The sequence below is a fragment of the Manacus candei genome, unplaced genomic scaffold, assembly GCF_025592945.1.
Source record: "Manacus candei isolate 608988 ecotype Guabito, Panama unplaced genomic scaffold, ASM2559294v1 h1tg000079l, whole genome shotgun sequence".
NCBI lineage: Eukaryota > Metazoa > Chordata > Aves > Passeriformes > Pipridae > Manacus > Manacus candei.
The window spans coordinates 175,122-449,076 of NW_026138127.1; the positions used below are offsets into that span (position 1 = coordinate 175,122).

Consider the following 273,955-nt stretch of genomic DNA (forward strand, 5'->3'; position numbering starts at 1 on the left):
CGAATCCTCCCTAATACATTGGGGAAAGAGATGCTGCAAAGCAGTGCCACAGAAAGAGACCTGGGGGTCCTGGTCGATGGCAAGTTGAATATGAGCCAGCAGTGCCCTGGCAGCCAGGAGGGCCAACCATGTCCTGGTGGGGAACAGGTAAAGCATCACCAGCCAGTCGAGGAAGTGGATTGTCCCGCTCTGCTCTGCACTGGTGCAGCCTCACCTTGAATATTGTGTGCAGTTTTGGGCACTGTAATATAAGATATTATCTCTTAGAGAGCATCCAAAGGAGGGCAACAAAGATGGTGAAGGGCCTTGAGGGGAAGCCATATGAGGAGCGGCTGAGGTCACTTGGTGTGCTCAGCCTGGAGAAGAGGAGACTGAGGGGAGACCTCACTGCAGTTACAACTTCCTTGTGAGGGGAAGAGGAGGGACAGGCACTGATCTCTTCTCTGTGGTAACCAGTGACGGGACCCAAGGGAATGGACTGAAGTTGTGCCAGGGGAGGTTTAGGTTAGGTATTAGAAGAATGTTTTTCACCCAGAGGGTGATTGGGCACTGGAACAGGTTCCCCAGGGAAGTGGTCACAGCACCAACCCTGGCAGAGTTCAAGAAGCATTTGGATGACACTCTCAGGCACATGATCTGACTCTTGGAGATGGTTCTGTGCAGTGTTAAGGATTTGATGATCCTTGTGGGTCCATTCCAACTCAGCATACTCTGTGATTCCATGACTTATCTGAGGCTGCAATCCTTTTTGACAGCCTACTAAAGGTTTCCTTGCCTATTTTAATGATGCCAACATTTTCTAATTCCTTAACAGAACTCTTTAAGAAAAGCCCCTTAATATTCAATTTTCTGAAGCACATCTGGTATGATCCTAAAATTGAAATACGCACTTGGTGAACTTAATTGAAAGCATTGTCTTCTCCAGTGACACACACTTTCTGTCTGCAGCAAAAGAAAAGGTGGAAGTCTCTCACAATACAGTATTATTCAGAGACATCCAGATTTGAATTATCCTGTCCTTAGTAATATTAGACACATCAGGACACAGATCAACTATAAAACATTCCTTAGGACAATTGCTGAGACAAGCAGCTGCTTTTCAGATAGAAAATTAAGGTTATTCCAGACTTTCCCTCAGTCATACAGTAACGAGTTGCTTAGCACTGTGTGGCAGGGAGGCACACAGTTATGTGAGATGCCTGGGAGAGCAAGAGAGCATGCTACAATGCCAAGAATTTTAAAAATGCCTCAGAGATAAGGAGTAGGCTGCACATATACAGAAACAAGCAATTGTGAAATAAATGTCACTATTTTTCACCAAGGGCAAAACATTTCTCCTCAGGCTCTGGGGATGGGCTCTGCAGCATACGAATGCTAGGATCTTATGGGGGACAGGGTGGCACAGGGATTGCTGTAAGGCATGGACCCCTATGTCCTTGGGATCATTTGCTCAAGTCCCATTAAGTTGAACATCTGGTGTCTTTTACATTAGTGCCCTAGGTAGGGCCAGGAGAGCATCACCACCTCCCACCCATTAATTCTCCATGGCAAGAGCACTCCTAGAGGGCATCAGCTGGTTTCTTTGGGGGAAAGACCAACAAAGGCATTCCAGGAAGTCAACTTATGCAGTCCAGCTACTCCTCTACACCTTGTCCCAAAGAAAATCCCTCAAGCATATAGTCAGTGGGCCTCTGCACTACCACTTTCACTATGCTGGTCTGCTCTTCCTATGTCGCACTTCTTGCAGCTGATGGAAGCTTGTCACCCTGCAACAGTCCAGGCAGGTAGTATTAATTTACAGAAGACTTGGCTAGTCCTCATTCATCATTATCAGTTCTGATTGCTACATTTTCAGTAGCATCAGCAACCGAGGCACAAAATATATGAGCAATTACTTATTTTTGCTAGTTATGAGTGGTCCATACCTGCCCATTGACTGTCCTCCAAGGAGGGCTTGTGCTGCTCCACAGCCTGCAGTGTCATGCTGTTTAAAACCCAATTTTAGCCACCACCTGAAAATGTACCCTTTAGATCTTACAGATGAATGGTGTGATTGAGCCAAATGAACGTGGTGGAGCCTGCTTAGAGCAGAGGCTGCACTGTGTGATAACCCACAGTCTCCTTACCCTTTCTGCAGGGCAATGCAGAAAGTTTTATTTCTGTTTCTCTCCAACATCACTTCAGTAGGCCTTGTGCAACAGCATGATGTTGTTGCTATAGTTTCCCAAAATTGCAAGGAGATGTTTAAATTTTAAAACAATGTGGTCATTTATGAAAACAAGTGTTCCTTTTATATTTTGCCATAATATTTTTCACATTTTCTTTTCTACACATGTCCCTTCAAAAACAATCAGTACCAAGCATAAATCAGCTGTCAGTATCCATTTAAAGATATTCTACTTGAGAATATCAGGATGTTTATGGTGCAGCATATTTAGACAAAAAACATCTTTATCCTTCACACAATATTAATTTTTTCCCTTCTCTTTTTTTCCCTTTTCCTCTTTCATCACAAAATACAGACCATAAAGTGCATATAGGGCTTCAGTTGAAACCAATTGGGGAAAAGCTGAATAAACCAATTACAGCAGAAAATAATAAAGAGGAAGCCCACGTTAATTGTTAGGGGGTTGCTTTTAGGAGAGGAAACTGATGAGCTGGATGAAGAGCAGCATGGCAGTGCAGGCAGCTGCCAAGGGCCTGGCCAGCAATCAGCAAAGCCCTACAATCGGAAAGTAGAGTATGGGGAAGGACAGCCTCTGACTCCAGGGAAGCACAGTGACTGATGCCGGCACTCCTATTCTTTCCTAACTGTTAATACTGTAGCTCAACACCATCACTATATCCCGATGACTGGCATGTATACCTCCGGCTTTTGTCAGTAAAGTGCCAACACACATCCTCCCTTCCAAGGCCTCCCCACCCAGCAGAAAAAGTGATCAGAAATATCTCTTCCACACTTGGACTGATTTATACCTCTCCTTTTTAAACTTGTAGTAAACCACAGGGATAGAGAGGGCCTTCTGTAATTTTTTACTCTGCATCCTCCAGGAGACAGTGCCACAAGAGCCTGTACCAGTCCCCATCTTGCTGTAAGATGGTCACCCACTCTGTACAGAGCTGGTGCTTGGCGCCAGATGAAGGCACCAGCAGGTGCATGAACACCAAGGAAGTGGGCAGAGAGAAACTAATTCCAATTCCAGCTGACCCACGCCTGGCTGAAAGGAGACAATAACAAAAATGGGGTTGAGACCCAGCCCAAATCACTGTCAGGGAAAAATGCAGTCCAGATGGTGCATCTTTCTGGAACAGGATAAGGATGGTGTGCTCTTTCTTCAATCAGCACTGTGAAACCATTCAACCCAAAATGAGAAGAATCTTTACCCTCCTTTAATAGATCTGTGTTTCCATGGTTGCATCTTTTAAACTATAAACATTTCATGCTTTAAAGATTTAAGGAATGATCGTGTTACGCGGACAGTTTTCTTTTACAGAAACCCCATAAAATACCAACATGTTTAGTTCTGCCTAGCTGTCCTGCTGCTACTTTGAAATAGCCAGTAATCTCCACTAAACAGTCATCTTCTCTCCCACAGGGTCTGACATAAAAATGGGCTCACCAGAAAAATAAATTACAGATTATTTTTGCAGAAAAAATGTTAGTTATGTATCCTTGCAATCAGCTCCATTAGGTTTTCACACTCCCTCTACCCTCTTGCTTTCTCCCTGCCTCCCTCCCTCTTTTCAAGAGCAATTTTTAAAGCAGCAAATGGCAGGATTCCAGGGGTTATGTTACTGCCAAAAATTAATTTAAAAAACAAGAGGGAGGCTGTGAGCTGAAAAAAAAAGGAGTGGGAAATGCATTCTCTCTGCATGTGGGACCTTCGATCTTGGCCACATAACTGGCATTTTACCTTGGAAATGGCTCCCCGTCCTCTGTCTCCCCCCTCCACCAGAGATGGCTGATTGCACTAAGATTCTCCCATTTTCTGCTACAGGGGCATAAAACTTCACTTCTGCAATGCACCTTGCCGGTTTACATGGAGGTGATGAAGTCTAGTGTAAAAGGTGGTTCACAAACTATTCCTAGGTTTTACATGCTATTTGTTTACAGTAGTGAGACTGTGGCTGAGAAGGATATGGAAAACTAGCTTTTAAGAAAAAGATTTTGGAAAAAAAGAAACTGGGTGTGTTTACAAAAGAGTTGATTCTGCCACTACGTAGTGGAGTGGATACTTTCAACAAAATTACTCCTGTTTATTTTTACAGCTCTGTCCTCATGTCCACTAAAAATGAGTGCCTTTCACGGCAGCTCTCTGGAGCAAGTCTGAAACAAATTAGGCAGAAGTTAGTTCCCGTCATAGCCTCAGTAGACCCTGGGAAAGGCCTGGCACACCACTCCACTGACCTTGTAGGGTGTCCCTGACATCATTAGTGACAACTCATTAGGAAGATGCTCTGTACCCTTGCTGACCTTCTCTGGCTCTTTTGCAGTTCTGTTGCACCCTGCATAATATGAAAGAACTAAAACATTGACAGACTTATGGTTGGTTTTTCTCCAGTAATAACTGCCACCATTTTATATGCTTCCTCGACCTGTGTTGAGCTGATATTTTCTTGGATCTGTTGTATCCACAATCTTAATCCTGAGTTGTAATGGTCAGCTCAGAAATTGCTGTTTAACAGATTAATTTAAGACCATTTCCCCCCTATTCATATCACCTTATTTTTATCTACCTTGAATACCATCCTGTAGATCCATCTACAACTCTTCACAGAGGTGCCTCAGCTGGTTTGAGTAATTCTATTTCATGAGCAAATTTTCTTATGTTGCTGCTCACTGAATGTAAAATGTCCCACCACAGAGCACCATTCAATCCACCTGCTGACATAACCGTGCTCCAATAATTGGTGATTTATTCATACATCCCATTTTTTACCCTTTACCAAGTATTTATCCATTCAAGGATCTTCTTTGTCATATTATGTTCCTTACAAGTTTTTGGTGAAAACAGTCTGTCAAAAGTCTTTGGAAAAACTAACATTAGTTGGTCAATGGAATGCCCCTTATCCATGTGCCTCTAAGCCTCTTTTGAGAGTGTTGTCAGGTTTGTGCGGATGAGCTTCCTTTTACAAAGGCAATGTTGAACCTCGCTAGAATGGGCATTATTCAAGCATCCACCAGTTTTATTGAGTGTGCCCCACTTGCAAATCTTTCTATGCTCTTGACAGGCTAAGAAATCAACAGGTCTTTGAACACATTAAAGTTCAGTAAATTAGTCTTCCAAGTACAGAGTTTGGAACAAGGACCAAAGTTGGTATCCTCATGGCAAAGTACTTCTAGTTTAATGTTTTTTGTACTTCCAGATGAGTCTTAAAACCCTTCCTACCTCTGCCATGGCGCTCCAGAACAGAAAGGAGGGATGGCTGGCCAAGAGACAGGTCCCACGCAGTGTAAAGGATAAATTCTACCCAGCAACCTGCAGAATGAACTGCAAGTATTTACATCATGAGCTCCTTGAGAAATGCAGCTTGGAAAAAAAAACCAAAATCAAACTGCCAAATGTGACATTGGTACTTTCCAGATAAGTTTAGAATGTAGCCTCATGTTGCATTATTGAAATAGTATTGCAACAGTCTAATCACCAGTGACACTTGGAAAGGTTGCAGCACAATACACTCATTGTAACTTAGCGATAATTAAATGCAAAACAGGGAACCTGGCTTTCCACTTGAACTTTTTGGAGCACAACCAGATGTCTAGATTGACCACAGATGGCCAGCAAATCTTCTCTGAAGTCAGATTTCTGTGCAAAGTTCTTCACATAGCAACAAGCAAATATTTTTCTGTCAGGAAGAAAGATGGATACAAGATGGATACAAAATGAGTGAAAGCTGAGTCCTGAGTCCACTAGCATGAGGATTTCTTCCCTCAATCTACCTACTAACAAGAAACAACCAGAGTAGTTTGCTGCCTCTGAAGAGACAAATGGCTCCAAACAGCATTTACAAATAGCACTAGCTGAGCTACGGAATTTGAGTAAGATTGAGCTTTTCCAAAGGGTGTGCCTGATGATAAACTTTTAATGTTTGAGGTCATTGTAGCAACTCTAACCTTTCAGCACTTCTGAAAATCAGATGCTTTTCTAGATAACAAAATACAGAGAAGTGGCATAAACTGTAGATACTCATCTTTCATAAACATTTGAATTCTTTCTTTTTTCTTGAATTGTCTATGCCACTTCCTTTCCCCTCTATATCCATCACACCCCTTCCCTTTCCCCTGGTGAGCTGAATCTGTGAGTCAGGAGATCTGTGCTGCAGAGTGCAGGGTCCCATCATTTCCTAACCTTCCCACCTGAGATCCAGGACATCTCAAAAGCCACAAAGGCCCCACTCTCCAAATCACTTTCACCCTCAGCCTCCAAAGTGACATCCTCATGATTTCCGGGATAAGCAGCTCTTCCAGGACATCACTCCCATGAGAGAGGTGCTGCCTCAGCTGACACTGCCAAGTCCTGAGGATCCTGGAGATTACCACTGAGACCTTGAATACAACTTTGTATTTCACGGGGAGCCAATGTAACAAGTAACAAATCACGATGACAGTTACTTGGCAAAAGGGACACTTACTTGGCCCAAATGGAGGGTTGCTCCACACAAAAGCTTCCTCCATGCAGCAATGCTTATTTCTAGGTGTAATTCACACTGCTACCTGGGGGTGCAGACCTGTTGCACAGTACCAACCTCTGGGTAAAAGGAGGCACCAGCAATCACAACTGGAGAAAATATTGGAGAAATTTCCTGCTCTTGCTGTCCTGAGTCCCTTAGGAGGTGGCTGTGTCTCAAAGATAGAAACTGGGGCAAAAAATGTGAATAAGGTCATAGCATCTGGAGTGTCTTCACAGTGTTCTCTTTTTTCCATCTGTGTTACCTTCCTTTCTCCACTGTAACTAACAGCCAGGTGCTAGTTCCAACTGCGTGAGAGGAAACGGTAGGAACTCATGTGTCCTCTATTTTAAGAACACGGTTGGCCAGACATGGTAAAGCATTTTCCTAAATGTAACTGTAATGGAGCACACTGGATTTTAGCTATTCCTCCACTTCCTTTTGAAGAGCATTTGGGCTACAATTTGTGCTCTAACTACTGATTACTGAGTATTTTAAGAGATAGCAATTACATTACACAGCATTTTCTGTATACATGCCCAGGTTTACAGTGAAAGGACCCTTGAAAATTACTTTTCTTACCATCCTCCCTTGAATTTGCAGCATTCTTCTTTAAAACAAGTGACAAACCTATTTATTCATGGTCACACTGATAGAGAGGGGAGGAAAATTAGCCACAGCATAACTGTTTTTCTTTGAAACTTATTTCAGTGGTACTGAAATACCACTGTCCTGGTACATGTACCTGTACCTAAGAACACTATAAAATAGGGGACTCACAGGATTCCTAACAAAAATAAATCAAACCAGAATTGTGGACTTTTACATCATTTTCTTTTAAACAACAAACAAACAAACAAAAAATCACAAAGGCATAAAGGGAAGATGGATAATGAAGTATACAAAAAAGTGAAAAAGAGCGTGTACAAATAGTGATGTCACCCACATCCACGACAAACAAAAATATGTCTGTAACCCTGAAGAACAAATGCCACACACTTTTGTTTTCAGACCTGGCCTGTTCCTGTATAGGAGTGTGCAGAATTCTCAGAAATAAGTAAAAAGATATAAAAATTAACCACAGTAGACATCAGCACCTAGAAAAAAAAGAGAGAGCAGACAGACTGACAGTCTAAAAAGCCACATCAGGACTGGCTCTCTGTCCCGAACACAGTAAGATTGAAAGGGAGAAGTGGTCCTAAAGAGAAGATGACCTGGGATGACTCATATTTCATTTTATATGCCTTATGCCCCAGGCATTTCAAAACAACTCAGACACTGCTAGCAGCATGTCTTTAATCCTGCCAGCAATAGTTTTGCCTGCTTACTATTTGCTTTAATAGAAAATGAAGTATGTTACTAATGCTCCTCTCCATGTTTGCTCCTATGAGTTTTCTTCTAATGCCATAAAAGCCTCCTGCAGGTCTGTAGCACAAAGAGATAGAAGTAGCAAAAAGGTGTGGTGTAACCATCTTCAAAGTACTTTCTTTTTATACAGTTTTTTATTTTCCTGTGATATTGCCAACCAAGCATCAAAGAGCAGAGAGAAATACTTATGCTCCTTGAATTCCCAGCATGTTCCTCCCTGCGTCATTACAGACATTGTTGAAGGACATGATAAAGCTGAGCTGACCTGCTTCAATCTCATCCATCAGCACAGGCACAACTGGAAACAAGCCCTTCTGGAGTAGTCAGCACTTTCATTGACAGCAAATGTAAACTACACAAGGGCAGAAGGCAAAAACACCAGAAAATCCTATTTGGTGTACAAGAAAACCCTATTTGGTACCCAAGAAACCCCTCTGTCTCTCTCTTTCGGCCCCCCTTTACCACATGCGATGTAGTTGTTAGCAGTGCACATCAATGCACACTGAAAACTGGACTTGCCCATACACTCATTACAGCAGGAACGTGTAATTGCAAACAGTGTTTGCAGAAAAGCTATTTTATGCACTGGTGGTGGAAATGTGTGAAAGGTTTGAGAGCTGGGTTGGATTCTTAGCTGGTGTTAGTGTTTGAGGTCAATAGGAAGGCACCACTGAGCATCAGCTGAGTCCAGGATGTAGCAGTACTTCAGATGAGGGATGTCAACAGCAATGCTGTCTTTCCTACACACATGCAAATATACAGAAGCACTCATGCCTTTAATTTTCACCTGTTTAATACTCTTTCTTAAAAGCCATAACATCCATCTTATACAGCCCTTCACAGCAAGCCAAGTCTCAAGAGAAAAGGGTTTTTAGCAGAGGTTTTGACAGCCTGTACAGGCTTTTCTTAGGCACAGGAAACCATGCAGAGACCCAGAAGCTGGGATCCCAAAGGCATTGATCTGCAACCAAGCAGTAAGGATTAAGGCAGGAAGAAAGTAAAACTAAAGGACACATTTGAGGCTTTGGAGGTTCAGGTTTCTCAGGACAGGTTTTGTCCCTGTAACCCATGAACCCTGATGTGGGATCCAACTCATAACATCTCCACTGTCCTTGTCCAGATGAATTTGTGAGGGGGCTAGGTGCGTGAGGGGTAGATATGGTTTTTTCACCACGTTTTTTTCCAGGCTTACTCCCCAGGTTGGCTGGGAAACCCACAGCACCAGATTCAGCCCTGTACCGAGATCTGGAAGAGGACGCCATCACCCCCATTGCATCCTCCTGTGGAATGAGGCAGAAGAAAACTACCCACTGAGAGGCAGATTTCCTTTGGTGTAAAATCTTCATTGTGTTTGTCTTAATGGACACCATTTCATTCCAGATGAAATTTCTTCCTTTATGCTCAATCATGATATGGTGTGATCAATAGAAATTAGCTGCATAGATCTTAAATCTCATCACCAGCATGCATAAAAATCGGTTAGGGCAAAGCTAGGTTGTTTTCACCTGATATGAGCCGATAACTCAGCAAGTTTTCAGTGTCAGCTTTGAGGCCCTGTAGAGGGCCTTGGCCAGATTTCCAAACATTATCATTTGGAAGCACACAGTGCATTTTTCAGCTGGGTGAGGCTGACAGCAAGGCAAATGTCAGCAGAAATTATGAAGATGTCCAGTTGCAACCGTGGCTATGCTGCATAGTATCTATATGTCATAGATAGCAAAATACATATAAAACCAGCATGCAAACACATAGAAAGCATGTGAAAGTGTACACTTCAAAGGCGTATGCTCTGGGTAGGCAACCAGCATAACCAATAACTGACATCTGAATTTGGTAAACAAAATGAAACACAAGTGATAAATGGGGAGAAATCCACAATTCTATTTAATCACACTCAACAGTACTCAGAGTCTGTTACCATGACTCCATCTCTTTTAATTCTGACAGCCATGTTTTATTTATTAAAGGCACTGACTGCAGATTTGAATGGAGGACTATTTCTGACTTTGGGAGATATAATGAGTTGCAACTGTTTCACTAAAATCATAGTCTCTTGCATGGCAATTCTAATTCCAGGGAGAAGGCAGTACTTAAACCAGTGTGTGCATGCTTGTAAACAGCAAATCCAGTGCAAATTACACAGTAAAGTTTGCAGTGGGGCATAATTTGGTTCACAAGTAAATAAACAAACAACATTTAGTTCTCTCTGTGGCTACTAGAGATACTATGAAAGTCCAAAACCAACAGCAATGCTTTTTAGCATAAAATCATAAGGCAAGAAAAAGGATTTAGATAATAGTAAGGGTCTTAATTGTATGTTTGTAAACTTACAGGCAAGCTTTTCTTCATTTACAGCTTTAGTTTAAATACTATAGCTCATATAAAGCCCATATTCTCTTTTCCCTTGTCTCCTTCCATTCCTCTCCCGGTGACATACCATCAGATAATGCTGTGCTTGCCAGAAGGGCTGAAACACATGGCAAAGTTTTACAAAAGCCATCACTCCACACTGAATTTCAACACTTGGGTCATTTACTAGGATGATAATGTGTCAAAGTACCATGGCAGTACTCCAGCACTGTCCTCATACAGTCACAAGACTTCCAATAACAGAATTTCCTCCAACTTCTCCTTTAAGAAGGAACCTTAAAAAAGAGATAACAAAAAAGGTAATTTGGGTGAACAAAATAATGTATTGTAAATTTCATCTCATATACTAAAGTAATTTCTTTCTTTTAAAGATGTTTCTACAACTGTTTACCTATGGGAAACCTAAAAGATCTTCACCTTCTCCAGGCCACTCTATCAGTTCAAAAGAAGACAAAATTTGTCTGGCATAAAAAAAAAAAAAAAAAACATCAAAAATTCCTTCATCTTGGCATTTTGTATAAATATTACCGATCTCTGTCCTCTGTTAACCTGCATTTTAGGTTGAAAAAACCTTCAATTCCTTTGGAAACTTCAGTAGAACCAGAAGTTGACCATCAACTGCTGAGTGCATGTTTGTTTTCCAAGTGTTTGTTGCATAGCATCTGGCTATTGACAATATGTTTCCTCTGTAATACTTTTCAACTACACAGATTTTCATAAATCAAGCACCGAGACATTCAAGAGAGCAGCACAACTTACGATGAAAGAAAGCCTTTCTGAATGTGAGCAGACTATGAAAGGTAGAAAGTTGATGTTAGTTGATGTTAGATCTCAATGTTTAGTTTGATTCAAGCTGTCTTTCACAATTTAGGTGAAAACAGGTAATATTAAAGTGCCTGTGTTGGACACCAGCAGCTTAGCAATGATAAAGAAACATTTCATCTATCTGCATGATAAAAAAAAATGAAGGTGAAAAGATAATTACATGGCGAAAAATAAGAGAGGAAAAGTCAGAAGTGGGAATAGAGGATTCCTCTTCACAGTCAGATTAAATAATATCAGACCATGGTGGGAACTCTTTATCCCATCAGGCATCAAAAGTGTCTTTTTCCATTAAGGTAGTGGATGGTAGATCTTATCAAAGATTTGGAGAGGACACAGGAGTCCCTTATGTTTCTAGAAGGCTCGCATGTGTATTCTCAAATAATATAAGATAGTCTCCAAGATCATCATCGCAAGTCCTATCAAAGAAAATTACTATTCATCACCTTAAGAGCAATGGCTACCCAGGCAAAGGTTGATGGCTGGTATCCAGAATAATATAGTGTTTTGCGTAGCTGCAAAATGCTCTTTCAGATCTTCATCTCCTAGAACGACTGGGAGGTACCTTCATTTTCCTGCAGGTAAATATCTGGAAACATACGGTTGGTGGGCATGAAAGTAAGATTTGGGTGCAAATTTCGTAGTCAAAGGAAAATGGTACTTTGAGTTTGCAACTCAGTAAAGCACTTTGAAATTTTGGGCCATTTGGTAGGAATGCAGCTTGGCCAGCTAGATTCTTTTGTAAGGCTAATTGACTGTTTTTCCATTCAGACTCTATCTTTCTTACAGTGGAAGACAGGGGGAAAAAAATTCTCCTGGATTTCTAACCTATAACAATGGTCTACATCCATGTTTTACTTCTATATCTACAAGGATGACAGCATTTTCTGGGAGTAACTGATAAATAAGACAGCTAAATATGATGTGTACTTGTGGTATTTTATGCTTCCCATGGCTGATGATAACCTGGAAACTGAGAAAGCCAGTCAATCTAGTCAAACAAGCAAAATTTTAGACAAAAGTAATAGAAATACTTTGCTCCACAACACTGAAATGCAAATGTCACAAGTCTGAGTTTTTTCACAGCATCCTAGATATTGCCTACTGCCACTTTTAACTGTGTGTGAAACTCCAAAACAGTCTGAGCCCACATCACTTTATGGTAATACTCAGTCCCATCCATCTCTAACTCTGAAACCTACCAATAGCTCACTGCTGCTCCTGGCTACTTGGTGCAAGGGAAGAACCAACTTCTCTCTGATTACTCCTGGTCTTGGATCTAGGCTCTGAGTGTAGCCTTGGAGGGGCAAATGGGCTGTGAGGGACAGATCTAGATCCAAGTTCTCACCTCATTTTCACAATTTTTTGTAACTACCAACACACACAGAGATACACATACACCCCCAAAAAACCACAAGCATAAATACAGTGGCACAACTGCAAAGAGCATCTCCTAATTATCATCAGTCAGTATGGTAACATGTGCTTTTGTTATTAGTATACTCAAAGCTATGACCTAACCACTGGGAAATTTGGGGTCTCCCTTCCTACAGGAAAGAACACCACTTGAGCCAAGGAGGTCTGAATAGCTAATCTCAGGACAATGCTTTAAGCAAAACAATTCAGTTCTTCAAAATCATGATTTTTTCCCCCACCTCATGGCAACCTCTGACCTCATGTCTGGAGGTGACAGATGAGGTGAGACAGAGCCATGAGAGAAGACCTGAGGATAGTTGCTGTCATGCTACAGCTAGCAGTCATTAACAGGCAAGTTTTACTCACAGGGAAATAAGAATTACTTCAAATCAAGAAAAATAAACACCAGAAGAATCAGTTATGCAGAGTGGCTCACATAAAATATGAATGTGATCAAGGTTTGCAAGTCTGAAGGGAATCCAACCTTGTGAGCTTACTGCAGAAGAATGCAGGCCCCAGCCCCGAGGTCTTATAAAAGCGCTGAAAGGAAAGAGTAAAGTCCTTTCCAAACATAGAGAGAACATTGCATTAAGGATTGCAGCCCACAACTTTTCAGGCAGTCCTCCAGTACCAACATGCTCACTGATTGTTGCTATCTGCAGTGCTCTTTATTTGTCCACTTTGTCCAGAAGACTGGAGAAGTGAAAAGTGTTCCCCGGCAAGTACTAAAGTGAGACTTCAGTACACGGAAAAGAAATCTCTCCTGGTGTTTGTTTTGGCAGGAATAGTTTCAGCAGACACTATTACAGTCCTGCCTGCTTGCAAAGCAAAGCTACAGCTCACATATTATTAAAAACTCCAGGATTGATTGCTTTCCACCCAGCAGTGTTATTGGAGCTAACAGAATGCAAGTAAATCTGTTTGGTCAGCAAAGACTTTTTTCTTTAAAAGATACAATAACATTTTCTTTGAATAGAGCAAGTTGGCTGGCTAAAAGCAAGGGGGAGAACAGGGTCTCTCTAAATGACAGCGCTGGGCATCAAAGTTGAAGCCCCATATCCATCCTTTCCAGCATTGGAATTTCCAGCAGCTGCACTACCTCATTGTCAGACCTTGCACAAGTGAGTAGGGAGCCTGGGAGAAGCAGATGATCCCAGTATACCATGCACTTCATGGTAAGGCTGCTTCAAAATGTTGTTGAACCACGATCAGTTAATTCCCTGCACATCCAGGGGAGCTACAGGGGTTGAGAGTACTTTATACACTCTAACCCAGTTTTGTGCCTATTAGAATGAAGTGGCAACAGAGGCCCATGTTGCTGCAGCTTCCTAGTGGCTGGAATCTCTGGTTATCCATCCTACTTCCAGTCCTAAGTAGCAGGTCGTGCATGCTGATGTAGGCTATCCCAATGCAGACCTGCCTAGTTCTTGGCAAATCTCTCTGGGCTCTCACCCTGGACCTCTAAGCTTCCCCATGCTCTGACGGAGATGAGGCAGAGAAGTTTCTAGGACTGGAGGAAAGTGTCCTTTCAGTTTCGCACAAGCCACCTGCCCCATGACTCCTCTCAGACACAAGTAGCCATCTTAGGAGACAGTTTTCCCTCCAAGTCCTCCAGCATGCAGCGTCCTCTGCTCACAGACTAAGCTGCTGAGTTTAGGATCCAGAAATAGCCATTCCACGTAAAGCATACAGCTCACTTACCAGCTCTTGTATATACGCTGCTACATTGCCTTTATTTCACATGCCTCACTGGCCGATTATCCTGGAGTATCATACAGGGTGTAGCGTTAGTGAAACAGTGACATAAAAGAATAATATTCATCACCTGTGAATGAAAAAATCACAGTCTTTCTTGGTCAAACTTATCACAATGTTTATTTACCAATGTCAAATACTGAAGTGCTGCCTTTCTCCTGAAACATGTTCTTCACTCCGTGGCCTTGAAGCCAGAGCATGTTGTGTTATTTTACTTTTCGATAGTCTGTAGAGCTAAAGTGAGAGTAAATAATTGGTTTCCATTAGTCAGTATATCCTCAGAGAGATCAGTCTTTCTCTTATGAATGCAAAGGTCAAAATCAGAACCAGTGACCCAGAGTTTTTTTACACTTTAGGCCTATAACTGGTAAGAACTCAAAACATCCATCTCTCACTTGTGCAAATAAAAACCACTTCTGGAAAATGTATTTACCCATGTCTGTTCCAAACAGTTTTCTATGAAGGGATCAGATTCAGCAGTTTTTCAGACTGCATTACTGGACCATTACTTGCTTCCGAGATTTCTCCCTTTCTAGTGCACCAATAGCTGCCTCACTTTAGGAAATATTTTGCAGGTGTCACTGAAAGCCAAGATCCTCTTTGCACGGAAAGTCTGGGAGTAGCTGTATAAATCTGATAAAAACATCTCTGCAGCCAGTGTATGCTGTGATTTACTGTCATTTTCTTGCCTATGAGAACTTCAAAAGACAAAGTAAGAAAAGGCTGACTGATATTAATCACTGAACAGAACCAAATCTTTTAAAAATCATACCACTACAAAACCATGAACTTTTTTGGTGAACTAGTGGAAAAGTTGCTGAAGAGTTATTTGCATTGATGGTTTAAACTCAGTACACCTCCCAGTCCTCTATCAATAAAAAAAACAAACCCCCAAGAAAACCAAACAGAACCCAGCAAGTCAATGATCTCGAGTCCCTGAAGTCGAAGAACAGGGATGCAAATACTTTTAGGCATGTTAGAAACAATTATACAAGCACTACTTCAGCCCAGTATTCCTTTTTTTCCAGTACAGTTATAGAGTTTCCAAATGAATACAGCAACAAAAATATTTACATATATTAGGATTCACAGAAGCACAAATTTCCTGTACTACCTACCCACATTAAAAGTAAAACCAGACAATTTCTTTGCAGGTGGCAAATGAACTGGTTTATGCTTGTACAAACCTGCTAAAATACATGTTGTAAATATTTATTTAAAAATATCAATAATTTTTATTTTTCATTGGCCCTTTCTACTCCCATCTGTTTATGCAAAGGCATTCCCTCTAAATTTTTTTCTTTCCCACCAGTGTTCCTCTTGTAATACTTTATAATAAAAGACATGTCACCCATATGACCTCACTTCAAGCTACACAGAAGCATTTGGAAAGCTTTATGTCCTTAACTCTCCTGAGGTGCCTGGTTTGGCAAAGAGGGGCCCACATGAGAAAAAGAATTCTTTTTACAAATCTAAAATTAAAATGGTTTTGTATTTTAGAGAGCTAAAGAAAGCAGAGTTGTTCATTTCCATATTTCTCACTTTAAAAAAAGCCTTAAATGGATCATGTATTTTACAAAGAAGTTGGTCTGATCATAAAGTGGTTGAACCTGTAATAATATTTAATAATACAATTAAAATAGCCAGGTTGGAAGAATATAGAGCTTTCCCTGACTGAAAATTAAACAGGGACACATCCAAGAATTTTTATTTTCCACTTCTGCATATACCAAAACAAATAATGATAGGACACTACTAATCCTTCTTGTTGAGCTGTCCCTGACTCTTGGAAGTGCCCCTATTCCAGTTCTCAACAAAAAAAGACGCAATTAACCTGTGCTTAATAACAACACCTTCCAGTATATGGCTCCCAGGATAGCCTATGCTGTTGTACAGTGGCACAGGGAATTAAACTACCAGAGGCACTTTCTGGGTTAATCACCACACATCCTGACCCCAGCATGGGCTCTCCTTACACAGAGATCCTCCAAGATTAGCACATCAGAAAGATGACCAGGGCTAATCATGTCTACATCTCCTAGAGGGCCTCCTGAGGCTTTGTTTCCTGACAGGGCTTCCCAGTATTTGGATTTCTCCTTGATACTACCTCAGCCCTGCAAAGTGCTACTCATCTACACTGCCTACCTATGTGAAGATCTAAATGAAATCACAATTCACAGGGAGGATGGCCACTGCTGTCACAGTGTAGATTTTTTTGAGCCTTGTGCCATGATGGCACTACATATGCCCCCCATAAGGACAACTTTGAGCAAGTAGAAACCTGTACCAATTACAATAGGACTGAAAATGAAGAAATTAAATGAGAGGAGTTTATTATGGAAAGAAAATGTAGAAATTACAGCTGCAGATACCAACAAAGGAAGTTAGGAGGAGGAAGAAGAACAGAGGTCAAATACCTTCATGTACCAAGCACATTCAAGATAAGGAAGTGAAATAATACCCAAGGCGATAAGAAGAGTATGTAAACATCATAGGAAAATCAAGTCTGCTGACTCTGGACTTCCAGAAAGTATTGGTATAACCTGCAAATGATGTATGAGAGAAGCAACCATCAGGCATGATACTTTAGGAAACAGAGAGAGCTCAGCAAATGGAATATTCCATCTTCTAGGGCAGACCTTCTTGATCTCCCTGCCAACCCAGAAGCTGCTCAGCAAAGCTCCCCTCACAAAGGCTCTCTGGTGGCTTTGCTGGAAAACACAAGGCTGCCGAGCCTCTGCATACATAGGGTTGTCATGTCAGGAGTGGAGTCCCTTGTGGACACCAGCAATAAAGTACTGAGCCTGCAGCAAATTGACTGAATGCTAATCCCCATTCTGGGGCACATTCTCAGTGCTAGATGCTTTTAAGACCTCCAGTTCATTAAGAAGAAGATTTTTTTACTCAACTGGATTCTCCTTGTGCTCCAGAAGGCAGCATTTCATTGTCATGAGGACAGTTTTTGTGGGATGAAGAGAACAGGGAAAAGGTCTAGTGATGTACTGCCTGTATCAGGCAAAAAAGGACAGAGCAGGAGGAAGAACCTTCTCTCTGAAGCCTGAGTAGACACTGACAGTCACAGCACAAAGACAGTCATCTTGGGTGCTGTTGATATTGAGTCCACATTAAGATGCTGCCTTACAGTACAGAAGTTGACACATCTGCATGACCATGGTTTCTCTAAAGTCCTTGGGAGATTTGCTGTGAGGGTCAGGAATGTACTGTGTCATTTCCAAATGCCCAGATTGCCTCTTCACTGCCAGGGAATGATTAATGTAGAATAACCATTACCCTTCCTAGTGTTGTCCGGAGGTTAAAAATGAAGTAAAACACAAGCCAAGCGGAGTCATCAGCCACTGAACAATACAAGAGTTTGCATAAAATTTACTCCTTGGGGCTGTGGTGTCTCAAATAGTTCTGGGTTAAGCCACAGCAAACAGACATCCCTGAATCATCACTTTTCTTAATGGTTTCCCAAGTAGCTTTATTAAACCTCTTCTACAAAATAACATATATTGCACAAGTTTTTCCAAATTTTGATACCCTTATTTCAAAAAACAGAACCTAGCATCTCTGCTGACAGAGCAAATTGAAAGCTGTGAACCTTCCTAAAAAGGAATTTCTGGGCCAATTTCTACTGTCAAAGATTTGTAGTATATTAACCATTGCCCAGCTATGCAAACATTCTCGAAAATAATGTCAAAAGCAAGATGTTCAAAAGTATTTAGTTTTCTCTGAAGTCAATGGCCAATCTTCTAATCCTACAGTTATCATATATTCACTTCCCTATAATTTATCTAATCTTCTCATTTATGGATGAACAGGTTATGTGAAAAGACTCTTCACAAAACACACGGTATGTAATTTTGCAATTAACACCCCTCATCAGTATTAAATGGTCCAAACAGGCCAAATTGGGTCCAAAATCTCTTTCACTAGAAACACAGTACTCCCAAGTCTGCATTTCAAACAGTGGAGCCACTTATACCTTTGCAGAGAAATAACTAAATATTACTCATGATGGATGATCAGTCCAGAAGAAATACAAAAGCAGACTTTTTCCTATGAACCATGTGTCATTTGTCTGTCATTCAGTATACTCCCTACTGTAACACACACAAAAATTAAAAATATTAATTACACATAACTTCTGTGATAAGATATTAAATAATTCTAGCCTGTCTGGCATGATGAATGATTGAACTTCAAACAAAAAAATTGAATTTATCAATGCAATTACATAGTAAACTGAAGAACATAAATAGCCAGTGAAAGTTGTTCCATTTAAAGAGAAATGAGCATGCTTAAAATGGTTGAGTTTGCAGGGTATGTATTACTCCAAAATAACTTTCAGAGTCATTACACACTATCTGCAAAACGGACAAAAGATGGGCAACAGCTTTAACATTTTGCAAAGTTTCACAAGTAAAGTAAACCAACAAAAAATGCAGAGCAGCACACAGAGGGAATGAAGGAGGGAAATATTAAAGCATACCAAATGGAAAGCTGGAATTTGAAGAAAGGCAGAGAAATCCAGAAAGGGAGGAAGAAAAAACAGTTGTCCCAGTGCTATCTGAGCCAAAAAAATCCATAAAGGCAGAAATCAGAATACTGAGCTGGAACGAGCAATTTCAGTAAAGACAAAACATCCAAAGCACTGTATGAAGATATGCCTCAAAAAAAGCACCAGCCCCACTATAAGAAAAAAAAAAAAGTAATGAGCTCAGAATGCTGAACAACCCAAAACCAAGCCATGGGACCAAATGTAATAACAAAATCTTCCCCACTATAGAGAATCTACAACCTATAAAGTGTCTTACACCAAAAAATGCTATAGATTTCATTAAAGAAGGCCTTTCTTCCCTAGGAATAACCAAACATAGGTTAAGTGTCTTGAACTAAAGTAGACGCATCACTCATGCAAGTCAAACAGCTGTTTAACATTGAGTTTTAATAGAAATGAAGGCAGAACAAAGACCAAAGCATAGTAAAATTATTCAATTCACTTGTGTGTATAACTGAAGAATAATTCATACCACAGTTTCCATATCTCTTAGATTATTTGCAAGGGCAGAGGGAGAAAAACAAAATGCCAGCTGAAAAAGTTTATTCACAAAATAACAAAAAAATACCCACATGGACAGCTAAGAGTACATCAGAAGTTTATGGCACCAACATTCCTGCAAAGCAAATTAGACTTTACTAACTTGATTTCTACACACAGAAAACCAAAATTCCTCCAGCTGATTGGCCTTTTCCTCTGGGGAAGAAATTCATTTCAATTAATACCAATTCATCTTAAAGGGTCTCATAGTTTAACTTGTTTTTTGGAATACAGAAGACGTCTCTGTGAAAAAAACTGTTTCTCTTTTATTTGAAATCTCCCCAAATGAAATGGAGATGCAGGCAACATGTAATGCCTGGGAAGATTCCACCAAAAAAGTACAGGAAGAACTTGAAAGTCATCGCTCTCAGTAGCAAGAGGTGAAGCTGAGCAGCCTGAAGACTTGAAGATTTCAGGGAAGGAAAGGATGGATGAAAGAACGCAGCTGTCTCTACCATAAAGACTCTCAGTGTAACATCATGCCTATGAAGATAGTCACCCTACTATGGGGAACAGGTCTTCGTAAGAAACCTCTCAACCTTTTACTTATCAATTCATTGGCATGAGCAGCCTTATTACAGACTTTCTCTAGGCTGCAATACCAGAAAAATTTCTGGGAGAAAGCAGAAAAAGAAGGAGGGTAACCCCAGAGCTCAGGGAAGCAAAGGGTTTTATTTTAAATAAACCACATTTAGTAAAGACAGATTTTCAAAAACAGATGCATAAAGACCATGTCTGAGAACTGAGATGTGTAGCCCAGTTTTTAAAAGAGAGTCCTCTAGTAGGCATTAACACAGAAGCGGATATACTGGGTGTTCAGCCATTCAGAAATTTGATCAATGTTGGATATTCAACTAACCCTACAGGCTGGTAAATAGTTGGTATTCTGTTCAATTATACTGGCTGTCCTTTCTTGGTTTTGTATCACAATGCCAGAATAGCTAGGTTGGGTTAACTACACATGCACAAGTACACTGTGGAGCTTGCACCTGAACATGCAGTTTATGCTTGGAAATACTTTGTGAACAGCCAAGCAATAGGACAATGATGCCAGCTCAGGCAAAAACAACTCGTCTTCCTTCAGAGTATTCTGGTTTGTGCATTTGAACAAGGAAAAAAGGGGTATCGTGGACCTATCACGGCAGATAAACTTATGGTGGTTGCAAATAACAGCAGTGTCAAGGCTGTTATCTCTTCATATATAGGTGGGACAAGAAGCAGAGAAAAGATCCTCCACTTTCAGACACCATGGCCAGATAGTGTATCAGAGCAGTTGATCACACTGAACTTGACTGTGGAATTATCACTTTTGGCTAAATTACACACACTCGGTGGCATCCCTAGGCACAGAATGGGAATGAACAGCCCTCTTCTGCAACAGTCAAGCTCATATGAACAGCCTATTAGAAATGATCCCTGGGCCTTTTGATCTGCCAAGTTTTGTCCAGGAACAGCTTGGCTAGAACCCTAGTTGGAGTGGGTCAAATCCACAGCAAGGAAGGCTCTAAGACTCTCAACACAAGCAATCCCCCTCAGTAGCTGATGCTCCAGCTGAATTTCATAGCTTAGCTATAACTACAGTCATTCTAGGCTGCTCTTTGAGTAGGGCAATTTGGTAAGAGCAGGTATACATGGACACAAAAGCTCACATAGGCTGTAAAGGCAGCTTATGGCTCAGGAACAGTAAGCAAGTTCATTTGGAGTCAGACAGAATGGTAATTCTTGTCCACCTTCATCAGTAATAAGAGAAACCTCCAGACACTTCAGTTGCCTCTCTGTACTCTCTACCTTTTGGCCTTATCCTTAAAAAACCTTCTTAACACTTTTGAGAAAAAAATGTCTAGTGTTATAGGCAAGTCAAAGACTCTCCTGAAGGAAATCTGTCTTGATCATAATCTGTGGCACAAGATCATGCTGAACATATTATTCACATCAATCAAAGACATCATTAAAACTAGAAGTAACAGCATGATCAACAAAGTGTTCTCATTTGCTGCTGATAAAAACTGTGTGTTACATGGTAGCAAAAAGGCAGAGCATAACAGTGATTAAAAATAAAAAGGATTCAAACTTGTGCAAATGGGCTTTGATGACTGGAAAATCCCAGTTTCATACTGAAAAATGCTGCCTGCACTGAGTCCACAACCTAATATCCAGGGCAAATACTGTCTGAAGTATACGATCTTTTAGGATGCTCCATCTGCCCAAGACTACATACAGTGCTCTCAGCTCTCTTCCTAATACTAATGACTGTTATGCAGACTGCCCTGAGCACACACTGGCAATGGCACACCTGAGAAATAGAGGTAGTTCTCCACTAATGACACAAGGATGTCTCATTTTTTATTTGTTAATCAACTTGTAGGGAAAGATTTGGAATCCCACACAGTTTCCACAGCTCTCTATAGATATTCCTCAGGAGAATGAAGAGTAGACATGGTACCATCTTTTCCTTCTCAGGGTCTGTGCCTCTATGATATGTGGTATACTTTTTTCGAAGTCAGGTAAGAGATTTGTTAGAGATAAAGGATAGATGTATCAAGCAGACTTGTAAAGATGATTCATGTAAATGCTTTCAAATGTCAATCCAAGTTGACAAAGAGAGAAATAACTCTCACAAATGCATTTCTTCTGCCTGAACTTTGTAAATAAGATTTTAGCCCTGTTGTTCTGTGAGTACACACAGCACACACAAACATGCTTAATACTGTCACTACAATCACTTCTATTCTATTTCAATATTTATCAGCATTTAAATTGTCATCTAATTCCAAACTACTTTGTTTTTATGGTTGATATTGATAAAACAGGCAGAAAAAATACTACAGGCTCTCCAGCAATCTGCTTGAGTTGGCAGGGCTTCCAGTACAGAAGAAACTCTTCTTGAGTCGTTGAGAAGATCTGTGACCCAGCCATTGCCAGAGATTGCAGTTTTTTAATTCCATGCTAAGGAAGGCTTTCAGACCTTTAAACATATTCTAAGAGTTGTCAAACATTTGTGCTGGAAGACACTTGCTCTGGACTACACGACCTCCTCCAGCAACATTAAAAACCTTAGTTTCCTCACACAGAGCGAGCCACTCTGACCCCTTTCAATCTAAGCCTAGGCCTCACAGCCCACACTTTTGTTCTTTACTGTACAACCAGAAATGCAAACCTCTTCTGATACTGGAAGTTAAACCTCAGTAATCAATATGGAGTTAGAGGGAAGCAGGAGACCACTTCCAAAATAAACCAATCTTTATTGGCTCTTGGATACTAAAAGTCAACTCTGGAGTCAACTACCCGACATTTCCAAAATCTGAAGCATGTCCTAGGTGTCCATTCAGTTGAGCCATGGTATTCACCGGTGATTGAGAAAATCAGAATGCAAAGATTATATGAATTTAGACATAATCTCTTTTATCATACCCACCTCAATGAAGGGTCATCAAATTGCAGGGAACAAAAGAAGCTTCAGATTATAATCATTACCATTGAAGCTAAACACCATGAGTCTAACTGCCTGCCTGAGAGGTCAGTTTGCACATGGCCACTACAGTGTGGCAATGCAGGAGTCTGGCCCTATGTATAACAACAACAGCAGTAAGAACAACAACAGCAGCAGCAACAACAACAAACCACCAAAAAAATGTTTCTTTTCTATCAAACAGATAAATGTTTTGGATACCAAAACTGATAAGACCTACAGAAACATCTTTAACCATAAGTATATTGTTCTATGACATACTGCAGCCATATCCTATATCCACAAAAGCCTAAAGATTGCTTCAAAGAGAAGAGATTCAAAAATGATGAGGTGAACAAAGGTAATGGTTGCTTAGCTGAGTACCCCTTGCCCATAAGCTACCCTCTCCTGCATGTTGGAGATGATGGTGGGGCAGCACTGAAAGCTAAAAAGGACCTACCTCCTATTTGTGACATGTATTCCTTATATTAAAAAATCTTGTCTCCTTTGAAAGCCTGGGGGAAGATGACCTCTCATTGATCCACTCAGTTGCCCACTATTAAGTGGCTTTTCTCCAGCTGCAGCTTTTACCTTGCTCTTTATCTCTTCTCGCAAAGCCTTTATACTTACAAGAACCCAGTCTCCAGGTTTGGTTGGATTATTGACAAATTATCCACTACACTGGGAGGAGTTGATGAATGAATAGGATCATATTCACTCAGATGTATAAGATCCTATGAGTGAAGAAACAGCACTCAAAATCTGTATCTTAAATTGTCTTAGGCTTGCATTCTAAACTGACTTTAGCATTTATACACACACAACAGACAGAATGCACCACGGTAAGGACTTTAGCAGTAAATGACTACATTCATAACTCGATAGGTCTTTGCTCTGCTTGATCTAGTAAAATAATCAGATTTGAATATTTGCCTGTGCAGAATCCAGAGACAAATGCTTTACCGTCATCTCTGTTACCAAGGTACAGCTGTCAGGGATTCAACTTCTAAATAACATCATCTAGAAGAATGAATCTATACGCCCACTGTTGGCATAAGCACCCCATTTAACCTTCCTTGTGCAGAATGTAGCATTTTATATAGCAATGATTTTAGTGAACAACTGGGCTATGGGTTAGCATAGATATGCATTTACTCATCTTTTAGACTTTTCCCCATTGGGCTAGAAAATCACAAATGCCTATGTCATTAATGTTTTTGACTGACAAAGCCAAGATACTATGGCATTTTTCTTATTTCTATCAATTTAAAACATTTCCTTAGAACTGCAAAGGGACATGGTACATTACAGTCCTAGAAAAAAACCTGTTCCCTGCTCTGGGAGAACTAGAAATTGAAGTCATGCACGAAACATTTTGACCAGTATCGGACAACTTCTCAGAGCACTCCAGAAACTCTGTTTATGAGTTCTCTGATTATTTCTTTAAACATCTTCTCAGGCAGCAGCAAGACTTAATTCAAGACTCAGAGACCACGTTCATCTCTACAGCAAAGTCTTCCTATATCTGTGGCTTTCAGTCATCAGAACAAAGTCACACATCCTCTGGTCATGAAATAAAAGTTTCAGGATCATGTGAGTATATGCTATCCAACTACACTGGAGCACCCATCTCAGTTTATGTATTTTAGATTTTAAGATTCTTCTCCTCAGTTCTACCCTTCTGGTACAAGAAGACTAACCTATAAGATGGAAGACAAACAATTGGGCTACTTCTTTCCTATTTATTTTCAGAATCTAAGGTTTTGCTTTTGACTTAGAGGACGGATTCTTCAGACTATGAAATGCCTGCCAAATTTAACATGAATGGCATTTAGCTGGCAAAGAGTGTATTACTGCCGAATGCCTAACACACTGGGCATATTGTATTTATACCATCTGGGAGAGTAAACAGTGACAGGAAATAACCACAAACAGGTGTTAATGTTAGCCCCTTAAGGGTCATTAATGAAGTACAGCAACTGACAGCATTGAAAGAGCCCACACACAAGTCCTGATAACTGGAGAAAGTGGGATTCCAGGGACTGTAAGAGTGTATTAATTTGTCACACATGAAAAATCTGTTCTTGATTGCATCTCCTCTACATGACCTCCTTTATCCTTTTGCCATACCACATCCTTCAGCTGAGCTCCTGTTGAATACTCCTTCCTTTTTCCCTTTTAGACACCAAACTCTATCCTTACCCCAGCCAGCTAAGACAAACACAATCCTGAAACACTGATCTTTCTCAGAAGCCTATCATCCTCTGAAGACAACTGCATGCTTTCATGCATTCTTCAGAAAAGAAATACTGTCTCAATTCCCCTTTAGACATTCTCAGAGACATTTCCACCTTCACTAAAATAAAAGGCCTCTGGCTTCTACAAAGTGTGACCCAAATTGCACATCAGTATTTCCCCAGTGCATCTCCAAGGCTAATTCCCCTGTCCCAGAAGAGACCTGAAAAAGGATGTGTGACAGTGACACCACCTGCCTTTACAACAGTATCACACAAATCCAGAGCAGAGAAGGTCCAGACTACCACAGGGGAATGCAATGGGTACTGTGAGACAGTCTCATAGGTGAATTGAGCCTGATTAACATAACTAGTCAAATTCTTCTGAAAACTTCAAAGCAGAATATATGGAGTATTGTCCTTCATCTTCACAGAAGCTTACTAGATTTCCAAAGCAAATGTTAATACTTAGGCAAAGTCATAAAAAAAAAAAAATTAACATTTTATAATAAACTATAAAGCAAAACAGACTAACCTCCAGCCAGTTCCCTATTCTCTGTCCCATCCTATGCAAAAAGATGAACTTTCTCAAAACGATGCTGTTTTCAGACAAATGTTACCTGGCTAATATGAAGTGTTAATGCTGCCTCAAGGGAACCTGAGAGACAGAAAAGACACACAAGGAAGGAGAGGCAAATGGAGCCTTTCTCTTTAGAAGGTGGACACTAAACCATGAGTTTCACATTGCAAAAATTCAGACTCTCTCTAATTCAGGCCACTAGTGTTACAAAGAATACTGGTGGGCATGTGAATTTAGCCATTCACTAATAACAAAGCCTAACTGCTGAATAGATTAAATGTTTCCAAAGATACTCATTGATTCTGGTTAGCATTTAGGAATGGGAAAGAACAATATTTTAAAGGCCAGAATATAGTTTCCTTTCTTTACATCTTTGTTAAAAGACTACATGAAACACAGTCATAGATACACTTACCAATTCAAGAGGTGACCATAAAATTAAGAAATGTAACAACTGCTAACAGAGAATTACTGTCACTGTTTAACTCTGCACAGCTGTGTACAATACTCCCCACCTGCAATCCTGGGGCTTTCCACCAGTATGTGTCAGAGCCCTGCAGGATCAGAGATGCAGCCATGCCAAATTCCATTTTGAAAGAAAAGAAAGTAAAAACAGCTGGAATGTATTTGGGCTTATTCATGGGAGTCAATGGAGTTGTGTCTGCAAAGACCGTACCCCCAGGAACTGGCCAGTGCCAAATACCTTGTTGTCACTTGAACTGAAACAGATGCACGCTTTTTTGCACCAGTCATTTTCTAAACCTAGGTACTTACAAAAATTAGGTCCTTACCTTTCTGTAAAATTGCAGTTCACCTTTCAGTTCTCCATGAATTATAACCAGAGAGGAAAGGAAACAAAATGGAATTTAAAGGATATTGGATAAACATTTAAAGGGAGAAACCTGCTCAAATTTCACTGTTCCTTTAGTTCTGATACTTCCTTTACTTCCACTTCAAACAGGATGATAATTATATTGTATCACTACTTCGGTTTTCTTCAGTTAATCTTACAACCTCTTCTTTATCTCTCAAGCTACATCAAACTAAGGAAAAACAAATACTCTGCAGTATAAAACTTCAGATAGAAGCTAAGAATACTAAGGTTGTTGAAACTTGGCCCCTTTGTGCATATGCTATTCTGCTGTTTTAAAGTACATGTGTGCATTCTGTTTTTCCAAACAGCCTCTGCAAAATTCTGGGAAGAGGACAGAGAGTTTGGGAATGTAGGAAAGCTATCCAATAAATAAAGCTGCTCTCTTCAGAATCCCTAAATTATCTGTTGTAGAATCTGGAAGATTGATAGAAAATAAGGCAAAAGGAAGAATCACAAATCTGTAGTGCTTAACTTTGGAGTGTTACATTTCTTTTAATGTTATTAACTTCGCTCTTTTGCTGCAAAAATAGAATACCAGACCATATAGACTCTAATTCTGGGCTAAAAGAGCACTTGGTTACGCACATGAACTGTTAACCTTAAACTAGATAAACCAGTGGAAGAAAATACAAAACATATTTTGCCTGTGTATTTCAAGGTTGTTTTCTGGCCATGAAGAAAGGTAGAGATTGGAAATCCCACATTCAGCTCTCAAGTTCTGGCAGAAAGCATTTTATACCCGGGGAAATGGTCCTTCAACAAGCTCTTTATGCTCCTTTGAACAATAGTGGTGAGAGCTTTCCTGCCCCAGTTTAACTACCTGTTCTAGTATCTAATCTGGAAGAGGCCCTCCACATACCCAGTGAGAGCAAGTACTGAACAATGCTCATCTTGGAAGTAAGCACAGTCTGCCATTTTGTGGGCCTGGTACTGGTATACAGGGCAGCTGAAAAGAAGTGACAGAGGATGCAGCACCCTCATTGCAAGTTGAAATCTCTAGGCTAAATTTAGCCCTGGGCTCTGAAAAAGGCTTTATTGAGTAAGTACAAATCAAGGGTTTTTTGAAAGTGCTGATTTATCTAACAAGGTAAAAAGAACTTGATTCTTGTGAACTTGCAGCTGATAAATCAGCAATTCAGGTAAAGGTAGCATAATTCTCCACATTGTGTGCCCTGGCAGCCAGGAGGGCCAACTACATCCGGGGAGGCATCACCAGCCAGTCGAGGGAGGGGATTGTCCCGCTCTGCTTGGCACTGGTGCGGCCTCGCCTTGAATATTGTGTGCAGTTTTGCGCACTGCAATATAGGAAAGATATTAAGCCATTAGAGAGTGTCCAAAGGAGGGCAATGAAGATGAGAAGCAGCTGAGGTCACTTGGTCTGTTCAGCCTGAAGAAGAGGAGACTGCAGGGAGACCTCATTGCAGTCTACAAGTTCCTTGTGAGGGGAAGAGGAGGGGCAGTCACTGATCTCTTCTCTGTGGTGACCAGTGACAGGACCCAAGGGAATGGCTGAAGCTGTGTCAGGGGAGGCTTACATTGGATAGTAGAAAAAGGATCCACACCCAGGGGGTGGTTGGGTACTGGGACAGGCTCCCCAGGGAAGTGGTCACAGCACCAAGTGTGACAGAGTTGAAGATGTGTTTGGATGATACCCTCAGGCACATGGTGTGACTTTTTAGGATGGCCCTGTGCAGGGCTAAGGGTTGGACTTGATGATCCTTATGGGTCCCTTCCAACTCAGCATATTCTGTGACTCTGTGAATAACCAACACAGCAGTAAATTTTAAAGGAGTAAGAGTAATTTTAGTAGGGTGGTGCAGAATGGTATAAACAGAATTCATTGGCAATCACCTCAGAAAAGCCAGGAGTTTAAGGGCATCAGAATCAAAATATTCTCTTATTCTCAGAGAGTTACACTGTCATGGCAGAATTTAGGTAAGAGCATGTGGTGGCATATGTAGAGGAATTTGACCCTCACATTTGACCCACAGTATCAACTGTGTTGTTTCTGCGCAGTCAGGAAGTAGAGAACAGAGAACAGCAATGACTATCACACACAACCTTGGCAAGCAAGAGGTGTTACCCTGGCTTTTGCACTTGGCTTCCCTGCATGCAGAACCTCACACTGGCTTCCCTGCATGCAGAACCTCACACTGAAGGAAGCCTTTCCAGACTGCAGAGTCCCCAGCCGTCCTCTAAAACCCTCAGGTCACGTCATTTCATACACTGAGCGACAAAGACATGACAAGGACAGACAGACCTCTCCAGTCCTGCACTGTGTCAAAGAACACTAACTTCACTTATAAACAACAATAATATGACATAAGCATGGAGGAAAAAAAAACAAAAACTGATCGGGATACATGGAATTGCAATTAGAAAAGAACCCTTATTTTTCAGAGAGACTGAGTGCATGGAGAAGTAAAGTATTTTGTTTAAATTCTGTCCTTAGTTACAATGCCACCTGGACAAAAGTTTAGCTAAATTAAACAGTCTTAAGACATTTCTATATTCTACTGCAGTACATCCAGAATACACCAACAGCACCACTCTGTGGATTAACAGTGAATGTTCTGTAAACTCACAAGTTGGCTTCCCAAGCCTCAGACCAATCACACTAAAGAAAAATACAAATACATTTTTAAATATATTCTTAAATTAGACTAAATTACTGTATCAGTGGTATAAACCTGGCACCACTAGAATTTAATGAACTACCTTACCTTTACAGTAGTATAATTGAGAATATAAATTGGTTTGCTTAGTTCATGTATGTGGCATGCCTTCTAGTCGTTCACATAACAGTATCAGTGAGAGAGGTTGCATGTGCTGAATTCATAACAGATGCTATACACTGCATGAGAACTTGACTCTCTGAATCACATCCTAGATTTACACTTGTAGCTCTCATTAGTGGTAGCTGCAGCACAATCCACAAGATTGTAGATCAAAGTACTATAATTTAAATACTTTAGCTAATCTTCAACTTAATTCCTTGAGTCTGCAAAAATGGCCTAGAAGGAGCTTTGCTTCCTGCTCTGGGAAGAAATCAGGGCTGAGGCTGGGAGAAGAAACTGCAACATGAGCAACTACAAAATTTTCCATGCAGACTGACTGTCCCCCACATTGGACACTTCAGCCTGACAGTCAGCTGTCAACTCAATATTGAGTTGAACTGCAGATATCAGCCAGTAATCCCTGATGGAGCTCAGTGGGATATAAGAAATATTTCCTACTTTGCCATCTCCAGCTACAGCAGCTTCAAGTGGTGAGTCCACACACCAAGTGGTGGTGTGGCAGATCACTGCAGGACTGCATGCTGGCCTTCTGCAGTCCTTGTGAATCCCATGGAGCCTTTCACACATAAAAAAAGGGGGTGGTTACAGGCATTACAAGGCCGTACTTTTGCACATAAATCTTACCACTTGTGCCATGCAAAACTCAAGTTCGTAGCATCATAGAATATCCTGGGTTGGAAGGGACTCACAAGGATCATCGAGTCCAACTCCTGGCCCTACACAGGACAGCCACAAGAGTCACACCATGTGCCCAAAAGCATTGTCCAAATGCTTCTTGTACTCCATCAGGCTTGGTGCTGTGACCACTTCCCTGGGGAGTTACCAGCCATGCTCTGGGTGTAGAACCTTTTTCTACTATCCAGTCTAAATCTCCTCTGACGCAGCTTCATGCTATTCCCTTGGGTCGTGTTGCTGGTCACTGGAGCAGTTCAAGTCCTTTGAGCAACCAGGGCAAAAATAAGGGTTCTTGAGGATCTCAAAATTCCTGTTATCAAGTGCAAGGTATAGTCATATCATTTGAGGAGCAGTGACCTTCTGGGGTCCCAAAATCATAGATAAAAATGACAGGAAGGAAAAGCCGTTGTACCATTAGGTTATATGTGGCATATTAGTTTCTGTCTGTAAATCTGAAGGAAATAAGAAAACAAACAAACAAACAAAACACCCCAAACCATGTTTGAGTCTAGTTTTGGTTTGGATGAGAGTGGCCACCTCTACTTCAGCTTGTCTCTGCTCCTCCAATACAAAAGCATCCAACACATAAGCATCTCTCCTGCTGTTATGTATCTGAAAGCTTGGGCATTATATTAGAGACAATATGCCTTTCTTTGACTGAGTGGACGCACGGAACATGAATAACTCTCATCAAGGTTAGCATTTTTACCAGTCAAGCAGATAATTCTGCTACCTGGTCTGTTTACTATTTTCCAAAGTGTACATACAAGGCTCAACTTACAGGAAAACCTGAAGGCAGCATCTTTTACACTAGAATAGAGAGGACTTCTTTCTGCTCCAAGATGCACTACAGTGCAAAGGCAGTGCACGGCCCCCACCACTGCCAAGGGAGCAGTTTGAGAGGACACGTCTTTTTTAGAGGCCGGGCCAAACTCGGTCACCGATTCTTAGCCGGTACTTTGTTGAAATTGTTAATAACTATTCTCTCGGCTGCGCCTTTCCCCGACACAAACGAGATTCCCCAGCTGGCTCTGCCACCCGCTGCTCCGGCTGGAGAGGGAGGGAAGGCTGCACCGGCCGCATGCCCCTGCTCCCCCCTTCGCGCCCCTCCGCGGGGAGGTGGGTGCTTGGCAGCTACACAGCACGGCCTCAGCTCCCCCCTTCACGTCAACGCAGTCTGCATCCCTGCCGGGAGGGTCCGTGGGCGCCCATGCAAGGACAACTCTCACCCTCCTCGCGGCTCGCCCGTCGCCATTCTAAGGCCCTTGAGGTGCTGAGGAAGCCGCCGCCGCGCCCTCGCCATCACAGGGACAGCGGAAGCGTCACCGGCTGCGATGGCCGGCTTTTTGTTCCCGAGTTGTGTCGTGGTTGTTAAAATTAAATAGTTATTTCTTGTAGTGGAACCTCTCCTGAGTTAGTGGCTGGTCTCAAAGCAGCAGTGAGCTCCTCACGGCAGGTTGCCTGAGGAGGGCAGCACGTCCTTCCCAAGTGCTGCTGTCATTTCTGCCGTTCCCCTCAGGTTTTGCCGTTTCTTAATAAAACAGTCACCAGGGGGAAGAGCACAGGGAAGTAGCAGCTTTCTGAATTTCTCCATGTAAATGACTCTCTAGGTTATTTTCTAGGTCTCCTTTGAACTCCTGGTTCAAGATCAGAACAAGATCAGTACTGTTCAGTTTCAAGAGAGAAAAAAAATGTACAAATGTAGCCGGATGCTATTTACCTTTTTGTCCTTCCATGAAATGGACAACTCAAAACTGAACATATGTTTCTGCACATTTGTTGTAATACAGCAATGTGTACAGTTATGTTTGGAGAGATCTGTGAAGCGCAGTGCGGCAGAGGGCCCCCCCCCCCCCAAGCTCCTGAGGTAAATGGATTTTTTTAATGGGGCTTCCTCATATCGACAAGCAATTTTCATTAACTTGGCCAACTCTAAATGCAGTGGCTAGCTGTTCTTTGGTATCTAAAGAAGGAGGGCTAATAAGTCTATGAAACTCATCTTGTCTAAGATTTTTTTTTCCTGGGGAGTTTTAGACTCTGTACATATATATATATATATGTACGCATATCTGAGTTGCAAACTTAACGAATTATGACTCCTGAACTTAACATTGCTAGTAAAGTTTGGCATCTCTTAGCCATTAACAAAGCACCTCTTGCACTTAACAAATACCTGGAAACACAATTTTCTTTTAACACAGGACTCCCTGACTAGCCTGGGCTAGAAATGTCAAGCAGGCTGTATAAAGATCAGTTTCAGTGAATGGCTCAATCAAGTCATCTTGAAAACTCATCTGTATAATTTCCTACTCATATCCCTCTTCTGTTATCTTGCCTTAGTGTTCAGGTTCCTCCTTTGCCTTCAGTATCATAACCCCAAGTGTATTCTATGCAACTTTCCACACCACCATTTCTTTACAGCTGCTAATTAAAGATCCCTCTGAATAAAGCACTCTGTTTGAACATTTGGAGTGCCCCTCTGAAAGGCCCCTTTTGTGAGAGACCATCTTGTGGATCACAAGGAAGACAAGGCACTTCAGAAAAGAAACTCTTTTACTTTGTAGCCACTTCTCTGTCTCAAATTAATTAGCTCTGCTCTGTTTCCAAGTGTAATAACACTGGAGAGGTGAAAGGAACCTTTCAGGGAGTAAACTACAGCACACCCTCCCACCAGCCTTGAGCAACAAAGCAAACTATAAAGAGTGGTCATAAGAGGTGATAGCTGATTAGGAGTGAGGTGGAACTCAGGTGGCTGGGACTGTAATTCGCACACACCACATACACCCCAACCTCCTAAAGTATTAGCGTTTCTATTACACCCGATTAAAAAAGAGGCCCAGAGTGATCCTCACGTTGGCAATTTGTAAATAAAATACAATTAAAGTTATTTTGCTTGAAAAAATCCCACATTCTAATCCATGTGTTTTCTTGACTTGATAATCACTTCCTGATGACTGTTTCTTGTCCTGCCTGTGCTTTAAATTTACCCTGTATCCCTGGACACCTTAGCATGTGAACATATGCATCACTAGTGAAGAGGCTACGTTCATCTAAGTCCATATACTCGTGTCCATATTAGAGCTGCTGAATTTTCTCCATGAATTAAATGCTCTTGAAAACAGTGTACGGTCAGAACCTATACTGAAAGACTGCCAAAATCCAAGGCCTACATCCATAGGGTTGTACGGGTCAATACTTTATGTTTGTGGGATGAACGTGATAGAGACAAGTTGCCCTGAAGATACTCCAGCTTCTCTGACAAGCATTCACCCATGAAGCAACTCTTTTGGAACCCTCTTGAGAACAATTCTCTTCTTTCTGTTGCCATCATTCTTCATGTCTTGCTCACAGAAGCTAAGTATAGCACAGTGGGTATAGCACAGTGAGTACTGCAGCTTTCATTCATACCAAAGGCAATCATCTCTGTATTCTCTTTGAGTAAATCTCCAGAGATGCATAAATTCACCATAATTTGCATTTGCTCATGAACAGCATCCCTGTAGGGTTATTGAAATTGCATGTTGTATTATTTGAATCATTTTAGCTTAGCTGAAGGCCACAAAACCTGAAAGGTGGTTTGTTATTGGTTCTTGGTCTTCCTGCCTTGTGTCAAATTTTGCTGTTAAATATATGAATGTAAAACAGCCATTGGCTACAAGTGAATTACACTTCTCATGCTCAGATCTAACAAAGAAAAGGAATTGACCTATGCATTTTGTTGTCATGTCCTCCATGTATATGTAACCTTTTGGACAGGAAAATTCATACATGTGAATTATAAACTCCTCTGAGGCTTTGTTTTTATTTTCAGTATGAGTACCTGTGCTGCAGTGATTTGATTTGAGCATATGACTGCAGGATATTATTTCATATCATTCAAGTCAATGGGGATCCTGGAGAAAATTCAATTGCAGCAGGACCAGTCTTTGAAGAATGTCACTCTCCATGTAAGGTGACAGAAAACAGGTATGTTTTTATGGTCAAAAGTAACCAGTGCAGCTGATCAGTCTGCATAGTGAATGCTCACTCTGTCCCCACTGATGGCAAACAACCTCACTGGCAGAAACCAACCTGGATCTTTTTTTCCCTCAGAAAATTAACAGGAAAACAATAAGCCTGCTGTCAGACAATCTATAAAGAATGAGAATAGTGAAGCGTATGATATTAATTATTCAGCATAAACTGTTCACCCTGCTCTTCCAGCAGGCACTGTCTTCTCCTACTCCTACTCTTTTTGGTTTAGCCTGCATCTGCCTAAAATTCTGACTGGACAATGTTGCAACTGACCCCAGTGAAACATTTTCCAGCCACCTCTGTTTGTTGCATTCATGATTTACTATTCAGCATACTCAGTTCTGCATTTTTTTTTGTGCTAATCTAGTGTCTATGAAGGCAAGATGCTGAGAAATGTGGAAAATAGAGGAGCACAACTGCGGGGAGTGGAGAGTGATGTGGAGCAGGTTCAGCTGTGGCACGATGCAGCTGGCAAAGAGTCATGGAGCCTTATCAAGCAGTCCGTTCAACCCATACATGTGTCCCAAGAACTTCAGGGGAATAGCCTTTGTGATTTTTTTTTCCACATAATTAAGATTGTATTGGGTTCTTAAACCTCTGTATAATCCAATAAAGAAAAAAATTAAAAGTTCGTTAAATCCCCTGCATTAAAAGAAATCCTGCAACCTAGCTGTTTACCTCAAAAAGCTCTTTGTAGTGCCTGATGCTCATGTTTTGTAAGTGTTCCCTGAAGACCATTATTCATCAGCACAGAGTTCAGCACAGTCAAATGAGAGACTCATGGTTTGGAACTGTATTTCTGAAAAATCTTGCATATCCATTTCTTCCCTTGGCCAGTTAATATAACTGACCCAGACATCTCTCTGTTCCTGCCTGTTCTTGCCTCCTTACCCTTATCATGCATGACATGAAACAGTATATGAGCTGACAACAAATCTAGATGTTTATGTCTTCAGTAGCATTATTTAAATGAGCTACACTGACCAAGAGACTTCTGTTTGTCTTCCAGGGACAGATATTTCCATGTTCTTACTGCACTTCATGCTGCAATTTCATGGTTCTGCTTCTAAAAATAATTTGCTTTAATTTCTCTCTGTGAAGCCAGTCTAAGGCCTCAGTCTTAAGTTTACGTGTTGCAAGAGAAACTCTGCCTTGATTTTGATTGTTATGAACACCAGGAGAGAGATACCAGTGTACACCACAACTGTGAAAGTGACAGATCACTGTGTGTTTAACAAAGACCCATCTGAAAGTTGCTAGTTGCACCAGATGTGTTTAAAATTATTAGAAATAGGTTTGTTTGTTTGTTTTGTTGGGGTTTTTTATCTCAGAGATTATAAATCTTTGAATAAAACCAAAGTGGGTGTATTGATTTCTCAAGTATTACCACACTTTAACAAATGGATTTCTCCAACTATTTCCCTGTTTCCAAGCAACCTTGCTGAGGAGAAAGACAAATTGAACATTGTGCTAACAGATTGACATAAGACTTTGACAGCTATTTTTAATGAATGTGAATCTAAATTACTGCACCAACCAGCTTCATTCAAAATCTGTGGTCTCGGCTAATATAATACTTCTAGTTTATTTCTTTTCACTTTTGCCCAAGACACACAATCCACAGAAATCAATCCAGATCTATAATTATTGGCAGGGTGATATGGGTAGCCATGGTACTTATGCCTCTGACAGCTCCTTTCACAAATTGAGGATAATCTGAACTGGAAAGACAAATTGGTTATGCAAGTGAAGATAGACAAATGAAGGCAAGAGTGGATTCAGTCTGCAGAGAACAGAAACATTGAAATTTAGTTCATTTTCTCTTTTGAAGACACTTGTGAGCTAAGTATCTACAAAAGTGTGATCAGTCATAGATAGAGATAGGGGAACAGCAGTAAGTGTCGAGATCAAACAAAAGTCCTGCTTCCCTCAACACAGGAGAACAAGCCTCAGTAGATGGTTCACTACACCCACATAATTTTGTTCCCTGGGGAGCCCACTTACTCTTTCCTGCTTCTTGAACCAAACTGTTTCCTTCTGCCTGCTGGCATCTTCCCTACAATTTTCTGCTGTACACGTAAAACTTGCCAAATAATCCTATAAGGCCTTTATAATGAGAAAGCCCTTCTGTCTGTTGTTGCCTTAGACGGTGGTCCTGTTGTTTCAGCTCTGACCTTGTCACTGTGTAAAGTCCAGTAATTGTTCTTTGTGCTGAAGTGGAAATATGAATGCTTAATATATATTGTAACTACATCTGTGATTATGAGCTGACATAGGTCCTCGTTAACACTGTCCGGAAGGATGCTTTCACTTGGGACCCAACAGGCAATTGTTTGTTGTTATCTGAGTGCAACCCCAGTCAGCCAGCACCAGTTCTTGACCTGTCCAAGGGGCCAGGCAGGGCGAAGCAGGGATTAGGAGCCCTAATTGAGGCTAGGTTTCTCCCAGTTTTGTGATAACTAGAGCATTGTCTCAAACAAAACTATTAGTTAATATAGTATACTATCCTATATTAAAAATATAATAATGAAACATAATATAATATTTTATTCTGATTAACATTTGCTTCAAAATGTCAGTAGAATATTATGTATTGTACCTCAGAATGGGTCTGTGGTGCAAGCAGTTCAGAACAGATGATCACCACCAAAACCAGTAAGTCTTATTCTCTTCCTTCTGTACGGGCTATCTAGCAAGACAAGATCAGCAGTACTTTTCATGCTATTTAAGAGTACTGTCCCTATAATGATCAGAACATGAATTCAGGAATGAGCACTCTTGCTTAGGTGGTAAGGCAGTATGAGCATCTGATGTCCATGAGTTTCTGGACATGTGATACAGAAGGGGCTGTAATTAATACTAGCAGAATATTAGATACCCTTTATAAAAAGACCATGCTTTCGTGTGAACATGGAAATATGAGGTAACATATTAATGCCTTATATTAAATAAAAATCAGTGATGATTATGTTCTTTCCCAGCTTAAAATAGAAACTGTGGATCTGTTAATTGCTTTTAATACAGGGGTAAAGTTTTATGGTTTTCTATAAAACTATAGAAGCTTTTCAAAACATTTTAAGTGCACAATAGGCCTGTTTGGGTAGTATCATTTTCATTTTCAAAACAAAAAAGTAACTTGTGAGGAATGGAATTGCAAAAATAAGCTTTGTTACTTAATGTTAGTGCTCCCATGGACAAGACAACATACAAAGTCTGTAACAAGCAAAGCACAGCCCTAAGACATTAACATCGAAATTGGAAAGGCAATTTCCAGTCTGTGGAAATTCCTTTTCCCACATTTGGTATTAACTCATATAGGGAGGTAAGTAGAACTTAAGGCCTCCCATGTCTAAGTTTTGATTTTAGAATATGCAGCTTCACTTTAGATAGCTATGTGGTCACAATTAAGTATGTAATGGTCTTAGCCATCTAAGGCATGGGTCATTCATAGCTTCCTTTTAATGCCAGTGGAAAAAACTCATCTCTCTTAAATATGAGTCAAAGTGCATGGTAAGTTCAGCAGCCCCGTGGTACTCAGGATAGGTGTGACCCAGCTAGGTTGAGTGCTGGATGGCCTCTTAAGCACTCCTTAAGCAACACTTAGTTTAGACAAACTTCTTCATTTTGGAAAAGTAGAGATGGCACATTGAAATAATGTTTTGTTTGCTGCAAATATGCTTCATGTGGGCCTGTTTCAAATAATCAATTTAATGTAGGTAGGAAAATCATTTTGGTCTTGCACTATGCAGTCTCTGCACTTTATTCCTTCTCAGAAATAAAGAGGCTGGTGGGTGGCAGAGCAGCACATCACAGGCCAGGAATCAGGTAGCACTGGTGAAGAATAGTGAGCTCAGGCTGCAGCAGAAAGTCTCACATGAAACATGATTCTTAATGCATCTGTGTGTTTGGGATTGAGAAAAAATGGTACTTTGCACCGAGCATCCAGGTTGTTTCGTCATTATTCTGAATTGGTTGTCCTATTTTTAAGTAAATTAAATTTTTTAAACATAACTTATGATTTTCAAAGAATTTTCTTCTCTCTATGTCTTACCTGGTTAATGTGACAAAGACATAGGCATAGTAGTAGGTTTCCTGACAATCTAAGGCAGAAAAATACTCTGAGATACCATTTAGGCTTCTGAGGAGTTGTTGTATTCAGCATAGTGTGAAGACCTCTCTCCAGACAGTGTAACAGTCTTGGTTTTTTGTGCTGAGCAGAGTAGATTAAAGGTTTTCACAGATATTTTCTGTCACCAGAGCATTAGATACAGATATTAAGTACTGATTCCCCTGAAGTAAATTCAATCTTTTTGTTAAACACTGAAAATACTAGTTTTTAGACACTCGTCTGTGTATCTGCAGGAGGAATGTTTTTAGTGGAAATCCATGTTTTTCCTTGGTAAAACAAACAAACAAACAAACAAACCAAACCTGTTCTAACTTCAAACCTTAAAATATAAGGGCTTCTTTCTTATCTTTACCACAGGCAGCTGACTTTCTTTACCTCCCAAGTTCCATGGAAAATATTACCTTGAGTCATGGTTTGTCTTTTTCTTTCCTTTTCTTCCTTAAGGACTCTTTAAATTATTCTTCCTAGTATTATTAATCCTGAAAAAAATGTGGTACCTGACAGGCTGCTTTAGTTGCAGAGAGGAATAAGTTCAATGGAAAGACTGAACTGGATGCATGTAACAGTCTAAAATGCTTTTTAAGTGCATTTAAGTGGAAAAAAGCACCTTTTATTTCCACAAATAAGATAATTAACTGAGTCTGTTCTGTTTTGAAGGAAAATCAGTATTTAAGGAAGGAACAGAACTGCATTTCTGTGGGGTGAAGCGCTGACATTGCCCTGCATTTTTCTGTGCAAAAAAGAGCATTGAGAACAGTATCTTTATGCTATCCCTGGAGTCAATTGCAGTAGACAGGGTGCAGCCTTCAAAGTGAAGCTGTCTGGATGCAAGTGGAAAATGCTACAGAAATTCCATTTGTCAACATAAATCTTCAGTGAATACATGTCCTAGTAAACCAATTTCAGTAATATTAAGTGACTTTTACCTAAGGTTTGTTTCTCAAGGTTGTTTCAGAAGGGGTTAAACAAGGGTACTGGTTTTTAACTTCCAGTGCCAGAATATGTACATTTCCAGTAATCCATACATTGAGAAATCCACTTACAGAGATCAGTGGGAGCAAAATACACAGAATCATGGAACTGCTTGACAGCTGGTCTGCAGCACTTGCTGGCAGCAATTTCCTCAACCTTCATAATCTGAATAGAGTGAGCACGGGTACGGTGACGGGCTCTCATATCATGGTAGCATTGAGTGACAGCACCAGGGATGGTCAAATCTCTGTATTCCCTGTACACAGAAAGCAGCTGTATCTGTGCTATGTATTAGGTCAAGCTGTAGTAGAAATTTCTAATTTCTCTGAAGTTGTAAGGAATCATCATGAAATATGGAAACAGATTTTCTTGGTTTGAGATAAACAAAAATTATATATTAGAAAGGAGCCAAAAAAATAATAAGAAAGAAGATTATTAAAACCCTAGACATATTAAGAAAAAAATGTGTATGCAGTACATCACATATTGTATCATATAATATTTATTATATTATTACCTGAAGGAAGACTCCAGATTATATGACCTTGTCAGCTGCCCACAGTTCAAGATGCAATCACTCAACTCTGAGAGTAGAATTTCTGTGGGAGATCCTGAAAAAAGTAATACATATTAATTATAAAAAAAGGGGACAGTTTAAAAACATACTTTGATATTCTTGCCTGGGCGGAAGTTCCATTGTCACTCTGACTAATAAATCAAATGCACTAAGGCTGACTCATATCCAGGAGAAGGATGCAGTTTTAGAGATACACAGTAAAGTTTGTATTTCAAAACCAAGAATTCCCAAGTTTGTGTAGCTACAGCTAACTAACCCAGTAACCTGAATCTTACTTATCAGAATTCCCATGCTTTTCACTTTAAAAAAGTTGCAATTAATGAAGCAAGACTTTGACCTTTGATGTTTCACTTCATTAAGGATTCCTCAAAGTCCTATGAGGAAGGAGGTACAACTTATTTGTTAAAAAGCTACCTGGTCTGATCTGCAGTTCACCTAAAGTATTTTATGCCACCTGCTTTCACACTCTTAACAGCACAATTAACATACCTTACAATGAAGCATACAAAGAAATAAAGACTACAACATGAAGCCAGAGAAAACAACCATTCTGTCTCAAAATATGTGTTTATTGAGGAGTGCAAGCTTATTGAAAAGATTGACATAATAGAAATGTGCCCCTCTAGTATTCTCGTGGTTTAAAAATTGCTTGCATATCGTCAGCCACTATTGCCAATGGCAAAGATATGTTGCCATGGCATTTCAGTTGTCCTTTTTCATTATCTTATTGCTTTTTGGCCACTTAAAGAGCCTTCAATAAAACATTAAACAAAAAGCTTTGGACCATAACACACTACACTCTGTAAATGTTGCACAAATATTCTTTGATTAAACCATACATCATATTTCAGAGGCAAGTAATTACTTGTATCGTTTGCTATTCCAAATGTATGGAGTCTGAGTAGAACATATTAACTAGTAGTTGAGGCCTTTGGTCTCAAGTTCACAGTATATCCAATTGTTGTATATCCAATTTATCAAGGCTGGAGATGCTCATACAAAAATTCTACATATTATATATCATAAACTTTAGAAATTTTGCATGTAATGCACCAAATGAGTGTGGAAAGCTGCCTATGATTTTCTCTAATTCTAGGTTATGAAAGCCCTCAGCGTTCCTATAGCATTCTGTGCGTATTTCATTATCTTTCTGAGCTAACAAGAATTTTAACCTGTATTTTCCAAATTGAAAAAAAGAGCTCTGTTTCTAAAAGGGAAAAGATATCAGCTATAAATAGTCTAAAATGCTCATACCCTTCAATTGTAACCATTATAATTGGCTCATACAGCTCTTCTTTTAACCTTCCCTGTACTCTTTCATATGAAGTGTAGAGGATAAACAAAAGTGCCTTTATATTATGTTTCAGGAAATTTGCAGTAAGTTTCCCCAAGGCTGTAGGCTAGCCAGTCTGGAATATTAAAAACAAACTACTATGTAATACAGAGAACAGATTACATAGCTTTTGTCAGCTGTAGAACAGTCTGCGACTGAAGTCTGCTGCAGAGTTCCTGCTGAAGGACTGCCAGAAAGTTATGACTTGGAGCTGGGCAGCAGAACAACTCTGAGAGAGCAGTCTACCATTTTGGTAACTGTTTCAAACCTGAGTTGGGTTTTATTTTGTCAAACCAAGCCTTGTTTACATTTGTAGTAGTACATAAAATTGGCCAGGAACCATTCTCTGGCCTTGAGGACAGCAGGCATGGCTTGGCTTAAATCCATGTAACTAATCTCTTTTATCCTCCCAGGTTGTTTATGTTCACCTGTGCATCCCCTTTAGAGCAGTTAATGTCCTATGGTTATTCCAAGGCATGCCAAAATATTGCTTTGGAGAGGACTCGCTGGTGGCAGACAAGTCAGGCCAATATGCAGACACACCTGCCCCAGCCTTATTCTCTGTACTTAATTTGGGGCAATTTTTCACTCAGGTCCCACTCTGTAAGTGAATATAGTATACAGAGTGGATGCAGTATAGATAGTTCTTTTTTTTTCTACTTGTTTAAATTTTTTTAAAGTGTAAGCCAAAAGACTATGCTGAAAAAGAAGCAACACCTACTAATCTTTCAATTTCTAATCTTTATAGTCAGAATTAATGTCACAAAACTGCCAAAAAGAGCTTTTCAAAATACTTCCCCAGGGTAGGAACTATTTGGCCTTAAAGAACAAGAGTGGATAACTTTCCCTCTTAAAATAACTCAAGGTAATCTTGCACAATTTTGATGTATTAAACCAGAATTTTATGAAAACATATACAAGATTTCAGGTGGGGGTAGGGGGTCCTGTGTACTAAATTCCAGCCCTCTGACAGTGGATATATTTCCCTCACCTTTGTAGATCCTTAGAAATAGTCCCTAAATCTTCAAGACTAAAATACTCAGGATAGGGTAGGGTAGGGTAGGGTAGGGTAGGGTAGGGTAGGGTAGGGTAGGGTAGGGTAGAATAGAATAGAATAGAATAGAATAGAATAGAATAGAATAGAATAGAATAGAATAGAATAGAATAGAATAGAATAGAATAGAATAGAATAGAATAGAATAGAATAGAATCATTTCAGTTGGAGTGAACCTAAAATGATCATCTAGTCCCACTGCTTGACCAATTCAGGGCTGACCAAAAGTTAAGCAAATTATGAAGGGCATTGTCCAAATGCCTCCTAAACACTGACAGGTTTGGGATATCAACCACCTCCCAGGGAAGCCTGTTCCTGTGTTTGACCTTTTGGTAAAGAAATGTTTCCTCAACTCCAGTCTGAACCTCCATTGGTGCAGCTTTGAACCATTCCCATCCTGGGTTGTTGCATCTCAGGAAGAAGAGACCGGCATCTCCCTCTCCACATCCCTCCTCAGGAAGCTGTACAGAGCAATGAGGTCACCCTCCAGCCCCTTCTCTCCAAACTAGACAACCCCAGGGTCCTCAGCTGCTCCTCACAGGACATGCATTCCAGCCCTTCCACCAGTGTTGTTGCCCTCCTGTGGACCATTCAAGGACCTTCACGTCCTTCTCAAACTGTGGGGCCCAGCGCTGCACACAGGACTCAGGGTGAGGCCACACCACGGCTGAGTACAGCGGGATGATCCGCTTTTGGCAGCTGCTGATGCTGTGCCTGATGCACCCCAGGATGGGGTTTGCCCTCCTGGTTGCCCAGGCACACTGCTGACTCACACTGAGCTGCTGCCCACCAGCACCCCCAGATCCCTCTGTAGGGTGTAGTGGCTGCTCTCCAGATACTCCTCTCCCAGTTTATACTTGTGTCCAGTGGTACTCCATCCCAGGGGCAGAATCCAGCATTTGTTCTTGTTAAATTTCATGCCACTGATAATTGCTCAGTGCTCCAATCTATGCAGATCTTTGCACTTGTCCCTCAAGCACCTCTCAGTCAACAGTGCCTCTCAGTTTGGTATTGTCACCGCACCTGCTAATGGTCCATTCAAGTCCTGTATCCAGACCAGGGATAAACATGTTGAACACAACTGGTCCAAAATCTGAGCCCCGAGGAACACCACTGGTGACTGTTCACCAGCCAGATGTAGCCCAACACACTACAAGCCCTGGAGCCCTGCTGTTCAACTAGTTCTTCATCCAACACTGTGTCTTCTCACAGCTGGACAACTTGTCCAGAAGCATACTGTGAGGAAGAGTATCTAAAGCTTTACTACAGTCTGGGAAATCTACATCCACCAATAATGATGAAACATTTATAATCAAATCATCTAGAGGCTTAGGGATATGTGGCTACATTGTACTGACTTTTCAAACACATTTTTCTGAATTAGCAAAACAAAGAAACTCGTAGGAAATCATTACTCATCATGCTTTGTTAGTATTTTTTTCTGATGTTGTGCTGCAAGGGGCATCTGGCAATATTTTTACACAGGTGCTTAGCTTTCATGCTTTTTTTTTTTCTTGAGGAGCTATTTGCTATATGACTCCTTTCTTGATTTTTCATCTGTCTTACTGATCAATCAAATACTCTCAGCCAATTTAAAGACTCAGAGAAAGATCTTACGTTGGTGTTGGTGCTGAGAGGGGAAATCATCTATACATGTGTGATTCAAGAATGAACAGCAGTTGATTTGATCTCAGACATTAACTAAGACACTGTAATAACTACCGAGAAACAGAACATCTCTCTGTAGGAAATAAAAAAGTCTTCACCATGAAACCATGAAGCTGAAATGGCTTTTCAGCGTTAGAGTGGAATTCCTTCACTGGCACTGTTCTCTATGCTTCCCTTACATTTCTGACCAAGTTGTCACAAACCTGCAGGTTTCTTTCATATTTTCCCTTCAGATAAGATTCCTGTACGTACTCTTCCTCTGTAAAATAAATACCCTGATTAAAAGCAGGAGGTGATTAAGCTACTGATGAAAGAAGGGCTTGAAAGTATAAATAGCTGCTTTTGTTATGTCACTCTGACCAACACACTAGAAACTTCTGGCAATGGAAGTTTCAATAACATACCATAGCACCTGGTATATTCCATCATATTTAAAAGAGTCATTCTCCATAGTGAAGGAGACATATAAAAATTTGTTTCATTAAAGAAGTGTAAGACATTTTTCAATGCTTTTGGGGGTCCACTCCACAGTCCCATTGCAAAGACTATGCTAAATCGTCCTCATAAAATGCTGAGAAAGAGAACCCAAGATAAAAGTTAGTGTTGATACAGAAGGTAACAGCAGCCCTGTATCAGTGATTAAAGAAACTATGCATGCAGTTAAAACAAAGCATTCCCTAATTTTAGTCTATTTCAGATCTGTTTTCCATCTTCGCTAGGACTAGTCTAAGAGAAGCTCATGATTGCTTGAAATATTACTCTTTGACTACTTTCTCCCCAGCTTTCTTTTTTTAACATAGGTTCTTCTGATATCTGGATCCTCTCTCATGAGATATGCTACATACCTGGAAAGGAAAAGTTGCTTTCTAGTGGGGTCTGGTGAGCATAGCTCTTGGTAGGCTTGCCACACTGCAAGGTAATGTGTTGCAGTTTTCTGTCGCCCTGGCTGGCCAGGCTGTCCTGTTGATGTCTACTGCATTTGACAGCATCCACAGAACAGGAAAGAGGATGTGGCCCTGCAAGTACCAGGATGACTCTGGGCAAGGCTGCAAATATTTCTATCTGCAGCTTTCAAGAAATTAAATAGTATTCATGTGGGGTACAGGGAACCTGTCAATCAAAAAAAGGCCAGGTCCTGGAAGTGAAGAAACAATGTATGATGGGTCCAACTTCAGCAGTACAGAAAATGGAAGGGGAAATACAGAAAATGGAGAAAGAGGAACATACATTGTATTGAAGTCACGGTTTAGAGCAAGGCAGGAGACCTTAAGGGTGGGGAGTCTGAGAGCAAAGTCTTAGTTTGGGAAGATGCACCATACGTAGCTAGGGCCTATAGATAGTGTTTACTTTTTTCCACAAATATTTGTGCAAGTTACATGGCTTAGCAGCAAGGTTTGCTTGTCAGCAAGGAAGTAGCTCTTCAAACGATTTTTCTTTCATGAGGTCTTGTCTAACTTTTTTCCCATTGTTGTGACCCAAATCAGAAGGAGAGATGATGAGCACTCTAGCATGAAGTCCTGTAAAATCACAGCTATTTCATGAGAAAGTCATCTCTGAAATGCAGAAATAGAACAGAGACAGGACAAGTAGAAAGTAAGACTGTGTCCTTCTGTCTAGATATGACTTCATGCTCAAGCTACTGCCAAAAAAGCAGTTTGTACCAAAAAAGCATGTAGAGCAGAAGCACTTGTGATGAAGGCAAATTATTTGTGTGGCTTTCATCTCCCTATAATGTCAGACCTTTCTTGAACTTACATTACCTTACTCTTCTGAATTGCTTTCTGTCCGGCAGGGCTTTTCCATAGTAGATCTGCCATGATAACATTTTGTATTGATGTGTACAAAGAATTTAGTTCAAGTGATAATATCTCTCGAAGGCAAAGCTGGTTTTCTTTCATTTACCAGTATGAGACTGGTAGGTCTTTAAAGGAGAAATCCGTAACCCAGTGAACATCTTAGTCCTTGCATCTGTCTAGTAAACAATGAATTACGATATGAGAGGTAGGATGTTGTTGCAATTATATGTAGAAGAAAACCTCTTGTAGAATACTACAAAGGAATATCCAGGTAAAAAAGGAGCCTGTAACTCCAAAAATAATTTTTTTAGTCAAACAGGATGAAATGCCTAGCCAAGAGGTGTGCCTGAACCAAGTGGTCATTCTAAACTTGGAAAAGCTAAAAATGGGCCAGAATACAAAGTTAAGTGTTGATAAAATGCAGCCACAGTTAATGGTGTCATGGTTTCTGCTCTCATGACAAATGCTTACAGGGTTTTCTTACCTCCAGGCATGCTATGTCAGGATGATCGGAGAACAGCTACAACTTTTAGGATGTTGCCAGACAGAAGCCTCTGCTACCTTGGTTTCTGCTCTGTGTCACCCATCTTGTGAAATGACACATTTCCATAAGTTCTGCTGCTGCTGCTATCATTAAGCCAGAAGAACTACCATCCTTGAAAGTGCCACATGATGGTCGACAATGTGGTTCACCTTCTGTCATTGTTTTGTTTTGTGCTTTACATCTTCTGTGCTTTACAGAGCTAAATGGTTCCCACGGCAGTTTGCAGTAACCCTAGCCAGGATATGTTGCCTAGAATTGAAGAAATAGTTCTCTGGACAATCTGGAGTATAGAAAGGCAAAAAGCAGTTCTTTAATTGAGGCACTGTAGGTGCACAAAATATATTGCACACACTGACAGCATAGGCCTGTGCAATTTTATAATACTATATAATGACAATATCTGGAGGTTACCTCATTGGTTACACTCATCCCCAAAACCATCCCTCCTATCAGACCATCCTCGCCATGCCTCCCAAATTTGAGTCAGTGGTCTCAAAACAACCATCACTTCCTCTCAACCCTTGTCCTCCTCATCATCTGTGTCTTCCTTGGAATGGCTTCAAGGGCTCTGAGTAGTTTTGACTGGTCACATGAAGTGGTGTGACCCTGTTATGTCTTATTCTGAGTACATTTCTGCAGATAAGGTGTTTTTCACCTTGCTAAAACCTTTTTCCATTTAAATTCTTGACAAGAAACGTTAAACAGCATTTTAGGAATCTAATACAAAGGTCCTTAGCAAACTAAAAGTACTAGCAAGTTATACTACAGTTTTATATAATATAAATTTTAAGATATCATGTACAACAGCAAAGACATGATTAAAAAACAAGAGCAGATCTCACCTAGTCTTCCAGGATGAAAAGACACAGGCTTTAATTACTCAGGTAAAGCTTAATCCCTGCTTTTTGAGCTGGGTGAGTGGGGACAGAGCCTGGTGAGGATTTCCTCTGCTAGCAAAGACCCATGCAAGGACATCCACCCAGCCAAGAACTTTTAATGGGCTCGAGAAGCACATTGCAAAAGTTTGTTCATGTGCCAGTGAACAGCATGGCACAGGAGAAGCTGGACAACCATCGTGGTTTATAGACAACCTGCTCAGATCTCTACACTACCCTTCCCATGGCTCAGGAAGGTGGAAACAGGTTGTGGCTTCCCTGTGGTACTCCCCACTCCCTGATACATGCACAAACTTTCTTTTTACTAGGCTGTGTTCTGGGTTTTCCTCTTTGTATTTTCACTTTCTGGCCTTCCAGAAAAAAGGTTGGAAGATCTGAGATGTTGCAAAGTTATTTAATCCTTTTGAGTTTTTAAGAAAAGGTTATTTTTACCTGCTATTTCTCTCATCGGAGTTTTTTTCTGGAGTCAGCAGTCTCTGTCAACATTAATAAAGTGAATACACTTCTTCTCCCACACATTACTAAAGTATGGCATCAAAGTACAACCTTGCTACAAGCAGATGAAAGCTGCTAGCAACACACATTAATCAGTCAGGCCAGATTTTAGAGGCAGTGTTCTCAAACTTTGATTCATGTGAGACTGCTTCCTGGTTACTATGCAGAGTATGTATCGTATAACAGAATAATTTTTAGCACAGCTCCAATTATTTAATGGTATGCTTCAATGGAAGTGTTCATTAGCAAGCCACATGTAAATGCTTCTTTGGATTCAAGTGAAGGACTGAGAAGGTTATGAGAAGAATTCACCTGTGTAGGCAGATGGAGTTTACCTAATTAAATCATGGGATCTAGAGTACTAGGTTTGGAGGAGACCTCAAGGTCCAGCTTTTGGCAAATGCATGGTGTAGACAAGATAGTCCAGTACCTTGTCCAGCTAAATCTTAAAAGTGTTCAATGCTGAGTAATCCAACATTTCCCTGGGGAGATTATATCAATGGCTGACTGCTCTCATTGTGAAAAATTTTCCTCTTGTGTCTAATTGGAACTTCCCCAGGACTGACTTGTACCCATTACCCCTTGTCTTTTCCATGTCACTCCTTGTAAAAATGGGAGTCTCCATTTTCTTTATAGCCAATCCTTGAAATATTGGAACAATCCCTAACGTTGCATCTCCAGAAATAGATGGAACTGCACTATCTCTTTCATGGCTATTTCTAAAGCATGTCAGGAGACAAGGGATCTTCTCTTATGGCATTGACATGTGAGATTGTGTAGTTTCATTGCAAGGCAACTCTTTTTTTAATCAAACCATGCTTACTTACAATTTTCTAGGTTGGTTGTTTTGGGTTTTTCTTCTCAGCATCCTGGATGTAAGATAAATTTACCCAGTATCTGTGACAAAACAGATACTCCATTATGGAATGAAATACAGAAAGGAAGTGTTTCTCTACCCTCTTACTGCCACCAATACTCTTCCCAATATGGCACCTTCTCTCTTAAAGACAAGGAATGTTAGTAAAGGAACACATTACTTGATATCCTCTGATAACTCTGAAGACTGTAGGTCAGTGTTTGAGGAAGCAGGACATGGGACAGTGATAAATACAGCAAGAATTCTTGGAAGAGAAGGATGGCAATGTTAGGAGTGCTGGTCCTGTCCTATGCAATAACATGCCATGTTTGCCAGCATACATTGCTGTACCAGTGGTATCTTATGCAGACACAAGCTGCTGACATACTTCTCATACGGAGAGCAAACTTGCCTCTTGAAATTCTGTGAGAGTAAGAAAAGTGTCTCTGTCTGCTTTAAATGTGTATCTGAAAACAAGCTGATCATCTCTTTGATGACAGTACAGGATATTGTTTCCAGGAGGAAGAAAATAAAATATATTGCCTCTTTTAAAACTGAAGGTGTGTGATAAGAAGGAATTACAAAAAACTCTAAATAAGCCCCACTCCACTATCACTTTTTGGAAGAAACATCTGTAAGGAAATTTACCATCATTCTAATTGCAGGAAACTGTTTTTCCTGAGAGATCAAAAAATAAGCATGTGTTATGGGGAAAAGATGCTATCAGCTTCACTTTTCTTGAAAAGTTATCTTACCTCAACAGAAGAAGAAAGTATATTGTCTCTCAAATATTTCACTATTTGTTGTCAAACTGTGCTGAAAAATCTCACTGGACAATACTTGAACCTATGTAAAATGCCCCTACTAACAAATTTGAAAAACTGTAACTTGTGCTTTCCTGTATATATGTGCCACTCATTTTCTCAAAAAAACAGAAATAAATAAGTATGCCTAATTACTAGCTCACATACAGTACTATTCTGTTTCTTGTGACAATTAGTGTGCCAGAATTTAAGCATTTACTTAATTTGATAGGGGTATTGACTATCAGTGTAGAGTGCACAACATAAAAAACAGAAAAAAAGGATTAAACAATAAGTCAGAAGAGAATATAAATTGTCTAAATGTAAATTAACTCAGCCTCAATGTCTTTTAAGTTTTTGAAACAAGTTTGACACAATTAAGTGAATATTCATTCTCCAAAGCAAGGATTTGTGAAGGGAGTTGAAAGAATGCATGTCCATGAACACTAACGGAATTGCAGGCATCTTCTCTGATAGAAACTGATAATCCTGCCATCTTCAACGGCAGAGTTACATACAGAGGTAGAGTTGCACAGCTGGCACCTTATAATAACAGCCTAAATGAATGGTGAGGGATCAAATAATCTCAATCCGCAGGAGAGGGGCCTGAAAGTGAAGAAGAGTGTCTGGTGTCTTTCATGCTTGCAACAAGAAGCCTTACGGTTGATGGTTGGCAGACTCTTTGTCTCAAAAGAGAATGAGTGGAGGGTTGATTCTCCACATTATTTTCTTCCCTCCAGCAAAGAAGAAATGCCCACAAGACAGATAGGGACCAAAGGAGCAAAGGACTCACTCTGTCCAGGCAGCAAGAACTCTTTATTGTGAGCAAACAAGGAGGCAGAGTGAGTAGAAAATACAATAGGTTTAGATAGAAATAACTCTTCCTTGGTTGGCAGAGTAGTTAAAAACATGGGATTAGGAGTATTACGGTCTCCTAATCTTTTGCATTTTTCTCATTTTTTAATGCGCAGAGGTTAGAGCACTGTTTTTTTAAAAGCAAATCCTCCATCTCCAGTGAGCTCTGATTCAGGCCTACTCTCAGAATCTTACTAATAAAAGGATTTTCTGAATTCAAACAGTATAAAATAAATCTGTACTTATGTAAGAGTTTTCCACTTTTACATTAGGCTTATTAATTAAATGCTCTATTTACCAAATGAAACAATTATAGGGCAATAATTCACCACTTAGTAGGGATTGACCTGCCTTTGTCCTTATCTTTCCTTTCTATTCATTTATTCTGACTTCCACTCAGGAAAAAGTGTTAAAACTATCTTATTTCATGTACTTATTTTCTTCAAATTAAATATTTATGTAATGAAATGCATAGAAATACAGTATTTGAAAATTTAGCTACTCAAAAGTAACACTCAGTATCTTTTGGAAGAGCCCAGGTAAGCACATAATAACAACTGATAATAATGATCTAGATGATTGCTTTAATCTACTAAATAGTCATTCTATTCTGACAGTAGGTAGAATATTGTATCAATTGATTTTCAGTATGTAAAAGTATGTCTGAAATCACCTGAATTGAATCCTGTTTCATTTTGAACTAATTCTGTCATTTTTGTAGAGCCTTGCTTTAGATTTTGGAAATAAATATTCAGTATGACATAGATTAAATAGTCACACAATAGTTGCCACTTCATAATAGTCCAATGAATGTTTTCCCTTTGTATCAACAGTACTGCAGGAAGTGTTTTGGACTTATAGTCATTCTTCATGTATTTTTTCTACTTTAAAAACAGTCAAACAGCATTAGTATGTACTTTTTCTTAATACTGCACAGTAAGACAGAGAAGAAAATAACAGCTCTGAATCTCTAAGATAAATCATCACTCAAGAAGGTCAGGGACTTGTCATGGACAGTTTGTCTATGTATTTTGCTATCCAGGTATCTTTTCTTTGTGATTGTTAAATCTACAGTGGGATCCACAACTACCTTGCACAGCAGAAATCATTTACTGAGAGAGCTGAAACTTTCTGAGACTTGATCATATAGCCAGCCTTAAAACTACTGTCAGATTTCAACTTGTGAAAGATGATTTTCTCTCTTGTCACTGGCAAGACCTATGAGCAGCTACACTGCTGTGCTTTACTTTCTGGGCACCTTTGGAATAGCAAATACCTCCTTAGCGTAACTGGACATGCAGGGCAGCAGCCTTGCTCTTTGAGGCAGATACTGCTATCCCTTCCCTCCAGAGAGACTCAAGAGTGCCTTTTTGCAAGCATCAAGGAAAACACACAGGCCAGACTTTTCACAGGTGTCTTCACTAACCTAGCAGTGCAGCTCTGATGATCAGATACAGAACAATTTGCAAAATGCAAGTCTTAACCCACCTTAATTTGTGTCCTGAGCTATTAAACAAGAACACATGCAGAGTTCTTTTAGAAGCAGGGAACAGTTTTTCATAAAAGGCGTGCCTCTTTTTGTCAGAAGATCTTAGCAAACAGTAAGGAAGCAGTTTATTTTTGCCTGCCTACATAAAAGATCTTCATTTGATGCTATGCTTTACATTCTTTCAGACCTGTACAAGGACAGTGGGTTCTGGGCTTTTTTTTCTTGTCAAAGAAAGCATGAATTCAACATCAGTCTTTAAGCCATGACAATTTTTGAAACATACCATAAATTGCAACAACAAAAAAGATAAGTCTGTTCCTCCTGCAAACCTGAGTTCAAATCCCTTCCTAGGCTACAAGCAAACACAAACATGTGACTCTGATCCTGGTTTTCCTCTTTTGCATGCATCACAGGAGCTGTTGCAAACCAGTATGACTTGCAACTTCTCTATTAAAGCAGCCAAATGATAGAAAAGAAGGGCAGTTTATAAAGGGCAAGATGCAGCTGTAGTAAAATGCCTGGGAATGGGAAAGTAAGTGGGCAAGGAGAGTGGTGCTACAGTGGGAGTGATGTAGGAAGTAGGTGGATGTTTTTTGCCTTCCATAGGAAACACTTAGTCCTTTTCATCAATTAATGATCAATTTTACATAGCTTGTATTTTTTAATCCTTCAGTCAACATCCAAACCTGAACAATCTGTGCTGGCAGCAAATGCTGCAAGCTGTTTTGAATTGCAGGAATTATAGAGAATTTCCTTTCAATTTCTGCCTGGTAGCATTTAACTACTGCAAACATGAAGTCATGTGGCCTTCCTGCATATAGACACTAAAACAAACTTGTTAGCAATTTGCCTGAGAGCACTGGTGTTTTACCTTGCTTCCTGATATCCTGGGCAAGAATTAAGACTTGTCTGGCCATCCAGAAGGTACATATTCATCAAAGTGGATGTGCACTGCTTTATAAGTGACTGTAGCATATTAATAAAAATAAAGGGAAAAAGTTGCTAGATTCTGTATTCTATAATTTGATTGACTTTTGGTTTCATGTTCTGGAAAGAACTAAACTTGGGACCTATTAGGTCCAATAGCACGTGAAATACATAGGAATGGGAATCTGGAACCCACAAGAGCAGAATAGTTCTAAAGACGCATAAATGGTATTTGCTAAGGAATAAATGGTACTTTACGGGAAGTGTAGAGGGAAGAAAAATGAGCAATTTTTAGCCATTTGCCCATCACCAAAACCTTCTCAGAATCTTATATTCGCTGGTGGAGAGCAGGCTGACCTCATTGAAACGGCTCTTCTCCTTACTTCTTACCCATCAAGGTGAATTAAATGGTGCTAGAAATATGTTTCATTCCTTTATAATGTTAAGTTTCCTTGCAAGTAATCCCCACAAGTATGGTGTACAATGGTGAATAACAGAGATCTTTATGTTCAGGAAGTAAAATATCTTAGTAACACAAAATGAGCAAGTCTGAAGACCAGGTTGCACCTTTTCCATTGCTGCCACTTTTCTCTCTTTTGTATAAAAATGCAAAGCAACTTCAGGATTGCATCTTGTGTCAACAGCTAATGGTGAAGAGAGAATATAATAAATTTTTTCTTTAACAAGCTGTTATCCTGGACCAAGTAAAGAAATCTGATAGTGTAACACTAAGATTGACTCAGAAGCAAGATATGAAAGCAGGATGACACGGTTTCTGGAGAAGCAATCACCCTACTCATATTGCACATTGCACAATCTGATCAAGATTTGGGGTATAGTTTCTTTGAAGTCAAACCAACTCATGATAGTCCCATGGGCTGGGTGGGAGTCATATGCCCCAAACCAGTGCTGACAAACCTTTGTTAGCCTGGAGGCCAGCGCCATACACAAATATGTTAACTGAGTATCTCTCCTTCTGCTGCTATTAGGTCTTCCAACTGTATTGCCACCTTAGGATATTTAACCTGGAAAAATATATGAATAACTCATTCATGGAACACAGTAGCATCTAGTAATACTCAAATGTATCTCTGGAAATGTTCAAGCCAGGGTTGGATGCAGCTTTGAGCAACCTGGTGTAGTGGGAGGTGTCTCTGCCCATGGCAGGGGTTGAAAATAAGTGATCTTTAAGGTCCCTTTCAACCCAAACCATTCTTGAATCTATGATACAGAGAGACATAGAGGTCCTGGAGAGAGTTCAGTGGAGGAATACAAAGATGGTTAGGGAACTGGAGCATCTCTCTTCTGAGGGACCTGGGTCTGTTCAGCCTCAAGAAGAGACAACAGAGACAGTACCTCCTGAATATCTATAAGTGTCTGAAGGGCGGGTGCCAAGATGATGGAGCCAGGCTCTTCTCAGTGGTGCTAAGCAATAGGACAACAGGCAACAAGCAGAAACTGATGCACAGGAAATTCCACTTGGACATGAGGAAGAACTTCTTCACTGTGCAGTTGACTGCACACTGGAACAGGCTCCCCAGAAAGGTTATGGAGTTTCCCTCACTGGAGATATTCCAGAAGTGCTTGGATGCAGTCCTGTGCCATGTGCTCTAGAATAACCCTGCTTGAGCAGGGAGGATGGACCAGATGACTCACTATGATCCCTTCCAACCTGATCCATTCTGTAAGTCTATGATATGCAGAGTGTTGAACAAACCTCTAAATGAAGTTGATAGATCCCACTGTTACTACAGCCTGAGCAACTGATTGTTTTCTGGTTCTCAGTCTTGTTTTTCATTGCACACATTTAAATAGGTTTTATGCTTCCCTGTAGCAGAGGTGTAGGCACTCCTTAATCACTGATAATTTTCCCAGCAGGAAGCAAAACTTTTTTGGCATACACAGTTATCTATGCTTACACAGTCATTCAACTTAATTATTGACCATGACAGCATTTCTTTCAAGGCATTACCTTTCTTTCCCCTTCTCCAGCAGGATGATGTTATGCTGTGTATTAAGAGGTGTTCAGCTAATCTGGAACATAGGACTTTTTGAGTTTGGATAGTGAGAGGATAATGAATGGCCCATTGCTTCTTATGGCTTCAGAGTCCTTTTCACCTCCTTATAAGAAAATGCGTGTCTTGAACATCTCTATGCAAGAGTATTCCATTGCCCCTTCCCACCTCGCTGCTTCCTGTATCACATAATTTTCTTCTTAAGTTCTTTCTAACACAGAAGGGTATGGTGCCATCCCCTGTGATTCTGTTAAGTTCAGATCTCTCATAAGACAACAGAGTGTAGGAAGTTTGCTGTAAATAGAAAGGCACTGAGTTCACTGCTAGTGAATAATTGCAGTTGTAAGGTATTTGTCCCAAAACAACAACTAAGATTAGCTTTCACAGGAGAGAAGAACAGCGTGACTCACCACTAGAAGGCAAAGGTACTAATCAAAGGCAACTTTAGCAGCCCTGAAATGCAGTTTTCTCAGTGAGAAATGTTCTCTCATGCTGGAGTAGAAGTATAGAGCCTAACATAACCTACCTCATTTGGAAGTTAACTGCATCTCCCAGTCTGAACTGCACAGAAAATAGAAGAAAATATGATGTAGAAAGTGTAGTCTAACTGAAGGGAGAAGAAAGCAGGAGTTGCACGTTGGACTAAATGATTTAAACTGTATAACTGAGCTACCATGGTTGTGGTTCCCCCTCACTTCTAAGTTTCCCAAATTAAATTATGAAAATATTCAAGCCTAACAAGGAGAGGTGCTGGCTTCCTGCAGCCCTACGAACAGGCATCAGGGGTCTTTTATCAGCATACTTTCTCTAATAGGCTAACAGGCCTTATGGACTTCCAGGTCTGGAAACAGGCAACAAATAATCTCATCCTGGACAAGAAAGACCTTTCCAGCTCCATCCTTTCTGCTCTTTCACCCTGCCTAATGAGTGAAAGGAAAACATCTGTTTTGGTGAGGAAACAGTTGTCAACTCTTTTCATAAGTGTTGAAACAAAATTAATTATTTCTGTTACTACAGCCATTATCTACACTCTACAGCAGCCAGTCACAACAGTCAAGAAGGCCAAATGTCTGAGTAGGAAAGAACTTGAAATGGACATTACTGTCCTCCTTTCCTCACAGAAGGTCCACTGGGTCCTTTTAAGACCTGTGTAGGAGACTTTGCTGAGAAGCATGATGGCTAAAGGAGTCAAGAGGTAAACTGTGGCAACTATGGGTACAACTTCTGTTACCTTGTTCTTCTATCCAGAAACTACATAAAAAGGCCTCCTCTCTTTTATGGTCTGCAACTGACACCATGTTGTAGAAACACCAGAAGTAATCTCTTGTGCTGGTTTAAAAGTTAACCAGCAGGGGGAATGAACCCAACTCAAAGGAGAGATTATAAGTCAGAATAACAATTTATTAAAATAATACAATAAGTACAATAATACAAACAAGCAATTGGTCTCAACCCACAAAAACCCAAATGTATAACCCAGTGCCCTGGGGCCTGAGCAAAGTGGTGTTCCTTGGGCCCTGTTTGAGTCCAAAGTAAAGGGAGAGGGGAAGAACCTGCTGGTGGGAGAGCTGCTGCAGTCTGGCCAGAACTGGTGATCGCGGTCCAGTGGTGGTCTAAGTCTGGTTGAGAGCGATGAGATGCAGCCGTCCTCTGGATCCCATGAGTGGGTTGAAAAATGTTCCAAAACTCCAAGATTACATATCCTCCAGTTCAGGCAGGAATGTTCAGTGCTCCCCTCAGGGCGGGGAGTTCCACAAAGGGTGTGAGGACAGAAACATTCTCCTATCTCACAGGCCTCTTAACACCTAGTTTATAGCCTGAGGAGTCAGGCTCTATGGGCAGAGGGTGCGAATAGTCTATTGACAACAATAGTCTAGTTTCTGGGAAATGACATGGAAGGCTATAGAATACAGTTTTGGGTTACACCCACCATGATGAACTGATCTCAGCTGTCCTAACTAGGACATCTCTTATGTCAAGAACATGGTATTAATCATTTATCTTTACTATTCTTCTGTTGGAGGCACCAAATTCATTCTTGTATGAACGGCCATGTGAAAATCTGATGCTCCATGTTTTGATTAATCAGCAAATGCTGAACTGAGGTTGCTCTTTGTATCCTTTACAACTACATCTGAGGCAAGAGATTCTCCAGAAGCTCTTTTGCTGTCAAAAAATATATAACATATATTACACATATATAACATATATAACCACAATGGAAATCTGACTCATTTGATAGATTTGGTTTTGTTACCAACTTCCTGGATGCTATCTACTTTATTCATGAGGCATTAATTTTTTTCCATGGTCTCATCATCATTATAAACACCTGTTTTTCTCATTCCCATTTATCTGTCAGTGGCATTGCTCCTGTGTTTCCCTTTAGATTCATAAAGAGCCAGGTGCTACAGTGTGCCCTCATTCTGTGATCAAGGACACCAGCTTCCTATGAAGCAAATAGGTTTTCACAAGCTGTAAACAGATTACACCTTCAGAGTGACTGATAAATGTCAGGAAGAAGAAAGGTCAGGTGTCTGGTACTGCAAGGTTGCTCTAATGAGCTCTGTTAACAGAGAAAATTAGAGATCAGCAATTCATCATTGTCTTCCAGAAATAGTGTCTGAAAAGCAGAATTAAAATAGGAAAGGGCTCAACATGTTTTGTATTAGGATTTTCACAGAAAATCCAGACAGATGCTGTCAGTGTACTGTCTGATTTCTAGGATTACTGAAAAGGGGAAAAGGATCACAGGCCACAGTTCCAAGTTCCTTGTTCCCAGATCTGATAGACCAAGAGCAGTTCATAACTCATGGTCTAAGGCTAGAGGAAGGAAGCACAGGGCTGTACTAGGCTGCAGCTCTGGCCCTGGTCTGTGTGATCAGGCAGTGCACTGTGTCCTAGCTGCCCGAGACAGAGCTCAGATGCTGGAAAGTGGTCAAGGCAGAAAGAGCCTCTAGCAACCAAAAATAGGAAGGTATAGGATAGGAAACCAAGCCAGATGAAGAAATACGCAGGAAATAAACTGGGTGAAAGGGAGATAAAAACAATATACTATAGAAATAAAAGAACAAATTTCAAAATAAAAGAGAGTTACACAGCATTGACTCTAGATAGCGCACCTGTAATTCCAGAGTGAAGAAATCCCAGTGGAGTCATCAAGGGCACACACTGGTCCATGGAAGATTTCTGTTACCTCTCTCATTTCCTCAGGATGCCCCTACCTTGTTGAGAACCAATAAATGTAGTTCAGACTGTAAGGAACTGTGACTTACATGCCGCAACTCTCTAAAATATTTCATAAACGCAACTGATGCAGCAGATATAAAAGACACACTCATGTAGATAAAATTGCATGAGAAAACTGTTTATTTTACCAGTTTCACACTGGGGTGAAGGGGAAAGAACTGCTTAAAAAATCTGGAGCTATGACCACACTAGAATGCTCAGCAGTAAACTATGTTAGCGTTTCCCTGGAAGCAAAACACTTGGTTCAGGTATGATCACAGCATCTGACCTCTCTGTTAACAACAAAAATGAAAGTGTGAAGTGTGGATGTGGCTTGCACACTGTAGAATGCTAGGCCTAATGTTTAACTACCCATAGCCCAGCTGACCTGAAATCCTGGAACTGAGGTTAATGTATGCATGTGTGGAGCCACCACGTATCTCTGCACAAGAATGCATAGGGTAATCTTTCTTGTAGCACTGACAAGAACATTTACATTTTTTTCCAGGTTCTGTAGTTATGATCTGAAATGTCAGAATCAGTAACTTCAATTTAAAAAGGTTCTACCCTCATAAAATACCTCATAAATGAAAATTTATGAGGTATTTAATGTAATACTCCCTCTGTTTTATTTTACAAAAGTCAGTATGTTTTTGTTGCCCTACACAGAATTCAAAGATTTTAAGGTATGTTCTTCCTTTTCAGGGCAATACTGTCTAAACACAGTGGCTTTAAGAACTGGTGTCCTGGTTCTGGCCCAGATCAGGAGGGGGTGTGACCAAGCCACATTACTCTTTCCAGTAAATTGTTGTTTCCAGTAAATTTCTGCTTCCAGTAAATTATTCATATTTCAACCCATGATTTTCACCCTTTTGTGCCTTCAAGTCTCAACTTCATCTCTAGATCAGGAAGGGGGAAGGGGACTGGGGGGGGGAGCAAGCGAGTGTCTTCTGGCTTGGGACAGTCTTCTTGGGGGCACTGAATTAGGGAGTACTATCCCTAAACCACAACAGCTGGTTATTTTACACATTGAACAAATGAATGAACTAATACCAATGACTGCAGAGAAAATGAAATAAATAGAAATTTATGGCTAGCCAGTCTTGTCCTGCTTGGTCTCCTCTCCATGAAATAGTTGACATTGTGGTAGATTATAATTTCATGGGGAAACTGTTGATGAAAGCCTTTTCTCTTGCACAGAAGTTTCAGGGCCAAATGGAAACAGTAGCTTGAGCAAAAGTTTTAAGACCAAGGACTCTACAAGGGCACTATGATTATTCTTCTACAGAGCATTGCTTTCCTGTGTTCCTACATAAGACCAAATTCCAGCATCACCTTCTTTGTGTTTACCTGCCAAAGAGAGAGTAAAAAAAGCCTCACTACATCAATCTCACTCCTTTGCTTGCTTGGTAGTCCTGATTTAAAGTTGTGTCTCTGTTCCCTAATCCTACTGCACTTGGGAGGGAGGAAGTGAAGCTCAGTGAGGAGTGTGTAGAACTGAGGTTCCCTTCTCCAACCTCAGAAGCAGGACATAAGCATAAACAAAGCAAATAGCTCACTGTCAGGTGCTGAAGGAGTTTACCTTCTCCTGAGTTACATTCTCCTGAGCGGTGAATGCAGTGTGACCTGGTGAGCACAAAGACTGGCTACATAGCATTACTGTGTGCAAGCATAATAACTCCTTAAATTCCTTCATATTCCTAGGAGAGGTCATTTGAGAAGTACTGTTTTAAGTGATGTTTCTTTATTTTCTGTACCATTGCAAAACTAAGCCTTTTCATTATTAAAACTCTGTGGGTGTTAATGGCTGTACAGACACCTAGCACAAAGTGGTTCCCGCCACGAAGAACTGCCCCATGGCTCATGCTGAAGATGGTGGTACCACTTCTGCAGTCTTTCTTTTCACTGTGGTGAAGAAACCACTAGCAGTGGTTTTTATATAAACAAGTCTGAGAAACAAAGATCATTACTCATGGATGTTGCTGTGATACTAGGATCGCATGGACCCTAGTCATTCATGGGAGTGCAATCCCTGAATGTACACTAGAGTTTCCTTCTGCAGCCCACAGGTAAGCACAATTCCAGCACTCACACCACAATATTTATTAAAACGCACCAATCTAATAGTATGTTCATTTGCTGAACCCTGAACAATACCCAGTGCTGAAGTAGTGTAGCTGCACCATATAATGTGGGTCATACTACTAATTTGGAGTTAAAGATTAGAGTGAACATCCATCCTATTTCTCTTCTTTCTACCAGGGTAAAGCTGTAACTACACACCCACCCACTCATTCCCCACCTTCCCCCTCCCCATTACAGTGGTGCTGCTGGGTAAGTGCACAACCATAATTCCAGGTTTGAATTGTTTTGTGGTCCCAGAAGAATGACACTTATGTAAGGCAGACTAAATGATAACTTCTAATAGTCTAATAAAATGATAATGCTTCCTAATGCTTAGAGTCTACTTCCAGTCCAGCATTTAGGAGAAATTCCTATGGAGTTTAATAGGGAAGGACAAGCTTTCTATAGAATGCTTAGAACAACCCAGAGAGCACTGCAACAGGGATGTAATTCTCCATTCATAGCTATTAGATGCTAAATTTCTATGGAATCTTACTGATTTTTTCCTTCTTCAAGTCAATAAGACTTTGCCGTACGAAAAACCTGCGCTTTTACTGCAGCCTACACAGATACAAGGCAGAGTAAATCTGTATTGTTTAACAGGAAGTAAAATTGCTACTGTTCTGTTACATACAAGGTGGGAGGTCTCTGCTGCATAAATTCCAAGCACTGATACTCAACAAAAATCAGTTCATACTAAACACAGCTGGTTTCAAAGAAATATCATTATAAGTTAGGCTTAACTAACAGCAACCTAAAAGTACTCCATGGTATTCACAGAGGTCTCTCTAATAACTGTCAGCCTTGATTAGTATTTAAAAAAAACCAGGACAACTCTGAAAAAAACAGTGTGAAGTTACTGTACAAACACATAGGAGAGCCATGCTCATTTTAAGCTCCATTAGCAACACAAAGGGATAGAAGCTGATACTCCACTTGACACTAGCAGCAGTGCCAAGGTTTCCTCACATCAGAGGGTCCGGGGCTCCTGCCAGAGGGCCTGCCAGCGGGAAAACTGGTAGTGATGTTGTGTGAACAAGAAGAGCAGATAAATATTAAAAGCAGATACCAGGCCAAAAAAGCACATGAGGTTGTCCTTGTTCTTTGTGCAGCAAGAACTCTGAGACCAATATGCATTTCTTCTGTGTCGTGGAAATGTAATTTAGTCACTCTCCATCCAGATACAACTGTTGCAATTACTGTGAGCAGTAATTATGTGGCGGAATCTTTGTCTGCGGGACAGAGTCCTATGATTGCAAATTCATAATTTATAGGCAAGACACTTGAAGAGAGAGAAAAAATTGGTCTCAGGAAAATTTCTCAGCAGCACTGATCCTTACAGATGGTTTTTCCAACCAAAGACTGCCAGATCTATATACGCCTTAAGAAGACTTCCCTCTTTGTCCTATCTTGTCATCTCAGGACACCCCACACATGTTAAAGTTTGTTTGCAGCCTTGCTTACGAACAAAGGTGAGGAAGTGGGTGCTCCAGAGCCATCTGAGTAAGGTCAATGTCAGCCACAGATTGTTATATACAATACAGGTGCCAACCAGCTTTCCAAAATGGTCCAAAGATAGCAATGACTGGCAATCTGATTTACTATATATGTAAGATAAATATAATGAAAAGATGGTACATCGGTATTTCAGCACCTCCCAGCCTGGTAGGTGCTTCTAAACTGAATTTTAAACAGAACGGCATCCTTTCTTTTCCTATTGGTACATTGGAGGAAAAAACCCTTAGGATTCCATCACTGTGTTTAGTTTTGTCTCCTCTCGAATTCAGTCCCTGGTTCTCATTTGTTTCTTCTCTGTTTCTTGTTTTGATTTTGAGTTTGGTTTGTTTGTGTTTTGTACAAACTAGTCATACAGAGAGAAATTGCTTTGTTTGATTCAATGTCTCTTGCTGTAGGCATGCTGCCTTTCTTCACTAAATTTGTATTTTGACTATCAATATTATTGATGGTCCCAGAGGTTTTTGCGCATGGAGTTCATGGTATCTCACAACAGCAGATATCTCTTTTTCAAGTTCTATGTAAGAAGAAAGATGTGGGATATATCATACAAAAAACAGATATTGCAAAATACATAATCAATATAGTGAAAAAATGTAATTATGCCTGGTGTAGAGCTAAAATAGTGTAAACATGAGTGCAATGGAAATTAACATCATATCTCAGCAAAGAAACAGCAAATGTGATTCCCATAGTGCAGACATTAGGAAAATGGTGAGATGAAGCCTAAAATCATGAAATGAAGTTGTCTTCAAGGGGAAACAGGGACCACATCTCCAGTACAGTCTAATCCTTGGCTCACCTAGCTAGTATCTCACAATGCTCATTTAAACCCTGAAGAAGGAAAGAACTGGTCACTCTTCCTTGTACCAGAAGCTTCTCTCCAGCAGACACAGAGTGGTTATTCCAGGGTTTTGGCAGGCAGCTCTGGCACGGAGCCACGCAGTATTCATCTGGCCTTCTGACAAAAGACTTTAATTCTTCCTGTAGAGGGGTGATTAGCACTGCTCCTTCAGTTAATGTTACTGCAAATCTTTAACCTTTCTCACACAGAAAATGTAGAAAATTGCCTCCCCAAGCACCTATTCACCAGCCCAAGGTGCTGCAATTCCTGAAGTGAAATGCTGCTGCCAGAGTGTCTTGTAATGGCCATGAAAAGCTACTTCGGTAGCTTTAAGCAAAAGTAATTGTTCCAATCTTCATCTATATAAAATAGAAAATGGTGCAGACCCAATCCTGATCTCAGGTACATTTTGTTGAATCTGAAGGAACACTTCAATCGCTGTAAAAGGAAGATAAACGCAAGTGGTCAGTAGCCTGAACAGGGTTTTTACTGGGACTTCACATCAAGTCAATAAAGCTAACACAACAGTACTTTATTTCATTTAGGAGAAATATTAGTGGCCACAAACATTTACTTTTCATGCTTACAAATATTTCAGTAACAATACGCTTGAATAAAATACAAGTAAAAACAAGAAAAGGTTTCTTAGAAATCTTATTTCTGCTTTTGTGATAATTTTGTATTAAACCCTAATTAAAAGAAAGAAAGAAAGAAAGAAAGAAAGAAAGAAAGAAAGAAAGAAAGAAAGAAAGAAAGAAAGAAAGAAAGAAAGAAAGAAAGAAAGAAAGAAAGAAAGAAAAATCTCTCCTTTGTTGCCATAGCAATAGATTCCCAGGGTGAAATTATATCATACTGCCTTTCTTCTAGGTTTCTGCTATCTGCAATCACCACCCACTCTCGTTCATTACAGTCAATAATCAGCAAAACCTCCCCACCCCCAGCCTCTATTAATCTGCATGTTTTGGGGTGGAGGATGTAATAGTTATTGTTTTGACATGTGTAGAGAAGCCAAGTGAATTCTCAGTGCGCTGAGGAAGCACAGGGTGTGCTACCTGAAATGTTTCCAGTCAGGTCCCCTCTGACAATGCCTGTGAGCACCCGTCCCTCTGCAGTCCCCATCTCTTCTGCATATGCACTAACCGCTGGTGTCAGCTCTACAGCACTGCACTGTGTCTGTTTGGAGGGGTGGGAACAAGAACCTACGCTAGCCTGGCATTGCCAAAGCAATGTCAAATTTGAAGTAGAACCCTGATTTTCTTAGGTAAAGTACTATTGCATTAACTCAGTGGGTCACTTCTCCCTTGCACCACAGCAACTTCAAAATTGACACCTCCATAGCAGATCAGCAGGCCAAGCAGAGCTTGCAGAACACACATCACGGTCTGAACACTGGAACACAATGTAATCTAATTTAACAGGCTTGTACCAGGGGAGAAAAAAATAAATCCTGGCTTCTGTGCAATTATTCTGAAACAGTGTTCAGTTATCATTCTCACACTGAGTATGTGGCCCCACATTTGGCTGTATGGATATTTCTCCAAGGTTGGATTCACACATGGTTTTTTAAACAGTAAATCCCCAAGTCATAGTAAGAGGTAAAGTTAAAGAATTAATTCATATTAAATACTGACCTTGTTTAAGTTACCCTGATTCCATTACTTTTGGGGGATCAAACCAATTTATCATATTGATTCACACCAGCTGAAGAACTAGCCCTGGATAACTTTCTGACATTTAATATTACAGAATAGTTTTCACTTCATTTGGAATAGAGGTTAGTGTTCTCCAGTGTTTCTTAATGTTCTCACTACGCATAAAAAGCAATGCAGCTACAGACTTAGCAAGAGCACTGAAGGGACATGAGTTTCCTCCGTCCTCCTCCTCCAATTCCAGTCTTTTTCCGTTACCATTGCTTTTGCTCCAGAGTCAGAGGTCCTGGCTGTATAGCTGAGACACCAACCCACCCACCTCCCTCACTTGGATTCAGAACTGCCTCTCCCCTTGAGCAATATTCACCAGATTTTAGTAGTAATTTTGTATATTTAATCTGAATTTCCTGGTATGTCTTTGTTGTTTCTTTCATGTATCCTGACTATATTTTTTCTCTCATTGGACAGCTTCTAAAATACTTTTGTTTTCTAAATATTGATGTGTACTGTTAAAAAAAAAGTGCTTTAAAAGTGTTTTGCATAGTATTATGCATTAGATCTTTGCAACAGCATGATAGCTGAAGGTCAAAAAAAAAAAAAGAACTGCATGGCAGAACTCTCTCTTTGCTTGTTGGTCAAATTAGTTGCTAAATACGGTTTCAGGTATAAGATACATCATTGTTAATGCATGTCTTTGTTAATTCAGGAATAAGATATTTTTAGTGCTTACTTCCCATTTAGTAATTCTCTGTGGATACAATGGTATCTATTTAAGCAATATGCATATAAATAAAGTATAATTTTTGTAATGTAGTTAGGAATGAAACATGTCTGAGAATACTAGAATAACATCCTGTATTTTAATGGTAGACCCATGCTACTCCCTATGTCTTGAAGTCACAAATCTGGATTTGAAAAGGAGTCACTTTACTTAAAAACATAAGTGAGAATTTCACCCATCATTCATCAGGATGTTGCATGCTTATATGCTAACCCAGCGGAGTGATTGCAAACTCTCCAGCCTGTAAGCAGCGGTTTACTCCACCAGACTAGGAGCTCACGATGTTGTGTCTAGCAGCTAGAACTCCAGATCTGCTTTGGTGAATCTCAGCTACAGATTCCTGAAAGAAGTTTTCATCCTAATGGGGGACTGTGACAATCACTAATAAACAATATACTGTTTTTTGCAATACAGCAGTAGCCCCACTTGTCACGCTTGTTCTATTTATAGTTGACAAACCTCTACAGTATTTGCAGAAGGAAGGTCCTTGACTCAGGATGTGAAATCCTTCTGGGACCGTTGAGTGTGTAGGTATATGACCCCTGCTTTTCCTTTGAAAATTGCACAGAAAGAAAATAATCATTAGTACATATAACAAATAACCCATCATCCTAGAAGCTGAATTCATTAAGTCACTTGTTCAGCTTTATCTGTGATACAACAATAAATCAATTTAAGGGATAGAGCAGTAATTAAGAGATGCTGGGAAGGATTAATTAGGCTGAGAAAAATGGCTTCTGCCCTCCTTTTAACACACCTTGAATCACACGACATGGGAAGTGCTCACTGCTGGTCCTCAACACCACAGGTGCACTCTGTCTTACTTCAGAAATTATTATTTTGCCCCAGAGTCCTGCCTCCACCATTTTTACTCCCAGCTTACCCCTAGCAAAGAGGTGCTATCAGATAAACTATCATGACCCTCTGATCCTAGGCAGGTTGTTGTAGCCATCCATAGCAAGGTCAAACATGGTTAGGTTGTGTTACCTTGAGCTAACAATGCAGCTAGGGAAAATAAAGTGGGTGGGGAGGGCCAGGGAAACAAAATTCAGGAGGTGATGGCTCGGCATCACAGCCAGTACTCTTAATGCCACATAAACTTAGAGATCAACCTCAGAAATTGGAATTTCATTAGGACAGATTTTTTTCTATACCATAGGTAACTTAACTGACTGGAATACAGTACTTAAGGAATATGCAGTAAATCAGCTCACCAAGATTATGTGTCATTTACATAACAGAAGCCTCTTGTATTGTTTTTTTTCCATATCCTTTTTCTTGATGAATCCACCAGTTTACAAAAGTTTTGTTGTGCTTCTGCCTAGCTCTCTGCATGGGGCCCGCCCGCGTACACACACACACACACACACAGAAAAACACTCTGCAGTGTCAGAGTATGTCATGGGCAGTACCTTGGCAAAGGAATCACACACAAAGGAAACTGAGTGCAAACTTTCAATTTCTCTCATCAGAAATTAGAGCACAATTGTTTCATTGCCTGCTGTAAGCAAGACAGGCAGATGGAATATACGGGCATAAGGCATGCCAAACATGATTATCTCCCTAACATCTAGATGACAATTCCATGCAACTCCTGTTTGTTGTGCATTCATGCTTAGAGTTGTTTTGTTTTCAGAAATGCCCAAATACACTGAGCAAATGCTGCAAAACAGTTAAACATACATCTTTTTTTGTATGACAATTATTTCACACGTAGGCATTTCATGAATAGATGGAGAATGCTACTCTTTTAACACTCCATCTATAACTAGTCAGAGTGCCAGGCAGCTGATACATTCAGCCCATTTCATGATTTTTAAACTGCTGCCCTTGGTTCCCCACTATATTGAGGAACCTGGATCATATACTCCAATGAAAGAAATCTCCCACACTTTTACCTTTAAATATCACCTGCTATATCTGTTCTGTCAAGTCTTGCATTATGAGCTATTCTCCAACAAACATTGTGACAGGCACATGCAAGCACCAGTGTGAAGATAGAGTTTTGGATCAGTGTACAGATTTTGAGATTCTCTTGGCAAATGTTCTTTCAAAATAGAAGACATAATAATGCTAGCTGTAGTAATGAGGTATTTAATGTGGACTCCACAGCAGTATATCTGTCATGCCATACCTACCGAGACAAGAAAAATCTGGGGCAGCATTAAAAGCATTAATTTAATTAAAAGCATTAATGGTTTTACATCCAGATTTTCACAGTGCATCCTCAAAGGAAAGAAACATCATCATGTAGGTGTCTTGGCTCATAAGAGCTGACAGAGGTACTCTTAGAGTCTAATTGGAATAAGAAGTTAAGTGTTAGGATAACATCTTTTTTCAGTCATCATCACTTATTTCAAGTCCGATACTGAGCAAGTCAGACAGATCCTAGAGACATTCTGCATGTACTCTTTAGTCACGTTTAGCTGACATGAAAAGAAAAAATACTTTCTACCATTAAATACCATCCTTGGCTTTGGAGTTAAACCTCATGTGCAGCCTGCACTTCCAATGCCTTATCTGTAAAATGATTACGTTAAATACTACTCAGCATTTGTTTCTCAGGATAAGGTTATAACAACCATATTAACCTACTGTGCCAAAGGAGTTTGAACCCACAGGTGGCTTTGGTAGGCAGTGAGCCAAGGCCAAGTGTCAGCAAGCACATTTCCCTTCTAACAGCTAACATCAGCAGGAAAGTGGTGAGAGAGGTTTGGCTGATTACAGCACCAAAAGATACTGCCACAGGCACTATCCTACCAACCTGTATCTACCCTCCATGTGGCTTTCTCTAAAGCTGGTTCTCGTCTCTGATGAGAGCACTGAGTATCTATGCAGCATCTACTACCATAATTACTTAATACCTCACTGTTACAGAGATGTAGCAAAGGATAATTAAAGGAAACAATGTTGGCAAAGCATTGGGGAGCATTGAGTGAAAGTCATAAAATATATTTAATTAGCCTTCTTTTTTCTTCTCTGTATATATACTTTGATATTTTTATTTGCCTTGTGACTGGGATTGTAGAGCCTTCCTTAGAAAAATAAAAAAAAAATAAATTGGCTTAAAGACAGAACAGCAAGAGCCACCTCATGCTGTCATCCATTACCCCTGGATACCTACTGATCTGAGTAAATATGGTTTTGTTGTATGATATATTACTGATAGGTCTGATGAACTTCTACATTTCAAAGCTGAGTGGCAGGAAATCCAATGCATATTGCACAAAATCTAATGCAAAGCTTATTGTTTTATTGTACCAAATGTTCTAAAATATTATTATTATACATACATATCACAATACTGAGATGTCAATCAAGTTATAGTGCAATATACTGAACAAATATGTCCTTCAATTTCCCTGTAAAATTCTTGAAGTAGCGTGGGAATTATAAAGGATTTCCAGCAAGAACTTTCTTGATTTCTTTCTAATGTGGGTGTAGAATATACTTTGGTTTGACTGAAGAAAATTTACCAAACATTCAGTTACATATTTGGTTGGCTTTGTTTTTGTAGGAAATCAAAGTTTTTGAGCTCAAAATTAAAAAGCAAAAAAACCAAAGAACTTACTCATGCTACTTCAAAACATACATTTTTGCCCCATGGGATATGTAATCCTATATGTAAAAAAAGATATATTATTAAAAGTAATATTGTAACTAAATGTAACAAAATTTACCTTACTGTCTTTGTCAAAATATTTTGACTTGAAGTAAACCTTCTTTTCAGAAGGAAACAGTTCTGCCAAAAATTCAATCATTTGCACTTTGTTATTTATTAAATAAACATACAACATGTATTTGCTATTTAGCCCTGATTTTGTTTAGTGATTATTCTTGGGTCATTTGTCAGAGGCTTTCATAATCATAGTTCAGCTTCAAGAAAAGACCCATCCACTGTAGACATGAATTTTCCTTTTTCCATTGACAGCTTACATACCCCAGTGGAGAAGAGCTTCCCTGTGGAGGCATCATCACAGAAGGAACGGCATACATCTTTGTAACACAGACTCTGCAAATGCTTTTGCCCATTACTCCAGGCTTGGGCTTAGTTTCAGAAAGATGCTTGAATATATGCATTTAAGCAGTCAAGTAGTTAATCTACTACTCACTGGTCCAAGATAAGCATTCAATTAATCGACTTGTGAAATAGGGGTTTCACTGGGCTATGTACATGGAGTCCCTGATCAATAAACAAATGAATTGACAGATCCTAGATTAGCTGTAAGTTTCTTGGAAGATGAAACAACTTTTCTTTTTTTTTTTTTTTAAATGATGAACTGACATTAATACCTAGAGAATAAAAGAAGCACTAATTATTCCAAGATGCTTTCAGAACAGTGATGTTGATAATTTTCTATGAACTTGACTTCTATGTGTCTTCCAAAATACAGCAATCAAATGAGGTTTTGCAATTTTAAACAAAATAGTGTTTGGTTTATTGATTGAAAGGCTAGAAAATTATTTTTCTAGCCTGCAAAATTTACTCTCTGCCACTTAGTTGAGTCTGGTTAGAGTGCTAAAAGTACTGCCCTGAGAAGCCACAGGTCCTACCTTTTCAGCAGCTTCAGGTCTTAGCGAAAGGAATTGATGTATTCAGTCTACTTTCTGAAGGATGCCTGACCTAATTGCAAAAGTTACAAGCACATCTGGAGCTCCTCTTGCAGGAAAAGTGCTTTGAGTTTACAAAAACTGAATGGCTCTGTGACACTCATGGTGGCCTTCCAATTCTGGTGTCGTCTCTGATGTCTTTGATGGATAAGGAAGAGCAACTTTCAGGGGCAGTACTAGACTGCCCTGTGAGAAATTAAAATAGGGATGAAAAACCTATGAATCAGCACAGAGAACATCACACACAGCCCAGGAAATTTCTTCTATAGTCACATAGAAAACAAATGCTGGTCTCTTAAAGAGAAAACTATACACAGAAGAAATAATAGCCAGCCTAAGTAATTTATATTTGTTGCCATATTAGTGTCTTATGTTATTAGAAGAGACATCTTACCTGGATGTCAGAAACTAATCAGACAGTGATTTTGAAAAGATTTATCCTGAATCAATACACTTAGTATTCCTCCTTGTCTGTTAACTTCACATAGAAAGGGCAAAGATTCAGGAGCAAAGTGGATGGCGAGTGTTACGAACCATTTGACTTGAAGAAACAATGTAGCTTTCTTTTCACTTAACATTGGTTGAGGATACAGATACTCTCTGCAGATTTGAAATTTTTGTAATATTTTCTAATGAACAAAATGCTTTTCTACACAGAAAAATGTGTAAGAGGCACTTGACGTAGTAAGCTGACAGGCACAAATCACTCCTTTGAAAACACATTTGTTGTTATAAGTCTTGCTCCTAAGCCTCTTTCACATTGAAATAATTGGTATCACTCCTGATTTACAATGATGTCAGTAAGGAGTTAATCTCACTTTTATTATTTCTGTTCTATTAAAATAAGTGAAAAATACACATTAGCTTGAAATCCTGGAACCATGAAACCATAGAGATTTTGCTACTGAGTTTATTAGGGTTGGATTTCATCCATTCTGTTATTAAACCTGTAAGAGTAAACCACAACCACAATTGCTGTATTGCATTGGACAGAAATTTAAAATTATTTATCCCATTTACTACATGTATAATCCAATATAATTCTCATGAAAGTCTATGAGCATTTTGAAGGCATAGCAATAGCACTGGGTTTTCACCTAGGCTAAGTGTTCCCAGACTGCAAGATGAGTGCCAAAAGGAATCAGCAAGCCCTTCAAAAGTTGACTGCATCATACACAATGAGCTGAGTATTCCCCTGCTTCGTCTGGCAAACCTCTTCTTTTGTACCTGTGTACCATGGCAGGGACATGCCATTCCGGCTGTCTTCACTGGAGTGGGCCATGACTCCTCCTCATGCATACAAAATGGTGATGTGTTCTGTTGCTGCTGCCACAAGAATATTCGAACATAACTCTCAGGTCCACTGAGGGGCCTGAACAACAGAATTCAGGCATCCCAGACCTAGATGGACAGGTGACAGCTGCAAGTTTTCCCCCTTCAGATATGGTTATTAAATAAAAGGGAAAAGAGAAACATTTTAATTAATTTTTCTGTTGTTCCTTTGCATCTTGGTAATTATCTCAGTTATAGTGTATTGATTCCAATGTGCACCTGCTTTACTTGAATCAATAGCAAAATTTCATTTGCTTCAGTTGCTTCAGAAGCAGGCCTGGGACATAAGGAGTAATACTGAATTGCATGTATGAGCAATGCTTGCAATGCAAAAGACATAAAAGGCACAGAAAATTTTATTCTTGTATGAGGTCAGGACCACCATAAAATGTACCAAAACAAAGAAGTGAAAAACATCTGAAGATCAAGCAAGGCTAGAGTGCTGGAAATTCCATGGGCTGGCTACAGTGGTTGTCCTCATTTTCAACAAAGGAACGATCTCCAAAACCAAAATGAACTTCTGAACCCATATCCACTGTTTGTTAAAAGCCTTGAGCTATGTTGAAAATCCAACAGCCTAAAGTGTGTGAGTCATGACTTTGAAAACCTGTTAGCAATAAATGTGTAGAAGATGGGCTAAAGGAAAAGCAGAGCATCATACTCCTGCATGTCGGGCTATAAATGAAAGAGGGGTGCATAGTTCTTGATCTAAACTCAGCCTGAAGAGATGCCACTGTACTGCCCTCTTTGCAGGTGGCTTTATGTAACTTCACATCTAGCAATCCACCCAAATACTCTCCGTTTTACAGATGACCTCAGTGGAGGCAAAAAAAAATTTTGATGCTTGCCCAAGGTCTGTAACTCACTCAGAAAATACTGGGGATTCTGTTCTTGCTGCCCTGTACCTGAAGAAGGCCAGGTTCTGTGAAGTGCTAAGTCAAGTAAGTGTAAAATCATATGAATGCATTCAACTTTTCACCTTAGATGAGCAATTCTTTTCCTGAGAGACCTCAAGAGTTCAAGTGGAACTTAAAAGCTGCCCTGTTACCTGACATCATGTACTCTTTCAAGACTGAACAAAATGGATGGGAGGAAAATAGAGCAACCAGGAAAAAATTTGTCTCCAGAATGTAATCAGTACTCAAAGCTACAACTTGGCATGGGTCCAGTACACTACAGAAAACATCATACACTGAGAAAGCTGAGCCGGAGCAGCAACAGCAGCATATGCGAGGACAGGAAACGTTAACAAAAGCCAAATATAAGGTGTAACGCTCTGTAGGAGAGTTGAATGTATCTTGTATTGGAAAAAAAAAAAAAAAAAAAAAAGGTTCATTATTGTGGCCTGGTAAGCAAATACCTGCAAACAGCACGTAAGCGTTCGCTTTCTGAGGTGCCCGAGTGGCGGCAGCGGCCTCCGCTCGGTGTGCCCGGGGCGGGTGCCTGTGCCAGGCTGCACTGCCCTGATGAGCTCGCCACTGCTGGCGGCGGCCCGGGGGCTCCGGACGGGGCGGGAGCCAGTACTGCTTTTTCGCGGAGCAGGGTGCCGGCAGCGGGTGGGCGGATGGCAGCGGCCGCCAGCCCCTCGGCTGTCCCCGGCCCCAGCCCCCTGCCCGGCGGTGCCGCGGGCTGCGGGAGGGCGCGGCCGGCCGGCGCGCACACAATGGCCGTATCGGGAGCCGCCCTCAGACCCGCGGTGGGCGGGTCCCGCCGCCGCCGGTTCCCGGGCCGTGCCGGGCGGGACGGCGCACCGGGGAGCCGGTCGGGCACACCTGGCCGGGGCGCCCGGCAGCGGCGGCGGCGGGGCAGTGGCGGGGCAGTGGCGGGGCAGTGGCGGGGCAGTGGCGGGAGGCCGCGGCGAGGGGAGGGGGCGGCTCCTCATTGGCCGCGCCGCGGAGCCGCGAGGTGCCTGCGCGCCGGCCGGGAGCGGCCGCGGCGCTGTCGCCGCTTCCCAGGTCGCGGAGCGGCGGGAGTCGCAGCAGGAGCGGCGAGAGGGTGAGTGGGTGGCGCCGCGGGAGGGGTGAGCCGGTGCCGCCAGTCCCAGCCCAGCGGCGCCCAGGGGTCCTCCGCCTCGCCGAGGGTCAGGTGCGGGGATGCCGGGGGGATACTCCCCCTGCAGGCCCGGCGGCACGTCCTGGTTGACCGGGCAACGGAGCCACGGAGGAATGCGGCGGGCGGGCGGGCGGCTGGGCGCTGGCGGCCAGCGCAGCAGCTGGGCGGCTGCCGCTACGGGGAAGGGGCGGGGGCGAGGGCCCCTTTCTTCTCCCGGCGCTTGGGCAGGGGCAGGGGAGGCGCCCTCCGGCCCGCGGGTGCCGCTTCCTCCGGGGGTAGGGAGGGCAGGGAGCGCCTCTGGCGTCGCAAGGCACCGCGGCCAGGGCACTCACCTCCGCGCTGCTCCGCAGGGCGCGCAGCCGCGCGCGGGGCGGCTCCGGGGCACTGGTGATGAGGGCGCCGAGCAGAGGCTGAAGCCGGCGGCGGGCGGCGACCATGACGGTGTTCCGGCAGGAGAACCTGGAGGAGCACTACGAGACGGGCGAGGACCTCGGCAGGTGGGTGTGGGGGGGGAGCCGTGGCCGCTGAGCGCGGCGGGGCAAGGGACGAGAGCGGGCGCGCCCCTGCGTTGCCTCCACGTCTCCTAGGGTGCTCCTAAGGCGCCTGAAGACGCGAAAGGGAGTTGGATTTGAAGTTACCGCGTGTTTGCCTTTTTAATACGGGTCTGATGGGGGTTTTGGACCTGGACAGTTCCTAGCCGGTGCCTTCTAAGCTTGATGCCCGCCCGGGTGCTGTGCGGCGCGTACGGACGTCCCTTCTGCCACCGGGCAGCCGTGGCAGTGCGAGCCTTGCTGCTGTACAGGCGGGTGACTGGAAACGTGTTGGGTTTGAAGGAGAGAAGTTTGCGTTGTTAGTAGTGTGAAGGACTCCGTGTGTATTGCTTGTTGGATTTTGATTTAATAACAAGATTAAAGAAGTGAGAGAAGCTCTGTATGTCATCGATAGTACTGTGGCGAAGACCACTGTCTGGGCATCAGTGTTGGAGCCAGAAATCAGATGACGGGATGTGAGCAGAGCTCTGCAGATGCAGAGCTGCCTGCTTGAACCTTGATTCTTGAATGCTATGTGGCTGTGAGCTCCTCCGAGCTCGCACTATCAGTCATGCCTTGTTTTTTTCGGTATTTTCCTTGTTTTAAACTATTACTTTAACGCCGAATTGTGTTACGTGCGATTTCTTTTCAGCTTCATTCGCTCATCTCTAAGGGGGAATCCCGTGAAGTTCTACCACACCAGTATGGCAGAATCCTTTTCTAGTGTTTGTCTTGGTGATTTCCAAGCTCAGGATCAGTGTTAAATTAACATGGACATTCAGTGCACACGGGCCACGTGCTCCAGTGTCTTCCTGTTCGTATGTTTCCAGTGAAGGGTCCAGTCCTATCAAATGGTGTGAACAAGGTACTTGAATAGGCAGGTACTTAAAAATCCATCACTATTTCTTAAAGAACTCCCCCCAAAACCCAAAAACCACAACCCAACCCCCCCCCAAAAACCCAACCCCACCATGACCACAACCAACGAAAAAGCCCCTCACATTGTAAGAAAGTTAATTGGACTGTATTTAAAATAAACTTCATCCCGTTTTTGTGCAAGCTTGTTGATGTGACTTGATGAATGTGTACTTTTATTTTCACAATAGTGTGCTGGGTTGACATTTTCATACATCTGGAATAACAGGCTGTGTAGGACAGTGAAGTCATATTAACTTACTGTATGACTTCATTGATGTGTTATGATGCTAAAGCATAAATTTATATTGTGTGGTCTAAACATTCTTTTGGGGGGGGCACCTAAAATTATTTTATTTGCCTTCCAGTCTTTTTGACAAGAACATGTAGTGTTTCAAAATTCAGGTTTACGTTTCTGGACTCTTAAAAGTAAAACCATTGTTGTGCTTACAGGTACTGATTTATACAAGAAAGTAAAGACAGGGATATATCGGTGGGTTTTTAAGGTTCTTCGGGGAGAAGACAATGTCACTATTCAAGTTCAGAAAGTGTTAAAAAAATACTTCTCTTGTATTTATTTTAAAGAGAAAGCATCAATGCAAAGTTTGGTCCCCGGTACATGTTTATGACATAGAACAATTGCCCTTAGGCCAATTATCTAAGAAATGTTTAAATTTGTGGAGGTTTTTTCCAAACAAATGTGCTTTGGAAGTCCCGTGTTATCTCTGGAACACAGCACTGGAGACAAGGCATTTCATTTTTACAATATGGGAAGTGCAAACACTGAAAATGTTAGGTAGTAAAAGAACAACAAAAAACCAAAACACATAGAGTGTTGTAAATTAGTAGAATAATAGGTAATGGTGTTCACTTTAAAAGTGGTATATTAATATGATACAGACAGGGTATTACAGCACTAATCATTCATCCTGATGCTATATAAGCTGGGCATGCAGTCTGAACCTGTAATATTTTACAGCTTTTAAAGAATATTAAAGTCTACTCTAGTTTTTACTTGAAAAAAAGTAAATTTTGTCTACTTTTGTGAGAAAATACCAGTGGATGGGAAAACACTGTGAAATGTTGGAGAAGGCTTTTGCTTTAAAAATGGAATACACTTATTTAAAAGGGCCAAAGTTTTCACTTCAACATCATTTTAAGAGACCAGGACTATTCCATTGTTTTTAACTTATTTTTGAACTTAAATTTCTAGGGTTGCACAAAATACTTTTTTGTAAATCTGTCGTTTTCTATTCCTCTTTTATGCCTTAGATAGGTTTCTGACTGTTAGATTTGCATATAAATGTAGTTACCCCGAGGCTCAAAACTTAGAAAGCAGTGAATATTAAAAACACCTTTGACTTTAAAATTTCCTATATTCATTAGGGAACCCAAATTGTAATTTAATACTTGAGCTTAGCAATGATGAAGATCAATTTTGCAAAGTAAAGCTATTTTCCCCTTATGGAAGAATTCTTTTATTTTCCTCTTACTTAACTGCAGGCATGAAGCAAACAAGGTGAATAAATTAACAGGCGAGTTTTTACTGACAAAGTTGTGATCAAATAAAAGGATCCTGAAATTCCTTGGCCACTCTGCCTTTTGAGAAAGCTCAGTGAAAATGCGAATATTCAGATTTTTTAATAATCTTCACTATTTTCCCTTGTAAATTTTTCAAGTCTTTATTACATTATAATACTTCTGACATAGAATAAAAAAATTCATTTGAATAAGAAAGGTGTTTTGAAGAAAGCAAATGGGCTATGTAAGTGAAATTTATGATTGAAAGTAATAAAGGAGGTTTAAGTATTGCTTAGCATAAAATCTAGAGTTGTGGGAAACAAGGAGAAGAGAATATGATGTGTCCAAACTACAAAAAAAAGCATTTTCTACTTTTTTGGTATTTCACAGTGCTTTTGCAGAAGAAGTAATAAACGGTCTTTGTCCTTCTACTGAACTGTTTAATTCCATTCTTTGGTTTGTTTTCATTTATGCCTGGGGAGAATAAGAAAAAAGAAACTTGGGATGGTGAATGATGACAGGATCACCCTTATTTATTTTTCTTGCCCGTATGTGATTTCTTCCAACATGTTTGTGGCTGTTCAGGTTGCTTTATCTTAACCTTTTGTACGAAAGCGGTCTCGTGAGACTTATGGATCCAATGCTGTCTTTAGAACATATAAGAAAATTGTGCTGTTGATTAGTGTATGGTACATTGCATACACTTTTTTTTTTCATCCTATAACTTTGAAATGATACATATTATTACTTGCACTGGTCAGATGCAGGCTATGTACAGATGTGTTACATAATCATCTAACCATGATATTTCAAGGAGTGGTAAATGTTATCACAGAAGAGCAAAAAAATTACTAAAGCTATTTTGTCATTTTAGTTCTGCGTGCAGTTTCAGGTGGAGTGACCGTGCATTTTAAATACCCTGTTGCAGCGCTTTCACTTCAGTCTGCCCAAAAGGCAGGAGTTCAAGTTGATCAGTTTTAATAACCTCACCATGGTGATAAAGCAAGTAAAGATCTTGAAACCACACCAAACTATTAAAAATATTTTTTTAATCTCCTGTGAACTGGCCTTGGGAATTCATACAGCATTGTGAGAAATGTAGTGTTGCTTAAATAATTTTAGGGAGAGGTACCCAATCAAAGCTATGGTGTAGATATATACCGTGTTCGTCTATGTGGATTGAAAGGTTTTATTTCCTGTTTTTACAGACAGCTCCTTCTTCCTTCAACCCTTACCACCACACTTTCCTTTCAGTTGTTTTATTTTCTTTTAAACTTCCATGTGCTTTCTAAAAGAGATGCAGACTGTTGAAATTAAGTTTTGGAATTAAAGAACAGTATTTGCATCTCACTCTGATTTGTAATTTTTAGATTCTTGTTGATTCAGAAAGTAGGAAGAGGTATCTTAACAGTTTTGAACGTCAAGCTTGTTTGGACCTGTTGGGCTCACTAGGGAAACATTTGCACCTTGTTGAATGAAAGCTACAATGAGTTTTTTTCTTGCCATTTTTGAAGACTGCTCTGCTTCTGCTTGGATACCTTACTAAACAGACAAGTTAGTAGTAAAAAGCAGTGAGTTAACCCTGCTAACTAATGTACCTAGTTGCTTTATCAGTTGTGAGAGAAAAATGCATAGAAGATGTTGCTGAAGGTGTTGATAAGAGAGAACAGAGCTTTGTGCAAATATGTGTTTACATTCTGGAAAATGTTCTTTTATGTTTCAGAGTTGAGTGAAAAGGGATTTTTTTTTTTTTTTTAATTTTTTCCCAGATGCTGGAAAATTATTCCCATAGTAAGCAGGGAGCATGTAGGCTGAACATGCATACTTACCCACATATATATATATATACACATCTGTATTTATGCATGTATGTACTTTTGATTATTCACATACTAGTTTTCAGTAACAGTGCTTTTTACAAGTGCGGAGGCTGTCCATCATCTACCCAAACACTGTAACCTTAACTACATTGCAATTCTGTATTGGGAGGAAAGTAAAAACATGGGAGGAGAGGGAACCAAACAAATTGAATGGCGGCTAGAATTTGACCTTCATTACACTTTTCAGGCTTGACAACCTAAGCTAATCTTGCTAACTAGCCAGTGTGCTAAAATGATGTGAGTATTGTCAGGCTCTGTTGTGAGATGTACAGAATGTTAAACTCCTTTGAGGTGATACTTCTTTTTATAATGGTCACATTTAAAACCCATGACAACCATCTTTACTAATATTATACTATAACATTTTTTCCTATGAATTATCAGATTAGAAATAATATGGAGGGAAGGAGAAATGTGAAAAGTATTTTATGTAAGCTATAAAAATTTTAACTATGGTACACTGGAATTTCCAGTTTCAGTTTCCTTGGATATTCTTGCTGTAACCTTATTTCTATTACCCCATTAAAAGGCATGTGTTAACCTTCCTTCTCATACAGCAGTTGAATGGTTAAGCTCTGTTGAGACAGAAGGTGCAGACCTCTGCAGTGCCACTTCCTGTGTTATTCTTACAGACACAGTGATAAATACTGCAAGTGTGTGATTCACTGTTTTTATAACTACTTTGTGCAAATTCCAGTAGAACATGATAATTAATTAAATTGAGTGGACTGTATGAGTTTTTCAGGGACAAGGACCTTGAAAAGAACTCTAGAAATGTTGGCCACAAAACTGCTGTTTGACTGGGAAACATGGTTGATTGGTGTCCTTGTGTGCTCTTTTATTTTTATTTGAAGAATTAAAAATTGTGAAATTCAAATTACAGCAAAGAATCAGTTCAAATTACTGTACTGCTTGTGAACCACATATATGTTTTATCAGTCTTGTTAACTCTCAGAGGAGAAGTTGGTTATTCTGTGCTTGTCTGCAAGTCCTGGCCTTGGTGGTTGCATGGGTACTGAAAAGGAAGATTTCTTAGCTGGAAAACATGTTGGAAAAAGTAGGCGTCTCAAGTCACTTTACCTCCCTCAAAATGCCTTCTTTTCACAAATGCATGATAACCTAAAAGCTGGTGATGGCACAGGCTGCAAGAGACTGTTCACCATACAGGGCCAGTGTTGACAATTGCTGATGTGTCGAGAGGCTGGCTTCATGAAAAGCACAGGAAGTGCTGATGCTTTTTTGGGTATAACTTGGTCCTGCTTACTTTATTTCTCACTCTGAGAGAAAATAATGACTGCTTTGTACGTCTTTTAAAACATGGTGTAATAAAAACTACAGCTTGCTGATTATTCTGTGCTTTCTGTTGAAATGCACAAATCTTTGTAAATCTAAGCTCATCAGGAAGCAGATAAAAATGCTCATCTGATTCTTCTTCTGGCCAGGCTCAGCGATCAGTACCAGAGTAGGTATGTTAGGAGTGTGCTGAAACTTTGATTCTGTCTTTTCAGGCTTTCTTTTTTTGTTATTTTGTGTTTGTGGGGTTTTTTTGGTGGTTTTTTTTTTTCCTCCCCATTATCTCCCTTAACGATATTTGAGTATGTTAGTTTCTCTGCTGGAGCTATGCATGCCGAGCAGAAGTTGACCCCTTTAGCCTAGGAAAAGGGAGGCTGACACTGTGTTTTCATGAGAGCTTTGTGCCAAGCTCAGGCCACACTGTCAGTGGCTGAAAGGACCAGTATCACTTTCCTCTCCTCTGTGTTTCTGTGTAGGTTGGGTTTTTTTGATGTACTGCTGCTGTCAAAGGGAAGGAAAAAACCCACCTTATATCTAATTTATGGCAGCAGTACACTCTCAGATCAGCTGAAACCACTGTGAAATCTCAGCCTACATGGAGTTGTGATTGCCTCCGTAAATCTACCTCAAGTTAAATATGCAGGAGGGACAGAGATAAAGAGTCACTTTACCACAAAGGCAGAAAAACATAAACTGACAACAAGGAAGTTTAAGCTGGGAATTAGGAGAACTATGGGTGGTGCAATAGTTCTGTAATCTTCACAAATGGTTGTCGCAGTTAGTCAGAGGTATTCAAATGTGTACCAGTTTTTGGGAGGAGATTGCATATATCTTGTGAGACTCTAGCTTAATGTCCAGATGTCCTGTTTTTAACTGGCTTGGTTAGCATACCTGTGCAACTTGGTATGATTTTATATCCTGAAGAAAAGTTGCCAGTTAAAGCAACTGCTCAGTAGCTTGTTTCCTGGATGGTGGTGGTTTGTGTAGCAGCTCTGTCTCAGATAAGACTTATTTCTCAAACTGTATTTTGACCCCTGCGCAGGAAAATAGGTGACACAAAGGAGGATTATCTGCCAAACCTGAAAAACGTTCACTGACTTGCCATGCAGTATAGTAAATCTTACCCATCATGAGTTCATGGCTAAGATAGCTGTCAGCTGAGAGAAGTATGGACAAAGCCTAAAGATCTTCAAACCTGAACTGTTTTGTTCATGTTTTGTTTATGTCATGCCAGGTGAACTTTGGCATGACATAAATGGTGTGAAATTTAGCAGAACTGGGTACAAAGGCCTGTGCCAAGGAGTCTAATACAATTGATGTTGTTAAACTCTGACATCTTATCATCTAGGAGGTGATACAGTAAGAGTGAAGCCTGCATATTTTGGTCAATTGCTCGTTGACGATTCTGTTTGTTTTTAATGCAGTTATGGGACAGCCTAATGCCAGAGGTGAATTGTAGGAGCAGGTTTCTTCCCATATCCTGGTGCAAATCTTGCTCTGTCCTCCTTTACGTGATACTTGCAGCTCTTGTCCCTCAATTTCGAAGAGATTGCTGCTGTTCTGTTATAAAACGAAGAAGACATGGTAAGCTAAGGTAGTGAAACTGTGGGGAGAAGCTTCCTAAGAAAGAAGACTTAAGACTTCAGTACATTTAGCTTTGCACCACTAAGCTTCGAGTAGTATGATTTTTTTAATACACTGGAAGAATTAAAATGGTTGGTGAAACATAGAAACTTTATAAACTAAATGTATGTTTACAGTATTGTAGTGGTTTTCTGTAGCTGGGTTTTGGTAGCAGAGGGGCTACAGGAGTGCCTTCTGTTAGAAGCTGCTAGAAACTTCCCCTGTCTCGTGGAGCCAATGCCAGCCGGCTCCAGGACGGGCTTCCTGCCGCTGGCCAAGGCCGAGCCAATCAGGAGTAATAGTAACACCTCTGTGATAACATATTTAAGAACATAAGGTTGTTGAGCAGAAGAAATTCCAGCCAGGGAAGAGCAGAGTGAGAACATGGGAATAGCAATGTAGACACCAAGGTCAGTGCAGAAGGAGGGGCAGGAGGTGCTCCAGGCCCCTGCGGCCCGTGGTGCAGACCATGGTGGAGCAGCTGAGCTGTGCCCCTGCAGCCCATGGGGGACCATTGGGGTGCAGAGACCCACCTGCAGCCCATGGAGGAGCCCATGCTGGAGCAGGTGGATACATGAAAGAAGCTGTGATCCTGTGGCAAGCCCAAGATGGAGCAGAATCCTGCTGGAGACCTGCAGCCTGTGGAGAGGGAAGCCCACGCTGGACCAGTTTTTTTCCGGGTAGGACTTGTGACCCCTGTGGGGGACCCACAGTGGAGCAGCTCATTCATGAAGGACTGCACCCCATGGAGGAGTGACCCACAGGACAGTGGTTTGGGAAGAACTGTTGCCCATGGGATGGACTCACATTGGAGAGGTCCATCAAGGACTGTCTCCAGTGGAAGGGAGCCCACTGGAGCAGGGGAAGGACTCCTCTCCCTGAGCAGCAGCAGAAACAACAACTGACCATAACCCCCATTCCAGTCCCCCTGCACCGCTGGGGGGGAGGAGGGAGAACATGGAAGAAAGGAGGGGTGGGGGGAAGGTGTTTTTAAGTCTGTTTTATTTCTCACTCTTTGGCTCTTATCTTGAGAGCAATAAATTTAAATAATATCCCCACTTTGAGTCTGTTTTGCCCATGAAGGTAATCAGTAAGTGACCTCTCCCAGCTGTTATCTCAATTCATGAATCCTTAGCTGTTTGGTTTTTTTCTCTCTCCTCTATCCAGTTGCAGAGGGAGAGTGAGAGAGAGTGGCTTTAGTGGGTACCTGGTATCCAGCCAGACTCAATCCACTTCAAGTGTTCACAGAAAGTTCTGCAGGCTGGAAATTGAAAGGCTGCTTGCCTGAAGGAGAGTGACCTTACGGGACTTGTTGAAACAAAATCAGTGTGAACAGGGAACCTAAACTGTATCAAGATTGAGTTTTTAAAATTAGAGGGAAGAATTGCATGATACTGTTCTGGAGAAGGAGAAAGCTGATAAGGGTACAGTCATTGTGGATATCTCAGATCAGTTTTAACTCTCTCAGAGTTTCCAGGCATATTGTAGTCCTTGAGGATGTTGTCCTGTTGTGCTAGAAGTGCTGTAGTTCTGGTGTGTTGGAGCTTGGTGGGTTTTTTTGGTTGTGGCACACACTGATGTTGGGGTGAATGTCTTATAATATGTGCTTTTCACACAAGTCCGGAATAGTTCATATGGTTTTGGATTGCTGTAAAACAGTGTGCTGATTAATCCACATGATGGTCTGCAACCTTATTCTGTTGGTTTGAGATGTTTTATTTCCTTCCCCTTATTCCTTCCTGTTTTTGCAAGCTAATGTGCCAGACAATTTCCCCTTCAAGAGGCAATACTATTGAGGAGGAAGCATCGTTGCATGGCTGCAACGATGTGTGTGCCTTGACCAGCAGCAGGGCCCTGCATTGTGGTGGTGGGCCACTCTACTAGAGCAAGTCTTCCCCAGTACCATCTGCTTGCAGGTGCAAATCTTTTATATGAAGCTTAGATGGTCTTGCTTGTGTTTAACTGAAAGAAAACAGCCTGAAGAAAGCTGAAAGAAAAATAGCCTACTAAGTGGTCACAAACATACAAGGACATATCCAAAGCTTTGGAGAGTTCACAGTCAGTGTAAATTATAACTGTACATTAAGTGAATTTTTTGCTGAATTATGCATAGGAGTGAGCTTTTGGAAAGGAATAAAATTGCTTGTGGCAGTAGCATTCTGTCTGTGCACTTCTTGCTGCTAAAAGCCTGTAACTGAACTGGTGTACTGAAAATATTTTATTTCCACTGTGCCTTTATTTGTGAGCGATTAATACTATGTTTCTAAGTTTTCAAAGGTTACTTAAGGAACCTTGCTTTCTGGCTTCTGCACTCTTGTACCTTTACTCAATCTTCTCTCAAGTATCAGTAAGTGGTTGTTTTAAGACTTGAGGTACTGGGTGGGTGTGCCTGTAGAAGTGTTCACTTAGACTACCTGCTTATGAGCTATGAGAACTGATAAGCAGAGAGACATTTTTCCAGGTCACATAGTCCGTTGGACCTATGGTATTCTGAAGTTGTTACTGTTACAGGACAGAGAAAGGCTGCTCATTTTCTAAAATCTGGTGACTTTTAACTGTCTTGTGATTATAGAGAAGTGGTATGGATCGTTTTAGTGGGTTTGTGTAGCTAAATAACATTTCTTTTTCCGGGGAGGAAACTAGGATAAGTCACCTGACTCAAACAGGAGGATATTCCATACCATGTTACGTCAGCTAAAACATAAAAAGACGAGGAAGAGGTAGCTCGCTCTCTTCTCTTCTGGGGTAGCTGTGTGGAGCGGTTGGGCAGCTCCATCGGGAGAGGAGATCATTGGTTGTGGGGAAGTATCTTTATTTTTAGTTCTTCTCTGCATGCATATTGCTTATAGTGTTTTCTGTCTTTGTGTAAATATAAATAATCTTTCTTAGCAGCTCCGATCTAGTAGTTTTTCCCTTCCCTCTTTTCCCTCTTCCCCCCGCCCCCCCCCCCACTTTCCTCTGGAGGGACTTGGGCACAGGCCCAGTGGATACCTAGTGTTCAGCCAAAGTAAACAATAACAAATTTGGTGCTGAAACCCTGGAGGTCTGCCAAGAAGGATTGTTTATATAAACAACTGCCTCACTGTTTTTGCTAACCTGGGAACGTTTAACATAAACATGGCTATATGCCCAGCTTTAGTGGCTGTGCCAGTACTTTTACTTAACACTTTTGCTGGGATATGGAACTTATCCTCTAAAGGACCTACAAGGAGATAAAATCAATTTTTTTTTCCCTTCTTAATTTTGACATAGAGGGTCTTGTAATGAAGGCGCTCACGATCCTTACTAATCCTTACCTTAGCTGTCTGGCTATTTTACTGCTTATAATCAACGCTCTTAAAACAGTATGGGGAGTGGGGAAGGTAGTGGTGTCTTTCTTGCCTTGTGTTATAACAAAACCAATTTCAAGAGAGAATTTACTGGGATGTTCTCTAAAGGGGCCAGTTCTTGGATGGCAAGGAATGTAAATGAATTTAGGCAGGTTCTTATTGTGTTTAACACCCCCTGTTGCTTGGGACTTCACACCACAACAAGTATTCAACCCCAACAAACTGCCGCATCGTTTAATGGGAGGATGCCTTGCCTACCCTGATCAAAACCAGCAACTTCTCACCCTATAGTGGGACCTGGCCTGTGCCTATCGAGCTGCTGTTCAATACTCTAAAAATACTATGACTGAGACAGGAACCCAAACTACGACATCTGAAGTCATTATTGCCCCTGTAGTGAAAAGGAAGATGTGGATAAGGAGATCTACAGGACCTACAGGCCAACCTCCGTGATTAGTAAGGGAGGAAGAAGGAGAAGGATCTATCCCGCCCACGCTTCCAAGAGAAGAATTAATGGAAGTAATAACAGAAGAAGAGGAGGCAAGGCAAAGAGCCAGTTCATCAACAGAAAAAGGTCAATCAATCAGAGAGGAAATTAGACAGGAAAGTGAAGTTACTCGGTCCCTGAGCCCACCAGAACTTCGGGACTTGCAGAGAGATTACAGCCACCAGCCTGGTGAACAAATTCTTACCTGCCTGCTTCAGTGCTGGGTTACAGGGCTAGAAGTCACCTGTTAGAAGGTCATGAAGCACAGCAACTAGGATCTATTGCCAGAGATCATGAAATTGAACAGGAAATTGGAAGGGAGAGATTTATTCGCAGTCTTTGGCTCTGGATCCTCTTTGCTGTGAGAGAAAGGTACCCGTTCAAGGAAGATCTAATGAGCTCCCTAAGAAGGTGGACTACTGCAGAGGAAGGTGTCCAGTACCTGCGGGAATTGCCCATGCTGGAAATGATTTACAGTGACCCAGATGAAGAAAACTTCCTAACTCCAGAGCTTGTTCCTTGCACACTGCCCATGTGGAGAAAAGTAATTCAAATGTCCCTGCATCATATGTTAACTGCTTGTTAACAGTATACCATCCAAGGATGGATGAACCAACTGTGGACACGATGTGTGCCTGGATATGGAGTATAGCAGAAGGTAAGGAAGCCTCCTCACTCCCACAGGCCAGCCAGTTAGATTTCAGAGACAGCTCCAATGTCTACCAACGGTGCACCCACACTGGGGAGAGGATGGAGAGGCCCTACAAGTGCCCTGAATGTGAGAATCGCCGCAGAGACAGCCCAAGAGATCTGTCTCGGTCTCCTTCTGTCCCACCCAGAAGGAAAGGAATCCCCAAGAGCAGGAGATGTGGTGAGCTATGGTTCTTTCTGTGTGTCCAAGGGGAACACATGAAGAAGTGGGATGGTGAACCTACCTATGAACTTGAAGCCCGGGTATGAGAATTGAGGGGCAAGAAACCTAGTAAGAAGGCTGCCCATGTAGTTGATGCAGAGGCCCCAGAAAGAGATCAGTGACCTCTGAGACGCAGGAAGACCAAGATCAATTCCTGTGATCCTGATGAGGGGACTTCTTATTGGGCAATGCAAAGATACCTGGTGTTCAGCCAAAGTAAGCAATATCAATCGTCTCATCTCTTCTTTCCTATCATCTCCTTTTTCTGAAGTTTTTAGACTCATTGAATATTGAAGAGTTGTCTACAACTTGAGAGGATTGGACTTCTTTGCTGAGATGGTACTTTGTAATCCTGTATTTCTAGATGAAACTAAGAGGGCCAATGCTTAAAACTTGAAATCATATGTACCCTTGGTGGTGTCTGTTATTTGGTAACATGCTTACTTTGCCCAGCTATATAGGTATAACTGGGTGGAGCTAACTTTTATGTTAATTGACAATGTTGTATTCTATTCTGGCATGATTTACAATTAAGTTATTCTGCCAAGTGTAATGCATGTTGAGGTGTGGGTTTTCCCCTTTATCCACAGGGGAAAATAGTACTAGTGGGTGTCTTACTTGGGTCCAACAACTTTGAGGCCAAGAACTCAGCACTTACGATAACTTCATCAACAAAACTGGCAGTTTATTATTTTATAAGAAAAAAAAAGTTCATGGGAGTCTTGAATTGTAACATTTTAGCCTTCTTTCAATACCTTTCTTCTTGCTGACTCAGACTCTTTTATTGGGACACTTGGCTCCTGTTACCTTTAATGAGGGTGATGCAGATGTAATCCCAGAGACAGATATTTCAATTTGTCTCCTTCAGCTTTCTTTATCTTTTGGGAGTTTTATTTTGGTTTAGGGTTGTTTTTGGTTTTGGGGTTTGTTTTTTTTTTTTGGTGTGTGTGTTGGGGGTTTTGTTTTGTTATGGTTTTTTTCCCCCTTCAAACATAGACTTCAAACACTTTGGTATGGGAGTTTGAACTTCGTTGGTATATTGTCTGTCTGGCAGTATTTGCTCATCTCCGTGGGCAGGACCATCTGAATAGAATTGCCATTGATTCCCTGGGAAAGGAAAGCATGTCACAGAATGGCTTAGTTCCTTATGTATCACCTTTTCTCATTGCCTTTTATTTGAAAGGGCTTTCCGATACTATTTACTTCACATTCTTGTCTAAAAGAAGGATCTCTTTTCCTGGTTTTATTGCCAGTTATAACATTAACTGAAAAATAAATCATTCCAGATTCTATTTTACAAAGGTAGTCTACTTCTACTGCCTCTTTTGTTCCTCTAGAAAGAAACCTTTACATTACTGTTTCTTCCAAGGGTGTGTCAGTTCCTAGTCAGTGCTGCCCTTGCTGCCTGCCAGCCCACCTGGGTGTTTTTAGGGTGGCTAGCCAGCCTAATGCAAGGGTCAGTGAGTGAGATGGTCTTGTTTCTCACCTGCTGAGCTGCCTTCTCCTGCTGCTTCTCCACTGTTAGTGCTGGCACCATCTTGAGTGCAGACTGGAAGTAGAAGGGGATTACAGATTGAGCTCCCTGAACTGGGTCACCGTGGGCACGTCAGGGAAGGTTCAGTGCCAGCCACCAGTATAGGAGTGCACGGCCAGCGGGATGGGGAAGCCTCTGTTTGGGACAGATGCTGGCTCAGCCTACTGAACCACACTGTGTCCTCCATGCCAGTGCCATGCAGGTGGGACCAGCTGATTATGGAGTCGTGGAAAAGCTGCTCTGAAATGGGAAGCAAAACCTGACTGTGATTAACCCTGGACAACAAGACTGGTTACAGCACAGTCTGTTTTCCTGTGGCAGCAGCTGTAGGGTAGCCAGACAAGCCCTCCTTCGCACAGCTGTCAGAGGCACAACTAGATGCCCAAGCTTGTATGTGGGAGTGAATAGTCGTGAATGAAAGCTGAAGATCTAGGGAAGCAGACAATTTGACTAAATAGTGGCTCATAAAACCATAATGTTTATGGAGGTTACTAAGGCACTTGTTATGAGATTTGTGTTTGTGACAAAAACTGCTTTGTTTATAATGCTGTGTTGTCTTAAAAAGCTGCCTTTAAGTCAAGAAAAAGCAGTATTTTCATCACTGGTTTAAATCTTATGTTTATAGCTTGGTGAGTTTCTTATTTATTTAGCTAAAACCAAATTAATTGAAGGAGAAAACCCAGAATTTTTCTACACAAAAAATTATTCCACCATCTTCTGCGGAGCATAAGCTTGAGGTTGTTTGTTTCTACTTGTGCACTCATACTGAAAGGTTAGTAATACCTGTGACTTTTACAGTGGTTCTTCATACATGGAAGAAATAGGAAGTAATGAAATACTGTGAAATCTCTTCCACACCTTTAATTTGTATCATTTCTTGGGAAAGCTGAGCCATAATCTGTTTGGGGCTTTGCAGTCCATCCTCACTTCTGCTTTCAATGATTAGGTTTCACCCTTTTTCTGGCAAGCATTTGAATGTTACATACCCTATGACTTAAAACATTAAATGATTTTTCAAGTATACGGAAAAAGCAGCATTTTCTTACATTAAACATTGTTTAATGTATCTGACAGGTGCAGCTGTGCTGCAAATATCATGCATTTGTGTGGTTTTATATGTGGCCATGTAACGTAGAGTCAAAATCTGCATAGGAATGCTGCTTATAGACATAATGGTATTGCTCATTAAGATCATAGGTCATATGCTATAAAACAGGGAGTTTCTGAAAGGGTGAAATAAATCACCTTTTCATTGTGATGAAAGAGTGGTCGCGTAAGTGAGAACTGATGAGTTGTCACTAAAGTCTTCCTCCTCACGCTGAGGGACAAATACCCACTCAGGCATGCTTCAGAACTCATTGCTAAAATGAGAAGCATGAAACTCAAAATACTTTTTATGAAATAGCAGCAAGAACAATCTTTAACATCACCAAAATCAAATGTTTGTTCTGCTCATATGTTTTAGTTTTCACCCCAGGCTCCTGGTTTAAGATCTTCTGAGCAAGTGATGATTGAGCTTTTGTATTCAGTTCTGAGTTAGATTTATGTCACGTGTCTTTTAACATTTAGCTAGATTAACTTATGATTTAATGTTAATTGTTGAGCTGGTTTAAAAATTTCATGAAAAGTCCAAAAGAAGGGGAAAATTAATTACTAAAGAGCAGTAGAAGCATTAATTACTAAACAGCAGTAGAAGCATTAAGACTCTACCTCTGGTATCAAGTACTTGTATATCATGTCCTTTATTTATATGGATATGTACTTAGGCATTGATTCTTTTAAGTTCCTGTATGTGTACATGTACTTTTTAATACTATACATGGTAGTCAGTGTGGTGCTTTTGCTGTTTACAAGTGCAAATACTTTGCTTTTCATATTATAAGACGATTTCTGAAAAGGCTTTAGCAGATGTACATGTATTCAGAACAAAGGGGTTTCTGCAAGCTCTAGCCCAGGCATTGTTAATAGGAAATGGCTGACATCCAGCTGCCTTGGAAGTTTTACAGCCATACACATTCCCCCAGCTTATACATTAAATACCACGACATTTCAGCACGGACTTCACATCGGTATTTTAAACTACCGTGTCTATGAGTAGACTTCTGTTAGGAGTATTTTCTTGAGTATTGCCTAGCTCTTTGCATTCTGTGGTTTGATAATTGGCTCTTGAGCTTTGCAATATGGCTTAATCTCATACTAAAAAGAAAAATTAAAAAAAGTTTGAACATACCATGGAGAAGACTGTTTAAAAACTAACTCTCAGGCTTTCAATCTGTCTGTATGATAGCTGTGCATTTATCTCACATTTAACTGTATTAGACAAAATTTAAGAGTGAAACATAATCATACGGTAAAACGAATTCTCAACAAGGAACCATGAAAAATATTTAATTTCCTGAGCAGTGAGAAGTTTTACAGCTCCTAAAATGCAGAAGTCAGAGCATTTAGATATTATGCTTTTCCTTACAGAGGAATAGCCAACAATGTGATTTTTTTCATTTTCCCTGTATATAGGGAATAACTGGATTGGAGAGCAGAAAAATAGTGTCTGACTATTGCTCAGTCTTTTGTATAAAGTTTCAATGACGTTGATTACTTGCATTTCTTGTCTTATCTGCTGGCACAGTGACAAGCATGCATGTCTGGTGTTACCCAGACTGTACAAGTGAGTGCTGGGTAGATAATATGAAACTAAAGACAGAGCTGAATTGTTTATATACATACAGGAAGCAGGGCAGGTTTTGTCTATGCCTGTCAGTGTTTGCCTCTTACCCACCTATTCTAACCATTCAAAGCACTAGAAAAAGCAGGAAAGAGAATTTAGTCTTTGTTGGGCTACACTCAGAAAAATAATTCAGTCAACTTCTTATAGCAATCTGTAGAGCTCTTAGTATGCTTCTGTTTTATATCTGCAGTAATTCATGGGTTTCCAGGAGGACAGAATCATCAAACCTTCAGGAATGCTTCCAGCTTTTTCAGTGTGCCTTTTTTTCTGAGCATCTGCTGCCTACATAGACCCTGAGTACTTTTCTCATTAAAATTTGCATTCCAAAACCCAAATGTGAATATAATAAAAAGAATCTGACATCAGAATTTCAGCTTATGCAAGAGAGTCTATTCTTAAAAAAAGAATTACAGAACTCTGTGAAAGCATGTAATCTCTTTGTTCTGGTTAACAGTAATGAAAATATACTTGCTTACCTGACAACTAAGCCACATCAATCCGTTGACAAAAGTATAATTTAGAATGAACAAGACAGTACCGGTGAGCACACTGATGTGAAGGAGTTCCTTTTTGGTGTTGTATACAGCTTGTAACTTGGAACAAAACTTTTTGTACACAGATGCCAGTTTTTCAGTGCCAAGAATGTTTCTTTCATACGCTATAAACTTCTAACAGCCGTGCAACTCCTCTTTCTGGCAAGGGCTTCATATGTGCTTGAGAGTTAAATCCTTCTACTTCTTTTCTGCTTCATCTCCTCCCCCACATGCTTTCATTCCTTAACCTTCAGTTGCGCTAAACTAATTTTCAAGAGCACAGTTTGACCTAATTGCTTAGCAGAGTATGATCATGGAGAAATCTCATATATTGTCTGATAACCCTGTGGTCATAACTTCTTTAAAGTCATGTGCTCCTTTGAAAGACGACCACATTGATGGAAGGCAGGGCTCTGTGCTGGTGCTCTCTGTGGAGGATTTAGCTGCTGCAAGACTTTGCCTTTCTTTTTCTTTCATTGTCTGAAATACCATTGTCAGTGCTACCTTTTCTTCTTGAAAACCAATATCCTTCATGCTTCACAGCACTTTAGAAAGACAGAAACTCTCGAATCTGTGCTTGATTGAATCATGAATCCATACCTTCCCCAAATAAAATTTACCTAAGTGTGTGTTTCTGCACATTGTTCCTTAGAAGGCTTGTGTGCAGGGATGGTGTGCATTTGAAATGCTCTGATTTGGAAGCAGGTAACTAATAAGAGACCAGAAGACAAAGTAAAGCAGGAGACACAATGACAGCTATTAGCCCCCTAGTTCTGAAAATCTTCAAAGCACAGCACGAAGCAAATGTGGGGGGAATGTGATTGGCTCATGCCAGCAGTGCCCTCCTTACCTGCACCTCGCTGCAAACCTTCAGGCACCGTTTCAATACTGGTGGTACTTTCCTACTAGCTTATCAGAGCCATCTCTAAAAAAAACTGAAGCTGTATGCTGCTGCAGAGTGAATCCTTCAGCTGTGTTAGCTGCTGTTGTTCATTACAGTGATGAATGTGGAGCTACACTGTGAAGAGTCCCTTCTAGTTTAAGCTGTAAGAGTAACATAAATGAGAGTCAAGTGAAAAAGATGTTTTCTCTGGCTCCTTTGTAAAGCAGATGGAAATTACTTTCAAGTTCCTTGTATATGTCTATCTGTACTAAAACAAGTCCCAAATTAAGTGGGGGCGCAGGACTTTTTCAAGCTTATGGAGTAGTCTAGTGACAGGAAAATTCATTTGCCAAAAGAAGACCTTCACTGTCAAGTTGAAGTGTTTAAGGATTATTGAAGATGATGATCTGCAAAGTATGGTGCAATGAAGAACATTGTTTCCTAGCTGCTGTTGGATTCATTAGCTAGATAAAATAATTGTAAGCCATTAATTTTTATATTTTTCCTGGGCAGTGATTGTACCTCTGTGATAGATTTCTCCATCGTTGTGTAAATCCTCCTGAATTCAAAGAAGGAGCTTTAAATTGTATTGAATTGTATGTGAATTATAGCACTTAGTACTATCCTTTATGGTGTCATCTTGCCTGTGTTTTGCAGACAAAAAGAAAGCTGAGGTGGGAGAACTCTTCTGACTGTCGCTTTCAGTTGAAAATTAATATGGAAACTATACTGATTTTTTTGCTTGCAACTTCCAGTATTAGCCAGTTTTTCTGTCTTATTTTGTTTAAAAAAAGTTAGGGACAAGAAGGTGACTGCACTTTTGAGTGTTATGTTACTGCGTGCCATGTGTTATCAAGGATGTCTTTTCAAATTAATATTATTCACTTCATGCAATTCTTTTGGTCTGTAATTTGTGCTGTACAGTTTTATGGCCCACAGCCTTTGACCATATAACCTAAAGTACCCCTGTAGTAGGTGTTTTAGAGGTGATGAGAGGTAATGGCAAATGAGAATATATTTGAGAGGGAGCTTACTCACTTCTTTTCTTAAAAATAAGGGGAATGGAGGGAAAGAGGAAAAAGGCTGTGCCCGTTTGTGGAGACATACAGGATGTATGGGTTTTGGGTTTCTGTGCTTGTTTTTAATTCCATTTTTACCCCACAGATTGTGCTGTAATTGACAGGTTTTGAGAGGTCTAGTGTTTAGTCAGCTGCATAAAATGACTTAATAATAAAGTTCTGTTCTTTTATTCAATTCTCTTGTTCATTTGGGGGGTGACTATGAATTTTTAAAAGACTTTTAAGATGTTTAATTTGAACACAACTTTTTTCTGTCTACTAAGTTATGTTTTCTTTAATAATGTTTGTGTGCTGGTGGTCCTTCATACATTCTGTTAAACAGCTGGCACAGAGAAAAGAAGGATCTTTTGAAACAGTTTCCCAACTGCAGCTTGACCTGAAGCACTTCAAAAAGCAAGATAACATAATGTGATGCTCATTGAACTGAGAACTGAATCCATGCTTTAGGGAAAAGGATGAACTGTATGGATATGGTTACTATCATCCTGTTGGTAGTTATAAAGCGTGCATGAATGTGTTTGGGTTGCAGGTACCTGCATGGGGATGGTAGTTAATGCACATTTATCAGATTCACCATGTAGCCTTATGGTGGCGTAATAGCAGGTTTACTCTAGTTTTACAGTATATATTTGTAATGGCTTTGTCCTTGTATGGTGTGGAACAGCGTGCTTAGTTTATCGAAAGTGAAGAAGAGCTGCAAGTTTCAGGTGCTGCCTCGGGTGCTGGTCTTCACCTTATCTTTTCAGTAGCTTCCCGGTATTTCAGGTTTGCACAGGGAGAGAGTGGTTAATCTTTGTAAAGCTCAGTCCAGGTTCTTAAGTACATTTGACAGCTTGCTTATATGTGTAGCTTTGTTTAAATTGTGTTCTTCCTATTGTTCTCCTTTCTTCCTCCTTGTACTAAGTTTCAGTTGTTTCTGTACGCCATCAGAAGAAACATATCACTGCCTTCTGGTCTGTCTTGGATGTTGTCTTTGCTTATATTTGGGTTTTGTCCTCTGCACTTTGGCAACTATTCAATCTCAACACAATATTCACTTCCTGCTGCCTGCTGGATATTTTCCTTGACTTTATCTCCAAGTGTCAAAATGCACCATACTGTCATTAATCACTCAAAAAACAGACAAGTTGGAATTTTTCAGGATGTTTACAGTTACAAAAGGTTGGAAACCTCTTCAGTATTTTAGTCCGAAAGCATCTCCTTTGCCTGTGCTGTGCTCTTCGGCTGTCTTGTTCCAGCATCCCGACTGTATTATCTGCCTCAGAAAGTTGTCTTCTGTGGTAACAAGCTCACCTTGATACACTGTGAATTCTTTTCAGTTGACTTTTGTGGTTGCTTTTTTCTGAAAGCAGTCTTAAATGTTGTTACCCAAAAGTTATTGTAATATAAAAAAATTCCAAAAAATGCAAAACTTCAGCTTACAAATCAGTCACAAAACAACAGTGAAGCTGGGATCATTAGAATCACAAGACACCTTACAGTGAATTCTTATATCTATATTAATTTAAACATTGCTAATTATTATTATTCATCTCGGTTATTCGTATGTAACTGTGATGGAAAATTTAATTTCTCAGTAGCCATTTAGAATCTTCATTCTGAAAATTGGAAGGTAACTTTTTTTACATAGGGTAGCAAGATATTCAGGAAAGAATTAATTTAAATATCTTAACATTTTTCACACGCGTGTGCTTTTGAGAGGTTTTTAAAGGTCAGTGTACTGTCTCTTCCTTGCCATTTGCGGTAGCTGCTTGCTTTTAACCAGTGCAGCTTTAGGTGTTTGGGATGAGCATTCCATTTCTTTTTTAGGTTAGGAGGTTAGTCTGAATCTGAATGGAGAACTATTTCAGAGGTGGGCTATAAGGTGCCCTTTTTATCTGTTCATGATGAAGCAACAGTTGAGTTAATCACTTTTTTTGTTTGGAGACACTGAAGTTTGTCTTTCATACAGCTTCACTGTGGTCTGTGCCAACCTTCCTGCGGAAGTTCCTGACCATCCAAGCTGCACATCAATACTTCCCTGGGATAATGATGACATAATAAAGGGTATCTTTATTATATTAGGCATTTCTATTGGATTGAAAGTTACAGGGACAGTAACTGCTCACTTGAAATGGCCTCTATAACCATTGCAAGGTGGCTCTTTTGCTTGTTTTGTGTGGAATTTGGGTGTAACTTGTCAGCAGTGAAAGCTGATGAAAATATTTGGAATTAACTTTGCACTTTTTAACATAGATAGTTTGATATTTCTTCTGGAAAGTAGTGTAACAAAGTGTAATCTTTTCAATTCTGTCTTCTCAACTTCATAATTCAGGGAGGAAATTTTCTGACTTGTTTTGTGTATTCTCTCTGTCTTAAATCAGTAAGTTTATATTTAATTTTAGGTGATCCATCTCTGTAACTGCCTTGTATAAAAATCGAATTTAATACTTCCAAAATAGTATCCCAAATGTAGCAAAGTAGCTGTAATTTATTTCAGTTTTGTTTCTTAAAATGAAGTAATTAATTTTCTGAGGTTAGAAGAAACTGAGCACTGTGGAAAAGTACCAGAGCTTTTGACTGACCCCCACGTATGTCCAAGTAAAACTCTCCTTAGTTACATCATACTGCATGGCAAACAGCCTTATCTTTGTCTTTGGTGGAAATCTTAAAGGAAATGAAAGTTCAGAAAATTATGCTGCATAACTACTAGTTGCTGAGAAGAAAAAAAAATTTCCTATCAATAATGAAAACAGGAAGTAGAAAAGGACAATTCTAGCAGTATATGCTGACACCCTATCTTGTTCAAAAGACAGGGAGTAGAAAAGAAGTTGAAACAATCTCTGGTATATTCACGTTCTGGTTTGCCTATCCTTATGGCATCTCTTCAGCCTCTTTTAGAGTACTGGCTTTCCAAGTCTAGCTGACTTGATGAAGCCTTTTTGCTCCAGCTATAGGAGGCATCATGCTTGCAGGCTTTTGTCCTGCTGGGGAACTTCAACACCCCGAAATCTGCTGCAAAAGTAGCACAGCAAGCTGTAGGCAATCCAGGAGACTGCTGGAGGATGAGTTCTTGAGCCAGGCAATAGACAGCCCTACCAGAAGTGATGTGATACTGGATCTGATGATCACCAGGCTAATTGGGGACATAAGATTGGAGGCAGCCAGGGCTGAAGTGATCATGCACTGGTGGAGTTTGCAGTCCTGAGGGATATGGGTCAGGTAAGGAGTAAAGTTAGGATCCTGATCTTTAGAAAAGCAAACGGCTATTTCTTCAGGGAGATCCTCTGTGAGATCCTATGGAAGACTGCCCTCAGGAACAGGGGAGTGGAAGAGAGCTGGTAGATCTTTAAGGAAGTCTTACAGAGAGCACAAGAGCTAGAAATACCCAAGAGCAAGAAATCAGGCAAGGAAGGAAAGAGACAGACTTGGTTGAGTAGGGACATGCTGGTCAGACTAAAGGGAAAGAAGCAAATACACAGGCCATGGAAAGAAGGACAGTTGACCTGGGAAAGGCATAGAGATGAAGTTTGATTTTGTAGAGATAGGGTGAGGAAGGCCAAGGTGTGCCCTCCCTGATAAACAATTCTGGAAAACTGGTAACAATGAATGAGGAGAAGGCTGAGTTACTCAACAGCTTTTTTGCCTCAGTCTTCAATGGCAACCTCTCTTCTTAAACCTCTCAAGTAGATGAACAGCAGGATGAAGATTGAGGGAGCAAAGTCCCCCCCCCCCATTGTAATAAAGATCAGATTCTGGACCACCTGAGGAACCTGCATGTAAAAAAGTGTATAGGACCTGATGAGATGCATCCCAGAGTCTTGAGTGTCACTTGTGCTCATGTAATTGCAGTGCCCCTGTACTTGCAGTTGTGAGAACGCTGTGTTTATGCTTAGGTAGTTCTAGCAGTTGGCACCTACAGCCTGAGCAGGGCATGTTATCTTTCACTTTGTTGCCGCTTCAAGGCCTTCTGTCACCTAGTTTGATCATATTATGTTCCCATGTCTGATAAATTCTCTTCTTTTAGCACCATGGTGAAATAGTTGTGTGCAGGGCTGATCTACAGCTGCACGGTAACTTTTCCCATGGAGCTACTGCTGTGTTGCATCTTCTAAAGGGACCTGGATTGAGTAACCTTTGCTGGGAGGAGTTTATACTCACTGTGAAGTCAGTTTGTATTTGCATCCCTGACAAAGGATGTGTTTGGCTCTTTGAAGCAATGCCTGTACTTACCCTGTTTATTCTCAAGGAGAAGCCTGGGCCTATGCACATATTGGGATTTCATCTTGTTTACTCAAAGGTTCTTTGATGCGAAGTTTGAAAAAAGCTTTCTCTGATGCTGAAGTTTTTTGTTCTGTTTTGCTTTTTTTTAATTCCATGGTTTGAGAAATCTTTCAAAAAGAGCAATAAATATCTTCAGTTGTACCCAGTGAGTGCATCGAGAATGAAAGTGAATTTAAGCCTGAAAGCTGTTTATAAAAAAGCTGAAACTCACTGTTGTTGTTGCCAAGATAATGAAAATTGATTCAGAAGCTTTTCTGACTCTGGGTGTGACTGTACAGCTTCAGACAGGAAGGTATTGAAGGATTCCCTGTTCCATTTGACAGATTTCTATGTCAAACCTACAAGCTGACTTTTGACTGCCAACCCTGCAGTAGTTACTGTGCACTTGAGGCAGCTGATCTCAGCTTCCTTTTTCTGTCACCATCAACACATTATCACTTCTGCCAGCTAGACAGTTACACTTGACTAACACCTGTGCAAATTCATTAATTGCTAGAAAAAAATTCGCTGGTGTCACTCTAGGAAACAGGAAGAGAGCAGTCTTTGTTTTCTGGCAATCTTTTTTTGTTTTGCCTCCAAAAACTCATTTTCCTTCTGGTACATTGTCAACATTCAGCCATGATAAAGCTGTGAGGACAAAGCAGCTCTTGCTGTGAATATGAACGAAACATCTGACCTGTGAGGGAAGGGGGACTTTGACACGTGACTGTTGCTCTGCAGATGCAAACTTGGTTGCTGCCACATTTTCTGGACAGGCTACTAAGATCATGAGTGTTTTCCGTCAGTTATTTTGTGACTGCCAAGGAGTATGCCACATGGTTGCTTGCACCCGGTCAGAATGGTTGTACTCTACAGGTTGCCATAACAAAACAGTCTTTCCTGCAGTGACAGCCAATCCATCCTGAATGCTATTTGCACACCAACACATTTACTTTCCTGACATGTTGTGAGGAGCTTCACTTCGAAGTGCAGGCCAGTCAAGAGCACTGTAAGAAACCAAGACATTCTGGAAGTCTGGTCTTACTTTGGGCAAGTGGGGTTTGGTTTTTGACTCCATACTCTAAAACTACACAGCAATAAAGACGTTCCCCCTGCTCTGGGAGGTGCCACCTGGCACCAAGGGCCATAGTCTCAAGAGGGTGGCACTACCTGTGGAGTGCTGCCTGCTGGACACTCGGCTCTTGCTGGCCAAATGCTTTGTTGCATTCCTTGGTGCATGCTGGACTCTCAGCAGTTGCCCCAGCAGGAGGGAGTGATCCAGAGGTGGTATTGACCCCATCTGCAAGTTATCTCCCTTCCATTATCAGAGGGGCTTGCCTCAAGGCTCCCAAGTCTGTCAGGGGTGGTCTGTAAGCTGGCTTCACCAGCTCCTCAGCAGTGCAGGAAAGAAACTATGATCTCTGGCATCCGGTGTTTCGGAACTTGGTGAAATTGACTAAGCAACTAAAATAGTTTCAGAAATACAGTAGGGTAGAGGGATAGCAGGACTCTGGTTTGACTTGCATGCTGAGCAACTGAGAAGCAGAAATACAGTGGACTTGAAGCAGGTTACTGAGACATTATTAGCAGGGAGGTAGCCCTCCTAAAAAACACGAGGCTGTCGCTATGCTTCAAGGAGCCATGTTCAAGTGTTGACTTCCTAAGGAGCAGCTACTGCTGCCTTCTCTGACTGGGCATGACACTTTTATGGGAGGTAAAAGAAGAAAATGCTACTTGTCCCACCCTGGCAGCACAGGTTTTCTTACCTGGTACAATAAATCCTTCTTAAAAGACCTCTTTCCCTCGAATAAAAAAGGACAATTAAAATTTGCTGTTCTTCATCAAACTATTTTGCAAGGTCATTTGTAGCAAATGCACTACCACATGGGTCTCTATTGTAGTTCCTCAATGACATTTCCATGTGTAAAGAGCCAAGAAAAGCCCCCCCCGTCAGAGCAATTTTTCTTTGTCTGACATTTTAACATGAAAAAGAAGAAAATTAAGCATGTGGTTGGGGGAGAGCACATTGCACTTGCCTCCCTGAGACAATTGTATTAGCCTGAAAATCTGGTGGGTGGCAGTAGGAAAGACAGGCTGCTTACAGTTTCACTGGCAGAGGGGGTCCATGCAGAAAGTAATTGAGAGGCACATGGTCATCTGACATAGTGTTTTTATTAGGGATTCGTGCTTCTGTGAAAGAAGCAATAGCAATCCCTGCTAAGAGAAACCTTGCTTCAGGTATTATTTCAAGTAGATGCAACTTGTGCAGATAAATGGTGCTTTATGACAGAAAAGAAGGAAAGAAATGCATGAGAGGCATTTGTGTTCTTTAGACAAAAATAAAATGCCTTTGTGAACTGGATTTTTAAGAAAAAATGCAGAAAAAATTAGTTACAGCTTTGCTTGCACTGCTGGAGCTGAGTCATTTCTATCTGTTTCCTTTGTCAAGAAGGGAAAAGATACAAGAAAAGTTAAGGAATCTGTGCTGTTTAATATTTGAAGTCTTTGCTTGAGAAGTCTGTATCTAGAAAATCAAAGACCGAAGTAGGCCGTGACTTGTGAAGTAAAATATTTCAGGATTGTCTTTCATTCATTTTTGTTTGCAAAAGTTTGAAGTAACTACAACAAATATATCTTCCATGAGGCAGACTGTCACTTGTGGGCAATTTTTTTTTCTTAGAATACCATATCATACAGAAACACCTGACCAAAACTTTCCAAAACCAGCTTCAGTGCAGAGTTAAAATCAACCAAAAGTCCTTTGTAACCTTCCAGCATGTCGAGACTACTCATGCCTAAGCCTAGAAAAAGAGTTAATGCTTTTAGGAAGTGAATTTCTGTTTGAGGAAGTCACGGCAGCAAAGAGGGTGCAATAAAATACCTCTTGAAGAATGGAGAGGGAACTGATGTGCACGGAAAGTTCATTGGAAATACTGAAATGCCACTGGGTGACTGGTTCTGCTTTTTTTTTCCAGGGCCCTGCTCATCTTCAGGGTCCTTTGGAGGTCCTTTGCTAGGGAGGTCCTAAGTAGAGGCAAGATGAGGAACTGAATTTAGAGACTCATTGCTGATGGTAGCAATGGGGAAGAAGCTCAAATTTCCTACTTATATATACCTCTCAGGAGCAGAGCACAGCCGAGGGATGGACTTGGGTACTGCTCTTTAGAGAGGTACTATGTTCTTGTTTGACAACTGTAATGCGAACACCAGCTTTCTGGAAAAATACACTTGTTGAAGCTCCATTTAGAAATTAATTTATGAATTCCAAAATGGTTGCTTATTTTGGAGCTGTGTTGAGACACTTCATTTTTCCACAGTGTCCCCAAGTTACCTCACTTGCTTTATCTCTGGTGTAGCGTAGCCATAATATATAAAGCAAAAGCATGGAGAGTGTCAAGACCGGGTTATGTAAGACAGTTCCAATTCTGCAGTGCAAAAGTCTACAGAAGTGCCCCTTGATTAAAACTGTAATTTCCAAAGAGTTTCCTGTACTTTGTGCACTCCTTTTTTCTCAAACCTTGTAAAAGGGGAAGAAAGAATTTCAACTCTAGTTTGCAGTGACTGTTAAGCTGATGTCCACATCAGAATAAAAATGCATGAACGTTTAGTCAAAACCAAACCTAGAAAAAACCCCTCTGTTGTGACACAGAAGCTGAATTTTAGGAAACTACTCTTTTTAGCAATGCTGATATGGACTTGTAAATATTTTTTCCCTTGTTTTAGTTGTATTTATTATCGCTGTTAATATTTATTGAGCATACTGCTTGCATTAAAAGTATCTGCATTGGTTACAACAGTCTCCAACCTTGTCTTCAATGTAATCGTTTTCATACCTTTCATAGAGATCATTGCAGTAGGCATGTGGACTTTGGACTGCTTCAAAATACTGACTTCTGAAGTCAGAAATCGAGGTGGCATTAGGTCAAAGCTTACACACAGGAGAGAATTTCTGTGCACAGCATCCAGTTGCAAAAGTTAAGTGATTTATATAAAGTATAAAGCTAGAACATGAAGACACCTTTAGAAATCACTTAATCCATTTCTCTGCTTTAAAAGAAGATCAGCTCAGCTGCCTATAAGAATAAAAAAAGGTTAATGGTATTCTCTCCATAGCTGATGAGTCTCTGGACTCATTTTGAGTATAGAAAGCCGAAAAGCGCACGCATTTATTTCAGCACCAGGTGCATCAGAAAAAATCTCAAAGGATACACCCCAAATCACAGGCTTCATAACTTTATACAGCTCTCTAATTGCAGATTCAAGGATTATCTCACCTGTTTGATTCCATTTTCCACTCATCCTATGCCCCCCTGGAATTGCTTCGCAGGCTGTAAAGTGACCCCTGGTGCCAAGCATCAGTCTCTTTCTTGCTGTGTTCTTCTCTTGATTCCTTGTTTCTGGCACAGTTTCCTGCCTTCTGGAATTGGTTCAAGTCCTAAACCCAGTCTTGTGGATTGCCTATTGCTGACTTTTTCATGACGGATCAAAGTAAGTGCTTATAGGCAGAAAATGTGTTAAAAAACATGCAAGGAAGATTTGATGATTTTTGAGAGAAGGTGCATCCCACTAAGAATCTGGAACACAAATGGATGGAATCCCTAGAGATGGTGGTAATGTTGCTATTTTATTTCAAGAAATGAAAGAGATCCAACAGATGAATAAGATGATGTGGCACTTATTTCTCATACTAATTTAATACAAACTTTTTAACTATCTGCTCTTATTTCTCATTTAAGTTCTGAAAAAATTAGCTAATCAGCCCTCCAAAAACTTGATGTGTCCCCTCTTCTCGAATTCCATCTGGAAATCTAACTGGAAATTTCATTCCTGTTCCACAAGGAGCACTTATGCAAATAAAATGCGTGCTTAACCTGAGCCCATGTAATTATTCAGCAGTCATGCTCCTAATTTGCTGTCTCTAGTGCTGTACAATAACACTTTCAAATCCTACCAGAGGAAGAGAACACTGTGTTTTTAATGAAATGAATTGTTTTTGTCACTGGTGATTTTCATCTGTTACTTTCACAAGTACACTGCAATTGTTTGTTAGCACAAAGTTCTAATACAACATATTTCTGTGTTAAACTAAACCAATATCAAACTAATAAAGAGCAGACATGTTAAGTTCAGCATATTTTAACATAAAGAGGCATAGATTGAATTGTTACATCACAGGTTCTATTTCTCCTATAAGGGAATTAGAGAGTTACATTAGAGAGTTAGAGGAATTTGGCTAGAAACTGGTTTTATAAAAAGAAAAATAAAATGCTTGTCACTGTCTTTTTTCTCCCTTCCTCCAGCTATTAAATCTGTACTATGATCTCAGATTGGAGAGTATACAAATGCTACAGGCCTCTCTATCTTTGGAATAGCTTTTGAGAAAAATTTAAATGCTCCGAGTTAGAGCTACATGCATGCAGGAAGCCAAAGAAAAATTATTTTACTGTGTTTCTGAATAATTTTTCCTTTTAGTTCAGTTACAATGAGACTGTTGATACCAATAGAATAATTTGGTGTGGGAGAGGAGGTAAAAAAATCTAAAGCAAACCTAAAGGAATTATATTTACATCTTGGGTAGAATAGTGGATTATTATTAGCAAAGAGATGTGAAGCTTCATACATAGTAGAACTTCTGTTGGCAAATACAGGAACTCAGATGGTTTGTACTTTAAATGAGGCAGTGCTTAAAATGAACTGGCCTAGACCCAAAAGCAAATGGGTAGGTAAATGTCCAAGAATTTCCTACTGAAATACTATTGCCTAAGGAACAGAATTATTTTTTTTTTAATATACATGTGAGATGGGGAGGACATGGGGGATGGAAAGGCAGATAGTTTCTGTATGGATGCTGGTTATACAGCAAGATTTGTAGATTAATCCTTCTGCCAGTGTTCCAGATTGAGTGGTAACCGCATGATACGCCATCTGCCACTTAACTGATAAGTTAAACTTAGTCTTTGTTCATGTATGTTTTTACTTTTTATTTTTTCCTTAAAGGACTTGCTACAAGTGTCCTTCAGCTATCTTAATAAAAGAGAGTAAATAACTTAGAAAGTAGTAGATTTATATTTTTAATGAGGTATGTAGAAGCTTCAAATTATTAACTTAGTTTATTGTTTATTCCTTTTTCGTAGATTATAATAAAGAATGTGTAAGACTGTGTGTGTTAGCTTGGACATCCATAGTTGAGAACTTAATAGGTTCCGAAGAATTGTTTATGTCTACGTAATGAATTAACTCTACTGAGCATTAAAGGTGCTGGGTAGGTGTGAATGTCATTTTTGAGATGCAGCACTCTGATTAATCCAGATCAGAAGCATAATTGTTAGGGTGGTTTGGAGGTTTTTTTCCAGTTATGTTTCTGGTATACTTTGCCATTTTATTGTGAGCTAGGTTACTCCAGCTAGGTAAGTTGGAAGGAAACCAAGTGTCATGCTCAGGCAGAAAGGGGGTGATTTGGAGAAGGGCATTTATCCTAGGGAGACTTTGTGGGGAGTATTGATTCATTTCTTTTGTAGAGCTTGAGGATGAGATCTGAGTACCTGGCCATCCCATTGGAGTCAGGTGAATGTGTAAGGACAAGGAAGAGAAATAAAGAAGAGAGCAGGGGTGGAAGTAGTGAGGTGGAATTTGTAATTTTTTGCAAGTTTTGGACACAATGGCTTAAATGCCTAGATTTAGATACAAGAGAAGGTGGACTTGGAAGTGCTGAGGCTGGAGATGAAAGTGGAGATCATAAAAATCCAACTAAGTGAGGGAAATAAATGCACTGGACTGTCAGTGCTGAAAATCACGAGAAGGAAACCTTTCAGTTGTATTAAAAGAGCACAGTGAATGGGATGAAGAGGGCTGAAGGTAGTAAACACCACAGATAAACAGCCTATGAAACCATGCAGCTTTTTCAAAAGTTAGTGTTTAAAAAAAGGTGAAAGGCAAATGAGTGGTGTTTCATTAGTATTGCAGAACTTTGACCAAGAGAGACTATTAACTATACAGAAAAAAAAAAAAGTTACACATTTCATTGTCTCATCATTTTGCTACAGTAGTCCACCTGATGAGAGAGAATAAGGCTAGTGTATCCAGTGTATTGTAGCCAGGAAAACCGGTCACCATTGGAGTGAGAGTGAGTAGTGGAAGGTGGCACGCTCCAAACTCTTAACTTTTGGACTTGTCAGGTTTGTTGCCCCTACCATTATTCTAATCAAGAGGTGCAGTAAACTCATCACATGGTTGCAGCTGTATGTTTAAAGCGATAAAACATTTTATTCAAAGGTCTTCATTGGAAAGCAGACACGGTATTACGTTTAACAGATGGGAGCTATTTCCATGAATTTTCAAGTGCTTTCCAAAATAATTCCTTTGTATCAATGTGAAAAGAGAAGTCTACACAGAGAAATGGTTTGAAGACTTCTGAGTGATTGCTTAAATCTTTTAATGTATCCATTGGCATTAAGTCTTAGACACTTAGATAACATTTTATGTGAGATTGTTGTATCGTGTCTTGATCATAAAGTAATGATTTCATGTGTGTTATTTTTAATGTCATAAAAAATTTGAAGACAACTTGGGAGAACAGAACTTAAATTCAGTTTACAGTTACCTAAATTGAGGGCAATTAAGCCATTGGAAGTTTTTATTGCCCTTAGAAAGGATGAAAAATCAATAAAAATGTTAAGCTGAATTTAAGGCTAAGTAATTTAGTAGAAATTTATAGAAACACGTGATTTAGGCAATATCTGAGGTTGAGCTTGAGGACTTAAAGCAGAGGTTTTAAGATGTATCTTTCTTGCAAAGCATTTTCTTCTGAACAGGCAGCTTCCAAAGGGCTTAGTGAAATTTCTATTACATTATTGAGTCATCTGCCAATTTGAGTTTATGGGTATTAACTCTTCTTTAAAATCCAAGGTAAACTTCATTGTTTAATATTTTTAAACAATTATGAAATGCCTTCATAAGCCTTGACTGTCTCACAATTAAATGCTTTGTGTGCTGATTCAGTTTAGGTAATAAATATTTGTTGAAGTATTGTATATACAGAGATCCTTATTTGGTTTGTACAGAGCTTTCCATTCTTTGCTATAACTCCCATATTCTTCTTCCACATTATTTTGAACCAATGGTATCTTTAAAGAGAGATAAATTTGAGTTCAGTGCAGATAAAGTCATCAGAGGTGATGTTCTTCATGTGATTTGTTTATATTACATTTGTGATACATGTTTCTGGTTTAATGCTTGGTTGTAATTTATTATCTTTACGCTTATTTTGGCAATTAAAATGACCTTGAACATTAATAATGTTCATAGAATCACAGAATATGCTGAGTTGGAAGGCACCCAACAGGATCACGAAGTCCAACTCCTGACCCTGCACAGGACATCTCAAGAATCATTCCATGTGCCCGAGAGCATTGTCCAAACACTTCTTGGACTCCGTCAGGCTTGGTACTGTGACCACTTCCCTGGGGAACCTGTCCCAGTGCCCAACCACCCTCTGGGTGTGGAACTTCTTCTGTAATATGCGAACTAAATCTCCCCAAACTCAGCTTCATGCTGTTTCCTTGAGTCTTGTCACTGGTCACAAGAGTGAAGAGATTGGTTTTTGTCCCTCAGCTTCCCCTCATGAGGAAGTTGTAGACTGCAATGAGATATCTCCTCAGTCTTCTCCAGGCTGAACAAACCAAGTGACCTCAGCCATTCTTCTTAAGGCTTCCCCTCCAGACTCTTCACCATCCTCAAGGCCCTCCTTTGGATGCTCCCTAACAGCCTAATGTCTTTTTTATATTGTGGTTGAACAACATTTACTTGTTCCTATACTGTAATCTTCCTATCCTGTAATGGCAAGCTGAAGTAATATACTGTACTGTATGCTGTCAGACTGAGAGAGTTGGGGCTGTTCAGCCTGGGGAAGAGAAGGCCCTGGAGGGACCTTTAGCAGCCTTTCAGTACCTGAAGGGGGGGCCTACAGGAAGGCTGGAGAGAGACTTTTCTCAAGGGCATGTAATGAAGGACAAGAGGAATGGCTTTAAGCTGAAAGAAGATAAGTTTAGATTAGATATCAGGAAGAAATTCTTTACTCTGAGGGTGGCGAAGCACTGGAACAGGTTGTCCAGAGAAGCTGTGGATGCCCCTCACTGGAAGTGTTCAAAGCCGGGTTGGATGGGACTTTAGGCAAACCTGGTCTGGTGGAAGACATCCCTGCCCATGGCAGGGGCATTGGAACTGTATGATCTTTAAGCTCCCTTCCGACCCAAACCGTTCTATGATTCTATTAATGTGTGGTGCATCATGACTCAAGTACTTACCTAAACATCCCTCTAAAGTGGTGAAGCAAACCACAGCTCAGTCATGTCTAATCAAATATGAAAGATGTGGACTACATAAGGAAAATACAAATGATGCAAATGGCCTCTGTTTCAAATAGAACTTATGTCACTGTTCAAGTGTTTTCATAACTGTTTTCACATTGAGTCATGTATTAAAGCATCTCTAACTTTTCCTAATTCCTTCCACTCTTCTCCCCACTTCAAGGTCATACACCAAGTCTTAGGAATCACACAGAGCAGAACTATTTGCAGCTCCATAGGGAGAATAGGTGTAACGGAGTCAGAACACACTTCACCGAAATCCTGTTCAGTTTCAAGCCCTGAATTGAAACAAAATCATCCTTAAAGGGAAAAAATTCAAAGGTGCTCTCGTTGGATAAAAGAGGGCTGCACTCTCATCTGGTTACATAGCAGCTGTACTTGGCAAGGGCTGTGTTTTAGCCTTCAGACAAAGTACATTAGCAGAATGCAAATATTGCAGGCTTTTTGACTCTTTTAATTTCTTTTTCAAGGTGCTATGTTTCTAATTAAAACCCTTTTCAAGGACAGAAACTCACTGCTTATGATAAAATATATCAGATATCTATTCATTTCATGATATAATTTGTATAAAACAAACTAAAACCAAAATATCATCTATTCTTTTATCCTGTTTTTACAACGCTTATAGTGATGTATAGAGAGATACTGTACATATTTATATGTACACAGAGAGTAGCTGAAACTTGTCCTTTGTTCCACTTCATGAAATTCAGTCTAATTATCATGAGATTACATTTTTTCTAAGCTTCTTGTTTCTAAATGCAAACAGTCCTTCAGTCATCTGCTGTTGATATTTACTGCCAAATCGCTGATACATAGGATCCACTTTCCATCATCTCTGCCTGATGGACTGTACTAGTTAATAAGTGCTTTTCACTTCAGCAAATGTATGCACAGGTGTGTGCATACTCTCACGCTTCAACAGTTTAAGTTGTTTGACATTAACTATATTGGAAAAACTTTATTGTTGTTCTCTGAGTAGAATAAGAAAATCCAAGCAGATCAGCCCCTTTCCTTTAGGTGAGGGTGTTGTGGAAGGCACATGGAAAGGAGTACAGGTGTGCTTGGTCTTACTTTAAACATATAGGCACAATACAGTGGCTGTCTTTCTTCATCCCCTTTTCCATGAGCCAGCCAGAGCCATCTGATTAATCTGCTCATGCTTAACAGTAATTAGTGTACTGGGGGGCCATGTTCAATGAGATGTGTTCTTGACCCAATCTGTAAATGGATAAATGGTCTGTGCAGTGAGCCTTGGCTGTGGCTGTCACTTGTCTTTTTAAATGTGTGGCCCAGAAAGTGGCTGAATTCTACAATAAACATTAAAACACTTTGTAGCATAGTCTTCCACTCAGTGTTGGATACACATGCATGTCTGTACACAGATGAAGTAGTAGTCTTCTGTCTTTTCATCTCTCTCTTTCCTTCCCCGACACCCCCTGCAATGCAATTATTCTCCTAAAATTTTTCATACACTACTGTAGTAATATGAAGCACTTAAGAAATAATAATAAACGTAAACAATGTGTATCTTTCAGAGATTCCTTACTTAGATCTGTCATAAAATTTTTTATCATGCTGTTACATCCTTCCTTAGGGCTGGTGGCTCCTCTAGGTTTCTAGGAAAACAGTGAAGAAAATCACTAGCTTAGTAAACGTCTAGAGAAGTCTGTTAGCAGCCTAATGACATTGCGGAAATCTGCAGAGCAACAGAGACCTCCAATTTCATCAGTGTTTTGTGCAGAGGTTGACAGCACAAGAGAATTTCTGCAGGAGATAAATACATAGCTAAAAGGCATGATGAGTAACCAAACCACAAAAGTATGAGGCACAAGCTTATAAAATGCTGGAAAAAAGAATATACTGGACAAATTCCCTGCTTCAATGTGTCTGTTTTCAGCTGTGATAGAGTTAGTTTTCTTCTTAGTAGCTGGTACGGTGCTGTGGTTTGGATTTAGTATGAGAATAACGTTGATAACACACTGATGTTTTAGTTGTTAAGTAGTACTTACCCTGAGTCAAGGACTTTCCAGTTTCCCATGCTCTGTTTTGCAGTGAGCAGGTGAGGAAGCCATGAGGAAGCACAACCAGGACAGCTGACCCAAACTGGCTGAAGGGATATTCCACACTATGGAATATCGTGGGAGTTGGCCATAAGGGGAGGCCAGTCACTGCTGGGGGAAGGATTGGACGTTTGTCACTGTGTGCTGAGCAATTGTATTGTGCATCTCTTGTTTTTGTTTGGTTTTATTTCTCTCTCTCTCCCTCTTCTTTTCATTGCTATTGTTATTGTCTAGTGGTATTTTATTTTACTTCCTTACAGCTGTTAAACTGTAGGGAATACAGTTTAATTATCTCAACCAATGAGTTTTTACATTTTTTTCTGATTCTCCTCCCCATCTCACCATGGAGGGGCTGAGAAGTGAGTGAGGCAGCGGCTGCACACTACTTGATTGCCATCAGGGGTTAAACCACAACCATGTAATTCTTTACATTCTGGTCCGTCCTGCAATCTGACTTCAGTTATATGAAGTTATGGTAGGTAGTTTAGTCTGTGAATATGCTTGAAAAGATAACGTAGACCACCTACTTTTTATACTGTTTGAAACCTCAGATTCTGACTGCTTCCCATTGTCATCTGTTTTCAGAGTATTTCTGTTAATTTAATTAATAAGTTTACACTTACACTGTTCAAACTGTATTTCAGTAGGTAGGACAGTAGAAGTTTCAGTTGATCTAGAGACAAAAAGGGTATTTGGTAATGCAATGTTTTTTCTAACTGGAAATATTTTATGTGGTAATAAGAGAGTTTATTTTGAAAGTTGGGGTTTTTTTTGCTTAAAATATTGTATAAGAGAAGAGGCATTTTTTATATTCCAGATATTTTGGTAAAATAACTTTAAATATTTGATGTATTTATACTGAGGGATAAACAAACTTTTATGATCACGTACACTGAGTCACTGTAGTGGAATTGGGGTACTTTGGGAACTTGGTAATTAGACACCAAAAGATATTGTAAGTTAGAAATTAGGAAAGGGAATTTAAAAGATGTGAAGTTTATAAGTGTATAAACATATCTGTGAATAACAGGGAACTGAGAAATTGGGAACCAGCTGTGAGTACATCTGTTTACTTTATAAATCTGTCTGATTTTCCCCTTTGCTTCCCCTTCCTTGCTGTCCTTGCTCTTTTTATCTTTATTGCTTTTCCAAGATATTTCTAAGGGAAGTGTATCAGCATGCATTTCACTGCATAAGTTGCAGCTTCATTTTGACTCTGCACGTGTTGGAAATGTACTGCACAATTGCCTAACACGTGTTACTCTCCTGCCTTTCTAGTTGCAGCACTACTTTTTATAGTTTCCTAGTCAGATTTAGTTGAGCCCTCATGTTTGCTTTTCTGTAGTAGTAGTACTTGAAAAAAGACAATTCCTAACAGTAATCTCTCTGTGGTACACCATCAGATTTCGGCTGGCTTATTCTCCTGCTTAGTCACTCATATATCATTTGAGGACTATTTTCTCTTTTGCTCAAATGCTAAAGAAAATTGACTCCTCTTTTGCCTTTTTTAATTTAGGATTGCGTTTTTCATGTGTCTCCCAAAGTTACTGAGTATTGCTATGCTATGGCCACCATGCCCCTTCCTGTTACAAGATTTTATGCGCAACTTAAAGCTTATGGTGTTTTATAAGCTTCAGGTGCTTGCAGCTCTTTCTTCTACCAGGAATATCCATGCTGTTCCTTCATGTTACCAAGGGGTCAAGTACTTTGACTGCTGCCACTTGCACTCACTGTGGACTGTGAAAATGTGTTTCTCCACCATGAACAGAAAGCAGACAGTTGCACTAGCAAGTGAAACTTGTATGTCTGTATGTCTGTGTCAGCACTGAATATGTAAACTTGTTACTTACATTGAAAACTGGTTTTTTAGAGCTGTTAAAAAAAGAAAAATATGTATATAAATAAACTAATCATCTGTTCAGCATCCACGTATCTTTCAGATACAGCTGTTATGTTCTAATGTTCGTGTTCTTTGCCATTTCTTTCCAAAGCTCTCCAGTGTTTGGAGGCTGGCAGCTAAAAAATTCTTCTGGCATTCTCTCAGCTTCTGTGCTAGAGAATTAAACATTGCAGGGCAAGGGAGGAGCACAAAAATGGTGAGCACTGTACTCCAATTTACCAGCTTTCAGAGCCTAAACAAATATGGTAGGAGCTTATCAGTTGATCCTGCATTCATTCACTATCTGCCTGTACTGTTAAGTTGGCTGCGCAATTAAAAATCTGATTTGGGAAAAGTGCCCTTATGTTCCCTAACATGTCCTCTGTGGGAAGAGATGTGCATGCATACTTAGAGAAACTACCTGACGAGATACCTTGCTTTAGGTTTCTTTATCTGTCAAGACAAATGAAGGTTTTTTTCTTGCGGGCATAATTTTGGTAGCTAACACTAAAGCTGATATTCCATGAAACAGATGCTCTTCTGAGTGTGTTCTACATGAAATACAATTGCTTCCCAGTTTCATTGCTTGGAGTACTCTATTAGCCTTTTAACCAAGACTTACCCCACTTTTGCAAGACCATAAAGATAGAGGAAGGAGTGCAAAAAGTTTGTCTCTGGTTTGGCTTTGCAGCTGAAGTGAAGTTGTTATTTTAGAAGGTTTAAAAGGTAGAGAGCGACTTAATGTAGCTATGACTCTTCATGTTTTGTGGAATAGCCTTCCTTTTCTTTGGAAAAGACTTGGATACTGCTGCCTCACCAGCAGGTTTTGTGAAAGTTAACCTTATGAGCAGCAGTGGCTCAGATGCCCACAGACACTGGTACATGGATAGCAGTGGGGACTGCAGAGCTGGCTAGGGTTAGGATGCTGCTGGGGCTGGAAATCCCCTGCTTGGTTGGCCTTCCCTGCAGCAGAAAGACAGAAAGTGTCCGCGGTATGCTAGTAAATGTTCTATTGGAGAAAACAAATCACTCCGTGGTTGAGTTGCAGTTTCTTTCACAGGCTAATATAATAGTATTATGTAAATCTCTTTCTGTTGGATTAGTGTAATTTTAAAAAGGAAAGTAGTTGAACAAATAGTGAAAGCAGTTGGATATGTGTTTTCAGAGTTGTGTACTGAATACTAAATTTTTAAAATAGAAAAAAAAGTTGTCAGAAACTTACCAAGACATCTTACTATGATAGCAACATAATGACTTTTCTTTATTCCTATTTCCTTGGAAGTTGACCCGTTGCCAACTTCCAAACTTTGTCTTTGGAATCCAGTCCTTAGAAGATGGCATTGAAATTTATGTCATTCTTGACCTATTGTGGCAATAAATACTAGAAAATTTGTTCTTGGGGGTTACTTGAGCACCTCTTTGTCCAGCTTGGACCTTGTTCAGAGAGTTGTTGGGGCAAGAGTTTTACTCCTCACAGAAGGAACTATCTGGGAAGAGCTGGTGCAGACAGCTGGGATTGGGAAAGAATACAGGTCTGCCACCCTAATCACTGTGATCAACCTTGTGGAAAAAATGAAAAAACTTTTTTGTGTTTTCCTTTTGATTCTGAAACAACTTTCCTTATTTAAAACTCTCCTTAATTCATGCTAATGAGTAGTTGTTTTGTGATGCCACTAAGCCAGGACCAATAAAGGTTGACATATGGGTGCTTTATTGGTGCTTCCATCCCCTAACTGCATAACTTCTGCTTATACATATATGTATTGTGAAGGAAGGACAATGTGTGTCATCTTATGGTATAAAGGGGATGCAGAATTGTCATGATTAGGTAATGGGTTAGTACTTGTTCTGAAGCGGGTCTGAATGTGGATGTGGAGGTATGCCTAGTGTCCTAAAAAGAGTTGGTTTAGGATAGTAATTCAATGCTAGTTGAGTAAGAATTACAAGATCACAAAACAGATTACTGTTAACAGAAGTATTTTTTCTCATATCAAACTGTCATCCTGCTTTGCTGTTTAACCTGATTCTGCCATGTGGGACAAAAACTCCATCAGATACTTTATGAAATGTGAATTTGTAATTTACTTTGGGGGGGGCGGGGAGACTAGAGGGGGGGGCGGGGTAATTGTCTCCTAAAACTGCAATCATTTTTTTTACTCTATACACATTAAATCAAACCTACTTAAAAGGAACTTAAAAAACTAAAGGGCTTTTCTGGCTTTGAAGACACAGTATGAATGAATGCTGAATCTGAAACTGTAGAATCTGTGGGAGGATATTACTGGATATTCGATGAGTATTAGACTATACAGAGCTGACTTATAACAGCTTGTCACTGCAGTTCTACAGGGGAAAGCCCAGTAAATACCTTTGATTTACACAACCCCTCTGCTTTTAAAACAGGAGTTTAGAGAGAGTTGTAAAATGGTATGGCTTGGGGATCCTAGGCATGAAATAGCCCCTTTGATTGCAGCTTAAGTGTGATCTGCGTGTACAGCATTTAATAACAAACAACTGATTGTGCAGTTGTGTGCTGAATACCACAACAACAACAATAAGAAGGTTATTTGGTTTATAAGTGGCACTTACTCTAGATAGTTGTTAGTTGATAACCTTCTTACAATCTTGAGCAATGTCAAAGATTTTTGGAGCCTCACATCCTATAAATGGTGGATAAGACCAATCTATAAAGTCATGTGCTTTTAAACAATGTATTGGTACTCTGATAATACTTCTATATTGAATTGTGATAGATCAGGACATCCTTCAAACATGTTGTGGATGGAGGAAGAAAGAAAAAGACTGAAAAAATAAATTGCATAGCTCAGAAGAGGAAAGAGATCTGCTTGTCTTATGTGGTCCCCTTTGTTTCAGTAGGTCAGCCTCGTGCTGTAACATCATAGTTGACCCATTGCCAAAATAAGATTAAACAGCCTTAGCCTTAAAGGCTTTGTAAGCATGAAGTGGGTTTGGGGAATGATGTAATTCAAATACGAGTAATACTATGGAAAAATCATCATGTCAATGAAACACAGACAACTCTTAATCCCCACTAACTTTTATAATTAAATCTTCTTGGATATCAAAATATTTTGTATGTTTGTGTAGTTCAGTTTTTACTTTTTTACTCCAGAGCTATTATTAGAAGTAATTTTGGATTTAATATTTTGGGGTTGTTGTTGCTGAATTTGTTTAATTTGTATTGTGGGGATTTTGGTTTTTTAGGTGCAGGGAGGTTTCCGGTTTTATGTTGGAATTTTTTGGTTCTTTTCGGGGTTTTTTTGTTGTTGTTTGTTTTTCATAATGAAGCCATGGGTTTTGCTAAATTTACAGGATAAGCATTGATAAGAAGGTAATTAGTCACTCAGCATTCAAGCCTATTGATGAGCAGAAACATTTTTCTTCCTCTGTCAGGCAGTTTAGACTTCTAGGCTGAAAGCCAGTCAGATGGTCAAAAGACAAACAGCAGCTTTTTTCTTCCTTGTGGTCCATGAGCTTCAGTACCTGTTCAGAGTTGCAATGATGCCTACGTCTGTCTACTGCTCAGCTTTGTTGTTTCTCTGAAACTGTGAACTTCCTGCAGAGCTGGCTGCTTTTTAAATAAAGCTTTATATCTCTCTGGAGGTGTGCATGTGGTGGGGAAGAGTGTGAGAGAACCACTGTTTTCTCACAGTAAACAAGGGCCAGAAAGACTGTGTTTTCACTTCTAAGCAGCAGTGCAAATACCTCTATTCTGACTGGCTATCCCACAGTGCAAAATTGCTCAGACCTTGGAGATCAAACTCAGAGGCGCTGTTGCAGGAAGATTTTTTGTGAAGTTGAATTGAACCAAGCAGAGAAGGGTGATGTACCTTAGGTTATCTTGTCTAGCTCTCTGCTACCAGTTCAGGATGACACAGATATTCCTGAGATCTATGCCTTCTCTGCCAGTCAAATATGAATGTCTTAGGTGTCTAAGAGCATCTCTAATAACACTAGCAGACCAAGTCTGGGCAAGTGAAGCAGGTCTTCCAGCCTACATGTGATAGGGAAGAGGATATGATGTGGTCTAAAGCATGCCCTGTCCACTGTGGTTTGCAATAATGTGTGATCCCCCTACAGTAAATCTGGCCCTTGACAACTTTGTGCAGAATTGCTGGGGGGTGGAATTTAAGGCAACATAACATCATCTCAGGTTCATGAACTGATTTAATTAAATAATGAATAATGAAACTTGAATGGTGATGGTAGCATTGAAATAAAACCAAACCTAAGCTTAAGAATGTTGATTGCTTCTCCTTGAGAACACTTCTCTCGTGCGTGGCTGCATTCAAAGATTTCACAACTGGTAGTGGCTACTTTACAATCACTTTCTTGGAATTCATAGGGGTCAGCATAGAAATGATGTCATGAAATGTGCAGCTTCGAGTGATTCCCACTTGGCACATTGTCATTATGCAATGCCCTTTTTTCTAGGTGATGCATCTTCATAGAGATCTCTCTGTAAACTGTAATTAGTTAACCACTAATACAGGTTAGCTCCTCTTCCAGGTACTGGGTGCAATTATACCTGCCTAAATGTTATACAGCTGTTCAGGTAGTGGGGCCCCCTGGTGGTCTAGTGGTTAGGATGCGGCGCTCTCACCGCTGCAGCCCAGGTTTGATTCCCGGTCAGGGAACTCCCCCAGGCAGATGGAGCTCGTCAGCCCTGTAAGGCCATCCATCTAAGAGAAGGTCACTCTAAACAAACCTACGTCCTGAGGACCTCGCTGCCACCGTCCAAGCTCGCTCGGCCCCGGCAGATGAACCTCAGGATTAAAGGGTGGGCTCAGTTCAGCGCACACTGTGTCTCACCTAAAAAATCCACTGCACAGGCTCGAAGGGTTAATGACCTTTCCCAAATCTTCGCTCGCGAAGACTGGCCATGTGTGTGTGTGTGTGTGTGTGTTCAGGTAGTCAAGCCTACTAGGGTCAGCTTTGACTTAACTGCTGCTTTAAGTCTGCTTTAGAGAACAGCACTTGCTTGGTTAACAGGGTAGGCTAACTGAAGAAAATTTTCTCATTATTATGATTCAATAATTCTGCCATTTCTTCGTATGGTATAAAAAACAAGAACAGAATTTCTAGAGAATCTTCTGCAAGAGATTAGGGAAACATAAGAGGAAAACTCAGCAGTATTAGAAATCCCGTTCTGGCTTTAGTTCAACTGGATTCCTGGAGATTTCTGATCTAAATCAATGTGTACATCTAGCAACAGCAGGCTTACACATCAGTGATAACATGCTGGAGTTAGAAACTACCTTGAGTTTCTTCTGGTTTGTAACAGAAGCATAGGTTTTTGCTTCTCAGCATCTTGGTATTTTTCTTATCTTCAAAGTCATTATCCTTAACAACATGGTACAATAACTGTAATTATTGATATTACTGTATTTAGTCAGTGCTTTTGAAACTAAAAACCAAAGCTGTGTCATGAAATGCAGTGTCATTTCAAAAACTTTTTAAAAAACAAACTTGAGGATAGAGTAAAGTGAATATTGACAGATCATATTGTAAGAAAGTAAAATTGTAAGAAACTAAAATTGTAAGAAACTAAGAACTTTCTCACTTGCAGAACACACACAAAAAAAACCTTCAACATGCATATGGAAGGAGAAATCCAGAAAACATTCTTTTGCCCATTAATTCCCACTGCAAGTATTCGTCAAAAATCCAGTGATGCTCACAGATGTTGTCTTTTACTTACAGACATGCTGAAATGTGTACATTTGTGTGATATAAAAGCCATATCTTAACTTATCTTTTCTGTCTCTTCCAAGGTTTTTTTTAAGTATTACTCTAGATAGCATAAAAAGCAGTAATATACTTTAGTCAAGCAGAGTTACAGCTAGTTTTCCCCACCACAGTAAACAGAGGCGGCTCTTAACTCTAAATTTTCTTTAACCAAATATCCATTTTTTTATTTTTTTTTTTATTTTAGTGGGCAATTTGCTGTAGTGAAAAAATGCCGCGAGAAAAGTACTGGTCAGCAGTTTGCAGCTAAATTCATCAAAAAAAGGAGAACGAAATCCAGCCGGCGTGGAGTAAGCCGGGAAGATATTGAGCGAGAAGTTGGCATACTAAAAGAGATTCGACATCCTAATGTGATTACGCTTCATGATGTTTATGAGAACAAAACAGATGTCATCCTTATTCTGGAACTGTAAGTAGCTCTAGAGACCTATGGAGGCATAGCAGAATATTTCTTTGTTTTTTTAAAAACATATACTTTGAAAATTGTGTGATTTAATGGAAGTTCCTTATCATCCCACAAGAAGATAGGTAATAGCCTTAGAATTCTTTATTTCTAAGTCAGTGTTGTAGCCTCCTGATTTCTACACGTATTTTTCACTCTAAATGCACTACAAGGTTTAAAAAAAAAAAAAAGAAATCTGTGTATTTAGGATTTTTCTATGCTTATTACTTTAATCATTGTTGATGTTACGGATCCAGAAGAATACCCTGGAACTAAATAAACTAATTTGAAGATAAGACCGGAAGGAAATAGAGATTCTAAGTGGAGGTAGTTTCGCAAATTTTGCTGTGTTTTCATGTTGGTATAAAGTGGCCTCAGTGAATGTCTTTTCTCTTTTTTTTAACCCATATAAAACAGAACAGAATTTTTCCAGTTCTGTCTTGTTGAAATGTGAACTACACTCTCACATTGCTTCATATTGTCTTAGTTCCCGATTTTTCGTTCAATGTCATTGCTAGATTGAGGTGAATATGTCAGGAGGGACTATTTCTGCATTTTTTCAAGTCTGCCTTCCAGTTCCTCATAGATTGCAAGTGTAGACCCAAGCATTATTCCCCTTTAAGAGTTTGTGAATGCCTGCTGGTGGCATGTGCATGTCTTTACATAGGTTGAATGCCTGACACTGTATTATTGCCATACTTGCTCTGTATCAGTTAAATATGCTTGAGAGTAAGTATTTTGTGTAAGCAAAATGTTTGGTACCAGAGTCTTGGGCAGCACTTGTGTCTTTTCCTTGTTCATGTGTTTTTTTCTTATGTAGGTTATGTTTTCCTGTTTATTAGCTTTGGTAAATGGTATTTCTACTTACCTTATAAAGATACTTCAGTGTTGTAAAAGATACTTTAGTAGCATGTGTAGATTTGCAGTATAGATTTAAAAAGAAAACTGGTAGGTTCTTCTTTTCTGTGGTATACACATCCATGATACTGCTTTTTTATGTTTATATAAACATATTTTTACACTTCTAGTTCAGCACATGATGGTTTGTTGTAATACTTATCATCTGGATTGGTTTTTCTAGTTCCAGAAGTATACACTTCCATTAGTTTGTCATATGTTCCACTAGTTTATCTGAATACTTTAAAGTATTTTTTTTAAAGCTAAGTTATCCTATATAAAGTAGAAATTCTTTATATTCTTACTACTTTTGGTATTTGTACAGAACTCTTTTAAGTGTGTTGTGCATACACAGCACAATTAATGTGATGCTTCTTCCTCCCCCCCAGTTAATACTAACTCTCTCATTCTTTTGCTCTATAACCTCATTGTCAGTATATTATTCTGCATCACTTTTTGCTCTGTAATCTGTCCAGATGAGATCAGGCCCGTATCTGTACTTGAAAGCCATGAGGAATATTGGGAATTGTGGACAGTGGTAGGAGTGATGGGACTGTTCCACCCTCCCCACTTTGTACATGAAATAGGAGCTCTTTTGGCAGCAAGGTTGCTGTGTGTGTCAGTGTATACCCACTACTGTCTATTAAATAGAAGAAGATGTCGCTTCTGACAACCTGTGTTAGTATTTCATAAGCTTGATGGCATGAAGCTCAGCAAACTATTTACATTAAAATTTAGCTAATTATTTTGCCTAGTTAAAAATCCCTGTATTGTTTCAGTTGGAGATTTTTTTTTTCCACTTTTCCAAACTGCTTTGTGAGTCTTTCAAGTTGAAGAAGTGCTATTTTGGATTTCACAAAGGTAATGCATTTATTTGTTTAGACAGTTGAAGAGGAAAAGATGAAGTTAGCAAACCCTTTGTAAACTGAATATACTAATTGGTACAAAGTTTTGTATCTCTCAAAATCACTGTGATATTATGTAAAGCTATTGAAAAGACAAGACTGTCATTCTAATCTTAGGCTTAGACACTTAAATATGTAATTTCTTTTCTCTAATGTTCTAAATTCATATTTTGCTTAGGGATCTACCCTCTTGACAGTCTTTTTTCTTACAGAAGAATTTCGAACAAACAGAAATAAAGCTGAAAGCTCATTATATAACCTGTTTTGCCACTCTCAGAATCCATCCTAAGTATCCCTTTCCCCTTCTAATTAGAACATCATATATTTCCTGGGAATTGTGTTCCTTTCTGACTACAATATTGAACCAGTATACCACATAAAGACACCATTTTGTATAACTGAGCTACTGCCACTGCCTTTTTGTTGCCAGATGTCAACATGCGCAGTCCCAGGGCAACAGGGTCTGTGGGCTATTCACTACTGATTTTAATTTCCTACTTTAGCAAGAGGTTTGCTGTATTGCAAACAGCCTTATAAACATTTTTCTGCCCTATTAATCAGCTGTTTCTCAGAGGTGGGCAACTGACTGGACAAGGGGGAATGGCTTCAAAGTGAAAGAGGGTAGATTCGGATTGGATAATAGGAAGAAATACTTTACATTGAGGGTGGTGAGGCACTGGAACACGTTGCCCAGAGAAGCTGTGGATTCTCCATCCCTGGAAGTGTTCAAGGCCAAGCTGGATGGGGCTTTGAGCAACCTGGTCTAGTGCAAGGTGTTCCTGCCTGTGGCAGGGAGTTTGGAACTAGATGATCTTTAAGGTCCCTTCCAACCCAGGCTATTCTGTGATTGTATTCAAGGTCATGATTTACATGCAGAAATATGTGGGCAGCTACTGAATTACTGCAGTGGCAAGGCAGGTCCTCACAACACTGAATGCAAAGCAGAGCTACATATCAAAATATGTATACCTACATCCACATAGGTGTTTGAAGGTTTTTCTTTCAACTACCTTATGTCAGGAAACTGATTTACCGAAAAAAAACAAATTCTGTGGACCATTTAATTCCTGAAACTTTTAAAATCAAATCCTTCCTTAAAATATTCAGCAGTCACAAACAAGGATGAGATATCCTTCAAGAGCCTTGCTTTACTGCAGTCTTTCGGTATATTTAGAGTAGCCAAGGATGTTATCAAAATTCTGGGTCTTAGTAACAGGTGTCTCCTTCTGTGATTTAGAAATAACCTTTGAAATTCCCGCTCAATGGACTATTTCATCATCTTGAAAGGAATGTTACACATATTACATACAAACTGGAAGACAATGTCTTTTCATCATCTAACTTAAAATCTTAATAGTTTTTTTTTGTTTTGTCACACAAATAAATGAATTAGTAGTACTTTTTTCTATCCAGCTGCAGCAATTAGAGTCTGTTATATGTTAGCAATACTAAGCTATTTCTAGTGAGCTCTGCTGAAACCATCATTTTATCAGTCTTCGCAGACGAGAAAACACAGATATCTCTGCACAGTGATAATTATTTTCTTTCCTTAAGCATGTTTTGCACCTACTTGGTTCCCCTTTTGCCGGCCTGGGATGCATAATTTCTCTCTTCAATTTTGTGTTCCCTTGCACTTTATTATGTCTTTATTTAGACTGCAGATCTGCAAAATATACTCAGTTGGTGGTGCTTTGTAGAGCCTTTGTTATAGTTTCTTGGTGCAACACAAAGAAAAAATGCTTTCATCCTAAATTATATAGTAATTCCTTAGAATGTGCAAAAGCAACACAGCTGTTCTCACCTTTTAAAATAGCTTGATATCAATAGCTGACTCCTTTCACTTGGAGGCTGTGGATGGAGTTAGGTATTCATATTTTTCTCTGCAAACAACATACCTTCGTTTCTGAATTTGAAATCTTAATTTAAGGTGATTGGCTCTTGTAGCGTGGTTCTGAGTGATGAGTATCTGTTTTTAAAATTAAAAAAAAAATAGAGAGCTTTGAAAGCATTAGCTAAGAAAGAGAGGAATAACGTTAACGTACAAGTGATTATGCATTAAATACTGGGATTTATGCTTTATTTAAAAACTTTCTATAAAACTTAGTCCTGTGCATCCCAGTGTCTCAGAGAGTGTTTCCACTTCATTGGTACCTTCATAATATTAGCCAAAACAAAACAGTGCAAGGAGACGATCATAGATCCCTGTATAAAAATTATGACAAAATCATGAGTTTCTAGTTGAAGAGTAAATAAAAGCAAAAAATGATGAACTCTTCTATCTTATTGGGGTGTTAATTTAACCTGATACACTGGAAGACAATAGCTTGTTTTCCACAGAAGATTGAAATCTTCACACTGTTTCTTTAATTTTCAGTTGTCTTTTGATAGAAACAGCTCTGAGATTTTTGTTAATTTTACCTGTAAGTAAATGAGACAGTTGTTTTTGAGTGGCTTTGCACTGAAATTTGAGAGGGGGATTAAATATTTGCTGCTTTCTGGGATGTATCAGCAGATTAGCAAACTGTGACACTAATCTGTAGATCTTGTGCCACCGTTAGATTTCAAAATCCTAATTCCAGGCCCACAGACAGAGGCACAGGGGATGTGGAGAAAGATAAGAACAAAGGCTTGACAGGGCTGAAAACAAAGACACTAGAACTGGTGTGACTCTGCCACACACTGAGCACATCTTGAGGGGAGAACTGATGGAAATCTTCTTTAACTTAGTTTATGTTGTTTTGAAATCTAAGCAAGATAAATGTTTCTTCAAGAGGTTTGGGCCTAGGTTTTGGGGCTTGTTTGTGGATTTTTGAATTCACTAGAAATCCTTAGATAATCATTAATTATAATTAAGGTGCTATTACATTAAAGCAATGTGATCATAGCATATGACTGAGTCATTACGAGGTGAGCATGCTAACTTTGAAGGTTAATTGTTTCTAAGTTCCCTGAGCCGGTTTCCATAATGACTTCCTCTGAGATCTGGTGATCAGTTCTGTTTCGTAATTAAGAAAGCGTGGCAGCTTGCAAAAGCTCTATCCAGAAATCCTTTTTCCACAGGTGTGATGTATTTTCTTTCCCAGAGGGAGATATTTGAGTTGCAATCACATCTGTCAGCCTTCCTTTTGGGAAGGCTGGGAAATGCTTTTACCACTATTGCATTTTATAAAAAAGAATGTAGTTGACCAAAAGCTTTAATTTACTTGTCTCATTTCAGGAAAACTATCACTTCTGCCTAGAAGTACAAGTGAAACAACGCATACCAGCTTTGCTCTTAGTGAAAATGTTTATACAAAATATTTCTAAAAACATGTGCTCTGCTACTTGAAAACAATATAAGAGGTAGTCATGTTATAAACATGAAAATAGATTTACTCAGCCCTTATGACTTTCTCTGTTATAACATGGTCAATAATGTAACGTCCTTTAGGATTAAGATGTGACTGTCATAAAGCATAAATTCATATTTTATTGAGCAAGATATTTGAACAACCTATTATGACTGCAAAACTATTACTTAATTTAAATGTAAACAGAAAGGAACATTAAAAAAGTAACATTTTAAAGGAAAACAGTACGTGAAGATGAACAGATACAACCATAAAGGAATTTAGCTGTGACTTGACTTGTAATCAAGCTTCTGTGTTAATCTGAAGGGGTATAGGTTGTTGTCCATCACCTTAGGGCATAGAAGAAGAGACTGGGAAACTGTTTGGTAATTCCTACCAGCAAACAGAGAAATTGAACAGTGAGGAGCTCTGTGCTTTCAGAGGATACCAGGTACAGATACTCCAAAGTGCTCTACAGGACGAAGCCGCAGTGTTTGGTGAACCTCTTGCCTCTACTCCCTTTAGGAAGCCATCTTTATCCAGCCAGTGGTTGGGGCAACAGTCTTTAAGATGCTGGCTGCATGTGCCCTTCTGTAGAGCCCCAAGGGCAGGCTGGGAGCAAGTTTCTGTGGCTCAGAAAACTTGTGGGTTGGTCTGGTTTCAGTCAGATTTCAGCAAGGTGTTTGTGCACCTACAACCCCAAAGCTAACTTAGAAAGAAGACTCTGTTGTAATGGAGGTGGAAACAGTGTACTTCTTGGGAGAAGATGACATTCTAAAAGATCTATGGAAGGGGCTGTTGTCTCTGCCACCTTCTTTAGATTAACACTGCTTCTGTGTGTGAGATGGGATATACACAGGTGCAGTGGTGGAATGGGACTCTCTGCTTGGCTTCTGACTCCTCTTCTGAAGGTGACTATGGATTAATAAAATGTGCAGAGTTTGTAAATTATGGGACTGTGTTTTAGTTATTCTGGATATGTAATCTGATTAGGAAATCTCTAAAACCAGGCTCTGTTGATATATCTGAGAACACTGTAATTCCATGAATTAATTCTGGAAATTAAAGTTGTAACATATATGGAGTGTGGACCTGTATTAACAGTCTGTGACTCGCTTGAAGTAATTGCCTTGCAGTGATACTATGGTTGTCTGTATACCTGTGATAGCACAGCTTAATATCAGACCTGCCAGAGTCAGCAAAAGGGTAGGGAATAAGCAGTCTCCTGACAAGCAAGCTAAGAAACACAACCACCATTACTGATCTACCATGGGGATGTGGGTCGCAGCCCCTACACGGTGAGAAAGGGAGGTTGCCTGGAGCAGAGGGACCTTTCAGGGAATCCAGGCTTTTCTGAGCTTCCAGGTGAAGCTGCTTATGCATGCTAGTTTAACATTTTAGTCATCATTGCTATAGAAACCCTTTTCTCTTATGCCTTATGTCCCTACCAGTAAAAGTAAGCAGCAGGCACAGCTAGATGCGCACTGTACTTGCCAGCAATGGCAGCACCCAGAGGGAGGACACGGGTTACTGAACTTGCCCCCCACCCCAATTCAGGAGTTACCAGCAGGAGAATTCACAGTGGCTCACTCTCTGAGGTCAGCCTGCATAGAATCTCAACTGAGACATTAAGGGCAAGATGTGTAACATGAAGGGGCACACCAAAGTCCCATAGACCAGAGGTACTGGAACAAAGCTTTGAATGCTTACAGGCAGTCCCTCCTCACTCATCTACTCATTAAGCAAGGGCTGCCAAGTCACTTAGGGAGGCAGTACTTAGGCAACAAAAGAAGTACACAATATTTCAGAAAAATCTACTGCTTTTGCTAATGAACTTCCAGTTAAAAAAAAAAACAAAACAAAAAACCAAACGAACAAAAAAACAAAAAAACCCAACAAACATTTCAGGCCTTTTAGCTTCCTTGGCCCCAGCTTCAAGATTTGGAAGTACTAGGTATATTACCTGTGAAATACAGATAACATTTTATTTCATGCTATTATAAGGCTCATGATATAACCATTAAAGAAATGTCACAACAACTAACCTGTGGCAAAGACAGAAGGATAATATTCAGCAGTGCTGAAGAAAAGCTATATGTGATCTGATGCAATTAACTTCACAAATGTCATGTCTTTGATAAGTGTAAAAATGCATATACATCAAACTTGTAATGTCGTGCAAACTTTTAGGGTATGAAATTGCACAAATCAGAATATTGCAGATAAGAAGAAGCTGAAGGTGAAGAGGCTCTTTCCATTTTGCATAAATGCAGTTAAGTTTCTTTTACTAGCTATCTTGAAAAGATATAAACCTTGGGAATTATATCTTTCTCTTGAGGTCTAAAAGGGATGTGTGTAATCAGTGCTAATGTTCGTAGGTGACTAATAAGTTTCACAGACTGCATTAAAATGCCAACAGGAGTAAGAGCAATCTTGACCAGCCATAAAACATGTCAATACCTGTGTGGCACTGTCACAGTCTGTTTGAGACTGCGGAGTGGACAGCATGGTGCTTCGAGTTGGCATTGCTGCAAATACCTGTCCTGAGTACTTCTCTTGTATCTGTGATGGCTGATGAAGGCTTTAGGCATCAGCTGTTTTAGGCACTTTTGGTGTTTAACTGGGTGGGCAATCTTCGTGAAAAGTAATCTGGATACAGTCTTTTGGTGCAGTTTCCGAGGCTTTTCCTCAGCTGAGGATCCAGCTTTGCTGGTTTCCCAGACTGTGGTGGCTAGCTCAGTGCCAAACCGTGCTGAGTGCATAAAGATGCTGATGCCCGCGGCTGGGGCAGTAGCCACAGTGAGTCTGCCGGCTCCACATGGCATGGGGAGCTCCAGTAAACTGTAAACTGTGCTCCAGTTTGCATCCTCCTGGCAACTGCAGCAAGCATCCACTTGTAAATATGTGGAAGCAAGTTTCACATGATGCGTAAGTCCTTTAGTCCAATAATTGGAAAGGAAGAGAAATGCTAGCAGTGTGTCACCATCCAGTGCTGCGTTCTTCATCACAAAGTGCTGCAGAGATACAGGCCTTAGCCTGAAAACATCTTATTGTTTTCAGTCAGAAACAAAGAATGAGAGAATATGCATGTGTGTCTGTTTGTAAGATGCTTCTGACCAGCCTCTCTAAAATAACAAGTTGTATTTAATCATTAGGAATTCCATTTTAATGTCTCTGCAACAAGAAAAAAATTATTGAAATGACCTCTCGTCCTTCCAGTCTATAGTTCTTATATTTTAATGGCACTTCATTTCAATAATTGCTTTCATGCAGAAAATACTACAACACAAATAATATCCAAAACAATACTCTCATTATTGTCTAGGCAGTTCAATGACAGCTCCAAGAACTCATTAAAATGCACTTTTCATGCAATTTGCATTACAATACTGCAGATTAAGTCTCTTAAAAAGTAGACATGATAAAGAAGTGAAATATATTTCCAGAAATCTGCCCCAGCTGTTTAGCTGTTGTCACATGTGAATCCCATAATGTTTCATAATCAGAACTTTAAATTGTGAATAAATTATTTTTTCCTTAGAGAAAAGCAATATAAGTTAGGGTGCACTTTTTGAATTTGTTTTAATATCAATACAATGCAAAATATAGGGGGTATTATAACCATCTTTGCAGTCTCTAAGACATTTCTAGAGAATAATTCTGCTTTTATAGATGGGGAAAACAGTTTCCCACAGTGGGAAGTCATCTCCTTATATGTCCTTAAACAGAGTTATTGTCTGTTATTTAAGAATAACTGTACTTCCTGTTTTCTATCACTTCAGTATCTCTTATGCTGTTGAGTGAGTCAACAGCTGCTTGTTTGAGCTGAGAAGAGGGTCATCTTCAGTTTGTTCCTCTCTCTTTCACATGCAAAATCTAGATGTGCTTCTGTACCCTCTCTTACCTCTTTTCTTTCTGTCTGTGCAGCTAGAACATGTGCTGGAAATAGTCTTAAGGGCTTTTCCTTGTAAAAAGCTGTGGTAATACAGCATAGGTACTGAATGTATACACTACTTCAAAGACTTGAATATATTTTGAAAGAAAAGAATTTATTTTCAAAGATTTAAATGCTTTGAGGAGTTTAGAAACTGAATAGTAGAACAGCTGCCAGTAATTATTTCAAAGTAAGCTTTAAATTTTTTATTTTTGGATGAGGGTGTGGAAATCTGATATTTTACTGATATGAGCTAATTCATGTTTTATTTTCTAGATAATGTCCCACTACATTAGTATGTTTTGAATATACTTACTTCACATTTGATTTTATTCTTTTAAATGAGCATACAGAGAGGAGGGGGTTACTTAATTTAAATTTAAATACTGTCAACCGTGTTTGTTTGTGGTTTTTAAACATTTTTGTCTGAAACTAAAATTCTTTTAATGTATTCTTTTCAGGGAGAGGAAGGGGAGTTACTAACTATTTTGGGTATTGAATTAAGTAATTTTCATCATCTTTTCTGGTATTGACAGCCTTTAAAGTATATGGATCCTTTTTCAAGGCTGGTTTGAGAACAGCTATGCTAAAAGGAACCTGTTAGTTAAAACAAGCTTGTCAATAACTCTGCTTCTGCTCTCCAAGGGTTGCAGGGGGAGAGCTCTTCGACTTCTTAGCCGAGAAAGAATCTCTCACGGAGGAAGAAGCCACAGAATTTCTCAAACAGATACTTAATGGCGTTCAGTATCTCCACTCTCTGCAAATCGCCCACTTTGATCTTAAGGTGTGTTGAGTTGATAAAAACTTCAACAGCTGTAAGCAACATCCGTTAAAATCCTCTGTGATGCTAGCCACAAATCAGCCATCATGCAGATCTTGGGCTAGCTTTGTTTTGCTGGCTTTGTTTTTATGTAGACAGAGAAAAGCTCAGCCATCAGAAAGAAGTTACTGGACTGTAAATAGTTCCTGTCTGTTTTTAATGTAAGATTCTTCAGGGGAAATGGCGGCTTCTGACGGAATTAAACTATTCTGAGAAAACAAACCTGAAATAAAAATGAGAACTATGATTTTTTTTTTTTTTTTAATGAGAATGGGATCTAGATGAAACATTCGGAACAGGATGACTTTTTTAACTGATGGTTTTGGGGTTTTTTGTTTGCTGTTCATGTGAACATGTTCACATGAATATTATTTATAGGCACTACATTGAAAATGTACATAGTTAAGTACAAAGATTTTTGTGGAGAAGACAGCAGATAATTTCCTCTTCTGGTTTTTTCCTTTTAGGGCTTTAATGTTTGTTTTCAGAAAAACTGTTAAATGCGTCCTTTTTGGTAATGAAAGCAGAGCTTTTTGTATCTAAACTCAGCTACTGCTTTTTAATGTTTCAGAATCTTTTCCTCTGTAAGATCTCTTTCAGAGGTAGGCAACTAAACTTCCCATGAAGTCTGCTGAAATTGGCAGTTATATCTATAATAGGAAAAGGAGTCATGATATTACATTGAAGTGTAGTTCTGAAAGGGTTTGCAGTGTTTTTGGGACGAGGTAGGGAAAGGAACGGATTTCAGGGTAAGCACACCTTTTCCAGTTTCCTCTACATTACCTCAGTAATATATTTGGTCTTTGTGTGACAGTCAGCAAGAGAAAAGAATTGTAAAGCTAGTAAGGAATATATTTCTTACAATGTGAAATGTGAATGTTTGTAATAAAACAAGTCATCCTTACAGTGGATACCAAAAATTTGTAAATTAAAAGAGGCAGCAAAAATTAAAATGTGCAGAACGATAAAAGTATGCAATAGAAATGCAAGGAGGAAATGAAGGAAATTGCATTTGCACATATCAGCTCCTGTGTTTGGGAAAGAGAGGCAAAAGTGTGACGAAGAAGAACTGTCCTTAATGACTTCAGAAGTCCTTAACAACGTGAACAGAATGGATGTAGCTCCAGGACCTCTTCAGAGCACACGGTCTTATGGACATGACAGGATGTGAAGATTAAGTAGCTCGTTCTGTATGGTAGTTAAAGTGATGCAGTGTAGAAGCAGGCTCTGTTGCTGGTAATCTTGACATTTTATCTTTTTTGTTCTGGTTTTGCAAATCTTTGGTGTAAGGTAATCTAAAGTCCATATTTCAAAATAAGGTAGAAAAGACAGGACATCCTACTCTTTTTCCTTTTTGAAAGTATGTTGAGCCTTAAAATTTGGGAGCCAGACCACTCCAAAAGTTTCCCTGGGAGATCCAAAGGCAATAAGATGTACCTGCCTGATTGCTTATGTGGTGTGAAAGAAAACTCTTTCGGGGACTAATATAAACCTAGCCCGGTAACTAGGTCTTAGTTTCTTGCAAGCTCCCAACACTGCTAGAATGGCTGTAGGGAGGGGCTGTGGTCTTTACTGGAGATAGTGTGTTTCATTTAGGGTCAGTCCACATGAAAACTGCAACTGTGGTATGTACAAGAAGTAAAGTCATGGCTCTGTGGAAATCATACCACTCCAGCATCAACACGAAGCCCTATTTTACCGTAGTTAATTTTTAGCATATGTTAGATCATAATAGGAAAAGACAGGATTTTTCTGAAGGTCTAAAGGAGGTAAAGAGAAGTGTTCAGTGCTGACAAATACTGATACCTATGTGTAATCTCTCTTTCTTTTCCCCTTCCTCCTTCTCAAAGCCTGAAAATATAATGTTGTTGGACAGGAATGTACCAAAGCCTCGAATCAAGATTATTGACTTTGGCTTAGCCCACAAAATTGACTTTGGAAATGAATTCAAAAATATCTTCGGAACGCCAGAGTTTGTTGGTGAGAAAACTGTTTTTTCTTCAAACTATTTTTTCTCAGTCTCTGAAGCAGAATTTGTGACTTAGCTTGGTTTACTGATTTACAGATTATGTAATTTGTGTGTAGTTCATGACATTTTGAAATTTAAATAAGCAATTTGCAGCATTCGGTTTCGACTTAAGACTTGCATTAACGTGTTCATCTATCAGCATCTTAGCTTAATACCTGTGACATAGATAGGCTCAGAGTCAGACCTAGATCTGTTCTTTGGCTAGGTACTGATCTTCCTGCTTTTTCCTTTAGCTCCTGAAATAGTAAATTATGAACCTCTTGGTCTTGAAGCAGATATGTGGTAAGTTATTGGACCTTACCTGAAATAAATCTCTCATGGTTATTCTTATGTTCTAACCTTTTTTTTTCTCTCCTCTCTCTCTTTTCATCTGTTTCTCTCTCCTCTACCACATCCTTTTTTTATTTGTTTTTTCTTCAATCCAGGAGCATTGGTGTAATAACTTATATTCTGTAAGTACCAAAATCTATGGGTGGTTCTTGCAAATGCTGTTGTTTTTTAATTCTGATTCTGTGATCTGGGTTTTTGTTGGTGTCTGTACAAGTCAAGCCATTTTGATTGCACATTCTGATTCAAGTTGTATGATAATAAAACCTATAGTGTAATTATTGAAAGAATTACCATTGATCAGCATTGAGATAGTATTGGAAACTCTTCAAATCTGTAGGTGACTGTCCTACATCTTTATCTTGACCAGTATTTTTTGAAATTACAGCAAAGCTTTTTGCCCTGCTAGATCACATCTTCCTGAAAGCACGTTTGCAGCCTTAAAGCGGAAAATAGAAATGTTCACTTCGTGCTGTTATTTGTTCTCAGAGGGTTGAAGCAGCAATGGTACAATATGTAATGAGAGAAATGTTCTACCTTTCTTGCAGTCTAAGTGGTGCATCTCCATTTCTTGGAGAAACCAAACAGGAAACATTAGCAAATGTGTCTGCTGTGAATTATGAATTTGAAGAAGAATTCTTCAGTAATACCAGTGCCCTAGCTAAAGATTTCATACGAAGACTTCTAGTCAAGGATCCAAAGTGAGTTGTTTTACATGTGTATGCACTTTTGCAGCATATGTATCTAGTATTTCAAATTACATGATATTTTGAGATGTTAGTTTAATGAACTTAAGGCAGTATATATTTTTTACTGTCTGAACAGTTCTGTCTTTTATTGTCTTAAAGGAAGAGAATGACTATTCAAGACAGTTTGCTGCATCCTTGGATCAAGGTTAGCATGTAATTCATTCTCTGTTGTCCTGTTTTTGATCATTCCTCATTTCATACTATGCATTCATTTTTCAAGTTCCTTAACAAGGAAGATTAGCATAATTGTTTAATATAACTTACTGTTTTGGAAAGCTGTCTATATGAAATCTAACACATGCAGAATGTGGGCTTCATTAATATATGCTCTATGTAAGTTAGCAATAGGGAAGTAGTCCACCACTGAGTTTAAAAACGTGCTAAGGCAAAGAAGCTAACCTTCAGAGGACATTGTGTTGACAAAGATACATTCTCTGAATCCAGTCCAATTTCCTCTAATTTTTCATCTTCTAACCCCCTTATTTAGATTAAGGAAAAAAGAGCAATCTCTCTCTTGTCCTTCCCCTTTAGACTGAAGAAAGCAGTTGGTGGCCCACTTCTTCAGTGGTTCAGTGTTTGGTTTGGAGCAAGCGGTTGTGGTGCTACTGGGCTGAGAGGGAGAAAATGGCACCTATCATCCTTTTTAATGTGTATAGTAATACCTGGCAGTTAATTTTTTTAATTCCGTATCTTACTCTGACTGTGACTAGTAAACTCCTTCAGTGCCATTGATTTCCCAGGTCTTGGAGATGTACGGTGGGTATTTGACTCTATTCCACTTCCTAGAGAACCAGTTAGCAGAATATTTGTCTGTGTCACAGCTGCTCCAGTTCACAGTACAACATCCTAGAGCAGACATTTCTGCATCAGTATGCCAAACACTACACTCTGCTGAGTTTTTGCTTAGGTAATCTTAAGTAGTTGAAATGTGTTGAACATATTGAAATGATATTTTAAACCACTGCAGCAGGAATTGTCCAGGTTTGTCTCTCAAGGACCAAGACCCACACTGCTGCAAAGAGACAGGTTGTTTTGTACCCTGTTACTTTGCCTTATATCTTAACTTTCCAGGCATTCTACTCACACCCCACTGGTCTTATCCTCTTTTCCCCTTTCCTATCACTATCTTTACCTATATTTCCATGGCGGTTAAAACTAGATGATCTTTAAGGTCCATCCCAACCCATGATTTCTCCATAAAAATGACATCAAATATGGGGTCATAAAATTGAAAATTTCATATGCTCCACTAGTCGTTGGTTGTTAGTATTAGCCATGAGAAAGTTCAAAGGATGCAGCCTTAGAGCTTGCTGCACTGGTAGGTGTGATATGTTGTTTGTTTTTTTTTTACTGGGTAAGGGGGTGTTCAGCAGCATCCAGGTGATTACACTGAGACTGTAACAAAGTTTGACTGCATTTCCAGAAAACAAGATTTATCTTAGAAATCAAATGCCTCCATCAGAGAGGGAGGTGAAGGACAAAGTTGAATGTTCTGATGTGTGGTTTTTTGTTGTATTTAAAATGAAAAAAACACGTTTGTGTTTTGTATTGCATAGAATATTCTTAGGTCTGGGTTTCCTTTAGGGTATTTTCTTGGGAAATTCCATCTGTATGCCGCGCTATACTGTGGATGTTCAAATTATGTGCTTACAATTACTTTATTATTATAGTATGATTAGGATACTATTATACTATGAGTGGAAACCATCACTGAAGGACAGAGTCTTACATACAGAAATTATGGGATATTTTAGAATAGCTTTTTTCTTTTGCTTGTAGCCTAAAGACACCCAGCAAGCACTTAGCAGAAAAGCTTCTGCAGTGAATATGGAGAAGTTCAAGAAGTTTGCAGCGCGACGAAAATGGAAAGTAAGTAATTCAATAATGCTTCAAAATGTTGCACATACAAATGCAGTAGCATTGTCTGCTCCAGGGAAACATCAGTGCATGTAAGAGTGGAGAAGAAGAAAGAAGCAGCACATTCCTCTGTCATTTGGAATAAATTAAGTGTTTGAGCATGGTGGTATGGGAGAAGACTTCTTTGTAAATGATCTGCATACAAATGCTTGTGTGTGGATTGTTTGTTTTGTGCTTCTGTTTGGATTATAAATGCCAAAAGAAGTTGAAGTTTCAAATGCAATATACAAAGCAGATGGGGGTGTTGAAGTCAAACTTCACTTTGTTTTGCTAAGTCCTTTAAAATGTCTGCAATAGCATCTTATCACAAGTATCTGTTGCAATTTTTTTACATATGGCTTTTTTCTTATTGTTTTTACAAAGCAATCAGTGCGCTTAATATCCTTGTGCCAAAGATTATCGAGATCTTTTTTGTCCAGAAGTAATATGAGTGTCGCTAGAAGTGATGATACTCTGGTAAGTGTGTTCTTATATGTTTAGAATGTTTTACTGCAGATGAAATTTACAAGTTTCCAATTAATAGAAATATTGGGCTATTGAAAATGTACACAATTAATTAATTTCATATGTAGGAAGAAATCGATTTTAAGGCTACGAGAGGTCATTTATCCATAGTATGATCTTCTGCATGGCACAAACCTTGAAATTTACCTTATTAATTACCATACTGAGACTGATAACTAGTGTCAGAAATTCATCTGTCTTGGTTTTGAAAATTGATTCAGGAGGATTTTTTGTACTGTAGCAACTGTAATGTGAAAAAGTGGCATTTGAATTTTACTGTACTCATTGTGTACAGTAAAATAATATTCCTTATATTTCTTTTTTTTTTTTAACTGAATACTCAAAATCATCGAGTCCCTCTTGAATCCAATGAATGCTAGACAGCAGTATCACAACAAGCAGTTATTTAAGGAGGAAATTTTAAAGTTGGCCAGTATTCAGTTTCTGGTATTATATGTGACTACTAGTGTTGAGTAGTTAAGATCAACTCCGTATGTTTTGCAATTGCAAATGCTTGTAAATCCAAAAGCATTCTTGCTCCACAAGTTCTAATACGCACTAAATTTCCTGTAATCAGAAAAGAGTGTGTGTCAATATGTTTAGATCTGGGTAATATCATCTTTTCTGTGCATTGACAGGATCAAACTTCAAAAATTCTGCAGAGCCCTTTTTATGCATATTATCTTCTCCGTGTCCCTTCTGTGCAACTTAGTGTTCATGTTTCCACTTTTCCTTCTCTTTCTGCTTCTGTGCTCTTTATTCTATCTTCTTGCCCTCCCTTCCCTACCCTCTCCCCCACCTCAGCTATCTGTATGTCTTTTAACACTGGATCAGCATTTCACTCCTGTGTTCCAGCAGAAAGGATTGTAGCCTAATGTTAAGTGTCCTAAAAAAATCTGAAACCTCAGGAGAGAGGAGGTAAGACCAAACCAAATAATGGGCTCTGTGAATTTTAGTTCTTTTAGTGTATAGGAGAAAAATAAAGTTATACCTGCAGAGGTATCTACATTCTAGATTTTTAACTGATCCATTTGAATAGATGAAAGTTTGGTCCAAAGTACCTCTCCTGTGTTGTATTCGTGGATGGCACAAAACCTGATACTTCAGTTGGTATTCGTGTACCTCTTGGTTTTTTTAGTGTTCACATATATGCATTGAATTAGTTTCCTGTCATGCAAGTATTCTATCTATTGAAAGTCCTAGGAGGAAAAAAAGAATACACCTAATAAAAGAACCTATTTGGAATCTCCATGAGTAATGGGGATTTATGTGAAGAAGAGGGAAGCAAATTGTACTAGAAAAAGTGTGGGGGTTTTTGATGTGGGTTTTCGAATAACATACATACACGTTAGCCATATGTTTCATGAAGGATTACAGCTTGCAGCTGAAGCACTCTTTTATAAAAAAATACTTTGAAAATTTTGGGTTTTAATTTTTTTAGATGTCTTGGCAACTGTTGAGATAGAGATTTTTTTCTTGAAGCTAAAAATTTTTCTTCTTTCTTATTTAATTGCAAGGATGAAGAAGATTCTTTTGTGATGAAAGCTATTATTCATGCCATCAATGATGACAATGTACCTGGATTGCAGCACCTTCTGGGATCTCTGACAAATTACGATGTCAATCAACCCAACAAGGTAGTGTGGGTCTGTGTTGAGGTGCGTGGGGGACTAGCTATAACCCTGTTGGATAGAGCAACATGGTTGTAAAATAGAAATGTAACACCTGAACTGAAAAGACAAGGGGATGGGAAATAATTCTGCCTTTTTTTTAGGAGAAATTTTATCGTGTTTTGTGTTCAATCTTCTCAAGCTACATTAAAATGGAGCCCAAAATGGAATTTTTTGCCTAGGCCTTTGAAAGGTTTTACTCAAGTCTATTGTCAAGAACTGTAGTAAATCAGATATCAGCTTTGCTTTTTTTTGCAATTGTTGTTTCTTGTGGCAGATGAAGATGGCAGAATATATAGGAATAACCAGACTGCCAAAACTGAAGATGGCAGAATATATAGGAATAACCAGACTGCCAAAACTGATTTTGCAAAGTGTTGCTAGAAACAGAAGTTCCAAACTGCAAAAAAAGGTTATGTGAACCTAATGTTAGATGGTAGTGTTCATTTTCAGTAAAGAAATTGCTTCCCCACTGTGGTATTTCAGTGCACTGCTGCTGCAGTAATGGGACTCTTGGAGCTGAGGCCAAGAGACCAAATTTCACGTACTTATTCTACTGTTAAACCTTGCATAAATCATCTCTGCCCTAATTTTCACTTTTTTTGAATGGTTACACTGACCTTCATTACAAAGTACTTTGAGAAATATTCATGAAGAGCAATATAAAAGTAAAGTGTCTGTTATTTTACTGTGTTGAGGTCTTGAACCATTTAAGAAATCACTGTGTTTTTTGTTTTAATGGTGCAGTCTGATTTAACTTTCCTAGATGTTGCTGGTGGCTTTAAGGTGGTGTAGTAGCTACAAAGAAATTGCAAAGGGGAATGTTCTTGCCGAACTAGTCTAATGAGAGCTTAACATTAATATTCCTAATTTGAAAAGCATACATTTAGTGTGTGATACATCATTTAGTGTGAACACATCTCAAAAATATGGAAAATTGCTGTGCAATAATTTTTTTAATAAAGGAATAAATTATTTTCATACAGTATTTCCTGAAGACTTAATTTGAAAGTGGAAATCCAGAGATAATATTCAATGCCTGCCTTCTCTTCCACTCTTTCCTTAATCCTTCAAAAGTTAATTATATCATTCTTGCTTGTATTTTGTTGTTAGCATGGAACACCTCCACTACTGATTGCTGCCGGCTGTGGAAACATTCAGATGCTTCAGTTGCTTTTAAAGCGTGGATCTCGTATTGATGTTCAAGATAAGGTTGGGGTTCTGCTCTGTCAACTGTTCTTTATAAGGTTTTCAGTACAGTTAGCAGGAGACAAGTAGTTCAGACTGTAGATCAGCTGTAGATCCTGTTTTCTGTCTTCCACAGCAAAAACTTCAAGACAAATCTTCAGTAATGTCATTTGTTATGAGTGCATATCCTCTGATTTTGATCACTTTATTAGCTGAAGTAATTCGAAGAATACTAATCTTAAAATGTAGTTCATGCTTACAAAACTGCCTCAATTAGTTCAAATTAGTGATTGCCCTAAAACACAAGTGTGAACTTTATTTAGTATGAAATGATAAATACACACTTTAGCCATGGGGAATATCACAACTAAAACTCATATTTGATGGAGGATATGCTTTGCAAGAAGCTTTTTTTTCCAAATGTGCTTTAACAGCCTGGTTTTCATTTAGAGCAAACTCGAAGAACTGTCTGCTTCTCCATCTAGTAGATGGCAAAGTAAGCAGAAGAAAGGTTATTATCTCATGACTATTAGTTCTAAAAAACTCCCTAACAAGGGAAAAGAGGATTATCCTTCCCAACAGTTAGTAATCCTGTTAATCATCCTTGCATAGAGGTTTTTGTTGTCACTGTTGGTATGTGGGGTTGTTGAACCAATTTGAAATTTTTTTCAGAAGTGAATGTGTTCATATAAGCTCGAATAGCTTTTCAGTGTATCTGTGTACATCTAAGTGCATGTATACCTCAACTGAACCTCTAGAATTAGGATTCTAAATTCACCAATAACTTTTGAAATCAAATATTTTTGGCAGGCTGGATCTAATGCAATCTATTGGGCTTCTCGACATGGTCATGTAGAAACACTGAAATTTCTCAATGATAATGAATGTCCTTTGGATGTTAAGGATAAGGTAAGAAAATAGCTCCCTTTTCATGCAGAGAGCCTTTTTCTATAACTTTATCTTAGCAAAGAGAGAGGTTGGAATGATTTTCAACTGGGCCATAATTCCAAGAAGTTGACTGGCTTTTTGAGTGTGGTTTTCTGAGCTGACATAGAGGGCTGTGATAACAGAGCTTTACAGGAACTGGATGTACTGATTATTTTCCTGACAAATGTTAGCCAAGCGTGCATGTTAAATATGGTGAGTACATGGTGGGTAGGTGGAGAAGTACAAATCTAAATTAATTTTCACTTGAAGACTAGATTTCTCATTGGAACTAAGGGTGAAATCGTGATTCTGTTTCTCATTCCTTTTGATTGAAAATCACTTTTTTCTGACAAGTAAATTTGACTGTTATTAAGTTGAGTATAAGGAAGCCTAACAATTTATAGCTGATGAGCACTTACCTTGTCTTCAGCAGTGTTATTTGAGCAACATTTGCCCTAGAAACTAGTTGCTGTTAGTCTTGTACCATAGCAATGTTTTTATACTAGCCAAAGCTCCAGTACAGAAGCAATTAGACTTGTGAAGCAGTTTGCTTTGTTGAGGAAACTAGTGCAAGGCAAGGTACATTAGGAAAGTTAGTGTTTGACTCCTGATAGGGCTACAATGAAAGAGGTTACTCTCTTAATAAAAATACCATTTCTTTTTCATATAATTTCAAAAAAGTGTTGTAAATAATTAGGCATAATGACCAAAATGCACCAGGATGTACCAAGGTGTGTTAGGCCAGTTCCTTACATTTGAATATGCAGGAGGGGGTGGAGGTGCATATGGAAATAGTATGAATAGAAATAGGACATCTGTTTAAATACCAGTTGTACACACAGCTTCCTCCTCATATTGCTCAGAAATCCCATTGTGTCTGTGATTTGGAACTAATAATGTAGAAAAATAAGTTCTGAAAAAAGAAAGCCTTTGAAGAAATAACTACTTGTCAGGTGGTGGTGTATCATGTACAACTGGTTTGTAAGCTCTGCTGACCAGAGCTGCGCATCTGGGTTATGGAGAGGGAGGAGTATCCCATGCAGCACACAGGCACTCAGGTTGTACACAGTGTACAGGCAGTGTATATCTGAGGGTAACATATGAAATTACACTGGCGTGTTCTGTAATTGCAGTCTGGGGAGACCGCTCTCCATGTTGCAGCTCGGTATGGGCACGTGGATGTGGTTCAGTTTCTCTGTCGCATTGGATCCAATCCAAACTTTCAAGACAAGGTGAGTCATGAACACTGTCTGGGTTTTTTCAACAAATAAGGCTTTGTATGAGTGGTCAAAGCTTTAAGTCTTACCTTGTAGCCTCTGGCATGTTTGCATTTGAAAAAAAACAACAGAATTATGGAGGTTTTGATAGCTCCTAATAGATGAAGACTATGCAAAAAACCTGCAAGAACCTGACACTGTTATGAAACATAAGTTCTCTCAAAAAATGAAAGCTTAAAGATGGAGAAACTCAGCACTGCAAAGGAATGGATAGTCGTGTCAGTTCAGCTAAAGATTTTTATTAGTTTTCGCCTTGATTTCTGCTTAGTTTTAGCTGCCATGGGATTTTTCTGCAGTGTCAAGCTCATTTTTTAAAATGAGTGGAGGGCTTGGGAGAGTTTCTTTAAAGCTCTGAACTGTTGTCAAAAAAACAAGAAGGAAGAGGCTTAATAGAAAAAGGAAATCTATTTGACCTAAACTTAACTGTGACCCAAATTTTAAGCCTCCCCAAGTGCTACATCCTCTAGGACTACCTTTATATTTTTCAAGCAACCCTAGGCCAAAGAGTCACAGGACATGCTCTTTGTCTATTTCTTTATGCTCAGATTTTTACAGAAACCTGGAGTACAGTCTAAGTCCTCTGCTATTATCAGCATCAGTTGTCTCCTTATTGATATTTGCCAGGTACAGAAAGGATCCCACTTCTTAGAATTTGATCCAGTTACTTCTTTGGTGGGTTTTAGTCCTCCCTGCTTTTCAGTGGGCTACTTTTAGCATATTTTTGTGAAACATTTGAGTTTCTTAATGGTGTTCCACCTAGCTGTTCTGATGTACAATGAAATTGAAGGTGAATGTTTTGAAGTTTCCTGGGTTCAAGCAAAAACCCTGGTAAGCACGGTGATCTGCCTCAAACTGCAAGTCTAGTGGGATTTGCATCTCCTTGGTAATCCATCTGTTTTAAACACTGGATTAGTCTCTCAACACACAGGATGTAGAAGCTGCTTGTGAATTAGGATCAGTTTTCAAGTGAGAGACCAAGACAGTTAGCTTCAGGAGCACGGATACATTTAAAGTAGGTTCACTGACATGGAAGGTATCATAATCACTTGGTATGTCAGCTGAAGTTATTTTTGCTTTGAGAATGTCAGCATTAGAAATTACATCTTTTTATAGGGCTTACTTAGCAGACTGTCTTTTTTTTCATGTCATCTTTCTGCATTTTAAAGCTGGGACTTGTTCTCCCTCATATTTGGTTCAGCTCTGTTTTTTTTTAATTTTCCATGTTGGCAGGAAGAAGAAACCCCACTGCATTGTGCTGCTTGGCACGGCTACTATTCTGTTGCCAAAGCACTCTGTGAAGCAGGTTGCAATGTGAACATTAAAAACAAAGAAGGGGAGACTGCACTCTTGACAGCCTCTGCTAGGGGTTACCATGATATTGTGGAATGCTTGGCAGAACACAGGGCTGACCTTCATGCTACAGACAAGGTTAGTTACGTTAAGAGGTCACAAGTGTCACAGAGACATATCTTGGAATTGCTTTGAGTGCTGCCAAGTCAGCAGTGTTTCTGTGACGTGAATTTTCTTTCTTAGCAGTTCACACAGAGACTGTTGATGGCTGCAGTAGTCTTTAAGGTTGTCCACTGATTATTTTTCTGTGCTTGGGTTTTTGCAGATTGTAGTGGGTTCCTGTAGCTGGGTTTTGGTAGTGGAGAGGCTACAGGAGTGCCTTCTGTTAGAAGCTGCTAGAAGCTTCCCCTGTCTCGTGGAGCCAATGCCAGCCGGCTCCAGGACGGGCTTCCTGCCGCTGGCCAAGGCCAAGCCAATCAGGTGCAATAGTAACACCTCTGTGATAACATATTTAAGAACAGAAGGTTGTTAAGCAGAAAGAATTCCAGCCAGGGAAGAGCAGAGTGAGAATATGTGAACAACAAGGTGGACACGAAGGTCAGTGCAGAAGGAGGGGCAGGAGGTGCTCCAGGCCCCTGCGGCCCGTGGTGCAGACCATGGTGGGGCAGCTGAGCCCCTGCAGCCCATGGAGGACCACTGGGGTGCAGAGACCCACCTGACCATAACCCCCATTCCCCGTCCCCCTGCACCACTGGGGGGGAGGAGGGAGAACATGGAAGAAAGGAGGGGTGAAGGGGAAGGTGTTTTTAAGTCTGTTTTATTTCTCACTCTTTGGCTCTTATTCTGAGAGTACTAAATTTAAATAATATCCCCACTTTGAGTCTGTTTTGCCCGTGAAGGTAATCAGTAAGTGACCTCTCCCAGCTGTTATCTCAACTCATGAATCCTTAGCTGTTTTTTTTTCTCTCTCCTCTATCCAGTTGCAGAGGGAGAGTGAAAGAGTGGCTTTAGTGGGTACCTGGTATCCAGCCAGGCCCAACCCACTACACTGATTCATTAGCTCCTTATCAGTTACCACTTCATGAGTAACACTCTCTGAAAAATGGTAGGAACATTGGGTTCTGTAATTGGCAACTAACTATCAACCTAAAAGAGCTGGATATGCTGGTTGTCTTTGATTCCTATGGATTGGACAAATCATGCTTATTTCCAATAAGAACTATTTAAAAATATGATTCCATTTGATTCAGAATAAGTATTTGTCTTTCATGGTGTAATCCCAACAAATAAATTTGGAATTTCATTGCTCCTAGTTTTGATATGGTTGTCCTTTTAGCTACCTTTATTGCTAACATTAACTAAATAGTTATTAAAGTGAGTTCAGAAAAAACTTTTTGCTTCTAAAGCAATTAAATTGGTTTTTTCCAGTTACATTGTCTCTTTAAGTTGTTACACAGTTGTCTGTCTCTAAAATTACTGATCACCGAGCAGATTGCATGAGTGGCATCACTAACTTCTATCAGTAAACACTGGAGTTTTCAATAGAACTTACAGTATTCATCTGGTTGTTACAGTTGGTCACTATCTCCTAGGAAGGCTGTTAGTAGAGAATGTGTATTTGCATTTCATCCATTCCACTGCAAAGCCCAGTGGCTTAATAGAAATATGCTTTTATCCCATGGTTTATTTGTTCTGACAGATACTGTACATCTCTCTGCCTCCACCTTCAAATTAAAAACCATTGTATTTCTTGAGGCAAGGTGATGCATCCAGTTACATGAGATTGATTAGCACTTTGCTAAATTACTTTGATTTTTAGCATTATTAGATTTCACTTACAAGCTGTCTTGTGATTTCAGGATGGTCACATAGCCCTGCATCTTGCTGTGAGAAGATGTCAAACAGAAGTAGTTAAAACTCTCATCAGTCAAGGATGTTTTGTAGATTTCCAGGACAGACATGGCAACACTCCCTTGCATGTGGCCTGCAAAGATGGGAACGTGCCTATTGTGATGGCACTCTGTGAAGCAAATTGTAGTTTGGATGTCACTAATAAGGTAGGTAAATGGAATATGAGTGCTGTACTACATTGTTTAATAGCTCCTCTATTGCATTAGATGACCTTTTAAAGTTCTCTAATATGAAAAGGTCTTTTCCTTTGATTTTTCTGTCTCTTAAAATGGCCAAATGCAAAGCATTAAATTACTTACCTCACAAATTTACCTAAGATGTTTCAGTTGAATAAATTATTAAAGATCCATGAAGAAAGAACCCAGGTGAATTATCACAGTATATTTTACCACTCAACTCTTAATGTTGAAAGATATGCCAACCTTCTTCCCTAGCCATATAACTTTGCTTTATGCAGATTGCATCTAGGTGCTGAAGAACAGATGATGAAATGCATTGATGCTGGCCTTGATTTCATATGTAACAGTAATTTATACACAGAATTGAAGACTGGTACATTTCTCTGAAAAATCTGCTAAAAATATTGATTGCAGTGATTATTGGTGGCTGACTGCCAGCTAGAAATGCAAGCAATCCATAATTGTTGTAAGCACTTCTCAAAAAGAATGTTTAATTACCTGCCCCTGAACTTCGAGATACTAGTGCCTTGTTTGCTGCTTTTCTTGTGCTCGTGCTGCAGTGTATGGGATTAACTAAATGTGATGCTTTACAGGTTTAACATTGTGGCTTTTCTTCTAGAGATCTTTAAGGGAAAAGTAAGCTGTTTCAGGAAACTTTAGTTTGAATAGGTCAAGGTCAGCCACTGAACTCTGCTGACAGGCTTTTGTGCTTAGGGCTTGATATTTAGGTCTGAATGTCTTTCTCTGCCCTATTTAAATTTTATGTATGCTTCAAAGTTTAAAAGTTACTTATAGGGATCTTTATGTTGCTATCTACAATTTGTTTGATTCAGGTATTGTAGCTTCTTTGTGGTTTTTTTTCTGGAAAAGTACATATTGTGGCAATAACACTTTGCTAGTTAACACTTCTATTTATTTCCAAAGCACTGGCAGTTTATTAGCCAGCTAAAAAGAGCTAAAAGGCTTTTGGCTTGAGGATTGTCCAGTGCAGTCACTTTTGGTTTCAATAATTAAAATCATCAGCTTTTTTCATCAAATGAAAAAAGTTAAAACCAGAAGTGGGTGCTGTGAGGACATGTTATTAGTGAAGAAATTAATGAAAAAAAGAAAAAAATGGGGGAAGCAATACTTTACAGCACTCTCCCTCTGTCACCAAAAAACCCATAACCTTTCAGGCTGCCTTCTTTCATTCATTATTTTTATTGCTTTGGATGGAAGGGAGAGACTGCAGATGTGTAATACTTAGATTGAAACAGAATTCAGTAATACTTAGATTGAAACAGAACCTAGGGTTTTAAAGGTTAAAGAATTTGTGTTGTTTAAGTGGTTCATATTTAATTAAAAAATATGCGATTAAATTTTCTGGAATTAGAAAGACATTCTCAAATATAGCCAAAAAAACTCGAAAGGATTCCTCCACAGGTGTGAGGGATTTTGCTATAAAGTTGTTTCTCATTTTTTAAATAGTCATTGTATCCTTTGTTTTTAATTGCACTTTAGGTAGCTGTGCTTAAGCTGTAATCAAAAGTACTTTTTCTTGCAGCTTTGCAAGACCTTTGCTTTGTATCAGGATGTATAATTGTATAATATGTTTGATTATTAGTAATAAAATTTGAAGTGAAATTCTTTAGCTAATGTAATGACACTTGTTTCCCCATGTTAGTATGGAAGAACACCTTTACATCTGTCAGCAAGCAATGGCATTCTTGATGTTGTCCGGTTCCTTTGTGTTACCGGTGCCAATGTAGAAGCATTAACCTCTGTAAGTATTGAGAATTGTTGTTAGTCTTGCTTCTTTTATGCATGACAGTAGGAAATGAACTAATAGAGAGGTGTAGGAAAAGGACAATACATTTTGAAATTTAAAAAAAAAGAAGTCTGTTGACTGTCATACCATGTGAGTAGTATATGTTATATCTCAGTTGTCTACTTTTTCCCTTCTTACAACTGAATTTGGAACTGATTGCGGTACAGTACAGCTACTACTTTGTCTACACATAATAATTTCTTCACCTAAGAATTACTTTTATGTATCATTGCATTTTCTATAAGTGCAGTGGGCCACTGTCATTGATACGTACATCATTTCACATCACATTTAAGATATATACAAATGCATTGTAGGTGTCTTAAATATTTTCCTTGCTTTCATGGGCTTGAAAAGATCTGTTTTTATGATGGGACAGTGTGGTTGCATGGATAAGTTAACTAGCCTGCAAGTATCCTTGTAAAACAAATCGTTCATGTCAGATCATCCAGCACTACTGTGGCTTCCAATTAGTATCACTGAAGGTATTTTTGATTCTCAGTAAGGTGAGAAACATCCTCCTAGCTGACATATCCACGGCAGGAGTGAAGTGTCCTTCATCGTGCATACCTCATAAACACATGATGCATTATAGACATCATACACACCATTATGTGTGTTTTGAACAAAATAGCCATATTTTATTTTTGAATCCATTGGATCACATTGCATTGCTACTCACCATAACCGGTGTATTCTGATCAGAAGTAACTTTTGGTCTGTATATTGAAAACACGTTGTCATTAGATTTTAGTTGAGTTCAAGTTTTTCAGAGTTCTTGTCTAACAAATTATTCCTGAGACAGCTGCAATGGAGGGGAAAAAAGATAAAACTTCTGTATCATTTGGTAGAAAATACAAAAATTTTTGTTGTTTTCCTCTAGATTTAGCACTGCAGTTTTTTCCTCTAAGCATGTGTCTTACATAGCGGGAGAATACCAGTGCACTTGGAATTGTGGCTTAAACAAGTTTAGCACCTCATTACTTTTTGATAACTACTGGATTGTAATTGCCATGTCTCGTATTAATCAGTAGTAATGAAATGTGCATGCAGTGCACTTGGTGAGGTGTTCTACAGATTTCCTTTGTTACCTGTTCTTGTCTTTTTTGTTTTGGACCATTGTGTATATGTATTTTCGCTACTACATACTGTAGAGATGAGATAAAAAGGCAATGGGGGAATTCTTGAGCTGTTGCACTTCATTTATGTCATAATGGCTGTGTTGGTATAGTTGCCTGTGTGGACACTGTCCTTCCAAGATAAAAATACTTTCTATCTCTTTAGTTTAGATCAGTTTGAAGGAGATAACAAAGTAAATATTGCTGATACTAAATCTATCAGGAGAAGCAGACTGAATATATGTAATGATGCATTATTCCAGGAGTGTGGTGGCAGAGAGAAGGCAAAAGGAGGAGAGGACAGGAGGATCTTGCATGTTGTGATGCTAAGATTTCAGTTTTGCATAAGTTTGCTAGGTGGATGTTAAACTGTTCTGAAGAGTTTACTAACAACTCCTTCTGAGCCAGTGCAGTAGAATTAATTACCTTTTTCTTCTTTCAGTATGCCATTTCTCAGGAGTTTATTTTTCTGGCAAGTAATCGAGTTGTATTCCCTGCCTCCTTCCTAGGCTAAAGCCTATTTTGGGACTACTTTGATTTTGAATTTGATTGCATGAACGTTGTCAGGTAACCTTTGAAAATCATAGAATCATAGAATCAACTGGGTTGGAAAAGACCTCTGAGGTCATCAAGTCCAACCCTTGATCCAACACCGCTATGGTTACTAGACCATGGCACTCAGTGCCACATCCAGTCTCATCTTAAAAACCTCCAGGGACAGTGAATCCACCACCTCCCTGGACAGCCCATTCCAATGACTGATTACTCTCTCTGTAAAAAATTCCATCCTAATATCCAACCTAAACTTCCCCTGGCACAGCTGAAGACTGTGCCCTCTTGTCCTACTGCTGGTTGCCTGGGACAAGAGACTGATGCCCACCTGGCTACAACCTCCTTTCAGGGAGTTGTAGAGAGTGATGAGGTCTCCCCTGAGCCTCCTCTTCTCCAGGCTGAACAACCCCAGCTCCCTCAGCCTCTCCCCATAGGACTTGTGTTCAAGTCCCTTCACCAGCCTCGTTGCTCTTCTCTGGACCTGCTCCAGCACCTCAATATCCTTCCTGAACTGAAGGGCCCAGAACTGGACACAGCACTCCAGGTGTGGCCTCACCAGTGCTGAGTACAGGGGAAGAATCACTTCCCTGGTCCTGCTGGCCACACTGTTCCTGATCCAGGCCAGGATGCCATTGGCCTTCTTGGCCACCTGGGCACACTGCTGGCTCATGTTCAGCTTCCTGTCAATCCAAACTCCCAGGTCCTTTTCTGCCTGGCTGCTCTTCAGCCACTCTGTGCCCAGCCTGTAGCGCTGCAGGGGGTTGTTGTGGCCAAAGTGCAGGACCCAGCACTTGGCCTTGTTGAACCTCATCCCGTTGAAATCAGACCATCTCTCCAGCCTGTCCAGGTCCCTCTGCAGAGTGCTCCTGTCTTCCAGCTGATCAACACTCCCCCCCAGCTTAGTGTCACCTGCAAATTTACTAGTGGTTCATTCAGTCATCTCATCCAGATCATCAATAAAGATATTAAACAGAACTGGGCCCAACACTGATCCCTGGGGGACACCACTAGTGACCGGCCACCAACTGGATGCAGCACCGTTCACCACCACTCTCTGGGCCCAGCCCTGCAGCCAGTTCCTAACCCAGCACAGAGTGCCCCTGTCCAAGCCATGGGCTGCAGCTTTTCCAGGAGTGTGCTGTGGGAGATGGTGTCAAAGGCTTTGCTGAAGTGCAGGTAGACACATCCACAGCCTTCCCCTCATCCACCAGGTTGGTCACCTGATCTTAAAAGGAGATCAATTTGGTCAGACAGGACCTGCCCGTCCTAAACCCACCCTGGCTGGGTCTGATCCCATGTCCATCCTGTAGGTGCTGTATGATTGCACTTAGGATGATCTGCTCCATAACCTTGCCAGGCACTGAGGTCAGGCTGACAGGCCTGTAGTTTCCCAGGTTCTCCTTGCAGCCCTTTTTGTGGATCAGCGTGACATTCACCAACTTCCATTCATCTGGGACCTCCCCAGTGAGCCAGGACTGTTGGTAGATGATGGAGAGTGGCTTGGCAAGCTCTTCTGCCAGCTCCCTCATCACCCTTGGATGGATCCCATCTGGTCCCATAGACTTGTGAGGATCCAAGTGGCTCAACAGGTCTCTAACTGTTCCCTCCTGGATTACAGGGGGGCTATTTGGCTTCCTGTCTCTGTCTACCAGCTTCGGAGGCCAGTTGTTCTGAGAACAACCTGTCTTCTTGTTGAAAACTGAGGTAAAGAAAGTGTTAAGTACCTCAGCCTTTACCTTATCTTTGGTGACTATGTTCCCCCCCCATGTCCAACAAAGAATGGAGGTTTTCCTTGCCCCTCCTTTTGCTTGAAGTCCTTTTTAATTACCCTGGCACCTCTGTCATTAATGTCATCACTGCCAGCCTGGACCACCAGCCTGGACAGAGGGCTGGATTAGCTCAGGGAGTCTCCTACTAATGTTCCTCACTGTGACCCAGGGAAGGCAGCAGACTTCTCTGTGGGATGGGTCTGGTTGGCACATAGGGTCCTCAGTTCCTCTCAGAAGGGAGTCGCCTATTACAACTTTTTTTCTTTATAGCTGTGGTTGTAATCTGTCTGGTGCCATGCATCCAGGAGGCCCTCCAGACAGATCCTGTTCTTGACTGCCCTCTGCCTGACTCTCTGGGCCCAGGCCCTCATACCTGTTCTTTAAGGGCACTGTGGGAGGTGATGGGGGTCAGGAGAAGATTCCTTTACCTCTTCGATCAGAGACCTGTTTCCATTCCTCCCCACCTACTTGGTTTGCTCCATTTGCCTGATGGCAGGAGGGGTAGGGCTTCACCATTTCCTGCTGGACTTCTTTTGGGGTCAAAAGGGTATAGACTCCACCAGTCTATTTCCCTTTCACTCTCCCTAATACTTCTTAGCGTCCCCACTTCTTCCTTGAGCTCTGCCACCAGGCACAGCAAATCATTCACCTGCTCACATCATAGGCAGGCGTTTCTCACACTGTCCTGTGGTACTGACACCAGGCTCAGACACTCTGTGCAGCCAGAGACCTGAACAGCTGCGTCCTTCTTGGGGGGTTCTGTCTGGGTTACACACTGCTCCTGATAGCAACAGCAACTGCTTTTGCTCATTCGGAAACCATTGCTGGGTTGAGTTGACTTGCAGAAAAAACAAAACAAACAAACAAAACCCAAACCAAACAAAACCAACCAAACAAAAACGAACCACATCCACACACCTACCTCACAACCCACCAGAGAGACCTGGGAGGGTGGCTGTGCCCTGCCTGCGCGAACTACCATGCCACAACCTCAGTGCCATGCCACACCCCTGTTTGCCCACTCCGGGTCCCTTGTGCTCCCTGGAGCAGTTTAAATCTCCTGCCAGTGACCTCAACTCCACCCTCTGGTCAGCTGATTAGGCCTCACATGGCATCTTCTGCTCCTGGTATATACAATCATGTCAAATATTTGAAAATTACCCTAAAAAATTTATTGTGCTCACTTGCTAACTGGCACCATGTTCTTGGCTTCTCCTTATAGAAGTTTTAAAATTATCAGATTGCTGAAAAATTTTTCATGAAGATGCTTGCAAATGCCAGTTTAACTCCTATCCAGCTCTTGCAGGCATAGCTGTCTGATTTGCAACATAGGGGCTAGTCAGCAATTGTGATGAAATATTACCACTAGGTGTAAAATATGCTTTCATGGATCCTGTAACCAACCCTTTTTAGATATCAACTTTGCTTACATATTGCCGTTGCAATGCATAGATACTCTATACTTTTCAGGAAACCTTGAACAGGAAAATAACTTACTATTTTGCTTGTGGATGTAGTTTCTAAATCTTGTTGTGCTCTACAGTGGACATTCATCCTGCAGTAGATATGCAGAGAATTAAACAGCGTCATCTTGTTCGTAGTTTTGGACAAAAAAAGGAAACTTTGTTCTGTTAATTTCTTTTCCTTTCTTCCTGTCCTGTTTACTGTGTGGACTGGTGACTGTGTACTTCAAAAATCATGCTTGTCAGGCAATGCCTTTGCAAAGGCATTGCTCCATAAGGGAAGGTGAACTAGGAACAAGGAGTAAACAAGGCAAGTAGGGACGATGTCCTCTTCAGAAAGGGCCCCATCCCATAGAACCCAAGCAAGGCAAGCAGAGAGGGTCTAGTGATGACAACCAGCTTCAGCAAAGAGTCTGGGTCACCAGACAAGTCCATAACAATGAGGCAAATCTGTAGTTAAGTCAAGGTTAGGAACTGAGCTCAGTGACCATGATCAGCCAAAGCTTGAGTGTTCACCAGGCAAATCCATAGTGAAGAGACATGTTCAAAGTCAAATGCAGAAGTTAGGTGCCAGTCAGAGGGATACATGGCCATGCAGGCATATAGCTGTAGTGTTGCTCAGGTAAGAACCAGAGGCAAAAGGCTTAACCTACAAGCAATATCTGAGCAAAAGCTTTTGTGAAAGCCCTGATGGGTGATCTTCTAAGGTTTCTTCCTTCACAACAGTCTGAACCAAGATTAGTCTTGAGTTCGGATACTGTTACAAAGTGTAAGAGAGCTCTGGGTCATGGCCATGCCATCCTGCTGGTACAGGTAGGCTTGCTCTGTGCACACATCTACTTAGATGTTTAGCAATTGGAACCATTCCTTTTGCCATTGTTCCAGTTTTTGGAGCAGTCACCTCCATCCCTTTACAACCCTGCTCATCGATCACACTCTGGCTGAGCCACTACCACTCACACTCTTTGCTGAATACTCACCAGATGGTTATTTCCATTGTGTTTGTGTCCAAATAGCTGTGCCTGAGCTAGCCAAACGTTGTACCAGAGTACAACTGTTTAGCCAAAGTCAGGCTTTGGACCAATGAGATAAAGCAAACAAGGGTGTGAAGTTACCCAAGCCATTCCAAACCAGCTGTGGTGCACCAATCAGGTGTGGGACGTGCTCTGATTCAAAGGGACAGTGCCTATGCAGGGATCTGGCACCGCATATGTGCTTTGTGCTGGAGTTTGCCAGACCCTCTCCAACCTTATGTCACAACGGGAACATACTGCACTCTGGAAGAGTGCAATGCCAAGGCTGTACCAGTCTGTCTTTGGGGACTTCTCTTAAGAGGAAGCCAAAAATTTCGGGATTGGGATAAAATTCACACTTTAGTTGGTGTAGGCTGCATCCTTTTTCCATACAGATTCTCAAGAAGGGGACCATGATTTCTCCTCTGTTTGAAGGTGTTTAATTCCCCAGCATATGCCCAAGACCAAAAACTTGCGAAACACCACATGTATTGAAGCAGTTCTGCTGATGGCAGGCGAGCTGCCCAGCCGCTAGACCACTCTTCCTCTCATACAACAGGCACTCAGGATTAACTGGCATTTGGAGGTGAGAGTCAGCACAGACAAAGAGATTCCTCCCCTTTGATACATCTTCTCTAAGGAAAACTAATTTAAAAAAATGTGTTGAGATGTTTCTTTACTAAAGTTACAATAACATATCAACTATAGTAGGAATTTGTACCAGTAAGGTACTGGTGCAAATTTAGTCAGTTCATGCCACCAACTACAATTTTGACTTTTTTTTGCTAAAGTTCTGGTCCTGTTCTGACTGCACTATTTGAAGTGCCTAACAAATTTTATGGAAGTCTGAAAATAGCTTCTGCAGGTACTGAAGATGTCTATTTCATATGTAGAGATAACAGCTAAAGTAACCTCAGGAACTTCTTAATATAACGCAGGTTTTGCAAGAAAAATTAGTAAAATCAAAGATAGAAAACAAAAAAAAGAAATCTTAATTTTCCAGTAATGCTACTTAATTATTGAGAGTTCTTATCTGAGAAAGTGAAATAAGCAAAGTGCTCCTAAATTACTTACCTCTAACCAAAATTTAAAACTATAGCATTAATGTTGCTGTAAGAGTCAAAGTAGTGAACAATTTTTCTTTCAATCTTTTTAATATTAAACTTCTGATTTGTGAAACATAGGTAATTAAATGCAAGACCAGAATGATGAAGGCAACTTCGCTTCTCCTTTTGAATTTGCTGATACAATTTAAACTACATCTCTTAGAAAGTTCTGAAATCCTCCAGTGACAGATGTGCCACTGTCAGTTTTTATCCATTGGTAAACAAACATTCACCTGCTATTTGTGTGAGTGAATATTCTGATGTGTCCCCTCTTTGTAAACTTCTAGATCTGTTCAGTGGGTAATATCTAGAAATCGCTATCCTCCTGTAACGGATGTGAAGAGGAGTTCAGAGGGAGGAGTATTGATTTTGCTCTCAGGCTGTGAATTCAAAGTATCTTCTTACAGTGGCATCCAGATGCCAATCTGTAAAAGAAATGTTATTGTTCTGCATTGCACACAGGTTTTTTTAATAAGTTAAAGAAACGCAAGGGGTTCTGGTGGGGCTTAATCATTACTGGTTGTTGATTGAGGTTTTTTTTCTTCTCCCTATTTCATCTGCATCTGACAGCAGTTCTGTTACTGTGTTGAGCAGCTGCAGGATGTTGTACACAATTTTTTTATTGTGGGCGAAAGGAAGGAACTGCTACTAATAATTTGTGTTTTAACAGGATGGGAAAACAGCAGAAGATCTCGCCAGAGCAGAGCAACATGAACATGTAGCCAATCTGCTTGCAAGACTTAAAAAGGTTGGGAATGCATGAATTTTAACTGAGATTTTCATGTTTTTAAGATACTAATGAGCCATTCTAAAAAGCTGTTGCAAAATTCCTTACTGGAATTGTGTCTTTTTTTTTTTAATCCTTTTCATATTTTTAATAGTTGAAGTGTGTACGTATTAAAGAAGGTGGCTAAGCAAGTCTGCCCCACTGATCTATATCTATTTGTCTCTGACAATGCCTAGTAAAGCACCTGAGGTGTTTAGTAGAAAATAAACTATTAAGAACTAGCACATCCCACAAGATGACTTATTTCCCCACCATCACCATTTCACTTAGATTAAGCTTATGCAGTATAAGGGTTTGTGCCCTTTATGGAAACTCTAATACCATATGGAATAGTTGCATAAGTTTCCAATGTCATGTTTTAATTCTGCAGTTTCAGTATATCCAAATCTCCCACAACTAGAACAGAAAGCTGACCTGGGCTTGTTGTCAGGCAGTATATCTGCCACATCTGACACGCATTGATTATTTGGATAGGTGGCATCATTCATGCTGGAAAGGTTCAGAGACTACTTGCCTGGAGATTACAGGCAAGAGCCAGACCAATTAAAATAATTGTGTTAAAATTATGCTGATGAGTCTGTGGAAAACTGAAATAAATGACCATTTCAGAGTAGTAATAAAAGATGGCATGCACCAGGCATTGCTGAGGTGGAAGTAGAATCTCTTATGCCTGCCAGCAAATCTATACTTGGTAGGATTGTAAAATATATATCCATGAAGATGTGAGAAAGTGCAAAGTTCGGGCTTCCTTTGCAATGATAACTTCTGTAAATATTTGTTGTAACAGACTCCATTTTGTATAGTTGTATCCTCACACCAAATCCTTACCTGTGTCTGCATGCAGGGGGGTAAATTTGTGGTTTAGTCACGGTGTAAATACAGAAATACTACAAACTGGCCTAGAACAAAGGGAGAAGATCAGTTAAATCTCTTTTGAAAGAGACATTAGTAACTGTAATTCTCTTCTTGATAAGATTATATTATATTATATTATAGCAGAGTATATTATTGAAGGCCTATCTATATATATGTGGGAAAAATGTATGGTAACCATATACTTCATTAGACTATACTTTGCAACAGAGAATCTGATCTGTTGAAATCAATGGATTAGATCAAACCACCAAAAATATTATAATACTACACAGAATGGTCAATATACAATGTACAGAATGTACCTGACACTTATTTCATTTTCAGTGCTTGTGAAGAGTTTTGTCTCTACTAGCACACACATCAGGAACCTACTGTCATAATGGCTCTTGTGGAGGATTCAGTATTATCTGTGAGGGCACAGTATTTGCATTTAGTTTGCATTAACAAACTAATTTTATGCACTACTGTTTCTGTCAAATTTCTCAGCTCAGTTGCAGCATGCTTATAATTTAGGGGGGCTGTAGGCTCTCATTTAATGATTCATCCTACCTGTTAAATTCAGTACAAATGCAGAGCAACAGAGCTTCTCTCTCAGCTCCCAATGGGGGAGTGAAGAAAGGACAGATGAAGCTAGTTCCTTTGCTCTTCCACATTTCTTCTTTCTCCGTGTTTCCTTAAAATTCTCCCAAATATGAGAAGAATAGAAAAAGGTAAAGAAGAGGAGAAATGCACATCAAGTTTTCAGATTACTCAGGTGATAGAAGTCCCAGCAAAATTCTTCAGTGCTGCATGTATATTATATAAGATTATGGATATTGGTTATGCTGAGACTGATGGTAAGAAGACTGGGTACTGAAAGATGCTAGTTTTTCCTCCTTTGACTTCTCCATGTGATTTTCATGAAACGTGTGATTTTCATGAAACCTCAAGGTGGTTCTTGAGAGAGACCATTGAGCTGTGTCTTGTCTACCTGTCATTGCCCTTCTGCCAGTAACTGATTGCTTGCATGATGAACCAGATGAACATCAGTCTGGCAAGAAAGTACCTGTGTTTTGAGTTTGATGGACACAGAAGTTCCCTGCCACGTGTTCTAATTTCTTCTCTATGTTAAATTTTAGGATACACACCGGGGGCTTTTTATCCAGCAGTTGAGGCACACACAGAATCCACAGCCTCGAATCAAACTGAAGTTGTTTGGACACTCTGGTGCTGGGAAAACCACTCTTGTGGAGTCTCTCAAGTGCGGCCTGATACGAAGCTTTTTCCGAAGACGTAGACCAAGGCTTTCCTCCACAAACTCAAGCAGATTCCCCCCATCTCCTTTGTCTTCCAAACCTTCAGGTATGTTTTTGATGAGAAAACATTTGCATGAGAAAACATTTTCCTCTTAGTCTCTTGTAGCTCTGTCCTAGTTAGGACAGCTGAGATCAGTTCATCATGGTGGGTGTAACCCAAAACTGTATTCTATAGCCTTCCATGTCATTTCCCAGAAACTAGACTATTGTTGTCAATAGACTATTCGCACCCTCTGCCCATAGAGCATGGTGGGTGTAACCCAAAACTGTATTCTATAGCATTCCATGTCATTTCCCAGAAACTAGACTATTGTTGTCAATAGACTATTCGCACCCTCTACCCATAGAGCCTGACTCCTCAGGCTATAAACTAGGTGTTAAGAGGCCTGTGAGATAGAAGGATGTTTCTGTCCTCACACCCTTTGTGAACTCCCCGCCCTGAGGGGAGTACCAAGCATTCCTGCCTGAACTGGAGGATATATAATCTTGGAGTTTTGGAACATTTTTTCAACCCACTCGTGGGATCCAGAGGACGGCTGCATCTCATCGCTCTCAACCAGACTTAGACCACCACTGGACTGCGATCACCAGTTCTGGCCAGACTGCAGCAGCTCTCCCACCAGCAGGTTCTTCCCCTCTCCCTTTACTTTGGACTCAAACAGGGCCCAAGGAACACCACTTTGTTCAGGCCCCAGGGTACTGGGTTATACATTTGGGTTTTTGTGGGTTGAGACCAATTGTTTGTTTGTATTATTGTACTTACTGTATTATTTTAATAAATTGTTATTCTGACTTATAATCTCTCCTTTGAGTTGGGTTCATTCCCCCTGCTGGTTAACTTTTAAACCAGCACATTTTGGCGCCCAAACGTCGGGCAGAGAGAGAGAAGTCAGAATCACAATTTCATTTGAAGCATTTGTCTATTTGAATATAGAAACTCCCTGATCACCATGTTGTTTGATGCACTCACATGGATGTTGTATTTGAGCCTGTTCATATTTCCACAGATGGCGTATTATTTGCCTGTTTTGATGCTCTCTTTAAGACCAGGGAGAGGGATCCAAATTGTTTTATTAATATATTATGTTTATGTCATTCTAACATCAGAAGCAATGAGTTTCATTGTAAATGTGTATTCAGTCCTGTTTGCCTGTCCTGGTTTGGGTTGCTACCTCTGGGGCCTCATTAAAAATCGTACCCAGCTTTTTGGGGGAACAGGGGTGGATGGTTTCCAGCCTCCCACCTCCTTCTTCCCCTTCAGACCTGCTAAAACAGTTTTTGAAAATATTGAGTTCCCTTTTGATGTTAAGGACAGCATAATGTTATTGTTAGTGTTGCTCTGTCTGCTCTGTACTGTGTACACCATGTTTAGGGTCAGAAAAGTGCCTTTTAGGGAGGTTGGTTGGACACCTGCCCTGGGAGCAGATAATGCTGAATGGCACGGGAAGTGGGAGGCCATCAGCCAGTATTTGGAAAAGTTTTCTCCTCCAATGACCTGGAAATTCACCCCTGAACAACTGCAGGATCCTGTTAGCATGATAAGACTGGTGAAGGAAAAATGCTCTGGCAGCTCCAGAGATGGCCAGCTCACAGCAACCTGCTGGGCCCTGGCCACTGCCTACCGGGCACTGCTTGACATGATACAGCACTGTCAGGGCGAGGAGAGAAGGACCAAATCCGCAGACACCACGTCCACCCAAACCACAGCTGAGTCAGAGGGAGAAAGAAATGAACCAACCAGCACCGTGTCCACACAAACCATCGAGGAGCCAGAAGAACAAGCAAAACCAATAGCAGTCGCCCCTGTCCAGAAAAGGAAATCAAAGACTAAATCAGTTCGCATAGCAAATGATGACGAAGAGGCGGGACCTTCACATCCACCGGAGGAGACAGAGCCAGAAATAATCACTCGGTCCCTATCCCTGGGTGAGCTACGTGAGCTCCGGAGAGAGTTCACACGACAGGCGAACGAGTCCATTCTGACCTGGCTGCTCCGAATCTGGGATGCCGCAGCTAACGATACGATCCTAGATGGGAGTGAAGCCAGACAGCTGGGATCCCTGTCTCGAGATGTAGTCATTGATCAGGGGATTGGAAGGAGGCAGGAAACTCTCAGCCTCTGGCGGCGACTGTTGTCCAGTGTGAGGGAGAGATACCTTTGCAAGGAGGACCTCCACGTACAGCAAGGACAGTGGAACACGATGGAACAAGGTATCCGGTGCTTAAGGGAGTTAGCTGTACTGGAGATAATCTTTTCAGAGGATGAAAGATTCCCTAAGAGTCCAGATGGCGTACAGTGCACCTCCCAAATGTGGTTAAAGTTTGCACGACTCGGGCCAGAAATGTATTCCCGCTACTTAGCAACGCTGCAATGGAGGGAGGGAGAGGACAAGGTGGGAGCATTGGTTAGCAAACTCAGGATTTATGAAGACACTGTCACCGCCCCATTACGAGCCCACGTCTCATCTGTGGAAACCAAACTGGCTGAACACGTCCGAAGCCTAGAAGAGAAAATTGAAGAGGGACACCAGAAGCTAAGAGAAGAAATTAAGGAAGGGATTTTCCATATCTCGCCAGGACGAACAAGAGTCTCTGCTATCAGGAGCCAGCGTCCCCCAGCTAAGGAGAGAAGGTACACTCCACGTGGCGATCTATGGTTTTACCTCCGTGAGCATGGAGAAGATATGAGGAAGTGGGATGGGAAACCCACCTCTTCCTTAGCAGCCCGGGTACGTGAACTGAAAAGAGGAACAAATACCATAAAGAACTCTTCAAGGGTAAACGTTGCTCCAGTCTCTCGTGGGCAAGACTCCAGACGGTACAGGAATGATGATACGTCTGATCCTCTTGAAGGGACCTCCAGGTCATACCCACAAGAAGAGCACAATGAGTACCATGACCAGGACTAGGGGTGCCCTGCCTCTAGCCAGGTAGAGGAGAGGGACAATCGAGTCTATTGGACTGTGTGGATTCGGTGGCCTGGCACATCAGAGCCACAAAGATATAAGGCTTTAGTGGACACTGGCGCACAATGTACATTAATGCCATCAAGATACGTAGGGGCAGAATCCATCTCCATTTCTGGGGTGACAGGGGGATCCCAACAGCTGACTGTACTGGAAGCTGAAGTGAGCCTGACTGGGAAGGAATGGCACAGACACCCCATCGTGACTGGTCCAGAGGCCCCGTGTATCCTTGGCATAGATTACCTGAGGAGTGGGTATTTCAAAGACCCAAAAGGACTTCGTTGGGCTTTTGGCATAGCTGCTGTGGAGACGGAGGAAATTAGACAGTTGAACACCTTGCCTGGTCTCTCAGAGGACCCCTCTGCTGTGGGACTGCTGAAGGTTGAAGAACAATTGGTACCGATAGCCACAGCAACAGTGCACCGTCGGCAATACCGCACCGACCGAGACTCTGTGACCCCTATACATAAGATGATCCGCGAACTGGAGACCCAGGGGGTGGTCAGCAAGACTCGCTCACCCTTTAATAGCCCTATATGGCCAGTGCGTAAGTCCAGCGGAGAGTGGAGGCTGACGGTGGATTACCGTGGACTCAATGAAGTCACACCACCCCTGAGTGCTGCTGTGCCGGACATGCTGGAGCTCCAGTATGAGCTGGAGTCCAAGGAAGCCAAGTGGTATGCCACCATTGACATAGCCAATGCCTTTTTCTCCATTCCTTTGGCAGCGGAGTGCAGACCACAATTTGCTTTCACTTGGAGAGGTGTGCAGTACACCTGGAATCGACTGCCTCAGGGGTGGAAACACAGTCCCAGCATTTGCCATGGACTGATCCAGACTGCACTGGAAAAGGGTGAGGCTCCAGAGCACCTACAGTACATTGATGACATCATTGTATGGGGGAACACAGCGGGCGAAGTCTTCGAGAAAGGAGAGAAGATAATCCAGATTCTCCTAAGAGCCGGTTTTGCCATTAAACGGAGTAAGGTCAAGGGACCTGCTCAGGAAATTCAGTTCCTAGGAGTGAAGTGGCAAGATGGACGCCGCCTAATTCCAATGGAGGTGATTAACAAAATAGCAGCCATGTCCCCACCAACCAGCAAGAAGGAAACACAGGCTTTCCTAGGCGCTGTGGGCTTTTGGAGGATGCATATCCCCGAGTATAGTCAGATTGTAAGCCCTCTCTACCTTGTGACACGGAAGAAAAATGATTTCCAGTGGGGCCCCGAACAACAACAAGCCTTTGAACAAATTAAACAGGAGATTGCCCATGCGGTAGCCCTTGGGCCAGTAAGGACAGGACAGGACGTGAAGAACGTGCTCTACACCGCAGCCGGGGAGAATGGCCCTTCTTGGAGCCTCTGGCAGAAAGTGCCTGGGGAGACCCGAGGACGACCGCTGGGATTCTGGAGTCGGGGATACAAAGGATCTGAAGCCAGCTATACACCAACTGAGAAAGAGATCCTGGCTGCCTATGAAGGAGTTCGAGCTGCCTCAGAAGTAATCGGCACCGAAGCGCAGCTCCTCCTGGCACCCCGACTACCAGTGCTGGGCTGGATGTTCAAGGGAAGAGTTCCTTCCACACATCATGCCACCGATGCCACGTGGAGTAAGTGGATCGCTCTGATCACGCAGCGAACCCGGATAGGGAATCCTAATCGCCCTGGGATTCTGGAAATTATCACCAATTGGCCCGAAGGTGAGAGTTTCGGACTATCCTCTGAAGAAGAGGAGGAGAAGGTGACACGGGCTGAGGAGGCCCCACCATATGACAAGCTACCAGCAGATGAAAGGCGATATGTGCTCTTCACGGATGGCTCCTGCCGCATTGTAGGGACAAACCGAAAATGGAAGGCAGCTGTATGGAGTCCCACACGGCGAGTTGCAGAAGCGACCGAAGGACAAGGTGGGTCAAGTCAGTTTGCAGAGCTTAAAGCCGTTCAGTTGGCTTTGGATATAGCTGAACGAGAGAAGTGGCCAAGACTCTATCTCTACACTGACTCATGGATGGTGGCCAATGCTCTGTGGGGATGGCTGGAGCGATGGAAAAAGGCCAACTGGCAGCGCCAAGGGAAACCCATCTGGGCGGCGGAGATGTGGCGGGACATCGCTGGCCGGGTAGAGAAGCTGAGTGTGAAGGTCCGTCACGTAGACGCTCATGTAGGCAAGAAACGGGCTAATGAGGAGCATCATAACAACGAGCAGGCGGACCGAGCTGCCAGGATTAAAGTCTCTCAGGTAGATCTGGATTGGCAGCACAAAGGAGAATTATTTCTGGCTCGATGGGCCCATGACGCCTCCGGTCACCAGGGGAGAGATGCAACATACAGATGGGCTCGTGACCGAGGGGTGGACTTAACCAAGGACATTGTCTCACAGGTCATCCATGACTGTGAGACATGTGCTGCCATCAAGCAGGCCAAGCGGGTGAAGCCTCTATGGTATGGTGGACGGTGGTCAAAGTACAGGTATGGGGAAGCCTGGCAAGTTGACTACATCACAGACACCTGGGCCAAAGAGCACGGCATTGAGTGGGTGTATCATATCCCCTACCATGCACCAGCTGCTGGAAAAGTTGAGCGGTGCAACGGACTGCTGAAAACCACTCTGAAGGCACTGTGTGGGGAGACTCTCAAACACTGGGAGCTGCATTTAGCAAAGGCCACCTGGTTGGTCAACACCCGAGGTTCCATCAATCGAGCTGGCCCTGCCCAATCAGAACTTTTGCATACTGTAGATGGAGATAAAGTCCCCGTGGTACATATGAGAGGAATGTTAGGGAAGACTGTTTGGATTAGTCCCACCTCAAGCAAAGGCAAACCCATCCGAGGGATTGTTTTTGCTCAGGGACCTGGTTCCACGTGGTGGGTAATGCAAAAAGATGGGGAGACACGTTGTGTACCACAAGGGGACCTAATTTTGAGTGAGAATGGTCTGTAATGTTTCATTGTATATATATAGATAGATAGATAGATAGATAGATGTATATAGTTTTAAAGGGATATAGTTTTTAAAGAGGGTTAATTTGGGCATGACATGGATGGCATAGAATAAGGGGTGGATAATGTCCTAGTTAGGACAGCTGAGATCAGTTCATCATGGTGGGTGTAACCCAAAACTGTATTCTATAGCCTTCCATGTCATTTCCCAGAAACTAGACTATTGTTGTCAATAGACTATTCGCACCCTCTGCCCATAGAGCATGGTGGGTGTAACCCAAAACTGTATTCTATAGCATTCCATGTCATTTCCCAGAAACTAGACTATTGTTGTCAATAGACTATTCGCACCCTCTACCCATAGAGCCTGACTCCTCAGGCTATAAACTAGGTGTTAAGAGGCCTGTGAGATAGAAGGATGTTTCTGTCCTCACACCCTTTGTGAACTCCCCGCCCTGAGGGGAGTACCAAGCATTCCTGCCTGAACTGGAGGATATATAATCTTGGAGTTTTGGAACATTTTTTCAACCCACTCGTGGGATCCAGAGGACGGCTGCATCTCATCGCTCTCAACCAGACTTAGACCACCACTGGACTGCGATCACCAGTTCTGGCCAGACTGCAGCAGCTCTCCCACCAGCAGGTTCTTCCCCTCTCCCTTTACTTTGGACTCAAACAGGGCCCAAGGAACACCACTTTGTTCAGGCCCCAGGGTACTGGGTTATACATTTGGGTTTTTGTGGGTTGAGACCAATTGTTTGTTTGTATTATTGTACTTACTGTATTATTTTAATAAATTGTTATTCTGACTTATAATCTCTCCTTTGAGTTGGGTTCATTCCCCCTGCTGGTTAACTTTTAAACCAGCACAAGCTCCTAAGGAAGAACTGTTGGCTGCACTGCAAAAGACAGGACAGCGTAAATACGTAAGACACAGAACAAAGCAGAGAGGGAACTGACTTCTCTGTGCATAGGCTTGTACCTAAAATAAGAGGGAGAGGAGCAGCAAGTGTGTAGGATACATGAGCAGTTAAGGTTTTATTTGCTTACATGCTGCGTAAGTGAACTTGGAGAGTGGAGGACAGGACTTGTAAACATGGTGTTTATTTTTCACCAGAAGTCCTAGGCTGTAACTGCCTGTGTCATAACCAGATTCCTTTTTGCTGGAGGAGCTTCAATAAATGGTGTGCGAAATTGAAACAATTGTTACGTCTTTGTGATTTTTAAGTAATAATAGGATTCAGAACTTCCTCTGATGCTTTGGAGCGCTTTTCCATAAGGTACAGGATTGAATTAGCCTGGTTAGAAGTGTCTAAAGTTATCTCCAAACAAGGTGAAGATGAACCTTTTTGTAAACTGAAATAAATGGTAATATTAGGGAAATATATTACCTGTGTAGCACCAGTTGGCCTGTGCTAAGTGGGGAGACCTACAAGATGAGGAGGAACTAGTTAGGTTTGTACTTAAGCATGTACCCAGCTTTGGAAAAACCCACAGAAGGACAGTGGAAAGAGCAGTGAACTATTTGTTCAGGTCCCTTTTCTAATCTGAGAGGCTACGCAATGTATACAAGCTAAGTGTGTCGAGGAGCTCAAATTTAAACTGATATTTAGTAGTCTTTTTATATAAGTGTTAGTTTAGTTGCCTTTTTAAAAAAAAAACAACTTCTGGATAATACTTGTAAGTTTGGGTTTCATTCATCATTTTTAAGTCATGTTAGAACAGCAGTAGCAGTAGATTTCATCTCTACTTTCTCTCTAGTCACCTAAGGAAACTATAAGGCATTCACAGAGTGACTTAACAAGACAAGATCCTTGGCACAGAGATTGTTATTGCATTTGTTGTTTACTTAATACGAGGGGCTCACATCTGTGACACCAGAATAAAGAACTTACAGGAAGGTTTTGACTGAAGATTGGGGGGGTTTTTTAATGTTGATTGGTAACAGAACAAAAGGAGAGGTGTTGTGTGCTCACACGATCATAAAATCAGAAAGACTGCCAGTCACACTGGCAAATCAAGGTAGAAGTAATGGTCAGTTTTAAGCATGGACTTGAAAATAGCTTACCTGGATATAAAGCCAGAAAGCTGTGCAGTTCTATACAAACAAAGCTACTATGGTGTTATTTTAACATTTGGAAGTTTCTTTTTTGCTTTTTACGGTAGATGTTCTTTTTGGATGTAAATAATTACATAACATGTAAATGATGTTATGTGTTGAATGACATAATCAGATAAATATTTAAATCAGCACAACTTGGTCTATACTTGATCACATTATTTGTTTATGTGTTTGTTTAAATTCTGTAAAAATAAATGTATTTACCCTGTATTTATTTACGAGAGCCCAAATATTTTAAATATTACAGTAGGAAATCAAACATGAAAGTATAGTTTTACTGCTAACAGGTAATTTCTTTCTATAGTAAAACCCAAATATTAGAATTTGCCATCTAGTGGAGGAAAGAAATCTTTGCCTTATCCACTAGATGGTGCAGGTCAGTTAAAAAGCCCTTTCACTTCTCATTTACATTCTGGGAATCTGAACTAAGCATGAACTAAAAATATTGGTTATTAGTAAAACAGTTTTGGTTAGGGGCCTACTTTTCTTCCCCACGTCCCCAGAAACAGTTGTTACACAGTGATATTTTTTATCATTGCTTACAGGAATCAGCAGTATGAATACGTAACATTTCCATGTCAATAATAATAGACCATGCTATGAAATTGCAGCCCTTAGCTAAAAAAACTCCACCAGTATATTTTTGCAATATAGAACTTTAACTGTTGAAACCATTTGTACACATATAATTCAGGTTTTTCTATGCTTCCCACTCAGTGGTATGTCTGCTAATGGACGTAAGTACTGTATGGGATCATTCTAGTATTTTCCTTTTAATCATTCAGAATAAGGATGTAGTTGCATATGCTCACAGCTTCACAGTCATCTCCTTTCTTTGAAGAGCACCTTGGGGTTTTTAATCTGCTTTTATGTCTTGCATACTTGTTTTGAAGTGATCTGGTAGTGATTTTCACATGGTTTGTAATCTCATTTTCTTTTCCCTGACCCAGTTTCAGTAAGTATTACGAATCTGTATCCTGGTTGTGAAAATGTCAGCGTGAGAAGCCGCAGTATGATGTTTGAGCCAGGCCTGACCAAAGGAGTATTAGGAACTTTGGTTTCACCTGCTCATCACTCTCACTTCTCTGCTGATGACCAGTCCACCAAGGCCATTGACATTCAAAATGCGTACTTGCATGGTAAGCAGAGTCCTAGGCTGGGGTGCCTTAATGCTGCAGAATAGTTTATGCCATTTTGCTTGTTTTTAAAAATAAAAGTGGAAAAAAATCTGACCCGGTATAGTAGTGTTTGACAATGCAACACTGTAAGGACTTGATTTGTTTAGGGAGAAAGTAAATCTGGCTGATATTCTGTAGCTCTAGTATACATAGTAATCACTCGTGTCATAATCTTCATAGTATCACATAGAAACATTTTTTACATGAGTACATGGGGGAGAAGAAAGGAGGGATTTGGTATAACAGGAGCAGGTTGGCAAAGTGACTGCTAGTGTGAAGGCTCCTTCACCTCTATGTCCTTTGGGAATTTTATCAGATTTAATCTGGTCCTGTAAAGCCAAGTGTCCTCACCATTTAAGTGGTTCCCAACTATACAAAGGACCTACTGTTCCCCCCCCCTTGACAGGGCTAGAGCATGTTTGGTGAGCCCTGAAGCTCATCAGTCGTGGTGAGTGGAGCTTCTGATTTCATTTGTTTTTTTCCAAGGAAGTTAACTGCTTTGCAGTTGAAACCAGTTAGCAGGTTTCAACTAAAGAGAGATCAGTCAAAGAAGTTGTCATAAGTACTTATATGGCTTTTGACTCTGATCACACAAATGGTGCTTATCCTCCACTAGCCATACCAACTGTTATTTATATAGGTGGTAATATCTCTCCCAGTAGGATCTCTTCATTATAAGGAAAATGCGTGTCATACAATTTTGAGGCTGAGTTAGTATTAATCAAGATTTTTATTTTGGAGAGAGAAACCTATTTATGAATGCAATATATGCACAGTAACAAATGCAGTGACAAAAAACATTTATTCTAGGTGCTGAAGAGTTTGCCATGTAGCTAAAGCTTGTTCTTTGTCCAGGCTAATTTCTTCTTTTGGTATAATTTGAAACCATGTCAAATTCTGCAGGGGAACAGAATTGTGACAGACTGTCAGAAGGGTTTTCTTATATCTTTCTCTGTGCTGTCTTGATGTAGAATGAAAGAGTACACATGGGTGAACTCTGAATATCTGTACTCATAACAGTACATTGGTGGCTTCTTTCCCTCTAGAAGTTTGAGGCACATCTTAATGAGCATTTATTTAACTAGAAGTAGTACAGGTGCATCAGACTTCACCATGCTGTGAAGTGTATCTGGGAAGTGCCATACAGTGGAACACACTAATACTTTTATCACCTGAAGCTAAAGGAAATGGCAAAAAGAAGCATGGGGCTTTTAGGATTCTTAGCATGGTGATTCTTCAGTCCTGGTTTACCAATGCACTGAAAATAGTACAATTCTGTAAAGCAAAGTGGCCTCTTTGAGAATGTGCTCAACTGTTTTTAACATCAGCAGTGTCATGTTAAGAAGAAAAATTAATAAAAATATAGAGCTTTTTGGGGGTGAGCAGGAAAAGAATGGGAACTGTTATTCTTGATTTTCAAGGCAATTACAACATCTGTTGCTGTTGTGCAAGGCAAAGCCCAATTTAATGCATAAGACTGCATGCATATAACACAGGTGCTTCCATGTGGCATCCAGCTGAATGTCCTAGAGAGGAATGTGAGAGAGGAACAGATTATGAGGACCCAGCTTCTAAGCCTCTGAAACTCTACTCCCTTTGTTCATGATTACTTTTGCAATCTTGTTTTCTCACGTGCATACGGTTTATCTTTGTGAAAGTTTAAATCAGATTAACTCTCGTTTGTCTTTTGCTGGCTAGATGTTCTTGTTGATGAAGTGTCATCTCTTAATTGGTGTCTGTTTTTCAGGAGTTGGTGATTTCAGCATCTGGGAATTTTCTGGGAATCCTGTGTACTTCTGCTGTTATGATTATTTTGCTGCAAATGATCACACTGCAATTCACATAGTGCTTTTTAGTCTCGAGGAGCCTTATGAAATCCAATTAAACCAAGTGACCTTTTGGCTCAATTTCCTGAAATCATTGGTCCCAGTTGAGGAACCAATAGGTATGTTCTTCTATCTGCTAATGAAGTACTAGATGACTGTAGAATAAAGCTTCTTGTATTTCTCTGCAACTTTGTACATCATCCATGTTGGGTTGCTGTTATGTGTCTTCATCCCCATGTATTCAAACAAACTTTACACAAGGTTTCTTACAAAAAGCTAATTTTATTTGTGGAAGAAGCTGGAAGAGTTGTACACCCCACTTAGTCCAATTATAAAGGGTCATGAGGTTCAGTGCAACCTCTTGTAGCACTGGAATTTAGACCTGTACATAGCAGATCAAGTTTTATATCAGATAAGCTGTATGGAAGAGTGTTTCAGAGGGTTGGAACCATTGAAAACAACACATTACTTAAATTCTTCTTTTATCTAGTCCCAGTTAACAGTGTTTTCAGCATAAATTTGTGACTCTTGTCAGTGAGAACAGGACAGAACAGTGTTGTAAAATAGCATTACCCTTCAGTATGTGCAACTTTAATGTGTTTAACTAGAACTGTATTTGGACTTCAAATATGATAACTTCTTGGTGCATCAGGGTGTACAGAAATAAATATTTCTTGTAAATTTCAACTTCACCTATTCTCCAATTTTGCACAGGGTTTCAGTAATTTTACTTGGTTTATATTCAAGCTTTCTAACACAGTAAACATCACTTGGCAGGCAAACCAATTAACTTTTTTCTTTAAACATCTGTTAGTCTAGGTGTATATATACTATGTAACTGTTTGTAGCTGAGTATTGGTCGGCAGACTTTGACAGTTTCATGGATTAACCAAGCTCTGACATGCGTCTTGGGTCTGTGATCTGAAAGATTATTCCAGACAGTGGACCTAACTCAGCACTCATGGACATTTGTAACACTGCTAGGGATTCACCAGACAAGTGTATTAAATACTTACATAGTGCAAAGAGTATTTCCTCTCTCTTTCTGTGTTCTGCTTGAAGCTGTATGCATTATCTCAGCCAGATAATGATAATGAGCCAAGTTCAACCTTCAGTTTTCAGTTCAGGCACTGTATTCTTTTATTTTCTCTTTACGATCAAATCTAAGTTTCACAATATGAGCATTTGGATCTAACCAGCAATCAATTGACTCTGGAAGTAAAAGCTCAGAAATTTGCAGAAAAGTGTCAAAGCTGCAAGTACAGTTAATTTGCAGTTGCTGAAAGTTTTTCATGGCTCATCAGTCTAGCAAGGAAACTTAGTTCTTCAGAGTCAGAATTTCAGGTAATTTTTTCTTCTTGCTGATCTGATTATCAGGATTATTTAGATACTTTGCTTAAATCTGTCTTCATACTGATCAGCTCAATTTGGGCACCCATGCAGCTTTATATTGTTACAGATCTCTCAAGTAATATCTATTAACTGATGTTAGCAGAAAAGTTAAAACCTTTGGAAATATTTTCTAGTTATTTTGTCTAAGTCCTTTAACTGCCAAAAAAAAAAAAAAAAAGAAAAAAAAGATAATTACAAAATACTCACCTGGAAGTGCTATGCAGAGATTTGTGGAAATGTGGCTTTTTAAGAAAGAATCAAGATTATGTAGCTCTTAATTGATGAGAACTGAGCAGTGATGTAACCATATTTATCCCATATGAAGTTTATTTCAGGCTAAAACAGCAGGATTGGGTGTATTGTCTCTTTCGAAAAAAGTCTAATGATGTCTTCTCTTTTTTGGAAAATCAGTTTGAGAAAAGATTGAAAACTCTGTGTTCCGTACTATCACCTCATTCATGCCATTTGTATCTTTCTTTCTTTTTCATTCTTTTTCATGGTTTCTGCCAGACTTTCCTACTTAACTCTCACATAAGTGAGAGGTCATTGTTTGTGTAAGTACTGCAAAGTAGCATTCATATTAACATATGAATGTTGTAGACATTTTGTGTTCTACTTACAATCCTCTACAACTCTAGTATTAAGGACCATCCAAAAATTATGCAAAACCCTTTCAAAAAGCTGTTATTTCTGAATATTTTTTTCCTCACACTATCATAGTTTGTAGTTAATAGATGTATCATTAGTGCTATTGATTACTGGTTTTGTGGAAAAAAAACAACTAATGTAATATAACTGTATCTGATGTTATTCAAATAGTCTATATTTTATATAGACTATTATTAATATATAGACAGTCCTATAAGCAGATAATAGCCAAAGCACCAGCAGTTCCACTATTAATGGCTATGCTTAGAGTTGGTAAATCCACCATAAAAGTGCTTGATATGAAGAATGTAAAATTATTTCTGCTTCTCTGACTCAGTAAGACAGCCATCTCTATAGGCATGTCTCACAGTGAGGGAGTCCTCTTATTTCTCTTCTAGCATTTGGTGGAAAGCTGAAAAGACCCCTGCATGTTGTTTTGGTTGCCACACATGCTGACATAGTGAATCTTCCTCGGCCTACGGGGGGAGAGTTCTGCTATGACAAAGACATGTCATTGTTGAAAGAAATCAAAAACAGGTAAGTGGGGAGTGCATCTGTATGTAGTGTTTAAACATGTTAATTGGAAAGAAAAAATACCAAAATGCATATGTAAAAGGTTTTTATATGGCTTAAGCGTTATGATACTATGATATTTTAAATATGTTCAGGAAGCCTGTATTGTACTAAAATTGAAATATTTACCGCTAAAATGAGCCAAGTGTTGTCAAAATTAATTGTGGCTTAGGAAGTCTCACTCTGTAAACACTAGGGTACATCCAGAGGCCCATTTCAGCTTTCTTTCTAGTGTGCTGGTGTTCAAGTTTTGCACAGTCTCAGAAAAGTGAGCAGTTCTCAGCTAAAAATTCTGGATGCAAAAGAGGCAACTTTACGAGAGAACCACGCTTTGCTCTGAAGTGATTTAGGGATAGGTATGAAAAAAGCCTAAATGAGGCCTGGAGATACTCCCTACACAGTTTGCAAAAAGCTGGACATTATAGAGTCACACAGGTGACAAGGTCATCCAAGAGGTACCTAGAAGTTAGGGAAACTTCTAGCATTCTTCAGCAGATATCTGGAGCACGTACTAATGGTAGATGGAAATAGGGAATTTTTCATGAACATGCTGTTGTTTAAAGTAACGATAACTTGTGTTCACAGTGAGCACACAAGTGGGTAGCACGTGCTATGAGAAACCATTCATACCTGTGAGCACAGACACTTGTCTGGACTGTACAAGAAACAGATGTAGGAATTCCAGCACAATACTGGTAGGGCAGTATCTTGATCTATTGAAATTAACTGATAGAAAATACCTGTGTGTAGTCTTTGGTGTTGGAATTCTTTTAAATGCAAATCTCTTCAGAACTCAGAAAACAGATTTGTGTGGTTGAAAAGTCAAAAGCAAGTGAGAAGAGAGCTGGTGTCAAGAGCAATGACAACTGGACTATTTAAAGTGAGAAGAAGGAAAGCAACAAACACTAAGACCTTAAAAATAATTAATTCCTGTAATCCCTTCTCTAGTAAAACGTTTTGGTTTGTATTTCCAAGTCATGTGTTGCAGTTATAATTTTCTTCCACATCTTCAACCATCATCCTGAGAGAAAACAATTTTCTCTCAATATCTGCTTATTTTCAAGACAATTCAAGACAGCTATGCTGTCTGTTATTATAAAATATCTTAGCACAATCATAACTTTATCATTCCTTGAAGAAAAATATCTCTTGTGAAATTTAAGACTGAAGTACAACTGTATTAAGAAATAAACTGGATTTGAGACTAAGTAGACAATAATTTTTGTCTTTTAGATTTGGAAATGATTTGCAAATTTCAGAAAAGTTATTTGTCTTGGACGCTGGAGCATCAGGGTCTAAAGATATGAAGCTTCTCCGAAATCACTTGCAAGAAATAAGAAGCCAGATAATTTCTGTAAGTAATGTCCAGTGTCCTGTGTTGGATCAGCCAAAATGTGAACATCATGTTTAATAATTTACTGTAAATTTCGAACTTACATTGTGAAGCATCTAGAAATAAGAGCTGTTCCAATATTTTTAGCAGCATGCTTTACAGGTCAGGTGATAAACAAACTCCTGACATCAAAGATTCAGTCTTTATTTTGAAAATTGTAGCTGTTTTCAGCAGGTCACCAAAATGCTCTCTACCGAAAGAAAACAATTTGAGATTTTCAGTTCAAAGTCATAGTTTTGTATTTTGATTGGCAGTGATTGGATTCCAGCATTGGCCCTTTTTTGTTCTTTTTTTTTAATCAGCATTGTATTACAGAGAAACAGAGAAATATATTATAAATATATTTCAGGCAAATACATTTTTCTTAAATTAAACATCAGAGTAGGACAGTTTCCTCAACTGTTATAAAGATAATGAATATGTATTAATTTTTAACTGCCTTTTTTAACTGAAAAATTTTGCAGTTGTATATGTATGTGTAGGTATATGTATATGAGACCAAAGGTAAAGTAACCATGGTTTGCTGTTAGCATCATGAATCCACAGAGACTTCCATACTAAGGGTAATCAAGTCAAATTTTTATGTAGCCTGTGCTAAATGGATTTCTATTACTTCATACCAAGGGCCTTCTTAGTTGTGTTACACACTAACAAGATTTTCTGCAGCTACTTCTGATAGGTATTTTTTAAAGTTAATTAAAAATGAATGTATTACTGAGTTCATTCTGTGGGTTGAGGAAAATATTTAGTTTTATGCAAAATTCAGCCTACTTTACATTCCCAATGGTCTCTTGATTTAGTAGGCTTTCCTTCTCTGAAAAAACTTTATTGTAGCTGTGATCACTGGCTTGAAATCTAAAAAGGATTTTGCTGCATAAGAAGTGCATGCTGTGGCTTGAGAGTGTAGGAAGAAGGTATCAGTGAAGTCTAAGACAGTCAATACATGAAAGTACCATTTTTGCTCCTTGTCTGGTACCGTGCTTTCTCACCTTTTGAAGTAAATTGGTCCTGCAGAGGTATTTATGGCTACAAATTTTAAATAAATTTTGATAATTTCAGTAATAAGAGCAACTTAAAAATACATGAAGGCAACTCATGGTGATATTAGGAAAGTTTGCTTATTTCAGCCTTTCCCAAATCTTTGTTCGTGAAGCCTAGCCATGATGATGATGATGATTGCTTATTTCAGTGAAAAAGTGGTTTCTGGAATTCATTTTTTTAAGAAGAGGTAAATTGATCTTGTGGAAAGTGAATGCCAGATGATAAAGGTCCAGCACAAGGGGAACTCTTTAGGTCTAAATATACATTATGAATGCATTAGACTACCATTAAAAAAACAAAACCAAAACCAACAGCATCATCAACAACAACAAAACCATCAGCACCAAACCAATAGTACCATTATTCTCAAATGGATGTTTTCTGTGCTTCATTTAAGACTTGCCCACCTATGACTCATCTCTGTGAAAAAATAATCTCCACACTGCCTTCATGGAGAAAAATTAATGGACCCAACCAGCTGATGTCCTTGCAGCAGTTTGTGTATGACATACAGGAACATCTTAATCCCCTAGCAAGTGAAAACGACCTACGGCATATTGCACAGCAGTTGCATAGTATAGGAGAGGTAAGTGTTTTTATCTAAATTGAATCTCTTCATTAGCAAGGTACTCTTCTGGTAGAATATTGCTTTATGAGCTTAAGCAAATGTCTGAAGTTGGGGTTTTTTCTCTCCTTCTTAAGACATCATAAGAAGTAGAGACTGGTTATTAATGCTTTTTGTTATTATTATTGTCTTCTGGCTTCTATTTCATTCAACATAATCTCTTTGAGACAGGAAGAATTACAGTTTATAGCTACAGCTGTAAGAATATAAAATGCCCAGAAAGGATCCATATGCCATCACCTTCAATGAAGTGTTCACTGCATATGAGAAATTTATATGTGTCCATTAGAAATTGAATCGTAGAATAACACCTTTGCATAAACAGCTTGCAGAGCATGACTAGGCTTTCCAGCTGTTGGGCTCTAATCATTCCATTACTAGTGGAAATCAAGAACCAAATCTGTTTTCTTTTTCTGAGCACTTGCCAGATATTAAAATGCACTGTTTGTTTTTCTCCCGTGAGCAGTGTTAATCAAATTATTTGGTTATGTTAGGAATGTTAGGAAGGAGAGAATGTGGGCTATTACCTTGTAATACAGTATGTAATACAGATGTAAACAGTAACTTTCCTATTTATAAACAGATAAACATTATGCAGAGTGAAACTGTCCAAGATGTTGTGCTTCTGGATCCTCGCTGGCTCTGTTCAAATGTCCTTGGAAAAATCTTGTCAGTGGAGAACCCAAAAGCCCTCCATCACTATAGAGGCCGATACACTATAGAGGACATCCAGCGTCTGGTGACAGATAGTGACGTGGAAGAACTGATACAGATTTTGGATGCCATGGATATTTGTGCAAGGGACCTTAGTAGTGGAGCAATGGTGGATATTCCTGCTCTCATAAAGACTGACAATCTCCATAGGTCTTGGACAGATGAGGAGGATGAAGTGCTGATTTATGGTGGTGTTAGAATCGTTCCTGTGGAACATCTTACCCCATTTCCTTGTGGAATTTTTCATAAAGTTCAGGTGAATCTATGCAGGTGGATTCATCAGCAGAGCACAGAGGGAGATGCTGATATACGCTTGTGGGTAAACGGATCAAAGATTATGAATCGCGGAACTGAGCTTTTAGTGCTGCTAGTCAATCATGGTCAGGGTATAGAGGTCCAAGTTAGAGGACTGGAAACAGAGAAGATCAAGTGTTGTTTACTTCTGGATTCTGTGTGCAGCACCATTGATAACTTAATAGCAACAACCTTACCAGGTCTTCTGACTGGGAAATACTACCTTAGTCCTCAGCAGCTGAGGGAACATCATGAGCCAGTAATGGTCTACCAGCCTAGAGACTTCTTCCGTGCACAGAGTCAAAAGGAGACATCACTAACTAACACTATGGGAGGATATAAAGAGAGCTTTAGCAGTATACTGTGTTTTGGGTGTCTTGATGTCTACTCCCAGGGAAGTCTAGGAATGGATATTCATGTTTCCGATCTGAATCTACTTACCAGGAGAAAATTAAGTCGACTTTTGGATCCACCTGATCCTATGGGCAAAGATTGGTGCCTTCTGGCCATGAACCTGGGCCTCCCTGATCTTGTTGCGAAGTACAATACAAATAATGGAACACAAAATTACTTTCTTTCAAGTCCAGTTCATGCCCTTCTGCAGGAATGGAGTAATGCACCTGAGAGTACTGTAGGTATCCTGATGTCTAAGCTGAGGGAATTAGGTCGCAGAGATGCAGCAGATTTTTTACTGAAGGCATCTTCTGTATTCAAAATTAATTTAGATGCTAACGGTCAAGAGGCTTATGCTTCCAGTTGCAACAGTGGCACATCTTATAACTCAATTAGCTCTGTAGTGTCACGGTAAGAGGAAGTGTTTTGCATGGACGTCCTTTTAAATTGCTGAAAGGATAAAAGATACAGTATAAGAGTTACAGTGCATACTAATTTATGAGATTTTACGTCAAAGGATCCTTCTCTAGTGCCACCTTTTATGTGCATAACCTTTCTGCTCCTAACTGTGAATCATTGCTCTTTATTAAAAAGACTGTTGTACTTCTGGTGGTTTAAAGCTATTCCTGATACAGAATGTGCTGCTTAATACTGCCATTTCAACTGGAAAGTCTTAACTTTTGGATTATATACTGCAACTGTTTTATATAATTCTCCCCATAAAAGGTAGGGGGAGAATAATAGCACATATTACCTTAAATGTGTATTTCTTACACCCTTTTTTTTCTTTTCACTGTGTCCCCTGCTTGAAATTTTTTAATATTTTTAAGGAGCAAAATCCACCATTTGTGATCAATCTGACCAAATTTAAGCGCATTGTTTTCAGCTGAAAAAGCGAGTGCCTTTTGCAGAAGGGAGGGTGCAGTTGATTTGAATGACCCTGCTGGAGTTACAAGAACATGCTACCTCTGTTTCACTTAAATTGTCTGCATGCTTATCATTGCAAGTGGTGCTTGCCTGTTAATTTTTCCTGCACTTCTAAGACATTGGTGATGACTCACACAGAGCATTCCTGTGCCAGTACTATGGGTATAGACATGTGATACCTAATCAAATTCAATTACAGTCAGATCATAATGTGAAAATCTCTTAAACTTGCCAATTATCATGCTTCATTATTTCCATGCACCTCAGGTAAAAGTTCATATCATTACAGAGTTCAAAAAACACAAGTGTTGGATACTGCAGAATAATATTGTCTAGCTGTCAGTTGTAATTTGTGTATAACAAAGGTTTTCTACTATTAGATCCTGCATTACTTACTTCCTGTACTTGAAAACTTTGATGGGGATAAAAAAAAAAGGAAGCAAGGTTTCTTGCAGTGATAACTTTAAAATTGATATGAGGGAATATGACCCATTCTCTGTTCTAAAAAGCATGTAATTTTCATGGTGCGATACGTGTTTGTTTATATATATTGTATGTACATACATTAAGACTATTTTTTCCTTAATCTTACAATGTAGTAAAATTTTAAAGGAGTTTTCTACAAATAAACTGTTGCTTGTTGCATCTTAGTTGATCATATATATTCTGTTGCTGAAGAGTACTGAACCTTCTTTTTTCCTTAGAGTCACGATTGTGGAGAGGCATTGCCTGCCTTCTGAAGCTCTGGGAACCTCCTGTTTCACTTCAGAGGGATATCTTAGTACACTGCAGCAATATTTATTTATTTGTTAGCTGCAGAGGTGGTCCCCATGCAGCATAGGGATTTGCATTCATTTTGACAAATGGCAAGGCAAAGCAGATTGGTACATAGCCTTTTTGTGTTTTTTTACAAAGGAAACTAAAACAGCAGATGCGACATTGTCATCAGGAATCCTCCAGATTATGCTGTGCTGCAGAGGGAAAGAACACTGCATTAGAGCCTGTGCTGCAGTAATGGTCCTTTACATTAAAGATCCCCTCATCACACAAGGAACTGTGCTGGTGCTGCTTATTTAAACTCCCAGCATCACTCCCTGATAGCTGCACAGTCTCAATATGACACTTTATGCAGGCAGCTTTGCACAATACCTCTACCCTGTGTATGATGCAAAGAAATTAAGTGGGCCCTTCTTAAAATGCTAGTTGCTGTTTCCCAGTGCCTTTCTTTGCATAATGTAGCCTTGCTTTATTAAATACTTCTCTGGGTATTACTAGGCTCCTTAGTTAAACATTTTTTTGAAGTCTAGTCCTCAGTAAGAGGTATGGTTAATGAGAAGTCCTACCCTGAGGTGTCTGTGCTTTGATATTCTGCCTCTGACAAACTGCATTCAGCATCTTCCACTGCTACTCAAAGTGGTTCTGGGCAGAGCCCAGCTCTATGCAGCCCATATTTGCCTGTCAATTTATGGCCACCACCATGCTTCCCCTTCCAGCTGTGGACATGTTCTGTACTTCTGTCAGTGGTATGTGATGGGTTCTTCATGTCATAAAACTTTATACTTTTCAACCAGAAAAGTATTCCCCCCCTGTCTGCTTCCCCAGATGCTTTATGTGCGCTCAAGATGCATGGTTGACTTACCAACACTGATTCATTACTTCTTTTACTTTTTTTTGTTTGCTTGTTTTACCCCTCCCAACAGCATGTTCCTGACAGTTCTCTGCTTTCATTTACTGTAAAATGCAGCCCTGGGAGTATAAATGACTTAGTGGATGCTATGATGGATCTTTGACCAGCAGTAACAGCCTCTTGCAACATTTCCAGTTTTCATGGTAATTGGCTCAGGAAAGTGAGTCACAGTCATAGGATAGCTTTGGATTGCTTTGTTATAAATCCTGTGCCACGGACTAAAAAAAAACTTTTGTTTCCTAAATTACAGTTAAATAAAAGAAAAGGCTGACAACGTGATACAAGTGGGCATCTCTTCAGTTGCTTCACTTTTATTGATTCTCTGTTTTGTTTTGTGAATGCAGCCAGGAGCAGAGCTGCATTCCAGGACTGTGTTTAAAAAATACACTGATCCTCCCTGACTTACTCCAGAAATGGAGAAAATGCAGGTCTTTGCAAAATCAAAAAGTTTAGCCATAAATGTACAGAATGTATAGTTCATGCAAGGAAGATGCTAAGCTCAGCTCCTGACAGTGAAATAACTGAAGCTAGATACTTATCATCCTTGTAGCTTCAGAGCAGAGCTGCTGAAACACAACTTTGAGCATAAAGCAGATGAGGCCCAATTTTCATTTTGTATTCAAAATCCATAATAGAGACAAACTCAAGCTTGCAACACAGCTGCTCAAGGCCAAGGTGCATTACAGGTTGTCTTGCACTTTAGAAATGTATTCTATTGACACCTGTACTCAAATTCTGAAGAAATTTTCTGAAGAAGATAGGGAGAGAGCAAGCATTTTGGTACAAATCAGTTTTCCAGTGTTTTCTCCCTGGCATGCAGCAGCATGCATAGGATAGGAAAATATTGCTATTTGTATTGGGTTTTACTTGTTGTATTGTCTCTGGGAGTTCTGCTGCTGACCAGACTGCTGAGTTTGGAAAGACACAAGAGATTGGTGGCAAATGATTTTGAGGGTGGGACAAGGGCATCCAGGGGTGGCCTTGGGTAGAGGTAGATATATACAATTCTTGTCACCTTTAAAGAGTGTAAACTGGAGACAGCCACAGGTTTTAAGATCTTTGGGATTCAAGTGATTGAGAAAGAATTATGAGACTATGGTGATATAGAAACACCCAAATGTCAAGAGATTGACAGAGGCAGGAGGCTTAGAAAGGAGCCAGAGCACAGTTTCCTAAATGGTCAGGTCTTTACAGAGAGCAACAGTGAAGCTGTGCTGGAACCAGTTCCAGGTCCTAAACTCTGCTGTCTGCATTCCTCACTCTAAGGAGTTAATTCAATGCAACCTTTTTATTGCAGAGATGCTGTGTTGCTACATCATTGTTTAAAACGGGTGCCTAAACTTGAATCACATCACTATTTCAGCTTTGCCAATGAAATGGAGGAGTAATCCCCAAGCTGTAACTCCAAAGAAAGTAAATGAAGCATGCTGCTGGCTGAAACCTCTCTTTAACTCAGAGGAAATGGAGCAGTGCAGTACCTTCTCTGAAGGTGGCCTGAAAGCACTCTGCACAATATGAAAATTTATTTCTATTTGACTTTTTGTTGTTAAACTCATTCCAGCAGGTCACAAATAAACACCAGGATCAGAAATTCACTCACCTTTCTTTTCAGTCATTGTCTGACTCGGAAGTCAAGAAAATCAGTTTCTAACAGTGCCTAAGGTACTTGGTTTCCAAAAGGGTTACTGCCAAGCCATTCAGGCTTTTCATGTAGAAGTATTTGGATCTCCAAGAGTCAGATGAGCTGTATATAGAAGAGGACTGATTGTGTTCCTCCGTGTGGCTATACCATTTATCATAACAAGCTCTACAGGAACAGTGGGACCAGCAGCTAATACTGCCTCAAATCCAGATGAAGATCTTGGTGGACCTGTTTCAGTTTTGCATCAGCCAAACTGACCTAGCATTTCTGCACCAGCTAGAGTACTCTGGGTGAGATCCAAACACAACACGTGCATATTTAAAGATCGTTCTTCAGAATGCTGCTGAGTCAGGTGGTTGTACCTTAAAAATCACAGGCCTACCATGAGAAAGGGCAAACCTGGACCATCTTGTCCAAACTCTGGGTCCTGCTGTCACCAAGCCTAGAACACCTACACTGCTAATATGCACTCGCATCACCTAGGCAGAGAGGAAGACTAAGATGTGGGCAGGGTGATAAGGGGCTTCGAACAGGAGTGATGCATGGACACGCTGCATCTTACATGGATTTCTTGAGAAATAGATGCTGACAGCCTGGGCCCACACTTACTTCTGCAGAAATGTGTAACACCTGCTGCAGTGGTGAAGACATTTCTGGTGGCTATGTGTCGAGGCTCATGAATACACATTCTGTTGTATCTGCACAGGATCCAGAGTGCAGCTTGGTGAGGCATCTTCCTTGTGGGCTTGGGCTAGGTCACAGCTGAGTGTAACAAACTGGCAGAAGCTCTGGGCCTTATGTGTTGGAAATATAGTGAGGATGCTTCTGCTGCACCTCAGCAGATTAGAGTGGGAGGGAGGACTGGAATTTGCATGCTGTGTGAGACACCAGCATGTTGTGCACAGGGAGGGGTGGGTAGAGTTGTGCTGTTCAAAACTTCTGTCAGGGAAACATGGGAAAGAGGGAAGGACTCTTGCATTAGGGGGGTTAGACTGCTGATGTTAAAAGATGGTGTGTGTATGACTCTTTGAGTCACCTTGTGCTTGACTTTTTGAGCTAAGCTGCTCACTGCATTGCAAACTCTGCTATTTTAGCCTGGCCATAAAGAAGTATAATTTGATTAGTCTGTTTCTCCCTAAAGATGAATCAGTCTCACTTGCACATCCCCTACACAGGACTGCTTACAAGTCAAAATGTATGTAGCAATCAGTTAAGGAAAGGGAGTGCAAAGAGGTCAGCAGCAAATCCTACTATCACTAAATTTACCTAAAAAGGACTATAACTTTGTAGCATTTAGCATATTTTTTTTTAGTTGTTTCTATTGGTTGCAAATGTGAGAAAAAATATTCTGTGCAGTGTTGAGTGTAATCAATTATTGTTAAGCCAATGCTTCTATTATTGGAAAAACAGAGGGAGGGTAAGGTCTGGAATTTTGTGCCAAAGGCAAGGTATCAATGCATATGAAATCCAGTACCAAGCCCAGGACAGAAGCAGATCCTACTTTCCTAAACCTATAGTGTGGATTATTTCATCATTCCTAAGGTATGTATCTGCAGAAGAAGCAGGAAAGATATTACTTTGGAGGCATTTTTCATTAAAGGCTTTGATAGCTAGGATTAGACTCTGATTTGGTTATACATAAGGAATTAACGACCATCCTCTATAACTAGAACAATTTGAAAAAAGTTTTCTACAGACCCATGGGACTGTGTTGGCAGCTGGAGAATGTTGTAGCAACTTAGCCTGGAAAACATGGAAGGAGGTGAGTCACCATAACCAATTTAGCATCAGATAGGATGAGATAAATTTCCTCAGTTGTTCATGGTCAGAAGGAAATATCACCTGCAGCTGCTACACCTGGTAGTCAAGTGCCAGTAAAGATAATGGAGGAAGCTTAAGGCATGACCTGCAATATCAGTCTGATTATAGAGGTTTAGAAAGCAGCTGCATGAATATTTAAACTGATGGATTAACACAGTTTCTATGTAAGTTTCAGGAACTGAATCAAGGCCCAGAGCTTGCAAGTGCTACTGGCAAAAGAAGGATTTCCATACCATTTTACCCCAGGTAATAAGACACAGCTGAGAAGTGTTTTGGAAAGCACTTGTTGCTACCTTCCCAGGAAAATATGAAACGTAATCTATTGCTGTCAATTTGGGTGTACAGGACAGATATAAAGACAGAATACAAAGTAACCACATGACTTCCCATTTGCCATTCATTCTCCAAGACCCAGTGTTGGTTTGTACCTAGCAAAATAGGGAGAGTAACTTTCAGGAGTGTTACAGGAAGGAATACTTCCACAGTTGTGATTTAGCTTTATGCAGTTATCCTATTTGTTGCTATTATAGCTAGGAAAGTGCTATAGGAATTCCCATGGCCACCAAAAAAAACATATCAGGTGAGAAATTCCAGCTTGTTTTATACATTCTTCTTCAGTAAGGATATTTAGTTATTTAAACATTCTAGTCTTCTGTGCTGGTGCAGCAGTTTCACAGTTCCCTTATGGGACCCACCTTTCTGCTTTAAATTACTCGCTGCAGGGAAGAGTGCTACATCACTCATGGGAAATGCCATCTGTGGCACCTGGTGAGCCAGGGATTGCATGGAAGAAGAGCAAATGGATGGGGTGCCTTTTGTTACTGGCCAGATAAAGACAATGGTCCCAAGGCCTCTCTCTACCATCAGTTCAACCATGGTCCCAACTCCAACAAAATTCAGCTGTGCAGTGTGGATGTGATCTCTGAATTTCCTGTGGCTTTACCTGTGAATACAAAATACCACATTGGAGAGAACAGAGGTGCAACTGCTTTATGTTTTTCTTCATGGTGTTGTTGACTTAATGCAATCTTTCACATTCCACCAGTGACCTCGGGAACAGACTTTGTAAGCACAAAGGGATCTCACTAAACTCAGGTTTGACATTTATATGTAGCTGTGTAAAGCCCAATACTACTTCACTAAGCAGTAAGGGGAACATTCTGCTTCTTTTAGTGTTCATTGTGCTCCATTTTTTCATTCCCAGAAGTGAAGCTGATTTCTGTAACAGTGCTGGAAACCACTTCTTTTCAGCAAATAGTTATCATCTTCATCTCTGATCCACGTTGTTTTTAGGATGTGGCTTCAGTGATACCTCTAAAAGAAAAGTTTTCTCCAATGGAGAAACATAACCTTTGGCAGCAATTTTCTATAAGCTACTAATAGAGACTGCTGCTGACTGTTAACTTCGACTAGTAAGTGAAGTAATATGCAAATTGTTTCTGTCACTAGAAGAATTAGTTTCAAAATCTGATAGAAAAAACCTCCTTTAATCCACTATCAATCTGGAGCCACAACTCCCTGTTACACATCTACACAGTGACTGCCACAGCAGGCACATGACTTGGGTGTGCTTTTGTATAACAGATAGAAGTGAATGAAGACTATCTTCCCAAACAGGTCTTTAGAGTCTTGTGGATCTATGCATACACAGTAAGCATGAAGCTTATGGTTCTTTTACAGTGGTTAGGCCTACAAGGACCACTTATGCTGCTACAACCTTATTCTTAATATCCAACAGGTCCAGAGCCACATTTTGCATAAGCTGAAGCCAATTTCCTGTTGTAACTTGGAGGAACTGTCCTGCAGACCTAGTCTGAGTCCTACTCAAGGGCTTACATTTCTCTGCCTATCCTTTTACTCCTGTTATCTGCCCACAACACTACATGTTTATCCAGCTGAGGTTAACCTCAGAAAGTAAAGTGTGCAAACAATGCTAATGACAATTTTAGGAAGCAGTAAGGTCATGCAAATATAGTCATTTCTGATGGGACAAAAAGGTGTTTGTATCCCCTTTCTGCGACTTCCACTTTTAAAACTTATCTACCAAGTAAATTCAATTGTCTTTTTCAAATCTAGAAAATATAATGAAGTATGGAAAGCTTGTAGTGTAAGTGATTTAGGCTATATTCTGAAATAGGACTAAGAAATTCAGCTGGAATTGCTCATTGGAAACACTGTCCAAGAGCACTGTCTCACACAAAGACTGTGACTTCTGCCTTCTCTGCTGATAGAAGTGTTTCCTGTATCTGCCCAGCAGAAGACTCTCTACTGTGGACCAGAGGGTGCTTCCCAACACTTAAAAATCCCAACTGGAGACATACTATATCATATTTGTAATTCAGGCAGGGCCTCCATTAGCATGGCCAACAACAGGGATTTCTTGAGTGCTCTGTTGACATCACGCAGGGTGTGGTGCAAGGTTATTAAACTGCCTCTGCCACTTAGTTTTCATCTGACACATGCTTAATTGTGAGGATGTCCTTCCTCTTATTAGTGTTTGAATCAGTCCCACTGTTGATGAGAGATGTTGTCCAAATCATGTTATACAGTAAAAAGTATTTAAAGCCACAGCCATAATATTATGGTAGACCCAAGTTTAGATGACATGTTGACATGTTGTCTCCTCACATTTCCCATCATTAGCCACGGATAGCACTGTCTTATTGCTGATGGGCAGAGATGCAGTAGTTGACATGGGACGGTGGCCTGGACACCACTGTGGAGAAAGGAGGGCTGCAGCATAGCTATAAGTGAGAGAGGGACTTTATTCAATGTTCTCTGTCATCTCCTGCTATTTCTGTTAATTAAATGACAGGAGATTGGTGATGAAGGTAGAATGGGAATGTGAAAAAGAAGGAAGTGTGTGACCTTGTTTAATGATTGAGGATGTTATACACTAGTAACTGTTGATCAAAGGTGCAGTGTTCAGATGCCAAAGACTGAAATTAGAGTCTCGGGTCAAAAAAAAGTTGATGTTCTTGCACGAGAAACACATTTCATAAGCTATGTGGCTTTGCTATAACATAAATAGCTATAGTCCTTCCTTTCAGCTTTTAGTCCATCAGGGCACCAAATTGCAGTAACAGTTTCAAATCAGGGAAGCTCCTCCTAACCTCTGCTCCTGGAAGCCTACTTGTGAGTGCCAGCTCCAAGGAGCCAGGTAAATAAAGCACCTTGGGGAGTGGGAATGGAATAATTAAGTGTTGAAATAACCAGACTGGAAAACATATTGATGGCATTCACCTTTGCAAAACATCTACACTGCTTTCTGTAGGGAGCAGAGGCAGTTTTAAATGGCAGCTGGAGGCAATGACAAATCCTCTTCATTACTCCCCATGATGCAGACAGGGTCCCGAGAGAGGAAGGCCCTGGTTCATCCACAGTCCTGGTAAATAAGGCACATGGAAAATAAGATAAGCCATTCTTTCTAAAGCCAACCCATGTTCTGGTATGGGTTCCTGGAGAGCTCTGTACGTCCTGTTCTGGCAGAGTCCCTTTACATTAATTCCAAGAGGGAGTGTAATTCTCCCTACAGCTTAGTAAGTGCTGCGTTCAGCTTTATCTAAGCTCTCTTTTAAAAGAAGCACTATTAGAGTTAGTGGGAAACAGTAAACAAAAATAAGCATGCAGCAGCTAACGTAATTACGTGTTTGGGGCAGAGAGGAGCAGGTGCTCTTCTGGATGATAGCCACAGTTCAAAGCCTTAGTCCATCTGTTTTGTTGGGAGACTGCTGGCAGCTGATCGACAAATCTGACCAATGCTGACAACTCTTATTTGGAGAATAGCTGGCATGTGAGAGTGCATTTATGTTTGTAACTACAGTAAGGACAGCTAACAGGGTTAGGTACTCAATTGCAGCAACTTCTGAGTTTTTTATGTTTTGCTTTTTCTATTTTTTATTTTTACTTTAGTCCAGAGTATTTTGGCAAAAATGGAAAGAGATAAACAGAAATTATATATGTGTATGTAAGTGTAGGTGTATGTGATTCTGGCTGGTGTGAACCTCTGCTTGGCTTGACACAGAAGAGTCTTTAACCAAGTTCTGCCATATCTCAGGTTAGCACTCTAGTCTCAACACTAAGTTTTGATGGTTCATTTTTCCCAAGTATTTTTCACTAATCTAAAGCTGTGTTGCACTAAAAGGGGGGAGACCTGTGCTCTCCACCTTTGCTTTGCACACTTTTGGGCTCACACTAGTACCTGGCATGTTCAGCCAGTTCAGCTCACTAATCCAGCAAGAACCTGTCACTTGGCTTTGAAGGCTTTGTCTACAGCCCAATCAGCTTGCTTCTACAGCTTAGAGAAGGAATGAGAAGTGACAGGAGAGGGAAGGGCCAGAATGTCTTTTTTCAGCAGTAATGCAGGTTCAAATCAGCTAAACTGCTTCGTAAACCACACACATAAATAGTTTCAAACTCTGTAAAGGTTTGAGTTCAATAGTTGTTTTAGCTAAAAATATTTCCGTAAGCTCTGGTAAAACTCTGTCTAGGTGCCAGTGGCCCTTAGCAGGAACTAAAACAGTTCTCTACCTGCTTAGGGAAACAGCAGCTATCCCAAACCCAGAAACACTGGCAAATGTGAGCTGGGAGAGCCTGTACCCTGGGGAATGTTTAACCAGGAAGGCAAGTCCTGAACACCAAGTACCTCTGCTCTGCTGTGGAGGAAAGGGCAGCATGGCAAATGCACCACTGTGGTATTGACCTCTCCTGACTCAGGACTCTCTCTCTTCAGTACCAGGTTACTCCAGTTAGCAAATGAAGGAATGACATCCATTGGTCTTTCCTTCTCTTCTCAAGTTCCCTGGGTACAGCTAATTCTGGTCCATCTGGTGATGATACAGTGTTAGTACTGAAGCAAGGAAAAGGAAGTTTGCTGTGCTCCTGCCTGTGCCACAGGATTCCTGTGGCACTGCTGAAGTCACAGAATCCATCCTTGACCCAGCCCTCTGGGGTGCAGGCAGATAATAGTCCTACCCCGCCTGTGAGGTTCGGGCTGCAGCTCAGCACAGGGAGTGTTTCTAAAACTGGTTCAAGTCTCAGTGCTGCAGGAGCTCTCATCCTTCAAGCGACCATTACTTTTGCTAAACTCCTGAGAGCTGTACAGGGTCTGAGGTGTTCCTGCAGCACTATGACAGATGTGGACCATACCACCTCACCTCAACAGGACCTAGGCTTTACATGCTGCAACAAAACAAGCACTGGGAGGAGAGAGGCTAGCTGGAAATGAGGATGGAAAGGCACAGAACATGAAGAAATATGGTATTACTCACCATTAAACATTTTTGAGCAAAACTCATCTGTGTGTCATCTGACCCCTTTCATCTCTTTCATTATACCCACTGGATATTTTTAGTCCATTGACATTTGGACTTGTTGCTTTCCTTTCAGTTTGAAAAGAAGGGGAAAAAAATCCCTGATTTTACAGATATGCAGCAGCTGCTGCAAATGTTGCTTCCTAAACCAACATAATAAGCAAATTTAATTTAAATTCAAAGTACTGTTACAAAGCAAGTCTCAGTTTTCCATTTCTTGCACACCAAATACCACTGATAGTTTCAAGACCTGAATCTAGATCACTATGACTGGGAAAGCATTAAAAAAACAAGCCAACAAATCATACTGTTTCTGTAAGTGAATCAGAAAGCATTTTCCCTAGTATTTTAACAAATCCTATGAATTTAAAGGATTCTCTGTAATCCTGCATTTGAAGAACAGTCTTCATTTAATCTGTTCACTCTGCACCCTCAAAGCAGCAGAATTGCCATGCGGTGGCTGACACATGGCCCAGGTTGTTTGCAGGGGCCATTCTCCAGGGCAAGCCTTCCCAAGAAGGCACATTTGCATTGACTTAGAATACAGAAAATCAGCTTTATTGTCTGAAATGGAAAGGAAAAGAAACAAAAATTCCTCTGAGTGGAAAATTAAAGACAGGTGAGAAGGGCAAAACATGAGTGAGCAAATTTCCCAAAATAAACAGTTCTTCCAGGTTTTTGGATAGGCATTTGTGTATTTGAACAACTGTTTTATTCTTATTTCCCCTCTCCCCCTTAAGTGTTTGAAGGTGTTTTCTTTAAACTGTTCCAAACTAAGTCTAATAGTTAAGTACAGGGAAAAACCGAAAGAACATGTGTAGTGCTAAGCAGAGGAGTCTTCCAACCAGTCTGTTTGAAGACTCTTCCCTGCACTTTCAAGTATTTTATGCCCTTGTAGGAAAAAAACACTAAGTACCTTTGAGGACTGAACTGAGAAGTCTGGATGTTGAAGATTTTGTTGGAAGCAAAGATCTTCTCAGAGGAAATAATCTGTAAACACTTTCTTTCCTGATCTCATTTTCTTCTGCTAACATGGCCAGTAAGCCAGGCATTTTCACTGGTTAGGTATTAGTGATATTATTAGGGCAGGAGTGGGAGTGCAGTCCCATATTCTGAAGCCTAGTTTCTGTAAAGTAACAGGAACCTGACTTTTTGATTCCCCAAGAAGAGCTGTTTTTGCAGTGTTACCACATGCAGCTCCCACTGGTAGCCACTGGAATTTGATGAGTTTCGAAAGGCTGCCTTCCGACATCATCAACAACCAGGCATACAAAGCAGTGACCACCTCTGACCTCTTCCTGGCTGTAGCGGTTTGTTTATCAGTAGTGCTGAGAGAATAACATGCATGTCTGTCTGCAAGGACTCCTGTAAAGAGGCTGCTAGTAGCTGCCTGGAGCCTACAGACAGAGACAGATGTTGTCACCCCGACAATCTAGCAGATAAGAAAGTTCAGTCTTGTCATCAAGGAGGAGTGGAAGGCAGTGTAAGGGATTTTCTGAGGGCATCCTCAGAGCTCTAATGTGGTCAGATATATGCCAGCTGAGTTTCTTGTAATTGCAATGGTCACATAAAAAAGAAGAGGAAGTGCAAGTGCATACAGAGAGAGAAACAACTGTGTGAACCCTTGTCCGCTGAGAGTCAGTTACAAGCAACAGGCACCTGGCAGTGGAAAGATGCTTCCAGACACCCCTTACACAAGTCCTACTTTAAGTTAATGCAGAACCAGAGCCAAGAGCGGCTTTAATGCTTGCTTTCTCATCATTAAATGTTAGAATAGAATTTGCTGCTGCTTCTATCCTAAAAGCCATCCACGCTAAAACTGCAGGTGCTGCACTTTGGAATGAATCATAGCGTAAATATTGCCACAGTCACTGCTCGTCACAAACAGGTTTATTTCAAAATGACCATTGCAACATTCTTCCTTTGTTTGGCTGTTTTACAATTCTTCCTCGACTCCTGTCAGCGCACTTGCTGTTTGGAGGTGAGATTCTTGTTTTGTCCCCTGTCACTCTTGGAGGTACAATCTGTACAAGTCACCCAAGAAAGGAGTTGAGGGCTCTTTCACACAGTTATTTTTTTTTCTCAATATATCCAGGTATCTATTACATCCAATTTCCTGCACAACCTGCATGTGATGCCTTCTGGTAAAATAAGGGGAGGTGTCTGGTACAGGGAGACACTGGAGTGCACTGCTTCACTGACTTAAGTCTCTGCCTGGGGACACGGCATTGCACAATCACCAACCTGCATAGCACAACTCTGACCCCCAACTTCTCCCCTCACTGACCTCCTGTCAGTCTGCACAGGGGCTTCTGTAGAGATACAGAGGGTATTGCAACAGGAGGGATACATCTCCTTAGAGGACCTTCAGCCATCCCACTGTCCCTTTGCAACACCGTGCCTTCAGGCTATCTGTCAGCCAGGGTAAGAATCCAGTAAACAAGAGCACAAATTGAAAAACAATGTTGTGACCTATTTAATGGGGAAAAGACTGTGGACCCAAGCTACTGGCAAAACTTGTTTCATTGCTGTAGCTGCTAGCCAAGTAAGTCATGCGTGGACACATGCATTTGAAGTCACTGTGCTAGTGGGGCTCCTGCTTCTCACATTTAAACCTCTCTGGAAATGCATGGTTGGACAGAAATGTATCTAGGCACATGCTACTTCTGCTACAGCAACAAGTGTCTGAGGGTTGTGTCATCTTTCAAAGGGAAAGCATAATGCCTTTCTTGGTCAAGCACTGAGTGCCACCTCCTGAGTGCCTTGGTCAAGCACTGAGTGGTGTGTGAATTTAACTCTTTCTGACCAGACTCCATAATGAAGGTGGCTCTACAGAGAATGTCCTCCACACCATTTTCTGCCTCATGTTTTCAGTTACCTCCTCCATGTAGATAGGTAGCTGGACAACAATTTGAGAAGAAGGAAAACAAAAGTTTTCAGGTATGTTTAGAGCATAGGAGATGACTTTTTAGTCAAAAGGAGAGGGGGATGTGGAAAAAAACAAACACATCTATTCCAGTCTGAGGAAACTCAGAAGAAATCAAGTTATTCCAGTGACAAAAGAAAACTCTACAGAGGCTGTAGGACAAGCAAGCATACAAAGCAAATTTTTCACTGTCTTCAGAACTGGGATGGCTGGACGTTCCTACCAATGGCACCTACAGAAATGGGAAAGTGTTCTATTTTTAAAATGTGTATTAAATAATGGATTCCTCATGCAATATGTTGACCTTTAGTGATGATTCTTTCAGAATCTGTCAGACTACAGTAAAGACACAGAGGTAGCTGTGGGATCTTCTGCAAGCAAATGAGAAAACCAGCTGTGGAGACAGGTGGCCAACATGGATGGCAGAAAAAGTAGTGGAAGGGCAGAACCAATGAATTTTCATTATTGTTGGAACTCTGTTTTGTCTCCTGTTCATTCTTTCCTCTCCATATCTCTTCCCATCCCCACTGAGCAAAAGAGAGCTGCGCCAGTCTGGAGCTGTAGGTGCTCAAATGGGGGAACACTGCAGTGCAGATTCCAAGCACATTTTGGGGCAGCTCTGGTCTCCCTGGCTTTTCTCCAGCAGAGGCTCTGGTTTGGTTTTCTTCTCTCCTATCAAACTGCTGCCTTCCAGGCAAGTTGGAGACTTCTCCCTTTCACACCTGACTTGCAATGGCCAATGTCCTCAAAAAATACAGGAGGAAAATAGACACATGGATGATGTGATGCCCTAGGTGTCATATTCTTCAGGGAAGAAAAACAAAGAGAAGATACTGATAGTCTGACTAAGGAGTGGGGCAGGGCAAGTGTAAATCTCACCATTTATTTTGCATTGCCTACCTAGCAAAACTCTTACTCTTACTTCCACACTTTCATCTCAGCCTATGAAAAGATGCACATTAACATTGTGTGTGCTTCACTATGATTCCTGTGAAACTTGAGTATTTTCCAATTTCCATAACAGGGATATGGAAAAAACTAGTTCTGCTGAATTTCTGCTTGCACTCCCTGTTTATTAAAAGTCCCTGCTTTGTGGCACACTCAGCAATTTAGTGAGAAAACACTGGGGTTAACTTCAAAAACCTGTTTGAGAAATGTGAGGTAACCCTGGTGGTTTCCAGAACCAGTGGGAGGGAGGAACAAAGTGGAAACACAGAGGAAAACAACAGGCAACAGGCACATGAATTATGCAGATACACAACTGCAAGTACATAACTGAAGGAAAGGATAAGGTTGTCCAGAGACTTGAGGATAAAACTGTTCCTGTATGATATATCTCACCTACTTAGCATTCATAGAGCCACAGCCCGACTATCTGCAGTCTTATCAGAAAAAAACCCAAACCCACTGCACTCTGCAGCTGAGTTTCCATGAATGTACCTTTGCTCTAGTATGTAAGAACAAGTAACCAGCATCCTCTTGAATTCCTCTGCTTGAGGAGGAGAACAGCAACAAGTCAGACAAGACCTCATTGGGCCATAGACTGTTTTTTTCTCCTCTGAGCCTATAGTGAATTCAAGATGCAGAAACTACATCTGAGTGAATGAATTACAAAGCCAGCTGATGAATTCTTGTTGTCTTTCGAGTGTTTTGCATAAAACAAATGGTTCAGGGCCTTTTCAAAGAACGTACTAACGTACTAACAATTTATCTTAAAAAAAGGGGGGGAAAAAAAGTCAGCTTGAGAATTGGCTTTCATCTTCTGCCCCTAAAGTTTAGGCAGTGCTGCAGTGACACATATGCTGATTTGTCAGCCCAAGGAATTTGTCTCCACAACCAGGCTTTAGCTAGGAAAATATGTAGAAAATAGTCCTGACAGCTGTGTGAGGGTTTTATGGAGACTCTAGTCCTGAATTATTTTCAGGACTGATCCCCTACTCTCTCACAGGACTTAATTAACAAAGCATTGTTAGTTAACGTTTGTGGAAGAGGAAGGTATTCAATCAATGCAAAGCATTACCTTTTCTAGTGATACCATTACAGTGAGGTATTTTATTATCTCCTTTTTATTTTGTTTTGATTATCTTCAATCAAGATCTAGCTGAAAACATACAATGTTCATTAACACAATATCTAGGGTGGCTGCTGACATCTGCTTTTCTCAAAAGCTAGTGATAAGGTAATGACACTTAATGAAATCAAATTTTATAGAGTCAATGGTCTTGCTGGAAAAGCTTGTGGACAGGAAAGAGGAAGAGATTATTTCTGCTCCTTTTTGCTTTGAAGAATTTGAGGCATAAAAGTGCATTATAAAGGCCTATGAACTGACTTGATGGGTGGAAAAGTTAGGGAAAATGTTAAAAAATCCCATGTATTCTGCTTAAGCCAACTGTCAGTCGCTTCCGGGAACTCTGTCTTCATTTTCACCCTGCATGAGGAGCCATCAGCACACAACCTTTGTCATATGAGAAAAGGTTAAGAGAAAGATCACTGGTGGCAGAGGAGACTGTGGCTGAGGAAATGGACTTCCACCTCAATGAGGTTACCACGGGAGGAGCAAACAACCTTGGTGGCACTGGATTTGACAGGATCATCAGCAAGGCACAAAATTTGCCCCAGGTCCAGGTTAAAAGGGCATGTTACAACCAGAACTAAAACATGCAGAGATCCATGCTAGCCATTCTGCTATCATTTAAAAACATGTTTGTATCAATTCCAGTTTGCAAAGCTAATATGAAAAGCCAGACAGTTATCTGAGTCAGAATTTTCTAAACTGATTTAATGTTTCCAGTCCCCTTCAGACAAACAAGGCAACCAAAGACTTGAATACTGGGCAATCAGCAATGTTTTACATGTAGTTTTTAACTGTAGACAAATGCAGAAAGAAGTATGGGCCAGTCCCAGCTGGATTTTGCCACTTCTGCTTGGCTTGTCTTTCAGTGAGAAGTAAAGAAGAGGAGGAGAAAACAAATTTCTCTATGGTATTGGGAATCTTACAAGTCAGCTCAACCAAGTCTAATCCAGTATTTGATTAGAGAATTCTGTAGTTTTAGTTTTAACTTCTGCTTCCAGGGGAGAAATTTTTAATACTATTATGAAGGATCATTTTAATTTAAATCACAGTATACTAAATGCAGAACATCACTAAAGTATATTTTTCCATTAATAATTTACTATTCTTTCTAGGCATTTTGATTTAAAATCTGTGAATGGTTTAGGACAGTACAAATTCAGTCCATCAAAAACAGATGAAACAATGTGTGTGAACTTATATTTGAGTTATGGATATATTATTCCATGAAACAATTCCTGGTAACACAAAAAAACCCCACACTACAAAGCCAATTCCAAAAATATTCTTCTTCTAGGAAAAATGAATAATTATAAAAAATATTTTAACATTTATATTGATATTTGCCACTGTACATATAGTCAAAATAGTCACAAAATAAGGTCTTATAGGTAAACTCTAGACTTCTAGTGTGTTGATTCTTTTGTATGTTTCTTCCTCCTTTTCTTTCTTTCTCTCTGTCTTCATCATAGTATTTGGAGATTAACATTTTGCGGACAGACTGTGAATGTACCTAGTTCCAGATCCAAGTGACAGGACTGAGGGCCTCTGAAAATTTGCACTGAAACATACAGCAAGGAAAGCCTCTGTCAGCAGACATGGTAGCTAGAGCAGACTGTGTTCACCCTGGCAAACTAATTCTCCTAGTGCATTCTCCTGACACATCTGCCAGCAGCAACTGTGCCACCCCCCACCCCAGAGGGGCTTCCCTAGCTTTTGCCAATTAAAGAGCACTGAAGGGCATCCAAACTCTTCTCCCTTAAACATAGCCTCTGTTTTGAACAGTTTTTAACAGTTGAACACAAAATCTTTTTAAAAAAGTCAGCTGGGGGAGAGGAAACAGCCAGTGCTATGTTTGAATTGCAGTGTGTGCTCAACTGTCTGCCCTTTATGCTAATGGAAGGGTTTGGAACCACTATCAGGAGGCAAGAGAGCAGAAGGCAATCCAGGTACACAGCATCCGGACAGCCTCTGAACAAAGGGGTGTCATCAAACACCTTTCCAGCCATAGGCAAAGACCAAATTTTTGCATTAAATCATGGATATTGTAGGTAATGAGTTGGTTGCAAGCCAGTGTGTAAAACAGCTTACTTGGCTCATACCCAAGTCTTACTTTGAGTGATATAGCTCAGGGATGGAGGAATCTGTAAGTAAAGGACTCTGAGATGGGAATAGTGAGGCTTGGCTTGAACAGGTCTGACTATTAGGCAGCTGAGCCACAGTCCAGCACAGCTGTATGGTACTGTAGGCACGACAGTGACCACCCCATGCCAGTGCACTTTTCTAGTAATGCATGACCACACACCAAGCAATAGCCTGTTAAGAACAGAGGAAGACTCTGGTGACAAGATGAGAAGTGATCATATGAATGTTGTGTCAGTCACTCACTGTGCTTTTCTACAAGGCCAGGGGCAAGGTCTAGTGAAATCTCTGTGGATGTTTCCCTATGGAGCAAGAGGAAATTGCAAAGGCTTATACGTCCTGTTCATAGACAAGTCAGAGAAGCAGCGTTTAGCTGTCAGTTCTGCAGCTGCTGCACTATGTATGGCCTTGTCATGGGACCATCAAATCACTGCTGAGATGTGAAACAGTTTGCTAAAATATCTTGTTTCATGCTGGCCACTAACTGAAACAGCTTCATCTTACACCCAGATGAATGTCCTCTTGCACACACTCACAGTGGCTCATGGAGAACCATCACAGAAGTCCTTTACCTTTGCTGTACTGTCCTGAAGCTTGGGATGTACATTTAGGATGCTTCACAGGTTGAGGGTGATCAAAGAAGGACAGATCAAAAGAAACTGCTCTCTTGATAGTGAGAAGATTCAAATCAAGCAGGTCCTTGTGGCCAGAAAGACTTGGTGTAGTGTGTGCCTGCCACAGTGACTAAGCAGTTATTAAAATATTTGAAATTATTATGTAAATCTGACAGCAGTTGCCAGCATCCTGGGGGTCAATGGGCTGAGAATGCTTCTACTGAATCTCAGAGACTGGCAGATGTGCTTTTCACTGATTTATACAATGTGTTCACATTCCACAAACTAAGTAATCCTTCCATTTATCTTGATTAGCAGAAATAGGAAAAAAGATAATTTATGATTTAACAAGGCTAATCTCAGTGTTGAAGAGCCTAGAGTTATCTCTCCATAGGTCATTCATTTGATTTCAGTGGCCACAACAGCATGGTACTGCTCCTTTTTCCTCAGTCCTGCTGTTTGTAAAGTAGGAATGACAGCAGTTGTGAGTCACCACTGCTCTTACCCCAAAAGCAGATCATTTTCCTCTTACCTGATTTTCAAGAAAACAAACTTAAGATCCATATTTAGTTGTTTCAATTGCCTCCCTCCTCTTCTGCAAGCACCTTTGTTTAACCTTCTCTCACATGATCTGTTAATGGAGCCCAGCCTGTAACTTCAAAGTTTAAAAATAATTCCTCACCTCACTCACAGTCTCTAACCTTATCATGGGAAATGCTTTCCAGCATGTCAGCTTGCCCTTTAGACACTACTGCTCCAAGAACAACAGGAGACAGACAGATCTGTCTTTCATGCTTTGCAACTGTTGACAATGGCTTGCAAAAGAACGAATATTTTACTCGAACACTTAAAGATTTATAATTCTCTAACTTTATTACTGCTTCCATTTCAAAAAAGAAATGTTGGATCATTGTTTAAAACAAAATGTGATTTCATATATTAAATAGTATATGAAATCCTCCTGAAGCCTTTGAAATCTCCTAAAATGCCTTCACTCTGATCTCTAGAGTACACATGGGCAGTAAAAAAAATAGTCTTGGTCAGAGGAACTTTACAATACAGACAAGATTTGCAATTTCCAACTTGTTACAATAAAATTTTAAATTAGGACAGTCAGGAAATGGTAACTACTTTAGAGTAAAAGTTATCTCTTAGTAAAAAATATCCTCTTTAGTATAAGGAGGATTTAAAGGACCAATGTCCTTTAAATTGTAGAGAAACATCAATACAACATGGAAATTGTTCTGTATTTGTGGGCTTCTACGTCAGCAATTCAAGACAATATTTCTCTGCATCCCCCCACTATTTCCCCTAGTTGACTTTCAAAATCATAAATCTCCCAAAACACAGAAATTACTACCTGCCAGAAATTAGGAGAAAACACTGAGTAATGAATGAGGAATCAATCAAACTGAAGGTTAAAATTTTAAGTATGTGAGTTACACCATGGTCAAAGCTTCAAAGCTGACTTCAAATATGACTCGGTATCTAACCTCTATAAAAAAAACCAAAACACATTAAGGTAAAAAAAAAAAAAAAAAAGAAACCAAAAGAACTTTTTTTCCCCACATACAAAAAATATTTTCATCAGAAAACCTCACAGGAAAGTAATATGCTTTGCTTTTGAGAAATCCTAACCCTGAAGTAGAGGTGGTACTAGGACTCCCACCCGCTCTTTCCTGCAGGGCAAGAAATACGTTGCATCATTCCTCGACTCCTGTGACCAGGTAAGACATTGAGATGCAAACGAAGTCGTCTTTGCCTTGTGGACCAGCAAAGAAGCTGGAATGCAGTTTCTTATCTTGCACTTGGGTGAGGAAATGGTTATTCTGGGAGATCACAAGACCTGAAAACAAAGAGGAGTTTCAGAAGGATTGTGTCACTGCTCCCCAGCCATCTCCCAAGTTTTCAGAACTTTCACAGAACCCTATCTGTGTTCTCTTGAAGCAAATGCTGCTTCCTTTTCTAACCTAATAATGATGGAAGTAACTTCATTATGGGTGCTCCAGCTGAAGCACAGTTTAAATCTGATATTGTACTGGAGAATCCAAAACAAAGATTCTTAAGTATGTACTTATGAACGAACCTTGTTAATGCCAGAGGGAAACTCCAGAGCCATTTCAGATCTCTGGTGAGGAATACCTAAGTTGTGGAGGTAGGCTGGTTATTTTCATGGAGCTGCAAGGAAGAAGAGAAACCACTCATAGTTTTTTGGTAGCCTTTTTATCAGACATGTTCAAATCAATTTAGGTGAAAAAATATCTGCAGTTCCTAAAACTTTTCTGAACGTGCTACTACAAATAAGTACTAAAGTGAGCAGCATTTCTTATGGAAATGAAAGTTGGACAGTGAAAGCTTGCTGTGAAATACACTCATTTGCATTTGAGGCTAGACAACACTTTAAGGTGCATCTTGAGAGACCATTCTGCTGTAGAAGTCCATTCTTAAGCTATAGTGTAGTAAGATGAAATGACAGAAACCAAATTTAAGGCAGAGGACTTTAATCTGGTATAAACAAACATGTTCACAGTCATAGCTTTTTCACAGATCAATGGTTTCACAGAATATTCAGAGCTGGAAGGGACCCGCAAGGATCATTGAGTCCAACTCTGAAGTGAATGGCCCATACGGGGTTCCTGTGACCTTGGCATTATTAGCACCATGCTCTAACTAACTCAGCTAATCTCTTGTTATCTCTTAAGTAAGCCAGTTCAGTATTTTAATTCCATCAATAAAAATCCTGAATTTAGTCTTCACAGTAATACTAAGATCCATGTTTGACTAAATAAAATGTCCTTCCTTTGCTGTTTAGATAAAATGTCATACAAACAAACCCCTTGTTTTTACTTCAGTAAGGATCATGGCTCATGAGTTACCTTGAGATTGCTGGTCCGTGGCAGCTGCTTGTGCACACAGAATTGTCACATTTGAGTGTAACATAACTTATTCTGTTTACATTGCTCAGATGTTTTTCACATATTGCCAGCTTCCCGTAGCTTTGCAAGTCAACTGCCATTGCAAAGGAGCTTAACTTCTCTGATTTCTGGGTTGCCAATATGCAGATTGGCCCTCTCCTCTGTGCATTCATATCAGGACAATAAAGAAGGGCAAGGATTTAAACGTACAAAACAAATTTCAAAAGCCTGGATTCTAATACGAAGAGCAGTTCCAAAGGGGGATTGTGCTGCACACCTGCAACGTGCAGTGGTACATCTCATATTGATGAGATGTGTCCCTGGAAATCAATGCTTAATTGACTCCTCCAACTGCAGAGGCAACACACTGCTACACTAAGTTCTTGGGACTATTTAGAAATGCACAGCCTCTGTTATCTGGTAGCTTGAAAGGCCTGATGGCTACAGGGAAATTGGCAAACCTTCAGCTGCTACAATGGTGACATGATCAGTTATTAAAAGGTGGTGTTCCTACATTCTAGAAGAGTGGTTGCCTTTGGCAAAACAGCTAGAGGTTTGCATATAGAGAGTTCCTCAAAAGCTGGTTTTTTTCAAAGCAGTTTGGAAAGTTACCCTCCAAAAGGAAGAGATCTAAAGTAATGGGCAAGTGTCTTTTTGCTTCCAAGTTTTGATCTTTAGATTACTGCAGACAGAACTCTGACTACTGTGATTAGCATGGCTAGCTAGATCTCCTATGGGCTGGATGGCATGGCTTCAGCTAAGCTTTTAAGCAAAGGAACTGAAGGAGCTCTTGATTTCACTCCTTCTCTCTGCTAACCCAGAAGGTGTGCATTGCTCAGTCCCCACATAGATGTTTTCAACAGAGCAAAGGCCGCTACAGCTGATGTGACTGCAGCATGCTATCACAAGGTTGCACAGTTTGATAGGAAATTATTTCTAGCAGCATCTGCCCAGTTACCTGTAACTGCTGCCACTGACCCTATTCTGTTGACTTCAGCGGACCACCATCACACTGGAATTGCAGTTTGGCTTCTGAACACATCATGGTGCACAGGCAGGAGCAGTAGCGACAGTGACAGGGGGCTGTCTAGTAGTTGTGTAATAACAGTGTTTTTACCTTGGCTGAAATAATGAACAGCTGCTGCAACATGACTGGCAGCCTTTATGTTGATAACAATATAATACAATTCTCAGAGAGCAAATGTGCATCCAGGATTTGGAGGTAGTCCTAAGCCAGCTTCTTATCAAAGGTTTCTAAATGGCACCTTTGTGATGACCAAGTTCTGACCATGGCTGTTGCTGTGCAGATTTCCCTTGTATATGCTTACATGGTTCTGCACCTGGGGTCCTAGGCTTCCTTAGGAAATACCTGGGGAACTGATATATCCACACAACAGTTATTACTCAGTACATGCCTAGGTAAATGTGCTGAAGGTGAAAGTATTCCTGTCTCCTTCAAGGATTTCAACAAATTGTCAGCTAAGGTTTCCCTATGTACAGCTAAACTTTTAGAGTGAGCATACCTTCAGAGTAAAAATGGACTTGTGTGTGCCTGTGTATGTGTGTGTGTACGTGCACTGAAAGTATTCACTAGGAGAGGTAGCACAGTGGTATCACATGCTAGCTGACTGCATGGTAACTTCCCCAAGGAGATACGACCTCGTAACATCAGAAGAGTATCAGTTTGTCTTAGTGGATCTTAGGGTGCATTACAGAGCAGCAGACATGTGATTTGTGGTGCCAGACCTTCTGTAATTTAGACCTTACCTCCTGTCATGCTAGCTAAACATCTTTTCCTTTTAGAAAAGAAGTCCTTGTCTGTAGTTTATTGATTTACTTGTAGCCTCTCAATGCTCATTTGATACTAGATACAATTGCAGAAACAAAGCTGACCTAAACAGAACTGAGAAATCTGATAGCACGGAAAATGTCAGCAAAAAGCTATTAAGTAAAAACTTTTCAAATGCCACACATTAAAAAACAAAACAAACAAACAAACAAACAAAAAAAAACAAACAAGCCCTAAAAAACCCTATTTATGAGTTAATCGAACTACAGGAAGTTCATCTGACTCTCCTGAGGTCTTCAAATGTGTCTTGATTATGCAGTAAAAAATGTCATGGTGGAAAGATACTAACAGAAAGGAGACTTGCACAAGTACTTTGAAAAGACAAGACAACCCCTCCAACACATCTTTATGTATTTGGCTCTGCGGGGCTTCCTTGGGCCAAACACTGCTACTGAGATAATCTGGCTAAGGAAATCTATTGCTTGTTTTAGCAACACAACTATGTGTACTGAGACATCAGAAAATGGAGAAGCTCATATAATATGATTTTTTTTGCTGTTGTGCAACAGTTCTACAAACCCTGTTTTTTACTCTAAATACATGCTCTCAAGTTTGTAAGCTACAGACATCAGCTGGCTTTACAAGAGCTTAAGGATGAACTTCGCATAGCTCTTGCAGTTATTCTACTACTAGAGACTGTTAAACATCAAAGTTTATCTACTACTGCTTATTGCAATGCTGCGTACTGCTAACACAAGTCCATGTGTAAGCCTTTTAATATCTCACCTGTGCTGCAACTCTTGGTGTCACAGTGTTTTCCAGTAGCCATTACTGGACGCTATGCATACAAACACTAGCCACATGGCAAAAAAAAAAAAAAAAAAAGAAAAAAAAGGCAGTTTTCAGATATTAAATCACAGGGGAATAAAAAGGACTTTCATGGAAATGCTTCTGTTACCAGTGTCACCGCCAAGCCACTGGGACGGTGCACTCACACCTGCCTGGCCGCAGCCTCAGAGAAACTGCCCTGCCTGCCGTGTTCCACAAAGCCGCGCAGTTGCAGGGGCAGCAGCTCTCCCAGGGAGAAGGAGGGGGCTCGGCGTGTCGGAGGGACCGAGGGCCAGGGACAGCCAGGGCAGCACGGGAGCCGCCTCGCCAGCCTTCCCCGAACAGGAGGTATTACCGGGAGCATGAGGACGGGGCTGGGGCTGCCAGCATCCGCCATTCATGTCTCTTTACCTCCAGACTTTGTTTTTCCTTCGCTCTGCCAGCTGCCCGCTTTAAGTTCCCCCGGGTTACATTCCAGCAGGCTTAGCGTGCTGCCGCCATCTCCGGTCCGACAGCGCTCAGAATAAATACTTAGACAAACATTGCCCAAAGTAGCGGCTCCGGCGGTGCGGAATGGTCCCGGGGCGACCCCGCATCGCCCGCCAGAACCCCCCGCCCGGTCCCCGCGGTGCTGCGGGTACAACCCGGGCAGACCCCGCCCCGGGCCCGGCGGGAGGTGCGGACCGGACCGGCCGCCAATGGGCGCGGCGGGGCGGGCACGGCCGCGGCGGGGATAAGAGGGGCCGCAGAGAGGGAGCGTTGTCGGATCGGGTGGTCTGTCGGTAAAGAGGTGGGCACTGTGGAGCGAGGCGAGAGGGGGCTGCGAGGCGGGGGGAGGGGGGCTGCGAGGCGGGGGGAGGGGGGCTGCGAGGCGGGGGGAGGGGGGCTGCGAGGCGGGGGGAGGGGGGCTGCGAGGCGGGGGGGGCTGGCCTCGGCTGTGTCCTTGTCCCTGTCCCTGTCCTTGTCCCGCAGTGGGGGCCTTGTCCTGCCGGGAAGGGGCCGCCATTCCAGCCGCCTCCTCGGGAGGCTGCCGGCTGCCCGCCCGCATCCCGGCCGCGCCACCCGAGCTTGTTTACAGCCGCGGCGGGGGTGGCCGGCGGTGCGCGGGTGCTCGGCCCTGCCGAGCGTGTGGTGAGGGCGCGGAGGGCGCGCGGTGCGGCCGCGGGTCCGGCTCCCCTTCTGTGCTTGGAGCTGTGGAGCTCAGGGAGCCCTGCCTGACCCCTCTTCCTCCGTCCCCGGCAGATCTGCCAGCATGAACCCGTTCCTAACTGCGCTCAGCCTCTGCTTGGGCCTGGCTCTCGGTGCGCCGAGGCTGGACCCCGATCTGGATGGGCACTGGCAGCTGTGGAAGTCGTGGCACAACAAGGACTACCATGAGGTGAGCCCCGGGGTTTGTGCTCGGCTGGGCCAGCACTGAGCGCACGCAGCTGGGCCCCGCCAGCTGAGTCATGTCTGCTTTGTTGCGGCGCCGGCTGTGGGCTGCGCGTGGGAAGGATAAGTCCCCCTCTTTCCAGCTCCCTTTCCTGTGCTTGTGCATCGGCTCAGCTGCACTATACTCCTTTTTGTTACGAACGCGGCAAAAAGACCACCTCTTAAAGAGTGTTCAGATTTCCCATTCGAGTAGTCTAAATTTTCCCGAGTACGGGAGCCTTAACAAAGCTCGTTGTCATAGAAGTGAACTTTGGACTGCCTCTCTGAAGTATGTTGGTTTTTTGCCCCTCAGAGAGAGGAGAGCTGGAGGAGAGTGGTGTGGGAGAAGAACTTGAAAATGATTGAACTCCATAATCTGGATCACACATTAGGAAAACACAGCTACAGGTTGGGAATGAATCAGTTTGGTGACATGGTACGTATAGAGGCATGAAATGTATTGTCCTAGGTGGTAGTGTTTAATAGATGATGAATGCATATATTGAATTGTTTTTCAGACAACTGAGGAGTTCAGACAGCTGGTGAATGGTTATGTACACAAGAAGTCAGAAAGAAAGTACAGAGGATCCCAGTTTCTTGAGCCCAGTTTCCTGGAAGTACCAAGATCAGTAGACTGGCGAGAGAAGGGATATGTAACTCCAGTTAAAGACCAGGTACTATCTGTTGGTGGATTTCTAACCAGTTACAGGTCGAGTTTCCTGAATGCTACTTCTACTTCCGTAGAGGAAAAACACTGTGTACCTGTTTATGAAGCCTAGTACAAGCTTACTGGATTAAGTACCATTTTGTTAAAACTGATGTACCTCTTTAAGACTTTTTAGGACTTCTGTACTAAATGTCTCAGAATTCAGCAGCATCTTCATTTGTATGTGTTAAGAGTGTGCAAGCAAAATTGGTCTTGTGACTTTTGTCTTTCTTGCTTAGATAAGTGATAAGGGAAATATAATTGCCTAGTTTGTCTGGATTTGCAACTTGTGATTTCATTTTATACCTCAGGGTCAGTGTGGCTCTTGCTGGGCTTTCAGCACAACAGGAGCTCTTGAAGGACAGCACTTCAGAAAAACTGGCAAACTTGTTTCACTGAGTGAGCAGAATCTGGTGGACTGTTCTCGCCCTGAAGGGAATCAAGGCTGCAATGGTGGTCTCATGGACCAGGCTTTCCAGTATGTGCAGGATAATGGGGGCATTGATTCTGAGGAATCCTACCCATACACTGCAAAGGTAAGTGTAATAGCTAAACTTGTATTGCTGGTGTCATGTTTTTTGTGTGGAGAAGCTGTGTGTTGGAAAACTCATACCTAGAAAGGAAAATGTCTTTATAGTGATCAGTAAATCTGTTCTTCCTGTTGCATCTTTGCTAAGATAACTTAGCACAACTACTAGCCCCAGTAGGAATCACATACTGCACTGGTCTTTGTGGTCAAAATCTAGCCAGACCAGTTAGAAAAACTGGAGCAAATATTTTTATTCCTCCCCCTCATTGTTGCCTATCAGACGTCATGCCTTATCTTGGTTGCCACACCAAACCAGGAACCCTGCCCTTGTCAATCATGCTGGTAGGGAAGCAATTTTTTTTCCCATAGTTGACCTGTTACAGAGTTGATACCTATACACCACCTAATTCTTGTTGCTAGTGTCATTTTTTTGTAACAGTTGTTGGCAATGCCTTAAGTTCTACTTCTGGACTAAATGCACATAAATTAAGGTAATGGACAGACTTTTAAAATACCTCTAGTGATCCATCAAATGTTAAACAGATATAAGAGGACAAAAGAGCATAATAAATCGTGGTATCACCTGAGAGGACATGGTTTGAGGTTTTTGCCACTTAGGAGTTCTGCTCACAATAGAGGATCTATTCTTGCAGCTTCTTTTGTGCTGTCTGAATGGGCAATAGGGATGCTGTTTGTTGTGAACAACACAGAAGCCTCTGGATTTGGGTTCCTGTTCACCTGTGTCCTGAAATCTCAACTTTTCCTAATCTTGGCTGTTCTAGAGATCCCAGTTCATTATAGAAAATTCCTAACTTGTCAAGTACAAAAAGTAAGCAATTGAGCTGTACTCTGTTCCTTTAGTTGGAAAAACAATTTTAGTACTCATCTACAGTGCAGGTAAGGGAAGGATGTGCTTGCTTGAATCAGTTTCACATGACCTGACTTCCAAACTAGGCCTCGCCTCTCTCCTGAGGTAAATGCATGTGGCACCAACAGTTTTGGCTTACTGTAAAAAAAAAAAAAAAAGTAATGTGAAGAAGCACAAAATACACAGATGTATTTTTGGAATGTAAGATCATGTAATACAAATTACTAACATTTGAATCATTCTGTACGTCATTTCAAACTATCATAGTCTAAAATTGTGGATTTTAGTGCTTGCTCAACAAGCAGTTTCGGGATTCCTTTGTAATTAATGAATACTTGGCTCTCTTCCATTGGCCATTAGTGCATTCTGGACTTCTTTCATCCCTAGAAAGATATGTCCTGCCCACCAAAGAGGGCAGAGTTCCAGAATATTATGGTTTTCTGCATCCCAGTAAGGCTTCTTGTTTTTGGGGGGGGGGTCTCTACTGTCCTTTATTTTTCTGTACTTCTGAGAAACTCAGAAGCAGCTTCTGTATTCCCCTTCTGTTTTCCTTTCAAAGCACTGCTGAAGCAACTGGAGCATTTTCACTCCCTTGTTTTCAAGGCAGGAAAGTCTCAGAATGTCTGGTAGTTCTGTGCTCACCTGCATGTTAAGTGGAGAACTGTGTAATAACTACAGCTTTTTATATTTAGGATGATGAGGACTGTCGCTACAAGGCAGAATACAATGCTGCTAATGACACTGGCTTTGTTGACATCCCTCAAGGACACGAAAGAGCTCTCATGAAAGCAGTTGCAGCTGTGGGTCCAGTGTCTGTTGCTATTGATGCAGGCCATACTTCATTCCAGTTCTATCAGTCAGGTGAGGATTTAATAACTTCCATTTCTCTTACATACGTGTGTACTTGTCCCTCAGTTTCTGCCATGATACACTTATGACTCCTTCCTCTGACTTTCAAGAGGCTGTGAACATTTAATTTGAAATATACAAAGCTTCTGGTGAGGGGGAAGGGTTTTCTGCTGATGAGCTTGTTCACGTGTGACCTTACGCCTTCACAGGTATCTACTATGAACCAGATTGCAGCAGTGAAGACTTGGACCATGGTGTTCTGGTTGTAGGTTATGGCTTTGAGGGGGAAGATGTAGATGGGAAGAAATACTGGATTGTTAAGAACAGGTAAGATCTGTCTGTCATGTACCCAGGAGAGAAGGGGAAGGTAGTTTGTCACTTGTTGGGGGGGAGGTAGGGAGACTACAGCAGTTAAAAACCTATGTGTGGAAAATCTGGAGACTGTTTTCAGATTGTATTCTGTAACAAAGGTAAAATCCAACTCACACTGATGGCAGCCTAATAAAGTAAGCCCAAAGCGGCAAATTCAGTCTTCTGCTTTTTCAGTTAATTTAAGGAGGGTCAGTACTGAAGCAACTTGTGCAGCTTGTTAGATATTAAAGAAGTGGGGCAGAGGGGAGCAGGAGGAAACCATATTGTGGGGGTGTAATGGATTTATTTTTTTTTGAAAGCAGAGTGCTTTTCACTTGTCTGAAGTAGGATAACACCTGAACTTAATTAGCTCCTAAGTTGGGGGAAGACAATAAAGTAATGCCAAAGGGCACATCACATGAGCTTGCCTCATTTTCTCAGCATTACTGGAGCACACCCTCAAATGCTGCTTGCAATCTCTGACTTCCCTTAAAGTTGGCTGGGAGCAGTCTGAGCTTCAGGCATCTGTAACCAAAATTTGCACCTCAGTGTGACTACCTAGTGAGAGAATGGCTGTGTCCTTAATTTCTGTGAGCTTGGGGTGCCTCTTCTGTAACATGCATTTAATTGCTGGAAAACACTTTAGGTTTTGGCTGCAGCTATCTTGATTTTTCTCCATAAATGTGGAAGGCAGCAGTTTTCAGTTTAAACATTGGGGCAGTAAATAAGTATCTTCTGAATATATAAACAAACCCTTTGCTTTTGTTTTCAGCTGGGGTGAGAAGTGGGGTGACAAAGGATATATCTACATGGCCAAGGACAGGAAGAACCACTGTGGAATAGCAACAGCTGCTAGCTATCCACTTGTTTAATTTGAAGACTGAACATTTCAGTACAAGAGGGGATTTAAACTGAATGACCAAACCCATGTTCACACATGTGGTAGACTTGTGTCTTTCAAAACTCAACTTGATTTTTTTAACCTTTTGAAATATATTTTACATGTTGGTGACATGCCACTTGTTTTAAATTAATGTAAATGTTGGTATGTAAACAGCTTGTAATATTGCTGGCTTTTGACTGCTTAATCCAATAGATTCTTTGTATTTTTCCTTTTTTTAAATTGCAATGTGCCCAAAGGTTTACTTTTTAAATAAATACTTAAATTCCACTGTGTACAGATGACTTGGCTTTTTAGTCTGTGTTTTTTTCACTTGGGAACAGGCATCCTAAATCATACTCTGAGCTGAAGGCTATATGTGTGCCTGTCTTCATTCGTCACTAAAATGCAATACTATCTGGGAATGGCTAATAGCTGTTATGAAAAGGAGTGTAGGATTTATTATTTATGGATTATTACATATTATTTAAAATGGGAAGCGGAAAAATAGTAATATCTCTGGTTCTTTGTGTCTCATAACAAAGATCTTCAGTCTTGTCATCTTCTGCATGAAGCATCTGATCTTCACTTGCTTTTCATTCTGTCAGTGTTTTCTTAATGGTGCCTCAAAGTACCACACTGGTATAGTTTGAGTGGCTGTATCCTTTTGAGCATTATAGGATAGAGCAGGAACACACAAAGCACACCTGGAGTGTTCAAAGAGCTTGTTTCTTAAATGATGCAGGACACGAAATACTGTCTTTCCCACCTGTACCAGCTTCAGCTGCAAAAAGAAGGGACGTGGGGGAGAAATTATGTCCCTGTGGAAAGTGAAGTTGGGCCCCTCTGTTTAATACCTGTATATATGCTGGCTGACTTAACTGAAGTAACTTATACTGTTCCCTGTACCTCCTTTTCTCCTCTGCAGGTTATCTCTGCTGCTGAAGCATGAGTACTAGCTGTTACATACTACTGTTATGTATGTTTTGGGTACCAGTGGTTTCTGCAAAGGATGGCAAATTGGTAATACCAAAAACAGCAGAGGGTGGAAGACCTACCTTGGTTTTTGGGTGCTAGCATCCCCTCTTGCTTTTGGGCTGTAGGCTAAGGAAGGTAGTTCTGCAGTGTAACTAGCACCAGTTCTGAGTTTATGGGCCAGTAGGTTTTTATGTACAATATCTTTTCAGAATCTGATAGCCATGCAGACAAGAGAACACTTAGACCACAACTTGTGGAAGATTAATTTCCTTATTGTGGGTATTATAAGTCTTATGATTGCATTTAATAAACTTCCTTTTAAGGAAAAAACCAGGATGAGTTATCCATAACAATTTATAATTTTGAGCTGTGTATATGCTGCTTATAGATGAATTATTTCGACCTGAATTTCCGTACAAGTTTGGGTTATTTATAAGAAGAGCCTCAGTCAGCCGAGAGGCTATTTAACAAGCCACAGAGCAGAAATACCGGTTAGAATGTAGCTATTTAAGTTGACTTGCTAAACCTGTTATGAAGAGCATCCACACTGCTTGGGGAAGCTATGGAGGAAATTAATGTGGAGCTCAACAGGTGGTCCTCTAAAGGCTGATATTCAGAAGAAAACAGCAACGGTCAGTACATTCAAGATGGGAGGCAGGAGATATGGCAGAAAATGGTACCAGAGAAGTGACTATGTAAACTCCATTCTTGCTACCCTAGAACTGGAGCTGGACTGAGACCTGTTTTCTGTGTTGGCTGAAAAAAGGGTGAGACCAGTATAGAGCCTGCTTGGACTTGAGCTCCTGAAAAAAAATGGGCAGCAGGAGAGGTGTTTAATTACAAAAGCTGAGGTTAAAAAAAGTTGCTGGAAAAACAAGATGTTTTTATAAACAGATGAGAAGTGAAAAGGAAATAACTTTCCAAAGCACATGCACATGAATGGGCATGTAGATCACAAAAGAGGCATCGGCCTCTGATTTTTTAGAAAAAAGAAAGTGAGATAGTGCAGTTATTTGCATGGATTAAAACTTGCTGACTGTTCTGGCTGAACATCCTCTCCTGAGTGGAATAATCAAGAAAGGGACAGGGTAAGAGAGGTCATGTAGATCACTTAATGTTTACACAGTCTTCTTAAATAACAGCTTCACCCTGAATTGCCTTACATGACACAGTAAACACTAAAATTCTGTATAAGTTGCAGTTAAGTACACTGGTAGAAATTTAAAACCTGTTACATTTCAAGAACAACCTTAACTTTGGTTTTGTGATTCCATTGCAGTGGCCCTATCATCTGTAAAGCTGTTTCATTTACTTAACATGTACTGTTATAGGACTGTGGAATCATTTGGTACTTTATATGTCCTATTGGGGAAAGTGTCATCTCTCTTTAAAGTTGTTCCTTTCTGAAAATACAGCAAATGCGTGTTATTGTGTGGACATAGAGAGCTTCTGAGTTCTTCCCAGAAAGATATGGGTAATTAAAGCTTTTGATTGCTGTTCCAGTATTTTTTTCCAAGGCATTCTTTGGTATTTATATTCCTACAGATACCTGAAGTTGCATTTATTACAAGATGTATTGTTTTTAAAGATACTAGTGCACATGTGTTATCAGAAAAAAATCCTATAATTACTGCCCTGTTTAGGCCCTGTGTAAATTACAGCCACTGTTGTTAATGGGGTCTTAATGCATATCTCGATATGGGAGCTGAGCACTATGTTACATGCATGGCAGATGGCAGTTCTGTACAGTGATAAACCTCTGCAGTCATTGTTTGCTAGCATTTTAATTGTGCAAATGAGCAGTTTTATTTAAATGTGGGAAGAAAAAAAGTTTTGTATTTGATTTCCATGTGTTGATGCTTCTTAGATAGTTTTTGTCCTAAAGGTCTCTTAGTAGTTTCTATGATCCAACTGCTGAGTGTATTCACAGTTGTTAAAGTCTGTGCTCTTGAGGCAAGGAAAGCCATGAAATTAAATTATTTAACTTACACCTGAAGTTTTTGAACTCTGGTGAGAAATGAACTTAACTATTATGTAGAAAACTATTTTCCCTTAAAAACAGTCAATTTCTCATCCTATCTGTGACTGCTAAGTAGAATGGAATTCTGGTGGGTTTTTTTTAATGTTCATTGTGTTTTGTCTTTGCGAATATTAAATCGATTTCCACACATTAACAATGGAACAAATAAGTTTATTATTCTGCTACACAATCCATGCAGCAATGTAGGGGGTGTGTCTAAGGTACGAGGGGATGTACCAGAGCAAGAGTGCCCGAGGGAGCACCCGCCGACATAGACAACCTTACTGGTCAAAGAAGTCACAGGGTTTTAAGGGATAAAAGCAGCACCGAATTTGAAATAAATCTCTTTGTTTTACCACCCCACGAAGAGCGTGTATTTTCTTTATTACGTAAAGACACGTGCCACCCTACACAGCAAAGTAATTTTCAAAATAGTCCAAAGGACCGTGGTGACAAAATATGTCATTTCACACTGTGGAAACCTTACAAGGAAGGCAAATGTGATAAATTGTATCAGTGAAGATTTACTATAGCGACTGATTAACTGGTGATCTGCATAACAGCACTCGTAGTTCTGAGACAACCACAGACATGGGAAAATGGGACTACCCACTTCAAAAAAAAAACAACACAAAAACTAGCTTCTGAACATCAGTTATGCAGTATTTGCTCTTTAATTAATCTCCTTGATCAAGTTAAAAATCCTATCATGTATCTCTTCAGCTTAATACCAATTAATCAGTTTTTACATATTAGAAATTGGCTGCAGTTTCTGGCTATTAACCAAGGAACTGAGCATACCCTGATGGCTGTCATAATGTAAGCTGATGCTTCTGCTGTCTAGCTCTTTTTGGACTTTATCAAGGTGTATGACAGATTGAGAGCCTATTTTTAATTGCAGTCTGTCCGATACCCTTTAGTCTTTTTGTTGGAAATTCATAGCAGGAAATGCTGACTTAACTAATATACTGTTTTGAAGAAATAATTGTTTAAATCACTGATGGGGATGTTTTTCTCTCATTCTCTAATCACAGTTTTATTGAATCAGCACTAAAATTTCAGGTAAGTACAGGGGCACCTAAAGTATTTGGAAGAACACAGACACAAAATTTCATCCACAATTCACAAAACCTAACCTAGGTGATACTCAGTAAGGCTCATCTGAAAACAGACAGGGAGCCCAGTCTGAAACTTCACTTTGGAGAGGAGGAGAGTAGGCCACATGGTGGAGACCTGATCCATGGATTGATTAGTTTAGATAGATTAGGAGCCTCAGAAGAAGTCACCTTTACTTGTGTGCACAGAGAATATGACTGCTTTATTTTTTTTCCAAGCTGATTTGCACGAAGATTTGCTTTCCAGTAGTTTTAAAATAGGATATCTGCAATAGTTTTTGTTTCCATCACGCCTGTTATTTGTTGTAGAGCTATCGTGAACCTTTGTGCATAAAGGAGCAAAGAAACCACGAAGATGGGCATTTGTGAAATACTTACTGGGTTTTTTCATACAATGCGTCTTCCTTGTTTTGTTCACTGGCAGTTCTCACCACCTCCAGGAGATCCAAAACCTACTTCTGAGTGAAACCTGTTGCCTTTCCCAATAAAGGGTTGCTGGGAAATGTATTGTAAAAGTAACACCGTGTGTTGTCAGGTGTGGTGCTGCAGCTCTGATACCTGGTACCTTCTGTAGCCCTGGTTTGGGAAGAAGTGGTCAAAGAATGGAGCAAGGTCAGAGGGTGAGCTCTTCTCCTCCCCACCCACCTTCAGAAGGCTACTCTGGGTAAGGGTGGCTTTGTGAGGGCCTCCAGGGAAAGCTTGTGGTTGGCCTGAGATCTGAGCAAGGAAGAGATAATTTTCCAGCCTGGTAAGAGTTGTTCACGTGCTTAGTAACACTTTGACATTCATCTGGAATTAACTTTGTCTTTCAAAGTTCTTTGTCTATGTTAATGTGTGTTCCCCTAGGGTGATAATGGTTTAGCTGTGCTCTCCTGGAGTGCCACCGAGGGACCTCTAAAGCTGTTACAGCTACTACTTTATGCCTCTACTAGGGAAAATTGCAGTCTCAGGAACCGATATGGAAATATTCTAATAAGTTGTTGTTTGGGTTTTTTTTAATTACTAGTGAAAGTTTCCTGCACAGCTTGCATGCCATGACATAGAACTGTTTAAAATAAATTCTGGGTTGTTAGACACTCAAACCGGTTTAGGGTGTCTGAGAAGTTTGTGCTGAAATGGGATATTGAGAACTATTGCTTCTGCTTAGAATCCAAAGGTCAAATGAGGTGGCTTCAGAGCTGCCAAGTCACAGGTAGGTTTTCGCACTTAAAAAGAAAGTGTAAATGTATCTCTGTAATATATCAGTTTATGATCCTGGTGTAACAAATCACAAAAGAAAAAATTTATGTAGGGCTGCCCACAAAACTCACTGTGTCTGCAGGTATCCAGTTTTGCTAGATATGCATATGACCAAACATAGAGCACAATCTTTTGCCATAATAGCACAGCAATGCAAGAATTGTGAATGCAAGTACTTCTCAATAGCCATCTTAAAATTCCTTCTGCTCAGCCATGTTTAGCAGTATTGCTTTCCTTATTCAAGCATGAAGCACTGTCTGACAGCAAGTTTTTTTTGGATCAGGAAATACATGCTGAAAATATCTGTGCTATGTTGTGAAATTGCTTTGGCTTTTGGAGATTTATAATAATACTCTCCTGTAGTTGAAATAAACTCTCTCTGTGTATATTGAAATTCCAATTGTGCAAGGGTTAAGAATAAATCATGCTGTCTTTTTGCTATTTGTTGCTTGCTAGTCACAGGAAGAATTGAAGGAGGCCTGTGCTTTCTGATTCAGTGCTGTTCCAAGCCTTGGTCACATTTCTCTCACAATATTATAGAGCATTTTAGAAGCAAACTTGTGGTCACAGGATGCCCATCAGGAATTGTTACGAAGTGTTAGTTGCAGTATTTCCAGACATCTCAACAAACTTTATAGCCCCTTTTTGCTAGGCACTCTGCAAACCAAGTGCAAAAGAAACTCCCTCCCCACTGAGTTTTTAATCTAAACTAACACAGAGCTGAAAAGTGGGAGAGGAAGAAGGCCAAAAGCAGTGAGGCCACCTGCCAGAGGCCATGCAGCTGATTAGCAGCTGTATGTGTTTATCTGAGAGAAGACAAGCCTTCCACTTTCGCTTTGTTTTCTCCCAGTGTAGCTTTAACAAAGCTAAAAGGTAAATATCCCTGTTCTTGTTCTTTTACGGAGTTTGAATTTCAGATCTACATTTACCTGTATGGCCCTTTCTACTTATCCTCCCTGCTTTTTTTTCATTTGTGCAGTATCCTTTTTCCCTTCCTGTGCTGGAATAATAAATCACGCTGCATTGTTAAAAGGGAGAAAATTGTCCATGTGGGAACAAAACAGGAAACCTGGCAATCAAAAGGGCAAAACCCAGATGGTGCATCACCTGGTACAGTGTCTCAGAGCTATGCTCCTCAGAGCATGTGATGATTGGGCCAGTGCCACAGCAGCTGGGTGTGTAAAAAAGATGACATCCTTTTTTCCCAGGTATGTGCCGACAGTGCTTTGGAGTGTCATGCTGAATCAATGAGACAGATGAGACATCATGAACAGTCATGCTCTGGGCTGAGATTAGGCTGGCCTTGCACATTCAGCTGGAGTACAGCTGATCAGGTAACTGAGCAGGTGTATTATCTCCTTCATGGAGGTGTCTTTTCAAAAGTAATAGAATATTTACCAGGTAATATGCTCTGCTGCTGACAAGAATTCTTAGGCCAAACTCCGTTTATTGACGTAGGAGTACATAGCTGTCTTGGCCAACACCCTCTGCAAGCTGGCTCGTCAAACTCAGTTCACTGATTGCAGTGGTCAGAACCACAAAAGCTGCTACCAGAAACCAGGCTGCTCATCTCCTGATGAACAGATCCTGCAAAACCACAATGCAAATGATTGCATCAGGTGAGAGCAACCTCCTCAGGGCAGATCTCAGTAGGAAATACTATGTCCACATGGTATTGAAATCAGTTCAGTGGAATTACATCACATGCTTGTTTTGAGGTTTTTACTTTTCTGTTTTATGAAACTACATCTATTTGCAGAAAGCTAGGAACAAAAACTGAAGGTGTTTTCAGTAGCAATGCATGGGATTTGTGAGCATTGTCCATGATGATACGAAGCCTGAATGGTAGGGATTGCCTCTTCAAAACTTCAGGAATTCTGGGTAACTGTGTCCAGATCCTCTGTATCAGTGTTCATTTTATTCACTGCTATAACCCTTTTTTGGGTCTTGGATACCTCTGGAAAATAGATACTTTTACCTTTGCAGTCCTACAGAAGTTAATGATTATGTAATCTTTCCTCTTATTAAACCCCCTCTTCTGTTCCACAAGCACCAACCACCCTTTTCTCACAATGACTCTAACTGTGTAGTATAATCCATATAAACTAAGAGCTCTTTCTTGTTCTAATTAGCTTGCATTTTATAGATGAAGGAAAGTTTTGCCTGACTTTTCCAGAAATATGACTTTAATTTATCAAAAAACCCAGCAGAATTCCCTCTGTGTATGCTTTGTTGGAAACAGAATTAAGTAACAACTTTTGATACAAATGCTCAGAGACACACTTGATCCTACATTTCAAAGAACGCCTGCATTTCTGCTGTCTTGCTTTCTCAGGGAAGGGTGAGGTCCCACTGCGAGGGCCTGGCATCAGCTCCTCGCAGTGCTGGCCTGGCAGGGCAGCAGCACAGGCAGGCTGCGTGCCACGAGACTGGTGGGATGCCTGCCAGCCCCAACCTGTTCTCTGATACCCCATCTTGTGATTGCAGTCACAAGGCTGCCTCTCTGCAGCTGGCTACTCAGTCCAACTTAGTTCTCAAAGTAATTCATGAACAACTGTTCATTTATTAAAGACTAGTGGGGGTTTGTGTTTTCTTGTATTATTGGATAACACCAAGTTTAAGTAGTTTGCCTTTGTTTTACTTCTGAAATAGGTGCAAAGGTGTTCAATAATTGGAAAGAAGAATTATGTTTGGCAACCAGTTTGGCAATCTGTGCTTTAACAACAGTCATATCTAGTACAATACAAAATAGTATACTTTCCACCTCTTCTTTCAAAAGTAATAGGAAATCTAATAGGCCTTGGTTTATTTATATATAATATTATGCCCAGAAGCTATTAAATTCTGATACAAAGGCACACGTGAAGTAATATTTAGATGCATGTCTGTTACTTCATGTACTTGATGTTTCCATGTATTTTCAATTTTCTATCATGTTGATGAGTATCTGAGGAATAATATCAGGCATTGCTGACTTCTGTGTACGGAAGCAGAGTCAGAATACCTTCATCATGAAGACTTCATGCTTCTCCTGGTGGTATTGATGGCAGCTTGTGGTGTGTCCCCTTTCACACCAACCACTATGTTGACTCTGATTCTTTAAAAAAAATAAAAATCTATGTCTTTGTTTTCTCAGCTGTACGAATGCCCTCAGATGCCCTGGCAGCTGATCACGAGAGGAAGTTGTGGCTCAGTGTCACAAGGCCTTGGTAGGTTGTGTCCCTTCACCCTGCGGTTTTGTCAGAGAGCTCTGGAGAAATGGTCTGAACTGGTATCACTCTGGAAAGGGAAACTTTAAACGTCACCCTGAGCATTTAAGATGGACTCTATGGAGGGCTGCAGGGTTGTTCAACATGTAGCAGAATACATATAAGTACTTAGGTAAGTGATGTAGGTCTAAGCCAGACTCCAGCAAACAAAGTCCAGGTTCACAGTGAATAAAGCTGGTGCTTTCCTTATCTTCATTTGAGGTTTGTATGGGTTGTTTACACAGGAAAGATACAGATCTCTTATAGGTATCAACCACATAACAGCCTACAAATTAGGAGCCTACAAATTAGGTTGTCATTTAAGCATCAACAGCCACCCAAAGAGCAGCTGTTTATCAGAGCAATCCCAGTGCTAGCCCCTCCACTAGCAGGTGCTTCTGGTGCAAACAGAGGAAAAAAAATAAATCTGGGAAGGCTAGCAGTTGGGTATATATGCAGATTTTGCTCTGAAGCCATAGTGAAACAGAGACAACTTGGGTGCTGTTACGCTGACAGCAAATAGGGCACTGAATGACTGACACATTGCAGTACGCAGGTATTAACATCCTGCAGGAACACATCTTAGTCACTAGACCATGTATACCCACTGCAATACAACCTTACTTTCAGCATTTCTCAAAAAAGTGGTGGTTTTTAGAGGCCCTGTGGTTACACTGAGAAGTGTCGAGTCCCTCTTCTTGCTGTTCCCTTAATCATCTCTCCTGACCCCTTGGGAACAGGACCAAGTCAAAAGTGATCCTGCTGATGTAGTACTGGTATAGTTAGTTTAATTAGACTGGCCTTGAATTATGCTTGGTTTTATGTTTCCGATTTAAAAAATGCAACAGAATTTCTCAATAAATTAGTGACATCAATGTCTGTTTGTGTTCCTATATAGAGACTGTAGAGAGGGAGAATGACTATATATATAAAAAAAATATATGCATAAAAATAATATAGGCACACATATACAACGTCCTTTTTTTTTTTTGGGGGAAAACTGATTAAGTAAATTTCATAGCCAGAGTGCACAATTGCATCATGCAGTAAAAAGCTGGCTATTACCTAAACCCTAGTAGTTTTTTCTGCTTCCTCTTCGATCACCAGGATTTAAGTGTTGCCTATGTTCTGCTGTTGATAGCAGAGTTTTGGGAAGCACATGATAAGGAACAGAATAAACAAGTACATGCTGTTCTTGCTGATCCTGGGCAGTTGTCAGAGCTATAGAAAGGGGGGAGGGAGGCAGGGAGGGAGGGAGAGGGAGAGGCAGAGGGGGAGAGGGAGGGGGACGGAGAAAGAGGGGAGGGAGGGAGTGGGTAGGGACGGAGGTACAGTGGGATTAAGGGATTAAGAGAGGGAGGGGGGTGAGGGAGGGAGGGGAGATGGGAGAGAGAGGGTTGGATTAAGGGATTAAGTAATAAAGGGAGGGAGGGAGGGGGAAGGAAGGGGAGCAGGGGTAAAGTGGGTAGGGGGAGGGAGGAGCAGAGGGGGGAGGGAAGGAGGAAAAAGGGGGGGAGGGAGGGAGAATGGGATCAAGGGGAAGGGGGGAGGGGGAAGGAAGGGAGGGAGATGGAGGAGGGAGGGATTAAGGGAGGGAAGGAGGGAGGGAAGGAGGGTGGCATTAAGGGGGGGAGAAGGGGAGGGAGGAAGGCAGAGAGGGAGGGATGGAGGGTGGCATTAAGGGGGGGAGAAGGGGAGGGAGGAAGGCAGAGAGGGAGGGATGGAGGGTGGGATTAAGAGAGGGAGGGTGGGAGAGGTGAAGGTGGAGGGGGAGGGAAGATGAGAAAGAGGGAGGGGGAGGGAGGAGAGTACCGGGGGGGAGGGAGGGAGGGAAGGGGATAAGGAGGGAAGGAGGAAAGGAGGGCATTAAGAGAGCGAGGCAGGGAGGGGGGGGGGGAAGGAGAGATGAGGGGAGGAGGGAGGGAGAGAAGGAGGGAGGGGGAGGGATAGGGAGAAAAAGGAGCAGTGGGGAGAGGGAGGAAGGCAGGGGAGGGAGGGAGGAAGGGGGAGAGGTGGGCTAGAGAAGAGGGGAGGAGGGGGAGAGGAAGGGAGGGAGTAGGGAAGGGGGGAGGGAGGGAGGGAGGGAAAACAGGTAGGAGGAGAGTAGATGGGGACTGAGGGAGGAGGGAAAGAGGGTGAAGGAGGGGGGAGAGGATAGAGAGGGACAGAGAGAGGGAGGGCAAGAGACAGGGAGGGAGGGTGAGAGGGAGGGGGTGAGGGGGTAAGAGAAGGATGGAATGAGGGACGGAGGCAAGCAGGGAGGGTGGGATTAAGGGATTAAAGGAGGGAGGTGGGGAAGGGGGAGGAGGGAGAGGGGAGAGAGGGAGATTAGGATTAAGGGAGGGAGGGAGAGAGGGAGGATGGGATTTACGAATTAAGGGAGGAAGGAGGGAGGGAAGAAGGGTGGAATTAAGGGATTCGGGGATGGAAGGAGGAAGCTATTAAGGAGAGAGGGTTGGCAGGAGGGATTAAGAGAGGGAGGAAGGGTTAGATTAAGTGATTAAGGGAGAGAGGGAGTGGGGGGCAGGAGGGAGGGATTAAGGGAGGGAGGGAGAGAGGTAGGGAATGGGTGAGGGAGGGATGGAGTGGGAGAGGAATCAAACAGGGAGGGTGGGATTAAACGAGGGAGGGGGGAGAGGGGAAAGTGAGGAGGGTGGGGGAGGGGGGAGGGAGGGGAGGGATGGATGGTGGGATTAAGGGATTCAGGGAGGGATGGAAGGGTGAAGAGAGGGGGGAAGGAGGGGTGGAGGCTGGGAGGGATTAAGGAATTAAGGGAGGGAAGCAGGGAGGGAGGGTGGGATCAAGGAAGGAAGGAGGGGGCGAGAGGGGGAGCAAGGAACGAGTGGGAGGGGATAAAGGGGAAGGAAGAAGGGGAAGGGGAGGGGCAAGGAAGGAGGGAGGGGAGGAGGGAGGGAGGGAAGGAGGGGGGTGGAAAGGAGGGTTGGATGAAGGGATTAAGGGAGTGAGGGTGGGATTAATGTGCTAAGGGAGAAAGGGAGGGAGGCAGGGAGAGAGGGAGGGAGGATTAAGGGATTAATGGGGGAGGGGGGAAGGAGGGTGGGATTAGGGTATTAAGGGTTTAAGAGAGGGAGTGAGGGAGGGTGGGAGAGAGGAGGGAGAGGGGAAAGTGAGAGGGGTGGGGAGAAGGGAGGAAGGGAGGGAGGGAGGAGGGAAGTTGGGATTAAGGGATTCAGGGGGGAGGGAGGCACTAAGGGAGGGAGGGAGTGAGGGAGGTGGGGAAGGTGAGAGAGGAAGGTAGGTAGGATGCAAGGGGGAGGGCGAGGTAGAAGGGGGAACAGTGAGTGGGAGAGGGGAGGGAGGGATGGTGGAATTAAGGAGTTGAGGGAGGGAGGGAGGGAGGGATGGAAGGAGGGGGAGGAGAGTGGGTGGGAAAGGAGGGGGGAGGGATGGGGGTGAGGAGGAGAACAAAAGTGTACCATATTACATGCTTGATCACACGTTATATTCTGCATGATTGTTTACGAAGTGTAGAATCTACAGAATTGTTTCTTTTATATCCTAAGAAAAGGGAAGGACCTCTATACCCTACACAGTCAACTGAAGCTTAACTATCCAAATTAGTACCAGGCAGCTACAACTTCCAGCCTTCCTTGTCAAAACATTGTACAGTTTTTTGTAATGCCTTCAACTTGCCATACTGTTAAAGCTGTCAGAAAAATAAATAAAATGTATTGGTGGAAAAGTTATCTGTTAAACACCATTCTTTGATGCAGAATTCTCCATACCCTCAGAAGAACACAGAATACATTATTCCCAGAATTGGAAAACGTCTTCCAAGTACCATTTATTTGATACCTATTATAGAAATCCAAAAGAGCAATTGTGTTTAATCAAATTACAAGCAAGACACCAGTTCACACAACCAGAAAATACTAAGTCAGAATGAAACACACTAAAAAACTGGCATGTGTTAATTTGCAGCTGGTTAAAATGCGCACAAGCCTGCAGCCTTCACTACACAAAAACAACTTTCAGTATCACGGTGGTGTCTCTCTAAGCTGACAGACGTGCTCTTAAGGCTATCCATTTGTTTTTCCTTCTAGTGTGAAATGAATAAACCAGTACTTTGAGATCCATCCAGCAGCAGCATGGAAACAAAACTTTCTGGCTTTAAATGACACAAGACAAAATATCAACAAATTATTTTTTCCAAAGATGCTTTGTGGGAGGCATCTCTTGACTGCCCACTTTGACCCCTCTACTGAAAGCACTGCTGAACAAGAAAGCAGGAAAAGTGCAGCCAGCTCTGTCTACTGTGCTATACACAAAATCATTAGCTAACATTGAAAAGTGCTAAATAACTACAGACCACTTGTGTCATACCTGTGTCATAAAATAAATGTGTTCTTATTTTGAATGATTTATTATTTCTATGTGTTCTAATACATAAAATATCAATGTCCACAACCTTTACTGAGCAATCCGAATTAAACAAATCACACAAAGCAACCTCCAGTAAAAGAGAAAAAGAAGGAAGGCAGGAAGACAAGAGATCAAATATCTGGAGGTCATAGCTTTTCACAGATAAATTAGCTAAAACACACATTTATCCCTTTTTCTTCTCTTGCAAATTTTCATCCACACTAGCTATGAGATAACAAACATTTGAGGAAGAATTAACTCTTAGAATTTTTTTTAACAGTTAATAACAACTGTCATAATCTTGTCCAGAGAAAGGCATGCACAAAAAGCCACAACAATTATTCTGAGGCTGATCTGAAAGAAAACAATTGAAAGCAGTTGTCAGATGCAAAAGTTTTCAAACTAAAAAAATACAAGATAAGCATTCACATTATAAAGTACTAGCTGCTATTTTTTAGGAATCATTCAATAAAAACACTTTCTTCACAAAACCTGAAGAAAATTATGATTAGCTGCCCTGACCTCCTGTTTGCATACCCTGTTTTGCAAAATAAAGATGTTTGTGCCACCAGCTCTGGAAATGAAACTAACAAGAAACCATGTCTTAATCCACAATAGTCTGAGCAGCAGTTTTGTCTACAACATAGGTAAACACTTCAGGGTAGATTCAATTCTGCATTTTCTTACATCATTTTTAAAGCTTTTAGCTTTATCTGTAAGTAGGTACCATCCAACTCTCTACATTGTTTGACAAAGTTAATTCAAAGATGCAAGATGCTACAATAATGCAGGGTCCATGGCTGGCCACAGGAGTTACTTTTTGGTAAGTGGAAATGTAAAAGCACAGTTTGCATGTTCAGCTATTACCAAGCATGCAAATAGTTAATTCTTAATGTAATTTGGTTATGCACAGTTATGTTTGAATTATCCCTTTAACCACAGTAAATGTACAGGCAAATTATGTCTGCCTATTTTATGTACCTGGCTTTGAAAGAGATTCTATCTACCAGAAATTCCAATTCTGCCAATTAGATTATTTGGTTGTAGTAACTGATAAAGCAAATGTATGGGCCACAGTGTTCTGTATTTGTGATATGAGGCCAAATCTCATGTATTTCTCAGACATCCACCATCATCAGGAAGAATCAATTTAGTTTTAAAATGTTAGGAGTATCAAAGATTTTAATAGACAGCAATAAGGTCACCCTGAAGCCTCATCCTCTTAAGGCTGAACAAACCAAGCTCCCTCAGTCACTCCTCATTGGTGATATTCTCCAACTCCTGACAATCTTGTGGCCTTCTGCTGGAAGTCTGGAAGTATGTCAATGTCTTTCATACACTGAGAAGCTGAAAATTGGTCACCACATGTTATTTCACCCAAATTGGTGCAGAGTATTTAATTTTGGTTTTGAATATAGGTTACTTCCCTATCATGTAGCAATAACAAAAACCTTTTCAGAATTTTAAGTAACATATTTGTTTAACATTGCAGTAGCATAGCTATCTAAGGGTTACTTTTGAGGTACAGAATGTTCACTTCTAGAATTCCACTGCAATACTTCTTAAAATACATGAGATGGCAGCAAACACCAGAAAAAAAAAAAAAAAAAAAAAAAAAAAAAAGAAAAAAAAGCACTGATGGCCCAGGGCAGAGGAGCTGTTGGCAATGAGACAGATTTTACCCTGCTCCCAATGCAATTGTCTAGACTGTGCAGGCTGCTGCAGATTCCATTATATTGCATTGAGCTATAAATCAGGGCATGAGTGCTGCCTGTTTGAATGTAATATTGACTGAAAAATTCTGTAGCCTGTATGTTTCATTAATAGCATGCAGTTTGGCAATGTTATATAACAGAAGAAACATTTTTTTTTAACTGTATGTCTTGTCAGTTTTACCTCTCTTTTATCATGTTTTAAAAATATTGTAGCAATATGTAAGCTTCTAACTTTTAGTGTTATGGAAATTTGTTCGCTCATGGAACTTTGTAGCAGTTAAACGTTTCTGTGACATGAAGATGAAGTTAGGCATATTTAAACTGGGAATGATGAACAGTAAAAACTAACAGGACAAATAGGGAGTTAGTTTACCCAGTTATAGCTGGTAGGTAGTGTCCTTCTGACAGTGTCATTATATCCAGATCAGAAGTCTTCGAGTATTTAGTCTCAGAACTTACTGACTTGATGTAGAAATTTCCAGAATATCTATGCATCTCTTACAAAGGCCAGACTAGGTAATCACAAACAGAACTTCCAAGTTGGGAATTCAGATTGCCTATTTGTTTTTATTGTATTTATTCTTAACATTTTATTTTAAACATAGAGGAAACCTTACAGTATTTATTACTAATGACTTTCATTAAAGAGCTTACCTATGTAGACAGTGTTCATTTCAGCCAATAGCTTTTTCTGCTCAAAAAATATCAGAATAAAATAGAGAGGCTATGCCATATTGTCTCTGCAGGGTAATAGGGCTGGAACAGTGCATTGCAAGTCTACTCAGGAATCAAATCTCTGGCCTCCCAGACAGTTCAGCTGAGCATTCAAAGGCTCATTATTTGCTGACACTAGATATTTCTTTTGTTGTGTTCTTGGTATCAGTTTTATGAAAAATGTAGCGCTAATTTCCAGTAGTACTCAACAGGTGGTCAAGAGTCTTGACTGTACTGTAGTGTGAAAGGGATGAAAAATTAACAGTATTTAATCAGGTTACCTTGTCTCCCCTCTGTGTCAAGGAAGTTGTGTTCTTTTCAGTAAACTTTGCTGATTGACCTATATTTAAGAGTATTCTAAATCAAAATTTTAACAGTATCTGCCCATTTTCTCTTCAGCACCCATGTGATTTCACTGGGCTTCAATAGTTTATATGTATAAAAGACAATTCTGGGATGAAGACAAGGTGAAGATGACTATTCAGACAAGGACAAAGAACACAGAATTTTTTCTTGTCCTCCCCTGTAAATAAATAATTCATGTACATAAGCTTACCCTGAAAAGGATGCAAATACATCTTGTAACTAAATACTTCACCCAAGTACTTTATACTTTCTCTGAATTTGATTTGTTGATGCTAATATTCATTGAAATGTAGAAAAGTCTTTCAATTTATAAATTAGGCAGAGAGCCAAGAAGCATCTCATTTAAATAAAAGGTTATATGTTAGGGGAACCAAAACCTTTTTATTGGAAAAGTGACAGAGATGGCTACAGCTCTGAACTCGAGACAGTCAGAAGAAATCTACCTTAAAGCATTAAACAGCCCACAGAAGAGAAAGTTCTGCCTTGTTAGTTTGTTTTGTCCTGTCACTGGTTTGCCAGCATGTTGTCTTGTTGTATGCAGAAACTGTGCTTTATTTCGGAATGCAATAGGTGTCAGTCTTTATCTTCTGTTTGTGTTATCCACAAGCAGTTAAGGTGTCTTTCTTACACACACACACACACACAAAAAAAAAAAAAGACTAGTCTGCTTAGACTGCAACAACAGAAAGACAGTAAGGGTTGGCTATGTCAGTAATCAGACTGCTTGCATTTAAACTATTAATTAAATCTCTGTAAACTCTTTTCTGAATCCACCTAGACTCTGGCAAACATGAGCCTGCAAACAAGTGGCATTTAACTCTCACTGTTCATTTTTTTTTGGCATTTGTCTAATTTGAGGGTTGAACTGAGAAAAATTAATTACATCCCTTTGTAAAGCCCTCATACAGAAATGTGTTCTGTCCTTTCTAACTGAGCAGGTGAATGAGAGAGATTTTTTCATTGTTGTCTTGAAGAGTGTGTCTCTGCCCAAGAAAGGTGATAGAGGAGCAGAGAGGAAACAGTAGACACCAATTGGGCAAATCCTGACTGCAGGATAACATCTTTAGAACCCCTTTATGTAATAATACAGGAAGCATTTCAAATAACTCTACCTTCAGGTCACAGAACAAGTATAAAGGAAAATTAATCAAGTGTATACAGCCCAAATACCTTTGCCTCAGAATATTATTTTCTAGAATTTGCATTGGGTTTTAAACTCTTCAGATACTAGAAAGTAAATGCAAATTGTACTAACCAGGAGTTGCCATACTTTTCACTTAAATTCTACATTGTAGTATCTTATATGGAGACATAAAAGGTTAGCTTTCATAGAACAAAAAGGAGTACAAAGCTAACATACGTAAATGTAAAGGAAAACTTTTAGCTAACTACAGCTTGCATATGTAGAATCCTTTAGTAAGTAAGTTGTGATTTGTCAGTAATCAGAATTAACATGAAATGGATGAATCTTTGTACATTTGAAGCTTTAATAATTCATCATTTTGAGAGTCCATGTAGTATAACTAAACATTGAAATAAATTTTGACTTGATTTTCACTTGATAGTCCACAATTTGATTGTTTTATTTTCACTACAGAAGTCTATAGACTTCTTAAAAAGGATTTTTTAAATGTATTTTATTTTTATGAAATTCAAAGCACTCATGTTGTCATGGTTCTGAGAAGGAACATGAATTCAGAACCCTTAAAGATCTTGGAATATATCAACCAAGCAACACTTGAAGATGAGTATGGTTTTGGCCTCACACGTTATTTGATTTGATGTAGCCTTTGTTGTGCTCAGACACATCCATTAATAGAGCTATAATAAAACCTACAACATCAGAACACCAGAGGAAGAAAAAAATATTCTTAAGTCACCTGACACTTAACTGAATATTTTTTTTATGTTGTTTTTTTTGGCTGTAAAACAATAAAGAATAGCATTTGCTATACTGGAATCAAACAAGGATTAAACCAGTAAAGTTTCTGACATGTGCAGAGTAGTATTCTCATCTTGGTACTTTTTGACTCCATTAAAAATGCACTAAGTGACTTTGGTAATTGGAAAAATACTAAAATCAGTGATGCAATAAAAACTAATTGCAGGTTGATAAGTATGCTTTAAATTTGTTAAGAGAAACACATCCAGAAGAAGCATATATTGAAAATAATGTTTTTTAAAGGTATATAAGCACACTTGATGATCTTTTTTCTGGTCTTTTTGTTTTCTCATGTTGATTAGTTTTTCTTATTCTATTTCTGTATATCCATTCCACGCATTATTTTCAATCATATTGCTCTTCATTCCTGTGTAAACTCCCAATCCTCATAAGAGATTAGGAACCCTCATTTGCCAGTTTAGTAGGATGGACTTCAGTAACAACAGGAAGCTGATACAGCGGGCAGAGCTTGGAAGTTTCTTGGTTTTCCTCCCACTATGCTTTGGTGGAATTAATCTGCTGGATGTTGACCTGACATATATCAGCATGTAACATTTTGAAATAGTAAATCCTTGGGATTTTTTTCTGCCTTTTTTTTTTTTTAAGACATAAGGAAACTTTCGAAGATCTGTCCAGGACAATGATGACATTTTAAGAGACAACAGTCCAAGGTTTTCAACTTGAATGACATCAGTGAGGGCTCCAATCCAGAGGTTATCCAAGAAAGGATAAGAAATGGTCAGAAGTTCCACAAAAATTAAAGTCTTTCCTCAGCTTAATTCTCTTGTATTTCTACCTCAGAACTTAGCTCTAAATTCCTATTCATGTTTTTGAAAGCACATATTAACAAATTAGTGTTACTGTGTTCATACTTTTAATTTGATTTCTAAAAGAAGCAAATTCATCATTTGGTCTCAGAGCCTATTGCTACAAGCAATATTCTTTTCCAGCTGAGCCACAGCTAACATAGATTTTGTTCTTTTTAGTGTGCTCTTCCATGTGTTGCAAAGAAAGTACAGATGATGAAATGCTTTGGGTCATGCAACATTGTCAGTTAATCCTTCTGTGAGCTGTGGTGCCAGCTAATCCCCATTTTTTGATTTCTGGTGTGTTCTGTGTAATCACTTTTTTGTTGTTTAATTATTATGCCTGAAATAAAGAATAGTTGTTAACAGCAAAAGTCAAAGGAATTGAGTCAAATCTTTCTTCCACAGACATCAGTGCACTTAATTGGCACCACTAATACAAAAAAGATTAGCAAAAAGGAAGAACTTACCCACTGTTTTACACAATGATAAAGTCTTTACAAATATGAGAAATAAAGCTACATCAGTCAGCTACAGAATATACAGAAGAGTACATGCCCCAAATAGATGTTCAAATGTACTTGGTGGGTATTACAATACAAAGAAAATACGGAAAGAAGCAGTTAGTTACAGAGAGGCAAGCAATATTAATAGGGGTGACAGATGTAGGATGTAGGTACATGGTATTGTAGTAAATGTTCTAAAGCATTCTTTTGGCCCAAGATTAATTGTATGGAGAATACTAACCTGGGGGAAGAATATGAGGAGGGAACTGTTCACCTCACTTAATAGTAGCACTGGTGAAGTAACCCAATTAGAATAAAACAGTAAAATTACTAAAACAGATATGCAAGTTCCTGATATTGGGCTGCATCCAGCTACTGAGCTTTCCAAAACACAGCTTGATAATGAAAGGTGAGATTCTATGCATTTCAAAGGCATAACCATACAGAAGCTGAGCTTGTTCACAATGAACAGTGTCATCTTTTGGGTTTTTTTGTTACCAAATATGGTGGGCAGTGGGTGGTTGTCCTAGTTAGAACAGCTGCGACCAGTTCATTACTAAATGGGTGTAACCCAAAACTGTGTATTCTATAGCCTTCCATGCCATTTCCCGGAATGGTTATCAGTGTTATCAGTGAACCATTTACACCATCTGCACATAGAGCCTGACTCCTCAGGCTATAAACTAGGTGCTAAGAGGCCTTCGAGATAGGATGTTGCTTTTGTCCTCACGCCCATTAAGGAACCCCCGCCCTGAGAGAGGTACTGAGCATTCCTGCCTGAACTGGAGGATATATAATCTTGGAGTCTTGGGACTTTTTTAACCACTCGTGGGATCCAGAGGAAGACTTCAGACCACCACTCTCGACTGGACTGCAACCACCACTTTCCAACCAGACTGCAACAGCACTCTCACCAACAGGTTTTTCCTCTCTCCTTTTCCCTTGGACTCAGGAGGCCCAAAGAACACCACTCTGTTCATGCCCCAGGGTGCTGGGTTATACATTTGGGTTTTGTGGGTTAAAACCAATTGTTTGTCTGTACAATCGTACTTATTGTATTATTTTATTAAATTGTTACTCTGACTTATATTCTCTCTTTTGAGTTGAGTTCATTTCCCCCGCTGGTTTACCTTTAAACCAGCACAGTGGTGTTGAATCAGGGTACTTCTCCCAACACTGCTTAGGTCAATCCAAACAGCTTGCTCCTACTGAGATGAGATTGTATTTCTTCCATTTGCACCCACACACGCATACAACCACACACAGCTGCTTCTATCCCTTATCCTGCATCAGCTCTGAAGCTTGCTAGACTCCTTGTCTGAGCAGATTTATCTTATTAATCGAGTGATTAAAACTATATATATAACTTTTTGATAAATTGGGAGATTAATCAATACATAGACAGAGCCTCTCAGTGCACAGAAACGTCACAAAAACATCTTAAGGCACCTGGTGTGAACAGAAGAGTATGTGACATCTCTCATTTTCAATAGTGATCAGTTCAAGCCACCACCGGTTACGTGGTACTCTTTGTCCCATTGGCTGTAATCTGCATTATTCTATTAGTACAACCTTTCATTTGTTTTTCTCTTAAACTTTTTTACGAAGCTTAAAAATCAAGCACTTTTTTGAGTAATTTCTCTTCCAATTAGAGGAGTTAAACTACCTGGGCAATATGGGGGATATTCTTAGGAAATATGATTAATGGAAAGAGTTTCATCCCCTACAACCACAACTAAGCAAAAGGAAGCTAAATTGTGTTCTACTTGTAGGATGTGCCTCTCTGCTTTCTAGTATTAAAAGACATTCTAGGGATGGTTACATTCTTTAGAAGAAGTACTGCTAACAGTATTCAGCTTTTTTTTTCCTTCCTTTTTTTTTTTTTTTTGTGTTCTTGCTGAGAGAGATGTCACATGAAAACACTTTGAATTTATATAGAAATTAAATGAGCTGCTGTGGTCTTCCCATCTTCCCTAACATCCTACAACCACAGCATACTTAGTTTCCCTGTAAAATTGTTGTAACTATTCCTACATAGTAACAGTTACTGTATCCTGCAAAATTGTTGCTTATTTGCAGTAGCATCCACCAAAGACTTTGGTAAGCCAACGTTAAAAAAAAGAAAGGGGAAAAAAAGAAACGTAAACAGACAGGATGCTGACAAGGTGCTGATAACATTGAGTATACCCTATAAGCCCTCATAAGACTTAAACAAATTATTTCAGGACCTTGCCCCAGCATTTCCTACTCCAAGGTGAAATGAAACACAAGTTAGGTCTGACAACTATGGCAACCAGGTCTCATGAGTGTCACTACTGGACATGCTTCAGATTTATAGTAGTCATCACACTACAGTAATTGGTGACGTAAGAGCAAATGGCAAGATGTGTAGTTTACGGTGAAACAGTCTACTCCAGTGTGTTGGCATGAAGGGAGAGGGAGAGAGGGAGGTGGGGAGTGAGAGAAGGAGGGTAGGATAAGGGAGGGAGGGAGAATTAAGAGAGAGAGGGGAGGGAGGGAGGATTAAGAGAGGGAGGGAGAGTGGGATTAAGGGATTAAAGGAGGGAGGAAGGGAGGGAGGGAGATAGGGAGGGAGGGGGAGGGGGGACCGAGGGGGAAGGAGGGCAAAGGAGGGAGGGAGGGAGATTAAGGGGGGGAAGGATGGGGGGAAGGAGAAGGGAGAGGGGCAGGGAGGGAGGGTGGGATTAAGGGATTAATGGAGGGAGGGAGGGGTAGAAAGTGGGATTAAGGGAGGTTTGGAGAGTGGGAAGGGGAGGCAGGGGGAGAGGGTAGAAGGGTGGGATTAAGGCAGGGAGGGAGGTTGGATTAAGGGAGGGAGGGAGGATGAAGGGAATAAGAGATTAAGAGATTAAGGGATTAAGGAAGGGTGGGAGGGAGGGAGGGGGACGGGTGGTAAACGCCTGCAGAAAGAGTGGTTTGATACCTGAAGCAGCACTGAAATCACATCCCTACACCTGGCATAACAATAACTAAGGGTAAATACTCACCCTGAATAATTTTCTCTCCACATTAGTTCAGCCTGCCTCTTCTTTGTGAATAATAGAACACAGTCGTAAGTTAAAAATAAGTATTGGAGTTTCTTGGCAGGAGTATTTTTAACTCCTCTCTATGTCCTAATGTAATTCCTAATGTGTTCTTAATAAAGTCTTGTACCAGCACAGTTGAGAGCGTGGAGCAGGTGTGAAAATGAGCAGAGGGCATAAGAGTTGCTTACATTAAGGAGATTGCCTAAGAAAGTTCATATAACAGGACAGGAGGGTTATAAATGTGTCTAATATTTAAAGTGACTTAAAGCCCAATTTTCACATCCTTATGACTTAATGTAATCACACATTCCTTTTAATTGCTAATTTCTGCTCTTATTGGTCAATGAATGCCTGCTAGTTTCAGAGGTGATTTCTGATCTCCTTAGGCAGTGTCAAGTCTGAGATATAGCACCAGAGCACCAACAGGATGGGTGGCTGTAGAGGATGTCAAAATCATAGAATCATTAGGCTTGGAAGGGACCTCTGGAGATCGTCTAGTCCAACCCCACCGCTAAAGCAGGACCATCTAGAGTAAGATACACAGGAACATGTCCAGGTGGGTTTTCAATGTCTCCCAAGGGGGAGAATCCATGACTGTGGTGCCAAGCAAGGACTGTTGGTAATAACAACAAAGGATTGCTGGTAATAAAAGGATTGTTGGTAATAACACCATGTGAGAAAGAGCAGGATGTAGCTGAGCTGGAGAAGCGGGCCATACAGAGGTAGAGGGACACTTTTCCAGGGTAACATCCTTGTTGTGGCTCCTGTAGATAAGCACAACACAGTGCAGGAATGAGGCTGAGAAGTGGGCATGGACTGTAGGGCTAACAAAGACCAACAAAGACACCCAAAACCCTATGACCCATTTCCAGAAAGGTCTAGAAGAAAGGACTGCACATGATAACAAATTTCCATAGAAAGCAAGAAACTTATCTCCGAGGCAAGGAAAGCCTTTCTACAAAAAGGTATCCCCACAAAGCCCAGGCACATTTGAGCCCTCAGGACCCTGGATTCCCCCTCAGCTGGATCAATGCTGGAGCTAGGACTCTCTCTCCCTCTCCCACCCCCTCCTCTTTAATTCACTCCTCTCTCTCTTTCTTCCCTTTCACCCTACCTCTTTACCTGTGTGTTTATACTGGGTGATCAGGGACTAACTTGTACCAGTTTCCATGCCAAGTGTGTAATTTACTAATAAAACTTTGTAAGTTTTTGTGGACTATTTGACTTCTGTTGTTTCTTTTGACCATGAGCACCTATGAATCTTGGGTGTTTCCTTCCCCTTAAGGGTGGGACATCACAGCAGTTTGATGTCTGCAAAAAGGCAAGCTTCAATCTGAAACAAGAACCTTTCAAAGTAAAAGAAAGTGGACATGTAAATGGCTTTGTATCATCTTCAGTTGCAGAGAACAATGGATTAACAGGGCATAGGCATGGTTTGAGTGTCGCATTGATTGCAATGGTTTATTGTAATTTGCACCATTGAAAGTTGCCTGTCTGTAAATAACACAAGATATTTCCTGTGCTTATGAGAAATGAAATACCTTGGCAACACTGCAGCCTTTTCATCTCTATTCATTACCTAAGGCACATATAATTTGGAGCTTAAAATGCCTCTGTTTCAGACAGCATGAGACTTTTGCTCTTCTTAGGGCTGTCCAAATAAAAAGGATCAGCAAGAAAGCCTCTGGTAGAAAATCCAGATAAGGGCAATGCAAATATTCATGAGGAAATCCTGTTTCAAATTACACCATCCATGCAATGTCAGATGTAAAGCTTCAGATCAAATGGGGATACTGACACAATTCACTTCCTTTTGTTACTATTATATAAATTAATTTCTGTTTGGAATCAGGACTCCGTCTCTACATTTGCACTGCATAAATCAGAGTAAAAGGATTTTTACATTTTCCTGCAAGGACAAATTAAATTTTTGCTTTTTTCCCCATCAAGTATTTTTCATTATTTTTCTTGTTCGCATAAAATGGGACTTTCACTGTGTTAATTGCTAGAATCCACCATCTTGAAATGGATGGCTTTTCTTGTAGACTGAAAATGGATGATCAAGGTCTGATGTGGAAAAGCCTTTAGCTGCTCTTCTTGTGTTTCTGTACACAAGCAAGGTATTCTTGCACATCATCTGGAGATCCAAGTATAAGAGGAACTCTCTGATGAATATTCTCAGGTTTCACGTCCAACACTGCTTCAGTCCCTGTAGTTGCCATCCCACCTGCTTGCTCAATGATGAAAGCCATAGGGTTGCATTCATAGAGAAGTCGGAGCTAGAAAGAAAGAGGAAACACATGATTGCCTTTGGGGGAAATTATATCAACAGACTGACCAAAACCCAGCCTTCCTTTTGTGATTTTGGAAAATTTTGTACCAAACTTCAGTTGACCTACATAGCAGTGTCTCTCAAGTCAGGCCCTTCTTCTTTTCTCTTCTCATCTCTTCTCTTCTCACCTTATACCAACCCTGCATCCAAGCACCACCATCTCTTGTTTCCAAGCTGACATACTGATGTGCAGCACCAGTGAAACTGTATTTTGTCAAAAATGTCAAAAGTAACTGGCCCACAGACATCAGCAAAACAGTTAAGCCAGCTAAGTTAAAAGTACTGGGAAAAAAAAGGCCAAAATATCTTCCTTTATGTGCTACCTCAGAGCTTGGGACAATTGTGTTATGTTTGGTCAGGATATTTTAGAGTTTGAAACTTGATGCTCCCAGTTTCAAATTTCAGGTATTGATTGCTTCTCTTCAGAAATATGCATAGATCTTAGTGGCCTGAACTCACCCAGATGGTGGCTATGTTTTCAGAAGTAAATGTAGTTATTATCAAAAGCAAATTTCCCCTTTTAGTTTGGACCCTGATATCTGTTTACATTTTCTAAAATATTACCTCTTGGGATGACTGTGCTCTCATGGAATGAAAACTGATTTGGGACATATGCCAAAAGTTTCTGTATTTAAATGGGCATAGATGATAGCTGGTCATTTTTTGAGATATAATTTCTGTAGGTTTATTTGTGAAGTGCTCATGTAGAACTATTAGTACACATTTTGTTTAAAGGGCTCTTCATATGTGCAAAAGAGAGAATGTTTTCTGGGGAAAAGGAAGTGTGACAGAATGCAACTCTATCAAGACAGAGAAATGGGTTGAACACAGGACTTCACTACCCATCATGTCTTTAGCACACTGTAATAAAACCATAATATTATACCACAAGCTTAAATAGTGTCATTCTTATCTTTAAATCCCACCGAAGTGCTACGTCTGGTACAAGGACTCCATCTGACTGGCAACATAAGACCAATAGCCTTTACTGTTCTTCTTATTGCTTGGCCTACTTTTGGAAGATGGTTGTCAGAAAACAGAAGTGGTATCACCATGAAACCACATGATGCATTTCTTGTTGCTTAACTGTGATTATGCAACTTAAGGAAAGCAGTTTTTCTTCATGTAGCAGTGCAATTGTACTTAGGGATCTTCAGGTGGGCTCTGTCGTCAGATAGGTTTAACAATTTTTCACCTTATAAGAACTATAAGCCTTCAATTCATAAAAAATATTATGCAGCATACCTGATTTGAAAAGAGAATCTATTTGTTGGCCATTTCTGTACCATTTATTGAGCATTTTGTTCTCTTTCTTTAACTTAGAGAAGGAGCTGTATATGTTAGAGCCTACATGCATGTCATTTTCATTTGCTCTAAAGACTTTTCATCAATCAATTCCAGTGACATTTGATTACTTTCAGCTCTCTAACCAAGAGCATAGAATGTCTTTCAGGGGAATGATGATCAGGGCACCTGCCACAAAGGCATTATTTATTCAACAAGAAAAGACTTATGTGAAAAGAACTATGTAGACCTGCACTCTGAGAAGCAAAGAAGAAAATTTTTATTTGTAATGACAGCATAGTTTTGCTTCTCTCATTACTCTCCCTATGATGGCTGTGCAAGCCAGAGTAATCCAACAGTGAATATAAGCTAACTCATGAGGAAATATTAATTTCTATAAAATTATATAGGTAATTTTTTCATTTGTTCTTTTGTTCTGTTTCTCTTTTCTTTCTCTTCAGATTTAGTGCAGATTTCAAAACAAAAATTTTAATTTGAAGAGGCCAGTTAGTTAACCCACTTTTCTCACACAGAGTAGATTCCTTTTCTGTCTCTTGCTCTGATGCACAAACACATCCACATAGTTTAATGAGGGCTTTTTTTTGGTGTTTTGTTTTTTCCCCAAGATGATGATTCAAATATTTAAAACAACTTTGCCTGGACAAACATGCAGACATTTTCAGTTGTATATGCTGAAGAGAATTCTTTTTCAGTTTTTACTATGAAGACCACTTGGATCTGCTGGTATTATGGTAAATACAAATTCACCATGATGGAACCAGTAGTCAACTGTCCCTAAAGAGTGTAGACATCAGGATGTTCTGATACGAGTGTGGGAGATGGGGTAAATAAACTTATGAGGGCAGATTCCTCCACATACTAGCCAGCTTAAAACCAAAAGGTTTTAAATATGGTGTAGATAGGGAAAAAAGGTGGTTTTGGAGTCAGACTGCCATGACCAATCTATTATGCACTGAGCCAATCTTTTCCTAAGGATAACGTGCAGGTTACTGGTGGTCCACAAATCATCTGTATGAAGATGGCTCTTTTAAAATATATTTGTTTAGAAATTTGATAATGAGGGTATATAATGTTGCAGGAGAAAAGATGAGATTGACTATGGTTCGTGGCCTATTCAGAGACTCACTGCATTGCATTGCCCCTCATTAAGTCACAGTGTGTTTTGTACAGGTGTTCAAATGGGAAACCACCTTTTACCAAAATACTGATATCAGCATGCATGAAACCCATCTTCCAATGACAGAGTTTTTCTGAGTAGGTATTAGAAGCCTGCATTTGCAGAGGTGGTGATAGTAAGCTCAGTGCCCTTTGGAAACATTACGTAGGAAAACTTGGTTTCCCACCACTGGACAAAACCCTCTCTGGAGTTCAGCATATCCCACCTGTTCATGGGATAATTTCAGTTGCCAGTTTAAAGTGCAGAGGTCTTCCTTAGGTCTGTCTTGTATCTGCCAGTTATGCACAGATATGTCAGTGGTTTTCTATGGTACTCAGATGTTTATCTTTAGAAAAATTGAAGTCCTTGGTTGCAGTGAAAACCATTTGAGTAGTTTGTAATATAAAAGTACACAGGAAGATTTATGGCCTAAATTGGCAATTGCCTAAATTTCTTGCCTAGATTGGATTGCTGACCATCGTATCCATTATTAATTTTTTTCAGAGATGGAAAATTATTATCTGTTAATTTACCTAAACCATTCTTTTACACCTCTGGTAGTACCAGAGGTATTAGGTTGGCAGAACGGAAGTATAACTATATACCTTTCCTTTAGGACTCTTCTTATTAGCAGGATACATGAAGATCCCACCATACATCAATGTACGGTGAACATCAGCTACCATGGAGCCCACGTACCTGGCACCATATGGGGAACTGCCATCCTGAAAAACATACAGTAAAACATTATATTTACCAGGCTAGACAGCTAGTAGTGTGGCAAAATGTAATTTTTTTTTATGGAACAGAAAGAAAAACTGCTTAAATCAGTGGCTGCTTACAGATACTGTAAATACAAAAACCAGCCTGAAGTGTAGCCTTTTGTAAGATGTAGTGATCATCTACAGGGTTCTCAAATAAGTGTTTTGAAAAGCTGCATTCACAGTGTGCAAACTGGGGTCCCTGTAGTTTGAGTGCACAATTTAAAATCAACCCCCAGTCTGTGAAAAAAAAGGGAGTGAAAACTTCTTCACATTAACAGCACAAGGTACATGTTTGATTTTTGATTCTTCGCTGGTTCCTAAGCCAGAGCATGAAGAGGGATACCACTTTTTACTACATGTCCAGACAATTTCCAGAGGACTCCAGCTTTTACCTTCTAGCTTATTTGATAATGGTGAAGTTGGTCATAGCATTCATTCTACAGTTTAGCTTGGGAAATAGCAATTTATTCATGAATGTAGTTTTCCTTGCTCTTAGCTCAGATATTGACGTTGTTGAAGGACAGGTCATTCTAGCAAGGGCTATCAGGGAAGCATCCATGTCAGTCTCAGGTTTGCTGGTCATAAAAATGATAAGGTAGGAAATGTAGAAGACAAGCAAGGTGTCTTGAACAAATAGAAGCACATACAGTAGACAAAATGCACATTTAATACACATGTATATTTATGTACTGCAGTGCTAAAAGTTTGAAAAGATATCTGCATGGGGTTTTTTGTCTGGATCAGTTTTCTAATAAAAGATCTTAGTGCTTTCTAGAAAGTTCAGCCTGTGCTGATACTGGGTCCAGAGAAGCACTTGTTCAGCAATGCCAGCTCCAAGACCTTCAGATATCATGTTAGTCACACTTCCCCCAAAAAATCACAAGGTTAGCCGGTAGAAAAAACACCTTGGAGGAAAACACATAAATAGAAAAAAATATTGTTCTATTTTAAAATCACTTTTCCAAATTGTTCTATGCAACTGTGAAATTTTGATAATTACTCTCTTTTAAAATGGGAAGAGATTCTCATGAAATCACACATTATAATGCAACAGAACACCAGGAAGTTGTCTCTTAAGATGTTTAATCATATAACTCAGGTATTTCATATAGCTGATAGTAAAAGTGGAAGACAGACCTCTTCCAGCCTATGTAATAACATAGGAGAATATTAGGAGAACTATAAAAAATTCAGAAGAAAACAATACAAACTGTGGAAGATGCAATGGATAAGACACAGCCTGGAGCTTTTATACTGAGTTTTGTTTAAATCTGGTCCTGTTACTTTAAGGCACAAATGAACAATACTTTTAAGTGTTTGCTCCCTTGTTTTTCACAGCTTACACTCAAAAAATTGCATATTTAGACTTCAAATGATAGCTTCTCCATCACACAGTTTGCATTTGTGACATTACAATTGTGAAAATTTTACATCAGAAGAAAACAACACCTTGCAACATATTAAAGAGAGATATAAGCACGTTTGCCATTAAAGTCTGGGAAAGATGTGATTACAGTCTCAAAACACCTTTAAAAATACCATCAAAAGAAGAACTCTCTTTTATATTTTCAAAAGGTAATGAACGAAGTCTTAAAAAAAGTTTGTTTAACATTAAGAAAAGTCATAACATATTAACAATAAGCAGCCCCTGAAACAGATCGCTAAGGATTGCTTCTATGACATTATCAAATAAGGAGTCTGCAACTCACAGTTATAAAATTTACTGAGCATGAGCTGCACAGCTGTTCCACCTGTGTACAAATCATCAGACATGTTTGTAATATAGCAGATTTCCTATTCATGTGCAGATTATTTACACAATTTAAGCGTGAACATGGGCAGTATTGTGTGAAAGACCCTTTGTGGGTCCCCTTCAAACTCAGGACATTCTAAGTTAATGCAATACCACTGACAATTTTAGTTGCTTCTTGCCCTGACAGAAACACACTTTCTTAAAACACACTATTGAGACTGTGCTGAGAAAAAGATACAAGACAAATTTCTCCATTCTGTTAAGGTTATTGCTTGACCCACAGACTGAAATAAGATTTTTTACTTCTCTTGGTTTCTAGTGGCCAGAGGAATATAGGGTGAGTGACCTGTCTGAATAAGAAGGTATTGTCCCATGTCAATTCCTCCTCAAGTCCCATGCAGGGTTGTGATGCCACCCAAATTGCTGCAATCACCTTCTAGGCAGTATGTGGAATCCAGCCCTAAGTGCCCAGCTGCACACGACTGAACTGCATATTCATATAAAGCTAGAAAACAACCATACACTCTAACTTGGCTAGCACAGTTTCAGAGCTTTGTTGAAAAATCTAGTTCTTCAGTACATTTTTTTCCACACATTGATGAACAAGCTATGATTTTATTTACTGAAATATAAGTCACAAAAGATGTCAGGGCACCAAAAAAAAAATTAGATATATACCCAAAATTAATTTGATGGCATGAAAGGGTTAAATGGGTCTGAACTCAGGGAGGCCTTCAAATTCTTTCCCATCAGCCAAGACTGCATGGAATGTAGTGCTTGCCAGTGCACAGTACATTGGGTACAATGCTAATATTTTCTTACCTCAGGGAATTTCTTCTTTTGTAAATATTCTGTCATTGCAGGATCAAAATACTTTGCATAACCTTCATTGAGACTGTATACCTTCCCCTTCTTCTTGATTTTAACATCTCTGTCCACTAAAATAAATTCACCAAGGGCCTGCAGGACAGGATAGATGAGGTATTAGCAAGCAGCAGAAAATTTTGTTGACTTTCTGTAACAGTTGTCACACTGGATGAGACAGAAATGCTAGAACAGCTTGGTCCTTCCAGCACCAGTCTGGTGTATAATCCCACAGTATTTCAAAAAGAGTAGAAAGCAAAATATCTGCATTAAGTTAATGAAAACTTGTCACATTAGTACTACAAACAAAAAGCAAACTGACTGTAATAGTTAGCATATCAAAGAAACACCAGTCAGCTCTGAGAGTGGATGGATCATGAATCTCTGTCTACAATTCATAAGGCTGCAAATTAAGAAATTACACTGTCTTGTGATTTTTTAACTCTTCTTGCCTGTCTTGTCTAAATATCTTGAAGTGAATGTGGTCAGCTACCTCCAGGTGGTGCTGTCTGCAGTTCGAGTTCAACATCCATGTTCTCTTTGTCTCTTACCGGAACAGTTCAGCTCCCAGTTCTTTCCTCTTGGAATGAGACTATTTATGAAGGTTAAAAGAAGTTTTGATAATAATGCATCCTTTTATATAGAAAAAACCAAACCCCAACCCTCCTACGTTGTTGTCCACATCTAATGCTGGTTTTACAAATGAATGATCTTCCTGTACTCCCACAGTAATACTTGTTTGGCTCCTGGGCTGGGCACCAAGGAGCAGCACATGTCCAATTGTTTAGGCGTGGTTGTGCTTTTGCAAATTTTGGGACATGCAGCTTAGGTGACAGCGATAGAACTAAACTGCATTCAAGAAATCAAACATCACTGTAAATGAACTATATAAAAAAATGGCCCTTGCCTCAGGCTAAATAGTGAACATACTGATGTTTTTCATCAGACAGAAAAATCAAGAAAAAGATAAAAGTGGAGTACTTTAAGTAGAGGCAAAGGCACTCTTCAGATTAAATTTTTTAAGTGTTGTTTTGAAAGAAGAGGTTTTCAAATGCTTAACTAAGAATTTAACTTAATTTGCCCTCTACTGAGTAGAAAAAAAACAAACGGGTATTGCAACCAACATGGTCATTCATGTATTATTAAATAAATACTTGTAAAGAGGAGATGGGATGCTCCAGGGCATGAAAAAAGAATTGCACAGAGTGTGTAGATTACAGAGACAAGGACTAACAAAAATAAGTAAAGCCAAGCACAGAAAACTCTAAAAGATAGTGGCAATGTGATTAACACCATGACTGTACCGGATCAAGCATGAAGCAGTCCACTCCTTGCCCTGTGGAGAGAGCAACCAGTGTAGCACTACCATACAGGGCATAGCCTGCAGCAACAGTATTCCGTCCAGGCTGTAAAGCATCTTTTTCAGAGGGCTCATCATCTGTTTCCTGAGGAAAAATTACCATTGGACTGAAGGTTAAATTCTGATGATGAACACTAAAAACAATATTTCAACAATAATATGACAGATTTCCTTTTCATGTCTACGCAGGCCTTCGAAACAACAAAATAGAGATTGTTCCCACTAGTTCAGAGCAAGTTTGATACAAGTACATGTGCATGCTGTGACAGGACGTTTAGAGTTTGTTACTTTATACATGTCACACAATCAATACGTCATCTGCAAGAAAGTTGACACCTTAGCATTACAGCCCAGGCTAATAATTCAAGATCATCAGAAATCTGAGACCAAACAGAGGTACTAATTTTCTGTAAATATAACGTAAGCTGTCATACTGATGCGCCTCAGAGGGAATTACTGAGAGATAAATGTTGTAATTAACATTACAGACAAAATGTTTCAAATAATACAGAATAAAAAGGTAGATGGTGCAACATGATGAAACAAAGTTTGTGTACTGGTCTCTGCTAGTGAAGAGATAGTTAACTGAAGGGATATAAATGTTCATATTGTATATGAAATAGCGAATGTATTTGATAATGTGAAGTGTGCATGTGTGGAGATGTGCATATATGACTCTATGTAGAACATACATGGCATTTTACTTCACACTTTTATTCAGTTTCCAACACTCACATTTGGATTTGGCTCTTTGGTTATCACTGAACACCAGTAGCCCAAGCAGACCTGGTGCGAGTATTTCCAGCCAGCTCTAGGGTTGTGCCTCAGCTACAGCTTGAAAGAGTTTGTCTGGCAGGGTAAGGAGAACAGCCAAGAGTACTTGGGAAGGCTGGTTTCAGCCTTCACCTCCTGCAACCACAAAGTGGGTATGCTTCATATTAATATTTACTTAAAACCTTGCCAGTTGTGGTGGGTTTTCTGTGTGTATTTTGATGGTGGTCCATGAGGAATTAAAATGAGAATCTCTCCCCTTTCTTCATGCCCTGGTTTAGTATTTTATTGTCCCAAACTCAGATAGTTTCTCAGTGATTGCATGGGTTTAATTAGATTGAGTAGCAGCTCAACAGAAATGGCAGGCCTAGCCCAGAATATCCCCCTAAAAAAATAAAAATCAGTGAAGACTGTCTTGTGTAGAAAATAAAATATTTGATGAATATTGAGTAAATTCTTTAAAAAAACAAGAATGCCTTCCATAGATATTTTTCAAAAGAAAATACCTCTCCTTCTACAGAGAAATTCTCCGGTGTGCCCTATAGTAAGGAGCTATCAGGGTGCCCATCAGGGCAAGGTGATCCCATTCATTGTTATATGCCAACATGTAGGGGAAAACTGAAATGTAGGATGCTGAAACTACATCTTTCTTGGCATATGAAAACAGTAATTTCACATCAAAATGTTTTTGTTTTCAGCTGAAAGATTTTGCTAGTTTTGTTACGTCACTTACAATTTTTAGCCGTATTTTTCTAAAATCTTTTTGTTATTATTATTTGCAAGTTCTTCTGTGGAAAAAAAATCCAGTTGCCAACCAGCACTTCATGAGAGCTGAAATACAGCTTCTATAAATACATGTGGTACAGTCACTTGAAATTATGTCAGGCTGCTTATTCAGAGAGGTTGTAATGCACATAGTGAAGAAAGACTACTTAAAACTTTTGTTTGTATACTTCAGAGCTTTGAATATTGATGGATAGTGGCTAATACTTTGCTAAAACAATCTTACAGAACCAACTATTATGCCCTACATCTCTTTCAAAAATACATCCCCATGGCACATACATCTCAACATCAAAAACAATGGTTGTATAGTAAACAAATTATTTGCACCATTAAATGCAGAATTAAACATATATTCACACAACTCGTTGCAAACCTATTATGATTGTCATAGATTTCTGTATGCTTTTCTCATTAAATAAAAAATAATTCTATATAAATGCAGCAAAGAGGTTTGTTTTCTAGAACATGGTACATATACAATATATGTAGCTTTTGTTTATATATGATACTCATTTAAAACGTTTATATGGCTGAAAAAGTATGTATTTGTTGACTATCCTGAAAAAAAAACAGAGGAATCCTCCTTCAGGAGATAGGTAGTTGGGCAGAATTCACTTGTTATTTTATTCTTATTCACAACTGTATTTCCAAGACCTAGCTTCCAAAAAGTAGGAAAAAGTTTCACTCTGAAACAAACATTTTGCAAAGGTTGTTAATATGAAAAAACTACAGATCAGCTGATATATCATTGTTAGGACTGTAGGAGTCCTGCCCTGCCAAGTACTGTGAAACAAACCAGGGGAATAAGCTGGCCAGTCCACTCTGAGAGCTGCTGAGTATTTTCACTTCCTTCAGGTGCGCAGGTGGATTTCCTTTCTATTATGTTTTGACTATGATGGCAGTAGTAAATGTCTTTGAAGGTCTTTATGCAAAGCACTGAAATAGGCAGATGGACTGCAGAAAAGCTCTGACAAGCATTGACACAGTCACTTTCACTCATTATTGATGTGAAGCAGATGAAACAAGGTCTGCAGAGTTTGACTATAGGGATACCCTCAGGTGATATCTGAGTTTGAAATTTTTGCATGTATGATTTGCCTAACATCTCATGAAGGAGTTCTCATCAGCACTGGGAGACCTTGGTTTCCAGGTCTCCATTTGTATCATGTGTTTCGTGAATATCCTTTGCGTTTACACTGAATTCTTATACCTTCTCTGTAAGGGACCACATGAAGGGGAGGACATAGTCCTCGTGACAATGTAGGGTAGCAAATAAAATATAACAGAGGCACTGGGAAAAGTTCCAAATTAAAACCAGGATGAAATAAAGCAAAAAAGTTTCACAGCATATTCATACAGCATGAATTAAGAGTTGTAGATTCAGCTCGGTGGCATGAATAGCTGGGAAGAATCCAAGCAAAAAACACTTATTATCACCACACCCCGACACTCCAGCAACTGAGAGGCCCTCAGTGGCAGCGACCATCAAGGACTTATCCCTTGCTGATTCAGCAAGGCTTCTCCCTCAGCCCCACTTTTTGATGTTTCTCATCTTTTTAACACCACCACCTATGTTTCCGAAAACAAAAGCCAGGTGGAAAATTAAATAAACCTGAGATAGCATTTATTTCCTAGTGGCTTTCTCTAAGAAACTGATGCAGTGCTTTTCTGACAGGAGGGAATGGTACCTTCCACCATGGTGGAAGTTCTGGATTGAGAGCAGCCAGAGAACTGTTTTCACCTCTAAATGTATTGGCCAGGTCTGGCCTTTGTATAAAAATGCTTATTACCTTTTTTTTTTTTCCCCCTAAAATGAGCCAAAAGTTTCACTTCTGAGGAGTGTGACTTTGGAAACGAAGGTAAGGTAAGACATGGTAAAAAATCAGTCACACACTCTTCTGAGAATTGGCAGGTGCCAAATATCAGATAGGCAATTACAATTGTTCTAGCTTTTCCAAAATGTTGTTCATGAACCTTAAATGGCCTGCGATTATGATTTCTGTCTTAAGTTATTCTTATCCACCAGGATAAATATATCACTTTTATACTTTTCACACTAGCCTTTAGTAACAATCAATAAAGCACTTATTATTATTTAATAATTTCAAAGCTTTTGAATTTACTAGTGTTTAAAGGTAATCATGTTGCTATGATATTGTGTTATCTGAGATGAAGGCACATTAATTAAGACCTACTTTGTAATTAGCATTCTAATGGAAAGTGTTATGCAAGTGAAAGGCAGGAAATTCAACATTGTTTTTAACTTTCCAGGGAAAACTGAAAATTTTCTTGTAGGATTGTTCTTATAATTTAAAAACTGCTTCATCCTAACAGCAGCATTTTCATTTGGATATGAACTATTTGTACAAAGCAATGTAATTTCCTTTTTAGGAAGCACTGAAAAGTATCCACCCACATGGAAACCAGTAACTTAGAAACAGCATTTACAAGAAGTATGTTAACATGTAATACAATTGTGAAAGGATCAGAAAATCATTGGAAATATTGAGAATTTGGAAATTTGGCAAATGCTCCTATTTTGAAGCAGAATCTTAGGGAACACTGGGCAGTCCATAGTCTTTACACATATTATAAGTGAGTTCAAGGTGACAGAGAAATTTAATCTGTGTTTCAACCTTCTAAGCTGTATTAATCACTGGAGATTTGCCTTTGCAGTTACATAGAGTAAGTTAACACAATATTTCTAAAGAGAAAAATAGTATTTAGTATTTAGTATTCCCTTAAGAATAGTGGACAATGCAGCTACTGACTACTGTAAATGTAGGGAACTGCCGTTGTCAATTGGGTTATCTCTTGAGAGATAAATGAAAAGGGTGGGGGCCCCTTTGCTTATCAAAAGAGCATGTTTCATGGATTGCATCCACACAGATAAGCTTTCTTCCCTGCAAGAAGTAAGATACTGGATGGTACTGCAGGTAGTCCGTAGACTGCTCTTTCCACAAACCATACCTAGACATCCTCCTAGTGTTGTCTGGCCTGTGCTGCATCTGTGGTGTGGGTTTGCACTAACCATTAACAGTGTGGGCAGCCATATGCCAGGGCCCGCCATATGCCAGAACTTGGCTTGTGCCACTACCCTCTTGTCCCTACTTGATTCCCTAGTAGATGCATATTCTCAACAGTGATGACTAGTGTATTGTCTAAAAGAAAGGTAAAAACCAAGGACTAGCCAGTTGCAAATTATGAGTTAGTAGATGAGACAGACTTTACTTGTTTGAAGTGTAGCACTGAAGTCTGCAAAGACTTCTTTGAAGTCACAAGTATTGTAAAATGTTATTTCACAATAGTAATGGCTGAGGATCTCCCATAGTCATAAGACCATGAGCTCAGCCTTTGGGAAAAACACCAACTGCTGGGAGATTAGCAAACAAATCACAAGACTTGGCATGACTGTAACTATTAACATTTGTAATTGGCTGCACAGCTGATGTTCTGTGCAGCCCCATGGGAGCAAACGTGCTGGCAGGGCCCCGATGAATGCAGGTGTTTGCTTGCTTCAGCCTCCATCACTACCATGCTTATAAATTCCCATCCGTAACAGGCTTAGCAGCTTATGCTGGGAGGTCACCACACTGCTAACCATGATATGGTCCAGAGCTGCCAGCCCTCTCCAGTCAGTGTCCAGGAGGACAAATACTGTGATTCATCAGCACCAAAACAGCGAGTCAAGGACCACTGAAGCTAACCAGATGTCCTGGTGGAGAGAGGGTTTGGTGCCTGTGTGACTGGAGAAAGTGCTGCCACCTAACAATTTTGTGGAATGGGAATTCCTGGGAATTCAGGCAGCATTTTAGCACTCACAAATCTCAAGTGTTACCTCTTCCACTGTTTCTAAGGCTCCGTTTTTCCCAGGGACATATAAAGGACCTAGGAAAGAAACTAGGCAAGGTGATGAACCCAAGACATTTTGCTTTCACGAAGTGCATCATGCCATGTGTGCTTCATCCATCCTCTTACCTTTTTGTAGATAGCAAATATAGTTCCTACTGGTGCCAAGCAGTCTATATTGGATGAACCATCAAGGGGGTCAAAGCAAACCACATATTTGCCCTAAGACAGAAGTGGCAAGGAAAGCATTAAATGATGTGTTATTTTGCATTATTATTTCCTTTTACTTGACAAGTCCCCTGTCCTTATGGCTGCATTTAGTCCTGATACAGCTCATCAGAGAACTCTGCACTGCTGACCCAGCTGGTTCTGCAGTACAATACTGACTCCCTGAGGGCCTGCCAAAGAAACAGGAGAAGACATATTTCTGCTCAGACAGCACAAAATCAGATGACAGAAAGGAGCAATCCTCTGCTGCCAAGCAGTGCAAGAAACCGTTTGAAAGCAAAAAGACTGACTCATTCTGGAAGTATGTAACTTCCTCAAGTAAATATGTTTTGTTTTGTTACTTTTAGTTCCAAATGAAAGGATTTCCCTGTGTTGTGAAGTTTGAGGGAAAGAAGGCAGAAAGAAAAAGTCTTCGGGAAAGGGTAGGTTACATCAGCATGAGCAGTATCCTGCTGCAATAGAATCCCCTCCTGGGGGAAGCCTGACGAAGCAGTCAGGTGTTTCCTTTGGACATGTAACATAAAATCCAGTTCTGCCAGCCTGTCATCTGATTTTATCTTGCCTAAGTACTAATGTAATCCAAAACCAGGTCAGGCATTGTAATAGTACATTTACACCTGGAATGTGGGATTTGTTAACAAGCTCAAAAAAAATTATTCTCCCTGCTTTACAAAACTTTAATAATAATTTTATCCTCCACATGTCTTTTAGTTGTTGAAACCATGCCATCCACCACAGTTATTAATCAAAACAACACAGCAATTATGCAAATTTTCTGAATTCCCCTGGGAAGGGTTGGTTTTGGAGCCAAGCCCAGGTTTCATACTTGAAGCAAGACTGCCACCTGCTGCTGCCTGAGCCCATAACCCCCCTGAACGTCGGATTGCACAGACCTGCTTGTCTTTCGGGGTGAGGATGGCCTCTTTGTTCTCCTCTGTGACGAGGACGCATGTGCTGTAGGAGGACTGGAGCATATTAATCACCAAGGAGTTGGATAATACATCCAGCTTCTTCACTTCATCACCGGTTACGTTTACAGTGCCAGCTATACCAAACCTACAGAATAGTAAAAATGTCAAGAAACCTGAGGGAGGCCAACATAACGGGTTTTTAGGAAAAAAACCAAAACAAGTCAGGGTGGCTCCTTCTTCTCATCTTCCCACACCTTTACCTAATCTGTGGATTAAACTACTAAGGTGCATTATAAGTCTGTTGCTGCTGCTAGAAAATAAAGCATGCATGAGAAAGAGAAAGGACGATGGTATTATTTTGGGGCTTTACCTGGATCCTTTTGCTTCTGCTTGGGTGTTCTCCTGGTCAGAAGCAGAGCATACAGCCCAACAAGTAGGGGCCAGGCTTCCCTAGCAGCCCCACAAAGCAGTCAGCACCAGCTTTGAGGAAGCAGAAGGGGCCGTTGGCATCTGCATTATTTTCTGCTGCTGGCTGCTTAGAGCTCTGTCTCCTTTAACCCACATTCACTCAGTCCCCAGCCAGCCCAAAATCAGAAACTTTAAAGACATCCCCAGGTAATTTGCCATACAGAACTGTATCTCAGGATCGAGGTCTTTTACATTTTAGCAATGTGCATATTTTAGCAATGTGCTAATGACATAGAAAACAGTATTTATGTTTCTGAGATTTCCAATTGACGAAGCACTGCTTAGACCTAATGTGCATAATCTGGGCATCTCAGAAATACAAAAACCATGCAGAGAATAGATAGAGCTTTTTTATTCATTAGGGGAAAAAAAAAAAAAAAAGAAAGAAAAGAGAAGGAGAAAGGGACAAGTGATTAGTCCCTAGGATGATGCTGGTGAGTGGTAGGCCTTAGCTGGGACCAGGGTAGGTGTTTTGTCTTACTCAAAGTTGCTTGAGCTTTTCAGAAGTATTCCATGTTTTGAATACTTCTCTACGCTCTATTTTTGAGTGCCAAATTTAGGGTACTAGAAAGGACCATGATTTCCAGGGAGTACTAAGTATATATTCTTAAGTCTGTGTGTTTTCAGGCACAATTTCAGCTCAGATCTATGACTTTTGAATTGAAAATTTGTTAAAAATTCATGTTGAACTCTATAACATTAAAGAAGATACATCACAGGAGGGGCTAGAAAAACCAGATTTCTTTAACTGCACAAATGCAGATGGATGCAAGTCAGTTACCTATGGTGAAAGTTTGCCAAGGGAATTTTTGAAATTTCGTAGTTAGTTTCCGTAATTTAAACAGTGCAAGTTACTTGTTTGTGGTTTGGATACTTTAGATATTTCTGATTCAACATCTGAAGCTTTTGTTTATAGAAAGAAACATTTGCTTCTCAACATAATGGATGGGTTTTTTTCTGACTGGAAGAAGGCTATGTGACTATTCTACCCCTAGTCTACCAAATAGTTTCTCTGTACTTACTAAATACTTCAGACATTGCCTACTGAAAGATAGAAATGACAAAAAACCAACTGTTCTTCTAAGACAGGGAGGTAAAACAGTTGCAACTAGCAAGGACTAAAGCACAGTACAACAGTAAGGGTATAGGAGCCTAATGCTGCTGTTAATTCTGAGTATGTCTCATGTCCTCTCTACTTGTTATGATCTATGCCTGTAAAGTCAGGGTGATAGTGCTGACATTGAATTCACGATTTGCAAAGAGCATTGAGGACTTGGACCGTATAATCAACAGGAGCACAAAAAAAGAAAAAAAAACCAGAGTGTCAGGTATTTTGGTGTTTCCAGAGGAAGGAAAAAAAAAAAAAAAACAACTCAGAACAAATTACAAATGTTGACTTTCTTTTACAAATACGTTCCTTGTTTCTTTCATGCATGCATGTATATGTACATACTCAGGCATGCCAAGAAACATATCTTTCAATACATATCAAAACCTTTCTATTTTAAATACATAACTTTATCAGGACATTCCATATCTCTGAAGAGCTTCAGATAGATCACCATTAAAAAACTCAGACTGATGTCTATTTCACCTGGCTGTGAGGAACACCTCAGAACATTCCAGGCTTTGCTAAGGCAGTTCTTTATTCCATTTGCTACAGAACTAGATGACAAGTGGTTACATTTGTTTTTCGTATAGGGCCCGTTAAGACTCCCTGCCGTAACCCTGATTGAGGGATATTGCATGAGGAAGGAAGGAGAAATGCATGGCAGCAGAGGGCGTTTCTCGCAGGGCTATTGCTTTAGACCATTGCATATACAGTAGACAGGTAGAAAATCAGCTAAGATATAAGAGATAAGACAAGTTCTAATTTGCACAGTTCAGCAGAGGACTTGGATCCTAGCAGAAAATATCACAGTGAGATATTCTACATTAAAAATATCATGGTCTGATTTTCAGCAAATTCACAGTAGATTTTAAAACAGTTCAATATCAACAAGTACAAGAGATAACAAGGTGAGCAGTACATTGAAGTTCTGACTTCCATTTTTAGGTAAAATACTACAGAACAGCAGTTAGTTTAAATGTCTATCTTGTGCCCAATATTAAAAAGTTTCAGAGAGATCTCCTGCTTCCCACTCTTGATAATCCAGGCTCTGACCTCACTCAGCTTAAAAAAAGACACTTCCAAAGTATTTGTGAATTGCTGCCCACTCCCCAGCCTTGTTGTGCAAGTAGCTGTCTCTCTATCTCCTCTTCCTCCCTGTATCTCAAGGTAGGACTCACATGTGGGCAAGGCCTGCCTTTCTGACAGCAGAGGAAATGGCCTTTATGGCAGTCAGCATGGAGTTGAGCAGTTGCGTCAGCTCTCCTGTTGCTCCTTTTACACGGCGTCCCTTCTCCATAACAAATCGCGTGAGAGTCAGCATATCCGTTTCGAAGGGGGTTTTGTCGGTCATTTTTACCAGGTAGCAGAGTTCCTATCTGCTCAGCCAGACAAGATGCTCTTTTGCTGTGTTGAGATCCCGGGGAGCTGTTTTATTTTGAGGCAAAGCTCTTGGCATTGCTGGCCAGAATTTATTAAGATGTTTCTGAGACCATGTGATTGAGTGCTCAGAATAACAGCACCCCAGGCAGGCTACATGGCTCCACTGAGATGCAGAAAAGGAGCCTGAGATGGGACTACAGCTGAGCAGCCACTGCTTGCATAGTCTCCCCACACACTGAAAGTAGCTATGTGCAGATCTAGTTACATATTCTCATTGTATGTTAGACTGATTATAATGCAAAACTCTTGCTGGCTGCTTAGCTGGAAATGGCTTTCCTGTAGATGCTGCTCAGCAATGGGCTCAGCATAACCAAGGCAATGTGCACAATTTGCAAGGTATCAGAAATGAGGGCAGTGAAGCTCCCTCACCATAATCCCTGCTTCTTCACCCTCTTTTGGCTGCTAACAAAAAGGAGAGGGGTTTGAAGGGGTTTTGCACATCCCAGGGCAATCAATGGGAAGTTCAGGATGCATCTAGGCATGCATTTATTAAAGACGGTTTACGTTTCTAGTTGGTCTGCTGCAATCCTTTTTTAACTATTTCATTCCGAGTCTGGTCTGCTTGTAATTATATTATAGAGTTTGGAGGAACAAGAATTATTGGTGAGCTGTGGCTCAACTAGTTACAAAGTAATTATGTCATCAATAATTTACAAATTAGGCTTCTCTGATAAAAACATGTCAGTGTCATAACTCACAAAATGAAATTTTATGTCGGCTTTCATATTGTAGTGCACCATGCAAATATAGGCATGTCCAAATTTGCAATTATGCTGCCAGTAACTCCTCACAAGCAATATACTTGGAGCACATGAAGCTAATGTGAAGTTAGATAGAAATGTCAGTGAACTAGATACATGCTGTCTGGAACGCTGGAATTATGGGATTTAATGACAGCACTGTCTTCCCATTCAGATAAGGCAGTAAGAGCAACTATATGCTGTAGCCTTCATTTTACCTACTAGCAGCACTCTTATTTTTTAGCAGAAGATCTGGAAAGCCGTAAGGCAAACCAAGAAATTCTGGAATTACAGATGAAAAGTTTGAGTTCCTTGTTATCATTCCTTTAACCCAAATTACTGCACTAAAATCATGCAGGAAAAAAAGCAGAAACAAAATTCAATAACAAAACATATAACTAATTTTTTTTTGTCAATAGGAACTGCAGGTGAAGGCAAAGAGTCTTTTGATTTCCTTTTGCATTCCTTTTTTAATCTTTAGTACTTTGAATTCTTCTAAAAGTGTCTGTTCACCTATTAGCAATTCATTACTTGTAAAGTTTCAAAGGGATTTGAATGCTAAGGTTTTCTACTTTAAAATTAGCCTCAAATAAAGGTTTTAGAGACTGACAGCACTGAACACTAGCCACAAGGAGAAAGACACAGTTCAGTGTTGCTTCCTGTATGGTTAGCTTTGGGGATGTTTTCTCAATCCTGTTTTAAGATGGAGGAAGGACTGGTGAGCAGAGCTGCTCAGGTGAAGCAACAGGCAGGTTTTGCACTACATCTCTAAGGCAATGCTGGAAGAAGAAAGTAATCTTGAAGTTTTCTCTTTTCTACCACTGTGATCTAGTTAAAAGTATATGACACCACCCACATCACAGGACAAATATTCCAGAGCAATTTTGCCTTGTTAAGAGACTTTCTTTGAACAGATTTTACAAAAAACCCCTATATTTAGGGAGCTCTGGGATAGCACATGGTGCAATTAATAAAAGAAAGAGACGGGATTCACATTATACATGCAAAGAGATTTGCTACCTAACGTAAAACTATTACATTCTGCACATTAATTTTATTATCATGGCAGCTGTCAGCCTGACCAGTACTCCTAATGAGTACTAAAATGCTTTTAATGCAAAATCTCTCTTCTGTGTAGCTAGAATATCATAAGAATACCAAAATAAACTGGTAAATAAGAAATGGGGGAGGGTGTTGGCCTATGGCTTCTAACATTTATTAAAACATCACATGTAGATCTTCTGTTGATTCCAAGTGATCTTTTACATCAGTCAAAAAGACAAAGTTCAGATTATTTTCTAACAGAAGGTTTGTTTTAGAGTTAGTGGTTCAAAGGGTGTTTTTCTCAGAGCTAGTCAGTCTACTATTTGCCTTTTTTTTTTAACTGAAAATTCCCCAAATGTTTTTTACTGGATTTTTTTAGTATGTGTAAAGGACAATGCTTTGAGCTGCTCTCAAATAACACTCCTTCAGTAAGAAATTAACCTACTTACACTAATATGTAAAGGACACAGACTCTACAACCAAGCTTTCCTTAAATATCGCAGTGTACAAAGATAAATGAAAGAATAAAACATGGATAAAAGCACATGATTGGATTGCATGAAAACTTCACCCTGTTTTGATAAATACTGTGATCCCACTGAATGATAAAAATCTGAACAATTATACTCAATGATTAAGCTATATAAATAATTACCATTTTGGGGAGGAGGGAGAAATCATATTCTTCCAAAAATGTGTGATGGGTCCCTATAAGTCTGAGAACCCCTCAGTGCAATGGATTGGAACAGCATAGAAAGGTTAAAAAAATAAAAACCTCAATTTGACAGATCTCTGGGAGATTTGCCCTCTAATATAAATATTACACAAAAGCTCTTGGGGATGATTCACACTTCCACTTGTGTACAGGCCAGTCCTGTGTCTTAAAGGTGACACCTCTTCTAACAGATATGAAATGTTAGTCACTTGGATGGCACCAGCTGAAATTGGAGCCATTGACCTTTCACCAAAGGCCACAGTGCAGCCTCTGAGCAGGGCAGTAGGAAGTACTGCCACAGGGGCTGGTAGCAGACACTGCGGCAAACTGACCCTCCTGCCCTGCACTGATGGTCAGGGAGAGCTCTAGGAGGGGGGATGTGGAAGCAGATTACTGAATAGTTCTCCCCATTGGTGGCCAGGGATATTGTTCACATGTGGGCTTAAATATTACTGATTGGAAGAAAAACCATCTCACAATGTGAAAAATGCTAACTATAAAAGTCAGCCTGAAGGCAAAACCAAAACACTGGGAACTGACCTAGCAAATATGGGCAGTATTAACTTTCCTCCTATAACCTTTACCTCCTGCCAGTACAGTGTATTAAAAATAAATATATGCAGTCCAGGGATTCTTGTCAAGCTTGAGGGTAGAATACAGACAAGGAATTACTGTAATTAGACAAAAATGGCTGCTGTGGATACTGTCTGCCAAGTCATGCTAACACACTATTGAGGCACTGTAGTTCAAACTGACTATGGCCAGCACTGTCACAGTCCTTTAAGGGCTCAGGTCCCTGAAAGCTCTGTCTTCACAAGCAAAACCTCATCAGAAACATTTTCTGCGGAAACTAGGCCATTCAGCCCCTGTCAGAAATATCTTGTCCCTTGTCAATTTGGAGATGCATTTATTCAGCTGTCTAAGGTTTGACAATATGCTTCCAAATGCCTCAAGTGACCTGTCAGAACAAGGGTCCTAGGTTTTTTTCTGTGTGAGCCCTCACAGAGCATGCCTTTGGCACCATAGGCTCCAGGTTTCCCCCCACTCTCTTCTTGTTTTACAAGAAGAACCAGGCTCAGTCAGGCTATTTGCACTGATATGCAAGATCCTCAAGCAGGCAGGTTTACAGTTCATGGTACGCACAGACAAGGCCTCCCAGACCATGGATTGAGTCAGTGTTTGCTGCCAGTCTACCCACAGAAACCTCCACATGTCCCTTAATTTGAGTTTGGCGAAGGTAAGTGGGCAGTGAGAAATATCAAAGGTTTGCAGATTTCAATTAATTCAAAAAGCTTGTGAGTCACAGCCATAACCTGTATCCAGACAGGTGGACAGGCATCTGGCTTCTAAGCACTAGAGTTCTGTTCCCAGCAGCATGCTCTGAATCAGCATATTGAATGTCAGTACACTTTGTGGTGATTTCGAACCTTCCTGCTGCTTGCATGGCAGAATCCTTTTCCATGGTAATCCACAATCCCAAAATAATACAAAGAACAGCTGGGGGGGGGCGTTGCTAGCAACACATGGGTTCATGTTTTCATCAAGTAAGCAGGTTAATTTCTGGCAAAGATAGCCAGCTCACCACAGCAGACTCTATGTACAAGCTGTCTACAAATACTCCTTATCCAATTAACCCCCCCACGTCCCCCAACATGGCATTTTCCATCCTTGTGTAACTGGATCTGATAGAGTGACAACTGTCAATATTAATAGTATGTGTCAGAAACAACATATACTAATGCACATGTTTCACAAATTCCTAGTCAGAGCAAACCGAGACTAAAGTACACTGAGCAACTTCTGGGATCTAGACATCAGCCCAGAAAAGGTCACTCACTGTAAGAGGCTGCTGAGTATTCCTCACAAGATTTTTAGAAGAGGACAGTCTCAAGAGGACAGAGTCAGATACACTGGTGATAGTCTGTAACTTGTCTGAGAAAGTGGAGTCTTTTCCCCCTAGTTATTGAATGCAACACAGTATTTCCTTGCAACACAATGGTTCTCATGTAATCACAAGTGACAAATGAAAAAGAAAACATATTTTTTCATTGCTTTAACCTTTAATGCTTTATTTAATACAATCTTTCAATGCCTTCCACTGCATAATGTAATTACACAAGATTTCACTTTAAAAAAATCTTATGAAAATATGGTTTATTTGCTCTTTTGCTATAGAGGTCAGACAGTTCAACTTCACAGTGCTGCAGTGTGTTCTTTGGTTCAGCTATAAGACATTTCTTCCCCTCTGCACAGTGATTCCAGCAAGCTTTCTTTACTTAGCTGAATGCTTCTTGACTATTTCAAGGTACTCCTTTACATCATCAGGAGATCCCAAGACAACAGGCACTCTCTGGTGGATATCCTCAGGCACTATATCTAATATTGCTTGGTGTCCAGTTGTTGCTATTCCTCCAGCCTTCTCAATAACAAAAGCCATAGGATTGCATTCGTAGAGCAGTCTCAGCTAGAAGACAAAAGTCAAATTGGCAGTAGTCAGCCCAGACAACATTGAAAATCATGAAATGTAAATATATTTAGCATTTGATTTTAAATCAGTCAATGTTACAAGCATTCTTTATTTCATATAAACTTTGACTCAAGAATGAAACTGTGTCAATTTTTCTTTTAAACAAAACACAGTGAATGCTGGATTTGCCCAATTTGAGTTCTTTCTTCATAGCTCATGTTTGCACTATGCTATTTACAGAGAGATAAAGTTTGCAAGTTCAACACAGCCATTAACAAGGCAGCAGACCACACAGGACTGTGTGAAAAGAAAGGAAAACACTGGCCCTGAGTGTGCCACTAGGTTTCTCTAATGAATAACTGCATATTATCTGCAACCTGAAGCAATAATTTACGGACAATTACAAAACAGATGAAAGGTCTTTGCTGAATAAACAGTGCCCCTGTCAGCCTATAAGCATGCGATTTTCCCTGACTGACCATCAGACTGACCTGCTGCAGAGAAAGCCAGGCACAGTTCCTCCAGATGAGGCCCTCTTACCAAGTACAATATGCAGATGGTTTTCTCTCTGGCAGAGCTTCTCCTAATGGCCAACTACATTTAGGCTTCTTACAAAATATCTTGTAACAGGAATCTCAGGGTTGTATGGATTGTTTGCTTTGTAATGTTCTGCTTGATTGGGGCCAGCACATTTTCAGCTGAGATGGTACAGAGAAGCCTGTTCGAACAGCGCATCTCCTGGTATGTTCCATAATCCAGATATGTTTGCAGATAAAGAAAAGTCAGTGCAGCTGAAACAGGTTAGCAGTGGCCTTAAAATATGTGTCTGACAAGTGACAGCGTGCAAAGGGGGGCCATATCCACACACAAGAAATGCAAGCTACCAGTTACTAAACACAGGTTCTGCAACAAAAATATTGATCTTGATAGTGAAATGTCTACATAATGTAACTGGGTTTATTCAGGTTTACCTTTCCTTTGGGACTTTTGGAGTTAGCAGGATACAGAAAGATTCCTCCATACACCAGTGTGCGATGCACATCAGCCACCATAGATCCTATGTACCTCCCACCATATGGTGAACTGCCATCCTACAGAAAGACATTTAAAGAAAAGTAACTTTTGAGCATACCAAGTCAACCTCTCCCCTTTAGCAGTCCTAACATCTAATGTCTCCATACTGTGCTTGATTGATAATATTCGAAGTAGTTTCGGAGAATATGTCAGTATCCTCTTCACTTTCTAACTAAGAAAATCCAAGGAAAAGGACTGACAGAAGAATTCAGCATAGATGAGCAGTAATGTCAACAACAGAAAATGCATCTCAGCTCTCACCCTTGGAAAATGCTGGATTTACAGTAGCAAAAAAAATCAAGTGCTAGGAATTAATGTTGGGGGTTTGTCTTTTATAGCAGAAAAAAATATCAAAGAGCAAAAGATGTGATCTTTCCTACTTTTTCCAATCATTTTTGCAGGCTTCTACAACTTTTTGTTGAGAAAAAGTTAATAGTTGACTACCGGTATTATACTCCAGAGAGTAATTTAATTTCTAAATAAACAACATCTTAAGCCTGGGAAAATATTAGATGAAAACACCAGTCTTTTTTCAAAGCAAGGTCAGGAAGTTAGGAAGGGATACTACCACTTAACAGTAGGAAGTGTCAAAGTAATAACTCCAGTGATGACATAAGTAAGGCATGAGAGCAGACATGCTTTTATGGGCACTCCTTGGAGCTTTGGGACTCCTGACACCAGGAAGCTGCACAGTCACAAAGCAGACCTCAAAACTACACTAGATTTCCAAGAGAGAGACACCCTTAGGACCCAGCTTGAGTTACCACTGAGCAATGACCCACTGCCATCTCCACTCAGTTCTCCATCTACTCGGATGTTGCTGTGAGGAAGCAGCAATCTAACATGTCAATAAACCTTCTTCATCATCAGATGAACCTTCTTCTCTGTTTGATTACCAAATGCCCAGTTTTGTCCCCAGTACCATTACTTGGGCCCCCTCCAGGAAGGAAGATAAAAAAAAGAAAAAAGAAAGAAAGGGAAAAAAATGTAAAAAAGGTGCAGTGCAGTACTAAAAAATAATGAAATATCTGGCCACATCAACTACTCCTGTCATTATCAGTCCTACATCAGGTTACATTATAAACAGACAGCAAAGGAAAACAAGTTGTGAGCAGTGCATGAGAGAGTGATTGATCATAAAGTTGGAACTCATGAAAGTTGCTTGTCATCAGAAAATTTCTCTGAAACAGTATCTTTTACCTCAGGGAATTTTTTCTTTTTGAGATACTCTGTGACTGCAGGATCAAAATATTTAGCATAGCCTTCATTGAGACTGTAGATATTTCCCTTCTTTTTTATTTTCACATCCCTTTCCACCAAAATGAATTCTCCAATCGCCTAATGATAAGAAAGAAAAACTATTTGTTAACATTAATTGCTCATTTATTTACAAACCAAGGTAAAACCCAATAATACACATAATTTAATAAAAATCTACTACAACTGCCAATTTTTAAAAATAATTTGGTACCTACAAAAACATGGTCTTTGCAATCCACATGCATAAAACACAGACAGAGCACGAATCCTGGGCTCATACAAGCTTCTTCATTCTACCATTCCAAGCTATCTATTCTTTTTCTATGCCAAAAATTGCTGCCGTCTGTAAATTTGTTTAGCTGTCCACTCATTTGTTAGACTTACAATAAATGTACAGTTCTGAGGAGTTTGGAAACTGAGAGTGCTTGTTGAACCAATGCATAAGCATCTTCAAATAGCTGTAGATATCAAAAAATTCCAGTTCATTTTAGCTTGGAAGCCTGTGGTCAAGAAAGCCAATCTCTATGACCAAGGGCTGGTCTGTTTAGTTTTCTCTATAGTAAATTTCTAAGTCAGTGCTAACAGTAAACAAAATAACATGCATGCATGCTCAAAGTTAAATCTGTTACCTGGATATAGACACAAATACATGCATCTGCTTAAGCTGCTACTAAACAAAGAGCACCAAGTTATATTTCCTGCAGCTTGACCTCTGTGGGTTATAAAAATTCAAGACCAGCAGGTGGCACAGCCTGACTGATTACAAACAAAAAACAAAAAACAAGCAAGGTCACTTTCTGCTGTGATCAGCATAACTTTTATTTTAAAACTCATATAGTAAACACATGCTAGAATGTCAAATGCACCTACACACATCACTTACTCTTTTAGACACCATAGTGGGATCTGAAAACACAAAAAAAGGTTAAATATTTCTGCTCCTCTGGTTTATTAAGGTCTTAGCATTAAGGAAAAGACAAATAAGGCTTAAAGGGCATTCTGCACTGCAGAAACCAGTTCATTTTCAGTATCACATGATTATACACGCTGTGTATTTGCCCCGCTGGCTTAGCTGTCTTCCTGTTGTTGAGTCACACATAGCAGTACTGCAGTGGGCCGGCACAATGTAAGTCCCTTGACATTATTGTTGATGGGTTATAAGTACAAGCACAAGCACACTTATACGTCATTGCTTCATGTTAGCCTGAAAATTGCTCCTTTGTTTGATTTTGTTGGGGACAAAAACTTCTTATAGACAGTACCTTGTTACCTCTAATACAGAAACAAAGAAACAGATGACATTCTCACCGGATCCAGCATGAAGCAGTTGACACCTCCAGTAGAAGTGGCCAGTACCAGCATTGTGGCACTCCCATAGAGAGCATAACCAGCTGCCACAAGATTACGCCCAGGTTGTAAAGCATCTTTCCCAGTAGGTTCAGAAGGGGAGGCCTAGAATAAGAAGGAGCATAGTCCATTTTACTTCATTTCGATTGCTGGTACATAACTAGACTACCTGTGATAGGGACCAGTCTTGTACTCCACATCTAAACACGAGGTAGCACAAATGCTTCCATGAGCCACAACTGAGATTCCTATTGGATGCACAAATACAAATTATATTGAGGATACAAACACATGGATAGAGAAATGCTCTTGTATAAGTCTAGCTGGAATGCAGGAAGCAGGAAAGGATTAAGGAGATAATAAAGAGCTGTGTACCTCCTTGTAGGTGATGATGAACACAGCTCAGAGAAAAACTCTGACGCACAGTTGAAAAGCAAGAAATGAAACATGACTCACTGAGTTCAAAGCAGACAGAAAGTACTTTGTTTTCTTTTGCTTCATACAAAAATGAAGCTGAAAAATAGCTACTTTGGGATATATGACAACACACAAAAGATAATTGAAATGGACAATTGGGTGTGTTTTATCTGACTTAATTTTTACCCCGTGTTGTGACCTGTTAAGTCTGGTATTTCAAGCTCCTCCAGACAAGGTTCTGCCTTTCAGATTGAATTAGACACTTCAAATGCACACGACGTGTTTCAGCTCTGGCCTGTGTTTGAAGACTCTCCTCAGGCTAACAGGACTATTAATAGAGAGAACAAGAAAACCTGAAAGCACATTCCCCAAGTGGATGACAACTACATGGTATTTTGTCTCAAGACAAATACTCATGAAACCTAAGCTGTGATCTGTTTGCAAGGGGTAATTGCTTTAGCTGGCTAATTAAATATCAGCTAGGCTTCTATGTACATATAGGTATTTCATCTTCTAAGAGACTAATGCAAATCCTTCACAAATGTTTTATACAAGTGTCTGTGAAATAGTAGATTTAACTTAAAGCTGGCTCTGAAAGTCTCTTTTACAAACAAGTCTAGTTAGATTTTATTAAGTCTTCCCACACAATTATACTTCATCAAAAGAGGCACAGTAACAGTTTTTCCTATCTTACATGAAAGCATTTTACCTTTCTATAGATTGCAAAGATGGTCCCAATGGAAACAAGACAGTCAATGTTTGAAGAACCATCCAGAGGATCTATGCAGACTATGTATTTACCCTAGAAAATACAAGAGAGTGAACTATATTAGTGACATTATTTACCCACTTTCCCCAAATAAAAACATTCCAGGAGATAAATTTTCTCAAAGACTTACACAGCACTACAAGCTAAAATGCTTTTATAGATTATAAAGGAACTGAATTCAACTGTTAGGAATTCTTTGGCTCCAATTTCATTCTTGATTATAACTGTGATTTGTAACAAAGCAGAGGCTGAGAAATTTTTAAAGTACCTAGCAGATGATGACACAGGAAAGGTGAAGTTTTCCTACACAATTTTTAATATGAAGTAAAAAAATGGGAATACTTTAAAATTATTAGTTTAGCTTCATCTATGCAATTAAAGTCAATCCATTTTAATAGACATCCTGTAATATCTATCATCTAAGCTAAACTGCACTTGCTCTTCTGTAACAACATGGCTTTCTGAATCATAAGGAAAAAGACAAATGAAGATCAGCCTTTTTCAAATAGAGCTAAAAATCAGAGATGTTAAAAAGGCCTTTAACAGATGACATGCCTAAACTATACATTTCACTTTATCTGTGCTCTGAAGCACATGTGGTCAGAAACTACCTTAGTCAGGCTGGTCTTGCTCTGGCTTTTGGGGACTCAAAAAAAATGGTCCCTGTCTATTGTTGGATTAAGGATTCCTGTAGGTATAGGAAATTGCCAGTACAGGGTAAAAAGTTGAGTTAACTGTACCTTTTAAGTATCTTGTTCCCCCCCTTATTTTATTCACAGTCGTGTTAGTAATAATGTATAACAAGAGTGTTTATTCACTTTTCATTTGAATTTATCCTGCATGCCAGAAATTTATTTAAATCCAGCCATGCTTTACTCTGCAAGTAGGAATTCTGGGTAGGAATTGATAAAAACACCATATTAGTTCATATTTAATTTAGAAAAGCATTAACACTGAGCCTCCCTCAGTGATCTTTGAGAATTGTTGATAATATTTGTTCAGACCTAAGGCAATCTGTGTTCATGCAATGTCTATAAAATCAACTTTGAAGATTTCTCAACAGGAAGAGAAAGAAAGAACTGCTTTTCAAATTATGCTTTAATCATTTATTTTTACTAATTTTTTACTCAAATTTTTACATGATCACATCAAAATATTAGATAGGAAAAAGGAACTACCCCTCAAGAAATGCATGCAGATTTGTCAACATAAATAATAAATATGCAAAAATTACTTTTGTTTCATTGTTTGTAAGTCTTTCAGGGGCTTCGAGGAGAATTTGTCTGAATTAAAGACCTCAATATTTGTCCTGCATAGAACAGCTCCTCAGTGTCCTACTGACAAAGTGACTTTACAACAGGGCTTGACTGACTCAGAGCATAGTTCCAGAGATCAGATGGGGTACAAAGAAACATTTCTTCCACAACAAGTAAAAGGTGGGGAAAAAAGGAAGCTGGGGAGGAACAACAGAGAAAAAAAATGAAAACAACAAACATCAGTCTGGAGAGCCGAAATGATAGAAAGGACAGATGTTGACTCACACTCTCTCCACCTACCCGCTCCACCTTCATTTGCCAATATAGGAAAGTACCTGTTTTCTGAAACTTTTAGCAAGTTTTAGTTTCTCAGATCTGAAGCAACACAGCTTTAAAGGCTGATCTGAAATCAAGCAGGGAGAACTTTTAAAGCTACTAACCTGTTTTTCAGTTTCCACTATCACAGCATCTTTGTTTTCTTCTGACACAATAACACATGCACTGAAGGATGACTTGAGCATGTTAATCACCAGGTCATTGGAAAGAATATCCAACTTTTTTACTTGATCTCCTGTCACATTAGTAGACCCAGCAATTCCATAGCTAGAGCAACAGCAAGAGAGAGCATTTCATGAGAACGGAGCACTGTCTTCCAAAGTGTGCTGTTTCTGGCAAACATATACTTGTAAAACCTCTGTAAAATATAGAGCACTTTTAGATGATACCTCAGCCCTCTAAGCCTGCTTTTTATTTACTGTCCAGTGAACTCTTGCTGAGACCTGTTAACTTTAGCAGTGGTGGCAAATCTAGAAGCTGCTGAATGCGAGGAATACAAAACAAAGAATCACTTTTCAGTAGTTTGTAAACTACTGAACTGGAGCAAACACAACTGGAGCAGGCTGTGAAGGCTGAATTACAATTGTGCTTCTTAATGACCTCTTAACTTCAAGACTTAAATACTGTCCCTGAATCCTAGGCTCCTAAGACTTCATTAGAAAACTTATACTTAAAAGTATTATATATATATATTATATATATATATATATGAATATATGTGTGAATCTTATGACACAAGTTATGCTATGACTTCTGTATGTAATATACATACAGACTCCTGATTAGCAATATGATGTGCAAATTGCAGCAGAAAAACTTTGCTCACAGATAAATCAGCTTTTTTATGGTTCATTGTTTTCAGTTTTGATTTTAAGTAGTAAACATTTCCTTGGGAAAAGAACAGAAAAATACAAATAAGAAACACAAATAAAACACTATGAGCTAACCAGAATCAAACCATCTGGCATCTGGAAGTACCAAAGACCATATGACAGGTGATTTTGAAAGCATGCAAAACCAAGAAAGGGGAAGTTTAATTCTTAGAAGAGAAAAACAATAGCCAGCATACATTCAGATGACTCTTACTCCCTTCAGCTGTGGTTCATTGATCACACTGAACACTGGTATTTCAGGGTTTTTTTAATAACACTGAACACATTACTTTAGGAATGCATTGCATTTCTTCAGTTTAATGTGTGAGAGAAAGAAAATTTCTGTCTTTTTCTCTCTCTCTTTGTTACAGTGGCTTGAACATTTTCCTGCAATTGTGAAAGTGCTTTTAGAAAAAAAATGTACTCTGAACACAGTGTTTTAGGAATGGAGGCACAGCAGCAGCTCTCACATCTTGCCCGCTGGGGACTCCCGGGTGGGGAAGGCAGAGTGTCCACTGTGGGGCCTGAAGCTGGGAAGGGTCTGTACATCTTCCCCAGCTGTTCTGCACCTTTCCTGCTGGGCAGCTCTAAGCATATAGTTGAGCCTGGGTCCAAAGAAATGGATTCCAGTGATCCCTATTTGTTCACATTCCCCAACAGCAAAGCAATGTCCTGGTTATAAAACGCAGTCCCACAGTGGGAGATGCACTGCTCAAGGAGGCTTATGAGTTTGAAGCCTGGCACCTCAGCACTGCTGGAGAGTCAAACCCACTGCATATGATAAGGCAAGTCTATTTGCACAGGTATTGAACCTGTGGGCAGCTGTCAAGAGACACACATGTAGGACACAAAAGGAATGGGACCTTAGACTTACAAATCAGGTTACAGATAGGAAACCCTGTGGTCTTTACCAATAGTCATGAAAGGGTTAGCACATAACAATTAAAAATTATCACAGTTACATGATATCTGAAGTCAAAATAGAAAAATAGTTCAAACATGCATAAAGTGGAGGATTTTTGCCTTTTTCTTATATTTTCCACTGCATGGCTTGTAGAGGCAAAACCATTTTGTCTTTACAGTTTCCAGTAAGTGCTGAAGCTGCCCATGTCTAATGCCCTGATCAACAGACAACTGGACGTACGAACAATAAGTAAAATACTTAGGAGGATTAGTTACCTACAACCAGTTTCAGTTATTTCACATTTCAAGAGTTCTAATTTCCTAATGATGCATCTCCAGAGCAACTTCCCTCTGGCTGGTTGATTACAGACACTACTATTCCTAACCAGTGCCCTTTCTAAAAGCCTTAGACATCCAAAGTTTCACGGAGAAACTCTACTTGCTATGATGTAATAGGAAAAAAGCCACACCGAATTTGATAAACACCTCAAAGCATAAAATGGTGCTTTGATACTAAGCAATATGCAATGAGCAATAATTCAGCTATATTTTGACAGGCTTTGTATTTCAGTCTCTTTGTTTGGTCTTATGGTTCAAAGCACCCAAACTTGCTGAAGGTTTGCATGAAGTTCTATTACTGGGAGACATCGCTCAAAGACTGCATGCCTAATACTATTAAAAAGTCATAGGAAATGTATTACTTGAGAAAATCAAGAAACCAAGATGCTAATGGAGTTACAACTGGGTGGGCTGATGCAACCCCACTCACAGACCTTGCTGGTAACCCTCATCCCCATTCCCATCCCCGCCACCCCGGAGGCACTCCTGGACCCGCGGGGATGCGGGAAGGTGCGGGGTGCATCCCGGGACTCACAGGTTGGCAATGCCCGCTTTACGGACGGCGGTGGAGATGGCTTTAATGGCCGTGCAGAGGGAGTTGAGGAGCTGCGTGAACTCCCCGGTGCCTTTCACCCGCCTGCCCTCCTCCATCACGAAGCGGGTCATGGTGATGACATTGGTATCGAAGGTAGAGCGGTCCGTCATGGTGGCGGCGGGCGACACTGCGGACGAGGCCGCCGCCGCCGCCACTTGCCCCAGCGGGGCGGGGCGGGGACACGGGCGAGGCCATGGGCGGGGAGCGGCCCCGGCCCCACCACCCCCACACCGCTGGGCTGCAGGAAGGCGGGACGGGGGTGGGAATGACAAGCGGGAGCCCATCTCATCATCCCCCCGGTTCTCTAAAATATCGGGGAATAGAGGCGGGGAAACCCCAATCCCCGCAAATATACCTTTTTTTTTCTTTTTTTCTTTTCTTTTTTTTTTTTTTTTAAAACCTAATCTTATCTCACTCTTTTACATTGTGGGGGTAGAGGCGGGGGAAGGATGCTTTGAGCATCCGTTATGTGAACGGCACAGAAAGTCAGTCGAGACAGGGGTACTGGTAGCTCTTAGTGTTTGCAATGGTCACGCTTCAATGCTAACGCTCTTGGAAGCGTGCCCAAAAATTCAGAAGTCCGCTTCTTTCACCACTTGATTGCAAAACTGCATGTGGCATGTGGGTTATGGTGAACTGCACACAGTCTACAAAGTAAGGTTAGTATTTTCTGCCTCACAGGAATGTTCTTATCCTGACCCATCAGTACAGGAAAAACACACATTTAGTAACCGATTCCATCAAGTATTAACTTATTCTGTGTACAGAGATCATGCTAATCCCATGTGCCCCAAAATATCCCACACTATATAAAAGCTGCAAGGAAACAGCCGCTGGCAGCTGGACTCAATGAGATTTTTATAACAAATTCTCCAAGTCTGTTCAATAGAAAGATGTAGGTTGAGTTCCACTTCAAAAGTCAGAAATTAATGCCGCTCATACAAATACTGCTGCAAGGGAATCTAGACCCTCCTTAGTTTCTTTTGATTCCAGACTAGCTGTTTTTGCAGCAAAATCAAGTTTTGCTGCTAATATTTGATCACAAAAATCCAAGCACTAGTGGGGGAAACCAAGCTCACCCAATAACTGACCCTAGATCCACCTTTTCATGCAATAACTTGACAAACACAAATCTGAATATGGGTGATTTACTCTATACAGTGCAGATTTGTTGTACTAGCCATTGTTTTATATTTCCACTATCTAAGGAGATCAATAACTAAAAATCTTAATTATTTTCAGTAGAATACATCCATGAATTGAATGAGCACAGTCTCAAATTCTAAATGGAAAGCTCAGACTGAAGTCTTTCCAGGCTGTGTCAAACACACGGCAAAAATCTTCTAAAAGGCGCGCCTCTTTGCATATACATACATTCTATCTTCATCCAAAGCACATTGCATATCTATACATTACATACTTCAAAGGTATGCATAAATGTCTTCTCCTTAAAGCCATGCCCAGAATTACAGAACGTCCTAAAGACATTAGGTATGAGTAGTTGTAATGCTCTTCTGAATGGGATATTTCAGTCTTTGGCAAGTGGTTGGTTTCCAGCCCAGCAGGATAAAAATGCTCTTGGAGCGGCAGGTGGATTTTGGAAAATTTATGAAACATTGAAGTTAGCTCTTTTTTTAAGGGTAAACAATGCTTTACAATGATCTACAGCAGTTACTTCAGTCTTAATAGTTGAGAACAACTAATAGCAAAAATCCCATAAAATTTTGGATGAGTGCATTTAAACTGGGTAGAAGCAAGTAGACAGAACAGCCTGGGAATATGTGAGTCATGGTAACAGACTCCAGAATTTCTGATTAAGGACAATTCATCTTAAATGTGAAGACTCTAACGAATACATCAGTAATCTGCAGGAAGAGCTGTACTTCAGTATCAAATAGTCAAGGTCAGTTCAAAATGGACACAACCTAAAGTTTTAATACCCATGCCTGAGGATAACCTCTTTCATTTTACTCACAGAGCTATGCATACTCTCCTTGAGTTCTAAGATGAAACCTCAGCTGAGAATTTTGGAGTTTGTGAGATGAGTGGGACAAGAGTTTTACTCCTCCGTTCCTACCGTGGAAGCCAGGTAGAAACAAGTAAACTGTGAACTGAAATAGAAATCCTTTGAAAGGATTCTGGTTCCTTACAAATCCATCCAGATCAGCTTTTTCTACTGTGGGAGCAGAATAATTATTTTTAGCATATAGAGCATGTTCTTAATCTCCTGTACTCAAGGCAACTTGTTGTACTGTAGATTAACCCATTTCCACACCCCTTGCCTTAGAATATATGCACACACTGGTAATTTCTGGAATTCCACTGTAGTGTAGAAAGTTGACTTTGCATTAAATAATTAATATTTTATGGTAGAGTGTAGACAAGCTGTGCAGCCCTACAGCAATCATGCTGTGTGGTAACAATAAAATCAGTGTAAGATTAAAAGTAGGTTCTACATGTCCCTTTAGAAAACAGTAGTTAAACATTTATTGAAAATGAATTTGTGGATTTGAGAAGGTCAGTGCTGGTTGACTAAACATTGCTGAAACAGCTCACTTCTATATAGAAGAAAACGCGATCTTATTTGCGCACAGGTGACGTCAACCAAACAACACGGTTCACAGCAGTTTTAGAACTCTAAGCTTCCAAAGCCATGTAACTCCTTTGGAAGAAACTTTTCACCCAGCACATAAAATCCCAAATGTGTAATTATTTTGAAACTAAGACAAATGTTGATGAGAAATCCCCAGGTATTCTGTTATGAACGTTGCACCTTGTAGATTTAAATGACAGCCAAAAAGACAACGGCTGTGAAACTCCTTCTCAAAGATCTTTTTTCCCCCCGAAGTAAAAGTGCCCATGTGGGAAAGGTAGCTTTGGATACCACTTTTTCTGAAGAAGAATCTTCTTTTTGCAAAGGTCCCAAAACAGCAGAAGTTGTGTGCTGCCTGGGCGGAGAAGAGGGTAAGATCCAGCAAGTCACACTGAAATCATTTGCAAGGCCATGTCACTTCATCAGATACTCTCTGTCTTCCAGTGCTATGAGGATTAGGGCTGGAACAGTGCATCCTGCCTGCTGCAATACCTGTATGAGGAGGAAATTATCAGGCTGATTTCTAGATGAACAACCAATATTTTGTCTTCATTGCTTCAGAAAGTGTTTCCTTTCATCTGTGTGAATTTCTGGGACAGTATGCACACATAGGAGATAGAATAGAACATTTATTTATGACTATGATAGCAAATCACTCCACATCTCTGAACACAAGTGAAAGATATCTGATGCCATAAACTGATGTCTAAATTCTGGTAATTATGAGTACAAATTGGCTAAAAAATAATTTCTCCATGTAGCAGATGTAAAATGGACTTTATTTGATACTATGCACTATATGACTCTGACTGAGTAATACGCAGAATTAAACTACAAGGTTGAATTTAACTAACGTGATTTTCCCCTGCCGTGTTCGCCTGGTGCCCTCTTGTGGGAGTGGGAACACTGACAGCATTCCTTTGTGAGACCAGCTCTGGGAGTGTACCTTTGCAGTTTTCTGTAGGGTGACAAAGCACTTAATGTGCAAACAGTAGATCTCGGAAAAGAAGTCTACATGCCTCTGAAATACAAATATAAATATTGAACCATAATTTTAAAATCTTTGTATTTTCTACTTATCCGTAAGATTCTGGCAAGCAGAGCAAAGAGTATGCTACCTCAATATTGCATTTGCTACCACTTCTCATCTTGTAAAATGCATAAGTTAAAAGTTTTTTAAGTAATCACTCCAAGTTTGTGTCAAAAAAATTGAAAAAACCCAAATAAACAACAAACAGAAACAAAATGCAAAATTACTGTTAAAAACACATAGAGATTTCAGTGCATTCAATACTAGGCTAAGAAGGTAAGCAAGATGTAGTTAAAATTTTTAACAGTTCATTTTCCAGAAATAAATAACCTCTGTCAACACTGAGTGACATGTCATGATTACATGATACAATTTGTCAGTGTAACAACCAAGTAAAGAAAAAAAGATTGTTTTTTGCATTTAAACTGGGAACCTGCAAAATTCAAGATTGACAGAGGAAGAATGGTTGGTAGAAACAGTCAAACTCCATTCTCAAACCTTGATCATAGGTTGGATTGCCAGGACAGGTCTTCCATTAATGTCCTTGCAGATTTATTTGCTGGCTCAAATACCTGTTTATATTGCTATAATTCCAAGTACAGTCTGTCCAGACTTTTCTTCAGGATGAGTTACATGGACAGTGCCACAGAGGTTCAGCTGTGAAGATCCAATCAGCATTTTTCAGCTATGGCAATTTCAACTAATATGATCCAATTCAGAATTTCTAGATAATCTCAAATGTTTATCAGCACAATTAAAAGTATCTTCTTCCATAAGGTTTGATGCCTTTGAATTGTTATGATTTTTAGCTTTTTGTAGATTTTAAAGTAGCTGTGTAGTAAATATAGATTTTTAGTATAGCTGCGTAGTCTGTCACACTTTAGAACAGTAGTTATACACTTACCAAACCCTATACCCCCATTTCATATTGAATTTTCTAAATTCTTTAAGTTTGTTAAGACTCCTTTAAAGGCAGGCCTTCATTCTGTTTAAGAACATTTGTACCCCAGGCCTGAACAATAAAATACCATCATAGTCAAAGCAACCTTCAAGCCCGGAACCTTGGAGAAGCTCCAAAGACAGTACATGCCATGAAGAAGAGGAAGATGAGGAACAAAGAGGTCTTAGGACCTCCCAACTCAATTCCAAAGAGACATGTGAGGGAGAGGATCTGAGGAGTGGTTAGTTCTGGGATTGGATGGATAATACTATATATCGTGGAAACCCTGGACATGGGGGTGCACACCTTTTTCTGTACTCCTGTGGCCAGAAGGCCTTCATTAAAGACCTGCTCTCTTATCTCTATATTCAATTTGCTTGGAGTTTTTTCTGCTCCCGATCTTTAGGCAACAAGTTACAGAAGAAAGAGTGGTTTGATTTTCCAGCTGTATTGACAGTGTGAAGATCTGAACTTTCCCGATAGTGAGATACATACTATAGCATGATGTAGAAATGCAACATAATATTCACAAAAGACTCTTTTTGTATAAGCCTCTGAAAAATACGGCCAATAAATGAGTCTGAGTGACTATTTATATGGTCGTTCCCTGTTGATCTTTACCTTGAGTATTCTGTTCCACGTCAGAAGTACAGGCAATAAACCTATTTAAAATTGCTGATAATATCACATTTTTAAAATTCATTTTATCCATAGTTTGCATAGTTTGTCACAGCTTCTGCTTTCTGAATAAGCATTAGCTAATCATTATAATTGTTTGTGATGTAGGCAGGCAAGTAAACAAAATCAAACAAAAAAACTTCATCCTGGGCCACAGAGAAAATTTGTGCCAGCATGAAAAGCTGATTACTTTGGGAATTAACACAGTTTGAGAAAGAAAATAGGAAATTAAGCATTTAACACAAATAAACATGTAAATGCAATAAGAATTGCATTTACATGTATTTTCTTTTGCTATACTAGTTTGGTATTTCTTTGGTGTGGACAGTACAGAAGTGGAAAAGGGGCATACCAAGTACATACTGGGTAAGCTCTGGAGAACTGAAAAGAAAGTTTAACACATACAGCTAGAACACCACTGCAAGATGGTATGGCTTTAAAAACAGGAATGAGAGGTGAGTAGAAAGAAATCTATACTTTAGATAGCTATAGAGTCCATTTGATTGTGGTAGGATTAATAGATAATAGCTCAAAATCCTCTTCCATTAACTGGTTATTGAGATAACTATAAAATCCAGTTTTAAAGTCACATTTCATCTTAACACTTCCCATCATTGCTGCAAGTAGACTTTCCTTACTGATGGCAGTAGTAGCAAAAACATTTCCTTTGGTAATGACAGTATCACACATGCATGGCCATTTAGTGCTTTCTTTGTACAGTCTCTAGTATGTGAGGGATCTAGTCCACAAGCGAAACTTGTAGGCCATAGTGCAGTACAGAAAAGGCAGTTATCAGTCTTGCTTCAGATGCATGCTGAGCAACTTTATCTTAACATTATATGCTTTTGTTCTGATTAAAAAATCTATTGTAAAAGTAAATTCACCCGCACATGAGTCCACGAGAAAAGGATAATTTTTAAGACTGCTTGAGAATTTAATTTCCTGACTCAAGCAAGTATGAAAGGGTTCTGTAGGCTAAACCCCAGCCCTTGCCTTTTGAATGTGCTAGAACAGGTCCCAGTGCCAGTTCATCATACAACATAGAGCTGATACCCAAAACACAGCATGTGTTAAGACAGAGAGGAACCAGTCTAGATGTCAATGCCAGAATCAGGTTTTTGATCACTGGTAAAAATATTTCTGTTTGCTTACCCTCCTGTATCGAGGAGTACTGGTTCCCAGTTGATTTCAGAACTGAGGGGTACATCTAGCCCAGGGTCCACCTCCTGCAGCAGCAGCTTAGAAGAGCGTCTGAGCCTGGCCTGTATCCTTTACCCTCCAACTCCCTTCATACATAACTGGACTAGGGCTGCTAGAAGGTGCATCCCTGTCTGTTGCTTTACTGTTCACTGTCCAGGTATTTTTCTGATCAATAACCTAACAGGAAACCATAACCCAAACACTGGTGCATTGCAAAGCGTGGTCTTGCCACCCTAGGAGCCTGATATTATTGTTAGGCAGGTTTCTGGGAATCTGAGAAAAGCAGCGTGAACACACAGAGAAGTTGGCAAGGATACCAAGCACTGGAGAAGCACTTCTTTAGTGTGACTCTGAGGAGATCACAGAATCACAAAATGGGTGAGTTTGGAAGGGACCACAGTTGGTCATGTGGTCCAACCTTCCTGCTCAAGCAGAAGCACATTGCATAGGATAGTGACCAAATGGTTCCTGAATATCTCCAGTGAGAGAGACTCCACAACCTCTCTAAGCAATCTGTTCAGTGCTCAGTCACACACAGCAAAGAAGTTCTTGCTCATGTTCAGATGGAACTGTGCATCAGTTTCTGCCAGTTATCTCTTGCCCTATTGCTTGGCACCACCTAGAAGAGACTGGTTCCATCATCTTGGCACCTTCCTTTCAGATACCTATAGGCATTGATGAGGTCCCCTCTCAGTCATCTATTCTTGAGGCTGAACAGGCCCAGCTTCCTCAGCCTTTCCTCATAGGACAGATGCTCCAATCCCTTAATCATCTTTGTTGCCCTCTGCTGGATTCTGTCCAGGAGGAGTACAGAGGAGTCCAGAGCTGGACACAGTACTCCAGATGAGGCCTCCGCCATTTCTTCTGCCCCTAGAAAGAGCTTACAACACGTAGTAAAATGTCAAAGCTAGCATCTGAAGTAATGATGGAGTGAGGCTTTTAGAGTCCATAGCACTGAACAGAAATTTTGTAGTGGAAGTGGTATTCAAGACTGCTCATTGCTGCCTGTGGCATTCTCAGCATGGACAGGAGAGACCAAGAGGGGTTGCTAGCCCATTGCCTCAGAACACAGACGTTATCATTGTGGAATTAGGGTTTTTAGTGTAGAAGCACTAAAGTGATCTCTTTCATGCTGCTTAAATCCTGCTTAGTTCAGGAAAACAGGATTCTCATAATGAGAAAATCACTGTAAAATGGTTTCAGAAAAAAACCTAAAATCAGATGTTTAGCCATAGACATTTCATTTGTGAAAAAGTCACCTGCTCTAGTGTCAGCTTTCTCCAGGCAGAGAGTCACCCTGCAGTACCAAGGCTCTGTCATCAGATGGCAATGCTTGTTTATGCCAAACTTGTTTACGCAGAACTAGAGCCTGGCAGGTCTTTGGAGGCAGAAGCTTGTCTGGGCAGCCTCATGTGTGTTTCCCTTCAAAAGAAGTGGTGAAGCTCTTAGCACTGATGATGACTAAGTAAACAGAGGAGAACTGAAAGGTTTGCTCTCTTCTGTACCTGCTCTATTTCTATTTCTACTGCTAATGAAAATCATAATTTAAATTCTACTGGAAACAGTGTATTCATTACCCCAAGGTCTCTGCTCACACTCATCAAATACTTTACTCCCACATCTGCGTCAGTCCTCCTCGTTTGGTTGCTCCCAGACAGTTTCCAGTTGTTTATCAGTAGAGAATTAGACCTTCTGCATTTGACAACCCTAAGTACTGCTGTTGCAATAGCTTTGATTATTAGTTTTAGTATGGTTCTTGTTTAGGATGAAGAGCATGATTTTGTAGCCTAGAAGTAATTATTGACAGTGTACAGACAGAGAAATAACAGTCCTTGCCCTACCCAGTCCACAGTCGGAGAATAAGAGGAAAACAGACCAAAACAGGCATATAAGGATGTCCCTGGTTTTACAGATGAGCTGCTGCAATACTTGTATGGACAAAACTTCCATTGCCATTCAAAACTTCACTGTCAGTTATTCATCTTTTCCTCTTTGCATATTGCAGTCTAATGTTGCTCTGTGAATGGCATTTTGCTTGTGTATGCTGAATATGCCACCTTCAGAAGAAAAATAATTAAAAAAAATAAAAGTATTGGGGGAAAAAAAATAACCTGCAAGAATATCGTATATTGAGTTGGAAATAACAATTTTCAGTGCTCAAATTGATTGAGGTTGCCAAGTAACACATCCCTAACTCTTCCAGCTTACACAGAGAAAGGATGGCAGACTGTCCTTGTGCATTCAGGGCTTCCTTCCTTTTGTAAGCCAGATTACAGGTTCAGCCATTTATTTACAGGTTGAATACCAAAACCAATTAAATAGGCCCTATGTGTGTTTTGTGACATGAAACCCTTATCAGACAGCAGGAGTCAAAATATCATGCCCTCACCTTCCACTGTGTCTTAATTGCAAAGGATGAGCAAGAACTGCAAAACCAGGCACAGCTGGAAGTTGATTTAGTTTGTTTTTGTAGGGTAAAGAAGATATTTGCTTTTATCATGGCTAATAGGATTGATTGCTCATTCATGCCACAAAGACTGGCCTAAGTAGAGGATTATACGTGTATTTTATTCATTATAGATGTAACACCTTCATAGTGCTCAAGGTGAGCTATATGGTCTAGAGCAGAGGTCTCTGAACATGTTTTTCATTGTGCATCCCCATCAGTGAAAAATTCTTCAATATGCACTCCAGTATAAGTATGCTTATTTATAAATTACATACATGGAATACTATACTAATGTTAGGTACACTAATAAAATATATACAAAATAGAAAATTTTAAAAGTATGACATAAACAATATTTTTTATTTTATTTTATTATTTATTAGTAGAAATATACTTCCTGCACCCCTGTGGATTGTCGCAAGTACCCCCTGGGGTGCAGGAACCCCAATTTGGAGGCAACTGCTCTGCAGACCAAAGCTGTGAGGTCTAATATCCACTGTCTCATATCCAGCCAAATGGATACTTCTGTTCTGATTTACACAGGATATGAGGTGTCTCTCCATATCCATTTAATCTGCTAAATTATCTTATCAGCAAATGTGCATGCCCTGATTTTACATTAATTGCACAAATACTTAGCAAGTGTATTCTTGCTTCCCACTGAACTCCTTTTGTTTGAATGCTTTTTATAAAAGCATTTTATAAAAAGCTTTTATAAAAAAGCCTTTATAAAAGCTATGTAAAAGTGGCTTGGGGAATGTACAACATTACTTTTTAAAGAAAAGATAGACTGGGCATTCTAAAGGAGGAGCTGAAACTCTGGTGTGCCACCTTTGTTGATGGTCTCATGAAGAGTCTTACATAGTTGACTAGTGCTCAGTGGACAAAACTGGCAGGAGAATGAATGCAGCATTGCTGCACAACACTGTTCACACTTCTTTAGCCTGTGTTCCCTGAGCTCCTTATCTTCAGATCCTGGTCACAATTGCCCTTTCATTCTTGAAACCAAGCTGGGAATGATTCATAGAGGCAGACAGAGTTTGAATAACCAAGTACTGATATGTTGGCAGAGTATTGCAACAGGGAAAAGGCAAAGGGTTTGGTTTACTGATGGTCTGAATTAAAAAGAGTTCTGAAGAGATTTGAAGTAAGAAAGGAGGATCTACAAAGAAAAATAGCATGTTTCTCTAAAATAAGGACAGTGTTTGTAGACCTATGTAGAACAGAGGTCAGTGAAATGTTGGGAATTTCACTCTTATTGAATGCCAGGCCACCTCTGTACTAGAATGAATTTAAAGATCTGGCTGTGAACACTTCTTTTGGAAATATAACTCTCCATTGTCTAGATATGAGCTTTGATAGCAGACATCCACTGCAACTGTTGGGAATACTCTTACTAATTTTTTGAATGAGCTTCAGTGTATTGCTGGCTAAATAGCCCTTGTGTTATATATAGTCTCTCCTCTTTCTTCTCTGCCAAGAAAATCTGGCAAGTTATTGTCTTTGCCTTTAACACACTGTGATTTTGTACAGTCACTGAAGATCTTGCAGTTATATTTGTCCGAGGTGACAAGTGTCTCAGAAAATCTCACTGCCATTCAGTTTTTACTTTGGTTTCTGTTTCAGATGGGTGTTTGTTTGTTTGCTTGTGGTTTGTGGAGTGTTTTTCTTACACTGCCAGCCCTGTAAGCTCATTCTGCTGCCTGTAAGCTGTGTTCTTACAGGGTCTGTGTCACTATTTATAAGGAAGACTCCACAGTTTGCACTCTGTTAACATCTCTGCAAACTGGGGAAAAAGATAGGATGCTTGGTCTTCCTCTTTGCTGGGAAAAGTAATTTTATCTACAAAGCTAAGTAGGTGGACTTATAGGAAAAAAGGAAAGTACAACCTTGATGAATGAGTGGTTACTGCTTTGGCATTTTTCTTTTTTTGGAACTTGTAATTCTATTTTCAGTCTGTTAATTTCAGTCTGCACAACAAAATAAAGACAGAAGATTGTTGGAAACATCAATTGCTTTCAAGAAACAGAATAGAGTTATAGCCAAGATAAATGTGCTTTAATAAACACGCAGAGTAAGAGCTATCTGGTGGCTATAATCAACACATGGACTAAGGTAAATAGTGGCACATTTTGAGTTCTACCACACTACAGGAACTTTGGGACTTGTTATGTATGAGCATGAAATAAAAAATTATATACTTTAATGTGAAGCCATGGGCTTTGAGATGAGAAATTGTAACGCCTCATAAATCAGGGACTCATGGTTACCATGAATAGTATTAGTGTAAGATATTTGAATGAGTTAGTGGTCAGGCCTCCACAAATGTTGTTTTGTTTCTCTGTATTCAGTGTAAGTCAAACCAGCAAATTATTGGCAGAAAGGTCCACGCTCTACGGTAATCGAAAAGCCAAAGGCCACTGTATGACTGACTGCTAGGAGTATCCCCTGAGCAGTCCGTTTCACATTTAAGCTTCTACTAGAATTAAAAATGAAGAAAAATGGAAGCAACAGTTAGGCAAAACATGCCAATATGCTATGTTATTACAATTTTTCTTTTTTCTTACAGAATTATTGCAGTCAAAAGATCAGACTACAAAATGCCAAGAACATCCCCATGGCTGATATGTTAATCTTGAGAATGCTTAACAAGGACTGCATGGGCAGTCATAAGATTTTAAAGAGCTACGGTAAATCTCTCTGCAAATACTGCCTTCATTTTTACGGTGAACTAGTTAAGCGAAACAGAAACAGGTCACTCATCTCCAGTGAGGAAGCCGTTTAGGCTGTAATAGTACACCTTATTTTAATCTCTCTCTTCCAATGCTTTTTGACTTCCCAGTGGTATCTTGGAAAGCACAGCTGCTTAACATGCCAGTTCAGAGGTCTCTTACTAAAACTCAGCTACAACTCCTCTTTGGTTGACCAAACTCAATACTTATGTGCTAAGCAAGAAGTGTAGTTCATATATGACACGAAACATGGAAATGAAAACTAGGAGAAACAGTGTCATCATATTCTCCTTGAATTATAACTGAGATCTCACATGCAAAATAACAATTGCATTTACAAGAACAGGCAAAAGATTGAGTGATGTTTTTCCACTGAAAAAGGTGTTCCTAAGCAACACTCTTTTTGCGGTTAAACTTTTAAGAATAACTAATTGTGAATGAAATTGCACAAAATTGCTGTCAGCTGTTACCTTTTCTTTAGAAAAATACAAATGCGTATTTGTATAAGGTTTCTTCTAGGACTTCCATTGCTTCTCAGGTTATTTGGGAGTTTCAGCTCCCTCCCTGACATTAGTGATATAGATTTATATAGGTATATGACAGAACTGAGACAAGATGACTCTCTTTTCCTTAGCATTTACAGTCTTTGCCACTTGTTCTGCAGTCAGATCCATAGGAACTGATTTTTATACAGAAGTGTGATTCAAATTCTGAATGTACAGCATGGCTGTATGCTGACCTAAAAAGACAAACATTAGTATGTACCAGATGTATCCAATTATGGGCCCTGGGTGTAAAGAGAAACCCAAGGTAAAGTACTTTCCCAGTTAGATTTTAATACTGAAAAGGACTCTGCCTGAGTGATCAAATTCAATTTCCTCACAGTTACACACCACATATAACAGTTATCAAATGCAGAACCATCCACAAATACCTACTCTGAACCAATCTTCATCATGTGCTCATTTCTAGCTTTCAACAGAAAGATGAGGTTGGCAATTGGCACAGATGTTGTGCTGTGTGCATGCAACAGCAGAGGTCTGGGTAGGCAAAAACACTCTCCTCGCCTCAGTGCAGACCATTCCCTGTGCTGTGGAGAGGTACAAGGCAGCTCATCTGACTCCCACTGGGACATGGACAGCAGTGAAAAGAGTGTATGAGAGAAAGATAAAAATCCAAACATAATGTCACTTGACTGAATGCAGAAAACTCAGGAGCTTAAACATAACAGAGATGTCAGTTGCACTAATTCCCTCACATATTGAAGAATGTATCTCATGAAGTGCACTAAGCAGCGGAAAAACAGAGGGGCAGGAAGTGTCCTTAGGTGCCAAGGCTGGATATGAATCCAACCCACCATTAACTTCAGTGTTTGCAATGATTCACTGCTGATAACAATGTACATTCAGAGGGTTGCAGGATAAGGAATCTTGTCGTTCTGATCCTGTGCTGCTTGTCAGCTTCATTCTTTACCTTTGGTCAAGTTCCTATCCCATTAAAGCCAACAGAAATTATGAGAGGAAATACATCAGGAAAAGCTCTCTATACCTTTTCCAGTGACTTTTTTCTTATTTGCATAGGGGAGAAAAAAGCAGGCCACCAAAAGTCCAAGGTGTTGTCCAGTTCTAGAGGAGACAGATCTTTTTTTCTGCTAGAGAAACATGGAGGTGCTCATCAGAAAAATATGAACTCAGAGAAGGATATCTGTAGAATGTTATGGGGGAGTTCACAAAACTCAGTTTTGAATTTTGTTTGCAGATGGAAAGTTTTGAAACGTTCTTTTTTAAAGTAATCTGTTAAATTCACTTCCATTAATGAAAGAATTATCCCACAGATATCTGTGGGGTTTGTTTTATAAAAAAATCCAATATAGAGGAAAGATAAAGGGAAGGAGGAAATAAAGATATTATTAGTGTCTTTGTTCATGGAAAGAGGACAGATGAAAAAATAAATAAATGTTATGGCAATAAAGAAGAAGCAAACACAGCAATTTTAAGTTATTATGACAAGGACCAGTTTTGTGAATATTTCTGTGTTATGACACATGTGGGTGATCCCATTAAGAACTACTGGTAAAATGGTAAGTTCTCAGTATTTGACAGTTGTCATTTGCTAATATAAGAGCAACAGAACAAATTCACCACAGATGCAAGCAGACATTCAGAGCTATAAATCTCAGGTTTCCAGAGCTGTGCTTTACTGTATCAGGCTTAATTTGGACACAACCAAGTGATTATAATTCTTTCTGGAATAAATATGTAGAAAATTTGCATAAGCTAAACCTGATTTTGAGGCTTTGCACTCTTACTTTCTTAATACTTGCAGCAAAGTAACACTGCTTTACTGCAAAATACGTATTATTTTAATCCATTTGTTTATATCTTCCCTCTTACGGCAATTAAAACCAGTTCAATACTTGCATTATAGTCACACAGCATTTATGAGCTTTCTGCCCCCTTGAAAGATAAACATCTAGAAAGAGCTGGAAAGGCACCGTCTTTCTGTAGTTTGAGTCTCAGCATGACACTGCAATATAAATATTTAATAATAAATTAGAAGTTTCAGAGTTGCCATGACTGCACACTGTTGTGTTGACTATGGTTGTTGAAAAGTTACAATCTTAAAATAATCTAAAAAATGAATTTATTTTTTAAGTTAAGATGGAATTGATTTCATTTTTTGTCAAAGGAAAATATAAAATATTTGTCCTTGTTTTCTGTCTTTACATCTGACCTTTTTCCCCCATTTCTCTTCTTCAGCTGTGAGCACTGTATGTGAAGTTAGTATTTATGTGTGAAGTTAGTATTTATGTATTTCTTAAATCTGTTTATTAGGTACAGATGAAAAAAAAAACACAAGGATGAAAATTCACTTCTGCATTTTATTGGTTTTCAGATTAAAGCAAATTCTCATTTTTTTTCTTCAGATATTATAGTATCTCATCATTCATTATATCCTATTAATCCTACAGAATCTAATACCGAAGAGTCAAATGAAGAACTAAAGCAATAACTTCAGGAAGCTCTAGAGGTTGATAATGGTGCCGAAGGTACTGCTCTCCAAATCTGCATTTCCTTTTAATGTAGCAAGAGGATATTTGCGTATTCAGAGACTTGGATGAATCCAGGTTCTTGAAATTAGAGCGGTAGTGGGAACCCTCATTTAATTTTATGGCAGGAAATCACAGTGTGAGGTGCCCTTTATACTCTGGGGTTTTGTTGGTTTTTTGGGGTTTTTTGTTTGGTTTTTTGGGGGTTTTTTTTGAGGAGGTGGGGAAGGTTTTTTTAAAGAACTGGAGAATATTGGAAGTATACTTTTTTAGCAGGTGTTATTTTATTAAGCTTGGGGCCTGAAAATCTGAAGCGCAAACAATCTTTGGCTTTTTAGTCTGCATTTCTGTGGAGAGGTGGTTAACTCCTCCATTTTGGTTTTACTGTGGTTAAATGTGTTGGTAACGAGGTTTGGCAGGGTGGGAGCAGGGGTCCAGGTGCTTGTGCTCAAATCCAAACAAGCCCAGAAACACTCAGCCACCACTGACACGAACTTGGGTGTTTTAAAGCCATAAGGGATAGCACAAATAGTGTAAAGTTTGTGATGCTTGTGTATTGGGTCTGGCTGAGCTGGAGTTCATTTCCTCACAGTAGCCCTCACAGTGCTGTACTTTGCATTGGTAGCTAGAAGGGTGTTGATAACACATTGGTGTTTTGGCTACTGCTGAGCACAGCATCGGCACTGTAACATTCCTTCCTCAGTTGAAGGCAAGATCCTGCGAGGGGATTCAAGTGGGCCAACTGACCCAAACTAACAAAAAGGGATATTCCATACCATATGATGTCAGCTCAGATAGAAAAGCTAAGACAAGGAGTAGGAAGGCAGGCATTCATTGTCCAATGGCTGCCTGCTGAGGAACCGTCACATATGCTGAAGCCCTGCTGCTCGGGAGTGTCTGACCATCGCTGCTCATGGGAAGTAGAGAATGAACCGTGTTATCTTTCGCTTTGTTTTGCGCACATAAGCTTCCCCTTTGCTTTTTGCTTTAAATAAACTGCCTTATCCCAACCCATGAGTTGTTTTTCCACCTTATTCTGTCCCCTGTCCGTCTGGGAAGGGGAGTGATAGAGTGGCTGGGTGAGCACCTGGTGTCTAGCCAAGGTCAGCCCACCACAGCTTGTAATGCCCTAATTTTTGCTGGTAGAAAAATTGTAATTATGTCTATTGGCTTTACTAGTAAGAAAAAAAACACACAAAAAATTATCTTTTGCATTCTTTTTCCTTATTTTTGTATTTTTTATAAAAGGAAAACACACCCTAAGTGTATGCACTCCATAAATGTACATACTAAGCGTGTGGACTGCCCCTGACCCTTTTCCTTTCTTCCTTCCTTGGCATCCCCCTACTCCCTTGGGTTGGCATCAGCACCCACAGCTATGTCAGGAAGCTGATCTTGCTGGAAAATATATATTTACCTCAGATTTAAATCAATAACATGACTTTCAAGCTCTTAATTTAAAAAAAAAAAAAAAACAAATTAGTTAAATTCTGTGAATTTAGAATTTTTCTTTTAATTTGTATTTGAGTTTGGAAATGTGGAAACCATTCTTGTTGTCCTGCTGTAGAAGTTCCTGTTGACTTACTGGTTTTGAAAATAAGGACTGTCCTGTTCCTTTTGTATCAACATAGGTTCCTTTTTCATCAACATAGGTTCCTTTTTCTTTGCTCCTTTTTCCCCCTCAATCTCTTCTGCATGTGCCGAGATGAACAGAGACAAATAGACAGAGATGATTGTCTGTGTAGATGGCTGGTGGTTTGTGCATATGTACAGTAAGGATTTAATACATATCAAAATATATTTTCTAAACATGTCAGGAAAACTCTTCATCTGGTTCCTACTACTTCCTTGATCATATTTATTTTAAAAGCTGTCTGTGTCTTGATATGCATTTTAAATCTGCTTTTGCTTCCAAGTTGCTCAAAGTACTTTAAATTTGCCCTGAATAAAAACCAGATTGAAAATCTGAAGACAAGTCATGTCATGGCCAGTCTTCGCGAACGAAGATCCGGGAAAGGTCTCCACCCACATTCGTTACAAGCGCGCTGGTGATACAGGGCTTTGCAAATGCGGGTAAGGCCTTCTAGCCTGTGCAGTGGATTTTTTAGGTGAGACACAGTGTGCACTGAACGGAGCCCACCCTTTAATCCTGAGGTTCATCTGCCGGGGCTGAGCGAGCTTGGACGGTGGCAGTGAGGTCCTCAGGACGTAGGTTTGTTTAGAGTGACCTTCTCTTAGATGGATGGCCTTACAGGGCTGACGAGCTCCATCTGCCCGGGTTTAGAGTTGTCCTTCTCTTCTGTGTGTTCTGGGGCTCCCCTCTCATCTCCCACGATGGCACTGTCTGCACAGGTGAAGCTCCCATTTTCTTGCTCCGTTCCGCGCCCGGGGCCGCCCGAGGCCGGGCCCCAGCACCTGCGGCTGGGCTCCTGAAGACAAGTAAGGATGAAGCATTTCTCATGGTAGATGCCTTCAGAATTGCCTTTGAGCAGCAGCTGATGCAGAGGAAGGACTGGGCCCTGAGACTTGCAGAGGGGATAAAGATGAAGAAGGAAACTAAATTTGAGAACTGGAAGTGTCTGAGGGGCACTGGTACCTGGGCAAGTCAAGGGTCTGGGGGGGCTGGCTGGAAAAGGAGCGAGCATGTGGCTTGAGCACCTTCTTACTGTGTGAAATACATGGCTGTGGCTCAGCTGTTGACTGGGGTTTATGAAGAGTCAAGAAACAAAAAACCTATGTCAAAGCTATGAATACACAGCTTAATATTAAATAGTGTGTTTTGTAATTGAGGAATTTCACGTGTGAAATGCAGAGTGTGCATGTGTGTAAATGGAATATACAGGTCCTGTAGGACACTGGAGCACCCAGTCCAGGCCTTTACAGCACCCTGTTTTAAATTACACATGCATGAACTCTACTACCTGACTGAAAACATGCTGGAAGAAATAAGCTGTTACATGGGATGACAATAATATTCTGGATATTAAAGATATTTGTTATAACAACAGCAGAGAAAAGACAAGAACTGACCATTTTAAATGTCACCAGCAGCTTACGTTCTGGGTGTTATTCTTTGCAAATGAGCTCTATGAAAGAATTAGGGAAGGAGGAAAAATGAAAAAATATATATAAATATATAGATACTGGGATTTTTTAGCCTGGATGGGGCATTGAGCAGCCTGGTCTAGTGGAAGGGGGTGGGACTGGATGAACTTTAAGGTTTCTGGGGGATTTTTTTAGTGGTTTTTTTTTGTTGTCGATAGGGGGTTTTGTTGTTGTTTTGGTTTTTTTAAAAACATTTCTAGCTTTTCATTTTGCTTTTTATTATTATTCTTACACTTTATATGTAACAGAGTTATAAAGCCCTCTGTAAAAGAGGAAGAATTCGAATCTGTAAAACAGAACAAATCCTTTTATTCTTTAAAAAAAGGGTTAAGTTCTCATGTCCTGGTCAAAACCATCGTAGAATTTAGGAATGAGACATCAGGATATATTTGTATTGGTAATTGAGCTGGAGCTGCCAGGATTAGAAGTTTGGGGGTCTCCCAGATTCCTTGAGCACTCTAGGGATGCGGTACTACAAGAACAAACACCCTGACTTCTGCTATAGCAACATCATTGCTTTCAAGCTCTGTAACCTGGTGCATATGCCCCAAAATTTTAACATATTTTAATATTTTTAGAAATCTTACAAATGGCCTGTGTCAGAGAATCTTTGGGTTTTTTCAGGCTACTTACTGTTTAAAAACTAATTACCATGAATTCCACAGTTCATGTACTTTTGTTTTCCTTAGAGCGTGTCCAGCTTGCTCTCATTGGGTGGGGCCTGCAGGATGGTTGAGGCGCTGGACAATCCCCTCAAGATCCTGAAGATGTTTATAGATTTGGTCAGTATTTTGTTCATCACAAACCCTTGGGGAGCACATGCAGCCGTCGGTTTACAAACAGTGCCTTGTTGTGAGATGATGAATGTCTTTCTCTTCTTTCTGTGTTCAACAACCCCGAGGTGAATGACAAGGAGTTGTCCCTGGCCCACCAGAGAAAGGTCAGCTACATGTTGGCACGGAGTTGCCATGGAGTCGAAGGAGGATGTTTTGGGACAGGATGAAGGGAAGGGGCTGTCAGGCCTCACTTACACTTGCTGCCACAGCCCCCCTCCCAAGAACAGTGTCCCCTCAGTTCCTAGCACAGAAACACACAGAAATCTAGAAAACTCCCTGCAAAAGTCACTGTCCTGGCCCTTGGGTGGTGCCAGGGGAACAGTGGGGCTGACAGTGGATTTGGTA

The 273,955-nt window shown here is 40.2% G+C and overlaps 4 protein-coding genes and 3 long non-coding RNA genes across 12 annotated transcripts; 3 read left to right on the forward strand and 4 right to left on the reverse strand.

The window, feature by feature from the left end:
• The first annotated feature begins 31,446 nt into the window (after window positions 1–31,446).
• On the forward strand, window positions 31,447–34,860 carry LOC127481500 (uncharacterized). The gene is made up of 3 exons (XR_007908226.1): window positions 31,447–31,707; window positions 33,925–34,079; window positions 34,495–34,860. It is a non-coding gene; the product is annotated as an uncharacterized LOC127481500 (long non-coding RNA).
• Window positions 34,861–72,463: 37,603 nt separating this feature from the next.
• DAPK1 (death associated protein kinase 1) lies at window positions 72,464–170,992 on the forward strand. Of its 5 annotated transcripts, none has more exons than XM_051810830.1 (26): window positions 72,464–72,615; window positions 73,023–73,169; window positions 115,423–115,644; window positions 125,388–125,526; window positions 127,413–127,542; window positions 127,825–127,873; window positions 128,017–128,043; window positions 128,467–128,619; window positions 128,767–128,812; window positions 130,447–130,536; window positions 130,948–131,040; window positions 132,606–132,725; window positions 133,872–133,970; window positions 134,757–134,855; window positions 136,007–136,105; window positions 137,381–137,578; window positions 139,300–139,497; window positions 141,194–141,292; window positions 149,029–149,106; window positions 151,140–151,362; window positions 160,294–160,482; window positions 162,269–162,466; window positions 164,786–164,924; window positions 166,194–166,314; window positions 167,792–167,980; window positions 168,603–170,992. In XM_051810830.1, exons 2-26 carry the CDS (start codon window positions 73,108–73,110, stop codon window positions 169,833–169,835), a joined length of 4,293 nt encoding a protein of 1,430 aa, XP_051666790.1. In that variant the 5' UTR covers window positions 72,464–72,615; window positions 73,023–73,107; the 3' UTR covers window positions 169,836–170,992. The 5 variants fall into 5 exon arrangements, with proteins under 5 accessions (XP_051666790.1, XP_051666791.1, XP_051666789.1 ...); XM_051810831.1 differs by lacking the exon at window positions 72,464–72,615 and adding an exon at window positions 72,689–72,705; XM_051810829.1 differs by lacking the exon at window positions 72,464–72,615 and having other exon boundaries at window positions 72,961–73,169.
• Window positions 170,993–178,738: 7,746 nt separating this feature from the next.
• Window positions 178,739–180,589, reverse strand: LOC127481503 (uncharacterized). The gene is made up of 3 exons (XR_007908231.1): window positions 180,472–180,589; window positions 180,143–180,323; window positions 178,739–178,882 (listed from the first exon to the last, which is right to left on the reverse strand). It is a non-coding gene; the product is annotated as an uncharacterized LOC127481503 (long non-coding RNA).
• Window positions 180,590–190,083: 9,494 nt separating this feature from the next.
• Window positions 190,084–194,679, reverse strand: LOC127481505 (uncharacterized). Its single transcript, XR_007908234.1, has 4 exons — window positions 194,506–194,679; window positions 194,053–194,119; window positions 190,649–190,740; window positions 190,084–190,408 (listed from the first exon to the last, which is right to left on the reverse strand). It is a non-coding gene; the product is annotated as an uncharacterized LOC127481505 (long non-coding RNA).
• An 83-nt stretch (window positions 194,680–194,762) lies between these two features.
• Window positions 194,763–199,985, forward strand: CTSL (cathepsin L). The gene is made up of 8 exons (XM_051810859.1): window positions 194,763–194,884; window positions 195,337–195,472; window positions 195,818–195,940; window positions 196,023–196,178; window positions 196,522–196,746; window positions 198,300–198,468; window positions 198,666–198,783; window positions 199,580–199,985. The coding sequence occupies exons 2-8, from the start codon at window positions 195,347–195,349 to the stop codon at window positions 199,677–199,679; spliced, it is 1,017 nt and encodes a 338-aa protein (XP_051666819.1). The 5' UTR covers window positions 194,763–194,884; window positions 195,337–195,346; the 3' UTR covers window positions 199,680–199,985.
• Window positions 199,986–223,126: 23,141 nt separating this feature from the next.
• LOC127481493 (fructose-1,6-bisphosphatase isozyme 2) lies at window positions 223,127–240,882 on the reverse strand. 2 transcript variants are annotated; one of them, XM_051810857.1, is made up of 7 exons: window positions 240,603–240,877; window positions 237,828–237,990; window positions 236,836–236,928; window positions 231,245–231,385; window positions 229,899–230,036; window positions 227,165–227,284; window positions 223,127–224,045 (listed from the first exon to the last, which is right to left on the reverse strand). In XM_051810857.1, the coding sequence occupies exons 1-7, from the start codon at window positions 240,773–240,775 to the stop codon at window positions 223,851–223,853; spliced, it is 1,023 nt and encodes a 340-aa protein (XP_051666817.1). In that variant the 5' UTR covers window positions 240,776–240,877; the 3' UTR covers window positions 223,127–223,850. The 2 variants fall into 2 exon arrangements, with proteins under 2 accessions (XP_051666817.1, XP_051666818.1); XM_051810858.1 differs by having other exon boundaries at window positions 223,827–224,045; window positions 227,259–227,284; window positions 240,603–240,882.
• A 4,521-nt stretch (window positions 240,883–245,403) lies between these two features.
• On the reverse strand, window positions 245,404–255,150 carry LOC127481490 (fructose-1,6-bisphosphatase 1-like). The gene is made up of 7 exons (XM_051810848.1): window positions 254,939–255,150; window positions 252,394–252,556; window positions 250,638–250,730; window positions 249,473–249,616; window positions 248,105–248,242; window positions 246,802–246,921; window positions 245,404–245,827 (listed from the first exon to the last, which is right to left on the reverse strand). Exons 1-7 carry the CDS (start codon window positions 255,106–255,108, stop codon window positions 245,636–245,638), a joined length of 1,020 nt encoding a protein of 339 aa, XP_051666808.1. The 5' UTR covers window positions 255,109–255,150; the 3' UTR covers window positions 245,404–245,635.
• Between the last annotated feature and the right edge of the window lie 18,805 nt (window positions 255,151–273,955).

Excerpts from the sequence above, each read along its gene's own strand:
- DAPK1 (XM_051810830.1), top strand. The coding sequence starts at position 73,108 with ATGACGGTGTTCCGGCAGGAGAACCTGGAGGAGCACTACGAGACGGGC. Across the intron at positions 128,813-130,446 it reads TGCTGCATCCTTGGATCAAG|CCTAAAGACACCCAGCAAGC; the intron begins GTTAGCATGTAA and ends TTTTGCTTGTAG. Across the intron at positions 166,315-167,791 it reads TAAGAAGCCAGATAATTTCT|ACTTGCCCACCTATGACTCA; the intron begins GTAAGTAATGTC and ends GCTTCATTTAAG.
- CTSL (XM_051810859.1), top strand. The coding sequence starts at position 195,347 with ATGAACCCGTTCCTAACTGCGCTCAGCCTCTGCTTGGGCCTGGCTCTC. Across the intron at positions 195,941-196,022 it reads TGAATCAGTTTGGTGACATG|ACAACTGAGGAGTTCAGACA; the intron begins GTACGTATAGAG and ends ATTGTTTTTCAG. Across the intron at positions 198,469-198,665 it reads ATTCCAGTTCTATCAGTCAG|GTATCTACTATGAACCAGAT; the intron begins GTGAGGATTTAA and ends ACGCCTTCACAG.
- LOC127481493 (XM_051810857.1), bottom strand. The coding sequence starts at position 240,775 with ATGACCGACAAAACCCCCTTCGAAACGGATATGCTGACTCTCACGCGA. Across the intron at positions 230,037-231,244 it reads ACTGCTTCATGCTTGATCCG|GCCCTTGGTGAATTTATTTT; the intron begins GTACAGTCATGG and ends CCTGTCCTGCAG. Across the intron at positions 227,285-229,898 it reads AAAAGAAGAAATTCCCTGAG|GATGGCAGTTCCCCATATGG; the intron begins GTAAGAAAATAT and ends TATGTTTTTCAG.
- LOC127481490 (XM_051810848.1), bottom strand. The coding sequence starts at position 255,108 with ATGACGGACCGCTCTACCTTCGATACCAATGTCATCACCATGACCCGC. Across the intron at positions 249,617-250,637 it reads TCTTTGCAATCTATAGAAAG|GCCTCCCCTTCTGAACCTAC; the intron begins GTAAAATGCTTT and ends TTCTTATTCTAG. Across the intron at positions 245,828-246,801 it reads CCAAAAGTCCCAAAGGAAAG|CTGAGACTGCTCTACGAATG; the intron begins GTAAACCTGAAT and ends TTTGTCTTCTAG.